At 37.7% G+C, this 288,358-nt stretch overlaps 18 protein-coding genes and 1 long non-coding RNA gene across 35 annotated transcripts in view; 12 read left to right on the top strand and 7 right to left on the bottom strand.

Moving 5' to 3' along the window:
- ncf1 (neutrophil cytosolic factor 1) overlaps positions 1 to 3,901 on the bottom strand; it is a 6,388-nt gene extending 2,487 nt beyond the window's left edge. Inside the window, exons 1-5 of the mRNA XM_079872947.1 lie at positions 3,686 to 3,901; positions 3,445 to 3,525; positions 2,874 to 2,949; positions 1,502 to 1,667; positions 95 to 156 (exon numbers count right to left, since the gene is read on the bottom strand). Coding sequence (XP_079729073.1) covers positions 95 to 156; positions 1,502 to 1,667; positions 2,874 to 2,949; positions 3,445 to 3,525; positions 3,686 to 3,757 — 457 coding nt within the window. The 5' untranslated portion in view covers positions 3,758 to 3,901. The remainder of the gene's footprint in view (positions 1 to 94; positions 157 to 1,501; positions 1,668 to 2,873; positions 2,950 to 3,444; positions 3,526 to 3,685) is intronic.
- Positions 3,902 to 12,952: 9,051 nt separating this feature from the next.
- Positions 12,953 to 21,733, top strand: polr2j (RNA polymerase II subunit J). Its single transcript, XM_079871185.1, has 4 exons — positions 12,953 to 13,078; positions 13,817 to 13,906; positions 13,994 to 14,168; positions 21,081 to 21,733. Exons 1-4 carry the CDS (start codon positions 13,026 to 13,028, stop codon positions 21,114 to 21,116), a joined length of 354 nt encoding a protein of 117 aa, XP_079727311.1. The 5' UTR covers positions 12,953 to 13,025; the 3' UTR covers positions 21,117 to 21,733.
- Positions 21,734 to 21,804: 71 nt separating this feature from the next.
- alkbh4 (alkB homolog 4, lysine demthylase) lies at positions 21,805 to 25,592 on the top strand. Of its 2 annotated transcripts, none has more exons than XM_079871183.1 (3): positions 21,805 to 21,982; positions 23,076 to 23,270; positions 24,157 to 25,592. In XM_079871183.1, the coding sequence occupies exons 1-3, from the start codon at positions 21,851 to 21,853 to the stop codon at positions 24,673 to 24,675; spliced, it is 846 nt and encodes a 281-aa protein (XP_079727309.1). In that variant the 5' UTR covers positions 21,805 to 21,850; the 3' UTR covers positions 24,676 to 25,592. The 2 variants fall into 2 exon arrangements, with proteins under 2 accessions (XP_079727309.1, XP_079727310.1); XM_079871184.1 differs by having other exon boundaries at positions 21,840 to 21,982; positions 23,104 to 23,270; positions 24,157 to 25,191.
- Positions 25,593 to 25,839: 247 nt separating this feature from the next.
- lrwd1 (leucine-rich repeats and WD repeat domain containing 1) lies at positions 25,840 to 38,307 on the top strand. 3 transcript variants are annotated; one of them, XM_079873066.1, is made up of 16 exons: positions 25,840 to 25,929; positions 26,529 to 26,610; positions 27,472 to 27,706; positions 27,821 to 27,940; positions 28,734 to 28,880; positions 29,000 to 29,092; positions 29,353 to 29,835; positions 31,704 to 31,824; positions 31,931 to 32,037; positions 32,969 to 33,176; positions 34,800 to 34,872; positions 34,995 to 35,135; positions 35,241 to 35,344; positions 36,405 to 36,563; positions 36,750 to 36,859; positions 37,272 to 38,307. In XM_079873066.1, exons 1-16 carry the CDS (start codon positions 25,872 to 25,874, stop codon positions 37,419 to 37,421), a joined length of 2,391 nt encoding a protein of 796 aa, XP_079729192.1. In that variant the 5' UTR covers positions 25,840 to 25,871; the 3' UTR covers positions 37,422 to 38,307. The 3 variants fall into 3 exon arrangements, with proteins under 3 accessions (XP_079729192.1, XP_079729191.1, XP_079729190.1); XM_079873065.1 differs by having other exon boundaries at positions 31,704 to 31,830; XM_079873064.1 differs by having other exon boundaries at positions 31,704 to 31,839.
- Positions 38,308 to 39,696: 1,389 nt separating this feature from the next.
- bckdk (branched chain ketoacid dehydrogenase kinase) lies at positions 39,697 to 64,684 on the top strand. The gene is made up of 11 exons (XM_079872296.1): positions 39,697 to 40,158; positions 41,687 to 41,755; positions 42,048 to 42,158; positions 47,663 to 47,710; positions 48,585 to 48,704; positions 48,865 to 48,963; positions 49,942 to 50,015; positions 52,850 to 52,978; positions 57,970 to 58,059; positions 59,536 to 59,691; positions 63,248 to 64,684. Exons 1-11 carry the CDS (start codon positions 39,904 to 39,906, stop codon positions 63,390 to 63,392), a joined length of 1,296 nt encoding a protein of 431 aa, XP_079728422.1. The 5' UTR covers positions 39,697 to 39,903; the 3' UTR covers positions 63,393 to 64,684.
- Positions 64,685 to 66,001: 1,317 nt separating this feature from the next.
- Positions 66,002 to 74,096, top strand: orai2 (ORAI calcium release-activated calcium modulator 2). 4 transcript variants are annotated; one of them, XM_079871174.1, is made up of 5 exons: positions 66,002 to 66,184; positions 67,535 to 67,602; positions 67,691 to 67,736; positions 68,845 to 69,080; positions 71,662 to 74,096. In XM_079871174.1, the coding sequence occupies exons 3-5, from the start codon at positions 67,700 to 67,702 to the stop codon at positions 72,235 to 72,237; spliced, it is 849 nt and encodes a 282-aa protein (XP_079727300.1). In that variant the 5' UTR covers positions 66,002 to 66,184; positions 67,535 to 67,602; positions 67,691 to 67,699; the 3' UTR covers positions 72,238 to 74,096. The 4 variants fall into 4 exon arrangements, with proteins under 4 accessions (XP_079727300.1, XP_079727298.1, XP_079727299.1 ...); XM_079871172.1 differs by having other exon boundaries at positions 66,028 to 66,200; XM_079871173.1 differs by lacking the exon at positions 67,535 to 67,602 and having other exon boundaries at positions 66,029 to 66,184.
- A 6,519-nt stretch (positions 74,097 to 80,615) lies between these two features.
- Positions 80,616 to 84,743, bottom strand: pex12 (peroxisomal biogenesis factor 12). The gene is made up of 3 exons (XM_079872549.1): positions 84,395 to 84,743; positions 82,860 to 83,395; positions 80,616 to 81,295 (listed from the first exon to the last, which is right to left on the bottom strand). The coding sequence occupies exons 1-3, from the start codon at positions 84,524 to 84,526 to the stop codon at positions 80,905 to 80,907; spliced, it is 1,059 nt and encodes a 352-aa protein (XP_079728675.1). The 5' UTR covers positions 84,527 to 84,743; the 3' UTR covers positions 80,616 to 80,904.
- An 8,901-nt stretch (positions 84,744 to 93,644) lies between these two features.
- On the bottom strand, positions 93,645 to 95,914 carry LOC307158516. The gene is made up of 3 exons (XR_013821241.1): positions 95,852 to 95,914; positions 95,684 to 95,758; positions 93,645 to 94,679 (listed from the first exon to the last, which is right to left on the bottom strand). It is a non-coding gene; the product is annotated as an uncharacterized lncRNA (long non-coding RNA).
- Positions 95,915 to 100,250: 4,336 nt separating this feature from the next.
- ap2b1 (adaptor related protein complex 2 subunit beta 1) lies at positions 100,251 to 150,862 on the top strand. Its single transcript, XM_079872806.1, has 22 exons — positions 100,251 to 100,370; positions 100,847 to 100,901; positions 103,008 to 103,113; positions 103,209 to 103,344; positions 103,429 to 103,674; positions 105,300 to 105,490; positions 109,131 to 109,352; positions 109,545 to 109,665; positions 110,705 to 110,800; positions 111,099 to 111,214; positions 111,584 to 111,749; positions 112,341 to 112,439; positions 113,140 to 113,399; positions 114,935 to 115,127; positions 123,394 to 123,435; positions 125,184 to 125,330; positions 128,096 to 128,241; positions 130,294 to 130,423; positions 133,535 to 133,619; positions 133,787 to 133,873; positions 143,407 to 143,561; positions 150,669 to 150,862. Exons 2-22 carry the CDS (start codon positions 100,865 to 100,867, stop codon positions 150,741 to 150,743), a joined length of 2,856 nt encoding a protein of 951 aa, XP_079728932.1. The 5' UTR covers positions 100,251 to 100,370; positions 100,847 to 100,864; the 3' UTR covers positions 150,744 to 150,862.
- A 7,552-nt stretch (positions 150,863 to 158,414) lies between these two features.
- rasl10b (RAS like family 10 member B) lies at positions 158,415 to 175,436 on the top strand. The gene is made up of 4 exons (XM_079872678.1): positions 158,415 to 158,718; positions 159,499 to 159,877; positions 163,077 to 163,201; positions 172,778 to 175,436. Exons 2-4 carry the CDS (start codon positions 159,590 to 159,592, stop codon positions 173,046 to 173,048), a joined length of 684 nt encoding a protein of 227 aa, XP_079728804.1. The 5' UTR covers positions 158,415 to 158,718; positions 159,499 to 159,589; the 3' UTR covers positions 173,049 to 175,436.
- A 1,876-nt stretch (positions 175,437 to 177,312) lies between these two features.
- On the bottom strand, positions 177,313 to 186,274 carry gas2l2 (growth arrest specific 2 like 2; the record flags this gene model as incomplete). Its single annotated transcript, XM_079872698.1, has 6 exons — positions 177,313 to 179,094; positions 181,585 to 181,843; positions 182,805 to 182,901; positions 183,145 to 183,252; positions 184,488 to 184,717; positions 185,917 to 186,274. 6 exons carry the CDS (start codon positions 186,272 to 186,274, stop codon positions 177,456 to 177,458), a joined length of 2,691 nt encoding a protein of 896 aa, XP_079728824.1. The 3' UTR covers positions 177,313 to 177,455.
- A 1,647-nt stretch (positions 186,275 to 187,921) lies between these two features.
- Positions 187,922 to 194,338, bottom strand: LOC307159493 (protein FAM98A). The gene is made up of 8 exons (XM_079872899.1): positions 194,257 to 194,338; positions 194,055 to 194,161; positions 193,705 to 193,827; positions 193,348 to 193,613; positions 191,457 to 191,537; positions 191,256 to 191,372; positions 191,029 to 191,172; positions 187,922 to 188,653 (listed from the first exon to the last, which is right to left on the bottom strand). The coding sequence occupies exons 1-8, from the start codon at positions 194,298 to 194,300 to the stop codon at positions 188,495 to 188,497; spliced, it is 1,041 nt and encodes a 346-aa protein (XP_079729025.1). The 5' UTR covers positions 194,301 to 194,338; the 3' UTR covers positions 187,922 to 188,494.
- Positions 194,339 to 195,050: 712 nt separating this feature from the next.
- Positions 195,051 to 209,695, top strand: hnrnpul1l (heterogeneous nuclear ribonucleoprotein U-like 1 like). Of its 2 annotated transcripts, XM_079872011.1 has the most exons (16): positions 195,051 to 195,167; positions 195,594 to 195,851; positions 196,969 to 197,388; positions 198,265 to 198,445; positions 198,520 to 198,593; positions 199,546 to 199,685; positions 199,791 to 199,890; positions 200,056 to 200,168; positions 200,288 to 200,554; positions 202,123 to 202,245; positions 202,612 to 202,740; positions 204,036 to 204,204; positions 204,925 to 205,197; positions 207,214 to 207,395; positions 207,481 to 207,663; positions 208,673 to 209,695. In XM_079872011.1, the coding sequence occupies exons 2-16, from the start codon at positions 195,635 to 195,637 to the stop codon at positions 208,799 to 208,801; spliced, it is 2,700 nt and encodes an 899-aa protein (XP_079728137.1). In that variant the 5' UTR covers positions 195,051 to 195,167; positions 195,594 to 195,634; the 3' UTR covers positions 208,802 to 209,695. The 2 variants fall into 2 exon arrangements, with proteins under 2 accessions (XP_079728137.1, XP_079728138.1); XM_079872012.1 differs by lacking the exons at positions 207,214 to 207,395; positions 207,481 to 207,663; positions 208,673 to 209,695 and adding an exon at positions 207,027 to 207,091.
- Positions 209,696 to 217,849: 8,154 nt separating this feature from the next.
- LOC307159716 (uncharacterized protein) lies at positions 217,850 to 227,566 on the top strand. Its single transcript, XM_079873262.1, has 11 exons — positions 217,850 to 217,999; positions 218,955 to 220,381; positions 221,702 to 222,279; positions 222,403 to 222,473; positions 222,564 to 222,778; positions 222,929 to 223,170; positions 223,250 to 223,393; positions 225,145 to 225,304; positions 225,488 to 225,529; positions 226,340 to 226,375; positions 226,529 to 227,566. Exons 1-11 carry the CDS (start codon positions 217,995 to 217,997, stop codon positions 226,792 to 226,794), a joined length of 3,186 nt encoding a protein of 1,061 aa, XP_079729388.1. The 5' UTR covers positions 217,850 to 217,994; the 3' UTR covers positions 226,795 to 227,566.
- Positions 227,567 to 227,827: 261 nt separating this feature from the next.
- Positions 227,828 to 246,752, top strand: sympk (symplekin). 4 transcript variants are annotated; one of them, XM_079873258.1, is made up of 27 exons: positions 227,828 to 227,986; positions 230,093 to 230,196; positions 230,303 to 230,368; positions 230,456 to 230,509; positions 230,607 to 230,680; positions 230,767 to 230,893; positions 230,977 to 231,226; positions 232,489 to 232,659; positions 232,749 to 232,988; positions 233,098 to 233,249; positions 233,806 to 233,956; positions 234,083 to 234,305; positions 236,621 to 236,771; positions 236,861 to 237,096; positions 238,155 to 238,236; positions 238,344 to 238,457; positions 238,538 to 238,685; positions 239,280 to 239,440; positions 240,893 to 241,001; positions 241,104 to 241,204; positions 241,962 to 242,052; positions 242,218 to 242,319; positions 243,346 to 243,533; positions 243,647 to 243,823; positions 244,621 to 244,767; positions 245,913 to 246,113; positions 246,204 to 246,752. In XM_079873258.1, the coding sequence occupies exons 2-27, from the start codon at positions 230,104 to 230,106 to the stop codon at positions 246,363 to 246,365; spliced, it is 3,771 nt and encodes a 1,256-aa protein (XP_079729384.1). In that variant the 5' UTR covers positions 227,828 to 227,986; positions 230,093 to 230,103; the 3' UTR covers positions 246,366 to 246,752. The 4 variants fall into 4 exon arrangements, with proteins under 4 accessions (XP_079729384.1, XP_079729386.1, XP_079729387.1 ...); XM_079873260.1 differs by having other exon boundaries at positions 246,207 to 246,575; XM_079873261.1 differs by having other exon boundaries at positions 227,853 to 227,981; positions 246,207 to 246,575.
- On the top strand, positions 246,752 to 252,284 carry rsph4a (radial spoke head component 4A). The gene is made up of 7 exons (XM_079873263.1): positions 246,752 to 246,937; positions 248,295 to 248,523; positions 248,783 to 249,091; positions 250,191 to 250,634; positions 251,499 to 251,637; positions 251,727 to 251,850; positions 251,940 to 252,284. The coding sequence occupies exons 1-7, from the start codon at positions 246,837 to 246,839 to the stop codon at positions 252,166 to 252,168; spliced, it is 1,575 nt and encodes a 524-aa protein (XP_079729389.1). The 5' UTR covers positions 246,752 to 246,836; the 3' UTR covers positions 252,169 to 252,284.
- Positions 252,285 to 253,826: 1,542 nt separating this feature from the next.
- Positions 253,827 to 260,481, bottom strand: napaa (N-ethylmaleimide-sensitive factor attachment protein, alpha a). The gene is made up of 11 exons (XM_079872742.1): positions 260,275 to 260,481; positions 259,393 to 259,472; positions 258,484 to 258,600; positions 258,319 to 258,365; positions 257,944 to 258,021; positions 257,443 to 257,498; positions 257,203 to 257,287; positions 257,018 to 257,122; positions 256,854 to 256,922; positions 255,593 to 255,643; positions 253,827 to 255,148 (listed from the first exon to the last, which is right to left on the bottom strand). The coding sequence occupies exons 1-11, from the start codon at positions 260,370 to 260,372 to the stop codon at positions 255,047 to 255,049; spliced, it is 888 nt and encodes a 295-aa protein (XP_079728868.1). The 5' UTR covers positions 260,373 to 260,481; the 3' UTR covers positions 253,827 to 255,046.
- On the top strand, positions 259,509 to 265,272 carry zbed4l2 (zinc finger BED-type containing 4-like 2; the record flags this gene model as incomplete). Of its 2 annotated transcripts, XM_079872696.1 has the most annotated exons (3): positions 259,572 to 259,839; positions 260,829 to 260,958; positions 262,601 to 265,272. In XM_079872696.1, exon 3 carries the CDS (start codon positions 262,603 to 262,605, stop codon positions 265,270 to 265,272), a length of 2,670 nt encoding a protein of 889 aa, XP_079728822.1. In that variant the 5' UTR covers positions 259,572 to 259,839; positions 260,829 to 260,958; positions 262,601 to 262,602. The 2 variants fall into 2 exon arrangements, with proteins under 2 accessions (XP_079728821.1, XP_079728822.1); XM_079872695.1 differs by lacking the exon at positions 260,829 to 260,958 and having other exon boundaries at positions 259,509 to 259,839.
- Positions 265,273 to 266,785: 1,513 nt separating this feature from the next.
- znf541 (zinc finger protein 541) lies at positions 266,786 to 282,163 on the bottom strand. 6 transcript variants are annotated; one of them, XM_079872700.1, is made up of 16 exons: positions 282,051 to 282,163; positions 281,558 to 281,682; positions 281,245 to 281,461; positions 278,007 to 278,988; positions 277,884 to 277,930; positions 276,555 to 276,675; positions 276,339 to 276,470; positions 275,889 to 276,213; positions 275,739 to 275,784; positions 271,860 to 272,002; positions 271,002 to 271,105; positions 270,862 to 270,937; positions 270,506 to 270,594; positions 268,623 to 268,739; positions 268,445 to 268,528; positions 266,786 to 266,864 (listed from the first exon to the last, which is right to left on the bottom strand). In XM_079872700.1, coding segments are annotated over exons 1-15 (2,583 nt in total). In that variant the 5' UTR covers positions 282,053 to 282,163; the 3' UTR covers positions 266,786 to 266,864; positions 268,445 to 268,471. The 6 variants fall into 6 exon arrangements, with proteins under 6 accessions (XP_079728826.1, XP_079728825.1, XP_079728827.1 ...); XM_079872699.1 differs by having other exon boundaries at positions 266,787 to 266,864; positions 268,434 to 268,528; XM_079872701.1 differs by having other exon boundaries at positions 266,787 to 266,864; positions 268,434 to 268,525.
- Positions 282,164 to 288,358: the final 6,195 nt, after the last annotated feature.

Raw genomic sequence — 288,358 nt, 5'->3', positions numbered from 1 at the left:
GAACAAAGAACAGCAGATATAAAACCTGTCGGGAAATGGCATAAGGTATTTTGCAATTAAATGATATCATCAGAAACAGGAAAGCTGGTCTCACCTGATGTGGTGTTGCTCCGTGCTCTGTTTGTGGACATAATGAAGGTCTCGTTTCTTTTGTATCTATAGAAAGAAATATATTTCTGAAAATACTGCATTCTTAAATTCTTAAAAGTTGATCAACTTTTGCAGATGAGATCTTTTTTTTGGCCTTTTTAATTCATAGTACAAAGCAGATAGGATACAACACAGGAAGGACAGCACAATCTCATGGCAATTCGTAACTACTTTACGTTTTGGCAAATTGGTGGATAATTCATATGAATTCGTACGATCTCGTTTGTACATTTTCTAACACCCCAATGACGGGTATGTTTTTCTAACAATCATACATCTTTGTAAGATTGACATCGTACAAATTCATAAGAAATCGGCACCTATAGTCAAATGTTTTCTGGCAAGCCGTTTTAGCTTAAATTGTACCCAGCGTTACTCATCGTAATTGCATTTTTACTAGTAAGAATTACAATTACAGAGCTCTACAATTCAATTATTACTAGTAAGAATTACAATTACAGAGCTCTCTAATTCAGTTCTTACTAGTAACAATTCCAATTAGAGAGCTCTACAAATGAATTTTTACTAGTCATATGTCTCCATTGACTTCCATTCATTTTTAATTACAGAGCTCTACAATTGAATTGTTACTAGTAAAAATACGAATTAAAGATATGTATAATTGCAGAGCTCTGTAACTGAATTAAAGAGCTCTGAAATTGCATTCTTACTAGTAACAACTGAATTAGAGAGCTCTCTAATTGGAATTGTTACTAGTAATATTAGGATTAGAGAGCTCTCTATTTAAATTCTTACTAGTAACAATTCAATTGTACAGCTCCGTAATTAAAAATGAATGGAAGTCAATGGAGACATATGACTAGTAAAAATTGATTTGTAGAGCTCTCTAATTGGAATTGTTACTAGTAAGAACTGAATTAGAGAGCTCTGTAATTGTAATTCTTACTAGTAATAATTGAATTAGAGAGCTCTCTAATTGTAATTGCTACTAGTAAGAATTGAATTGTAGAGCTCTCTAATTGAATTCTTACTAGTAAAAATGCAATTACGACGAGTAACACTGGGTACAATTTAAGCTAAAACGGCTTGCCATAGTTTTCCCGTAAGAACGGGGTCAGCCCTATGTTCCCACATTTCTAAGAATTTTTTTTTTTTTTAACGATTTGTCTAAACCCCAGTTACGGGTAGGTTTAGGGGTGGGGTCAGGGGTAGGCCATTTGTGGGAACATAGGGCTGTGGGAACATAGACATGCTCCCGTAAGAACAGATTGTGAGGGGACATGATCAGCAAACATCATGAGCAATATTTGAGCATTGCCCATATAAACACTTAAAGCATTAGAATGTGAACCACTATCCCACATCTCTGAGTTTAAGCAGACAGTCTTACGGGTGTGGTGCTGGTGGAGTTTCATCTTCAAGCCTCATTTTGAAGAAGTCACAAACGAGCTGACAGCGAGAGATCTTCTTCGGCAGGTTGAGAAGGGAACGAAAGTATTCAGCAAGAGTCACCTGCCTCGTCTCGGTCGTTTTCTGGTTGTCCAGCCATCTAGGAGCTGAGAGAGATTGAATTACAGATCGTCAAGTCAAGCCACCTTCATTTATATCGATTATATTTACAATACAGATTGTTTCAAAGCAGCTTTACAGTGATAACAGGATAATAATGCAACAAAGTTTGTTTCTTCTATACAGCAGATCTGGAAGAAAATAGCGTGACAGTCCTGCTTAAAGGGTAACTAAACACTAAAACAACTTGTTTTAGTTAATGATCTTTAAGACTGGGGCTTTATTAATGCTGTTCATTGATTCGAGTATTTTTTTGTTGTTGTTGGGTTTAAAGTGTTTTAATTCAACAATGGTGTAAAAACGTCTTGAGTGCTGCCCTCTTCAGGTTGAACGGTGGCTACTGCAGTTGAATTTTCCTATTGGAAGTTGTGGTACCCTGTCAGAGGGTACCAGCTAACCACGCCCTTGCCTACAGGAGAGAGACACGGCATCTCAGATGCATATATATATATATATATATATATAAATGAATTAAATTAATAAAAATGAAAAAAAATTATATATAAATAGCCACTCTGGAGAAAACAGTGATGTCATCGTCCAGCTCAGTTCAGGTCTTATATAATGGTGTCTATGCAAGTTGATCAATAATATTGTTGAGTATTAAGTGTCCCCCAACTAAGCAAGCCAAAAGTGACAGAAGTCAGGCTGGATTGGAACATTCAGAATATTATCCAGTTCGATCCTCAGATGCAATGTTGCACTTGTGTTGTCTTAATACAGGAACTGTGGTATGACCATGTTGCACAAACTCTTTTAAGACACTTTTTAATGTTACAATAGCCTATCTGTATCTTTCCTGCCACATTGGAAAGTCCAAAGAAAGTACAGCTTATCAGCATCCGTTGCAATATCCCCTATGAAATAAAATAGTTTGCAGAACTGAAACTCAAACTAAAAGAAAACAAAACAAGAAGCCAAATCATTGTATCACATGCCAATAGAAAAGGTGTTAGGCAGCTTTCATGAACTCTATACAGTCTGACATGCTTGACGTGAAGCAGGTGTTTCCTCTTCTGATAGGAACACTGAGACCGAAAACTTATTTCTGTATTTTCTGAAAAATGAAACCGTCACACCATGATGGCACATTTATTGCTGGCTGGTCTTTAGCTTCTGTAAATCATTTATGATGCCACATTTTTTCTTTCTGAAAGACATTTACTGTAAAAAGTGACAGTAAAGACATGTACCTGGTAATGTGGGAATGATTCTGTCATTTGCGTCAATGTCTCCTGCCTCAATAGGGAACATTTCCTTTAGCGTTTTCTGTAAAGGACATTTTTTGTTAAAAAAAACAAGCTTTTGCATTCAATTTTATCTATCTACTTGTTGCAGACTGATTACATGTTGCAGAAAAACATTCGGTAAAAGTTTACAATAAGGTTCCATTTGTTAAGATTAGTTAGTGAACATGAACAAACAATGAAAAATACTTATTAATCTTAGTTATTGTTAATTGCAAATATTTCCTAATACATTTTTAAAGCCAAAAGTGGTTTATTTAATGGTTTGGACCTAATAATGAATAGTTGTACTTTTAATTACAGTTGTAACAAATGTATTGTTGTTAGTTAATGTTAGTTAATGCCCTAATAGGTCCTTATTGTAAAGTGTTACCATACTTAATATAAATGTGACAAAGCGTGACTACAAATACAGGAAATGCTTGCAGCAATGAAAATTAAATCAGTTAGACAAAAGGGAAATGTAACACTCTACCACCATACTTTCAAACTGTAGAAAACTGAAAAAGAGACTTACATGAAATGTGTGGATTTCTGGATAGCGTCTGTACACCAGCTTTTCAGACTGATCACTCCATTTAACCAGGAGCATGTACACCTTTAGAAAAAAAATATATTTATTTTCTCTTATAGAAAAATAACTGTAATCATCATAGCACTCGTTCATTATGTATAGCATACAGTGTCAACGCACCACAATAATGTGTAAAATATGAAATATCATGTGTGAAATGCTGCTTTTGGATTAGTTTACTTACATAGTGCTGGCTAGGAAAGAATCTTTTCTCAAAGCCCAACAGTTCCACATGTCGCACATAAGATTCAGCCATCCTGCAGAACAGAGGTCTGACCGCGGGCGAGGGTTATGATGATCTGAGCTGTTATGATCTGATCACCGCTGGGGTTTATAGAGTTATATGGACTATGACCGTGGGAGGGGCGACCTGCACCAAACACTTCCTATTCCACAAACCCTGATGAGGAAATACCGATAGAAAATTCCAGAAATAGTTCTGTGTTTAACATTTTACAGTAAGTAAGGGATAATGTAACTTATAGAGAGGCGGTTGTTATAGCGAATAACAAGCCCGACAGGCTGAACGAGACCCCGACGCGAAGCGGAGGGGTCTTGACAGCCTGAAGGGCTTGTTATTCGCTATAACGACCGCCTCTCTATACATTATCCCGCTTATTACATGGCTACCTACAAAATAAATAAATAATTTGACACGAATTATTGATTTAAAAAGGAGTTTATTGATTTAAAAACGATTGTATTGCTTCCGCCAAAGAAAATAGTCCGTTCCGCGTCCATAGCAACGCGCTGTTTTTCATGGCAACGGTCTGTTATACTCCGCAGCGGTCTGTTATAAAGAAATAACAGACCGCATTCTACATTGGAATTCAGCCAAGCCATGTAATAAGTGTAGTTAACGTTATGTATGATAATTAACCAATGATATGATGTACACTGCACACTATAATACAAAATATTATGTAATACATGCAATGGAAAATAGTAAATCACATTCAATCATGAAAGGAAAGAAAGAAAGAAAAGGTAAAGATCTCCACAACATTATTGGGTGACATAAAATATCATTTAGGTGCTATTTTTAAATGCAGGAAAGATTTAGGAACATAGAAGGAAACCAAACAATGACATGCTTTTTATGATTAAACAACTTTAATTCCTAATTAAATTACTGTATTGGTCTTTCTTTTTGCTGATTACTTACAAAGCACTAAATGGTTTAGCTCCGCAGTACTTGAGCGAGCTCTTAACGCATTATAGTCCTTCACGTCTATTGCGATCTCAAAATTCTGGCTATAATACCTAGAATATCAAAATCGACTGCTGGCGGTAGATCCTTTTCCTATTTAGCACCAAAACTCTGGAACAGTCTCCCTAACATTGTCCGGGAAGCAGACACACTCTGTCAGTTTAAATCTAAAAACACATCTCTTTGACATAGCATACACATAACACATTATAGACTTCTATAATTCAATGTTAGGCTGCATAGATTAGGTCAGGTCGGAACACTTCCCATAAATCCTGATGTACTCATTGCATCATAAGGAGGATGGCGTCTATGCTAATATTAATCTCTCTGTTTATCCCGAGATTTACCGTAGTCCGCCGGATCCAGGCCGTATCCAGATCGGATGAAGGAGCTGCGCCTGGACGCGACGACAACGCAGTCCTGAAGTGTCAACTAGTCTCTCCCTATGAAGGCCTCCTTCCCCTCCCTTTACCTCTGTACAGATCAAAAGTTGTCGGGATAATTCCGTAATACGCATGTGCACGCCGTCAGCGTTCTCACAGGTTCGCGTTTCTGAAGTTTGCGCAAGTTTTTTGAAGTTTAGCGGCCCCTAAGTTAAGAACTAATGATCGTTGCGACGGAAGTGAATCAATCAAAACTAACTTTATCTGGACAATAACTTTATTCTAGAGCTGCTGTAAAGCCAAAACAATCTGTTACTTTCATTTCCTGTTATCACTGTAAAGCTGCTTTGAAACAATCTAGCTCTGGGCAATTCCAAGCAAAAATGTCACATCCATAACGCCAACTAAATACCATTGCATTGTGTTGGTGTTATGGATGTGACAGTTTTGCGCGGAATTGCCCCTCTATAGAAATGAAGGTGACTTGACTTGACTTTCTTGACAGATGCTATAGGACAATGTGGAGAATGGTAAATTATAATCAATCCAACGAAGAGTAAATAGACATACATTATGTGTTAGAGATATTGTGTTAGAGTTATAATCAGAGTAAGTTACTTTTAAAAGTAATGCATTACAATATAGCATTACTCAAGTAACTTATTGTGGTACATAGTTACTTTTTATGGAAAGTAATAGTTTATGAATTGCTACTTTTGTGTTACTTTCCCTTACCAGGGCTGTGCTTGCTTGTTTGTTTTTTAATAACCAAAAAAAAAAAAAAAAAAAAGTTCTATTTTTGGCAAATGAATAGTCATTTTCACACTAAAAGTGACATGATCCTTCGATGATCCAGCACACACGCCTCTGCACCTTCCTCCCAATTATGGGGACATAAGACATGTCAGTCAATAAATCAGAAAACTAAGTAAGTTGAATTACTTATTTGAAAAAGTAAACATTTAAAAGTAATGCGTTACTCTACCAGTTACTTTTAAAAAGTAATCTGATTATGTAACTCGTGTTTTTTGTTATGCATCACCCCAACACTGGTTATAACAATATAGAGAAATATAAATATGTACATGAATATTTACAGTCATTGATAGCTTATGCTATTGTTGGCTTACAGTTAATGGCGGCATACTCGATGAGCAGTTCCTCACGTTCACATCTGTGTCTTTTAGAGGTCCTTATTTTTACAGAAAAAGAGAAGTAAGCGATTGTAAAAACACAATCTCTTTCAAGTGGTCATTGCCTTTTATGGCTTGTTTCTCTTTTTTTAAATATCAGATTTCTTTATAGTCTGATATCTTTGGATATTGGAAACAGACATGACTCATATGTTGATGAAATATTACACTGCTTCAGAAGACATTTTATAAAAGCCTTAGAATCATTTTCACATTATTTTACCACAGTGACAGCATTTCTCAAGCTAGAGGATTTCACAGGGGATTTTTGAAGATTTATGATGAAATATGTAACCACAAACCTCCCCACATAGCATCCTTAAACATGCAAAATGCTTACAGTACAAGATTTGAATTACATCTCAGCTAATGAAAAATGGACAGGTTAAAATGATATATTATATATTTGATGTTGACAACCGTAAAAATACATAATAATATACTATTGTGGGTTTGTGTGTAGTATTTTTTATGGTTGTTAAATGTAACTGTAAAAAGGCTTTGGAATTATATTTATTGTAAAAAAAAAAAGTGCTACATAAATAAATTGGGATTAAACTTAAAAAGTTTCTCTCCTGTGTTATTTATATAATAAAGGGTAGAAAAAGATACATTTTAATACAAAGTCAGTAGTTTTAAGATACTGTTTTAAATGATTGGTTTTGCCTGCAGTAACAACATAAACTCACTTTGCTAACAACAGGTTTTCACTTTTATAATATCACTTTTTTTTTTTGTAACGCAGCATAAATGGATCTTTATTCATGAAATGATATTGCATTTATATTTTTGGAAGGGGTCCCTCATATCATCATATCTGGGGGTCATTGGCATAAAAAAACTAAATCTACATAATTTGTCACTAGTTATCCCTAAATAATCAAAGCCAGGACTATATTATAATTCAAACTATTTTAATAGTTTGTAAATAATAATACATTTTAAGCAGACATGTTCAGCTTTTGATGTGAATTTACTCCCGTTCATGAATAAAATTCCTTGTGTACCTTGCTAAACACAATGACATTTTTCAATGATGTGTTACCACGTTAACAATATTTAAAAATGAAAACAAATAGTAAATATTTGGCTATGAGTCATTACTGAAGTTAGGCTACATAAAATGTGGAAGAAGTGAAGAAACTTGTGAAAGACTCGTGGTCTGGGTGACTTCTTCGTGGATTTTCTTCACCCACACAAGACTTACTCCCTATGTAAACACACACACACACACACACACACACATCTTTTCCTTTTTTTGACTGACGTCTGCTTTTTCACATAACTCTGTGTGATATTTATAACATCACTTTCTTTGTCAGTTTTAATAAAAAAAAATTGCGAAAGTGCGATGGATTTTATGTCAACTCCTCAATCTTCCTGCATTTACACAGTCTCCTCTGATATTGGCTTTTACTAAACAAGAAAACAGACAGTGAGATCATCAGTGTTTCCTGATACTGTCTCCAGACACTGCTTTTCATGCATTTCTATGAAGAATGACTAATAACATTGAAGAACTGTTTTAACTGAGGGCTATTTATTGTGCTTTAATGACAAAAATCCAAGAAAGCTGTCTGTTACCCAATTGTTTCCTAAAAGGACACTTTCCGAATCAAATCACTGTTTATTTATTACTCACCACAAGGAGTTGTAAAATGCATGAGTCATATGTTGAGATTAAGATCATTAGGTCATGAGGACACGTTGGAACAAGAGCCTTCCATGTCACGACTGAACAATAAGGTTTACACAGTTTCACACTTTCTCTCTATTATCTATGTTTCATTGAACAAGCATGAAAAACATTGTTTAAATATTTTCCAATAAGGATCTGTAAAGCTTATTTGGATTTATTTGACAAAATTATGTTTAGAATACAGTATCCTGACAAAGGGACGTTTCTTTTTTTTGCTTAGTTTATGTTTAGTATTTATAATAGAGAAAGTGTGTAGGGCCAAACAGGAAATAATTAAAATTAAATCTGAATATAGACATTTAAATCTGAATATTATAAGCCTGAATATGTAAATCTGAATATAATCATAACTATATATTCAGACTTATAAACTATTTATTCAGATTTACATTTATATATTCAAGACTTACATTTATATATATTCAGGCTTATAAACTATATATTTAGATTTGCATTCATATTTTCAGGCTTATAAACTATGTATTCAGATTTACATTTATATAGTCAGACTTACATTTATATATTTAGGCTTATAAACTATATTCAAATTTACATTAATATATTCAGACTTTATAAACTATATATTCAGATTTACATTTATATATTCAGATTTATATTCTTATTTTCAGATTTATATTTATATATTCAGGCTTTTAAACTTATTCAGATTTGCATTTATATTTTCAGATTTATATTTATATTTTCAGACTTGCATTTATGTATTCAGATTTGCATTAATATATTCAGACTTATAAACTATATATTCACATTTAGCCTACATTTATATATTCAGATTTATATTCATATTTTCAGACTTGCATTTATATATTCAGACTTACATTTATATATTCAGGCTTATAAACTATATATTCAGATTTACATTTATATAGTCAGACTTACATTTATATATTTAGGCTTATAAACTATATTCAAATTTACATTCATATATTCAGACTTTATAAACTATATATTCAGATTTACATTTATATATTCAGATTTATATTCTTATTTTCAGATTTACATTTATATATTCAGGCTTTTAAACTTATTCAGATTTGCATTTATATTTTCAGATTTATATTAATATTTTCAGACTTGCATTTATGTATTCAGATTTGCATTAATATATTCAGGCTTATAAACTATATATTCAGATTTGCATTTATATATTCAGATTTACATTTATATATTTATATTACCATTTATATATTTAGATTTGTATCTATATATTCAGAGCTAGCCTGTATATAGCCTATTCTGATTTACATATTGTCTGCGTTGATTGCAGCAGAAATGAAACAGAATCTAAGTGCAGAAGTCTTTTTTTCAAAATAAACTCCAGTATTCACAAAACAGAATCTTAAGAACAGGAACAAGGACCAGGAACAGAACAATCACATAAAACGACGTAGAACTGACAACTTGAACCAAACACAGGGTTTAACCCTCTGGGCTTCTTCGTGCAAAAATGCACGAAAACGTTTACATTTTGAATTGTTTCTTCTTTTTTTTTTTTGCTTCATTGGAGGGGGATGAAACTTGGTGACTTTTGTTATATTACCTATGTGAACACACACAAAAATCAAGGAGATGATTCAGATATGTTAAAGGAGAACTCCGGTCAGTTTTAACATTGAGCTCATTTTTTTGTAAATTTGGAGTGCTGTCAGTACAGAGAACAACGACAAAAATCGGTGTTGCCTACACCGTGTTATCCTCTTTTTAAAATTTGCACCCTGTTGACTTCAATGGGGCAAGTTTTAAACCTGCTTTTAGCCTCTTAACATCCTTGATGTGTCATTACAAGTGCACAGGTCATGTGAGTGATTCCTTCAGAGTGAACACGAGTGAATCTGACTGCAGTAGATGTGAAATATATGAATAAAAATGATGTTATTTAAGCCAGCGCAAATACCTGTGTTTACATCCTGTTTTCGGTTGAAGTCCAAAGTAGTCGATTGCCGAGTTCACGCGCATAGGTTTAGTTACCTATGATCACGCGCGTGAACTCGGCAATCGACTACTTTGCCAACTACTTTGTTATTATAAAATGTAGATCTGAGGAAAGATAATGTGTCCCTTTCCCAACAAAACATTTTAGTTAATGGTAAAAGTATTTTGATAATAATGAAGTTACTGCTTAAATATGTATTGCCCAATAAAATTTGCGATAGTTGCAAATATTCTAAATAAAATCTAACAACAAAGATATTTATTCAAACTTTAAAACAATACTAACTGGCCCTCATTTGTTTATTAAGAAATCACACACAAGGTTTTGTTAACTTGTTAAAATAATTAGTTTATTTTCATCATAAAAGTTGAACATGACAGGGTGGACAACAAAATGACAGGGTGGAACTTGGCATGACAGGGTGGACAAATGCTTAATGGGTGAACTAGAACGGGTGAACATTAGAAAAACATCAGGAACTTCAAGAAACCCTTAACCAATATAGAAGAAGGAGGGGCCTGGCTCAGGCTGATTTTCAGGAGTTGCAAATGTCCACCCTGTCATGAACCATGTCCACCCTGTCATGTGACAGGGTGGACATTTTTTGGCTAAAGTTAGTATTTAATGAGCACATGGTGTGCAGCAGTAAGCAAAGTGATTCACTGTTGAAGCTGACTGTGCACTGTTTAAAATGTATATTTAGAATTTCTGAAAAGTTTTTATATTAATTAATATTTCACAATGACAGGGTGGACATGTTAAGCTTGACAACACGCAACTACAAACACAATATGATGAAAATTAGGAAATATAAGTGTGGATACTTACTGTGTGTGTTGCAGATGTTTTAACCTCCACTGAAGAAAGACCAAATGGGGGAGGGGATGTCACTGAGTACATCAGTTGGTTTCTTAAAGGGGCGTTTACCCCATAATGACAGGGTGGACAGCAATTTCAGAGACACATGCAAACTGCTTAATATTATTATGAAAATAAAATATAAATAATCAAAAATGACTTGTTTTATTAAATAACTTGCTGAGGACAATAAGTACATTAAAAAAGTATTTTAATTTTATGTAATTTAACCACTTTTTACACTCACTGAAGTTAGCTGAGCAGCGTGCGGGACATGCCAAAATCACATACATCCAATCAAAGAAAATTGTATAAAATCAGAAAAACACATTTCAAGAGACGTATCATTGTACTTGTATGTGTGTAAGTGTTTGGCCATTTATAATAAAACCTCAGAATTTCATTATTTTGCATTATGTTCATGATGACTGAGCGATTCTGATGAGGACACCAAAGGCACTTTATAGTGATATTGACCCATATAATCATAACTCCAGAACTGTAGCAAGGAGAGTCAAAAGGTAGGTATCGTTTGAAAGAACTCTTTTTAAAAAAAAATTGAAAATATAAATTAGATTACATTTGGACATTGTCCTGCCGAGAAACTGCTGATAAAAGACAAAATATATATATAATTTTTATTATGATTTTGCATATCTTTCTTATTTGTCATGGAATAACTCAGGAAGGAAATAAGGTAGGAGGAAAATTCTTTTTTTTCACTGTAAAGTTCAGACTCGAAGCTTTCAAATGACATCAATTTTGTGTTAATCAAGGCACAAAAATGAAAAAATATGGTAATGAATATTTTCGCAGCTAGGTGGCGCCTGGTTTTAGAGGGATTACTCATCACTCGTTAGGAGTTCATAAATGTTCTTTCAAAAAAATCTTTCATAAAAAGCTGAGATCCTAAGCTTTAAAATGATATATATTTTGTGTTGTTCCATTCAGTGGTTGCTTAGTAATTTGAATCCGAATGGGAATCAAAAAAATAAAATAAAATAAAATAAATAAATAAAAAATACAGGACATTACACACATTTATATATTTTTAAAGACACTAGATGGCGCTCTTCTCACTTGAAATTTTTTTTTTTTAGGTCTGCACTAGCCTGGGTGCCAGCCCGAACCCCGCCCACAACATTTTTTGGTCGGGAAGACTAGAATATGAGTATGACGAAGTCAGGCTAGGTCTGCACTCTATTTTGATGTGAAATGTTGCATTTATTGAAAAAAATAAAAATAAAATAAAATATATATATTAATTCTAATGGAAAAAATAGCTCATAAAAATTATATAATTAATGCAAAGTATCATAAAAATCTTTAAAAATTCTAAATAATAATAAAAAAATATTATTGAACAAAAATATATTTCATTGGTTTTCCTGGGGAAAAAAAAGTTAAATTTTTAGGCTTCGTACGTTTTTGCACGAAAGGAAGCCAAGTGTAACACATTAATGAAGAAGCCCAGAGGGTTAAATACACAGGGACTAATCAAATAAACGAGACAGCTGACATGATAACGAGATAGACAGTAGATGAAGACAGTAGATGAACAGGTGAAAGGAATACAGACACAGGGAAACATGAACTGAACACAGTCAAACTAGAAACACGAAGGAACAGAACAGATCAAAACCTAACTCTAAACGTGAACAAACAAACAAACACAAAACGCGACACATATAATTATGGTATAGCCTACATAAATATGGTAAATAAATAAATACATAAATAAATATCACTGCAGTAGGGTGTGAAATAATTATTGATCCATTTAAATTTTGTTTGATTGTTACACAACCATGAAATTCAGCATTTTTTTTTTTTTTTTTAATTACAGGTATGTTAAACAAATTGAAAATATAAAAAGTACGAAGAAATGTGCAAAGGAAGTATGCCTACAAAGAAATGTACAAAATCGAAAAGAAAACATTAGGTTAATTTTCAAACCATTTCAACTTGTGGTAAAATAATCTTTAAAAAAAACACACAAATATTTAAGAAATGTACTATAAAAATAAGGCTGACATCTTTATTAGCCTTTATTGAGCGTCAGTATACTTTTCATCAGTATTTGATTCACGGCTTATCACTGCCCTCCAGCGGTCTTCACCCAACACTGCGCTTAAGATTGGTCATGTGTGAAACTGGCGTAGTGCGCATGCGCAGTGCAGTGTGCGTCCATTAGCAGGAGGAACGCTGCTGGGTTTCAAACAGGATGAACGCGCCACCAGCATTCGAGTCCTTTTTACTATTCGAGGGAGAAAAGAAGTAAGTGCAGTCCAACGCAATCTCTACTATTAAGTGATACTAATGGATAGCTGCCTATAATGAAACAAACAGACAGCTGGAATACAGGAGGTAGCTTGCAAAGTGTTTAGCTTGTTGGCTAACGACAAATGTCGTGACATTTTTACGACAAAAAATAAAATTAATTAATAAAAAAAACAATATTGCGATTTTAAGCAGACATGTTCCACTTTTGGGGTGCTAGACAAGGCAAATATATATATATATATTCATATTTTCAGACTTGCATTTATGTATTCAGATTTGCATTAATATATTAAACAATATATTCACATTTATATATTCAGATTTATATTCATATTTTCAGACTTGCATTTATATATAGATATATAGAACATAAATATATAGAACATAAACTGGAAAAAGGGTGTTCATGAATAAGATTATTTGTGAAACTTACTAAACGTAGTCACATTTTCAAAAAGCACCGCATTAAGAAAATAAAAAAGTAAATATTGGCTCTGAGCCATTACTGAACGACAGGTGGTAAGTCTATGTATGTATGTATGTACACCTATATATTAAAGTTTTTGGTTATTCTTTAGAATACCATGGTACATGTATATGGTATTTAACCTGTACTATAGTATTTATCAAGGTATCACAAATATTACCATTTTTTTACCATGATACCGCCACAGTACTCTTTGTGAATATCGAAGCAATTGTCTAATATTCCTGCTCACCTTCCTTTTCCAGAATCACAATAGTTAAAGACACCAAGGTGCCGAATGCATGTCTGTTCACACTGAATAAAGAGGATCACACGCTGGGGAACATCATCCGCTCGTGAGTCTCTGATGGCCATACATGTTTGTGTCGTTACTGGGACACTCTGCTGGTTTGTGTAATCGACCTGTGACATGTTTCCATAAGGCAACTGCTGAAGGACCCTCAGGTGCTGTTTGCTGGCTATAAGGTTCCTCATCCTCTAGAACACAAGATTGTGATCCGCGTTCAGACGACACCAGACTACAGTCCCCAGGAAGCCTTCACTAATGCCATCACGGATCTGATCAGTGAGCTGTCCCTGCTGGAGGAGCGGTTCAGGGTATGTGTCGTATGCATAGCATAACAGATCGTTTCGATGCAGCTTTAAAGTAACAACCAATCAATAATAAGTTATCAAATATACAACACGTTTAAATTCTTGTGGCAGTTCTGTTCCCCATCTACATATTATGTACTTATTATTAAGTTGGCTTGAGAGAGCCAACTTACTGAAATCCTATTTAAACTTATTATTAAGTTGGCTTGAGAGAGCCAACTTACTGAAATCCTATTTAAACTTATTATTATTATTAATCTTCTGTTAAAAACTGTTGACTCAAACTCGTCCTAGAGCTTTAACTCTACATACTCCAAACTCGGCTCAGACACTCAAACTGATCTGAAGTTAGTTGCTATATCTTTTCAGACTGATCGGACTTACGGTTTTCCTAAAAATGACGATCAAAACTCGGAAAAACTCCCATTGACTTACATTAGGGAGTTCTAAAAAATTCAAATTTAGATTCAAACTGACCAACCGACGAAAATTCAAATCAAAATACCTTGAAGACTAAACCAAACTGCCGTTCTATATACTATATGAGCCATTGAGACTCATTTAAACTAATGCACTCTAAACTCATACACTTATAAAGTAATTAACTTATAAACTCATGAATTCATAGACTTATGAACTCTAAAACTCATAAATTAATAAACTCTGAACTCTTAAACTCATTTAAATTTATAAACTCTAAACTCATTTAAACTTATAAACTCAAAACTCATTTAAACTTATAAACTAAACTCAAAAACTTGTACACTTATAAACTCATCCATTTATACACTTATAAACTCTACACTCATAAACTCTGAGTGTGTGTGTGTGTGTGTGTGTGTGTGTGTGTACACACACACACACACACACACACTCTAAACTCATTTAAACTTATAAACTCAAAAACTCGTAAACTACTTTAAACTTCAAACCACTTTAAACTTATTAAGTTTAAAGCTTCCAGCTCCCAAGCAACTCCATAGCAACCAAACTTGAGTACCCTAGCAACCGTTTTGCAAGACCTATATCTCTGTATCAGAACATCATATAGAGATGAGGTTTGGCTCTTTTGACTCATGCTAGCAAACAGCACTTCCAACATGCTACACATGCTAGCAGTGAATAGCTACATGCTAATAGCGATTAGTTAAGTGTTAAATCATTCTAAGAACTCTATAAAAACTCCAGAGTAACCATCTGTGACAACTACCAACCACCTAGTAACACCATATCAACCGCCCTGAATACCTTAGCAACCGCCTAGCAACCACCCAGAATACCCTAGCAACCGCCTATCAACACCATAGCAACCACCCAGAACACCCTAGCAACCGCCTAGCAACCACCCAGAATACCCTAGCAACCGCCTAGCAACACCATAGCAACCACCCAGAACACCCTAGCAACTGCCTAGCAACCACCCAGAACACCCTAGCAACCGCCTAGCAATACCATAGCAACCACCCAGAACACCCTAGCAACCGCCTAGCAACCACCCAGAACACCCTAGCAACCAACCAGAATACCCTAGCAACCACCTAGTAACACCATAGCAACCACCCAGAACACCCTAGCAACCACCCAAAACACCCTAGCAACCAACCAGAATACCCTAGCAACCGCCTAGCAACCACCCAAAACACCCTAGCAACACCCTAGCAACCACCTAGCAACCACCCAGAACACCCTTGCAACCGCCTAGCAACACCCTAGCAACCACCCAGAACACCCTAGCAACCGCCTAGCAACCACCCAAAATACCTTAGCAACCGCCTAGCAACCACCCAGAATACCCTAGCAACCGCCTAGCAACACCATAGCAACCACCCAGAACACCCTAGCAACCGCCTAGCAACTACCCAGAACACCCTAGCAACCGCCTAGCAACACCATAGCAACCACCCAGAACACCCTAGCAACCGCCTAGCAACCACCCAAAACACCCTAGCAACCAACCAGAATACCCTAGCAACCGCCTAGCAACACCATAGCAACCACCCAGAACACCCTAGCAACCGCCTAGCAACCATCCAGAACACCCTAGCAACCGCCTAGCAACACCATAGCAACCACCCAGAACACCTTAGCAACCACCCAAAACAGCCTAGCAACCAACCAGAATACCCTAGCAACCGCCTAGCAACCACTCAAAACACCCTAGCAACCACCTAGCAACCACCCAGAACACCCTAGCAACCGCCTAGCAACACCATAGCAACCACCCAGAACACCCTAGCAACCGCCTAGCAACCACCCAAAATACCTTAGCAACCACCTAGCAACACCATAGCAACCACCCAGAACACCCTAGCAACCGCCTAGCAAAAAAAACGTTCTGGTCCAAACTTTCTCAAGCCAACTTAAAGTTTGTCTCGACGAACTTTTGCATCTAGTTATTATTATTATTCTTCTGTTAAAAACTGTTGACTCAAACTCGTCCTAGAGCTTTAACACTACATACTCCAAACTCGGCTCAGACACTCAAACTGATCTGAAGTTAGTTGCTATATCTTTTCAGACTGATCGGACTTACGGTTTTCCTAAAAATGCCGATCAAAACTCGGAAAAACTCCCATTGACTTACATTGGGGAGTTCTAAAAAATTCAAATTTACATTCAAACTCACCAACCGACGAAAATTCAAATCTAAACACCTTGAAGACTAAACCAAACTGCCGTTCTATATACTATATTAGCCAATGAGACTAATTTAAACTAATAAACTCTAAACTCATACACTTATAAACTAATTAACTTATAAACTCATGAATTCATAGACTTATTAACTCTTTAACTCATAAATTAATAAACTCTGAACTCTTAAACTCATTTAAACTTATAAACTCTAAACTCATTAACCCTTTCACACGTAAGTTTAAAATATTCTGGTTGACCCCCCAGCGTGAGTTTTTCAAGGCGACCGTTATTTAGAATGTGTCACTTTATGGTGTCCATGGTTACGCGTCATTGCTTGTCACGTGACACACCGCAGCAACAACAGAGCTGAATGAATGATGATCTGCTTTTATGTCATTTTTCCTTTTTTATTCAAAATATTCACAAATTTGTTAGATATGGCATGCAATATCTGATATTCCGATTGTCAAATATATGCAAGTGGAAGTGTTTTGTTGTTTAAACACCTTTAAAACGATCGCGTTAGTTGAGCTGTATGCGTGATGGGCGCCGCCATCTTAGTTTGTGCCGCAGACGCAGTTCAGAGAATCGGATCTGTTGGATTGTTTACAACACGTGAATTCATCCACGACTCCCGAAATACATAAAAGTAAGTGGCTGGTGAACTGGGAGAAGAATAGAGTAAACTTTAAAGTTACTTACACAATGTGTATCTGATATGAATAAAAATTATAATGGAAAGGATTATTATTGCCTCTTCCTTTGACATCAGTGTGTATTTTACAAACTCTAAATGTATTGTTTTTTAAGTACTTATATGTCTGAAACCTAAAATAAACATTATGTGGTTGAAAACACTGAAAAGTTGTGATATATGACAGCTCTGAGTGCGTCTGTCTCTGGCTCAGCGCGCGAACGCACATTTGAATTTAGCAGTTGATCACGTGATGCGCTGACCGTTCTAATCACACCGGTGTGATCGTACGCTCCAGGGACCAGCCTAGACTGATCACACCGGTGTGATCGTACGTGCGAAAGGGTTAAAACTTATAAACTCTAAACTCATTTAAAACTTATAAACTCTAAATTCAAAAACTCTAACAATTATAAACTCATCAATTTATACACTTATAAACTCTAAACTCATAAGCTCTGAGTGTGTGTGTGTGTGTGTGTGTGTGTGTGAACACACACACACACACACACACACACACACACACACACACTGAACTCATTTAAACTTAAACTCTAAACTCATTTAAACTTGTAAACTCAAAACTCGTAAACTACTTTAAACTTCAAACCACTTTAAACTTCTTAAGTTTAAAGCTTCAAGCTCCCAAGCAACTCCATAGCAACCAAACTTGAGTACCCTAGCAACCGTTTTGCAAGACCTATATCTCAGTATCAGAACATCGTATAGAGATGAGGTTTGGCTCTTTTGACTCATGCTAGCAAACAGCACTTCCAACATGCTACACATGCTAGCAGTGAATAGCTACATGCTAATATCAATTAGTTAAGTGCTAAATCATACCAAGATCATGCTAAGGACTCTATAAAAACTCCATAGTAACCATCTGTGACAACTACCAACCACCTAGCAACACCATAGCAACCGCCCAGAACACCCTAGCAACTGCCTAGCAACCACCCAGAATACCTTAGCAACCGCCTAGCAACATCATAGCAACCACCCAGAACACCCTAGCAACCGCCTAGCAACACCATAGCAACCACCCAGAACACCCTAGCAACCGCCTAGCAACCGCCTAGCAACCACCCAGAATACCCTAGCAACCGCCTAGAAACACCATAGCAACCACCCAGAACACCCTAGCAACCGCCTAGCAACCACCCAGAACACCTTAGCAACAGCATAGCAACCACTCAGAACACCCTAGCAACTGCCTAGCAACCACCCAGAATACCTTAGCAACCGCCTAGCAACACCATAGCAGTCACCCAGAACACCCTAACAACCGCCTAGCAACAACCAAAACACCCTAGCAACCACTTAGCAACCACCCAGAATACCCTAGCAACCGTCTAGCAACAGCATAGCAACCACCCAGAACACCCTAGCAACCGCCTAGCAACCACCCAGAATACCCTAGCAACCGCCTAGCAACACCCTAGCAACCACCCAGAACACCCTAGCAACCGCCTAGCAACACCATAGCAACCACTAAAACACCCTAGCAACCGCCTAGCAACCACCCAGAACACCCTAGCAACCACCCAGAACACCCTAGCAACCACCCAAAATACCATAGCAACCACCCAGAACACCCTAGCAACCGCCTAGCAACCACCCAGAATACCCTAGCAACACCATAGCAACCACCCAGAACACCCTAGCAACCGCCTAGCAACCACCCAGAATACCCTAGCAACCGCCTAGCAACACCATAGCAACCACCCAGAACACCCTAGCAACCGCCTAGCAACATCCTAGCAACCACCCAAAATACCTTAGCAACCGCCTATCAACACCATAGCAACCACCCAGAACACCCTAGCAACCGCCTAGCAACCACCCAAAATACCTTAGCAACCACCCAGAATACCCTAGCAACCGCCTAGCAACCACCCAAAATACCCTAGCAACCGCTTAGCAACACCCTAGCAACCACCCAGAACACCCTAGCAACCGCCTAGAAACACCCTAGCAACCACCCAAAATACCCTAGCAACCGCTTAGCAACACCCTAGCAACCACCCAGAACACCCTAGAAACCGCCTAGCAACCACCCAAAATACCTTAGCATCTGCCTAGCAACACCATAGCAACCACCCAGAACACCCTAGCAACCACCCAAAATACCTTAGCAACCATCTAGCAACACAATAGCAACCACCCAGAACACCCTAGCAACCGCCTAGCAACCACCGAGAACACCTTAGCAACCCACTAGAAAACCCCCAACAACTTTTTAACTTTAAACTACCTAATTTAAACTTTAAACTACTTTAAACTTCAAACTAATTTAAACTTTAAACTAATTTAAACTTCAAACTAATTTAAACTTTAAGCTAATTTAAACTTCAAACTAATTTAAACTTTAAACTACTTTAAACTTCAAACTAATTTAAACTTTAAACTACTTTAAACTTTAAACTACTTTAAACTTCAAACTAATTTAAACTTTAAACTACTTTAAACTTTAAACTAATTTAAACTCCAAACTATTTTAAACTTCTTTAAACTTTTTGGTCCGGCTTTCTCAAGCCAACTTAAAGTTTGTCTCGACGAACTTTTTAATCTAGTTGTTATTACAAGAACTAGATCTGACCTTTAAGTTGTATTTTTATTTGCTAACTTCTTATTGTATATAGTTAGTCTAGTTTATTAGTTAGTTGTTCTATAGGCTGCTGAGTTTTGTTCATGTTGCTCAGCTGCAACAGAACTTTTTGCAATTAATGTTTGATATCTAAATGTTTGACTGGAGTTTTATTTTTTAACATATTGGAATCGAAACTTAGCCTGGAAATCCAGACCTAAATCTGAAAGATTAATGGTCTGGCATCGACTAATGAAAATCGGCCAGCTCGAGGGGCGGCACCAAGCATGCATTTGAAAATCTCACTGCACGCAATTGGATAACACTACGACCAATCACAACAAGCCACATATGCTAAGCTACCAGCGGAGCTAACTGGTAGATTAGACTCTTGCTGTATCCGGTCGGCAAAACAGCAAAAACGCCCTTCTTGCAAAGGAACGATTCGAGCGGCGTCTTCTATTCCTCTTTTAGATAAAAAGCCAAGTCTAACTCGTTCATTGTAGCGGCCAAAGCCGTTTGAAACAACTGGTGTTCATCCATAGCCATCTTGCAATGTTTACTAATGACTTCGACGTCACAGCGCTGTAGTCATCTGTTTAGCTCCGCCTATATCAGATAACCCGATGTGATTGGTGCAGCTCAGATACAAGGGCATATTTAATGAGCATCATTACTCGACGCCAGAGTAACTCGCTGAGCAAATTCACCATGTGCTCTCGCGAGAACTCTGGATTTCCAGGATAATCAAAACTGGGAATTGGTAAGAATCGGAATCTATAGTAGACCCCAAAACAAAATCAAGACTTTGTAAAAGGGCTCTTTAAGTGTCCCAAACTAAGCAAGCCAAAGGTGACAGTGTCAGGGAACCTAAACTCCATCAGGTGACTGAAATGGAGGAATCCAGTTCTCCTCTGGCCAGTGAGGGCTGATGTGATTTGGTTTGGCAGTAATGCGTATCAGTCTCTTTACTAATTTACCTTTTTTATTTTAGGTTGCCATCAAAGACAAGCAGGAGGGAATAGAATGAAGAACTGGATGACAACAACATATACTCAACTAACTGAATATCTACAATACTCCCATTTATTTATTTTATTGTTTTAAATTAGGGCTGTGAAATGATTTTTTGCTTATATGTGTGTGTACTGTGTATAATTATTTTTATAAATAAATATACACACATGCATGTATATTTTTAAGAAAAATGTGTTATATTTAAATGATATATAAATATACATGCAAAAATGTCTTAAATGCATTCATGCGTGTGTGTATTTTTATATTTAAAAAAACAATTCTACACAGTACACACGCATATATTATGTGAACTCAAACTTTTGTTTTGGATGCGATTAAACTGTTTCACAGCCCTAATTTAAAAATGACAGCTGACAAACTCTCAGGATAAATAATATCTTTAACAGCCTCTAACAACATTGAGGTTAAGATCTTTGGAGTTCCTCTTCCAATATTGTTTTTCTAACAACGCATACTGGTATAATAAAGCAAATCTTTGAACATTCTTTGAAAATGTTTCATTGCACATCAAGTTTATGTTCAAGGAAAATTCCTCTTCAGCGCCCCACTTAATTGTGATATACTTTATTTTTTGTTGTTAATAAATTGCCTTTTTTATTGAAATGCATTGATTTGTGATTTCCTTAATTTTGTCGCGTTGTTTCATGGGTTTGTGATACATGTGGCTTTTCGAGATGGGAACTGATAGGCCTTCAGTTGTTTTTGAGGGGACACATTAAAGTGATGCACAAACGTTGCTTGATGGCTGCCGGGTATTTTTCGAGTATTAATAACTGTGGTTGTAAAGGAATAAGAACATGTCTGAGGTGTGAGGCACAGAAGTCTGAGCAACATTTACTGCAGAAGAATGACCTGGTGAGTCAACAACATTACGTTCAAAAGAGATTGCCTTGACATCTGTAGTTTGCGCACAAATGAGCCGAAGTTGCACTCAGTCACAGTCAGCATTGAGTTCAACCGGGTCCTCCATTTAATACAATTCAGATTGTTCTGCCTTGACTCTCCAAATTGTGTTAAGCTTTTCAAACTGTTCAAAGTTTTGAGTTCGGTAAGATTTTTGCTTTTTGTTATTTTGAGCAAAAGTCTCTTAATGCTTACCAAGCCTGAATTTGTTTGGATGAAAAATAAAGTAAATCAATAATACTGCAAAATATTATTAAGAAGGTAAATAACTCGTTTCTATTTGAATATTTTAAAATATAAAGCTGAATTTTCAGCATCATTACTCCAGTCCTCAGTCAGTATCACATGTTCCTTTTCAAATCATTTTAATTTGGTGCTTAAGAAACATTTCTTTTTAATATTTTTGTCAAAACCATGTATTTTGTCATAATTTTTAAGATGAGACACTACATGCTATAACACTCTTTTTTCATGCATCTGTCAATTTGGGGCTTTTTGGCTTTTCATAAAGTGTTATTTTAGACGAGTGGAAAGAAAACATCCAAAATAAAAATATTCCTAAATCCAAAATCTCCTATGTAAAAATGTTTGACTCTATGCCAACAAAATGAAACAATTTGCTTTGAACCTGGCTTTATTTAATGTTCATGTTTTTGTTCTAGAAGTTTATGCAAATTAGTTCATATTTAATTAGATAATGCTTTATTTGCATATTTAAACATTTCAGAAAACTTGTAATACAAAAATGTTTGCAATTCTTAATGTAATCAATTGACTGTGGAAATATGGTGATATCTATTAGTTTGTTTTTTTTTATTAAAAAAAATTCACCTGGGGTGAATAGAAAATGTGAAAGAACACAATTAATTAATCTTTTGTAACATTACATTGTAAACCCCCCCCCCCCCCCCACCCCACCCCTCCAAAAAAAAAAAAAAAATCGTACTGCCCCAAAACTTGAACGCCACTATATATATATATATATATATATATATATATATATATATATATATATAAAAAAAAGTGTACATATATTCTATTGCAGATCCAATATGATTTCACCTATGATCCAGTGTCAAAGACAGCGGTCCGAGAGGAGGAGAGTGGCTCTCGACAGTCTTATGTTTTTCCTGGAATATTTTTGTGGGAGAATTTTGTGTCAGAAGATGAAGAGAGAGAGCTGATCGCCAGAATGGATCAAGACGTCTGGAGAGAATCTCAGTCAGGCCGGCGGAAACAGGTGAATAAGGGGAAAACACTGACACAGTGTACTAAGAAATAAATTCCTTCCACTTTCTATTCATCAGCACAGCAGCACATAATTTATGTAGTAAACATTGTATATAAGAACATATATGATTTAAAGTTAAAGCATTCATAAATCTGTCACAGAAAATTGTATAATTCAACCATCATAACTGGTCACAGTTTTTTTTTTTTTTTTTTCTAGTTTGAGGATTTGTTCAGATTACAACAGTGCTGGTGTGTGAGATGCATTTTTAAAGAGGACCTATTATGCCCTTTGTTTTTGGGCTCTGCTAGAATAGGATTTCATGCTTGAATGTTCAAAAACACATTATTTTTCTCATATTTGACATTGTTGCAGCACCTCTCTTCCCAGTCTGTCTGTAACACTCTATTCAGTTCCTGTCTCTATGAAGCCCCGCCTTCTGAAAAGCACAGTGTGCTCTGATTGGTCGGCTGGACCAGTGTGTTGTGATTGGTCAACCGCTGTAGAGCTTGTTTTGGAATCGTCACGCCCCTTACCATAACCATGAGTTTCGACATTACTAACGCATCTCAACCAGGCCTCGACCCCTTTTTTTTTTTCTTTTCTTTTTTTTTTGCGTATGCCTTGGGCAGGAATTATTTACATGAGAAATATTGTGATGTGTTCGTTCCTTAAAGAAAACTCAAGGCGTTTCAGGGATTTCAGAAACAGTGACACTGTAAATTTACTGTCCTTTTTCAAGCTTACACACTAATTAAAGAGTTGAAAATGTAACAAAAAAACATAATAGGTCCACCTTAAAAGTTCAGAAATTCTATGTCGTTTCTAAATTAATATTAGGTTATAAAAGTTGTAAAACGGTACTATTGTAATAACAGTATATTTATATCCAAAGGACTTTGGGCCAAAGGTGAACTTCAAAAAACGGCGTGTCCGTGTGGGAGACTTCACTGGCCTGCCTGCTATCAGTCGCCACCTGGTGGACAGGATGTCACAGGCTCCTCAGTTGGCCTCCTTCAAGCCAGTAGAGCAGTGCAACCTAGACTACGATCCCGTCAGAGGCTCTGCTATTGACCCTCACTTGGATGACAGCTGGCTGTGGGGAGAGCACCTGGTCACCATTAACCTGCTCTCGGACACTGTCCTCACGATGAGTTTAGATGGAGGCTGGGGAGACGTGGAGCACGGGGAGGTGAGAGTGGCTGTGCATTTACCACGCAGATCATTGGTTGTACTCTACGGAGAGGCACGTCACCGCTGGAAACATGCCATCCACAGAAAAGACATTCACGGGCGCAGAGTGTGCAGCACCTTCCGGGAACTGTCTGCCGAGTTTCTACAGGGAGGAGAGCAGGAGAAACTGGGCTCAGAGTTGTTAGATATAGCACTGAGCTTCAAGGGTGCACCTCTATAAGCTTAGATAAGTGAATGTAGCTTCAGTTACGCTTGCACACAACTGTAAAGTGATTCTTTTTCATTCTTAATTTAAATAAAGGCATATTCTTTTTACTCAGTGTTATGTTATTTTGTGGAAGAATAATGGTTATGAGCTGCAATTATTTTTATCTAATTTAATGATTGCCTTATATGTTTAGAGCAATCTAAATCATATTTTTTGGGTGTGGTTCGAACTCATGATTATGAAAACATTTCCTGCATAAAGAAATCCAAAAAAGTTGTCATGAAACGGAAGATTTCAGTGTAGGGCGGGACTTGATTTTGTTTGATTGGTTTGCTATCGCTGTGATGTCATGTGAGTGACAGGTTGTCCCGCCCTCGAGCCAGTAAAGACATCATCAGAGAAGAGAAGAGATGAAGGTGGAAGAAGGAGGGGAGGTTATTTTGATTCATGATTGTGAGGGCACATGAATATAAAAAAATAATGATGTGCATGGATAAGTCATTTATAATAAACAAATTCTCTATTTTGATTTTATTGTGACTTTAAATGTTTTAGCAAAGCTGCACTGTTATTTACATGAGGAATATTGATGTGTTCGTTCCCTAAAGAAAACTCAAGACTACAATGGAGGCGTTTCAGGGAGTTCAGAAACAGTGACAGAATTCAGTAATATGTGAGTTTAAACTTCACATTAAAAGTAATGCAAGTTTAGATTAATTTATATAGTTTGACATTTCTTTTGAGAATTGTAAAAAGCCTTTACATTAAATTGATAACTTTTAAGAAATATTTTTGATTTGGTTATTATATCAGTGGTTCACAACCTTTTTTACTCCAAGGCCCTCCTTTGTCTGAGACAATATTTGAAGACCCTTCTATCTAAGCTGATATGTACCTTTGGTACTATTATTGTAATAAATACAAATAACAGTTTAATGTTGTACATCTTTACTTTTAGTTTCTAAAATAGTTTAAATTAAGATTATATTAACTTATTAGGGAAGTTTGCCCACTGGTTGAGATTCACTGGTTTATATTTATGTTCTAAGTGTGCTCCTCTTTTCAGTTATAACTGCACGTTCAGGTTTTCTGACTACAGTGCCACACTCAATATGGCGGAATGATGACGCCAAAACCAACTTGTACGTCACAGCTGGTCAAAGGTCATTTGTATTTTCCCGGGAAAACGATCTGACGTTCTAATCCACATGACCTCGTGTGTATTAACATTTAAATCAGATTTCTGGCCCCGCGTGCACGTGAGAGGTAAGCTGTGTAAATCGCTTTGAGCACCAATAAAATTATTTTTACTCTAACGTCTGTAAAACACAACGTTTATTTAACACAACGAAACTCAACAGCACAATAAACATGCAAAAAAACGTCATAATCAGTTAACAAATACGTAAAACGGATACACAATATGCAGTATTTATGATTTCAAAGTTGATTTTACCAACAATATTGCTTTGTGTGAGTAATATGTGAGTTTAAACTTCACATTAAAAGTAATGCACGTTTTTTTTATATATTTATATTTATATATTTATTTATATTTATATATTTTGACATTTCTTTTGGGAATTATAATGACATACTTTGCATTTTCCAGTATTTGCGAAATGTAAATGATGTTGCTCTCTAGTCTCTACAAAAGTTTCACTGCAATCTCCTGTGTTCAGACTCAGAGCCCTCATAGGGTGTGAATAGCCCACTTGTCCTGTGTCATTACATAACAATACACGTTTCTGACACCTAAATGCCCAATAGCAAGAGATTTACAAAGTGTCTGAAACCTGCAATCATTCCAGCCCACCTTTATAAAGTCTGATTAAACACAAAACCCACACTTTCACTGTGTGCAGCCATGGAGAAGATAACAGAGAAGATACTGCTGGAGAAAAGCTCTCCAAAGGCAAACAAACTGGACCAGATCAAGACCCTCAAGTAAGAGTTTGTGATTTCAAGGCACACTATGATGTGTTTTGGTCTGTCAGTCAAAAGTTATTTTTTAATAATAATTACAACGTTTTTGTCTAATGCTCACCAAGGCTGTGTTTATTTGAGCAAAAATACAGTAAAACAGTAATATTGTGAAATGAAACGAATCATTACTCCAGTCTTAAGTGTCACATGATCCTTCAGAAATTCTAATTTGCTGCTCAAGAAACATTATTATTATCAGTGTTGAAAACCGTTTTTTTGTGGAAACTGCAATATACTACCTTTTAAAAGTTTAGGGTAAATAAGTTAATAAATTAATACTTTTATTCAGCAAGTGTGTGTTAAATTGATTCAAGTGACAGTAAAGCCATTTATAATGTTACAAAAGATTTCTATTTCAAATGCTGTTCTTTGAACCTTCTATTAATCAAAGAATCTGGAAAAAAACATATCAGAGTTTCCACAAAAGTATTAAGCAGCAAAACAGTTTTTTTTTTTCCAACATTGATATCAATAAGAGCCATTATTAATAATTGAGCACAAATAATAATTGATAATAACTGAGCAGTAATTCTGAGAGTAATGATGCTGAAAATTCAACTTTGCCATCACAGGAATAAATGATATTTTAAATTATATTAAAATGGAAAACAGATGTGTTAAAATGTAATAATACTACTGTTTTCACTGTATTTTTGATCAAATAAATTCAACCTTGGTGAGCAGAAAAGACTGAGCTATCGAAAAACATGAATAAATCTTAATTTGACCGCCAGTGTATTAAAAGAATAAAGAATAAACTATTTGAATGTCCTTATGTTTGTAAAATATATGATCTGATATATGTGTGTATTCTCTGCTCAGTCTCTCACGCATGGGTCTGAGGAGCGAGGATCTGCCTGTGCCTCTGCTGTCTAAACTCTGCAGTCTAGAGCAGTTGGATTTGTCTGGGAACATGTTGCAGGAGATTCCCAAAGGCCTCTGTCTACCCTGCCTGAAGATCCTGAACTGCTCAAACAACGAAATGGAGGATGTAACATCACTGGAAGCCCTGAGAAACATCGAAGAGCTTAGACTAGAGGACAACCTCTACCTCACAGTGAGAATCACACTTTCAACCCTCATATTTATTTGAAATCAGAGCATCATCAGTGGCGTTTGTTGACACTATCAATCTTGCTGTCTCTATAAATTGTTTACATTTTTTTTTTAGGTCAATGATGAACACAAAGTGATCTTCCTGTTACCTAGACTGAGGATGTTCAATGGGAAGGATATCAGCTCTACGGCCCATCATATTCGCCATGGCAGCACTGAGATCCTCAGGAAGAGGGTGAGAACTGACTTTTACACGTAATCATATCAGTGTCACCTGTTGCTCTGTTTACACCTGGTGCTAAGATGTGTTTTGGTCGATCGGATCATGAGTAGACGAGGGAGACACATTCCCCTTTACACCTGGTGTTTTAATCCGTCTCTTTTGTCCACTTTCAACCACTTCTGTCCTGATTTCTTCGAGGGGAGGGTCCATGGGCGGGTAAATGTGTGAGTTTTTTCAGATCTTTCGATTTAATGGACAAAATACTGTAAGCTTGTGCAATTTACATGTGAACACGACCGGAGACGACGGAAAAACATGCTCTGACAGCCACAAGACCAGCCAAGACCTGTTAGAAATCAGGAATGGTGAGAGAACATTGTGCTTGGTATGTTTTTCGTCTTCAAACCAAACTTGGGTCTCCAGCCGACAAAGTTTAAATCCAGTCTCGCTAGTGCGCTTCCCATAATCTTTACACATTAGGTCAGTAGGCGGAGAGTAGACGGTCTTTTGTGGCTGTTTGAACACATGAGCGTTTACACTACGAAAGCAATCCGGTCGAATGTGTTTTCGACTACCTCTGGAAGTGGTTAAAAGTGGACAAGCTCAAAACATTTTAGACCCCTGTATTTAGTGTCGCCCACTTGTGATCCAAACTCCAAAATGCATCTTAATACCAGGTGTAAACAGGGCCTATGTGATATTTCTGTCTGGTTTTTGTTATTGTTAATTTCAGTTAGTTTGTATATTTTTAAAGATCCCATGAAACTGCTATATTATTTCCTCATTGTTTTTTGACCACCTTCAGGTGATTGGTTTGTGGGAACGAAGCTTCAGTCTCCCTGATCCCGTCACGGCACAGAGTCTGGCTGCTGTGGAGAAGAGTTTTGTCAATGCTGCCTACAGCCAAATCAAATACGGCCCCAGTTCCTTGAGCGATTACACAAAGTTTAGGGTCGGTACTCTTGTGTGTTTACTGCGTTCACTGGGTCCTCCTGACGCAGATCTTTGCATTAATAGAGCCTCTATATTGCTGTGGTTGCATCTTAACTCATTTTGTTTTTGCTTTTTAAGCTTGAAATGATTGCAAAGGAATATTTGAAGTCACTGACCTGCAGTGAAGAAGGAAGCAAAGTCCAAGACGTCACTCCAACAAAAGAGAATGAGGTAAAGACAGTGGCCTAATTTTTTCGATTTAAATATTAATGGTACAGTTTAATGAACCTTTTGACAAAATATAATCATACACACACGTTTCTTACCTCGTCACATTAAGGGACCTGGATAATGGATAGGGGGCGCTGGTCCAAAAAAGGTTGAGAACCACTGCTGTAGACTTTATAGAGATAAAATGATTTTTCCCATCCCAGGTGATAATTGCATAGAAGTTAAATAACATATATATTTCATTGTTTTACACAACACAGACTCCTACAGAGAGAAAGACTCGTGATCTTGGTGGTAACAGTATCACAAGTCCTCAGAAAAGAACCCGAAACAACACCGAGGCGTCTGCAGAGGCCAGTCCACGAAAGTCAAGTCGCTTGGCGAGTGCAGCTCCGGTTGAGGCTAGTCCACGAAAATCCCCTCGAGTGCCGAGCACTCCACAGAAAACTGACCCTGGATTGTCCAGCCCCAGAAAGCGTGCCAGAATGACCAGCATGGACACTCCCAAGGGAAGTCCAAGGAAATCAAGCCGCCTGGAAAATATTTCTCAGAAAGTTGTTAGCAAAACTGAAAGCCCCAGAAAAGCAGCTAAGAGGCCAGACATCTCTACGCCCACATCAAGGCCGGCCAAACGTGAGAGTCCGATGAAAACGGCTAAAGATCAGACTACAGCTAAACAAAGCAAACAAACCACTGCCAACACTCCTCGGAAAACTACCAGAATCAAACTCCATGTTCCTCAGGTGGGTCAAAGACATGGCGCTTATTTTTTCTTTGTTTTTGGGATCTACTAGAAAGGGTTTTTATGCTTGAATGTTCAAAAAACATAATTTTTCCACATATTTTATATTATTGCTGCTTCTCTCTTCCCAGTCTGTCAGGAACGCTCAGTTTAGTTAATAGGATAGTTAATAGTTAAAGGATACATTAACAATGACTTGAATATAAATCATCTATGATGAGAAATTAAAAACTTGCTGAATTCTAACTCATTTTTTCACGTTTTTCGGGGGCATAAAAAAAGTCAATGGGCCCTATTTTAACGATCTGAAACGCAAGTATCAAGCGCAAAACGCAAGTAACTTTGTGGGCGGGTCTCGGGCGCTGTTGCTATTATACCGGCGGGATAAATGACTCTTGCGCCCGACGCAAATCTAAAATGGGTTGGTCTGAAGTAGCTGCATTATTCATAGGTGTGGTTTGGGCGTAACGTGAAATAAACCAATCAGAGCATCATCTCACATTCCCTTTAAGAGCAGGCGCGCTTGTTCTATAGCGGATTCCTATAACGGCGGATTTGCCAGGCGCACGCGAGGAGCGGTTCACAGCCGAGGAGACCGACGTTCTCGTCAGGGACGTTGAGGATGGAGAAACACACCCAAATTAACTTTGGTTAAACAAGCGTATGATAATTTGGGTAAATGTGTAAGCTAGATGTATGCTTTTATAATAAACTGTTTATCTATCTATCTATCTATCTATCTATCTATCTATCTATCATAATAATGTAGGCTATGATTTGCAAAAATGAAACCTGCTGCGTCTGTGTGTAGATGAGAGAATCAAAGTGTATGCGTGTTGTACACACGCTACATTGATTATGGCCAAGCATGCGCCCTTAAAATAGCATATGAATAACATGCGCAATGCGCCACTGACTTTAAACTAGTTTTTTTCGGTCAGTGGCGGAATTGTTTTCTTAACCTGCAAAATAGCATGAGGGAACGTTTGCGCCGGAACACGCCTCCTCTTTGCGCTGAACCGCCCCGGGGAGCGCAAGTGTATTTCTTAGTTAACCGACGTGCGTCTGTGGAGGGAAAAGTCCGCTGTGCGCGGGTGCAAATTAGGAATGATACATGCGTCGGTGTACAAAGTCAATTGCGCTGGGTGTAAGATAGGGCCCTAGGTCACAGATTATAATGAAGAAAAAACACTTCATTAGAAGAATAAAATTCTTGAAAACCTTAAGCAGTTTTAAGTATATTTCAGCATTTATTACTTTAAGTTATTTTTTTTTTAAAACAAAAGCATTTTTTTAAACATTTGGTTAAAATTTACATTTATAACTTTTTATGCCAAATTAAAGTCATGCAGGAAAAAAATGCAGATAATTTGACCTTTTTTGTGACAAGGTAAGGTCGGGTTAGGTTGTAAAACATCACGTGGCTTAGCCCCCCATTTTATGATATTTATACATACATAAATAAATAATTTCAGATATTTGTCAAATACCTTGAAAAATAGGGTTTATATTTAGTCATGTTTTTGAGGTGTAATGAAAATTTGGCATTACAGTTACTTTTTACTTAGACCACATGACATTTTTAGAGTCATCAAATAAAAACATGAATACAAAACGTGTAAACAATTTTTTTTTATCTCAGACACTCCTATTTGTTTTGTTTTTTTACTTTAATCAGCTTTCTGACCATGGTTTTGGTCTAAACAATTTCCAATTATTGTATTTGCATGTCTATTGCCACTGAATCACTCTTAAGTTGTGCTTTCCTATTATTGCTTTTACTGTATTTGTATTCCGTTTACTGTTGATTGCTCATCAGACAGTTGTTAGCGCATCATTAATGTGCGTCTCTCTCCCCTGCCGTTCCAGGAGCCGGTGCGTCTGCAGCCGTTCCACGTCCTGCAGTGTCACAGTCGACAGGACAGCCCAGACGACTTCAGCACGCAGCTTTGGGCCTGTGCGTTTGAGCCCGCACAGGAATGCAGTGGTGGTGGTGGTGAGCAAGGTCAAGTCATTCAATGAAATGAAATCAGCTGTGCTGTGTGCTTCAGTGTATTGTTGATCTGATACGTCTGCCATTGCTTTTAATCTGTTAGATATCAGAGATGTGTCTCGGACAGTTGCCACATGTGGAGGGGAAACTTTGTGTGTGATTGACTGTGAGTCAGGACATGTGCTGAAGAAATACAAGGTTCCTGGTGAGGTGAGTGCAAAGAAGTTCTGTACAATACCGTCTCTTTCCACCAGGTGGCTGTGGTGTTGGCCAATCAGTTTTCTGAATCACAGAAATGAGACATGGAATACACTGGCTATTCAGACAATCATATCTCAGTTCTGCTGTCTGCATTATACAGTATGTGCATGTTGTGCACAGTATGCAAATATTCCATATGCATTGAATACCTGAGTTCAGTTCAGTATTCAACAGAGCAGACTTTGAGAAATATTTTTCCCACAATGCAATGCACACAACTTGATGGTCCATTTGTAATGAATGTAGCGAGATTTTTTTCATATCCAATACTGATTTCATACTGATCTCAATTTCATATCACAACCAAAAAACAACAACAACAACGATAAAATGATCAACAGGCAAAATAAATCTAGTGTTTTCAAGTTTACATAATTGTTATCATTCAGTTTAAACTACAGTTTACAGTTAGGCTAAGGAATAAAGGATTAAAGACAACTAGTTCACTGGAATACATTAAATATTAAATCAATTATATTTGAGTATTAAGAATGGCATGTTAACAGAGTTATTAATATTATATAATATTATAAATGGCAGTTTTGCATGCAATTCTTGAAATGTTTATTGATGGATCCCATATTACCAAATCAATATCTGATAAAGAATGCTTAAAAATGCTTACATTTATCGGGGGGGAAATGTTGGTAAAACTAATCTCTCAAGCATACTGGAAGTTATTAAGTTATTACTGAAATTTATGCTTACTGATCCCATATACTTTTTTTTTAATACACAGTGTATACAGTACTGTATTCCATTGTGAACAGCCACTGACAAATCTATTTCCATTTCTTTGGTTTGATGTCACAGAATCCAACCTAGCCTGTCTGCATCCAGTGCCTGTAAATTCAGTGTTGCATTCCCGGTTGTCTTGCAGGAGTTCTTCTCACTAGCATGGTCCACGGTGCTGATGTCCAGGACAGGAGGCTCTACCCGACCCTGTAATATCCTGGCTGCTGGGGGAAAGAGGGGTCTTGTAAAGCTCATCCATCCCCGAGTCAACCTGGCGTTCGGAGAGTTTCGCGCCAGTCGTCGTGCCATTTCCATTATGCGCTTCAGTCCACGCAACGCTAGCTTTCTCTTCAGTGAGTGAAACAAACCGTTTATACATTAGGGGCTTTCACCGGTGGAACGTTTTCATAGTTCCTATAACTATTGACAGAAGTACACACTTTTTGGCATATTCGCACTGCAGGAACTGGGAATGATTTTAGTTATAGGAATGCCTTTTGGGGGAACTAAATTAGCTCCTACTTCAGATTAGGGTCTAATCAGCACTATAGGAACTACCAGTGATGTAAGTGTACGTTGATTGGGCGACGTATACCATACGAAACACCAGCACCTGCCATTTTAAAAAACATATAAACATAGTTTACATATACCATGGTGGGAGGAGCAAACGACAGACACAGTGGGTGTGGCCTCCCTCCAATAAGGGAAAGAAGTGTCCAATGGGAAAAAGTGCCTCCCTCTTCATTCTGGGATGTGAGGGGCGGCAGCTCTCTTCTGTAGCAGCTCGGTTTCCCTGGGACCGCAGCGTTTAAAGGAGAACTCCGGTCAATTTTAACATTGAGTTCATTTTTTTGTAAATTTGGAGTGCTGTCAATACAGAGAACAACGACAAAAATCGGTGTTGCCTACACCGTGTTATCCTCTTTTTAAAATTTGCACCCTGTTGACTTCAATGGGGCAAGTTTTAAACCTGCTTTTAGCCTCTTAACATCCTTGATGTGTCATTACAAGTGCACAGTCATGTGAGTTATTCCTTCAGAGTGAACACGGTGAATCTGACTGCAGTAGATGTGAAAGATATGAATAAAAATGATAATATTCAGCCAGCGTTCATACCTGTATTTATTTCCTGTTTTCGGTCGAAGTCCACAGTAGTCGATTGTCGAGTTCACGCGCGTGATCATAGGTAACTAACTAACTGCGCAAACTCGGCAATCGACTACTGTGGACTTTGACCGAAAACAGGAAGTAAATGCAGGTATGAGCGCTGGCTGAATATTATCATTTTTATTCATATCTTTCACATCTACTGCAGTCAGATTCACCGTGTTCACTCTGAAGGAATCACTCACATGACTGGGCACTTGTAATGACACATCAAGGATGTTAAGAGGCTAAAAGCAGGTTTAAAACTTGCCCCATTGAAGTCAACAGGGTGCAAATTTTAAAAAGAGGATAACACGGTGTAGGCAACACCGATTTTTGTCGTTGTTCTCTGTACTGACAGCACTCCAAATTTACAAAAAAATGAGCTCTATGTTAAAATTGACCGGAGTTCTCCTTTAAGGGGCAGGGCCCTCTCTCACACCCATTACAGTCGGGAACCTGGCGAAGGCCGGCAATTTAAGGATCACCGAATTCCAGGCACTTCACAACCTTAACGCTATGGAGTTGTTGACATTGTTGAATATTGCGCTTAAATTATGTAGCTTTCGGCCGGCTTAAGTCGCTTCAAAGTTCTGACTGGTGGTGCTAATGCAACCAGGAAAATGGCCCTAGGGGAACACATTGCCACCAATGGTCTCTACGATTAACTTAGGCTTACAGTGCTTTTGGGAAACGCACCCCTGATGGCTAGTTCCTATAACTGAGTTTCTAACTACCTGGTGCAAAAGCCCCTATGAGACTAATTGAATTACAACTTATTTGAGCTATATAGACATAACTAAAAATCACTTTGTTTCTATTTACAGCTGGAACGTATGAAAATAAGATCTTTTTGTGGGACATTGGTGGACTGGATCGTGATTACAACTTTAAAATCAGGTTATTTATTATTTATTTTCCTGTAATTTGTGTGCTGCATTTATGTTCAAACGCATTTACATTTCATTTTTAAACTCTAGCACACTTGTCCATAACTGCTGTATTTCTTCTATTACCCACAGTAAGCTGCTGGTCCTGGAGACGTGCTCCACTCCTCTGCATGTCTCTCTGCTCCCCACGTCTCCAGACACACACCTTCTCTCGGCCTGTGATGATGGGCTGTATGTGTTTGACATCCAGCTCAGTAAAAACACACAGAAGAGGTTTGAGTTTTCCATCAGTTCAGATATTATCATCCCTCTGCTGATTAATCAGTGTGGCAAAGAAATAAAGATTCTTTATTGAAATTCACTTTGCTTTTTTTTCAGAAATGAGGAGATGGAGGTTGTGTTTCCAATCTACAAGAAAAACGACAAGAAAAACTCCTACCGGACTATTGACGGACTGAGTTTCCTCTCAGATGATATAGTGGGTGAGTAAATAATAAGAAAAGTACAGGACTAGTTGACCAAAGAATACATTTAATATATAATGTATGTTTTAGGTGGATTATTATTGATGAATTATTATTATTACTTTAATACTTGGTATATAATTATATATTTAAATGATTAATAATTGTTATTACTGATGTTGTTGTTGTTACTATTATACACTAAATATATAATTTTAAACATATTTGTAAAAATAATTTCAAGGTCGTCATTTTTTTCTGGACATTTTGTACCTGTACATTTTCCATTTACAATTGTGCCTAGTATAAGGCTAGGCATATTATCTTTGAAAGTGACTCTTAAAGGCATAGTCCACCCAAAAATGAAAATTCTGTCATTAATTACTCACCCTAACCTTCAAGACTTTCGTTCATCTTTGAAACTTTCTGTCCCTCCATTGACAGTTACGCAACTACCACTTTGATGCTTCAAAAATTTCATAAAGAGATCGTAAAACTAATCCAAATGAATTGAACGGTTTAGTCCAAATTTCTAAAGAGACTCGGATGACTTTATATGATGAACAGATTGAATTTAGGCTTTTAGTCATATATCAACTCACACATCAGTTGTGGTAAACGGAAGCTCAAGTTTGTTCGCTTGACGTGCGAGAACCAATGAGGTTCATTCTCGTGTTACGCAGCACGTTTGAGCTTCCGCAAGAACCAATGAATAAATGTGAATAAAAGCCTAAATTCAATCTGTTCATCATATCAAGCGATTGTGGACTAGTTTTATGATCTCTTTATGAACTTTTTGAAGCGTCAAAATGACTGTCAATGGAGGGAAAGAAATCTCTCAGATTTCATTAAAAATATCTTTATTTGTGTTCTGAAAATAAATGAAAGTCTTAAAGGTATGGAACGACATGAGAGTGAGTAATTAATGACAATTTTTAAATCACTCGATTCACGTGGATTTTTTTGCAATCTCTTTATAAACATTTTGAATTTTCATTTTTGGGTGAACTATTCCTTCAAAACGTTTTGTGGCTTTTATATTGAAGGCAGTAACGATGGTTGTCATTTCTCCTGCCAGCGTCCAAGAGCCACATGCAGGGCTCTATCTACCTGTGGAGCTGGAGAGCTACACGGGCATCTTGGAATGGCAGAAAGAAAGAGGTGGCAGCCGTTGTTCTGGCAGAGCTACAGTGGTCCAGCACTGAGATCCCATACCTGTCTCTAGGCACCTGTCCAGGTATTCATGTTGTGTGTATGAAATGTCATATGGTCAAATATAGGGACAAAAAAAAAAGTCAGTATAAATATGCAGAATCTGTCTGGGCAGTGCTCAATAATAATGTACCAATCACGGGTGAGATTTGTATGCATATATGCAGAAAATCTGAAGGCAAAACTGATGTGTGATTGTTTTGTCTTGTAGGTTATGGTTATGTGGTGTGTGGGGATGATCAAGGCAGACTATGGATGTACCATATTACAGACACCATGATGGAAAACTTCAAGAGTGGAAAAACGATTTCAGCCACTGAGGTAAGTTAACCATTGCTGGGTGAGCGATACGATACGGATTTAATGATAATATTTTAGGGCATGCACTGAAAAAAATGGTGAACTATAAATAATAACGTCCTAATGAACTGGTTTTATTCAAGTCAAAAATATTATTTAATATTGCTGAATCAACCTAAATGCATTATTTTATACCAACAAAATTCATTTTTATGGGTTAAATCAAGTAAGCAATAGCCACCACTTTTTGGTGTTTTGTTTGTCAAGTTTTCTCTCAATTAAATCTCTCAAAGTAATTTTGTTAGCTGTAGTATAGACACACTAAGTCCTTTAAGAAAGTGCCAACATGTCAATTCTAGAGGAGTGATTGTCGTCTATGCTTGTATACTGAGCTCCTGGATCTCATCTTCCTCTTTTGCTTGTGTTATTTCAGGTGCTGGAGTGGCCGTCACCGGTTCGAGCTGGAATGGGTGCATTAGAGGGGCCTTCTATCAACAGCATTGCCATGGATCCTGATCTACATTACTTAGTTGCCCTTACTGACAAGAATATGGCTGTGGTTTGGAAGAGAGAGAATCACTGAGGAAAAAGAGATGTTCAGTTGCTGGCAGTATTTCTCCTTATTGCTTTGCATTTCTGAACTCGACTTGAATTTGAGATCATGATTGTTTGAGGAGTGCAGGAGTTAAAAAGAAAATGAAGACTTCACCTGTTTTTAAGACTTATTGTCTCAAAGAGACAGAGAAAGACTAATTTAGCCATCGTGTAAATTGTTCCTTTTCCACTTTTACTAGATTTAGTAGGTGGAAGGCAATTGTAATTGCAAACTCATTCATCATTTTTTCTTATTTTGGTCTTCAAAAAAAATATATTAAAGGGGACCTATTATGCCATTTTTCAAAGTCTTAATTTTGTTTTTGGGATCTACTAGAATAGTTTTTCATGATTGAATGTCTGTCTGAGCTGCGCTTCTCAAAAGCAACATAAGCCTAGGAAGATCACAGAACCATTGGCACCAATGGACTCTACAATCAACGATCAGCTCACGATGCTTTTGAGAAGTGCAGCCCTGTTTAGTTCCTGTCTCTATGAAGCCCCTCCTTCCGGAAAGCACAGTGTGCTCTGATTGGTCGGCTGGACCAGTGTGTTGTGATTAGTCATCCACTTCGAGTGTGTTTCAGAAGTGTCACGCCTGTGTTTGTTCCTGAAAGAAAACTCAAGACTACAATGAAGTGTTTTAGGGTGTTCAGAAATATGGAGAATAACTCCCTTTGGAGTGACTTTGAGCTTTGTATCTTTGCAGGTCTTTTTCATGCGCAAACAGCAACATTACACACTAAAGAAAGATAAAAATGTAAAAAAGCATAATAGGACCCCTTTAATTTCAGAGAAAAGATTGTCAGAAAATCAGGACTTTTTATATTTTTGTTTTAATGAATAAACTGGTGTCATACACCATTTTCTTATTTACATGACTCTCATTCATGCTTCACACTTCATGTTCATAGGACATGTTCACAATCTGACTAGTTGCTAAACTGACGCAGAGATACACACGCTGCTGAAGCAGATTAATTGGTCTGGAACAATGTGTAACATAAAAGTGACTGATTACTGTCTCTACAGCTCTCAATTGGGTGCGCTGCATTTCCATATTTCACCATAGATATACATTAGAAAAATGTGAGGTGCTGTTGAGTTTGGGAAGGTGTCTCTGCTCTCTTAGTACAATCATTACATAGCCTATCTGCCTGCTCAAACCATATGCTAAATGTTTTATTTCCAACTCACTTTATATCTTAAAATAGACTCTGAAAAATGTTTTATATAATATTTGTTGCAAGTTTATATAGAGGTCTATCTTTTCAAGTGGATGAATATTTTGGTTTGGGCAGAGGTTTCTCAGAGGTTCTCTGATCATTTACTCTCTCACTCTACTCAACTCATGCTAGAGCTCACCATCCATTTTTTGGGTGGAGTATCTCTTTAACTGGTTTATTGAAATATGAACAAAAGCAGAATTAGACTTTGGAATGGGATTAGTACGGTATTTATTTTTTTACTTCACTTATTCCCTAGTGTGATTCAACTCAGTCCTTAACATTATGTGAGCCAAATTGTTAAGGCAAAGTGTTTTTTTAGAAGTGCTATTTCTATGGTCCTGTGATATAGATATCTTCAGTTTGGAATATTGATTTTACTTAGGCCTATATATTTTTTCTTATTTCTTCTTACTTCAACTAAAAGTGATGAATCACCCCCAAAAATTACTCACCATAATGTTTATGCTGTAGGATTTATTTGCTTTAATGTAACACAAAAGGAGATGTTAAACAGAATGACAGTGACTGACAGCCTGTATTCACTTTGTTTCATTGCATCTCCAGCTCATGCATCATTGCATCTCGGATTCATTGCAATCCACACAATAAAAGTAAGTTGTGATTGAGATGAGCGTTCCACAGTAGGAATAAACCAGCACAGTTTAGATCACCATGGGAGTAAGTAAAAGAAGAAATTGCTTTTATTGGGGGTGAACTATCTCTTTAAGGAAAACATGACACAATTTACCCCACTCTCGCTTAATGGGTGTTGGTCATTTAAAAAGAAACTTAAATATACATATTTAAAGTAGTTTTGCTAAATGAATGTCGCTTTCTCTTCAAAGCGAATTACACAATAAAATTCTGATTATATAATCTGCGAATATATGTGGTGTAGTTAAAGGAAGTGCGCGCTGCTGTGTGTGTCTGTCTCATTGTCCTTGTGCTGCGCCAGAGCCCGTCTCTCTGGCTGCGCCATGACTCATTGGCTTTCCGTTGCTGAGGCCGTGATGACCCAAAAGCCCCGCCTCCTCTGATCGCTGATTGGCTGATCACAAGTGTCTTCAGATAAACACCACAAGAGACGGCATTTTTCACATCTAGTGATGTGATGGTGCTAGAGACATGCAGCCTTTGTGCACACATACACTAGCTTTTTGGATGGCGAGGTAGAACGGTTTTAACTTACAGACAAGGGATTGTTTTTGTTTGTTTTGTTATTAGGGTTATCAGAGTGTGAAAATGCGCGGACGCGTGACAGGCCAGGCCATGGAGCTGCTGGGCAGCGGCGGCTCCAGGATCAGCGTGACCAGGTTCTTTCTAGCCCCGTCAGCCAAAGCCTCCGCTCCGCAGTCGACCGGAGTAACGTTACACGGCATCGACAAAAGATTTCGATCTACATCGTCCATGTCCAGTTACTCTGAGCTGGCTCGGGAGCGGTCCAAAACCGTTACGTCTTTTTACAACCAGTCTGCCATCGACGCATCTGCCGAGAAGGTCAGTCACCATTTCCCGATGTGTTTGCATCAACTCCTGTCTCTTTAATCCCTCGATAATGGAGGTCGATACGCTTTGGTCTCCATCCATGATTTGGATGGCCTAATTAACCCACTTTTGACGGTTACTTGTGATGTCATCACACTGACCGAGAGCCTCAACTAACGTTACTCTGCTTCTAGTTTGTTGAGACGTTATATAGCCTCAAATTATTTTTCATTTCAGTGGTAAAATGGGTAAGGTAACATTTACTACCACATATGAGATTGCTGTAGTCATCCGGCGAAATTCCATTTAGCTATTTAGCTGCTAATAATCTCTATCACATAGCCTACACTGCTTCCAGTAACTATAAAAAAAATGAATGCCATATCCCCCAAATAATTTAACTTAATAATTTAAATGCATATAATTGCGTCAAACTTAACTTTCTGAGACATTTTTACAATTATCAGGTAGTGACAAGGTGATATTAGTGGATGTGTGAAGTCAGTTAACAACCAGAACGTGTTCACCTACATTTTGTTTTTTGGGGAAAATGGTGATTTAATAATAACATAATTTGTTCAGCAATGTTTAAACGTTTTACTTTACCCCCGTTGCCGTTGTCCAATAATACCCAATAACTGTCTTTATTGCTGGCAAACATCTTAGGTGTCAGCAGTTAAACAGCCATGAGGTCTACACACACTCACAGGTCTCACACACCAAGGGCAGTAGGCTTCAAAAATCGCACAACCATTTGACAAGTCAATTTTATTTGTTCTTACACTTGATTGCATGTTAAAAAACATGCGTCTGAATGTCCATCATGGTCTAAGTCGTGCAGGTTTGCACGGTATCCTTATGTAACCTGTCCTACTTTGAGCATCTCACTGGGACTGCGTTGGTGACTCAACAAAACCCAATGTGATTACTGTGCTCTGCCATTGCTCTTTTTGTACTAACAGGTTCATTATGTACATTTAAGTTAATCAATTGAATAGTTTGCTCAGAAATGGAGATTCTGTCATCATTTACTCACCCTCATGGAGCATTAAATGCATTAAACAACCATGTAGGAAGAGGAAGACTCATCATAGCCATATTCCAGGATGACAATGAAGAATCAATGTCACACATGAATTGGCACCTCTGAGTCTTTGGGATGTGCTGGAGGAGACTTACAGAGTGCTGGACAAATGTGCATGGCGTCACCGTTTTCACAAACTCGCATTTTCAGGCCCCCAAATACAGTTGTCGTGTAAATGAGCGGCCAAAACGCTCCGCTTTCCGTTTTTAGTTGAAAACTGCGTTGATTAAACGGCCCCTTAGTCACGATATCCTATAAAACTAAACCGATTTGGAGACTAAATTATACTTTTACAAAACAGACTGAAACTTTGAATCATAGACAGTTCAAATGAGTGAATTTTCTAAGAAAGACATCTTAGTTATTCATTTAAGAGTCTCTCAGCACGTACATCATCAAATCAAGCACTGCTATATTTAAAGTATGCTATTTTTAACAGCAATGTTCTCTTCACAGCCTTCTGTCAGACTGACACCAGCCACAATGCTATATGTAGGGAAGTCTCCTGATGGACAACATATCCTGGTAATTACACACTCCTGTCCACTGTCCTGCATTTATCCCAACCCACATTGGTGCTGGCCTTCTACAAAGTAGTCATTTGTCAGCACACAAACTTTATTTCATCATTATTGCATTGGAGATCACCAATCCTCTATATTTGTACTGTAGACTCCTAGATGATGCAGTGGTGGTATGTAAATATCATAGGATATGAGCATATTAATATACTATACTGTTAGTCTTGTTAATATCCTGTTAGTGTTGGAGGAAATGCTTCAGCTTTTTATTCTGTATGTCATTTGATTCATTGCAGAGCAGTGCCAAGTATCTGCACAAAGAGCTGCCTGTCCGTATCGCACATCGCATTAAGGGCTTCCGCAGCCTGCCCTTCATTATCGGCTGCAACCCAACCATTCTCCAAGTGGTGAGTTCCCCTACGTCTCTGTAGCCTAGGTTTTCTCTGTTATCATTCATTCTGTTGTGAAGGCTAGGGTTACCGTCTCTCTTGCAAGTTGGTTTGTTGGAGAAGCTCCACCCATGATACTCTCAGAGGGCATATTAGGTGATGAGGAGCTGGGGTTGGTTAACTTTGGCACAGTGATGGAGAACTGAACTATCCATGTTTGATTCAATGTCAGTGTTGATCAAAGCCCCTAGTGTTCTGCAGTGACGTCTTGCTGGTAGTCCTGGTATTGATTTGGGATGGATGGAAAGTGCTTTATCGATACATGCAGTGGGTTTATTCAGTGCATTGATAAGTTTGGTGAAATCCATCAGACCATGCAACTTTCCTCCGAAAAATCCACTTGCACTACCTTTCAAAAGTGTGATGTGAGCAAGATTTTTAAATAAATTACTACTTTTAGTTATGCAAAAATGCATTAAATGCTGTTATTTTGACAAATTTGAATACTAAAAAGAATTAGAGGACGACCAATTGATCGGTTTTGCCGATCACCATATTACGAAGAAACATATTAACAAATCAGAAACACGTCTGATTTCTGTTCTTTTATTATCGTCACTGTAATACATATTTTGTTATTTTGATTGGATAATCATCAAGTCTTCTAATAAGAAGCGAATAAAGCGGGAGTATAGGCCTACATATCATATACACGTGTCTAATTTCAATGCTATGGCCTTTGCCCTTTGTGTAGATATTTAAAGATGGCCGTCTTTAAGCATGACGTTTTGGATTTGTACCAATTTGCCAGCGTGGGCCAACCTGGTTATCTTCTTCGGAAAAATCCACTTTCGTTCGACCTCTAAAAATAATTATCACGGTTTCCCCAAAAATATGAAGAATATCACAGAAATAAATGACATTTTAAAATGTTTTAAAACAGAAAACTGTTTATTGTAAATTGTAATAATATTTCACAATAATGACTGTTTTGACTGTTTTTGATCAAATAAATGCAGCCTTGGCAAAGATTTCTTTCAATAGCATTAAAAAGAAATCGTAGCGACCCCAAATGTTTTGAATGGTAGTGTATCTTTTAGCACTCTTTCACTAAATAATTTTATGCTGACGGGTATTTGATAACATGTTCTGAAACCATGTTATTTTTAATGAATGTCTTCATGTGCTTTACTTCTGTGGTTCTGTTCTTCATGTTGACTGTAAACTGGGCTTACTGGCTGAATGGTTAGACACCTGCTCATGTTTTGTTTATAGTAAAAACTCCAAATAAAATCATGTTTTAAGAACATAGGAACTCCAAAGCTCTCGAATTATGTTGAAAAAAGTTAAAAAGCCTTTATTTTATTCATGGCTTAAACATTAAAATTGGTGACAGTTGCGGCTTTACATGCCTTCATCAGGGTGTGTGTAAAATCATGTTTTATTTGTGCACTGTATTATTCCTACATTTTGACTACAGTGGGGGCCACTACCACCAGTGATAAGGCTTCTGTTTTCCTTTTTTCTAATTTAATTATGATATTATTTATTACAATATTATTATTTTTGCTTCAATGACAGCAGAACTCAAGCTGCACAAACTCCATATTAATCCAGAATCATTCTCTAGAATATTTTCAGGTTTAGATTAGATTTCAATGTGGACTTTTGGACATGTCATGTTATGATGTCCTGGTCTGTGAGCTGTTCCTTTCTTCAAGACATAAATATAAATAACAAAAAGGACCATCAAAGTCAATCCTCATTTTCATGGTCCAGACAAACAAAACGACAATCAGCAAGTAATAAAGCCGAAAGAGGATCCATGTCCCTCCCCTTTCTCTTCCTTGTTTACTTCCTTCTGCAGTCGTCGTCCTCCTCCTGTGAACTTTTACCCACATCTGCCTAAAGAGAGTCTTGTCTACAGCTTGTTTTGTTTTCTTTGAAGGAGATTACCTCACCTAGGGTTTAGTATCGTTTGAATTTTAATAATTCTGATTCTGCTTATCGATTCCTAATTTCGATTCAGAGAAGGTTAAAAAAAAGAAACCTTGGAAATCATTCACATTTATTCTAAGTCAAAACATTTCATTGTAGCTGAATACCACGAACAAAAATCAACAGGCTAAAGAACACTTACTCAAGGAACTTTTTTCTATGGTTTAAAAAATACAATTAGCCTAATATAAATTTCAAGCATTATTAAATACAAGTAAACAAAAAATAACAAATAGACAAATTAGCAATTGCACAAATAAATACTACTGAACAAAGATATGATAAAGAAGAGATTAAGTGTTTTACGATTTTCAGGTATTTGGGTATCGAATCCCTGGTTTTTGGTTCTAAAATGGAACCGATTCTCGATACCCAACGCTAGAACTCGCCAGTTCAGTCCTGACATGTTCAGAACAATTCAATCAGCAATCTTTAACCCTTTCATGCATGAATTATGATAACCTCAGTCAGGATTTTTTTCCTATGTGTTTTTATTGCTCTTAGGGCATGAAAAACAAGAATTGATTTTAATTATTTTTTTACAAATTTTTCAAAGAGATCTTCAGATGTCCACTTGAGTGGACAGCATGCGGTTATGGTTTAAACTTAAGATATACTATATTAAATAGAATACAATAATCAAACAGATAAAGTATGTGAATTTAACAAACTAATCAATACAATTATATCAAATCATGTGAAAACTATAAAATATACACAAAAAATATAAATGCAAAATATTGCAAAGGCTTCATACAACTTCATACAAGTTGCACTTCGCGTATCTTTGATATCAGAACATGAGGACGTGATTCCATCAGAATTTTCTACAGCCTGTCAAGGTACAACTGTGGAAACCAGTCAGATGCTCCCTCCAGTGCACCAGAGTATGGAGATTTACCCTTATTAGCTGATAATTCTGATTATGTTCAAGATGGACATGCACATTTCTATCTGAGAAAACCTAGCGATACGTTTTTTTCAATCTCATCTGAAATGATCAGTGTCGGGGGTAACGCATTACAAGTAACATGTAACGCATTCAGATTACTTTTTTGATGTTACAAGTAAAGTAATGTGTTACAAGTAACATGCATTACCTAATCAGATTACTTTTTGATCTAACAAGTAATTAACTACAAGTAATGTGCATTACCTAATCAGATTACTTTTTGATGTAACGAGTAAAGAAACGCATTACAAGTAACATGCATTACGTAATCAGATTACTTTTTGATGTTATGAGTAAAGAAACGCATTACAATAACGCACATTACATCATCAGATTACTTTTTGATGTTATGAGTAAGGAAACGCATTACAAGTAACATGCATTACGTAATCAGATTACTTTTTGATGTTATGAGTAAAGAAACGCATTACATGTAACATGCATTACGTAATCAGATTACTTTTTGATGTTTTGAGTAAAAAAATGCATTACAATAACATGCATTACGAAATCAGATTACTTTTTGATCTAACAAGTAAAGTAATGCATTACAAGTGTCATACATTATGTAATCACATGACTTTTTTCGATGTCAATGAAAATTACATTCTAATAATACAAATACATTTATTTACAGTAAAAAAGTCACTACAGATTAAGTTTTTAAGTTTTAAGTTTCAAAAACAATATTCACATTATAATTATGAATTGTAGCTGAAATATAGCAATTGATGCATGACGTCCACTACAGTGGACATGTGATTAATCAGAGTTTTTACCTACAAGAGTCTCCTAGGATAGAAGGAATGGGTGGATATTCCGGAGTAACTTGGCATGTCTGACTGACCCTTGGCCATCTTGGTTTGAAGGGGTAAAAAATCGAAACACAACGACTTGCCACTTGGTTGCAATTTATAGGATGATGCACCAGGGTCCAATGAAGAGGCTGATGTGCAACTTTGCCATAAAAACCCGTGCACATTCAAGAAAATGCTTTTTTAATAGCTGTCCACTGTAGTGACCACTATGCGTGAAAGGGTTAAACTTAAATACTGCAGTTTATTAATCAGTGTTTCCCTGTAGAAGTATTATTAACTCAAAAGTTTGGGGTCAGTAATATAAAAAAATAAAAAAAATAAATCCTTTTATTCAGCAGTTGATCAAAAGAAACCGTAAAGACAAGAATGATTTCTGAAGAATCATGTGACACTGAAGACTGAAGCAGTGTTATTTAGTTATCATTGAGATACTGTTATAGTTCTTAATATTTTGAAATGGTGTTTATTTAATATTTTTAATGAGTTGAACTTGTACATCGTTAAACTTAATGAAAATTAGAAATGTTGCATTGGCAACTAGCTGAAATAAATTAGGTTTAAGATTAGTTTATTTTTTCAAGGGACAACTTTTTTAATGGTTTTAGTTTTAGTTTCAGATAACTATAATATGCCTGACTGAGTAAATAATGTACATTATATTTTAAATTGTTTTAAAATTCCACAGTATTACTGTTCTTGCTGGGGTTTTTTTGTTTTGTTTTTGATAAACTAACATTTTGCATTTTGCATTTGTTAGGTAAGCCTAAAATACATTGTTCAAAAACATTACAAAATCTTACCAAACCCAATCTTTTGAAAAGTAGTGGATGCCATTTTCGATTATCAAATATATTTACCTCTATAGTTTTACTAGGAAACAGGAAAAAATACTGATTAAGAAATTATTTTTTAGGCTATAATCGCGACATACAAACCATTAAAAGTGAAAACTGGCAAAAGTCAGTTGTCTTCTCCGTAGGGGTGTAACAATATCGCGTCACAAAATATTGGAATACAAAAATGCAACAATATGTATCGTGGGAAGTTTTAAGAGTTTTAGTGTCAGTACTACATTAAACTACTAGGCTATATATAATGTTGAATATAATTTATAATAATGCAATGGGGGAATATGTGCGGGTCCTGATAATGCCAAATGTCTTATGTTACCAGTAAAAAGTGGCCTCCATTATTTTAAATATATCTAATCAGTGAATGAGTGCAAGCATATTCGTCTGAAATAATTCTGTATTTTCAGATTCAGAATTTTTATTTTTATTCTGGTGTCACCACTGTCCCGTGCATTGCGTTACTAGCACCAAGTCCAAGCCTATTCATTTGCACCCATAATGTAAAATCAAATTTAGGATTTTAATCAACAGTACATTTTTTGTTAACTTTTTATCATATGTCTTGGGAGTATCGCAATAATATCGTATTGTGATATGTATCAAATCGCAACATGAGGGTATTGTTACACCCCTACTTCTCCGTTAAGATCATTCAGGACCTTTAGCACATTTATGCGTTTTCCAATCACTCCTCCTGTCTTCTTATTGACATTTGTTCCTCGAATCCATAGAAGAATGTAAGCCATGTGGCTCGTGGAGGGTTTGTGAGGGGCCAGGAATGGGGTTCAGGGAAGGATGAAGCACACAGGCCTCTGGGAACACCAGCTCCAGGAACCGCACCACTGCACATTTGTTACCCATATATTGTACTCATCCATTCTCTCTCTCTCTCTCTCTCCACAGCATGAGCTTTATATCAGGGCCTACCACATGCTGAGCGACTTCCCAGCTGTAAGTTCAAGTTGACCTGTACATATGAATTCATACACAGCTTAGTCAACTGTTGACCAGCTTGCACATTTCTATAAGTAATTCTGTAACCTGAGAAGCCTGTGAGTTTAGTGTACTGATTCTGCCGTTGTAGAAGATTGTGTGTGTGGAGTCTCGCCTCTCACCAGTGAAACATTAGTCTTTGTTGACTGACTCACCGACTACGTAGAATGCTGACTCATGAATGTCAAATGCAAGTTTGTTTATGGTCAAATTAAATAAAAATCCCCATTTTGCACAATATCTGCTAACTGGAAAGATGAGGCAACTGAAGGGATTACTTTAGTTATTTTGGTGGCTTGTGCATTATGAGTCAAAATTTTGGACACAACTAATCATTTTTTGTTACTATTGCCACTTTTTTCCCCCCTTATTTTAGAGAAATAGTAAAGTCATCCAAAATATGACATGACACAAATTAACACTGCAGTTCAAAATGTTGTCTTAATAAACGTTATATTGAAGCAGCTCTCTATTCTCTGAAATTCATTATCCAAACCATCCATTTCAAAAACTGAATTAATAACTTTTTTAAAATATTTTTTTGTAAGGAAATTTGTTGAAGTGCTTTCAAGCATTTAAGTACAAACTTTAGATAAAAAGATCATGAGAAACATTCATTAAATTCATTAAAATGTGTCCAACCATTTTCCACTAGAGTAACTGGATCAGTTTATTAGTTTGGGATGAAGCCACATAAGCAGAATAACAGCTAAGACAGATCACCACTCCCAGGGTTCATTTAGCTATAATGACTGTAAATTGTCTATTATATTTGAAAAAATACCATTTAATATTGTTTAGCTAACCTTTCCACCAATGTTTTTATCTTCAGATTAAAGACCTGGAGACTGAGGCCCGCTATAGCAAACTTGTAAAACAGCTTCTTGATGATCACAAAGATGTTGTCACCATGTTAGCTGAAGGATTCAGGGAATGTCGTAAACACATTGTGGTAAGATTTCCAAAACCCTAGTGTTTTGTTCACCCTCAGCAGAAGAATCTTACTATAGCATCTTTCTGCCTGGTTCATATACACATTAATATTGGTAATAATCAGTGAACCTGACCTAACTTTTTTTGTTGTTTTTTTGTTTTTCTCATTGTTTGTTCAGGACGAGACTCTGGTTCGCAATTTCTTGGACACAACGTTGACGTCTCGTCTGGGCATTCGCATGTTGGCCACACACCACATTGCCCTGCATGAGGAGAACGTACGTCTCTGGCTTACAATTATAGCACCTCATTTTCAGTTTCTTACTCAAGTCAAGTCTAGTCACCTTGCATTAGACAAATGAAAATGTGCTGTGAACATTATATCTATATTAGGAAACTTTCCAGTTCTCTTTAAAATACCCATGAGCACATGGACAGGACATCGCAGCAGTAAGAGCAATGCAGTCTTCAACCATTTGCCCAGTGACATAAGTGTCTCGGACAGGCAGCCAAGTGGGCCAACGATATTTTTGCATGACCCACGTGCACAAACTAAATATACAAATGTACACTCCCACACTCATCTGCGATCTTCAGTAGATTAATAGTTCAGCTCAGACATTTTTTGCCTGAGCTGTTATGCTGCGTTCACGCCATGTCGTAATTATGAGATGACAACACGTGACATTTTACTCAGAGCTGTTCACGTCTTTGGACTATGAATTATGTGTTTTTATGGCTACACTGTCAACGGTAAAATCAATCTGCAGCTCTCAGAAAATTCTGAGTTTACAATTACGAGTTCAACGAGGATGTGATCTCGTAATTACGGTCATTCTGACATGACACGAACACACCTTTAAGTTTGACTCGAAACAGCTATACGTTATAAATAAATAATACAATTCTACGTTTGAAGCCGTCATAAAATAGTACTTGGCATTGTGATGATACGTTGATAAAGTTGTGATGTTGCTTGAATTACTGTATTGATATCAGACATACTGTATGACATGCCATAAATTGCTAAATCATCTAAATTGCTCCTATCATAAACAGAGCTGACTACAACAGATGCCCATCTGCTTCTGTCGGGTTTTTTTTTTTTTTTAAATCACACTAGATATTTACAGTATAAACATTATCTCTTCCTGTGTTGTAGCACTGTTTACATATAGTCACCAAGCCCTATTATGGATGCTTACTGTATGATTTTTGTGTCTTGACAATTTTCTGTTTTCTCTGCTCTATTTCAGGCTGATTTTGTTGGCATTATATGCCGCCGCCTGTCGCCTAAAAAGATCATCGAGAAGTGGGTTGACTTTGCTCGGTGAGTATGTCGTCCGTTCTTCTGTTTGCCATCCGCTTTTCATCCTGCCGTCTGTTTACATATGTGAGTGCTTAAGACTCGAGGACTATTTTAAGAGGTTTTTGAAAAGCTTTTTGTTCTGTTATCAGTGCAGTCAGCTCCATTTACAGCAGCGCGTGTGTGTGTTTGTGTGTGTTTGTGTGTGTGTGTGTGTGTGTGTGTGTGTGCTTGCGCTCCATTTGTCGAAGAAAAGGATCAAAGCCCAGATCTCATTTGTGATTTACCAAGATGAGTGTTAAAGGTCACTGTCAAGCTACTGTCTAACATTTGCTGTGGGAGCAAAACGCGTATTTACTTATTCGACATGAGTTAAATGTGTCAACAGTCCAGGAATGATTTGCAGTGCATGTAAACACTTTACTATGGTTATAAATTTATAGAGGCGTAATTTCAAGCTATTATTCCAAAGTAGAAAATTAGAGTAAAACGATTTACAAGATTTTTTTTTTATATATAACACTTAGTTTTAATAAATGATTAATACGTTTTTCTGGTGCTTGTAGGTACAGTATGATATTGTAAAACTGGGCCAGCAGAAATAATCCTTATTGTTGACATTCAAAGTTTTCATAATGTTGCTGCCCATGTCCTGAGGATGGCTGTATGAAACAACTCAAACACTGATGTCTTATGTGTTGTAAATTGTTGGGGTCATGTCCCACCCGCCCCGTGCGCAAATTATGCCTGTCTCGCATATTTTCCTCCTATAAATCTCTGTTGAAAAGAATCAGGTCACAATGCAGGCTGTGTACAGTATGTAGTCACAGGTTTCATGCTCGCGCCCTTGAGGAATGTGCAGTTGCTAAAGCTTCATGCGCCTGCACCGTCACCCTTATTTTACTTCACTGCGGATTCCCAACCAATTGCTTCGTCCCAATTCACATACTATCTCTCCTAAATAGTATTTAAGATTAGAATTAGTGCGTCCCAAATCATAGTATGTTGAAATAAGTATTACAAATATACCAGAATGGTCGTCTATTTCTGGTTAGAATTGCAGATCTGTGCACACTCTAACGGCTAATATTTCCCACAACCCATTGCGCATTAGACGAGAATTTGATAAGAACTACAAACACTAATAAAAAGTGTTACAAACCACTAATGTGGCAGATGTGTGAGATGTTTAAGTAGATAGGTTTTGACTCATGATTAATCATTTGGTCATGAACTTTTAAATGGGTCATTAAACACTTGAGGAGAGTCTCTGCATGAAAGATCCACGACTGGCACATCAACGCTCTACTACATTTCCCTCTGTTATGGTAAAAAATGAAATGAACCTGAATGTGGAGGGTTTTAACTGTGACGAGATGATGGACGGCAGTTTAAAGGATGATAGGATGCAACAGAGCTGTCCGTTAAAGACGTAATAATTTAAAGTATATCATTTTAGTGCCAAGTATAAGTAGGCGAATTGGGACGCAGCAATTAAACTTGATCTTTCATCCTGAAAATGGACAGAGTATGTCTGTATTCTCATTCCGATCGAAGATCAGTTTCTCCTTGTTTATACAAAACACACTTTCGACATAGTCTGGTCCTGTTTGCAGCATATTCTGGCCAGTAATAGTGTATTCAGTCTCCCTTTTCAGGGAGGATTTAACTGAAATAATTATCTACTTTCATTATCAATTAGTTCTTGCAGTCCTAACAAAAGCGCTCTCCTGGTCTTCTAAGAGTGAAGGTCAGACTGCTCTGCTCCTGATTGTCTCATGATTAACAGATGCTGCGTTAGCAAAACTGTCCTGTTCCTCTTCACACTGGGATGATCAAAGCGTTCCCTCAAAGACCAGACCGAGACCAGAATTTACTGGCTATAAAAGAGATGCTCTCATTAATTATTGTCAATATTATTTCTAAAATGGCTTTAAATGAAATGGCAGGCAATCATTCAGTATATCCACAGCAGCACTTGCAGAACCTGTTGAGGCAGAGCCAGTAGCCTGTGCTTAGTATTCGCTGTATGCTATTTTGTTTGATTTATTTACAATATCATAGGTTTAAAAACAACTGAATTCGTTTTTTAATGAATTTTTAAAACATTTTGATCGAAAAGCTTATGATGAAATGTGTGAAATAGTTTTTTTGGGGGGAAATAATTTCTTTACAAGACTGACATTCTAATTGACATTTTATTTGTTGTTTGATTGAATGATAGTACAGAATTAATAAGTGTTAGATTGAGTCTCCAGGTCAGAAATATTAGAGCCGATGCCGAATCCTGTCAGAAGATATCCGTTTTATCTGCTATCTAAAACCTGTCAACAGCCAGTCTTTTCTGGTGCCCTAAATCAGTGTTTGGTATCCAAAAATTGGATTAAAGGGGTCCTATTATGTTTTTTTATTTTTTTTTTAACTTTTTTATTTTAGTTTAATGTTGCTGAAAAAGCATGAAAAAGGTTTGCAAAGCTACAAAATCACTCCAAAGGGAGTTATTCTCTATATCAATTTGCACTGTTTCTGAACTCTCTAAAACGCCTCCATTGTAGTCTTGGTTGACCAATCACAACACACTGGTCCAGCCCGCCAATCAGAGCACAATGCGTTTTTTCATAGCGACAGGAACTAAAAGCGTTACTGACAGACTGGAAAGAGAGGCGCTGCAATAATGTAATATATGTGAAACAATGTTGTTTTTTATTTTATTTTGAACATTCAGGCAAAGTCAAGGCTTTGAAAATAGGGCATAATGGGTCCCCAGTATTCTATCAGCCTAAGAGGTTGACTGAGAAAGATGATCTGTCCAAACTTGACTGGTAGTGTAAATGTCTCAATGCCTGTGTTCCCTGCAGACGGCTCTGTGAGCATCAGTATGGGAATTCTCCACGTGTTCGCATCAACGGCCATGTGGCGGCCCGCTTTCCCTTCATTCCACTGCCTCTGGACTACATCCTGCCTGAGCTGCTGAAGAACGCCATGAGGTAACGTTCCTGTCACATACAGATCAAAGACGACACATTACACGCCTCCTGTTCTACTATGCTATCTTTAAGCTGCAGTCGGCAAGTCTGGCAGATTGAGGGGACTTAGCCAAAATTTTGAATGTTTACAACTCTCATGCCCCTCCCCCACTACCAGCGAGCACCCTCCCGTCGAGTTCGCGCTCGTCAGTGCGTGTGCACCAGATTTTCCGTGAACGCGCCCGTCTCTTCAGCAACGATCAACACCATGGACTCGGAGGTTGGCTGTCCTGGCTAATCTACCCAAAGATAGCTTGTTAGTAGATTTTCTCTCCGCCATCACGCTTCGTACAATCCAACACACCTGCGAACTTCAGGCATGTGCATGTGATATTGTAACGTGCGCGAGGGGGGAGGGGGATCTGTGGCGTGTGCATGAACTGTGATTGACACACAGCCCTGCGCTGATTGGACCAGAAAAACCGGGAGCGGTGGATTTTTGCCAAACAAATAACAGGTGGAGGGAGAAGCGCAGGTTTTTTTCTAAAACCGGCTGATTTATGTTGTTCTGTCGGAGCATAGTGTCGGTTTCAGTGAATATGATCAAAAAAATCTTGCCGACTGCAGCTTTAACTATCTAATCCTGGTGTGACAGTCAGATTTGCTGTTGATGCAGTTGTATTATTTGGACTGTAGCAAGTTTAGACAACATTGAACCATTATTACTGTAATGAAGGGAATTCAGTTGCTGCAGTAACTATGACCCAAATATATGTGTGAGAAATGTTGCCTGTCCGTCAGTGCATGAAGGAGTTATTGTATTGTGACCTTGTGTGAACACAATAGCCTTCGGTGAAACGCCAGGAAAAACAAGTCATTTCAATTTCAGGGATGTTATGCAGGAAGCCTGGAATTTGAAACTTTTCCTGGTTGTTGATTGTTGGGCATTTGCTGTTCAATCTGGCGCAGTTATGGCAAGCATTCCGGCACACTGAACTTATGAAATGATCATTTAAAAGAAAAAAGAGAAATCTAAGGCACTGAAGAAAAGTCTTTATCATACGAGGCTTATAATGTCTTCAAATATTTTAATATAGTGAAAGATATTATAGTTAGATAAAACTAAGAAACAGTAATAAGGAATGCAAACAAAATAATATATATAAATAAAATCTGTTAAGATGACATTAAAGTATTAAAAGAATGTTAAGGTTGCTTAAATGGTTTTGCATAATACATTTGTCTTTCTTTATTTCATCATGATTTATGGTGTCAAACTCATTTTGAAATGACATGACTGGTAATTATTGATATACAGTAGTGGCCAAAATTGATGTCTAGAGGGGATATTTGTTTTTTATGACCCAGGAAGTTTAATTAAACCGTCAAAATATGAGGAGATTTAAATATGAAGGAAGAACAAAACACTAAACTTGGTTAAGGGATTTATCTCACAATTATTTGGCAAAAAAGCAAGCTACAGGTTTCATTTTAGTGTGCAAAAAAAGCAAAAACTAAACTCACAGGAAACAGCATACATTAACCACAACATAATCACTTAATAGTATTTTTTTTTTGGTTCTCTCTTGTTTTTGCATATGTAGTTCATTTCTTTGTATGACATTTGACATGTTTCATTGCGTTATCACAAAGCAAGTGACTCCAAGCAAAACTACACACTATGCTTACAAAATCTTTAATAATTTTACAAATCTTTAACACATTTTTAATAATATTTGAATAAATGGTGAAGATATAAATTTTCCTAGACTGGACATCACTTTTGGCCACTACTGTGTACAAATAAATCTTTAAAATTAAGGATCTTCACCTGTCCCTCCACCTGTTACTAGGATAATAATTCTAAAAAAATTAATTATGAAGAATGTTAAGGTTATTTGAAAGGTTTTGCATAATACATTTTTTTCTGCAAAAAAATGCTTTTCTTACTTAGTATTTTTTTGTTTTCAGTCCAAATATCTATAAATCCTTAAATCAAGATGCATTTACTAGATGAGTAAAATGCCATCAGATATTATGTCTTGCTCATTTTGAAACGGCTTGATTGGTAATTATTGATTTGGTTGGTTATTTTGCTAATATTATCCTTTCAGGTCTTCTAAACTTGTATTATTTGAGCTTGCTTAGACAAGAATCATTGGTCATTTTTTTCACCTGCTGAATAATGAATAACTGGTGAAAGTATCCCATGGATACCATTACCACGTAACAGTGCCCTTGCAACCACCCAGGATACCCTAATAACCATATAGCAACGCACTAAAATCCAACCACAGCACCCTATCTTTGTGGCATTGAGGTCTGCATGTGCAAACAACACCTTGAAAGCTGAATTTCTGGTTATGGGACCTATCCTAGTACACCCCACACACACCCACACCCTCTCTGTGGATATTTTGCAGTCTTAGCAACGTTCGTATAAGGTCACCCATCTGTTGTTACTGGTGTTGCTGACACTGGCTGCCGGCCAAGTTCAGTCCAAGTTCAATGTTACGATACAGGTTTTCTATGATAATCCCAAAATTCTTCAATTAAAGCCTCTCAAAATAATACAGTCTGCTGAAACCAACTTGTATATTTTACCATATATAAATCTCCATACCTGCATTATAATCCGTGTGGAGCGGCCTGGAGGTCTATATCTTTTTATATATAAAATATATATATATTTTAACAAATGAGGTAGAAACCTTAAATCCGAACCAGCCTCACGTTGTTCACAGATGTAAAAAAAAACATGATGTCGTCGTTTATGGTGAAAAATAAGTCTGATTCATTCCTCCACTTTTAAAATGAAAAACAAAATGTTTGCATTTAACTCTTTCAAAAGAAGTCTAGTATAGAGAAAACATTGCATTGGCCACAAGATTTAAACCTAACATGAGACTAATATAAAAAAATATATAAAATATAAAAAAATATAAAATATAATATAAAAAAAAAGGACAAAATCTTGTCTGTGCAAGCATGTATGTAAAGCCATTCAACTCTTGATTTTCACACAATAGGATCAAGTGTGGAATGGACTGTTTGAAAAGAATAACATGTTTTTGAATAGAATAACTTGTTCTCGTAGTTCTTTACACTTGGATCAGACTCCTCTTCAGACAGTCATTAGAGAACAGTATGTTCCTGGCAGAAGGGCAAGTCACAGTTGGTTTATAACAGTACAGTTCCCTCTACTGAGAGCGTCCCGAGACACAGTGATCCTCATCACATCCCTTTCCTCATTCATTTGATTTCTGTATTCACTTTATTTCAAATGGGTAGGGACAATGGCACCTTCAAAACATTGAAAAAGTTTTGCTTTGAAAATTTATTTGGTTATATTCAATTCAACTCTCTATATAGATTTAGCATGTTATTGAATATGGCAATTTTAACATTGAGCTAATTTTTTTGTAAATTTGGAGTGCTGTCAGTACAGAGAACAACGACAGAAATCGGTGTTGCCTACACCGTGTTATCCTCTTTTTAAAATTTGCACCCTGTTGACTTAAATGAGGCAGTTTTAAACCTGCTTTTAGCCTCTTAACATCCTTGATGTGTCATTACAAGTGCACAGCCATGTGAGTGATTCCTTCAGAGTGAACACGGTGAATCTGACTGCAGTAGATGTGCAAGATATGAATAAAAATGAAGTTAATTTGGCCAGCGCTCATACCTGTATTTATTTCCTGTTTTCGGTCAAAGTCCACAGTAGTCGATTGTCGAGTTCACGCGCGTGGTCATAGGTAACTAAGCAACAGTGGAGAACTCGACAATCGATTACTGTGGACTTTGACCGAAAACAGGATGTAAATACAGGTATGAGCGCTGGCCGAATTAACTTCATTTTTATTCATATCTTTCACATCTACTGCAGTCAGATTCACCGTGTTCACTCTGAAGGAATCACTCACATGGCTGTGCACTTGTAATGACACATCAAGGATGTTAAGAGGCTAAAAGCAGGTTTAAAACTGCCTCATTTAAGTCAACAGGGTGCAAATTTTAAAAAGAGGATAACACGGTGTAGGCAACACCGATTTTTGTCGTTGTTCTCTTATTGACAGCACTCCAAATTTACAAAAAAATGAGCTCAATGTTAAAAATGACCGGAGTTCTCCTTTAATGTATTTGGACTTGGAGGACTTGATCTGCTGCGCTGCTGCTCTTGATTATTGCTGGTGCTTTAGAGCAAGTATGGACTTGTTACTGCTAACAGATACTCATACACACTGCTGTGAGCATGTAAGATATGCTGCTGCTGCATGAATAGACATATAAATCAACATAGCAGATCTAGGCGGGTGGAGCTGGGGGAGGTGGAGGATTTCAGGACTAGGGTCGGGTACCGAAACCCGGCGCCAATGTGTAACCGGTATGTAACTGGACCGAATCAAAACGCAGATTTCAGTGCCTCATTTTTCTGTGCCACTTAAATGCCTGAACTGTCAATTAAAAAATATATTCAACGACATAACACCATCATCACCGCATGTAATCGCTAGTTAACCCTTTACAGAGCCAGAGACAGATGCACTCAGCGCTGTCATATATCACAACTGTTCAGTGTTTTCAACCACATAAGGTTTATTTTAGGTTTCAGACATTTAAATACTCAAGTACTAGCAAAACAATACATTTATAGTTTGTAAAATATAAATTGATGTCTATGGAAGCGGCAACAACAATCCTTTCAATTATAAATTGATGACGTGTTTAGTTACACATTGTGTAGGTAACTAAAATTTACCCTATTCCTCTCACACTGCACCGGCCACATTCATGTATTTCGTGAGAAGCGGATGAATTGACGTGTTGTAAATCTGACAGATTCAATTCTCACAGCTATAAACATGACGTTGTTCTTCTTCCCCAATGGGTTTCGCGTCACTGCATTTAAGTGTTTGTCTCGAGGTCATGGTGCAAAGGACCCTAGGTTGATTTTACGCCGAACCATCCCTTTAAATGAGATTACTCATGAGAGGTTTCTTTTTGATCCTCAGGGCCACCATGGAGAGTCACTTGGACACCCCTTACAATGTGCCTGATGTGGGGGTCACAATTGCCAACAATGAGACAGACTTTGTCATAAGGTGAGTCTGTAAACGATTCTAATGCCATTGAACCACGTCACACAATCTGTACACATTATACATTAATGTATGAGGTTACATACACATGAGTTGGGAATAACAAAAAACATGTTCCAAACTGACCATTCACACTAAAACATACAGATTTATCAAATAAAAAAAGGCTTTTAAAGGAGTTTTTGTGCTGTTTGGAGTTCAAAAGGAAAGAGATCTGAGTCAGGTGTGCCAAAACTATCTTGATTGTTGGCTGTCTGAACGAAGTCTGTACATGAACACTTAGGAGTTTAGGTGTGGTTGTTCTGCTTTGAACTCAGAAGAATGGAATTAACGCTTTTTCCTGGAAATGCTGGATAATTTGTTGAGACATTAGCATCCATAGTGAAGCATTTAGTTGTCAAATATTTGCACAGAGACCTCATCATGTGGAGTGCTGTCTTTATAACCATGTCCATTATCCTGCTGTGCACACTCAGCAGTGCGCTTAAAACCTCTGTCGACACTGAGCAAATTTACCCATGGACAATGTTTATTTTACCATAAACTCGTTGTCTTATTGATAGCATGAACCTCAATGCTTCGCACCGACTGTGTTTCAGTGGCATTTAATGGACGTCTGAAATGAGGAAGCAAAGTCCTCTGTTTTTGGTCCAGTGTAAATCCATGCGCCATTTGATGTGTACACAGTTTAGAAAGTTAAAGGCTTATGAAACATGATCATTTACCTTATGCTGGGTTCAGACTACATGATGTCAGCTCGATTTTGGCAAGGAAAGAACAAGACCCTTATCTGACAAAATTATTTGACAAAAAATGAACAAACCGAAAGCTCACAGTAAAAAGCATACTGACCACAACATAATCCCTTATTATTATTTTGTTGGTTCTCTGCAAAAATATGAAAAATATAGTTGGAGCTGATAGCCTTGTGGGCAGGGCTCTCTCTCTCTCTCTCTCTCACTCTCACTCTCGCTCTCACTCATTTACTTTGCTTCCTGGCAGTTCTCTCTACTTCCTATCTCAATAAAGGCAAAAAGTAAATATTACAATAAATAAATATGTATTTACTATTGCAGTGAAAACCTATTTTGTCCAGCTTATTTTCTTACTACTAAATTGGCTATTATTTTTATTGTCACCTTCATTTTGGATCAGTACTCCACAAATCCTTGGTAAACACCAAGCATGTATAATGATGGTGCGGGCACAAATTTTCACCTTTCATTTAACCACACTAAATGAAACCACTCGCTCGCTCAGATAATTTCAAGCTCATTTTGATTCAGAAAGCTGTGATGTTCGAGTTATCTCTGTTAGTCCATTCACCTCCACTAGTTTGACTCCTGATGACTGATTTTCATTATAACATATTTTTTTATACGAATTGTTTGAGGAACCATTTTTGCAAATGATGTATGTGCATTACGCAAGCAAATGAAACTGGAAACTAAGCAAAGTGATGTTGAACTGATTTTGTAGGATCTCCGACCGTGGTGGTGGCATTCCTCACAGCATTCTGGAGAAAGTGATGGATTACCACTTCAGCACAGCTGAACAGAGCACACAGGATCCTCGCATGAGCAACCTTTTCGACAGCATGACCAACAGCGGCCCCCAGTCCGGACCCATGCATGGGTAAGCGCAGATGGATCTAAATCTGTACCAAAACAAGCTGCTTTAAAATGTTGGTGCTTTGGTTGATTTTACATAAATGATTGATGTGCTGTTTGGGAACATGTTTCTCTTTTGCATCTGCAAAATGCTTTTCACCTCTTCGCATGTAAATATTTGCATCTTGTCCACATGCGGCGGCTGACTTTGCAAGATTCTTTGCATTCTTGCAAGACCAGAGTAATAGCTAAAGTGGCCTGCACATGATCCAGATTCAGCCAGTTCTTTCTGGATCTGCAAGTCTTTGGAGTATAGTGTCACACTGCCCTCTGAAGAACAGATGCCAACTGTTAGGTTTGGGCGATATGACCAAAATCTTATAACATGATATGAGATTTTATTTCTCGATAATATATGTCACAATATAGTAGGGGTGCGGGAAAAAATTGATTCATATATGAATCGCGATTCAATCTTCTACCGATTTGCATCGATTCACAAATTTCAAACATCGATTTTCTAAAGTGTCACACTTAGTTAACTTCGTGGTACTACTTAAAGGGTTAGTTCACCCAAAAGTGAAAATTCTGTCATTACTCACCCTCATGTTGTTTCAACCCTGTAAACTTTCGTTCATCTTCGGAACACAATGTAAGATATTTTTGATGAAATCTGAGAGCTGTCTCACTCCTTCAGAGGCTTCTAAGTAATTTCATTCTGCCGGCACAGAAAAGTTAATAAAGACGTTGTTAAAATAGTCCAGGTGACTACAGTGGCTCAACCTTAAGTTCATCAAGCGACGAGATTGCATGCATGTGAGGCGAAAAGTATTAAAACAATCTCGAATTCAGTTCTCTTTCACAGCTACACACACACTTATGTCAAAATGCACATCGGGTGGACTGTGGAGTATTCAATGTAAAGTCTGTTATGTCCTACATGAAAACAAATGGGAGAAAATTGGATGTGTAACTGTATCCCTGCATTCATTCTTAAAGGCACAGCAGCCTCATAAACGTTTCATTAATGTTAATAATAAAAAAAAAAACACTCACTGGTTTTGGCAATCACTTTTTTATCTTTAATATGAATCAATTTATATTTAATTAACACAGTGAAAGTGAAGACTATACAGTGTTTGTGAAAAAGATGACGTCATGCATGCGCATGTGTATTGTGTTCAGTCTATTGGGACGTAGTGTTTCTTTCTTTTTTTTACGTTTATTTATTTCAACTACAAATGCTATTGTTTGTACAGAGTTTGTATTTTATTATAATTTTTTTACACATTTTCAATCCCTCCCCACCCAACCCAGAACAACCTGCCTTAGATGATGTTAATTAAACAATAATAGTACAAAAGATGATGAAAATAATAATAGTAATAATAGATACAGTATTAAAATGGGACATAGTGTTTCTTTACAGTGACATCGCCAACTACTGGCCTAGCAGCAGAATACATTGTTTTTAGTCGTTTTCTCTCGGATCCGTGTGAACGGGATGGTTTTGACAGCGTTGTCGTCTGTACGCAAAAAAAGCAAAGTTTTGACTACATCGTTGTCGTGCAAACATCCCTTATGGCGCTTTTTCACTGCATGGTACGGCTTGGCTCGGTTTGGGTGGGATTATAGACAGGTGGTACATGTCGGACCTCGTAATTACAGTAATTTCGACATGGTGTGAACCACCGATACTGACACATCTGGTTTTCACCCAACCGTTCACACTCACCATAACTAAGTCATAACTGACTGTGTTTATACTCTACACAATGGACATTTGATATAATTGCGAGTGTATTTTAGGGCTGCAGCTATTGATTATTTTTGTAATCGATTAATCTAGCACTTAATCGATCGATTAATCGGATATTTATTTTATTTTTTATTTTTAAACAACCAAAACAAATAATGCATAACGAAAATGATGTGGCTGTAAAATGATCAAGCATTTGGCTTTTATTTCTCAAAAAAAAAAAGAGATATTTATTCCAACTCCAACATTTGGCTCCAAAACTAAGCCTATTTATTGCAATTTTTACCCATTTAGTGTTTATAAGTGCCAGTGCCAACAATTATATAACAATACAGTTAAGTCAACTTACTGTAAAACATGTATAACATGTAAAACTATGAATACAAACTTAAATAGTAAAGGCCATTTGGCCTTAGTTTTGTCTTCTTAATACATTACAAAAAAAGGATTGCACCTTCTGAAAATTACCCACCTGAGAACAAAAATAAATGAATATAAAATATCAAGCCAAACAGGTACACAATGTATACAATTTATAAAAAAAATACATGTAAATAAAACAATTATAAATAAGAATCAGACTTTTTCAGCTGTAATCTCAAACCAAACATCAAAATGTACTTTTATAAACTTTTATAAACCCAGCCAGTATAATCACAATGAACACATCCAAAATAAAATCTTTAACATATATATAACAACTGCAAAGCGTCTAATTTGTAAACAAAATGATTTACGCACTAAATCCAATTGTTGTGAGGTTCGGGATGTGACGTCTGTTTTGAGAGTTTAAAAATATGCAAATTGTGCTGGAGTTTATGCTGGATTTAATGCGCAAATCATTTTGTTTACAAATTAGACGCTTTGCAGTTGTTATATAAATGTTAAAGATTTTATTTTGGATGTGTTCATTTTGATTATATTGGCTGGGTTTATAAAAGTTTATAAAATTGAAAGGAAATCTTTGCTTGGTGCATTTGGAAACAATGTTTATTTCTAAATGTAATCGCGTGCATCGCTGATGATTATACTGTCCGTGTGTTAAAAAAAAAAACTTAGATTAAACACACTCGCAACAGACACACCCCAAAGCGGAGACGTTACAGCGTTGCCAGCGGCACTGAGCGGAGTTTTGCCGCTGTAGTGGACATGCACCGTTATGGTGCGTTCACACCAAACGCGAATAGAGCGTCTGGCGCGAGTGATTTCAATGTTAAGGTAATGCAAAGACGCGTTTACTCTTGCCATCGCGCCAACTAAATTCAAAATGTATCACACGCTATGGTGTGCTTCCTGAACATTGAACAACGGTCCGTGTGAAACACTCAGATCCCTGCGCGTATAGTGCGCGTCATAGGAATTTAACGAGGCTTCGAGGCAGAGTTTTTGCCTCAAGGGATTTTTGTAATCGAGTTATTCGAGTAACTCGATGAATCGTTTCAGCCCTAGTGTATTTGTCCATTTAAGCGCAATAAGCCGTGAACGAGAACTGATTTCGGGATCGCATGCTGTCTGAGAGAGACGGCTTTCTGTGCTCGCCCTTCGGGTGTGTGTCAGCACTTCTTGTTGAGAACGACTTATTGCGACTCGTGCACATCCACTTTTTACCTGTTACGCGGATATATTTCCGATATAGCAAAGTTTGTAATGATAGGCGCTTTATATCAATGTTATGACTTGTATCCTCATACCGCCCATCCCAACTGGTAGTCTTGTCTAATTAAAAGAGTTTGTTTTCCTGTTTAGTGTTGTTTATTCAGTAATTAAGCTAAGTTTATTTGAGGCAACACATCTCAATAATGCTGCTTGTTTTCTCCTCCAGGTTTGGCTTTGGCCTGCCCACATCCCGAGCGTACGCCGAATACTTAGGAGGTTCTTTGGCCATCCAGTCGATGCAGGGCATCGGCACAGACGTCTACCTGCGCCTCCGGCACATTGATGGCAAAGGAGAAAGCTTCAGAGTTTGATGTCATGGTCTCTTCATAGAGCTTGTGGTCCGTCACCATGTTGAAGATATTACGCGGCGAAGTTGAACCAAAACCAGGACGTTCAACAGTTAGCCTTTCGCTCGTATTACTCACCCTCATTCACTGCATCACATTTCGGATCACGTTTTCAGCAGATTATAGGTGTCATGCTCAGGATTCACATTGCATTTTGTTTGTGTCGTTCACTGTGATTTAAAAAAAAAAAGAAAAAAGAAAAAGAAACTTTCAGCCTTAAGATTGCTAAGCGATTTCATGATTAAAATCCAGCATGTTACTGTCCAGCGTGGGACGAGTCCTTACATTTCAGACTCTTGCAGAAGATGCTCTCCTTCAGAAACATGAGTGAATTGTTCGAACTCTTTAAAGATGCAGGTTCACTCCAGCGGTGAATGCAGAAGCTCAGAAAGGCTGTTAGTAATCTTCTGTGAACTCTGACTAGAGGTCAGCTGCCTTATGAAAAAAAATTGTTAGTCTTTCTTCACACCAGTCTGATGTTCAGTTTTGACATTTCATATTGACCACATGAGCTTAAGAGTTTGTTGTAGATTTCATGCTTGAAATGGTTTGCAAAAAAAGTCTTTTGGGGTTAGCGTAGCGCAAAATATATTTGTTTTTGTCTCGTCATTCTCTCCAGCAAACAGTGTTTATAGAGATGTTCATATTTGAATGGATGTTTTTACACTCTTACCTAGTTGCACATGTGGTCTCTTGATGGGTTTTAAGTTCATGTTCTAAAAGGATGCCAACATGTTTGAGACTGAGATTTGTTTACCAGGATGGATTCGAAGTTGTCCCAAAATTGAAATGCTAATCTAACGGCTCAGTTCACACAGTAAAAGTAATCCGTAACATATTTTGTCCTGTAATGTTGTGCCTGTGTTTTCTTTTCTGTCCTTTTTTTAAATGACTTGCAAGAAAAGGAGCTTGTGTGTATTCAGCTCATCTGCAGATTTGTTGCCCATGTTTGCCCCCTACTGGTGGAATTTGAAAAGTATTGACTTTGACTTCAAAAACATGGACATACTGATGATGATTTAGTGTAAAGAATAATGTACTGTAGGTTTTGGGTGATTAAGAATGAAAATAACATGCACATATTAACATATTCCTTTGTTTATATAAAAGGCCATATTGTGGCATGATGCACCCAGAATGATATCTAGGATGGGATCATTTTTTTGAGTTCTTTCTTTTCCTTTTAATGTTGAGTTTGCGTTATATAGATGCCAAATACGCATAGTTTTTGGGCATTATAAAATTATGGATGAGAACATTTGTGTCTTTTTCCTTTTCTCAGTTCTTTGTTTTATATATATATATACTGATGTAAAAGTATTGTGAATTTTGACAGGAGTGAACTTGACATAAACAGACTATTACCGAAAAATAGTAGTAGTTACAAGAAAAATACAATGAAATGTATTAATTTATAATGGTGGCTTTAGCAACACTTTAATATAAGGTGATGTAGTTATACGATACTACATGTACTTTCGATATTAATGATTGTAAATTATGCATAATTGCAAGTAACTAACCCTAAACCAAACCCTAACCGTATGTAACTACGTCACCTTAAAATAAAGTGCAACCAATAGCCTATTTTTCTTTTCTAATTACTACAGACTGTACTATTTAAAATCTAACTGTGCTGTCAGCTGGAGAAAAAAATCTATTTTTAGATGGGATCCTCAGAAAACACCTAGCTAAGCTCTGTGAACAGCGCAAGGAGTAGTAAGGGGCTGGCCCATGTACAAAACTGGCCAATCAGAGAACGCTTTCTGCCTGTCACTCATTTTGCGTCTTCGGGACATCGGGGTGTTTGACGTCTTTGGAAAAAATCCCGCCTTTGCAGATAAAGCCACGGCTCAGGAGAGAGGTTTTAAAAATGGCAGAAGTTAGCAAAATGCATTCAATTAAACAAAAACGTTAATTATTATTTTTTTTTTAATAGCGACGTAAAAACAAAACTTCCAGCTGGGATAGAACCCTATGGATAGAACCGAACAGGCACACCCTCCTCACGTGATATACAACTTAGCAGAGATCACGTGACTTAAGTCTGAATCGTCTCCGCGAACCGGTTCTTTTGAATCTTTCGTTTCAAAGAACCGGTTCAAGCAACTGATTCAGTATTGGCATGGCATCCCGTTCTTGTCATAACGTTTCCATTGTTTACTGGGTTTATGTGGTTTTAAAAATATTGGTATTTCATGTTTCCTCAGACACGCTTTAGCTCAAAAAGTATTTTAGAACCTCATCGGCATATCTGTACATTAAACAGTGGTAAAGTTATTTTACATACCTTGGCTGAATACTTTTTTTCACAGCTTTAATTAATTATTATATTAAAATATTAAGGTAATTATAAATACATTTTCATAATAAATATTAAGGTATCTATGGGTGTTGATCAAATTCATACAGCAAAGAAATAAACATATTTCCAGTAGATTTTATTTGTAATATTTCTGCTATTCGGCTCATTGTGAGTCATATTATTATGTCTATGGCGGAGACGATTCTCAGTTCAATGAATCGCTGACTCGAGAACCGCTCAGACTGATTCAATCCGATTCGTGAATGAAGCATTCAGGTCATTTCGTTTCGTGAACCCATTTTGTTCAACCGAAGAGCCGACTCAAAAGAACGATTCGTCCAGGAATCGGGCATCGCTTGCGCGGAAAAGCATGTCCAGCTAGAGCTGTCAACGTCCATTTCTCTCCAGTATCCACTGTCAATCGGCCCTCATGTGGATGTGAACACAAAAGGTGACTGGCAGCAAATGTGAGTTGATATGTGAGCGTATTGATGACTTCAGTACAGCTGTGCATGTTTGATCTGTGATGCTTTCTCATTGTGTGCTTCAGTGGACAGGAAAGCAAGTTGTGTGTGTTGAGAAACACATCTGTGGCCTGGCGTTCATTGTGTATAGCTCAGGTTTGCAAAATAACCTCTGGTAGACGCTTATGTTAAGACCGAGACTGTTCACTAACACATATTTTTGTCCCAAGCGGATGCGTTTGACGTGGCGCTCATTTAAATAACCAGCACGACGCAGCTACTTTCATCTTTAAAAATAACCACATGCTTTTTTACAATATCGAGGTGTGTGGAAAGCATATTAAATGTTTTGTGGCTCCACTGTATGATCTGATATGTGCAACGGATCCTTACAAAATAAGACTATAATTGCAAATGTCCAAAAAGCTTTTTAAACGTGTCTGCTTCCTGTGTTAAATTAGTTGGCATATCTTAAAGGGATAGCTCACCCCAAAATGACAATTTTTGTCATTTACTCACCCTCATGTTGTTCCAAACCTGTATGAGTTACTTCTGTTGATCACAAAAGAAGATATTTTGTAGTATGTTGGTAACCAGACAGTTGATGGCACCCATTGACTTCCATAGTATTTTTTTTATTCCTACTATGGAAGTCAATGGGTGCCATCAACTGTCTGGTTTACAACATACTGCAAAATATCTTCTTTTGTGTTCAACAGAAGTAACTCATACAGGTTTGGAACAACATGAGGGTAAGTAATTACAACATTTTAATTTTTGGCTGAACTACCCCAATATTCTTGTTATTTTCTGATGGTGCTTTTATACTTGGTTTTATATTTTTAATGATACTTGTATACAAATAACTCAGCGTTATCACTAGGTGGCTTAGTAGTGATTCAGCGTTATTTTTAATGCAATCAGAAGCTAATAAGTAACCATAAAGCGCAAACCTCTACGTTCAGATGGTTAACCATTTTTAAAATAACAAATAGAACATGTTGTGGTTCCCTAGTATTGTTTCCGCTCCATTAGCTACAGCCCTAGACTTGTATGGAGTGAATCAGGAAGGATATGTTATATTTTACCAGGCTGTAGTAGAAAACGGTGCGATATAGATGAACTGAAACAGCTTCAGGGAATGAAAAAGATATCAGATCTACATACAAAGTAGGAGTTGATGGCCTCTGGTTGTACAGTTTACAGATAAAACCATTGTAAAAAATCTTGTATGCATGGTTTTTTAGATTAGGCATTAAGTTTTATTGGCTTACAATGTAATTTTACTGTTGCATATTTAACTTGGTTTTATTTGTTATTTTTCTTGTTTATATAAGGATTTGAAGAGTACTGTGAATACTACAGAGTTCAAGACAAATACAGTCCAGTTTTTCCTTCAGTTTCAGTTTTTATATTATTTATTTTTACTTTAAATTTACTCATTTTTATTGTTTTATTCTGTAACACTTTCATTTTTTATTTTTTTTTACTAGAGACGTGCAATGAAAACCAGTCCTAAAGCAGGGCAAGGTCATTCAGGTATGTTTCAGATTTATAAAATAATTTTTGCCATCCAATCATTATATCACACGGATATCTGAATGATTACCATATTTATATCCCATGGTATTTATAAGGTTCTTCAAAAAATACCATCAAACTATCATGATGCATATCCTGAAAAATTAACAAAAATCATTTCTATTGTATCATGTCCGGAAACATATATCTGGTACCTTTTTGTTACTTATTGAGTGTTGCTTTAAATCTTGTCGTCTATTGTTTTTTTCAATAGACTTTCTTTCTTGTATCATCTTTTTTTTTTCAATGCAGAAGTAAGCTATTTTCTGTGAATGTGTGAGACTTGCAATTCATACGCCACTATAAGTAAATAACTTGAAGAAAAAACAAATTGCGGTTAACAGTAAAAATGTTTGCACGACAAACCAGTGTTTTTATGTTTATGCAAATAAATTTTATGATGCCAGTTTGTATTATCAAGCAGAATAACAGACTGAAATAACTGGAAGCATCTGGCACCGGAAGCCTCACACATTCACGTTACAAATGGCCACACATGCTCTTACATTAATAATAAGGTGTATACTAGGGGTGTAACGATACCCTCATGTCACGATTCGATACATATCACGATACGATATTATTGCGATACTCCAAGACATATAATAAAAGGTTAACCAAAAAATGTACTGTTTATTAAACTGATAAATTTGATATTACATTGTGTGTATAAATGAATATTCTTGGACTTGGTGCTGAAACCCAAAGCACAGGACAATAGAGACACCAGAATAACAATATTCATGATTCTGAAGCTGAAAATACAGAGTTATTTTAGACGAATATGTTTCTCTGTCACTGACTAGATACATTTAAAATAATGTAGGCCACAGATATTCCCCTATTGCATTATTATACATTATATTCAACATTATAAATAACATTTTAATGTAGTACTGACACTAAAACTCTGAAAACTTTCATTTTTTCTCACATAGTAATTTTTATTTTGGGTGAACTATTCACGATACATATTGTTGCATTTTTGTATTGCGATATGTTGTGACACGATATATTGTTACACCCCTAGTGTATACTGACATTGTGATTAAACGATGATTCACAGCTAATATGAGCAGTGAGCTCAATGTGCCAATGGGCTCCCCGGCTCCCGGGGGATCAGACCGGCTGCAGGATGGTGGTGGGATGGACTACAGGGACTGGGTGCGCCGCAGTTATCTGGAGCTGGTCACCTCTAACCATCACTCGGTCCAGGCTCTCTCGTGGAGAAAACTCTACCTCAGCAGGGCGAAGCTCAAGGCCTCCAGCCGAACCTCAGCCCTGCTGTCTGGCTTTGCCATGGTCAGTATATTACACTCTGTGTGTGATCCTTCAAATGTGTGTGTGGCTCCTGGTACACAATGGCTGCATTCGAAAGCTTAGGCAGCTGACTTGTTACATCACTGCTCGATCAGGAAAAAGGTTGATTTGGGACAGACTTCTGAGGCAGTGTAACTGATGATCTACAGCAAAATAGGGTGAGCTTTGGTGATAATTGGTAACTGGTAAAATTACCATCATAGTAGGGCTGTGACGGTTATTATATAACCGTGAGACCGACGGTTATAGTTGAACACCGTCATTAGATCTCTATAACCGCCAAAACCGTGTTATTAAAATATTTTTTACAAACATTTTTTATTATAGAGAATGTTTAAATACTAATTAAAAACAATTGTTAACAGTCTGTGTTATTAATGGTCTACGTCGTTTCCAACTGTATTTGATTCTTTGCCAAGAACCCCCTGACCGGCCACCGATCATTTGAGATAGAAATAAAAGCTACGATATAGTGATGTGCCATCATTATGAGATTTATTAAACAAATGAAAAACATTTGCAATAATAAACATTAGCAATAAACATTTGCAATAATAAACAACGTATCATTACCGATAACTGATCGTGCAGTTTAATTACCCCTTGACTGGCCCCAAACATGTTTGATAAAAGAAACATATACAGTGTGTATATAGCCTATATGATGTGTATTACATTTTAGCTCAAAAACAATTGTAATAAAAGATAGGATCATAAGATGCGCAATATATCGGGAGACATGGTTTTTACCACTTAATTAAGTTTTGTTTTGTAAATCGTCAGACATGATTTTTACCACTTCATTAAGTTTTGCTTTGTAGAAAGCCTTTCTTTAAAGCGAATTTCGTTTTGTACAAATTGTATCTTAATTTTAATAAATGTTTCATCAACCAAATAACCGGCACACCCCTACACGATAGTAAGTTCTCGCTAGAAATAACATCAAAAGTGGGAAAAGTTGGTTCCTCGGAAGCGTTTTTCAGCTTACGGACGCAGCCTGTGAGACTTGTTGACTCACTGTGGATTGTAAAGCTTTTGCGTGCTGTTGAATTTCCTAGAAACATTAGATGGTTTGGAGATTGTCTGAAACATTGTCCTGTGAAACTTTGAACCACTTTTGGCCAAAATAGATCATAACAGTGACCACCCACATGACCGGAAGTATTTTTCACATTCATTTTCTCCATAGGGATTTCAAATGTTCTTCAGTAAACAGTTATGCAAGCAAATAACTTCTGAGATGAATCGCTTCTGTATACACTTTGATTTCAAGCAAGCAAAAGTGTATGAAAAGACAAGACTGTAGCTAGTTCAATTATTATAATTCTATATATTTTTATTTTATTTAAGGACAAAATAGAATCATTATGTGTGGGTTTTTTGTTGTTGTTATTGACGTAGATATAAAACAAATATTCAGACACACAAAGAAAGTGTTATCTGATCGACTTGCAGTGATTCATGGGAGTGGGCGGTATTTGTTGAGCTACCGTAGTAACATCTTCTCTAATAGAGTGCAACAGTCGGGTTCTGGAGGTAAAAACTCCATTCATTTTCTCCATAGGAAAATATTTTTTTTACAATAAACCTTTTAATAACAACCTTACAGTGAGCTACAAGGTTGTTAATCGATGGTGTTTGTGTCTGTTGAAGACGTCAGCCTGCATTATTTCAACTTGGTTTTAAAATAATCGTGTTTAACAGGTAAATTTGTGGTGAAAAACCACATTACCCATTCTGCTGATTACACTCTCAAAATACTTCAATATGTGCATATTTTGCAATAAACTTTAAATATATTGTTTTTATATACATAATCAACATTTTTAAATGAATGGTTTTATATTTCTCCATCGTTTTTAATCCGATTGTGTTCACAATGCTTCATGGGATTGTAGATCTTTTCCTCACTAAAGCCATTAAGTTCACAGTCTTGTACCTTTTTCTATTTTTGTCCAGATTTTTAAATACTTTTTTGCTCCAAATCAAAGTTTGTAATGTTGTGATTCACCTCTTAGTGAGTTGACTTGGTTCATGGATTTAAACGCTTTAACAGACTTTTTTGAAATCCCTATGGGAGAAATGAGTGGAAAATAATAAAAAAGGGTGGGCACTGTTGCACTCTATTTGTGGATTTTTCATCAGGATTATGGGTAGTGTAGTTTTTTTTCCAGTTTTTTTTTTTGTTGTTTTTTGTTTTTTTTATTATACTGACTTGCATTAGTGTTTTTGAAAGAAGTCTCTTCTGCTCACCAAGGCTGTATTTATTTGATCAAAAATATAGTAAAAACAGTAATATTGTAAAAAATGCTTTCTGTTTGAATATATTTTAAAATGTAATTTATTCCCTTGTTGCAAAGCTGAATTTTCAGCATCATCACTCCAGTCTTCAGTGTCACATGATCCTTCAGAAATCATTCTAATATGCATTTTTATCATAAAAAAAAAAATCTAATGGGATTTTTACTTTTGATGTCTTCAAATTTATATCTAATAAAAGCTGCTTTCAATTGAGTTATCATTTATGACAACCACTATCATTTCTCAATGTGGTCACGACCAGGTGGCCATGGTGGAGGTTCAGCTGGAGATGCAGTACAACTACCCACGTTTCCTGCTCATCGCCTTCAGCGTATGCACCACAGTGCTGGTGGCCGTCCACCTGTTCGCCCTCCTCATCAGCACCTGCATCCTCCCTAACGTGGAAGCCGTCAGCAACATCCACAATCTCAACTCCGTCTCCGAGTCTCCCCACGAGAGGATGCACCACTACATCGAGCTGGCCTGGGGCTTTTCCACCGCTCTCGGGATCATTCTGTTCCTGGCAGAGGTGGTGCTCCTCTGCTGGATTAAGTTCTTGCCGGTAGACTCTGGGACGCAATCCGCGGCAGTCCAGGCAGTCCTTAAGCAGCAGAACTGTAGCGCTCCTGAGGGTCAGCCCGGCCACAGTGGCTGGCAGGCGGCCTTGGCCTCCACCATCATCATGGTGCCGGTTGGATTGATCTTTGTGGTGTTCACCATTCACTTCTACCGGTCGCTAGTGCGACACAAAACAGAGCGGCACCATCAGGAGATCGAGGAACTGCACAAAATCAAGGTGCAGCTGGACGGCCATGAGCGAGGCTTGCAATCGGTGTGAGACCTTCGCTCCGTTGCTAGACTCTTTAAGCTTTCAAGCACATCAAAACTCCTCGAGTCTTTCGGGCTTATTTTATTCTTAGAGGAAATGCCTTTTTGCCTGGTGAAAGGATTACTCGTGTAGAAACTGGGGAAGATTTACAGAAAAAAAAGACGCACGTTTACAAGATTTCAAACAGAAGGGCTATTTATTTATATTTCTTTAGGCTTAAGGTCACTTTAAGTGCCATTTTCTGTTTCTATGCCTCTAAATACACTAAATGAATATCGCAGAGTGGCTTTCTTTAATATCAGTTGCCTACTTCTCTTCATTTTGCCATGCCATCCTGGATCGATTAGTGTGCCACAGATAGTGAGACCAAATGATTTGGTCTTGGATCCATTTTTGATCAGAGCTGCCAGAGTCACTGCCAGAGTATCTTTGACTAAAATATCCAGCGTTTTCAGTGTACGTGCTTGTTTGAGCTTCAGTTTAAAGTGATTGTCCAGCCAAAAAATGAACATTCGGTCATTATTTACTCACCCTCAGGTCGTTCCAAACCTGTTTGACCTTCTTTCTTTCTTCAGAACACAAAAGAAGATATTTTGAAGAGTGTTTCAATGTTTTTCTACATACAGTAAAAGTCAATGGGGTCCAAAAACAACATTGGATCACTGTATTGACCAAAAGACACTGTTTTAGCAGAGGAAAGAAAGTCATACAGGTTTGGAAAGGACGTGAGGGTGAGTAAATGATGACTGAATGTTCATGCCTTTAAAAGTGATGCACCACATAGTTTTATCTATGTTTAATAGTGGATGTGTAATACTGTAATTTTCCAGCCTGCAGAATTGTCATGGCAAAAAATGATTTGTTTTAAAGCTGTTACAGAAGTATCGCTCATACTAGACCTATATGTAGTGCAGTATTTTTAGCTTGGGTGTGAAATCTAGACGCTTTAGCCGTGCACAGTGCGCGCTTGTATTTCATTGAAGCTTTTGCATGTGTAATGTAATGCACTGTCACTCGTCAAGCACAAAGATGAAGTTATTATCCATATTTCACACGAGTCCAACTGAATGTTGTTCCTGTGGGCTTCTAGAAGTTAACGCTGTCGGTGACTATAATCACACTCAAAGATGATTTGCTCCAAGAAATTACTTTTAATGGGGACAGTTAGTTATAAAATGCTTCAGACAAAAGGGGCTTGCATCACAGGCCGAGCTGAAACCGTTTAATGTGAACCGAGATGGCGGTCCTATCGTCAGGCTCAAAATAATGTCTGATATTCATGTAACGAGTCAATTTGAGGAAAACATTCCAGAGGGAAAAGAAGTCGGACCAATTTCTGCCTGCCTTAAATAACTAAACTGTCAAAAGTGCACTTGTAGTGTAGTCTATGGAAATGATGTGTCTGGTTTGTTTGCAGTATGCAGACCGATTTCAACTGCTGTAGGTCTTTCAGAATGCAGAGTTATAGTTTGCAGCTTTGTTTTATGCCTGAAGCATTAATTTAATTTAATTTAATAGTACGTTCATGAGTCGACTCTGTAATTAGGCATAGTGAAGCGCTACTCTTGTCATAGTTGCTCAAACAAGGGAACTTGACCAAAATTGTGTACTCTGTTTTAAGGGGCTTTAAAAAAGCACTTTGCTTTGGTGTGTATGTGTGTGTGGAAAAATATTTTTAGTATCATTTTTGATACTTTTGTTGCATTGTGCCACACTATATCAGTAGAGAAACTCAAGTGAATATCTAGTGTGAAACGTATTTTGCGTCCAGAACATGTAGCCGACTATTATCGTAAATGTTACGTTGAGCATGCCCTTTCACTTGTATGTTAATTTATGTCAAATAAACAGCCTATTTTGTTTACTTCAAAACTTTGTCATTTCTGTGTCCAATGGAAATTTGGCTTGCCTCGGAGATCTATTCTAGAAAAAACCTGCTGTTTTTCCTTGTGACTTTTTATTATTATTTTGTTTTCAGGAGTGACTGAATCATCAGACAAAGGGTGAATGTGAAAATGTCTGGGTCATGTCACTAAATTCTCAATTTCATTACTAGAATAAAAAACAATAGGTGCGTCCCAATTCGTGCACTATTCTATACTGTTTTGTAGTTTTTAGTGTGAGTGGTGTGTTCACTCAATTAACCGAATTCAATTAACACTCAATCAACTCAATTAACCGAGTAGGTACTTATTTAGAATAATTACTTCACGGGCGCTAAAAAATAAAGTTCTATATAGTATGAGTTATGAATGTAATCTAGATGTACTACATTCGCCATGCTGTCATTATCAGCGTCAGTTGCGTCGCTTTACTGCCATTCATAAATCCTCTCCCGTGGCCTCATGGATAGTAAAGTGTCCATCGTATGCACACTTCAGAATCTTGCCGGAAGAAGTAGGCCATCTGGGTACTTTTTGCCTGCTCTTTTATGAGTACTGTGAATTCGGACATACTTCTTTTGTCACATACTGTTTTTCGCCTACTATATAGTAGGGAAGTATGTGATTTTGGATGCAGCTGATGTGAGAAATGTTGGACAGTTCATGCACTCAACTGTCACAATTTTAGTTACGTAGCAGAGGGGCTTTCAGACTCTGATGTTGAGTGATCAAATAACCTTAAAGGGGTGGTATAATGCCCTTTTCAAAAGATGTAAAATAAGTCTCTGATGTCCCCAAAGTGTGTATGTGAAGTTTTAGCTCAGAATACTCCACAGGTATTTTTATATAGCATGTTAAAATTGTCACTTTTTGAGGGTGAGCAAAAATGCACCATTTTGTGTCTGTTCCTTTAAATGCAAATGAGCTGCTGCTCCCAGCACAGGGGGCGGAGCTTCAACAGCTTGCACTCACACAGACATGCACTGAAAATTTCAAAAACTTTTAACCTTTTATGTTCAAATCGGATTCTATGGAAGCTTGTTTCCGCCACAAAATAAAACATTTTAAAAGATAATTGCGACTTTTTATCTCACAATTGCGAGATATAAAGTCAGAATTGCGTGAAATAAAGTCGCAATTGCGTGTTATAAAGTCAGAATTGCGTGAAATAAAGTCGCAATTGCGTGAAATAAAGTCAGAATTGCGAGATATAAACTCACAATTATGTTATAAAGTCAGAATTGCGTTTTATAAAGTCAGAATTCGGACTTTTTTTCTCGCAATTGCGACTTTATATCACGCAATTCTGACTTTATAACACATAATTGTGAGTTTATATCTCGAAATTCTGACATCTTTTCTCAGAATTGTGAGATATAAACTCACAATTGTGAGATATAAAGTCCAATTCTGAGGTAAAAAAAAAATTTCCCCTTAGAATAGTTTGTATCTCACAATTCTGACTTTATAACACGCAATTGCGACTTTATATCATGCAATTCTGACTTTATATCTCGCAATTGCGACTTTATTTCTCAGAATTGCGAGATATATCTATATATATCTATATATCTCGCAATTCTGAGAAAAAAAGTCACAATTCTGACTTGATATATCGCAATTGTGAGAAAAAAAGTCAGAATTGTGAGATAAAAAGTCGCAATTATTATTATTTATTTATTATTCAGTGGCAGAAACAAGCTTCCATAGGATTCAGACAATGATGGAGAGACTCAAGAAGTGACAACATGTAGAAAGCAACAAGACATTTCTGAATGGTTAGTTGATGAATTTTTGTAGCTGATGGGTAGTTATCTTCTAGTCATTGATTAGCATATTCTGTCTTGATAATCTATAAATCGTGTTCCGGGGGAATTTATGCAAATTTTAGGGTTGGTGATGTCACTAACCCGGGAGGAAGGTCGTGTAGTCCCTACCAGCCGTTTGTTGTAGTCCTTAAAAAACGATTTCTTTAAAATAAAATATCTCCTTTAGCTTTGAACTTTGAGCGTTGTAACTTTGCAGATGTTGTTTATGCTCAGACAGCAACATTACACACTAGCTAAAGTTAGAAAAGTGAAATCATAATCAACCACCCCTTTAAATTCATACACTGCACGGTTGTGTACATAGTGCATTAGTGTATCATTTGGGACGAAACTAATATCTTATTAAAATTACACTATGACAGTAAGAAAAATGGAAATTCTAATAATTTGGCTTGACTGGGAAATGTGCTTAATTGTCTTACAAATGTCACAATGCAAAATAAAAAAAGGCACAACATTTCCTTTTTTTTATCTAAAATATAATGCCTGTTATTTTGACTTTGTGCTGAAATATGGCCCGGGCATGTTTGTGTGAGATTCATGTGGTGCTGCATTAGACTAATGCTGGTCATTAGTGTCTGCAGTTCACTAACCACGAGTGGATGGTCAGGTCAGGTTTCACGGCTGTGACTGGCAGGCGCACATGAACCACTGCTGCAGTCGATGAAAAGGTGACACGCTGGCTGAGAGAAGCATTTCAAATGAGATTAAAGCATGGGTCTAGTTATAATGCATAGAAATTCTAAAGGTCTGATATGGCCAACCTTCTGCACAAACATTTAAAAGAACACACATCAGCAACAACAACAAAAAATCATATGAATATCCAAAATAAGGATATTGTAATAATTAACGATTGTATTATTACCAATAGCAACAGATTTAATATCTGTATATGGAATAGAATGTTTCTTTTTTAGCATTGTTACACCAGATAACAACCTACTATGTTTCCCACAATGCAATGTCATCAGCTTCTTGGCATGACAAATGCACTGGAAGTAATATTCACCACACAATCTTTTTTGACTAATTTCATTGGACTGTCAAGAAATAAGATTTTTTATATATATAATTGTACAGCTGCACTGTACACTCTTTAAAATAAAAACTCCAAAAGTGGGTTTCGTAGCGATGCAGAACCATTGTTGGCTCCTCAAAGAACCTTTCAGGCAACAGCTCTCAGTTTTTCTCTTACAGTGTAAAGAACATTTTAATTATCTAAAGAACCATTTCCAGTATTTTGTGCAATGGAAAGATTCTATGAATGTTAAAATTTTTAAACCAATAAAGAACCTTTTCTTATGCATTGCACACATAGCCAACCTCTGGAAATTTCTCCTGAGCTACAAAAATTGACATTTGATTAATTTAATAAGGGCTGATTAATTTAATAAACACTGCTCACATAGGTTTATTCACAATAGTTTTATTGTCGCTGTTTTTGATTAGTCACAAGCGTCGGTCACCAAAGAATTTGGTGAATTAGCTGCCAATTGTTTGAGAACAACCAGATTCAACCTCTTCTGAACTCAGTGACATTAATTAGTTCTCTAATGAATAATGATCCCTTGGGCTTGATTGGAAATTCAAGTGAAGCTGTCTTGTGCCACAGGCTAATGATGATAAAGTGAGAACAGGTGTGCAGTTAAAGGCCTTACAGACGCTAGACAAACTATAAAGACTGAAAGGCAAAAACAGTTACCTTGTTGCCTAATCAGTCAATGACTTGACAAACAGCGGGTTTTGTTTGAAGATGCTGCAGAAACCAGTTTCAGACAGACTTCCACGTTCTTTAAAGCTTTAGAACAAATTCAAATGTGCAGTGCCAATCAGGCAAGTAGCCTATTTGACTTGTGACTAATTTCTATAAAGAAATTATATTTAAAAAAAAATAACGTTTTTGTTGTTAAAAATGCGAGACGCACGTCAATAGAACGACAAAAAGCGTATAATAACGCTTTTTTTAGAAGTTGAACCCTTAACTTGAATGCGCGAGACGCTGCAAAAGACGCAAGGCGCGAGCTCAAATCCGCGTTTCAAGTGTTTTTCAGGTTTGGTATGTTTAATAATGGCAACTGATTCTGATGAATTGTTGAAAAAGATCATTTAGCGAAGATCCCGCAGCGATGATGAGTGAAAGAACATGTCTGACTTGGTATTGCTGCCCTTTGGCATCATTGACCAAGATCTGATTGAGTTTAATCTTCTCTCTGAGCTGTTCTCATGTTTGTAGGTCGTTCTTGGGGAAGTTTGAGCAGAGACCCAAAGGTTTGAACCAGTAAAACGAAAAGTTTTTTCTTGTCTTTCTGCCTTAACTGGTAGCACACGTTCTGTAATGAGGAAAATGCCTATGGGAAAATGCAGTGGTCTTTCAGGAAGTGGTAAAGCAGGGTCTAATGAGTCTGGGGAAATCCCTTGAAATCCCTTTTAGAACTGGTAGTCTTTAAAAGCTCTGGTTTAATCACTCTTTTATGGAATTAGTACAGAGTGCTTGTCCCGCACTCTGCAATGGGTTTCTAATAATTTAGATTATGTTTACACGATACCAATGCACTTAAAACGTTTTTCCTTTGTTTTTCATATACAGGCGACAATCAAAAACGATCCAGTTCACACGGATCCGCGAAAATGAATTAAACGCTGTATTATTCTTGCCAGGCCAGTAGTTGGCGATGTCACTTAAGCATCACTATAGCCTATAGACTGAACACGTAATATGCATGCGCATGACGTCACCGTTTTTACAAATTCATGTTTTTGTAGTTTACACGTAAAGCCATAATGGTATTTTTTTTTTTTTTTTTTTTTAAACTGCACTTTGAAACATGTTTTCAAAAGTTTGCGTTTTCAGGCCCTCAAATGCTGTTGTGTAAATGAACAGCCAAAACGCATAAGTTCTCCATTTTTAGTTGAACGGTGTTGAGTAAACGGACCAAAAGTCTGCTTAAATCCCACCCTGCTAGATCACGTTTGTTCAACTGCTTCCACTTGAGTACAAATGCCTACATCTCAAAAACCAACCAATGCATTGAACCAAATCTCCAACATTATTTTTTTCTTTTCCTATACATCCATAGGCTGGAAATCCAGACCTAAATCCAAAAGATAAATGGTCTGGCGTCGACTAATGAAAATCGGCCAGCTCGAGGGGCGGCACCAAGCATGCATTTGAAAATCTCACTGCACGCAATTGGATAACACTACGACCAATCACAACAATAAACCCCATACGCTGGCTTAGCTACCAGCGGAGCTAACTGGTAGATTAGACTCTTGCTGTATCCGGTCGACAAAACAGCAAAAACGTCCTTCTTGCAAAGGAACGATTCGAGCGGCGTCTTCTATTCCTCTTTTAGATAAAAAGCCAAGTCTAACTCGTTCATTGTAGCGGCCAAAGCCGTTTCAAACAACTGGTGTTCATCCATAGCCATCTTGCAATGTTTACTAATGACTTCAACGTCACAGCGCTGTCGTCATCTCGCCTCTGGCCCGCCTATATCAGATAACCCGATGTGATTGGTGCAGCTCAGATCGAGGGGCATATTTAATGAGCATCATTACTCGACGCCAGAGTAACTCGCTGAGCAAATTCAACTTGTGCTCTCGCGAGAACTCTGGATTACCAGGGTAATACATCCATTGGCCCTCATTTATCAAAAGTGCGTACACCAAATTTCCAGCGTACACCGGGCGTACACCCAAAACCACGGTGACTTTGAGATTTATCAATATGGACTTTGGCGTACGGCACGCTCAAATCCTACACCTGCTCAGGAGGTGGTGTACGCACGTTTTGAGTGCGGGAATGCGCAGAAAAACAATTCCTAACACCACAAAACGCACTGACAAACTAAAAGATATAATATATTATGACCCACTGTAAAAAAACAGCAACATAGTAATTATAAAATTAAGTGTTTATTTTTGTGCAACATGGACTTCAATGTTTAATTTGTGTGACTTTACCAAAGCATTTGATTTGTAGGCATATGTATTCCTTAAGTTGCGAGCCTGTGCGCTTTACCTGACGTTTTGTTTATACTTTCGCCTGGCTCCGCAGCGCGAGTCTCCGCAGACTGCGCGCGCACCTCCCCAAACGAACGAGGCGTTTATACTCGACGCGCTCGCCGTTGTACTATTCTTTGAAACGATGGTTAGGCCAGGGTTAGGCCCGGCAGGTATGCACGGGCTGGGTTTAGAAATGAAAGGCTTTCAATGACCAAAAAAATAATTCAGACTGACAAAATAATAAAAATGCCATTCTTCTTATTTTAAATAATAATAATAATACAAATAATAATAACGACATTCTTCTTCTAAATAACAATAAGCGTCATTAATAATAAAAATCTAGAAATCAATTTTGTTTCTTTCCACTTCCCTGGTTTCGCTTTCTCTTTCTCAAAGAAGTTTCTCTTTAATTTGCCGTCTTCCGTGTGTCCATGGCGTAAAATGAGGGCGTGGGGGGAGCGGAGACTTGAATATATAGGGGCGTGTTATTCTAATGACGATCGTTTTCAGCCGCGGCATTTATCAAGGGCAGGTATTGCGTACACCAGAATTTCAAAGGTACGCACAGCTTCATAAATCAGGCGATGAGAGGAGTGTAAGCATAATCTTACGCCAATATATACGCCCGTTTCTACGCAAGATTGATAAATGAGGGCCATTGTGTGTACACAATAAAACGGAAGAAAAGATCTATTATTACTTCCTTTGCACTGTGACAGTAAATAAGAGTCAGCAATGATGATCAGCAGGGATTATATCTGTACAAATTTAATATTTACACATTTCAGAAATTAGTAGACCATAACCACATCATAAATTATTTTGACATTTTAGTCTTCCCTGGGATAACAATTTGCAAAACGTTGACTTTAACAAAGTGCAATAATTATATAAAATCAGACAGATTAGCATTAAGGCATCTTGAAAAACATTAACCGTATTTGAGCAGTCTATCCATCGGGTGAGTATATTTTGATGAGGTGCTGCAGTCCTGAAGGGTAGCCGGTGAGCGGACACCTCTGGTTGGCTTTAACATACACATATATACACTTGTAACAAAACACGTAGCCTGAAGTGGCGAGGGCAGTGTCATTGGTGCGCACTTTCCTGCAGAGCGGGCAGACTTTGATGTGTGTGAGTGACGTCTCCTGGCTGTGAAGGTGGAGAGGTGGCGGAGGGGTCGGAAGGGAGGTCAAGGACTTAACGGTGCTCTGGTTCTCGGATGAATACCACCACTCCAGGAACTGCAGGAAAAACACTCCCATCGAAAGGCTGGTTGAAAGAGATACAGCCACACCGCCAACTGCTGTAGAGGCCAGATGCTGACATTTCTCAACAAAGCTGCGAATCAAGAGACTTTTGTTATGATTAAGCATCTTTATATTTTTGTAAACCTCGAAAAATGTCTGTATATAAAATGTCACAATGTAATAAGAAAAATCTTGCTGATTCTTTCATCTTCATGGAATTTTCTTCTAGGGCTGGGTTAAAAAAAATTTGATTTCTCAATTTTAATCAACCAGTTTTGAACCAGTTTTGATTCTTAAATCCCATTAATTGATCTTTTTAGTCTTTGCTGTTATCAGTTGATGAATGAACAGAACATTGTAGCGAGCCTCCCATCCAATAAATCGCAATAAGCTTTGTGCTTTGTTACTTTTGACTTTTGACTTACTTATGAAACAAAGTCTCAAATTTCAAATTCTGTCCATTTTATCACAAAATTCAAACAATAAATACTGTTTTGGCACTCTTTAATGTGGAGTGACATCAATGTAGCGCCTCAGTTCAAGCAGCACAAACTGAGGGCTAGTTTACTAGTTACAGCACGAAATAAAAAAACTGAACATCAGAAGGTGTGTTGAATGATACAGTACAACTTACTGAATGAATAATTTCTCATGTAATCAATTTACCTAATGTTACATTTACTCATTCAGTGTCCACAGACTCATTAGTCAGAACTCTAGAGAGGAGCATTTTGCCAAATATATGCACCATAATACATATTCATTACTTTTTTTAAACTGCTCTTCAATATTCAATATACATTTGAATAAAACAGTTTTTATGACAGCCACCTTTTTAAAACAAAGTGGAGTAGAAACGTAATTATAAAGTTAGTATTATAAATTTATAATTATAAAAACATTATTGTGTGTAATTTAATATACAAAATATAGGTTGTATATACAAAAACTCTTTCTCCGCCATTAACTAAATTTTCCGGAGTTCCATGTTTTCACTGTTATACAGTAGGGGGCGCTATGATGCATCTTCTGAAAACGTACAGAATCTCAAAAAATACAGGCGAAAAAGAAATAGAAACAAGTGATAGCATTTGTACGCAGATGCATGTGTAAAATAATGCGATCCTCAACATTAAACAGCATATAAATCAAAACTCTCTAATGTTACTGAACGAAATGTCGACCCAAGACAAGCTATAGGAATGTGCCAGCATTAGTGGTGTTGATGGTCTGTTTTGATCATCGTTCTGAATCCGATATGGATTGTAGTCTTTGACAAAAACATGATTTTTGGCTTTTTGGACATAATTTTGCTTTCTTTTAATGAAAATTACCCACATTCAAATGTTAATAAAAAAGAAGCTAGAATTAAACCTTTTGTTTTTATTAAAGCCGAGGTTCTGCATGTTCAGATTCTAGAAAATATTCTGGAGGCCATGAAAATTTTGGGAAAACTATCAAAAACAACCTTTTTTATTTTAGGAATGTAGCTACCAACTGATTCCCTGAATCGTTTATTTATAGCATTAGTTGAGAGATTTTTTTCCTCGAGAAAATTTACCATGTACTGTCCAAATGAATCTATATCGAATTGTCAATATTACCCAGCCAAAATTGCTAAATAAACTCAAAATAAGCACATATGATGAACTCACCTTTGGCTGGGGCTCAGTGCCGGGCCTGATGGCTTGAGATCCAGGCTGTGGATGTCATTAGCCGTGAGATATGAGAGTTTAACCCCTGCCAGCCACAGAAGCGGAGAATGTGTCCGTGTTTTGCCAAAAACATACAAAAGCTGTTGGCAAAAGACCCAGCCATCCCAGGCCATGCACACAAAGGGGTACGCAGCTAAAAAAGCCCTGTACAACTTCTGCATGAAGGACTGCGGCAAGCGGATCGAGAAATCGTCTTCGTCTCTCTGTCGAGCCAGGACTTTGTCCAGTTTGGTGTGCAGGTAAGGAAGGAGGGCCAGGAGGAGCAAGGAGCGCCAGTGCTGTCTGCGCAGGAGCCCTAGATGGGCAGCACGTGTGCCGTCTACTCCTACACGCTTCAGGCCATAGAAGTTCTCCGAGAATGAGGCGCTGGTGCGGGAAAGGAAATGATGCTGCAATAACATATCCAGGATAACATAAATCTCATCAAACCTCCTCCATAGAAATCCATAGCGAGCAGGGTTGGATGTAGCAAGGATCTGTGGACAATGACAGGGATTTTACATCAGGAGCATTCAATGCCAGCACAGTAAATAATACTGTAAAGTTCATTTTTATACTTAATTTTTTTTTTTTTATTAACAATAAAAGTATGCTTGCAACACTTAGTGAATAGAAGAGTGCTAGCCTACGACACGGGTTTCAAACTAGGATGCACGGAAACATTTAAAGAAAAACTGTAAAAGCCTTAATACATAGGCTACAATAACAATAAATTAAAATTCATTTTAGATCAAAATAAATAAATGAGTAAATAAATAATAAATCTAATCGTACATAACTATAATGAGTTGAAACTAAACATTTTCTAAAACATATTTTAATACAAATTTTGCACAGTATAAATTGGGTCTTTATACAAGAAACTATATGCCTATAGATGCATTTTCAATCATATCATGAGGGATATCATGGGGCATCTAAAAGATTGAAAACCCCTGACCTGTGCCAAATTTCACTAAATAAAATGGTTATTTTGTGTTTTAAAATTCAGTTTTGTGTAAAATGCTTCAGGCAATCCACTCAGATAATGACCAGTTTATAATGCATCTAGTTCATTCTTCACACTGGAAATGAAAGGTCAAGTTGAACGCACTGCATTGTGGGATACAGGTTACAAGCACAGGGTTTTTTATTGTTGCAAATCATAGAAAAAATAGGTCTTGATATTCAAATGGGCTGAATTAAGTCCCAGGACAGAGGACATATACTACAGTATACTATACTAGAGGTATATATTATGTATACAGAATACAGTACACAGTATACATAGTATATACGGTTAGTATTCAATTTAGCACACAGCCCAAGTTCTTTATGGAAACAACTTGAAAATCTGTCGGGTGTTTGAGCACGAGGCAAGGATCTTTAGATGCAACTTAAGATTGACCTGCTTTACACCCATCATAATGTCAGGTACCAATGTTTGTAAAACGGTTGCAAATGCAGTACAAGGTGTTTTAAACTCGTAAGCATACCTTGACAGCATGCAGTAATGCAGGTTTGACAGCACCCATCAAAGAGTCCTGCGCTAAAACCTCAAACACAGACGGCCTGTCGGTGTCTTCAGCGGGGGCCGCGGTGGTCAAATGCGCTCCTCGCTCTGCCATCACACTTGGACGTCAACTTTCACAGTTAAGACAATAATAATATGTGTTCCTAAAAGTGTATTATCAGTCCTAAGGGTCTTTTAGTAATATTACATCACACAAGACTATTTGGGAAGAAAATTACTGTGCAGAAAAACAATGCACGACTCAACTGTCAATGCGTTTTTCCTGTTACTGTCGGTATTCTTCTGTGTGTGTGCTCTCACTGGAGGCTTCTGAGCCAATGAAACAGGTTCATACTGCCACCTACTGTGATGGAGTGAGAGGAGGATGACATTTAAAAAAATATATAGTTTTTTTTTTTATTCAATGCCACAAGAACAAGAGGTATTGCATATTCACAATATTTATAGTTTTACATAAAATCCAGTGCTTTCAAAGCATTACATGTTTTCATTGCTTTTTTGTTTTTAGTTTGTTCCAAAAGATGTACATATAATGTAGAGTCATTTATAAAATGTGGAAAATTTGGTTAAATATATAGTATATCTATAAAACATTCTGTTCTTTTAACCACTGGACTATTAAGAAAACTACTTCTCAAAATAAAAATCGAAATGGAACAACGTCAGATCATAATGTCAAACTTCAAAAACAATCAAAAACATGTCTTGGAAAGATTTTTAGCTTATAATGAGGATGTTTAATAAATATTGATGCATTTTTTATTCTTAAAGATTAAAGTGCCACTGTATCGTACAGTTAATATTACTGGGAAATATTATATATGCACATCACTTTACAATAAGGTTTCATTAGTTAACATGAACTAAAAAGGAACTGCACTTCTATAGCATTTATTAATCTTTGTTAATGTTAATTTAAACATTTACTTATACATTATTAAAATCAAATTATGTATTTGTTAACATTAGTTAATGCAATGTGAAGTAACATGAACAAACAATGAACAGTTGTATTTGTATTAACATTAACAAAGATGAATAAATACTGGAACAAATGTATTGCTCATATAGTTCATGTTCATACATTGATGTTCATAATGTCAACAAATGAAACCTTACTGTGAAGTGTTACTGAAAATATGGGCTCTTTGTAAACCATAATTTATATTCATATTTATTTTGGTCCATTGATTAAAAAACAAAGCCATAGGATAAAATGTAAAGAAATACATTTAAAAAATCTGCAGTTTCTTGCAATGTTAACCAGTGCAACAATACTATTAATACTATATATTTTAATATTTATAATAAATTATAATAATATTTATAATATTTCCCATTACAAACATAAATGTATATAATATATTACAAAATGCAATAATATATAAAGGCTATATATAATTTATATATTATTATTATAAATACACCGCACAATTTGCAGGACTAAAGGTAGGGTAGGTAATTTTCGGAGAGGCTAGCAAGTCACAGCTTTCCATCTCTTCCAAATTACAGTAGTAGCGTGAACGCAGCATAAGCTGGTTGTTTTGGTTCAGGATGAACTGCTGTTTCGTTTGTGGTGCTCGGTGACTGACGTCTGTCTAAATGTCTGCGCAAGCAGGTGTGCAGAGGTATGGAAATATATACATTGACAGGCAGGTAGGAGATTGTATCATATATATATATTTAGACCACTTAACTTAGTGATTGATTACTATCAGGATGTGAAGAGACTTTCAGCCAGAATAACAAAAAAATGTTTCTGGAACAAATCTCCTACCCTGCCTTTAAATGATCTGTTGGTGCCAGATACCACAGAACTCGTTCAGAGGTTTTGTGGAGTCCATGCCTTGACGCCTCAGAGCCGTTTTGGCAGAACGAGGGGGACCTACATAATATTAGACAGGAAGTTTTAATTCTGTTGCTGATCAGTGTATATGAGGGACTTTAGGCTCTTCACAGATAAAAGTTGGTGGGCATTTCCTGCACATTGAAGGATATCCAATTCAAACTGCCCCCCGACTCAAATTATGACATTTTTTATTTTCAAGTAGAATAAGCAAGCAATGAAATGGACAATAAAGGTCGGATAAAAGATCCATGATTTTAATCAATGATTACTTGAAGCAAAAGCTACAATTAAGTAAAAATATACTTTACAGTATATCTAGCATCTGAATATTCAATGTAACAAGTAGTAGAATAGCTAGATGTTTTAAGGCAAGCACGATAAAAACAATCAAGTTAAAAATAAATGTCAGATACAAAAGTGTTACAGCCGTTTCTTCAGCTTCCTGAACTATACATGCAAGCACAAGAACATTTTGTAAACATTTATGAGGTGATTAAACAAAGTGGAATGATAAAATGTCGTAAGAAATGAAAGAAAGATATAATAAAGAAAGATGGTACTTAAGAATAAAACTTCTTAGATATTGTTCTTTTCCATCTTTGAAGGTATACGAAGCTCACATTGGAAACTTCTGGGCATGAAGATGAACTTTGTTCATTGTGGCAACATTACATGACATTTCTTTGCCCTCTAATTTGTTGTGGCCCGCTAGGACAGATTTCCATAAGTCTTCCAAATTTCCAAAAGTTTACTGTGTTTTTTTTAAACATTATTTTATATGACTGCAAAGAGAAGATCATTTACTGATGATCTGGCTTCTCTCCAGTGTGGATCCTCTCATGCGTTTTCAAGTTTCCTAACAGAGAGAATCTCCTGCCACAGTGTGAACATTTGAAAGGTTTCTCTCCATTGTGAGTTAACTGGTGCTGAGTATGTTCAGAACTTGTGTAAAACATCTTCCCACAGTCAAAACACGTATACGGCTTTACAGAGTTGTGTCTTTTCATGTGTATTCTTAAAACATCCAGGTACCTAAAACTCTTTCCACACTCAAAACACGAATGATGTTTCTCCTTAGCATGAACTTTCTGGTGGTTCCTCAGGACTGATTCCAAACCAAAACTTTTATCGCACTGATCACAGTGAAATGGCCCGTCTACAGAATGAGTATGCATATGTAATTTTAGAGTGCCTGAATGTGCGAAACTCTTCCCGCACTGATCACACGTGTGCGGCTTCTCTCCGGTGTGGATTTTCATGTGTGTCTTAAGGTTACTTATTTGTGCATAACTCTTCCCGCACTGATCACATGTGTGCGGCTTCTCTCCGGTGTGGATTCTCATGTGATTCTTTAGGTTTGATGTGGAAGTAAAACCCTTCCCACATTGATCACATGTGTGTGGCTTCTCTCCTGTGTGGACTGGCATGTGTCTTTTTAGACTTTGTAGGGGAGTAAAACCCTTCCCACATTGGTCACACGTGTGCGGCTTCTCTCCGGTGTGAATTAGCATGTGGATCTTAATGTCTTGTTTTAGCATGAAACTCATTCCACATTGATCACGTGTGCGGCTTCTCTCCAGTGTGGATTTTCATGTGTCTCTGAAGGTGGTCTTTTCGTGTGTAACTCTTTTCACATTGATCACATGCGTGTGGCTTATATCCAGTGTGGATTCTCATGTGTATCTTGAGGTTGTTTTTTAATGAGAAAGTCTTCCCACACAGGTCACATGCGTGCGGCTTCTCTCCGGTGTGAATCGTCATGTGTATCTTGAGTTGGTCTTTCCGTGCGAAACTCTTCCCACACAGATCACATGTGTGCGGCTTCTCTCCGGTGTGGATTTTCATGTGTCCCTGAAGGTGTACTTTTTGTGTGAAACTCGTCCCACATTGATCACATGTGTGTGGCTTATATCCGCTGTGGATTCTCATGTGTGTCCTAAGGCCTCCTTCTTTTACAAAACTTGTCCCGCATTGGTCACATGTGTGCGGCTTCTCTCCCGTATGGATTTTCATGTGTTCCTTCAGGATTAATGTACTAATAAAACCTGTCCCACATTGATCACATGTGTGTGGCTTTTCTCCAGTGTGGATTTCCATGTGTTGCTTAAGGTTTCTTTTGCAGGTAAACCTCTTCCCACATTGGTGACAGGCAGAAATCTTCTCTCCGGTGTGGTTCTTTATGCTAAGGGCTTTTTTTTGGTTTCTGCTTCTCTCCATTATGAACTCTCATGTGCATCTTAAGGTATGTTTTACATGTGAAACTTTTTTTACAATGAGAGCAGTTGAAAGATTTTTTGGCTTCCGTTTTTCCTTTCTTGTTCACGTCCATCAGATCTAAAAAAAAACAAAAAACATTATACAATCAAAAATCAAAACGTAAACGAATAAAAATTGAACCAAAAAGTTTAGATCTTTATTTTAAAGGGATATTTCACCCAAAACTGGAAATTATGTAATTAATTACTCACCCTTATTTCATTCCAAACCTCTAACACTTTTGTTCATCTTTGGAACCCAAATGATGATATTTTTAATGAGATTTCTGTCCCTCCATTGACAGCTACCACTTTGACGCTTCAAAAAGTTCATAAATAGATCGTAAAACTACACGATACGATAGCTTTATATGATGAACAGATTTTAGGCTTTAGGAATTTAGGCTTTTATTCACATATAAACATTGATCAAATGTAAACAATTTGTACACTCACCTAAAGGATTATTAGGAACACCTGTTCAATTTCTCATTAATGCAATTATCTAATCAACCAATCACATGGCAGTTGCTTCAGTGCATTTAGGGGTGTGGTCCTGGTCAAGACAATCTCCTGAACTCCAAACTGAATGTCAGAATGGGAAAGAAAGGTGATTTAAGCAATTTTGAGCGTGGCATGGTTGTTGGTGCCAGACGGGCCGGTCTGAGTATTTCACAATCTGCTCAATTACTGGGATTTTCACGCACAACCATTTCTAGGGTTTACAAAGAATGGTGTGAAAAGGGAAAAACATCCAGTATGCGGCAGTCCTGTGGGCGAAAATGCCTTGTTGATGCTAGAGGTCAGAGGAGAATGGGCTGACTGATTCAAGCTGATAGAAGAGCAACTTTGACTGAAATAACCACTCGTTACAACCGAGGTATGCAGCAAAGCATTTGTGAAGCCACAACACGCACAACCTTGAGGCGGATGGGCTACAACAGCAGAAGACCCCACCGGGTACCACTCATCTCCACTACAAATAGGAAAAAGAGGCTACAATTTGCACGAGCTCACCAAAATTGGACAGTTGAAGACTGGAAAAATGTTGCCTGGTCTGATGAGTCTCGATTTCTGTTGAGACATTCAGATGGTAGAGTCAGAATTTGGCGTAAACAGAATGAGAACATGGATCCATCATGCCTTGTTACCACTGTGCAGGCTGGTGGTGGTGGTGTAATGGTGTGGGGGATGTATGGCACACTTTAGGCCCCTTAGTGCCAATTGGGCATCGTTTAAATGCCACGGCCTACCTGAGCATTGTTTCTGACCATGTCCATCCCTTTATGACCACCATGTGCCCATCCTCTGATGGCTACTTCCAGCAGGATAATGCACCATGTCACAAAGCTCGAATCATTTCAAATTGGTTTCTTGAACATGACAATGAGTTCACTGTACTAAAATGGCCCCCACAGTCACCAGATCTCAACCCAATAGAGCATCTTTGGGATGTGGTGGAACGGGAGCTTCGTGCCCTGGATGTGCATCCCACAAATCTCCATCAACTGCAAGATGCTATCCTATCAATATGGGCCAACATTTCTAAAGAATGCTTTCAGCACCTTGTTGAATCAATGCCACGTAGAATTAAGGCAGTTCTGAAGGCGAAAGGGGGTCAAACACAGTATTAGTATGGTGTTCCTAATAATCCTTTAGGTGAGTGTATATGCAATCTATTACTTAGACACATGGTCACCTCTGATAACAGATCACTCTAAATTGTTATGTAGACGTGCATTTTCTGTAAAGCTGCTTTGAAACGATGTGTACAAAGCGCTATACAAAAAATGTGAATTGAATTGAAATTGAATGAAGCTATCATGTCTCTTCAGAAAATTTGGACTAAATCACTCAATTCCTTTGGATTAGTTTTTACAGTCTCTTTGTGAACTTTTTGAAGCGTAAAGTGGTAGTTGCATAGCTTTCAATAGAGGGACAGAAAGCTCTCAGATTACATTAAAATATCTTCATTTGTGTTCCAAAAGTTTTACGGGTCTAAAACGACATGAGGGTCGAGGGAGGGACATTAATAGAAAATGTTATTTTCATTTTTGGGTGAACTATCCCTTTAAAAGTTTGTCATGTTAACAATATCAAATCTGGATGGTTTGTTATGCAAAAACTGCTGTGCAAGATTATGAGCATTTTTAATGTCATGAGCATTATTTGCAATGCATAATAATGCATTATGATTTGCATTATCAAACAGTTGATGGTAGCCATTGACTTCCCTAGTAAGAAAAAAATACAATGGAAGTCAATGGGTCTGGTTACCAACATTCTTCAAAATATCTTCTTTTGTCTTCATCAGACAAAAGAAAGTCATACAGGGTTGGAACATATGGAGCCCCTAAAGCAGCGGTGGGGAACGTTGATCCTGGAGGGCCATTGTCCTGCAGAGTTTAGCTCCAACCCTAATCAAACACACCTGAAGCTAATCAATGTCTTCAGGATTACTGAAGTTGCAGGCAGCCGAATGTTTTTTTTCAGGGTTGGAGCTAAACTCTGCAGGACAGCGGCCCTCCAGGATCAACGTTCCCCACCCCTGCCCAAAAGGGACATGGTGATAGAAAAATTTGGGATGGGAGAGAAAAAAAAAACTCAAATCTTTTGCGTTCCCTTGCAAATATATGTGTGTTCCCTCGCAAAGCCTGTGGTGAGCTTGGACAAACACTTCCTGTTTAATGTCCCGCTGGCAGTGTTTCAGACAGCTCAGTATATGGAGCTGTTCATAGTTTGAACTTGGACTCAAATATAAAGAAATACGATCAGGTTGTAGCTTGTTGACTACGTTATTATGATTGGAAATAGGTTTCATTTGTGTTTTCAACAACGTTTAGCTCACGAGTTATTGATCCGGGAAGTTCGAATCTGTGACTATATTACCAACTTTACTAAACTCCTTGAACTAAGCACTGAACGCATTTCTTTATATTCGAGTCAAAGTTAATTTTAACTTTAATGGAAATCAAGTGAAGCAAATGAAGACTACGTGAGTTGCAAATGGCCACAGGTGATTTTTTTTTTCCAGCCGATTATTAGATAAAAGCCTAATTTACATAATGAACAAACGAGGTCTTTTGGTAGTGAGGTGACCGCAGCGACTGCACTACCTGTTCAGATAATCAGTGGTCCAAATGGTAATAAACACTTATTTTTTGTAAGAAGATGATTCAAGAAGCTGTCCTGCTCCGGTGCTCACATCTGATACAAACATTTCCCTCGAGAAACGTAAAACCATGAAGCGTGACCAATTATTGTCCGTGATGACCAAGCGTTTTCATTTTAACTCGTTTCCCAAAATCAACCCAAAAGGTCCCCTATAGTGTTTAATTTAACTAGACACATAAAACAAAAAAGGTCTCTTACGCTTATTTTACTTATTTCCCCAAGGTTTCTCTATATGGGGAGGCTGCATAAACTATAAATATGCTCAAGTGCGCCACATGCGGGTTTCTGAAGAAATACAGACAGCGGGTTCAAACCACAGTCTATGGTTCAAACACGAATCACGATTTCTCACTTTTTCACTACACAATAACGATAAACTAAACATTGATTATAATATACACAACAGTTCAATAAACTAGAAGTGGGTATTAAGCGACTTACCTTTTAGATGTGATCTAAAGCCAAGCCTTACCTTAAGATATGGTCCGTTTTTTCTATTTCGCCGACTAAAATAGCATGCAAATTCACTGCAGAGTGTTTGCGCGTGTCTGAGGAACGCAGAGCTGTTTCGCTCTTATGAGATAAATCGGGGTTTTGAATGTTTCAGCACGTGCTTCTCAAACGGAAGCTGGACCAGTGTTGTTGAGGCTTTAAGCGGGACCCTGCTTATTGTGGACTGATGAGCTCAAGTCATCACCGGAGCACTGACGCATTTTTACAGTCACCAAAAATATTATTATTAGCCAGCTTTAGTTTCTGCAGTTAAGAGTATTGATTTGTAGAGTGGGAGGAGCTATAACAAAATGTTGTTATACATACTCCCACTCTACAAATCTTTTTGTTAGGGGAGAGCTATGGAATTAATTTTGATCCAATAATAATGAACGTAACTTTTCAAGAAACTAATTAAAATATAAATTGAAACTGAATAAAATATCTTTGAAACTGAAAAAGAATAAATCGCAGGCAATTTTTTTGACTTTGTTTTTAATACACTGCATGTTTTGCTAACTATTTCTCATATTTCGTTCGCTGATCTGAACTTACAAATGCGCTTCCAGAGATTTCATTTACGCTTCTGAAGTTTTCGTTTACGCTCCCAGAGTTTTCGTTTGCTGTTCTGACACATTTCTCTCGTGGGGGCGGGGCTAGTAGCAGTGTGTTCTCATTGGCTACTGAGGTTTTTATTGACAGCTTCTTCACCTGGAAGTGAAGACGTCAGTGCTGTGTTTATGTGTGGATTTGAGCGTCTGTAAGCGCAGCTTTCTATTTCATTTTAATGATATTAAGTTAGGTTTGTTTTTTAATTTTATCTGTATTTACCTGCTGCTACTACTTTGTCGACAGAAGCTTTTAGGAGCACAAGAGATCTATTCAGTCTATTCAGGTGTAATTGTACATTAAAGTACTGTATATAATACTTAAAATATTGTATAGTGTCCAATGTTTTCGGAGAATATTTGTTTATTCCTGATGATTCTTTTGCATGTTAGGCTCTGATTAGGTTCAGCTGTTACAATTTAAAGAGAATACTAGCAAACGTGTGTGATATATTCAGCCGTCAAGAAAGTCAAACCTCAACCAGGTAATCAAGGTTGGCACCATGGCCATCATACTACTCATTGTTAGCATGATATACATTTACACCATCAAAATGAATTATCACTTAAATAAGAGGAATTTAAACAATATGAAAATTACAATCGTGGCCTGCTGTCAGATGATACAAACCTCAAAGGGCACTTCATTACATATGTCACACAAAGAATGTTCTTGTTGCCATTTTTTTTTTAACTGATAATTGTATTTAGTTATTTCATTTAATTAATACTACCTTCTAAGATTTAAAATTGTAAATATATTTTAACAATCATCAACCATTTCAATTGTGACTTATACAACCAGTTATATTAATGTAATTGAAAATATGAATTAAATTAAATTTACATTCTTTATTGTCACTAAAGCATATACACAAGTATCGAAGTGAAGGTCTTGGATGCAATTATGTTGTGACAGGAAAGACCAGAATTCACAAAACATTAACTGCATAATATACATAATGCACAGTATTCTCATATACATTACTATACAAAATGAAAAATTACAAATACAGAATACATTTTAAAAATTCATATACATTTTAAATGTTGCAATGATTCTTTGAGCAGTTCCTGTTGCAGTTCAAGTAACAAAGCAGTGACTGGACACAAGCAGTACAAGGATAGTCCACCCAAAAAATTAAAATTCTCTCATCATTTACTCCTTCATGCTATCCCAGATGTATATGACTTTCTTCTTCACATAAACATAGACAAAGATTTTTAAGGAAATAATCCATCTCTGTGAGTCCATAATACAAGTGGATTGTAACCCATGTACGTAAGACAGTTGGTCGGAAGTGATTTTTAATAGTTAAAACAGTTTACATTATTAGTATTTCTTTTATCTAGCCTATTGTTTCACTTCAGAAGGCATTGATTCATTCAGAGGTCGCATGGATTACCGTCACACTCACTGTGCGCGGTTTTTAAAGCGTATTTAGGACTCGCAGAGATGGATTACTTTCCTTATAATCTTAATTCGTGTGTTTATCTGTAGAAAGAAAGTAGAATGCATCTGGGACAACATGAGGGTGAGTAAAATACGTGAGAATTGTATTTTTGGGTGAACTATGCCCTTAACATTCATATGCTGTTGGTATGCTAATCCAAGATCAGCATAGACTAATAAGAATAAAGTGCAACCTCTTGTGAACTGTGTTTGTTTTAATCTAGAGGAAATTAAAATGTTTGCTAGTTTATATTAAAATAAAATAAATCAGGTGTCTGAAGATCAAGATCCCAGTCATTCAAAGGTGATGTGTCTGAACAAAGTAAGATTATTGTCTGATAGGGACATCTCTGGTACTATCACTCCATCCTCTGTGTCAGCATCAGAATTTTGTTTATGGAAAAGTTGCTCCACTCCTGGAAAATGAGAGAGGAAATGTATTATAATCTAACAATACAAACTACTTTGAACCCCCACATACAGTAACAAGTTGCAGATTTACAATATTTTTTCCAAACAAATTATATAAATGTTTTAACTAAGGGATTTTACAGTACTAGCTTAAATATTTACCTCGGGAGTCATGAAGCATTTATCATATGTAATACTGTTGTGTAACCAGTAGATGGCTGTATACCCCTATAAACATATATCCATGGCTGTGTATTCCCCAGTTGCTGGATGTTTTCAGTCATAATTACTTGCATGTATTAAGGTTTTAATTTGGACATATATTTATTATTAAAGACTATTAAAGATTAAACATTTTTCTCAGAAATGTTCATTTGAAGTGCAATTTTTGGCATTATTATTAGTCAAATATGGACACAGAAAAAGCATTTACTCATACTAGCTACATATAATAGCTTTATCTATCAGTCATCTTTATCACACAAAAGTAATCAGATAATCAAATAATTAAATAATTTTCAAGATACTTCAAAATAATAGAGTGTTTATTATTATGAACAGAGACGTGTTCTGTGGTCAAGTCGTTTCTCTCCTCTTTCAAAAACTCTGCATCGCAAATTAATCAGCAATTGAGAAATTCAGGTTAGCTTTATTGGCATGGTAAAAAAAAAGGCTTTACATTGCCAAAGTTGAATCAGTCAGTGACTGACAGCGCTCTGGTCCAATGGCATCATTGACTGATACAGTACTTTTTGTACTGTAGGCTACAGTACATATACTGTACAGTACTCTAGCACAATGTTGTTTGGGGTGGCTGGGGGGAAATATGATATAATCGAAGACTGTAACCGAATGTAGATAAACAAGTCATGTAATGATTGGGCTAAGTTAAATCAAGACAACACAGCTGTATAATGTTATGGGCTCTCACCTGAAAAAAGCCAGTACTGTATTATAAATAGTATTAGTAGGCTATAGTATTGATTAAAAATAAATAAATCTGACTTACCACGAGTAGGCTATCCAGTATCCTGATAGCGACGATGGCTAATGATAATGATATCATTCGTCTGTACTATTCCTTCTATAAAAAATCATCTCAACAATATAGTGTAGCAGCAAAAAAATACAGATATAAACTTAATATCATTAAAATGAAATAGAAAGCTGCGCTTACAGACGCTCACATCCACACATAACCACAGCACTGACGTCTTCACTTCCAGGTGAAGAAGCTGTCGATCAAAAACTCAGTAAGCACACTGCTACTAGCCCCGCCCCCACGAGAGAAATGTGTCAGAACAGCAAACGAAAACTCTGGGAGCGTAAACGAAAACTTCAGAAGCGTAAATGAAATCTCTGGAAGCGCATTTGTAAGTTCAGATCAGCGAACGAAATATGAGAAATAGTAAGCAAAACATGCAGTGTATTAAAAACGAAGTAAAAAAATTTGCCTGCGATTTATTCTTTTTCAGTTTCAAAGATATTTTATTCAGTTTCAATTTATATTTTAATTAGTTTCTTGAAAAGTTACGTTCATTATTATTGGATCAAAATTAATTCCATAGGGCGAAAGTACCATTTTTCAGAAAAACATAATTTGAAAAGATGATGTTTTAGACAGAGATATATTTTTGCTGTGGTCAGTCACTCACAAGTGTGGTCTATCAATACCAGGTGGTATTTTGTAAAAATGTAAAAGGACTTCAGTATAATTTCACTTTGAACTTAAGACTGCTATGACAATGTATGACAATTAACAATGTTAACCCCCTTGATATATTGTAAGCTAAATTAAACACATTCATGACCTAAATAAATCACAAGTTTTATTCATTTTTATGTCTCAAATTTTCACAATGTGCAGAGAGTGATTCAATCCAACAAAATCGTCAATGTTCTCAATGCATCACCTCTAAACAGCGAGACTAAAAACAAGTTGTTTGTGATATGAATATTTGATATATTCATATGACTATATGACTAGTTTTCTGAGCTATTATTTTTGTTCCATCTGTATGAGATGACCATGCACTGCTTGAGCGATGACACAGACACGAGTATTTTCACATTGTTGCTTTACTGTTCAGTTCACCCTGTGTACAGGCAACACTCAGTGTTTACTGCGCATGTGCAACACAACAGAGGATCAATATGTGTGTCTTAAGAAGAAAAACATGCAACACTTAGAATGCAATTCACAACCATTTTAACCGGTTCCCCTTGTCAAACAATCAAACTTCAATACTAATTTTAGATTAAGTTACTGTATTAAAGGTTATTCCATCTTTTGCTTATTTACAAATTATGGAAGTGAACTTTGCTCACTTAGACCCCTTCGGGCAATGATTTTTCTTATGTTTCTGCAGACTAGATAAATGACTGTAACTCTTCCCCCATGAAGAGCACTGGTACGGCTTCTCTCCAGTATGAATTCTCTCGTGATCTTTCATGTGTCCTGACAGAGAAACTCTTTCCACAGTGTGAGCACTTGTACGGTTTCTCTCCAGTATGAATTCTCTCATGTGATTTTAAGTTGCTGGATGAAGTGAAGGTCTTCCCATAGTCAAAGCACATATAAGGTCTCACACCAGTATACGCTCATGCTCTTTTAAATGTTCCAGTTGTGAACAACTCTTTCCACAAAAAGAACTAAAGTGAGGCTTCACACCAGTTTTAAGGTGTGTTCTTAAGCTTGATTCAAAAACAAATGTTTTATCACACTGATCACAGCTGAATGATCTCAATCCAGAGTGAGAGATGAACTTTGAGATTACTTTTAGATGTGAAACTCTTTCCACACTGAGTGCATGCGTGAACGGTTTTTCTCCAGTGTGAATTCTCATGTGATCATTTAGGTTTCCTTTGCGAATGAAACTCTTTCCACACTGAGTGCATATAAGGCCTTTCTCCAGTGTGAATCATCACGTGTCTGTTCAGGTCTGGTTTCCGTATGAAACTCTTTCCACACTCAAAGCAGGTTAAAGATCCTTCGACTCCAGATTTTCCAGCTTGTTTCTGTGTGAAATTCTCTTCGGTCTTTGAAACGACTGTGTTTCCATCTTCATTTGTGAAATAATGAAGTTTTTGAAACTGATGCAGTTTGTCTTAAATAAACAAAGTTAAAATGAACAAATTAAATTCGCATAATTCAATAAAAGGATAAATGAGAAACAAAAATAGTGTTCATAATCTCAATTTAGCACAAATCAAGTTTACCACAGAGTCTACAAGTATCTAGATTTAGATGTATTGTCATATGTCAGTTTTCATCTTAATGTTCCTCATCAGTTTCCCAAATGATATGATTAACCTTCCAAGGTATTTTTACGGTAACATACTGTTAAAAAAATTAATTAATTAAAAAAGAGGAGAACTGTAAATTAACAGTAAAGGGCTGTAAATTAACAGTACATTGCTGGCAACCACAGCTGCCAGTAGATTACCGTTATTTTACAGCAAACGGCATCAAACCGTGAATACAAGTTTCAGTGATATCATTAGCTAAATCACACAAAACCTAATTATTTACAAAAACCTTTTACTGCCTCCAAAAAACATTCTTTTGGTCTCCATACATACACAGATACTCTGATGACCAGTCAAGAGACAGCAATCAGACTCAAAAACATTCTTTTGTCTCCATACATACACAAATACGGCATTGATGGCTGACTGTTTACAGCAATTAGCCTCCAAAAACAATATTTTGTCTCCATACATATAGGCATTCCAATGATGGTCGGCCTCCCTCTGAGCTGTGAAATATTTCACAAATAAGAACAGTCTGTTTGAACCAAATATGACTTGTCTAGGGAGTCCGTTTTATAAATGATAAACCTTTTATAGATTACTATTATTTTACAGTATGCATGTATTAAGACTTATGAAAGAGCAAAATAAACTGGTGAAAGTTTTCACAAATCCAGTTTTGTCTGAAAAGACAGTTTTTCCACCATCAGAGGATGTGAGTTGCATGATAATGCACAATCTCATTGATGCTTCTGTGGAAGAAATTGTATATGTTCTATATGTTTGCGTTTTCTTATATTAATATAATCTTGGAAACATGATTGTAATTAGATTAAGGTAATGAAATGCACGAGGATTGCATGTGGAGTCCCATGATACTCTGCCACATTATTAGAAGAAGGAACAGTTATTAACCCTATTGAATGAATGTATGTGTTGATACATACCCTTTTGAATGTATGACATTGTGACCTGACAAAAAGTGAATGTGTTACTAAGTGTATGGCCGAGACAGAGGGTCTCTATTCAAGGGTATTATATGATAGACATCTAAACAATGTTATGGCTGAGACATTTCTTCATTTATCCTTGAGATAAATTGTTTGGGGGAGCCAGGACTATAAAGAAGGATTGCCTCCTCTCATTGTCACACTCTGCAGCCACTTTGTATGACTGTATGATTGCTGACCTTTCCTTGCAAGGGAATAAATAATCTTTGAAGACATTTGATACATGTTTGTCTCTTATTCATTAATAGAAAATTGTTTGCCGCCACCACAGCCTCTTTTTCTGGAAAGCTGTTAACTTAAAGGCTATAGTTCACTTAAAAATGAAAATGCTGTCATCATTTACTCACCCTCAAGTTGTTTCAAACCTGTATGAATTTCTTTCTTCTGCTGAAAAAAAGGATGAAGAATGTCGCTAACCAACAGTTGATGGTTGAAAAAAATACTATGGAAGTCAATAGGGTCCATCAACTGTTTAGTACCAAGGAAGGGTTACCAGAAAAAACAGTGATGTACTGTGAAATATTTCATACATCTGAATAATCAATTGAAGCCTAGTATGACCCGTCTAGATGTACTTTTAAAATGATATACTGAATTACCCAGACAGCAACATAGTGTCGGCCCAGATCCGGCCCACATCTGGGCCTCGTTGAATCCACATGTACCAGATGTGGCCCGGACCTGGGCCGACACTATGTTGCCGTCTAATTGAGTGGCTTGGATTATTAATTCTCACAGCCTGCATGTCATTCCTTATTACACAAGACAAAAACGTACAGAGCAATTAGAAACAATGAAACACGACAAAATGTGATTGTGAACATTTTCTTATTAGTGAACAAGAATCACGCTAACATTTATGCATACTTTCCATATGCATACAATCCTTATGCATACAATCAAATCAAACTTATGTTCTCTTATAAATGTGTTCAAATTACGAAATTAAACAAAATATTTAACAAAAAAGGACTTGAAAAGTATTTTCAAAGGACTGAAAATATTTGATATTTATATATAATATTTGGGGTCATGTAAGTTAGTCATGTAAGTTAGATCCAAATATTTTGGAATCAAGCTGATTGGTTTCCACGCAATATGAGACAAATAACATTTGATGTGATATTATCTCCTGCAGAATGTGAACTGATGTAATATTAAGCTCGCCGGGCTTGTATAAAATCCATGGTGCATGATAACCACATACTGTAAAAAAGGCATGTCAACAGAGATGGTTGGTGTGTAACGTCTGTGCGGCTCCGATCTCACACATGCTTCTTATTTGTTGGTTCCGCTCTTCATTTTGTTTTTCCGGGTGCGCTCCATCTTCCAGCGTCCGACCAAGCTGTGGCAGAAACCGCATCTTCCATCTCCCCGCCGGGAAGAGCTCCAAAAATAACCAAATATTAATCGCTTCGATTCTTACATCCCTTTGTGCGTATATATTTTTGTGTTTTCATCAATTGTTTGCATTATAATTTAGACAGGACGGATTCCTGTATTTGAGTCGATAAAATCCTGCTTCCATGGTTTTCACTAGCTTAGCATAGCTGGATCATTTTGGGTCACGCCCAATTAATAAACTTAAAAATCATTAGAGTTGTGAGGTGCAGCTGCAAATATTATTTCTGACATATATGTTTATTATGTAACGTCTTGTTACTGTGTTGCTGTCTGTTCATGTAGCAAATGGTCTACATAACTGTTCCTGATGATTTCCTGTGAAAAATGGGAATTGCAGACATGTTTCAAATTTGTATCTGTTTTCTAATTTCTTGACCGTTAATGAAAATGGCCAGTTGGCAGTCAAATATATTTTGAGATTATATTATTGTTGATTTAATGCATTGCTAAAAGGTTTATCTGTTAATGTTCTTTATGTTTACTTTAATTGATTCCCTTCTCTTCAGATCTGAGAAGCTGTCAGAATGACTGACTCCAAGTATTTTACCACCAACAAAAAAGGCAAGTACATTTAAAATCTGCTTAAATATGTTTATTTCAGCTATGGGAAGGTCATATGATTTAAAATGAAATTATTTTAAACCCCCAAACGATTTTCTCACAGTTTGATATATTTATAAATGTTTTTTAGATTTAAGATTGTGAGACATGATATAGTGTAGTGGTGTAATTTTGTAGTATGCAACTATGCATAAGGACCAGATTCAAATCCTGATATAATTTTTTTTTTTTTTTTTACTATGAACCAAGCAAAATTGCAACTGAACTCGACTGCCAGTGATTGCCCTCAGTGCCCTGCATTTTCGTGTATAGAAAACAGCAGAACTGACTTTTTGATGATCATTTTTTTTCTGTGGGAAAACCCCCAAAATAATGATGTATAATAAGACTTTACTTAAACTATCACTGTAATAATTCCTGTGTACTTTTAAATTATGAAGTAAAAAACATACATTATTAATGTGTACTTTTGCTGTTCCTGAATATTACAAATATTAGAAGGCCTGGATCATATCAGTCCTCCACGTATTATGTAGTTTATAGAAACAAATTAATTTTAACCCATCAGCATTGGACACGTCAAGGCTAAACTACACGATATCTTTGTGTTTGAGCATTTTGTGAATCAGAGGCTGTTCTCTGTAATCTTTTTAAATGCACCATATTTGGAAGCAGATTCTCTAATACACCATTTTTCCAAAATTTTGAAGTTTAATTTATATATAGGCTTAATACATCTCTCATAAAATGCTAAAACTGTTGTGTGTTTGACAATTCAATAATTTGTCAAACTTTGGATGGATTTCCCGGCACACAAAAAACTCCTTGGTCAAAATTACAGTCCTTGGCTAAATTACACATTTGGCTTCAAAAGGCGACGACTTTGAGGCACTATTTATTTTGTTCCTGGATAATCATGGAACTTAATTATCAAATGTTAAAATATTATTATAATTGTTTTTTTTTGTGTGGAAGTTGTATTAAAAATCCATTTGGCTCAAAAATATGAAGAGGCTCGTCACGTGCTCCCTCGGTTTGAATGAGCACTACGCCTCTGTGAATGTGCACTCGTTTCTGTCAAAGACCTACAGAACAAGAAGTGGACACACACAGTTCCTTGATCTTTCCAGTTTGCACACTGGCACTCACGGGGTGAAAAGTACGCCATGGCCCATGCAATTACCTTGCGTACAAGCAGCATTGATACAGATTTGAATGTGGATACTATATAGTAACAATGTGAAATGTATGATACCGAATGTTTCTAGATCATATTTTATCTGAATGTATATGAAGTTTTAAGTTTTCAGGTGATTTTAAGGGTATTAAGTAACAGTGTAAAATAATTTTGATAAACAGAAAATCAATTTGATTTGTACGTATCAAGAACAATCTAGTGATTAATTTAAATTTGTTAATTCATTTAAAAGGGAAAATGTTGCTATTTTAAAAACATTCATCAAATGTTTTTGCGTTCATTCTGACTAAATAAAGTGTAAAATAAATATTACTTTACATAGGTTTACATGCATCCCAGGTCAAAAAACACTTTTATTTTCTCATAATATACATTGCAGAATCACTTATTTTCTCACAGTGTCTGAAATGGTTCGATCAAGGATTCGGTCTCTCTGAAGCCCTTCTTTATGAAAGCCTACTTGTAGTAATAACAGTAACGATGGCATCGGTTTTACCGTATCAATTCGTGCCCGAGTCCTCATCATGGAAGTGCATCCAAAGTGGATTTTCTTTTCGTAACACAGAAAACAGCGTCTTCTTGACATGTACACAAAAAACACGAACCACGAACAACTAGTGTTTGAGGGTCAAAGTAGATTTTGTTTGCGGGTAGTCAATGAAGACCATAAACTGGCATTATGCAAATTTGTTACAAACCTACGTAGGTTCGAATTACCATCGACTCAGTTCAGAATCAGGTCTTTCTTTTAGGAGACAAGAACTTGTGCACTTTGATATTTAACATTTTACTGGGGAAAAAAAGCATGATCTGGAAACTTTAATGCTTCTATTGAAGTATCCGTATCCATATCAGCCTTTGAAAACCTCAGATAAGATGACCACTAATCATGTTACTCTCTGTTTCAGGTGAAATCTTTGAGCTGAAGGCTGAGCTAAACAATGAGAAGAAGGAGAAGAGGAAAGAGGCAGTGAAAAAAGTCATTGCAGCCATGACAGTGGGCAAGGATGTCAGGTGCTTCGGCTCATTTATCACCATTGCACAGTCAAAAATAGACTCTCACTTCCCACATTATGAATTAAGCTAACATCTTTTCACTGCTTCTTTAGTTCCTTGTTTCCAGATGTGGTAAACTGCATGCAGACCGATAACCTGGAACTGAAGAAACTGGTTTACCTGTACCTTATGAACTATGCCAAGAGTCAACCTGACATGGCCATCATGGCTGTTAACAGCTTTGTAAAGGTAAGACTTTTGCATCAATCTGATCAGATATCAGTGTTTATGAAGTTCCACTAGATTGTCTGAAGTCGTTCTTTCCCTTTTTAGGACTGCGAGGATCCAAACCCACTGATCCGAGCTCTGGCTGTGCGTACAATGGGCTGTATTCGTGTGGATAAGATCACTGAGTACTTGTGCGAGCCTCTGCGAAAGTGTCTGAAGGATGAAGACCCCTATGTGAGGAAGACCGCCGCAGTGTGTGTGGCCAAACTTCATGACATCAACGCCCAGATGGTGGAGGACCAGGGCTTCCTGGATTCTCTCAGGGACCTGATCGCTGACTCCAACCCCATGGTTAGACACTTTTGATCTCATTTCACTGAATGCATGTAGGGGTGTGCGATATTGACAAGAAAACATATCTCAATGTTTTCTTGGATTTAATCGATAATGATAATTAGACGATATTTTGCTTTGTGTGTTATTGTGTTTGTACCTGCCGTGAACAGCTGATATTCTTCATATTCTCTGTGGTGGTCAGTTCACAGCGGTGACAGAAATGATCTTTTCCAATAAGTTTAAATTGATTTTTTACTTTTATAAAGCCATTTTTAACCTATTTAAATGTATGCGTCGTCGTTTGTGTCAAATTCTTACATTTAATCAATAGATTCAGTTAGAATAATAAGACACAGTAGGGCTGCTACCAATCAAATGAAGTCAGTATCAACTAAATTCATCTTTAGACTGCAGAGGAAACACAAAAGCTGCCTCTGAAGTGGCATAGATGTATTTACACAGACTGTTTGATGCAGCTCAGAGGGACATGGATGCATTTAAACTGCTTTAACAAATTCATAAATGTTTTAAAAACGTTGAATATTTATCTTTTGAACTGATTTAAAAGACACTTTGAATGTGAAATTAAAACTGCAGGTAGGTGGCAGAGAGTCACTGTTAATGAGTGAGTCATTGAGTTTCAACCATTTCATTCAAACGGCTGATTCATTCAGGTACAAGGCATTTGTCTTTATGAGTGAGTCATTGAATCATTCATTTAAACGATTCGTTCATTCTTTCCTGTGTCTTTGTTTGGATCTATTTTCGATGGCAAAATAGAGCAAAAACAGGCAATATTGTGTCTAAAATGTAAGTCATTTAAAGGAATAGTTCACTTAAAAATGAAAATTCTGTCATCATTTGCTCTCCATCAAGTTGTTTCAAACCTGTATGAATTCATTTCTGCTAAACACTAAAGAAGATATTTTGAAGAATGTTACCAAACAGTTGATGGACCCCATTTAGTTCCATAGTATTTATTTTCCTACTATGGAAGTCAATGGGGTCCATCAACTGTCTGGTTACCGACATTCTTCAAAATATCTTCTTTTGTGTTCAGCAGAAAAAATTAATTTATACAGGTCTGAAACAACTTGAGGGAGAGTAAATGATCACAGCATTTTCATTTTTAAGTGAACTAATCAAGGTTCTTTATTCCTTTAATATTAACTTCTTGTTTATTATTTGTTGAATAAAATCAAAATACTATTTATAATCATGCTGATATTTGGAGGGGGAAAAAACGGCACTCTCCGTGTGATATTGATTAACTATATTAAATTATATAAATATATAAGACATACAGAGATATTTTTGCCCCCTTATCTTGAATATTGGGTGCATTCTAAATGCATTATAGACTAAATCACGCAGTGAAAGCGTGCACTCTAAATGTGCAAGCGCACTTAATCTTACCTACTACACTACAACCCGTGGTGTATGTGTGAACTCTTTAGGTGTGCTTTTGTAAAATGAGGAACATACTCGATAATGTCAGATTGCACATTGTTAAAACAACAATCACAATATTATAATCACAATATACAATCACAATATTATCGTAGACAATAGACATTGCACACCCCTAAATACATACCTCCACATTCACAGTACTTTACTAACATCTGAATTTCTCTTAGGTTGTGGCAAATGCAGTGGCTGCTCTGTCTGAGATCAGCGAGTCTCACCCCAACAGCAACCTCCTGGACCTGAATCCCCAGAACATCAATAAGCTCCTGACGGCCCTCAACGAGTGCACTGAGTGGGGCCAGATCTTCATCCTGGACTGCCTCTCCAACTACAACCCCAAAGATGAGCGTGAGGCCCAGAGGTGAGGGAGTAATGATCCTCATAGGTTTCTTCATCTCTACAGGTGTATGAGATTAAAGGAGAACTCTGGTCAATTTTAACATTGAGCTCATTTTTTTGTACATTTGGAGTGCTGTCAAGACAGAGAACAACGGCAAAAATCGGTGTTGCCTACACAGAGTTATTCTATTTTTAAAATTTGCACCCTGTTGACTTCAATGGGTCGATTCAATCAAAAGTAGTCGATTGCCGAGTTCACGCGCGAGATCATAGGTACTAAACCTATGCGCGTGAACTCGGCAATCGACTACTTTGGACTTCACCCGAAAACAGGATGTAAACACAGGTATTTGCGCTGGCTTAAATAACATCATTTTTATACATTTCTTTCACATCTACTGCAGTCAGATTCACTCGTGTTCACTCTGAAGGAATCACTCACATTTTCTGTGCACTTGTAATGACACATCAAGGATGTTAAGAGGCTAAAAGCAGGTTTAGTACTTGCCCCATTGAAGTCAACAGGGTGCAAATTTTAAAAATAGAATAACTCGGTGTAGGCAACACCGATTTTTGTCGTTGTTCTCTGTATTGACAGCACTCCAAATGTACAAAAAAATGAGCTCAATGTTAAAATTGACCGGAGTTCTCCTTTAAGGAGAGTGAATTAAGTTTCCAAAAAAAAAAAAAGATTTGATTGTTTTGCTTGTTTTGTAGGGCTGAAATGGTGTGGTTATATAGCCAATCAATTTGACTATAAGATAATAATAATAATAATAACAGTTATTACTAAAATAAAAACAAAATACAAAACTACTATTGTAATACTTAACTGTAAAATAAAAAATGTATATTTAAGAAAAATATAATAATAATTAGGGGTGGGCGATATACCGTCCGGTAGACATGATTAACCGGTACAAATGTGACGTTGCTGTGCTGCACAGTCACGAAAGCTTAATGTTTGCATGCATTTTTAAGCACTGCGGTCTAAAAACAGCTGATTTTAAACCGTTGAAGCCCAATTAGCAGCGAAAGACAACTCATTTCAGTATATGGCACGCTCTCCGAGAGACTGAGTTTCTCAGCGTGTCTGAGAGACACGTGCCGCGACATGAAGCCGCTGCTCATACAGCGCGTGAGGACTGAACGGAGTGCTTATTGCCGCCTATTTGGGCTTGAGCGGTTAAATACACATACCTATGTGTCAAATGTCGGACGGGACTAGTTTTCCAAACGATGTTTGAGTTACAATTCTTATCAACCTACGTCTGTGATTTCATGTACGGATTCGGACGGGACTAACATCTCCGTGTTTATTACCGAGGTAGGAGTGTCTGTGTTTTACATGTGGGCGTTGCAGAAGATCACGTGTTCAGAATGCGTGGATTGCGTATGGTCAAATGTATCAAATGTATTTTGAAATTAAGTACTTTTAAAATTAAGCACTTTGAAATATAAAGTAAAACGTCCTAACGTATTTAGTGTTTTGTAAACATTTTATAAAAATTATAGTATAAAAAAAGTAAACATGCATTATCATCATGATTTTATAGAACTGGGTTCTTATAATAAACCCACTGGAATAAAAAGTTTTAACTTATATAATTTACACGTTATGTAATTAAGTGCAGTATCTTACCTGATATTACAGTAGCCAGTCTTAACAGTTTACGTGATTTGGCTCTTTCTTGTTGATTTCATTTTTTTATTTCTTCGCAGTGTACCGAACACATCTACATCCATTATCAGTGCGCAAAAAGCAGAAACTTGAATACCGGCGTGATAGCGAGAGATTGTATGGCAGTTCACGTTGACCAAAACACACAAGAAAAAGCGTTTTGGAAAAAAACATTTTCGGCAATCACAGACATTCGCATTCGGACGGGATTAGATTTCTCTGAGGACCGCCGAGTTTGACGAAAAACAGTAGGTAATTTGCTCTGGAATTTTTACAGAGGTCGTGTGAGGAAAAAGACAGACATGGCAGATTCTGACAGGATTAAAATCTCAAAGTACGTCTGTGAAACAGAAATTTCTCTAACGTCCCCCTGTGAAACTAGTCCCGTCCGAATAGGGCTATAGTGACCATGTCGAAGTGATGTATTTGCAGGTAAACAGAGTCATTTATGTCTTTTTGTGTCTTCTCTACATTTATGTAGTGAACGTAAACAGTTGAATAAATGATAAATTAAAAGGAATAATTTTATTATTTTAGAAATAATAATAAATAAGGAAAAAATAATACAGTGCCCATTGCTTAGTTGGAGAATGCCCAGGTAAACAAATATGTTTAGACTTTATTCCCCCAGTTTAGAAGTGAATGTGGCAACCAACATCTGACATCTTCTGAAATCAGTTTTTCTTAAAGGTCTGGAGCAGTTAATTACATTACAGCCAAGTTTTCTTTCTCTCCTTTTACTATGAATTTGCATAAAAAAAAAAAACCTGAAGTTGATTAGAGGCTGTAAAAAACCTGTGCTGTCTGCTCTGACAGGTTACGTTCAGGCCTTTTCTACCTGGTAAATGTCAACAACTGATTGTTGTACTTGGATTGTCAGTTGAAGAAGATTAATTATATACACCAGGAATATGATAACATTATTATTTATTTTTAGTTTGAGAGTAGAACAGCAATAAAATGAATTAGTACTGCTTTAGAGTGAGCTGCATGTTACTATTGATTTAATTTCCTCAATTTTAAGATGATATGTGACGTTTTATTCACACGGTATTCATTTTCCTTTTCAGACTGTTATTAAGAGATAAATAGATTTGTTAGGGGGTAAACCTCTCAGAGGAAATGGAGACTTGCCTTTTCTATTTAGGTCTTTGATTCCATTCAGAGAATTCATATGTGATTTAAATAGCAGCATGCATAAATGTGCAATACAAGCCAAACAAAGTTCTTATGAAATATGAATTGCTGCATGGATTTGACAATATTTTCAAAGGAAGATTAAACAGGAGAAATTCAAATCAAGGTCTTTCCAGATTTTTTTTTTTTTTTTTAATGCAGGGTTTGATTTAGGGGGCGTTTACACGACACCATTGTCAACTAAAAATGAAAAACCTTTTTATCTGTTTTGGCTGTTCATTTACACAACAATGGAGTTTTGGGGGCCTTAACTTTTGAAAACTGGTTTCAGAATGCACGTTTTTGAAAACGATACTGTTTTCATTTCCATGTAAGCTACAAAAAAATGTGAATTTATGAAAACAGTGACATCACGCGCATAGTTTTCGCGAATCCGTGTGAACGGGGATCGTTTTGACAGCATTGTGGTCTGTACGTGAAAAACGCAAAAGAAAAACCTTTCCGTTTTTGTAGTCAGTACGGCTGAAATAGCTTTGTGAAATGTGCAATTGTTCTATTACCAGTGGAGGAATAAAATATACTATGTGATTTCTGATCATATCAAATGAAAGTAACATTAAGACTAAATAAAGAAGGACTCAGGACAGAACCTTGATGGACTCAACACTTTATATTACTTTTCGCTGTGTGTTGCCCACTAAGAAAAAACATACAAATGTTACAGGGAAGATTTAAATTGTTAATGACAAATTATAATCAACCTATTCCGAATGCAAAATTGAAAAACCAGGATTAATACAGATGAAAACACTCAAGCATAACTCTCTCTTCCTGTCTCTTTTAGTATCTGTGAGCGTGTGACTCCACGTCTCTCTCACGCTAACTCGGCTGTGGTGCTGTCGGCGGTGAAGGTACTGATGAAGTTTCTGGAGCTCCTGCCCAAAGACTCGGATTACTACAACACTCTTCTGAAGAAGCTCTCTCCTCCCCTTGTCACGCTGCTGTCTGGGGAACCAGAGGTCCAATATGTGGCCCTCAGGAACATTAACCTTATTGTGCAGAAACGGTTAGACTGCTGTCCTTATTTTTCAGTCCTTTTGGTTTTCTGTGGAACTAGTTTAAGAGTGTGCTAACCACTCAGTCTCTGCCGTAGATGACTAAATGCAGTCACTAGATGGCAGTATTGTCCATTTGTCTGTTTGCTTGGCCATTCTGAATGTTTTGACTGAGAATAAGACTGTGATCTCTCTACCTGCAGGCCTGAGATCTTGAAGCAAGAGATCAAAGTGTTCTTTGTCAAGTACAATGACCCCATCTACGTCAAGCTGGAGAAACTGGACATTATGATCCGCCTGGCCTCTCATGCCAACATTGCCCAGGTATTTCAAAAGATGTTTAACTCTTAGCTTTACAAGTCATTATGTTTTACTTGCATAATGTTTCCGAGAACAGGATATTCAACAAGAAAACAGTGCATCACATCAATGTTATCCGTTATAGTCAGAGACACAACTTGTAGTCAGTGCTTCTCATTAGTAGGCAGAGGCAGTCAGCTTATCCAGGGCTTTAAAAGTTCAAATAATATAGATTATTCTGCAACTCTAATTAAAGCTGAATTAATTGCATCATTATTTTCACTGTCACATATGTAACTGTAGAAATCACACTCTCTTTCATAGATCTATACAGTCCTAAATTTCCTGTGATGATGGCAAAAAAAAAAAAAAAAATGTAGCTAGGACATTTCTAGCATTCCCCTGAGATTTAGATTTTATTAACAGGAAAATGTATCAGCACTTTTCTTCAAATGAAAATGACATGTTCAGCTGAATGTTATATAACGCTGTAATATTAATTGATGTGCAAATGGGCTGCAATTTGATTTAGTCCCTTATGTACGAGTATGAAAGACCTAAATATGTACTCTTTTTATTTTGCCCTTTACTTTTTTAATTGATTGTGCACAGTTTGTGTTGCAAAGATAACAAATTATAACAAATCGTCGATTTGTCCCGTTAATTATTACATATTGCTTAGAAGTGTACATAAAAGGAACATGGCCTCTTACACTTTCCATTTGGTGACTGTTTGTCACTGTGTTTTACTAAAACCCATACCTAAGGTAATTGAGCTGCCTGGGATAAAATGACAGCTTTGATTACACTGAATCTGACAACAAATTGCTTCGTTGCATTTCGTTATAATACATTCCATCTTTGTTATGTTTTTAATTTACTTATATCATGTCATTTAGCCTTTTCCCCCGTAAATATCTGTTTGTTAGACGATAATATTAGACTCTTCTCACACTTTTCCCCCTGAGCTTATTACCTTATGAGTTACCGATTCCCTCGGTCATTCAGCCTTTCACAGTCTGTTTCTATAGAAATCCACTAAAAATGATGTTGATTCCTCTAGGTACTGGCTGAACTGAAGGAGTATGCCACTGAGGTGGATGTAGATTTTGTTCGGAAAGCCGTTCGAGCCATCGGCCGTTGTGCCATCAAAGTGGAGGTAAGTCTTGCCTCATTATTCATCCCTAAGTACCTACATTTGTATGACTTGATTTTTTAGTCTCTATAGAAATGTCTGATAAATCTCTGCTATTTAGCTTGTTTTTTGATTACTTAACATCAAGCATAAGAAAAAACAAAAAAGATTTATGTTTGTTGTTATTTTATGATAACAACAAACATAAAAATCTCCATTTATGTTCTTCGTTGCATATTGTGTTCAAAGAGCTGTTGTGTGCCTTGATGAGTTTTCTCATTTATAGCTGTGACTGAGTTTTCTCTTATATCTGTGTGTACAGCAATCAGCTGAGCGTTGTGTTAGCACCCTGCTGGACCTCATCCAGACCAAAGTCAATTATGTTGTGCAAGAGGCCATTGTGGTCATCAGGGACATCTTCCGCAAATACCCCAACAAGTCAGTTCATAACTCTCATCTGAACTATTTTTATTGATATTTTTCAGTACTGAATGAAATTACAGTTTTTCTTGTCCCCTCCACTACTTTGATTTGATTTTTTCCATGAGCTTGTCACAATGCATTCTGGGATTGTCTTATTTGTAAAGAATACATGCCTTCGAATTAGACTAAAATGACGTATCTCAGCATTATTAAGATAACATAACACAAGAAGTCCACGTGTGATCCTTAAAGTGCTGTGTACACAACTCACTGGGTTTTGGAACGGAGTATATCAGTTTGTCAAAAAAAAAAAAATAGGTCCATGTAGAATGAAAGAGCATGTAATTAATCGCCTGCTGAATCACCTCTCTGTTATGTGCACAGATATGAAAGCATAATTGCCACTCTGTGTGAAAACCTGGACTCTCTGGATGAGCCCGACGCTCGAGCAGCCATGATCTGGATTGTGGGCGAATATGCAGAGCGTATCGACAATGCTGATGAACTCCTGGAGAGTTTCCTTGAGGGCTTCCATGATGAAAGCACTCAGGTTTGACATTGTTATTGTTTTAGATTGGGTGTATTCCAGAAAGCAGGTTATGTGACATAACCGGGTTTACTCCGAGTAAGCGTATAACCAACTTTCGGTTCCAAAACCTGAGGTAACTTAAAGGGTAAGTAGCCATTACAACTTACTCTCTGAACATTACCTGCTTTTAATCATTAAAAGATCACGATCTCGATTAAAAAAACCAGGGGTCAGCGGAGTGTGAACACTGAACAGTGCGTATTTTGTCGCTGCCCATGTTAATGAATGAGAGGGTCGGCCGTCACGCTTCCATTCTGATGTGAATCGCTCTCATTCATTGAAATGGGCAGCAACATAACACGTGCTGTTCATGCTCCGTTGATGCTTGCGATGTGAAACATACTTCGGTTTTCAGGTTTGGGTTAATCAGCCGAGAGTTCAGGGTATATGTGACGGTAAGTTAGCCTTGCTTTCTGGAATACCTCCCAGGTCAGTTTGTGTGCGTTTTTTGGTTTTGTGCTTTGATTTGCTTAGTTTCGTTTTTTTTTAATAGTAAATAGTTTCTTTAAAAGAAGGGACTTATTAAGGTATCCACTGCATTGTTGCTTTCAGGTCCAGTTGACTCTCCTGACAGCCATAGTGAAGCTGTTCCTGAAGAAGCCTTCAGAGACTCAAGAGCTGGTTCAGCAAGTGCTCAGTCTGGCCACTCAGGTGAGATGTGCTTGAGCATTACAATCCATAGTGTTACTCTACAATTAAGTGTGCTTCGATCAGGACTTTTGGGGCCGATTACCGATCACTGGAAGCAGTATTGACCGATATGATCACCGATACAGATCAATTAAATAAATAACACTATTTTTAACAACAATGTATTTTAAGTATTAAACAATTAAGAAATGAGAAAGTATCTTGAATTAAAAACTTTTTATTTATAGGCAAGCAACATGTACCACATATTCCATTCTCTCTCTTAGAGTTGGTTAGGGACAGCTTAGAAATGAACAAATACAGCATTCCAGTGAAATAAATAATACAAATTAATACAGAACAGAAAGTGATCTAATGTAAAACAACACTGCATAGTTTTGACTGTATAAATTAAATATATATTAATCCTAGTAAATCTACTAAAGAGTAATGAGTGATTTTCTCTTTGTCTTTTGTTGATTAATTAACATTAATGAAACAGACGTCAGCAGGAATATGATGCTGCTGTCACTTTAAGACTGAATGCACGGATTTAATATACTACTGATACACATGCGATTTATTTCCCAATTGTTTATTCAAACATTAGCATTACACATCATCACAATTTTCACATCATAGTGTCGCATCTCAGAAGGAGCTCAGTGTCTGGCTGTCAGTGTCACGTTTCCTTTAAACCTGGTCTCGTTCTCCATCTCAGGACTCTGATAACCCTGACTTGCGTGATCGTGGCTACATCTACTGGCGTCTGCTGTCCACCGACCCCGTGACCGCTAAAGAGGTCGTGCTGTCTGAGAAGCCTCTGATCTCAGAGGAGACGGACCTGATTGAGCCCACCCTGTTGGACGAGCTCATCTGCCACATCGGCTCGCTGGCCTCCGTCTACCACAAACCCCCCACTGCCTTTGTGGAAGGAAGCCACGGCATTCACCGTAAACATCTGCCCATCCAGCACGGCAGGTACTAAGACAGCTAAATCAAGATCTAGCTAAAACTCTTGAATATTTCTTTGGCTGTCTAGAAATTGCTCTTTGTAAGTGTGAGCTCTGTAATATGGTTTAAAAAGTCTTTGGGCCAATAATAACAGATTGCACCAGCGCAAATCCTCTTTTGGCTTTAAACAACTACTGTTGGGATTTACTAAAGACATGCAATGAAAATTTAATGATGGAAGGCGACGTGGACACTTATTTATTTATTTTGCCGCTGAATTTATTGCATATGCACTCCTACAGTGGTTCCTTTCAGATGCAAAATTTATGGGAGGAGTATTTAAATCATGCAATGTGATTTACTATCGTTTGAGGTAGTCAGTTTTCTGGTATTTGCGCCATTTTTTTAACGCCTAGTCTTGCGTAGCCTTCCTTCAGAATGATGGCAGAAGGTCTAGTTTGTCACAGCTTTCATTGGCCAAGCGCCGCCCAAAAGGCCATCTGACTTGACATGTCAAGCAACCAATCACTGTTAGTTTTGTTCTGGGTCATGTTTAAGGGCATGAAAACGTAAAGTCTGCGTACAACAGGGACATCTAATAAATTATTCATTCAAGATTTAAGTTTACTGCAACAGAAAACTTCACATGCTTTTGAAAATCTGCCGTTTTGCTGATCCTGATAAGCGCTCATTGTCACAGTTGTAAACACGACGGATTTCTTCTTCCATGAGTGGGTTTGGTGTCACAACGGCTCCGTTTCCAGGCGGACCGTTAAAGAACTCGACACACGTCTCGCTAAAATCCAAATGACCACTTCGAAACTCCTTAAGCGTTGCCCATTTTCTGCACTTTATGCATCAGACTTTCAGCCAATGGTCTGTGGGCGTGATGTCTGAGGCTGAGACTATTTACCGCCTAAAAAAAGCATGTCTTGACCTATTTAGTGCCTGACATGGCTGGGATAGTTGCTGTTGGAGGAGTAACCGCAAAGAACTGAGAGTGCGTGGTAGAAGTGGAGAGAATTTTCACCACCCATTTATTTGGATGTTCATTTATTTGGAAATGCCAGAGGAAGATGCTATCTAAACTTATCATTCGCCAAGATACTTTTTGCTGGTTTGTGACCCTGCGCTAGTTTGCACTGCTCCTGGTAGATTGCGTTGGTCATAATGTAAATGAGTTGCTGCCTCTGTGTTCTTCAATGTGTGCATTGTCAGTAGATCACCCGCAGAACTTTCCACTCCCATCTGCACTTTTATGGGATTGCGGTCCCTCCTTTTCCTGTTTAGTAAATATGGCCCTTAATCTAATAATCACAACTCAAATTCACAAAGTCATGGTAAGTCTTTGCCAAAAGGTCTGGCATCCCTGTCATTTGTTTTTCTCTGAATCAGTCTCAGTCCAGTAATACAATGGGGGACTCATCGTAAGTAGTGCCACACAGAACCTGCGTTGTCCTCTCCATCAAACAATGAAAAAAGGACTTGTCGTCCCCATCCTTTTGTTCACTTAGTTTCACTTAGTGTTACACATCTCAGTGTGTGTCATCATTCTTTTGCAGTATCGACACCGGGGAGAGTCCAGTCAGTACTGGCCAAGCTGCTTCCATCGATCAACCCCAAGTTATTCCATCTCAGGGTGACCTCTTGGGAGACCTGCTTAATCTGGACCTCGGTCCCCCCGTCAACGTGCCCCAGGTGTCTTCCATGCAGATGGGCGCTGTGGATCTCCTTGGAGGTGGTCTTGACAGTTTGGTGCGTGTTCTTGAATTATAATTATATGTTTTGTTGTTGGTGGTTATGATTTTATGATCTTAATGTCCACCGACCCTTACAACAATTTACAATGATGACCATATTTTACGTAAGAGTACCATGGTTACTCCAGTTACTGTTACAAAAGTAAAACTGTGCACTGCAAAAAATCTGTTTATTATTCAGAATTTTTCCAGGAAATATATAAACAGCCGTGAAACATTTACCTAGCCAAATTTTGTAAGATAATAAAGAGGTGTTGTTTTTTTTTTGTTTTTTTTGAGAATATATACTTAATTGCGTTTATTTTTCTTACCTCAAAGGTTGTTTTAAGCATAAACCTCACTAAGTTTTGTAATTTATTTTATGTTAAGTTTTGTAATTTATTTTAAGGATGTTTAGTTCTTTTTTTTTATTGGGAAAACGAAAATAAAGTAAAAAATCTGTCACCAAGAAAATAAATTAAACAGTGACAGAAAGGCTGTTTGATGGAGATGCATATTAATTTTTTTATGATTTTACAGTACTAACACTTGTACTGTAGTAACTGTGGTATTTTAGCAGAAACTATGGTCACTTAATTGTGAATAGGGAGTGCAAATGTTTTTAACAAATCAATGTTTTAAGTAGTGATGCACCGATCATGATTTTTCATGGCTGATTCCAATTTCTTTACAAGCTAATTTACAGATACCGGTTGCTGATTTTTTTTATTTCTTTGTTAAAGCAAATTTATTTGTTGTTTATTTGCTCTATAACAGGCAAACTGGCTTTAAACAAAAAATATCCATAGCCATTTAAAAATGAGGCAACCTGCTCAAAACAAAAACAGCAGACGAACTGAATGAAAATGCAAATTCACTCTCTGACAGTAGGTGGCGCTTATGGAACAGCAGCGAGAAATACTGATATAAGAGCCATCAAAACTTTTCTGAAGACAGTCAGTTCCCTTCAGAGATACATTCATATAAACCCCCACCCCCAATTCATATTTACATTTACATTACATTTTTTCTACCTGTTTTTCAAGCATCGCTATTTTTTTCTTACTACATTTCGAGCATACTTTGTAATATACCCACACAAATTACATTTTGGGAAATAATTGCAATGCAGTTTGTGTGCAAGTCCAGAATTGAGATTGGCCAAAACAAAACTTAAAACCTGCTGGTTCTATTTTTGGCTGGTCGACTGGTGCATCTTTAGTTCTAAGTGTTAGTCTTTCATTTTATTTTGTGTAATTCCGTTTCTAATAGGTTTTGTAATGATATTCCTGTAAGAGTGAGCTCAAATTTGCAATCGTGTCCTCCGAGATTCCCATGCAGCTGTTGCTCTTGTCAGAATGACTAGGGTTTTCATTGAAGTTGACTAGTTCTCTGGTGGTTTGTGTTCACCCTGGGCAGTGTGTTCACTGGTGCAGCTGTGGTTGAGGGGTTTCAGGGCACTCAGCGCAGTGTGATATTATTGCAGCAGTATATTTCACATTTGAGCAATAACCACACTCGTTACCATGGCCACCACATCTCACAAGCTTCTGCCTGATCACAGTGAACAGCAAATTGAAAAATCACTGGTGGTCTAGCGAGGTCAGCTCTTTTTAACTGGAAGGGGATTGTGATTGCGAATGTGATTACAATCAAACGCTCATATTTTATTGACACAATGCTGAGTACTGCTTGCAAATCCAAACATGAAATAAAATGTGGGAAACTGATCACATCTATTTATGCAGTTTTAAGTGTACATATAATGGAAAGCAAGCATACAGTCCAAAAGTGCCTGTCGTGCACTAGACCACTAGTGAAAATGCATCCATTTTGAATTTGTTTTAAATTTCAGTTCAGTTTTTATCATTACAAATAATGAACTTTTTGTCCCAATGTATTAAGAAGATCAGAAAAGTATCTTGGGGTGTGTTCACACTTATAGTTTGGTTCTTTTGGTTTGGACCAAAAGTCCAGGACTGTAATATAAAGTGCTACCAACATTTTAGTCCTGGTTCGCTTAGCATTCACACTGCAAACAATAGCAAACCTAAAGATGCTAAATGAAGAAAACTGCTTTTATGACGTATGTTTTGCGACACATCTTACCAAACATCCAAAACAATGCTGTGTTCTGGGCTAAATGCACTTGTATGTGCGTAGCCAACATATGATGGTATTTTGACCTGCTGAGAACTCAAGAGCTTATAAAATGTGTAAAGGAGTCGAAAGCATCAGGGATTCCTCTGTTGCACACACAAATGAAGATCTGCTGCAAGTAAGTGGCGGTTCTAATGCCTGTACCGAACTGTAATGGGCAACATAACTCCTATGATGAGAAGAACCATGTATCCTTGAGCATTCTGCCCATTTTAGGATCGCAGCGACATCATGTCTTATTTTTGTTTCGTTTAGATGTCTTTGGTCTGTGCTGTGTTCATATTTCAGTCGAATCGCACCAGAGTTCCCTTTTTCAGGGGTCTCGGTTGGCTTGCTTGGTGCGCACCAGGGTTCGAATGGCAGCGTTCACTTATTCAAATGAACTGCTCTAGTGCAATCGCACAAGAGTTTGGTTCACAATTGAACCAAACCTGCCAAGTGTGAACACACCCTTAAGCTTCAATGAAAACAAGAACACCTGACCATGTGTACAAATGATCAATATCACTAATTTACTTTAAATTCGATGTGAGTAGAGAGATTGTGTATATGGAGTGTTCTGACTCTGTAGCAGAGCTCAAAAGTATTATATCATTCAAGCCACAGGCCCTGCTCTCCTAAACCCACTGCAACCACAGCACCAGAACCCCAGGGCTGAATGTCTTGCTGCCTTATTCGCATTTATCAACCCACATAAAATCTTTCGCTCAGCTCACACATACACAGTTCCTGAGGGAAGCGATGTGGAGATTTAAATATTTGATCGTGGTGTGTGCAAATCTGGATGTGCATGCTCTCTAAAAGGACAAAGTGAACACACTGAGAAATGTAAACATTGGCCATATTTTTTTTTAATTTATAAACAATTACCGTGCACATCTGTGGATAATTGATAGGTGCGTAGGACATAGTCTACTGGGAAAATTCAATTTGGGGAAAAAAAAATGATTTCCAGCACACTATCCCAACATTTATATTTAAGGAATTGTTCATCCAAAAAGTAATATTGTCATCATTTACTTACTCTGAAGTCACTTCAAACTAGGAGTGTAACAATAGTCATGTGACGATTCAGTTCGGTACAATATAACAATGTCATAATGCAATACTCTCACGATACTTTGAACAAAGCCAAAAAATGTTTAAAGGAACACGCCGACTTTTTGGGACTTAGGCTTATTCACCGTATCCCCCAGAGTTAGATAAGTCCATACATACCCTTCTCATCTCCGTGCGTGCCGTAACTCTGTCTGACGTACCCACCGCTAGCCTAGCTTAGCACAAAGACTGGAGGTAAACGGCTCCAGCTAACATACTGCTCCCAATAAGTGACAATGTTGTGACATGCAACGTTGTGATTTGTATAGACACAGCGTGTACAAATAACAAGGTCACATGAGACACAGCCATCTTCTAACCGTACACATACTGGGAACTATATTATCAGAAGGTGAAGCACTGCTACTTCTGCGGAGTGATTTACTCCAACTCTGACGAACTCTCTGCTCCTCACCACGGGGCTTCTCAGGTACTGCGAGCAAATCACTCCGCAGAAGTAGCAGTGCTTCGCCTTCTGAGAATATAGTTCTTTCCGAATAAGCTAAAGTCCCAAAATCTTGGTGTGTTCCTTTTAAATGGGATATTTTGGCAGTTGTAGCGAGTGGTTATTTCAGTTACTGTTCCATCAGCTGGAACCAGTCTGGCCATTTTCCTCTGATCTCTGGCATCAACAAGATATTTTCACCCACAGAACTGCCACTCACTGGATATTTTCTTGTAAACCCTAGAGATTGAGGTGGGTGAAAATCCCAAAAGATTTCTGAAATAGCCTGTCTGGCACCAATAACCACTCTACATTTCAAAGTCACTTAAATCACATTTCTTCCCCATTCTGATGCTTAGTTTGAGCATCAGAAGATCATCTTGACCACGTCTACATGTCTTAACGCATTGAGTTGCTGACGTGTGATTGGCTGATTAGATATTTGCATTAAAGAGCAGATGAACAGCTGTACCTAATAAGGTGGCTGATGAGTGTATTGTCGCTATCCACAATACATATTGTTGCATTGATGTATTGCGCTATATTGTTACATCCCTATTCCAATCCTTTTTACTTTCTTTTGTAGAACGTACTCCCAAGTGGATACATTTTAAAACGCCGTTTTGCATTGTAGTTTGGACTATGAAAACAGAGTTATTCGAAAACGTACTACAATTGCTTTACTTTTTTGCTTTAAAATTACTGAATTTACTCGCAATTGCTGTCCTACAGCAAAACATGAGAGCAGTTTTACACCAAACATATAATGATGAGTGAGTGTGACCTGGAAGTGAATGGTGAGATATTCTGCTAAATAAAATGATCCTGCTAGAAGAATAGCATGCACAATACGGTTCATTTGTTTTTTCCCGATGTTTCAGTGTGGATGTGAAACTTTTGGAAAACGCTTGAAAACGCTAGTGTGAATGGAGAGCGTTTTGAAACGAAAAAGCCATTTTCAAATGCATCTGGATTAATGTAGACGTAGCCTTAGCTGCTCTTTTCCATTCAGTGACAGTAAATGGGGACAGGGTTTGTTGAGCTTCAAAAATGAAGCATTATACCTTCTTTTGCATTCCTCTGAAGAAAATGATACTGCCTGGAATGACTCAAGGGTGAATATGTGATGACATAATCTTCATTTTGGGTGAACAATCCCTTTAATGAATATTGTGGGAAATATTGCGGGTATATGCCAGAAACCTCACATCCTGAAACAATTTGTCCATATCTTTTGTCCTGGAGCCACAGAAGGCCTGTTTCCTCCTCCTCGTGAATAATTGGATTTGTCAAGCAGGCATCTTGCTTCAGGAGGAAGCACCTCCAGCATGGCACATGTAAAGAGTTTATATCTGGGCAGCGCAGGTGCTGCTACTCAGGCCAATCTTGTCTCCAGATTGGAGAAGTTACCAGCCTTGCACAGATGCCCTGAACAAACCAGGATTGAGACACCGGCCGCCTGCTGTGTGAAGGAGCTGTTCTAGCTCAAGTCGTGTTGAGCAGGGTGTAAGGAAAGGTGTTGCAATCCCGTCTCTAGACTAGTGATGGACTCATCATTGAGATTCACTGCTCATTCACTCCTTCACTTGATGGCATCTGTCTCAGTCTGACATCATTATGAAATTAATTATGAATTTTCAAGTAGCCAGTACTAGTCAATAATGAAGATTATGCAGACACTTAATATATGATCTGCGAGGAAGACGATGTTTTATTTTATTAGCAAAACTGATAACTACTACGCAGGGTTTGAAATTAATTTTTTAAGTTAATCTGGGTTATTTCTTTTTTTTCTTCCTTTTTTCATATATATTTCATATATATATATATATACATATATTGTTACATATATATATATATATATATATATATATATATATATATATATATATATATATATATATATATATATATATATATATTAATTTCTTATTCAAATTGAATTGAATTGAATTGAATTGAGCTGGACAGATCAATATAGTACAAAGAACATTAAAAAAAAAGTTGGATGTTGGAAAATAATGTCTTTTCTGTTAACCAAATGATTTTTCGCCATTGCTTTAATGCAAATGAACAAGCGTGCCGTTATTTGTTGCGTATGACGGGTATGTTCAAGTAAGCCAGATATGCGCAGATTCTGCGCAATACACTGAATTTAATATATCATGATGAGTATTTGCGCTAAATCTGCACAGATTTGGCTTACACGAACTTCCCCAGCAAAGTGAGTAAACATAACACGGCAAATTGGCTAGTGATTTGACAGCGTTACCCGCCACAGGTCATTTCATTTGGCGGGTTGGCGGGTGTTAATTTCAAACCCTGCAACAACCGAAAATTCATTGTGTGTATACCAATGAAAATAACACAATATACCATATAGTATATAAAAATGAGGAAAAACAAAACGTGTCTAAATGTGTTGATGACATGGAATAGAACAAAAATGTGAAGTGGAGCCTTCACAACCTGAAGATGGGAAGTGGAATGGATTGTCAAACAAACTGCAAATAATTGTTTTCCTTTCCACCCAATTTAACACCTTGCCCAAACTCACCGCTTAACACTGGCACAAAGCCTTGCATTCAATGCACTGAATATGCTCCTGCTGAGTCATTAAATGAGTCATTCCAATAAAATACCAGTGTGTTCCTCATCTCTCTGTCAAGGAAACAATGTTCAGAGCCGAGGAATGTCGAACATTCAACAGAACCATCTGACTGCTCAAGGTCGTGAGAATGTTTCAAAGAGATGAACACTGCAGACTCCGCACCCTAAGGCATGCGTTTTTAAACTTGCAGTCTCAACGGCCTCTTGCTAGATTAACATTGACATTTAGGATGTCTGGGGCACAGAGAACGTCTAATTTGAATCATATTATGAATCAGTTGCATTTGGAAAAATCTTCAGTTTCTACCAAACCCTAAATCATGCCTGTTGCACTTTATGGCTCAGCTTGAGATTTGTGTCCTGCTGAGTATGAATCTGTTAGGTTGTTTAATCATGCCGGTTTTCTCGCCATGAAAATCAAGGTGACCGTATGGCGGAAGGTCAGTAAGAGGAATGTGGGCTTGCCTTGGGGAAAGAATCTACAGAGTTTTAGTCGTCACGCAGTCAGTCTTTTTGACTTTCTAAATGCACTTGAAACTCACTGCACCGATTCAAACACACAAGAGTTTTCATGACTTCCATGATGCATCTCCAGGGGAAGTCCTTGCTGTTGTTTTCCTGGTGGATCTTGACGGTTTTGTCTTAAAATATCCAATATTTCTACATTTCCATCATTTCCTCATCCATATTTGATTAATATACTTCGGTTCAATGACTTTTAATTACGGGCGGGGATGTTCGGTGCACAAATATAATCTAAGCAACCAAAAAAATATAGTGCTGCTTGTCCCAATCACAATTGGTTAGACAAAAACTCTGATCGAAGTGAAAGAGATGTCGAATTATCATGTGTTTGGTTAGGACACAGTGTGAAAGTGAAAGGAGATCACCCAAAAATATTTTGTCATCATTACACACAATAATGTTGTTCCAAAACTGTATGACTTTATTTCTGTGGAACATTTCCCCATATTTTTACTAAGAAGCATTTTCTTGTTACCAAAAAAGTACCATACATTTTCCCACCAAAATAAAAGCTCAGAGGTTTAATGTTTGAAAGACATTAAGGCACAAATATTAGTATTGTAATGTTACAATTGTAATGTAAAACGTTATTTTTTTATATAATTTTCCTTCTAGTAATATTTCTTATTTTGTTTAATATTATTTATTTATTTATTTATTTATAGTCATATTGATATAATCACACAATTAGACAAATTGTGCAACCCTAAAAACAAGCACCGCAAACCTGAAGCTCTTTAAAAACACTTTTTAAATTGCATTAGAAAAAAAAATCGCAGTTTTATTTTATTTATTTATTTTCCCAAATTATGCAGCCCTAGTCAATGATCACCAAATCTATATGGTTATCAACATCCTTCAAAATATCTTAATGTGTGTTCCACAGTAGAAAGTAAGTCATACAGGTTTGATACAACATGAGGGTGAGTAAGTGATGACAGAATTTTCATAGTGTTTAAAATTGTTGTCATGTTCAGAAAGGCTTGTGGATTTATGGATATTTTTTTTCTTCAGTATTTCAGGATTATATCATCCAGAGCATTAGCTTCACTCACAAAGCAATTTTTCCTTAAATTCCACTGCTACTTCTAATGCACACAAGCCGAATTGTTGCTTTCAGCTTATGAAATATCACTGCTCATCTTCAGTCTTAACTAACTACTGTGATGAGGGGTTGGCAGCAGTAAAGCCCTGCAACATGAAAACACAGCTCAACTCTTACTTCCCACAGGAAAGCCTCTTTCATGAGCTAGAGGACTCTTTGAGGTTGATTTTAACCATGGCAAGAAAAAAAATGCAAAATTTCAGGCTTTAATCATTGTTTGTGACATCACTTCCTTTGTAAACAGGAAAATCTTTGTTATTAATGGATCCTTTACATCTCTCTCTGTCTCTCTCATGTTGTTTGTGGCCCTGGAAATGGGTCTTCTGTTCTCTGTTGTAGCTCGGGGGAGATCTGGGAGGAGGTGTTGGGGGCAGTCCTGCAGTAAGTGAGCTCCTCTCTCTCCGCTCGCATCCGCCTGTCCACTCTCAGCATTCTGTGCACTATTCATTGATTCTTAATAGTTTATAGAATAGATGCCCTCCTGTGTGTCCTGCTTTGTTTTTTTCTGTTGCATGCACAAAAGTCCATTCTGCTTTGTGGTGATAAGATGTGCAACTGAAGGGTCATTCTGTGTTGTTTTTGAAAACTTTTCTCAGCTAAAGAAAGAATTTTTTTTCTTCTGAAGAAAGACAAACATAAATGGTGATGATAGGCAAAATTTTCAATGCCATTGATAAATGTTTACTGAGTACTCCACTCTATGGAGCGGTTAAAATGATAATTTTCATTGATTTGAAGCCAAATTACAAGAGAGAAAAAATGACTTTGTTTCAGCTGTATACAAAGTAACCCACATTTGGTTTTTGACCACTGAAAATATCTAAATATAACTCATGGAGTCACATTGAGATCCCCATATCTCTGGGATTGGACCCTATAGAACTTTAAGAATGGAGATATCAAAAGAAATGTTTACTAAGAATCGGAATCTAAAAGAATATTAATATATCTTTAATAGCCAGCTGCCATATCACCCTGTAGCCCAAGACTGGTTGCCCACTGAAGCTAAGCAGGGTTGAACCTGGTCAGTACCTGGATGGGAGACTCCTGGGAAAACTAGGTTGCTGCTGGAAGAGGTGTTAGTGAGGCCAGTAGGAGGTGCTCACCCTGTGGTCTGTGTGGGTCCTAACGCCCCAGTATAGTGATGGGGACACTATACTGTCAAAGATCACTGTCCGTCGGATGAGATGCCAGACCGAGGTCCTGACTCTCTGGTCACAAAAAAATCCCAGGATGTCTTTCGAAAGAGTAGGGGTGTAACCCCGGCATCCTGGACAAATTTGCCCATTGGCCTCTGTCCATCATGGCTGGCCTCCTAATCATCCCCATATACTGTATAGTGATTGGCTTCATCACTGTCTCCTCTCCACCAATAAGCTGGTGTGTGGTGTGCGTACTGGTGAAAATGGCTGCTGACGCATCATCCATGTGGATGCTGCACATTGGTGGTGGTTGAGGAGACCACCCAACCCCCACTTCTATGTAAAGCGCTTTGAGTGCAGAGAAAAACGCTATATAAATGTAATGAATTAATATTGTTATTATTATTATTATTATTATTAATACTTCTTGAGTTACAGGCATACAAACTTTTAAAAAACTTCTGCGAAAATTGCCTTTTCCCATTTTTGGACTGTTGCCATAATACAACAAGGATTGCTAAAGTCAGCTGATGTTACATATAGACTTACCAATCTCTGTGTAAAAATAAGATAATAATGTCACCATCTTTCTAAAGTCATTTCCCCCTGTAATTTGGCTCTGGTAAAATTTGTCCCCCTTCTGCAGAATAGTGAATTACTCAGTAAATATTCATCCATGGCATTTAATAATTTGGTTTTCTTCTTCATTTATGTATTTTCCACCAGAATCAAAATAAAAAAATTGCCAGGGACCTCTGGTTGTGTTGACACGGAATGACACTGCAGATTTTTTGTACCTACATTTCTTGTTCATATCTTGCACTGCTCTTGTGTAGTTTGTCCGTAATATCAAAATACAATTTTTCCTCAAATTCTGCACCTACTCATAACTCATAACAAGAAAGCCTGATGCTTTTGTTTAAAGGGTTACATGAACATGTACAGAAGTAGATTAAACCCTTTGACCCTTATGTGTGTGTCACGCAGGTGGGCCAAAACTTCATCCCGTCATCGGTGCCCAACACTTTTGCGCCGTCTCCTACACCTGCTGCTCTCAGTAGTGGGCTCAATGACCTGTTTGAGTTGTCCACAGGAATGTCCATTGCTACAGGAGGATATGTGACACCAAAAACTGTGAGTGCTACTCGCCGCGTGTCTTTAAACCATAACCCCTCGCCTTTGTTTCTGATCTTTAAGCAGCCAGCCAACCAATGAAGACAACCAGAAACTTTCCAAATTCACCAAACTCCTCATACCGAGAAGCGTGTGTAGTCAAGTTTAAAGTCAGACCAGAGATGTTGCTTGATTAGTGATTCACCAATTCTGAACTACAGAAAACAAGAACTTGACTTTTTTTTTTTACGTAACAATCAACTGACACAATAGGACAAACAAACATTAGCTCTGTTTCAGAACCTAGTGATGGCATTTTAGGTATCACAGACACATTCACAGTGCAAATTTCATTCCAAATAATAGGCAACAATATTAATATTATGCTTTCTAAAATACCGTATTGTTCCGAATATAAGGCAGTGTTTTTTTTTTTTTTTGGAAATACATCTGAAAAAATGGGGACGTCTTTGGCCATGTTCACACTGGCAGTTTAGTTCGGAACGGGGCATGAAGAATTGGTACCGAACCTGAGACTACCTGATCTGAGTTCGGTTGCCCTCGAACTGTGCCACGATTCGCGTGAATGTGAAAGCAACACGGACTCGGGTGCGCGCTTGTTCAGGGAGAAAAGTAACCTGCTAATGCTTTTTAGCCAAAGGCGATGTATTTAGTTCAATAAAACACAAGTAAGGGATGCTAGTGTTGATGATTTATCTTTGATACAAGCCTGCAGTGTAATCGCTCATAGCAAGTGCAATCAGGGCGGCAAATGAATGGCAATCAACTGTCTCCTCAAAAGAGTCTGTTCACAAGCAGCTGAAAGCCGCCTTCATGCGACACATACAGTAAACCCAAGTGTTGTTTACTCTGCTGCGCATACTAGCACCAAATTAAGAAAAAACTAAATATATTAACCTGCGTTCTGTTTTCTTTCGTGCAGCGTGCACGTTTGTGATGACATAAGATATAAACTTCGAATAAACCTGATCAATTCTGGAAAAATTGAGAATCATGATTTTTTTTATTTTTTTTTTCTAACTGAGATCACGATTCTCCCACGATTCTGAACAGAAAACTAAATAAAATAACATGTAAATTACTAGAATTTCTAGTATTAGTTGTGAAGCTGTTTCAAAACTAGACATGATAACTGCTCTCTCTGGGTCAGCGGGAGCACAAACACAGATTTGAATGTTCCTGTGTCAAAGATTTAATAGACAGGCGAATCGTTGTCATTAAGGAATGAGATTGCGTGGGTGTTTAAATCGAAATCGTGATCTTTTAACAATTAATCATGCAGCTCTAACTTCGATAGAATCAAATTGAAGCCAAACCAACGCTATGGGGGGGCCAGGAACAATTGCACTCGGACTCAGACCGCAGCAAATGTGCCCAGTGTGAAAACACCTTTATATTCAAGGTCTACACTTTTACATGTCAATTATTCACCAAATAGGTGTAAAAAAAAAAATTCCCCAGGACTGATAAACGCAGCGGAGTCTAACAACTCTCATTAAGCAGTCAAGAATTATGGTGTGTCTGAGTGTAATGTTATTAGATGGCGAGCCCAAAAATGCTAACAGTCAAAGAAAAGCTTACCGTGGTCCTAAAAGCGGAGCTTCGAAGAAACTGATAGGCAAGTGTATCAGTACGTAGCCGAAAAAATAAATCAAGGGTAACCCAGAACCAGAGCCGTCATCTAGCTGAAGGCACTGGAAATCGCCAAAGAGCTGAACCCACCCACCAGGAGGCCCATCATTTCTTATTTCCAACTACGTACTGATAGCCTGGTCCTTCTAGACTCTCGTACATTTCATTTGTACAGAGAGTCTGGCCACTCTCCATTGACAAGCGTTAACTTCCTTGAAGGCGGGTACTCTGTTGAAGTTTAAAACTATTGGATCTGCCCAGAGCCACTCTGGATCTGCCATAACCAATCGCTAAAGATTGGTCATGATGTAACCCTACAACTCAAACTAGCGCACGACCTCAATGTCATCGTTCTCAGCCACTTCCTCTGCTAATTGGACCGGTAAAAATTTGACCAGAGAAATATACTCACAAATATACCACAAACCCAGACAGAGTACTGAAAGAAAATTAAAATTGAGCGGAAGGACGTAGGAGGGCGGAGCCAGGCTAACGTACTGACATGCTTGCCTGTCATTTTCTTCGAAGTGGCTGCTTTGATGCAGCATAATGGATTAGCATTACGCCGCAGAACAAGTATTGCCCAGCTCTTGCCCTCCAACTTCAGGGAGAAACTGCTGTCTTTTCAGCACTTTGTGCCACTGGGTCACATTTTCCCAGCAGCCATTTCATTTACAATGAAGGGCCTTTTCCTGCGAGCATTAACTTGATGTGCTACATAAATAAACGCGTGCAGAACAGCTTCTTGGGGAATCATCATTAATAAGAGCTCCATTAGAGCCAGAGTAGGTCAGTGGAGTAGGACAGAGCACAATTACTCCTTATTAGGATACTTTATGACCTACCTTGTGGAGTTATCAAATACCTGGGTGCCTCATGCTGCTTATATTTATATGTTAATTTGTCTCTTTTTATCTGATTTTCTTTTTTCATTTTGGATGCCAGCTCAGTTCTTGTAAGCAACAGTGTCTGGGTGAGTGAGTGTGGGTGGATGTCAGACTCCTCTATTAGGTGTCCTTTAGTTTAGAAGGACTAGTTGTCCTCTTAGAGAGCCTCATATCATTAATTTAATCAGTAGACAGACTGTAAAATGGGGGAGGTACACTGAACGCTTATTGGTGTGGTTTTTGAAGGTATGGCTGCCAGCAGTCAAGGCCAAAGGACTGGAGATATCTGGAACCTTCTCTCGGCGTCAGGGACACATGTACATGGACATGAACTTCACCAATAAAGCCCTGCAGCACATGACTGACTTTGCCATCCAGTTCAACAAGAACAGGTCTGTGAATGATTGTGGCATATTTTCCTGTTACCATGCTCCAAAATTAAGGTTTTATATTTATGAGTAATTATTGATTTATAATAAATAATTCTAGTATATTTTTTATTTAGTTATATTTTAACATTTAATTTAATATTAGATGTAATATATGCTATATTTTATATACTAAATTATTATATATAATTTGTATATAGATTTTTTTTGGTTAATAGATTTTTAAATGAATATTGTTAAATATATATTTTAACAACGTATTTAATATACACTACCATTCAAAAGTTTGGATTTTTTTAGATCTAAATTAATTGTTTCATTTGTTAAGGACGCACAAAAGTCAGAGTAAGATAATGTTACAAAAAATGTATATTTCAAATAAATGCTTTTAAAGTTCCTATTCTTCAAAGAATCCTGAAAAACGTGCGTCATGTTTTCCACAGCATTAAGCAGCACGACCGTTTTCAACATTGATAATAATAAGAAATGTTTCTTTTCATCATATTAGAATGATTTCTGAAGGATCATGTGACACTGAAGACTGGAGAAATGATGCATTAAAAATTCTGCTTTGTCATCACAGGAATAAATTACACAAAAATGTATTAAAATAGAATTAAAACAGATTAAAATATAGCAACAGTTATTTTAAATTTTAATATTTCACAACATTACTTTTTTTTTTTTTTTACCATTTTTTTAAAATCTGTTTTATTTATTATTTGTTTATTTAGAGTTTTATACATTTTTTGCCATTGTAACAAAGCTAAAAATTCTTTCCATTTCCTAACTAAACTTCTGATGGTAATTTTCTTTAGATAATCTAAAGATCTATTTAGGATTAAATAATAATTTTTACATGGTTATTTATTTAAACCATGAATTGTTTTTGATACAGGCCTCATAGCCAGCAACTCTAACTTTTGCTCTCATTTGCTAAGTGTTTAAGTAAAAGTACCATTACTTTCCCACCAAAAAAGTAGTGTGAGTAGAGTAAAAATTACATGTCCAAAAAACTACTTGAGTAAGAGTAAAAGAATAGCTTATTTAAAAGTACTCTTGTGTAGTGAGTAGTGAGCTACCGATTCTACACTTATAATAGACAGTGTACAGTGCAAATTAAAAATGTAGAAAAACGGGTACATGCTGTAATTCTCTATCTTTGGTTTAACAGTTTTCATTTTGACTGCCAACTTTTTAAAATACATTAAAACAAAACAGAAAAAGTTTTCAGTACACTCACTATTTAAATAATAATCTATGGGGAAAAAATTTAATCAGTTGTAAGGCCTTAATAAACACTGAGCAAGCTATTTTATCACATGAAATATCAACATTCAGAACAGTGCAAAGAATACAAAAACCTTTATAAGAACCTTTATGAAATTCATGAGAGTTCAGTCTCGCACACCAGAGATGGGTTTAAAAGAGAGAGATTATTCTCTCCAGAACGCTGCCAGCTTTAGGGTTTCGAGATAAAGAAATGAGAATCACTAATATTATCAAACAGTGAATCTCCCCTAATGCACTGAAATAGGCAAAGATAGTGAGCTAACATGAACTACATTGTAAGTCCAGTTCACTGAATGTTACAAATTTAAACGTAAATGCACATTGTTCGAAAAGTGAGTGATGTGAAGGCCAAGTATGGTTATTCTTGGAATTTGTCCTATGCATTTAACCCATCAAAGTTAGTGCACACACACACATTAGGAGCAGTGAGTAGTGAACACACACACACTGCACTGCAAACCATGGACACACAAATGCCCGATTACTCTCCCTATCCAATCACGTTGATGGAATTTTTTTTAATTAAAAACAAACGGAGGGAAAATAGCTGAGTAAAAGTACAGATACATCACTTAAAATGTGCTCAAGTAAAAGTAAAAGTACACCATTTTTAAACTACTTAAAAAGTCAAATTTCTTTTAAAAACTACTTATCACAGTAATATGAGTATTTGTAAATCATTACGTCACACCCCTGCCTTTAACTGATACATTAGGTAGAGCTATGAGACACTATAATCCCGTTTTGTTGTCTTGTCTTTAGTTTTGGAGTGATCCCCACCACACCTCTCCCCGTTCACACTCCACTGATGCCCAGCCAGAGCATCGACATCTCCCTCCCTCTCAACACCATCGGACCTGTGATGAAGATGGACCCACTAAACAACCTACAGGTACGATGCATTACTGCCCTATGCCACATACTTTTACACCCCCATAAACACCCACACATGGGCCCTTCTGAGGTCCCTTTCTTTGCCTTAATCATCCCACAGGAAATAAACCATTACAAATATGCCGTTAATGTTTAAGTTACATCACTGTGTATCCAAACCTCCAAGCTTTCAACTGCACAGCGGGCACATTCGTCTCTGATTATTTGAGTCAGTTGTCCCCACGTGCTTCATTAGTTACTGAGATCATTTGGGTGAACAGCAGCTGCAAAACATTCAATTTAATGCCTTTAAAACACTCTAGATAATGAGCACTTGCCCACGGCATCTAGTCTACTAATGCTGATAATCAATCAGATACAAATGTCATTATGAATCATCGTCATATCAAATGATTTATATTGACATGTTTCTGCCTCATTAGTTATACTACAGAGTGTTGGATTATCTTTAGATGGATGTCTAGCTGAGTTTGCTCTTACTGTGTTCCTTCCTTAACATTTACACTATGATGTTCCACAATATTTCCTTCCTCCATCCCCTTGACACTCGTCCACCTCTCTATTTCTCTCATCCTCTCATATCTTTGGTTCATCTGATCTTCTGTTTAAGGATCCCTTTCTGTGACTTTACTCCTTGGTGCTTGTGTCAAGCATCTGGCTCTTTGTTATTAAACAGAGCTGCCTGCAGAGTGTTTATGGCTTGTGTTAATGAGTTCAACCTTCTAATGAGCAGAAGAGTCACTGAATGCCCTTTGAGTGGCTGGGTGACGCTATGACCTGACCAAGTCCATGTTAATTAAACAGGTGTTTTTTTATATCATTCTGTCATTTACTCATCCAAACCTATGCGAGTTTCTTTCTTCTGTGGAACACAAAAGGAGAAATTTTGAAGAGAATGCCAGCCACCCTTTTCCATAAAATTTAAAGAGGACCCCTATTATGCTTTTTTACATTTTCAACTTTCTTTAGTGTTTAATGTTACTGTTAAAGCATGAAAAAGGTCTGTAAAGTTTCAAAGCACAAATCCACTCCAAAAGGAGTAATTCTCTAAATGAGTAAGCAAAAACACCTTGATCTTGAGTTTTTCTCCGGGTATATGTAACAATATGTATGTAACAATATTCCTCATTTAAATAATTCCCGCCCATACAAAAAAAGGGGGGCTAGGCCTGGTAGTGTGTTGAAACTCGCGGTTATAGTAAGGGGCGTGACATTTCTAAAATACACTCAACATGGTTGACCAATCACAACACACTCGTCCAGCCGACCAATCAGAGCACATTGTGCTTTTTTGGAAGGAGGGGCTTCATAGAGATACAGGAACTAAATAGTGTTACTGACAGACTGGGAAGAGAGGTGCTGCAACTGTGTCAAAAATGTGAAAACATGTTCGTTGAATATTCAAGCATGAAAATCTATTCTAGTAGACCCCAAAAACAAAATCAAGACTTTGAAAAAAAGCTTTATAGGTCCACTTTAAAGCTGGCATGAAATGAAAATTCATCTATTTTGTAAATGCATGTTATAGATCTTATTGTGTACAATTCATCCATGTATATGTTTCTATTTTTTGACTATTAAATATTATGTATGCATAAACAATTTATTAATACTATATTGGTTATTGGCCAATATTAGAGATATTTTTTACATTTATCGGCAATTTTATCGGATATTTAACCGCGCATGCTAATTTCCTCTATTTTTTTCTGTTAAGATTACATTTGTCATCATCTAACACTTACTTAGTTACTCTTTAAAAATGCTAGTAATTTAAAGGAGAACTCCGGTCAATTTTAACATTGAGCTCATTTTTTTGTAAATTTGGAGTGCTGTCAGTACAGAGAACAACGGCAAAAATCGGTGTTGCCTACACCGTGTTATCCTCTTTTTAAAATTTGCACCCTGTTGACTTCAATGGGGCAAGTTTTAAACCTGCTTTTAGCCTCTTAACATTCTTGATGTGTCATTACAAGTGCACAGCCAATGTGAGTTATTCCTTCAGAGTGAACACGGGTAAATCTGACTGCAGTAGATGTGAAAGATATGAATAAAAATGATGTTATTTCAGCCAGCGCACATACCTGTATTTACATCCTGTTTTCGGTCGAAGCCCACAGTAATCAATTGTCGAGTTCACGCGCATTGGTTTAGTACCTATGAAAACGCGCGTTAACTCGACAATCGATTACTGTGGACTTTGACCGAAAACAGGATGTAAATACAGGTATGAGCGCTGGCTAAATAAATATCATTTTTATTCATATCTTTCACATCTACTGCAGTCAGATTCACCCGTGTTCACTCCGAAGGAATCACTCACATGACCTGTGCACTTGTAATGACACATCAAGGATGTTAAGAGGCTAAAAGCAGGTTTAAAACTTGCCCCATTGAAGTCAACAGGGTGCAAATTTTAAAAAGAGGATAACACAGTGTAGGCAACACCGATTTTTGTCGTTGTTCTCTGTATTGACAGCACTCCAAATTTACACAAAAATGTATTTTTTAACACCGTACATTATAAGGCTGTGATGCCTAAATTTACCTTTAGCATTTAGTATGATTAATTTCAGTTTTTAGGTATTTATTTTTCATTTATTTGGACAAAATCTAGCATTTTAATATTAGCTATTTGTCAGTTGTTGGCCAAAACATGAAAAATAACACATTTTCCTCTAAATTAATCCAGAAAACAAAAACAAAAAAAGTCTGCTCATTGTGCTTTTATTAATAAACAAGAATACAAATAAACTTTCTTGCCATCAATAGACACACTGTTTGTCTAAAAATAGAAAGGCTCAATTGTGCCATAATTTATTCATTGGATTTCCGTGGCTCGGTTTAGAGTCTAATAACATTTGTGTAAAATATGAAAGAACTCATCAACCGGGTCTGACCATTGACTTCTACTAGCCTTCTCTTATGCTCTTGTGCCTTTCTTCTAGTTCCCCTTCTCCTATTCTTTCATTTTCCATGCAGCTGAAAGCTTTTTCCATTTGGAAAATAGTGTGGTATCAAAACTGCAGTCAGGCTGCAGAGGCGTTTTAGTCCCCTTATACGGTGGAGTGTATTTAAAAGTCTGACCACTCAACCTTCCTCACTGCAGGTGGCTGTGAAAAACAATATTGATGTCTTCTACTTCAGCACGCTGATCCCTCTCAACGTGTTCTTCGTGGAGGACGGCAAAATGGGTACAAGCACGCTGCGCACACATGCTCACTCTAAAAACAGCTCACCGGTTTTGATTGAGCTTAGGCTTAATAAAAGAGTGGATTGATGAGATGTAGCCAGGATTGAACATACTATAGACACTGATTGGCCAATCCCATATGATAACCTGTTATCTTTTCCTCAACAGAGCGTCAGGTGTTCTTGGCCACATGGAAGGACATTCCAAACGAGAATGAGCTGCAGTACCAGATCAAAGAATGCCACTTAAACGCAGGTGAGGTGATCTAGTCCTCAACATGCACTACTCAGGACTCGAGTTTGTGTGTAGGTGTTTTGCAACGTATGGATCAGTGGTCACTGAATCAAAGGCATTTAGCAGAGAGGAAAGTTTGCAAATAGCAGGGCAGCTGCAAAGGTCTCTTTGCTCTGTTTGGCAGAGCGCTCTTAGCTCTTTGTATTTTGGCCTCTGCCTAAACCCAAGCTGGCTCCTGATGCAGAATGTTACAACCTGCTACAATGTGTCTGTGGTTGAGAGACAGTTTTTTTTTCACAGCACAAATACAGCTCAAGCCGTTTAAGGGAATCAGCCGTTTGAACTAATCGAGTGAATGAATGCCTCAATGACGGCAATATCCAAAATCCTTGTCCTTGTGGGGACGTTTTTTTGGTCCCCTTGAGGAAAACAGCTTATACATCATGCTAAGTGATGTTTTTCAAAAATGTAAAACTGCATAACATTTTCTGTGATGGGTAGGGTTAGTGTAAGGGGAATCGAATATACAGTGTGTACAGTATAAAAATCATTATGTCTATGGAAAGTCCCCCCCAAAAAATGAAAACACAGTTACAGTGTTTGTCTGTGTATATATGGTTTATGAGGACACAAATGTGTATAATGACATGGGTATTACAACGTATACTTACACGTGGTTTATGAAGACACTTCCTGTGTCCTCGTAATCCAAATGGTTTAAAAAAACATACTAAACTGTGTGTTGTTGTTTTTTTTTGTTTTTTTTAAATGCAGAAAGTTTTCTGTGATGGGTAAGGTTAGGTGATAGAAAATACAGTTTGTACTGTATAAAAACCATTACACCTATGGAGAGTCTGCTACAGTCTGCCCGCAAACCACATATTCAAGTGTGTGTGAGAGAGAGAGAGAGAGAGAGAGAGAGAGAGAGAGAGAGAGAGAGAGAGAGAGAGATATTTGTATTCTGATTTGAATAAGACATGACAGTGTAATACATACTAATTTTATTGTAGTGTTTTTTTACACCCCTAGTATTAAAGCTTGTTGAACAAGGCTCACCATATTCCCGAATATATTTGAATAGCTTCCTTTCTAGATTTATGAAAGCAACTTCACAATGCTTTGATATTAAACCATCAATATTGTTGAATTGTTTGCTTAAAGCTTTACTACAACATCCACTGTGTACTGTGTGAGCTTTCAGATTTAAAAAAGCAGAAAGAGTCTCTTGACGCCAATGTAAAGGGGAAAAAGCATTCCCACCATTTCGTTATTGTTCATAGTTAATTATTTAGTCTGGTGGCAATGTAAAAATGCTGTGGAACGTGGCTGGCTGTGTGCACAGACTTTGACAGAGCTGGTTTATTTCTAGGCTTATCAGCTCGCTATTTGTATTCATCAACCTGGAGCCAATTTGAGCATACAGCAGCAGCCGAACACAGCGACCAGCGTAGAGAGCCTGTTTCACTCGCTGAAATTATTGATCAGACGCCCAGAGGTTCCTTAATTACTAGACGTCAGACAATCTCACTTCCCCTGCTTTCATCTGCTCTCATTTTAGCAAGCACACACACGGCACACACACGGCACACAGATGCAATTTTATCCATGACTATAAAGCGCCTGTTGGGTGATCGACGCATGTAGTGCCACACTAAACAGCAGTAGTTTGACAAATCCAGGCTTTGATTTTTTTTTTTTTTTTTTTTTTTCCTCTTCACTCTGATGCCTTGTTTTGGTTGGAGAAGCCATGCAGTTCAGTTTCAATCGTGTTTATTAGCATGTAGAGAATAATCGACTGCTATTGTGAGATGCTGATTGACTCTGGCTTGCCATGACTTGAATAACAATGTCCACGTAATGGAGCAAACAAGCGAGGGCAAGATATAACCGAATGCCTTTTCCCCACACTACGTGCATTGGTATTATTTGTAAAATGACTGATTTTTTCCCCCATAGAATTGAAATAAGTAGGAAGCTGTTTCATGTTTTGTTGTTGTTGAGACTGGTTGATTTGTTCTTCATCAGAATGCAGCCACAGTTCTTGAGTCCAGGAGGATGACATGCGTTCATGTCCGTGGATCAGCACATTCCTAATGATGAATAATTTCAGCGCTTAATTCAGCAGAAAATAAACATCTCTAATTAGTTTTCAGCGTTAATGTTTTACAACCGTTTACAAACCTCATTGATATGCTGCAGAATTGCTGCCTGTACATTTACAGAGGATCAAGAATAATCAAATTCATGCTTCATGCCACAGGTTCTCATCTCTGGTGTGGACAGGACATGGGTTACTTCTAGCTGTATATGACTAGGGATGCATTTATTTTGAACTTTTTAGCCTGTGTGTGTGAGAAAATGAGTAATGTTAGTAGCGTAATCCGTTACATTACAAATTTTTGGTAATGTATTTTGAATACTTTTTTGTTACTTTTAGATTACTTTTGACCTAGTCTTGTGTAGCCAGAGCTTCAGACTGATGGCAGAAGGTCTAGACTCCATAGCAGCTTTCATTGACCAAGCACTGCCCACTGTCTGACTGACATGTAAAGCAACCAATCACAGTTCATTTGTTCCGTGTCATGTTTAGGGGTGTGAGAATGTAACATCGATGTCCCTACAATAACAGACTGTTGTGTAAAACTATGCTACGAACTTTACATACTTCACATACTTTTAAAAATCCAGCATTTAGTTAGTTGATACTGAGAAGCGCTCATTTTTACAGTTGTGATACTGAGAAGCGCTCATTTTTACAGTTGTAAACACGAAAGCGTTCTTCTTCCTTGAGGGGGTTTGGCGTCACGGCTTTTTTGTTTCCAGGCGTCAGATGACAACTTTGAAAATCCTGAAGTGTTTCCAGTTAAGTGTGCCATATGCATCAGACGTTCAGTCAGCGGTCCGTGGGTGTGACGTATGAGGCTGAGACTACTTTTGACCTAACTTCTGCATTACCAATTACCAGTACACTTGTGCATTTGAATGTCTTTGCTCTTTAGACCACTCTTGCCGCAATATTCTGGATCAGTTGCAGAGGTTTGGAAGGCCTGCCAAGAGAGCATTACAATAGTCCAGTCTGGATAGAACAAGGGCTTGGACAAGGAATTGTGTAGCATACAGCAATAGGAAGGGCCTGATCCTCCTAATGTTGTATAAGGCAAATCTGCAGGACCGGGCAGTTCTAGCAATGTGGTTTGCGAACTTTAACTGATCATCAATCACAACTACAAGGTTCCTGGCTGTCCTGGATGGAGTTATGGTTGACGAACAAAGCTGAATGGAGAAGTTGTGATGAAATGCTGGGTTCGGATGAAGTGCCGAGACCACAAGCAGCTCTGTCTTTGTAAGTCTTTGATGGTAGTGGTCCTTCATCTAGCAGGAAACATCATAACAGTGATAGGAAAAACCATGTTTCTGAATGACAGATCCTAGTGATGACATGTAGATGGAGAAGAGAAGTGGTCCAAGCACCGAGCCTTGAGAGCACCCCAGTAGCTAGATGTTGCGATGTAGACATCTCACCCCTCCATGAAACCCACTAGTACACTTAAAGGGATAGTTCACTTTGAAATTAAATTTTGGTATGTTTTAGCTTACCTCAAGGGCATCCGAGATGTAGGTGTCTTTGTTTCCGCAGTAGTTTCAATTTTGATATTTTTAGGTCAAACCGTTCTTGTCTGTCAGTCATATAATGCTGGTCTATGGTCACTATCTCAAAGAGCATGCACAGAGTCCAAATTAAACAATTCCCCATCGTAAGTACACATTGATGGCCTAAGACACGAAACGAGCGGTTTGTGTGAGAAAACGAACAGTATTTGGGTGCAACCGCATGGCAGCCACCCACAACACCCTAGCATTGTGGTAGCATGTTTTGCATTTCCTTGAGCAAATCTGTATTATTTTACTATGGGCTGTTGAATGCTTGATTCTGATTGGTTGACGCATGTTCTAAGCTCTGCCATTATTTTCAGGAAAACGCAAGGCTATGGCCCCGATCACACCAAACGTGATTTTTGCAGTGAGAGGCGCCTTTTTTTAATTGTTTTCTTATTGCAGTGAGCGTTCTGCGTGCTGTTTATGCGCCCCAGGCGCCTCGCGTTTTACCGCCTGCTGCGCCTCGTGTTTTTGCAGTTGGAAAAAAAGCAAGGCCTACTATGATATTAGACTACATAGCCTATAATAAAAGATATTTTTATTCAAAGATCAACAGTCTGTTATTAGTCTTTAGTCTGCCACAAAAAAAAAAACATTAAAACTCAAATGTCATTGTGGGAAAAACAAAACGCTCGATGGTGTTTTATGCCCCCAATGGCTCCTTAGAGGCAGCTAACCCAACCCTCAACCTTAAACCTACCCATCCCCTCGCTGCCTGGAAGGCGACGTTGGGGGCATAAAACACCAAAGACCAAACAAAACAATGACTGTTGTAACAGTGCGTAAATCAGACCTTTCAGGCTATAGTCTATAACTCTAACAAGCCTTATGCCCAAATTATTATTACAACTAAATTGTCGGTCATTAAATAAGAAAATGAAATAATTGTGTAGATGATTTGCTTTGTGTAACCCGACATCAGACATTAGGCCGAAGTTGTTTTTTTTGCACACAGTGCCACGACCAATCAATCACTCCTTTACGACTGGCTGCCTGCACATTCACTGTCCTCGCGGCTGCTGCAACTTGCTCCTTTTTGTTTTATAGAGTAGGTCTAGATGAAGAGAGCGCAAATTGCCAATGAGCAGCCGGTGGGGGCTGGCTGCAGGACAACTCAACCTCCATGGACAGTTTTTAATATTTTATCAGACAATAACTACTCAAGATTTTGCTTTAGTATAATTTTCATGACAACTAGGGCCGGATTCGGGATTCGGGACAACAGCTTAGATTTCGGGACTGTCCCGAATTTTTCTGGTCTCCCTAGTTTGGTGTGATCGGGGCCTATAGTAGTTCCAGGCAGGTCTTGACAGCATTACAGTTCCATATCACTTCGCCAAATGATTTCAGTTGTTTCAAAGGTCTTTACATCTTACAGAACCAAAACCCACAAGACACTAACCGTGCAAATAAATATAGTCAACGATAGGATAAAAACTATGGTGACCGGGAGGGGACATGTTCGGTTCACTTAGTTTTGTCGTGGCCACAACACATAAACTCGTGGGAACGTGATATTAAGTCGTGGGAACGTCATAATATCTCGTGGACATGAGATTGTATGTTGAGGGAATGACATCTGTTTCTCGTGGCTACCAGTTTTATAACGTGGGAACCAAATCTTCACATGCGATACGGGCTCCTCCTTTTACCCCGGTCATAATTTACTTTGTTATTTGTTAATTTAAGTTTCTCATAATTTGTTTTTGTTTATTGCCTTAAACGGGACTTTATTCGTGACCTGAGTATTTCATTCAAGCCAGCAAACTTCCGTCGAAAATTTGGACAATGAGTTGTGAGGAAGGGCATGATCCTTCTAATGTTGTATAAGGCAAATCTGCAGGACCGGGCAGTTCTAGCAATGTGGTTTGCGAACTTTAACTGATCATCAATCACAACTACAAGGTTCCTGGCTGTCCTGGATGGGAGTAATGGTTGACGAACAAAGCTGAATGGAGAAATTGTGATGAAGTGCTGGGTTCGGATGAAGTGCCGAGACCACAAGCAGCTCTGTCTTTGTAAGTCTTTGAAGGTAGTGGTCCTTCATCCAGCAGGAAAGGTCTGTCAGGCGGGCTGAGATGAGAGCAGCTACCGTCAGATCATCTGGCTGGAATGAGAGGTAGAGTTGTGTGTCGTCAGCATAACAGTGATAGGAAAAACCATGTTTCTGAATGACAGATCCTAGTGATGACATGTAGATGGAGAAGAGAAGTGGTCCAAGCACCGAGCCTTGAGAGCACCCCAGTAGCTAGTACTAGTACACTTAAGCAATTCCTACGAAAAAGCCCATTCAACTTAAGAATGCGCTTCAGGCGTCTTTCACTTACGTACCCATGTCTTAATGCCAGAGACCGCACTATATCTTTATATGACATTCCTAATTGAAAGTAAAATGTTATTTCATCAGTCATCTCCATCTCCGACTGCTGTATATGTTCAGTATTGACCGGTGTGGTACTCTCAACATAACTCGTGGCCACGAGAAATAGATGTCGTTCTCTCAAAATATGATCTCGAGGCCACGACTTAATATGACGTTCCCACGAATTAATATCCCGTGGCTACAACATATTATCACATTCCCACGAGTTTATATGTTGTGGCCACGACAAAACTAAGTGAACCGAACATGTCCCCTCCCGGTCACCGTAAAAAACAACCAATTATTTCCACGTTTTTTAGCCACAAAATTAAGTTTTATTATGTATTAATGCATTTATTAGTTATTATGGAAAAACACACATCTCTTTCTTGCGCTCTCTATCCCACTCAAATGAACACAGATACAGTACGGACACACACTCGCACAGAAACGTGTTGTCACTGTTGAGAGACTGTTGAATGACTGAGGTAATTCACACACGCTTAAGCTCTCGCTCGCTCTCTCTCTCTCTCTCTCTCTCTCTCTCTCTCTCTCTCTCTCTCTCTCTCTCTCTCTCTCTCTCTCTCTCTCTCCCTCTCCCTCTCCCTCTCTCTCTCCCTCTCCCTCTCCCTCTCCCTCTCCCTCTCTCTCTCTCTCTCTCTCCCTCTCCCTCTCCCTCTCCCTCTCTCTCTCTCTCTAATAACTGCATTAATAACTACACACTGCTCTCAGTGACTCAAGTCTCCGTTATTAGCTCTAAAATGATGTTTTGGAATTAAAGGTGCTCTAAGTCATGTCACGCGTTTTTTAGGCCAAAACATTTTTTGTCACATACCGCAAACATCTCCTCACTATCCGCTAGCTGCCTGTCCCCTGAACACACTGTAAAAAAACGCGGTCTCTGTAGACACCACAGGCTCCACAAACTGCAACAAAAACAAACTGAGCAACAAACAGAGCGACCCGCAGCACGAAACACAACAAACTGTTCCAGCCAATAACCGACAAGAATGATGTGGGGGTGGGGTTCGGGGGTTAGTGCGCGGATGAGGAGGAGGGAGGGTCTAGCTAGCCTCCGTTTTGTTTGACAATAATTCGAATGTCAACAAGAAGAAACATCTCCCGGGATCGCTTAGACAACCTTTAATAACGGAGGCTTGGGATTAGATGCGTAAGAAATTAGTCCTACACACAAGAGCGCTTTAAGGACAAAAACCTGACAAACGTCTTGAAATACATCATCTTATCAATGGTAACCGTAGTATAAGCGTCGTGGCTGCATTATTTTTCTAATAATTCAACAGCCCGTCGTCAATTATTCCTTACATATTACGCTGTATCCCTCCTCACCCTGTCTCGAGCAGCTCCTTCTGTACTTCCGCTGTGTATTGTGAAGGCAGACTCACAGGATTGACAGCAGTAGTGTGTGCAGTCAGTCAGTGTGAACTGGAGTGAGTCACAGCACACTCCACATGTTGGTAACACCAACTGTCATCACCTGATTCTGTGGCTTATATAACCGCTGACTCTGTCCTCAGACCTCCCTCTGTCTGTGTATAAATGTTTTCCATCTTCATTGCCCTTCTGGCTTTTTATTTCCCCAATCCATCTTTCTCCCTCTTTAAACACTCTATTGGGTTTTATTGTGCCCCTTTACTTTGCTCTTACATTGTTTGTGGCCCGTCCTTGTCTTTCAGCGCTTAGCTATCTCTGTTGCCAGGGGTTTCATCATTTCTTCTCTCTCTCTCGTTCCACGCTCTCCAATGCTCTCAAAGCACAGTGATATGGCTCAGTAGTGTCTGATTCCAGAACAGCATCACTCAGGCCAGGGTCATAGTATGATGTGTAAATTAATCTGCTGTTTAAGACATTAATCTACATGCAGTAGATTATTTTCTAATGTTAGGAACAGGTTTTTGTTAACATGTTCAATAATATAATGTTTTTTTAGTTGATCATAAAAGGTTTTGTCCAATAAAATATCTTAAAGGAGAACTTTTTTTTGCAAATTTGGAGTGCTGTCAGTACAGAGAACAACGGCAAAAATCGGTGTTGCCTACACCGTGTTATCCTCTTTTTAAAATTTGCACCCTTGTTGACTTCAATGGGGCAAGTTTTAAACCTGCTTTTAGCCTCTTAACATCCTTGATGTGTCATTACAAGTGCCCAGCCATGTGAGTGATTCCTTCAGAGTGAACACGGTGAATCTGACTGCAGTAGATATGAAAGATATGAATAAAAATGATAATATTCAGCCAGCGCACATACCTGTATTTACATCCTGTTTTCGGTCGAAGTCCACAGTAGTTGATTGTCGAGTTCACGCGCATAGGTTTAGTACCTACTAACTTAGTACGTGTTCACTCTGAAGGAATCACTCACATGACCTGTGCACTTGTAATGACACATCAAGGATGTTAAGAGGCTAAAAGCAGGTTTAAAACTTGCCCCATTGAAGTCAACAGGGTGCAAATTTTAAAAAGAGGATAACTCTGTGTAGGCAACACCGATTTTTGTCATTGTTCTCTGTACTGACAGCACTCCAAATTTACAAAAAAATGAGCTCAATGTTAAAATTGACCGGAGTTCTCCTTTAAAGAATGAGAAGGTCCCTTCTTGCCCGTATTATCACCATGTAGTTGATCATGGTAAAATGGTAACACGAAGAGTTGAAGCTTTATACATATTGTACTGTATATCTTACTTAGATGATCTAATAGGTCATCATTTTCACCACTTTTAATCACCAATGGTTCTGTATGTAAAGTATTTGGACTATGAAGTATTCCGTAATATTTCATAATATTTAAGCGGAAAATCTCTGAATTTCTGTAACACTGCAGGACTGAATAAATACATTTTGAAGTAGTTCCTTATAAGCATTAAAAATGAAAATTACCGCACTACAAATGAAAAATTATGACAGGTATTTTACATTTTTAGGGTAATACTTAAATTGTCAAGTAGCACCCAATTAGTGTGTGTGTGTGTGTGTGTCTAATTGGTCAAATTTATCTTCATTTTATTTCAAGCTTTCAAAATTAATTTGAATAGATAATTTATGATTGCAGACAAAGCCTTTTTTTCCAGCCAAATGGTGAAAGAAACAAAAGATGTATGTCCTTTTTCTTTGAGCACAGTAAAATTACATGTCAACTTCTCATACACCACCTGTGTCCAATTAGGACATAGCAAGTAGCAAATTTCGGTTAATTGTGTGCCTTTGGTTGTGCTAATGCTCATACTTTATTACTTTCCCAACCACAAGCTGGTTGCGAAGAAACTGGCTGAAATGTATCAATTTTTAAAGAGTCTCTATTGATTTTATCCATGGTACAAACAGGTTATTTAAAAAATATATGTTTTGCTTCTTGTTTCAATAGGGAATACTTGTACTTACTTTTTAGGGAATATTTAATACAAGTGTGGGGTTTTTAAATTGGATGGATGGTAGCTTTTTTTGCTGATACTGTATTCTGTTGAGAGACTTCTGTGAATGTTTTGTTGGGTAACCATGTGTCTTTGGTATTGGCAGATACGGTGTCAGGCAAACTGCAGAACAACAATATCTACACCATCGCCAAGAGGAACGTAGAAGGCCAGGACATGCTGTATCAGTCGCTCAAACTCACCAACGGGATCTGGATACTCGCCGAGCTCCGCATACAACCTGGCAATCCCAATTACACGGTAATCACTCACAGCGCGAAGATTCAACAATTGGGTATTCAAACGAACTCGACGAATGCTTGCCAATTTAATACAAAAGAGCAAAATAAATCTTGTCCCTTGACAAACAAAATGCTTTTGACGTTGTCCAGACCATATTCAAGGACATCCTTCATCCCTCACTTTGACAGAATACTGTATTTACATAAAACTTGCTTTATTTTTATATCCACTTATTTGTCCACCAATCCACTCCCAAGTTTTCAGCACCTTGTAATTCAGCACTTTATGTAATTCACTGCTTTGAAGATCAGGCTTTTTAAACATGATAAATTCATGACCCTGAAAGCCATGCTTTCTGCTTGATTTGCTTGCCTAATGCATTAAATGAACAGGAAGGTCAAGAGCAGCATGAAGCGTTCAGAAAAGGCTTGTCGCCGACAGGTAGAGTATTGATCCCTGTTTTAGCTCATGGATCCCCAGTGCCCTAGGGAACATTCCTGAATTATCTTCACAAACAGCAACATGCATGACATTTGGTCCAAAAATTGTTGACTAAAACTTGTTGGCTGCCACTTATTGAGATTCTGCTTATGTAACAGACTGCTTATGTATGACTTTTTTGATCCTCTCCTCTGTGATTTTGTATTAAGTCAACAAGTTTAGTAAACTATATTCTACTTTTGGTTTATTTTAAAGTGTGCCTCTGAGAGAACATGCACTCTATAAGTGAATCAGATGTTTATTCAGTAACAGCTTTGACAGATACAGCAAGCAATTTGTTAATCTGATTCAAAGACCTTTGATTGATTTTGCCCAGTTCATTAAAAGAACCAGCTCTTAAGAGTCGTTCACTTGTGAATCAGACTACGCTAGTTGAGCGCAGCCTATAAGAACAACCCATTTGAAATTATTTATTGTCTTTTTAAGACAAAAACACTTGGATACCACAGAATAATACATTCAACTTTGGTGACTGCAGACACTTTGCTTCGATAAAATGTCATTTCTTTTGATGTGATGCTGCAAAAGATTCAGTAGCAGAATGCAATAACTGCTTACAGATGATAATGGAATTGTATAGTTTTATTATAGTATACTTATAGTATAATAATAGTTTTTCATGTACCTTCATCGTGTAAGATGTTATCACATGAGAACTCTAAAGGTGATGATACACTTTTTGAGCAATGTTGCTGGGCAATCTAGCCGAGCGATTGTTGCTTGGGCACTTTCCCATTGAAAATGGGCAATGAATTTCTATCTGGATAATTTAGATCGGTTGTGGGCCCTGTGTCTCATCTGGTTGCCCGTTGACAGCAACATTGCCCAAAAAGTTGCCCTGTGTATCATCACCTTAACTGGAAAGTGAAGTGAGATGACACTTTAATTATGTCCTCGCCAGTGTTTTATTGTATGCCAGAGGCAGCATTTTTGATGATATTCATTAAATGTTCATGCCCCCCAGAATATTTTATTGAATGAACATGTAAACAGTCAATTTATCAAAAGCAAGCAATGCATTTCATTCTATCTTCATTCATTATTTTTTTTTATCAACACTTAAATGTGGTAAGTTTCATTTAAAAAAACATTTCGAACATAAAGCTGAGAAAATTGCATTTTTGTTGAAGACTAAGAAAAACTCGTCAATGGTGCGGAAAGAGTTAAAAGGCGTTTTAGTTTTGTACACTTAAAAAAAAAAAAAACATCATTAAAGCTAGAGTAGGCAATTTTGGAGAGGGAAAGCTAGTTTTGAAAGCATTAGAACAGCCTCCCTTCAGAGCGTCTCCAAAGCCACGTCTCCTCCAAAAGACATAACAACAACAACAGTAACATTACAATATTAATGAACATGAACTTACTTGTACCACCTGACTGCTGCAGAGTGATGCGCCGAGGTTTGAAAATACATATGATGACAGGCAGGCAGACATTCGGGCCAAATGCAATGATTGGACAAACATTTTTTGATCCTGGGACTTCCACAGAACATACATGTACATTCTTTTATTTATTTTTTATATTTAGACGACTTATATTATTGATTGCTGTCAGGATGTGTGTGAACCGAGTTTCAACCACTATAACAAAAAGAGTTTATGAAAAACATTGCCTACCCTACTCTTAACTTTCCTTTTTGTAGTTTCAGCCTTTCTTTCTTTCATGAAACACAATTTGTTTCTATAACTCATATCAGAAGTTCTTCACAAACCTCTCATCGGATATCAAATCTGGCTGCGTTTTTGAAATTGAGATGCAAAGTATGGCAATGAGTGATCATCATCCGTTCAGTGTTTGCACTTGCAAGTTTTTATAATTCATGTGGAGCCAAACAGTGCTCTGCCTGGTGAACTGAAATAGTCTTTTGCTCAGTGAGGCACAGAACACAAGTTGAGCACCTGCAGTGAACCTTTGCTTGGCGACAGCATGGCACTGGAGATGGAGAAGCTCCAGCTGCACATTTGACAGTGGTTTGTTATAATCATATGAGTGAGGGTGAGCCAAATTACAGCATCACATTCGACAGTTTTAATGCTTGTTCTTTAAACACAAAGCACTGGGATAAAACTGGCTTTATGACAAGCTAGACAGAAAATCCCTCTTCAGATCTTCACAACTGACTGCTAAGCACGAAGTGATGTGTAAATGTGTGTACGCAGCAGATGGACAGCGTCTGAAGCCTGAAAAATGCTGTCTTTGCAGGTAATTGTAGTGTTTAGGGATAGGAATCGTGAAGAAAAGGTTCTGGCTCTGCTTACGGTTCTTTAACAGTACTTGTAAGGAATAAATATTTTTTTGGGAAAAAATCATATATATACATTTAAATTTAATATACATTGTTTATAAGTTTAGCGTTCAGTGCGGAATTTGAGTGTTCATCAATGGATCGCATATAGGCCTACAGACTTTCTCCGGTGGAAAGTTAGTTGAAATTAGTCGTTGCGCACATCCCTGGCATAGATGCTTCTTCACCGCCTCTGATTCCACACAATCCTGTGCTTGTAGTCTGCAGTTGGTGGACAGAATAAAAATGGCATCTGATTGAACAGTTGAAATAATTCAGTGATTTATTTTCAACTTGTGATTCCATTTCAAGTGAGTAAAAAGTATTCTCACCTTGGTCCTTATGACAAAAACAAATAAAACCAATCCCGACTGACTGGCCAGCAAAGCAGCTGCCATGGACTCCATAAATTTCCATTGGGAAGTTGGTGTTCAAATTAAGAGGCTGCTAAATAGATTAATCGGTTGATTAGCAATAGAGCCCTCTTTATTATTCAGAAGGCATCTGTTCAGACACCTCTGCTGAGCTTGATTGCCTGAGGCCCCCTGAGGCCAGGACGGATCAGTGCGATCAGAAACCCTACCTGATCCCAGACAATTGATTTTTAATGAGACTTCAGCCCTCGGTATCCTGGCAGCATCTGGCTCCGATCTGAACAGATGATAACTGGACTCCGTCGAACCAGTGCGGTTTGACCTAACAGCCAGTGATGGAGTGCTGTTGTCTGCCAAGACCTCCGGAAACACATTCCTCAAGTAAGGTAACCAATACAACCCCTGCTGTATGAGGGATTATGTTCCTGGCGGGCCGAGGGTTGTTCAGTGCATTCAGTTGAAGAAAAAGTCACAGATTTATCTTCGGTCGATCCGAAGATGGTGACATTTAAAGGGAAGTGGGAATTGATAGTTAGAGCTGAGCCAAAAGAGCAAAAGTATTCATTGTCGGTTTTATTTATTTGTTTGCTCCTCAGGGTGAATATAGTTCTTTGGCCACCTGAGGAGAAAAACAGACTGTAATGTTTGCTGTGCCATTGTTTTGGGGTTGTTAATCAAAGAAATGATATTTCTTTAAATGTTGGTAGACCTCTGCTTGGAGGATGTTTTATTGTATATTGAAATACAATTACAAAAAACAGAAACTATTATTTACAGTGGAGTCCGAAAGTCTGAGACTCACATTCAAAATCTAATTTCAAAGAAGTAACTACTGACATTGATCATTTGGCTCTTTGTACAGAAGGTCAAATGTTCTTGCTTCTGTTGAAGCTCAATATACTTTTTGTATTATCTCAAATCATGATGGAGAACATGATCATTAGGTTTTGTGGAGTTCATGCTGCTGTCATTTTAGCAAATGGAGGAAATTTTGTAATTCATGCAAATTATGTCAATGAATTAAAGCTACACTGTGTAATTCTTTTAGTTGATTCTTAGCAAAAAACACTTAGTTCTTTCAAAAATATATGTGCTCATTAATGTATATTTACTTCTTTCAAGTAATAAAGTATTCTCGTAAGTTTATAATCTGCCATTGAAAGTACATACGGGTGAGGGGTTCGAATGCCGGTCGCCATGTTGCCCCTCCATCTTGAAACTACATTAGCCAAAGAGGGACATACCTGTAAATTCAAGCTTCGCCTTTCGCGCTTTACACTCAGTGACACAGAGACGAATGCGAGGGGGAGATTACTCGCGACTGCCGGCAGATTTGAAAGATTGCTGATGGAGGATGAAGCCTATTTTCGAGGACATGTAGCAGAGTCGCCAAGGAAGCGAAATAGAGAATTAAAACGTCAAGCAAATCAGCAAGACCAAAGTCAATACTGGAGTAACTTTTCCCAGATGGAAAGAGCTCATGAGGAGCAAAGATTTTAAAACGGACGCCGAAGTTGCCTGCTTTCTTCTCGGCAGGTAATTCAGCCTATTTGTGTAAATTCGAAGTTTTATAGTTGCTTGTCTAACCATAGCATGGTTGTGCATAACGCCAGAACGACCTCTAGTATAACTTGCGTTACTTTTCCTCACGTCAATGGTGAAAAAGTATTGTTTTCCTTGTAACATAAATTTGTGCTGCGCCGGATCACAGGTGATAGTTTTAAAGGCGCAATTGAACGAAGTCGAACTGGAAGCCATGTTAATCTTGGAATAATACGGCCACCGTAGGAGTTAAAACGCCCTCGAAATTGAAAGGAACAGAAACTAATATTCACTGGGTAGTCATATACAATTTCACCGCTAGAAGGGGGAAAATATCACACAGTGTAGCTTTAAGTAAATTCTTCAAATTATGTCAATAGCATAGTTTGTGTGTGTGTGTGTGTGTGTGTGTGTGTGTGTGTGTGTGTGTGTGTGTGTGTGTGTGTGTATACAGTACTGGTCAAAAGTTTGGAAACATTACTATTTTTAATATTTTTGAAAAGTCTCTAATGCTTATCAAGGCTGCATTTATTTGTTAAAAAATAATGTAATATTTTGAAATATTATTACAATTTAATATAATGGTTTTCTGTTTTAATATACTTTAAAATATAATTTATTTCTGTGATGCAAAGCTGAATTTTCATCAGCCATTACTCCAGTCTTCAGTGTCATATGATCCTAGAAATCTTTTGTTCTACCGTTCAAAAGGTTTTTTTTGTTTTTGTTAAAGAATTTATTATTAACTTTTTAAAGTATCAAAGGTTCCAAAAAATATTAAGCAACACAATTTTTCCAACATTGATAATAACTGAGTATCAAATCAGTATATTAGAATGATTTCTAAAGCTATTGTAATAATATTTCACATATTACTGTTTTTTTCTGTGTTTTTGATCAAATAAATGCAGGCTTGATGAGCAGAAGAGACTTTTCAAAAACATTAAAAATATTAATGTTTCCAAACTTTTGACCGGTACTGTACACATATAAACATCCCAAGTGGTATATATACCACTAGTGATATATAACAGGCTTCCTCATGTTCAGAAACTATTCTTGCTATTATGAATTAACTTGTTTTAGGATTTCAGTCCTTGCAGTTCCAAACTGAAAATTATTGGACATGCAAATTAACAAATGATTTGACTTCAAGAATTGCTAGCTTTGAGTCTGTGCAGATTTTCTAATGGTCTTAAAAGGAACATTAATTCTAACAGTTTTATGAGTAGCATTTTATTTATCCAGCTTCACTCAAAGGTTTGTAGTGAAAAGCTGTAACTCTAGCAAAAAGGAAAACCCTCTTAAAGCAGTCATTCATAGCAAATATTAGTGCTAAACATATAGCCCATCAAAGTGTGGTGTTGTTGATTATCATCTGGTGGGTCACAACCCAAAAATAGACTACGGTCTGTTCTGATAGAGGTATGGACAGCAGGGTAAAAATACAATGATAAAGATTTTTGAATAAATGCTGTATGATCATTATGCATAGTGCATAGTTGTGTTTGCAAAAATGAAGAGAAAAGACTTCCAATATATTTTGTTGCCATCACAGGCTGTGTTTCCAATCAAACTCAACATTACAATATTATGGTGCAAATTCATCTATAATTTGGTAGCAAACTCGTAATAAAATTATGCAGCGTAAAAGAAAATATGACCCAGCCTACAATAAAGGGCTCCTATTATGCTTTTTTGCGTTTTCAACTTCCTTTATTGTGTAATGTTGCTGTTTGCGCATGAAAAAGGTCTGCAAAGTTACAAAGCACAAAGTCACTCCAAAGGGAGTTATTCTTCATATCAGTGTCTTTTACTGTTTCTGAACTCCCTGAAACGCCTCATTGTAGTCTTGAGTTTTCTTCGGGGAACATACGTTACAGTATTCCTCATTTAAAGAATTCCCACCCAAGGCATATGCAGAATAAAGGCCTGGTTGAGTTGCATTGGTGTGTTGAAACTTGCCGTTATGTTAAGGGGTGTGACATTTCCAAAACACACTGGAAGCAGTTGACCAATCACAACACACTGGTCCAGCCGACCAATCAGAGCACACTGCGCTTTTCGGAAGGAGGGGCTTCATAGAGTTGCAACAATGTCAAATATCGTTAGCCTCATAGCATAATTGCCTAAGTCATTTTTTGTTTCTTCTTGTTTTCCAAAGACATTGAAATACGACTTAGGCAATTATGCTATGAGGCTAACGATATGTGAAAATAATGTGTTTTTTTCTAATAGAAATTTAGACTTAATAGGTCCCCTTTTTAAAAACAGATAATAAACAATTATGTCGACCACATTGAGTGGCTGCTGAGAGCATTAACAGTTGAAAATCGTGAGACATTTAGAAACCATAATTGACAATTTCTGCCTGTCATTTAAATTTTTCAATCCACATTTAAACAGCTTTTCTTTCTCTTTCAGCTGTCTCTGAAATGCAGGGCTCCAGAAGTGTCTCAGTACGTGTACCAGATGTACGATGCCATTCTGAAGAACTGAACGTCTCTATCGTCCTTTTCTCTCTCTACATATTCGTCCCTTCCTCCCCAACCAGCCACCACCACCTCTGTGGCAGAGGATCCAGCTCTCCAATGTTTTCTGCCACTATTTTAAATCCATCTATAGGTACCAGTTTCCTCAATGTGCCCACTACGCGTGAATCACACATGCTCCGTTCTAGCCAAATGTCTTGATGTTGTTGATAGTGTCGAAGGGAATTCTGGAACACAGCTATATATTTTTTAATTGTTTGAACGCATTGTCAGTACTTCACGTTCCCATGCCCTGTATTTGTCATCTTATGCGAAGAAGGCAAAAGTATACGAGTAAAATCTTTAAACTGAAGCAAGTTATGAAAGTTATACTGTTTTAATGGTAACCACTTAAAAATCACTATATCCCCTAAAATAGTACGTTTTTTGATATACATCATGCGTTCTCTGATATGCTTCTTCATGCGATTGTACTACATTGCCAGCTGTCTATTAGCCTTGCATGCTTTGACCAACATAAAACGTCACATTCCTTCTAATGTTTTGTCTATCTTGTTCAGCTTAACCACTGTTGAACATGTCGACACTCCATCAATGTCTTATATCATTGAAAGTGCTATGAATCAACTTAATGTGATACAAAAAACAAAGTCTCAAAACATGTTTTCTATTAATCTTGTATAATTGAGTCATCTGATATTAATTCCCAGACTGAATCCATCCATATGTGATATATTGTGCTTGTGAAAGTGAATGGGTTTTGTGCGGTAGTTTTTGGAGTGTTAGAAATATCTGTTCAACATTATTATACAACCTCGCTCCGCTTTGGTTTACAACTAATACACTAACATATGGATGCAATAAAAAAACTAAAATTCAATAACATAGACTCAGCGATACAAGGATGAATCACTTTTGGACTGTTAAGTAGAGTTGAGTGCCCCCCCCCCCCCAAACCCAAACCTTTATTAGTCTTCATGGTGGTGCTGGTGACTAAATGTGAACCTTTTTTGTTGCCATAGTTGCTAATGTGCCTGTGAACCTGCATGTAAGCAGTGTCCAATAAACATCTGCCAGTAGAACACTTGTATAAGAAGGTGAAATATTAATACATTAACCTTTATATGTGCAAATATGAGTTTTAATGATTATGATTTATACTGTCAATGTGCGTCCTAGTAATGAAATGTGAAGTCTGACATGCACAAATTCAACAAAAAGTCTGATGAAATTTCTCTAGGTTTATTTTATGGATCGTTGTAATTCAAAATAAAGTCAGCAGTGTTGGCCTCCCAAACATGCACCCTCGTTATGTTTTTCATTATGAATTTCTCATTTAACCTTTTTACTCGTATTATTTTTAATATTATTATATTATCTGCATAATTTAAGATTAGTTATATAATTTTTTTTATATATATGTGTGTATGTATGTATGTACTAAACACTAGTGAAAGATATATGGATGCATGGGTGGATGCTAGATGGATGGATGGATGGATGGATGGATGGATAGATAGGTGTCGTTTTCAATGCGATCAGCTCTGTGCTGGAGGTGACACAGGCATGTCGTAATCACTCAGGTCTGCAAGAGCGCCAGAACTGAATACTGAATAGCTCTTATGTCATATGCACAGTATTGAGATTTAAGGTGCGTTCTTGAGACGGTTCAAACGGTTGAGATCGGTTTGTCCACCTGTAGTCATACTGGCATCTTTGCACGTTACTTTTTTGTTGTTGTTTGCAGCTACTCACAACAAAAGGGGTTGGTTGGCTAAAAGGGGGCCGCAAGATGGTTTACAATTATTTGAAATAAGTCAAAACATGCTTCAAAATCTTCAATTCTTATTTTAATAACACTTAAACAACTGTCATTTTATTTATTTTTATTCAAGAACCAGGGTTCCTACGTTTAAAAGTGTGATTCTTAGCCCTAAAATAATAAAAATGAAGTGTAGTGTTCATGTACACTTAATTATTTAATCAGAAATACAGTCAAAATTACTATAAAAGTTCGAAAGAACAGCATCTAAATCTTTTGTAAGATTGTAAGATCACGTTTGATCAATTTAATGCATCCTTGCTGAATAAATACATTTAATAAATACATAAATTATATTTTAAAATATATTCAAATAGAAATTGGTTCTTTTAAATTGTAATAATATTTCACAAAATTCCTGTTTTGACTTTTTTAATGATCAAATCAATTCAGCATTGGTGACCATAAGAGACTTCTTTCAAAAACATAAAAAAAATTGATAATAATTATTACAAACTTTTGACTGGTAGTGTATTTTAAAAACCCTTATCCAGTAATCATGAATAACTGGAAAATTCACTGTATATTCATTGTTTGAGAAGAGCAATTAGAACTTCTGGAATAACTAAATTAATTGTGCTTATTTTAATCTATTGACAGTGCAAGTTTGTGTAATTTAAAGAACAACTGAAGGCCTTGGAGTCTAGAAAACTGAAGAAACACTGGCTTTTTTATTTTATTTTATTATAGCTATATTGTCTAGTGACTTTTCCTGTAAATTACATCATTAAGCCTATAGGTGGTGGCAAATTGGACTTAATATGTCTTATGAGTGAATCATTCAATAATTCACTCCAAAGATTCATTTAAAAATACTGATTTATGCAAACTGGTCCAAAATGGCGTTCTGTCACTCTAGTCTACATTTAAAGAAGAACTTACTTTGGCACTGTTAAAAAAGTATGTTATTTACATGTGTGTGGTATAAACAATCTGGATACTGAATCTGCCATATTGGCATTATCATCACGAGTCATGACCTCATGGGATGGTAGACTCACATGTTATATCCATGTTTTTCCTACACCTCAGGATGCTTTGCTTGAATTATGGGAGTAACTTCCGTTAAACTGTAAACGATTAGCAAAAGGTTCGCTCTATGAATGCAATAAGTATTTTCGGGGTAAAAACGGGGTAATGAGAGGATTCTGCTCACCTTCAACAATCGAACATTAAAAGGAAAGTGTAAAAGCATTAACAAATTACCACAACAAACCATGAATAGCCTTATTATTTCCACAGAAATATTTTTGAATGTGTTAATCACTGTAATCATCACAATCAAAAATGTTCATTAACTGGAACATAATATTTCAAAGTGAAATTTTGACACAATAATTGTATTTCCCTGCTTTAGAAGCATTCCAGTAAACACTGCTAATAGGAATCAGAAGTAAAAAGGGGAGACGGTTACATTTTAAAGCATCCGTGTGAAAACAAACCTGGAAAGAGACGTGAGGATTTGGGGAGAAAAACAAGAGATTCTTAGTGCATTTCAATGAATTATTCATGGGATATATCGTCTAATAAATCACGAGAGCAGACCACAATTTTTTCATACTGTTACAGCAGAATACAAAGAAAAAAGGAGGAAAAGAATGCAGCGACTGAAAAGAGCTCTTGCCATAGATATTCTTGTTATACCAAGTCACATTAAAACCTGACGTCTGAGAATAAAACATGTAGGACATTTTTTCAGCTCATTCAGTCAAACTGACAGACGATTTGTAGTGCAACCAAAAAAAGGTGGATAGTAGAGACGAGGCATATTCGGACACGAGGATGTACGAGTGAGCCACAGAATCACTCAACCAGTTCGTTGATTCATTCAGAAACACGTGTTGCTCAAAAACGTGCAGCTTTAGCTTCGACAAAATAACTGGTAATGTAGTGTCCATGTTACTTGCTAAATATTAACGTCTTGTTTATTGTAATTTGTGGATTCAGTTCACTGGAAATCTGTTCTTGTTTAAACATAACTAAATGTAATCGCCACCTGTAGACTTTTATGGCCTGAATAAGCTCAGCCATTAGCAGAATAAATGGGATTGATTATTAACCATAACCCTGCTGTTCTGTATGGAAGCTTGTTTCCGCCACTGAATAATAAATAAATAATAATAATTGCGACTTTTTATCTCACAATTCTGACTTTTTTTCTCACAATTGCGATATATATAGTCAGAATTGTGACTTTTTTTCTCAGAATTGCGAGATATGAAGTCAGAATTGTGAGAAATAAAGTCGCAATTCTGAGAAATAAAGTCGCAATTGGGAGATATAAAGTCGCAATTCTGAGAAATAAAGTCGCAATTGCGAGATATAAAGTCAGAATTGCATGATATAAAGTCGCAATTGCGTGTTATAAAGTCAGAATTGTTAGATACAAACTATTCTGAGAAAAAAAAAAAAAAATCCCTTAGAATTCTGACTTTATATCTCGCAATTCTGACTTTATAACACGCAATTCTGACTTTATTTCACGCAATTCTGACTTTATATCTCGCAATTCTGACTTTATAACACGCAATTGCGACTTTATTTCACGCAATTCTGACTTTATATCTCGCAATTCTGACTTTATAACACGCAATTCTGACTTTATTTCACGCAATTCTGACTTTATATCTCGCAATTCTGACTTTATAACACGCAATTGCGACTTTATTTCACGCAATTCTGACTTTATATCTCGCAATTCTGAGAAATAAAGTCAGAATTGCGAGATGTAAACTCGCAATTGTGAGATAAAAAGTCGCAATTATCTTTTAAAATGTTTTATTTTGTGGCGGAAACAAGCTTCCATAGTTCTGTCCCAACCCATAATCCAGGAAAGTTGGGACATGTTTTGCAAATATAAAGACATTTTGATGGCTACAACACACTACAAAAAAGTTGGGACAAAGGCAAAATAAAAGTGAAAAGCTTATAGAATTTCCATGTTAAACTCTTTTGAAACTGTCCACAATGAGTAGGTGAATTGGTAATAGGTGATGGTCTCATGATTGAGAGTAAAAGGAGCATCTCAGTCTTCATGGCTCACCACCAAATATCATGAGAGAATCACATTTCTCAATGCAAGATTGCAAAGAATTTGGGTCTTTCACCATCTACCACACATAATATTGTGAAAAGATTGAGGGAATCCAGAGAAATCTATAGGGCAAGGCGGAAAACCTCTGTTAAATGTGTGTGACCTTTGAGCCCTCAGACGACATGACATGAGAAGCCGTCATGTTCCTGTGTTAAATACAGCCAGATGTGCTCTGGAGCTCAAACTGTTGTCACTTAACACAGTCCATCGCTGCATCAAGACATGCAACTTGAATCTCTGTTACGCGAGGAGAAAGCTATACATCTGTTCAATGCAGAAATGACAGTCTCATCACAGATGATCCGAAACACAGTGAAAATGTATGACCCATCATGAAAAGAAGAATCGGACAATGACGACCACAATTTCTCAATTCCCAAACATTTAAAAAGTGTAATTAAAAGGGAAGGTGATGTGACAGTGGTAAAGATGCCCTTGTCCCAACTTTTTTGGAGTGTGTTGCAGCCATCAAAATCCAAATTTCATTATATTTACAAAATACACTTAAGTTAGTCAGTGAAAACTTTAGTCAGTTTAAAAAAGGTTAGAGAGAATCAACAAATCACAAATTCTTGATTTTATTTCATTTGACAAAATGTCCCAACTTTTCTCAATTTGGGGTTGCATGAATGATGTGAAGCCAACAGGTAAGAACCACGTGGTTACTTAGCAACAGAAGAAAAGATTAGGTTGCTAAGAGACAGCCGTGGTACTCAACAGTCGGTTGATAAAGAAGAGTGTACGTTTTCTGATAGCAATGACGATGAGCAATCATTTGAGTGACTCAAATAAACAAGCCGTTGAGAGGGGGGTGACGATTGCTGTGGATCAGGTATACATTGATTTCAAGGTAATATTCGATGTGTTTAAGTGCTGCATGTCAGTGATGAGGTTTCCTAACGCATGCTCTTCAAACGCGTGCTGGTATTTACTCTCTGGTATTTACCGCTCATCACGCGCAGCGCATTCACGCAAGGAGACATAATGCTGCTGACAACTATGGCAAGCCACTTGAACATTTATTCTTTCAAACTAACTATTAGGGTAAGATACAGTATTGAATGTGTGTTATAATGTTGAGGGATGTTACAATCGAGAGCACGTTACTAAATAAATGTGTCCAATCAGGCACGAGTTCATCCATCAGATATTTTAAATAACCAACAACGAGTGTAAAGGTGGATCTTCAGATGAATGCAACTCATTTCTCTATCTCTTTGAGTAAACGAAACCCATCATGATTAACACAAGACTATTATATGACGTGAAAGACAAATAGCTGTACAGTGTGGTTCTGTTCCTACAGCGCATGTTTGCCAAGAATGCAGACTTTGTAAATCCTGACAATTTGCAAGTGTCAGTTCGGTTATAGAATGTGGTTGACATGCTCGTAACAAACTAATTTATGAGCGCAATCATATTAAAGTCAGCATGAAATGGAATTAGCTTTTTTCCCCCCTGTTGTTATTGGTGGATCTCATGTGAGTGACAGGTTGTCCCGCCCTCACGCCAGTAAACACATCATCAGAGATTAGAAGAGATGTCACTGCCAAGAAGGAGGGGAACTTATTTTGATTAAAGATTGCGAGGGCACATGAATAAAAAAATAATAATGATGTGCACGGATAAGTCATTTATAATAAATACTGCAATATTCCATTAAAAAAAACAAGAAATGTCTATTTTGATTTCATGATGACTTTAAGCTCAAAATTTGGCAGTGACAACCATATTCCGGTTGTGTGAACTCAGCCTATGTTATGCCATTAGTCTCCGTGAATAGTGAATAGTTTTTTTAATGCTTGAAAGACAGTAACAACAGTAACAACTTAAATCCCTTATCTGGGTCAAATTTATTAATTAACTTCTCTTTGTTATATATTAAGTATTTATGAGGTAATATCCAAACTTTCTTCCAGGGAATATCACTTACAAAAACATTCCAGTCAGAAATGATATGGCACAGAAACAGACTGCTCCTGAAAGAAAACTTGTTTTTTAAAGGCACTGTTTAAATGTGTCTTTTGGAGTAACCAACAGAAATTCCTTGCTTTACAAAGAACTTAGAATAATTAAAGGTTAAACCATTTGGATTGAAAAGTTCAGATATAAAAATTGGCTACTCCTAGAGGTGAACAAACACGCTGCTGCTGCTGCTGCAGAGCAAGTACTGAGACATGCTACTGCTAATACATTCACAGACATTGCTGTTAGCATGAAAGACATGCTGGTGCTGCTGCTGCACAGGTAACAAACACGATTAAACCCCTGTAGCAGATCTATACAGGTGGAGCTGGGGAAGGTGGAGGGTTTCTAAAAGCACATTAAGGCTATTGAATGTTGAGCCGCAGCTCATTGGCCGCTGATACAACAACAACCGATCAGCTGCGATATGTAGCTGACAATGCTATCGCTACCAAATGAGTTAAGGACCTATCAGCGTGTGCCATCTAGAGTTTCATGTCAGAACATGGTATTTACGTATTATGTTAGAGTTTTGCAAAAACTACTATATAACTATACTATATAAAAGTAGACCAAAGACTAGATATTTATTGAATTAGTAGGCCTAGTTGGTTTTAGTATACGTTATAGTAGGCTATAATGAATAATTCAACAGTAGTGAAATTGAGTCACTAATGGATAACTCACTAGTATAATAAAAAAAAGAGAGAAGCATTAGTAACACAGTAATCTATTTTTAAGGAATAAATGTTAAACAGGCTTGCCATAGACAAAGCAGAGCTCTCAGCTTTTTTTTTTTCAAATTCAATTAACCTGTGACGCTGACCCGGTGAGGCGCGAGGGCTCGACGCGGTCCACCACTCTGATTTTACGCGCAAGCATTGATTTATCTGTCTGTTAACAACACGGTCGAACATGCGCGCGCCGTGCAGTGCGCGAGGTCTACATGACGCTGGAAGAACAGGATATTCCTCCAGGACAGTTTGAGGGTTACTTCTGCACCTGAATGCGACCAGAGAGTAAGAACGCGAAGAGAACGATCGAGCAGGTGTTCAGCCGCCCGAACCTCACGAAGAATGCAACTTCTCACCTGTACATAAGGTAAGTCTCGCTGTTGTGCGCGCGATACGCTTGCACCGACAGTCGCGCGCTTCACATCTAAAAAGCTTTATGAGAATGATAAACTGTCATGCGTTCTAAATATATATATAGTAAGGTTTGCGCTTATATATATATATATATATATATATATATATATATATATATATATATATATATATATATAATGTGTGTATTTATATATATATATATATATATATAGTAAATGAACAAGTAAATGACACGTGTGTCTTTATTCTATTGGATGCAGAGAATCCATTACATAAGCATTGTGTCATATTATTGGTTTTATCACTTAGATTGAAACTGAGAAGATTCATAGTAAACTATTGGATAGCATCATGCATCCTGTCCCCTGCTGCCCGTGTCTTTTGCCTATGTGTGGCAATTTCTATTAATATCTGTGCTCCATTTATATCATCCTGACCCCATTTTAGTGCTTTATATCATAAACACATTGTTATATTTAATGGAATTATCAGATTATGATATATAAACACAATAAATGCTTAGATTACTATAACAAATATTGACATATTGTCAAAGGTTTGTCAAGTGCACATGTGGAATTAAATAATGTGCCCGATTTGATTTTAATATTGATATTATTTTTTCTCATTTATTATTATTAATATTCTCTTATTTAAATGTGTTTTTGTGTCAGTTTATGTGAAGTGAATGATATCAATTGAGTATTCTCTCTTTAGTTGAGTTAGGCTCTTGTTTGTGATTTTCATCTCTCTCCTCTTTCTCTTTCTGCAGGGACTGCTGGCCTATGAATGGGACTGTGCTGTGGCCACCACTGCTTTCTGCGCTTCAGTCAGGACTATGTGCTGCCCATGTGCCCCTCTGAATGCACTGGCCAGCTGTTTGCGAGAGCAGGGAGGGTGGGGCGGCCCACCGGGGGCGAGGCGGAAACAGGGCGATGTCCCCTCAGTTTCGGATCGCTGTGCTGGGAGCTCAGGGGGTGGGCAAGACAGCCATTGTGAAGCGCTTTCTTCATAATGACTACAGTGAGGTGGCGGTGTCCAGTAAGACACGGCGGGTGCATCTCTCTGCCGCAGTGCTCAATGGTCATGTGCATGACCTTCAGATCACAGATTACCCAGCCATCAGCAGCTTTCCTGGCAGCTCTCTGCAGGTACGGTACCCAACATACCACAAAATATGACTCTGACCTGACCTTGTGTCTGGACAAAGTTTAGCACATTTAGAGAAAGCACATTTGAGGTACCCAAACAAGGGCGTAGGTTTGATTTTGACTCTGGTGGGAACGTAAAAGCAGCAAAGAAAAAACTTTATTCATGGACAGTAAGGTTTTTAGTCTATATTGACTATAATAAAGGCAATACCGACAAGGAGGCGGTTACTCTGACCATAGTGCCATCGTCTACATCTCTCATCAGCATCAGAGTACATAATGTAAATGTAATACTCTATAATATATAAAGCACTTAAAGCGTTAGTTCACCCAAAAATTCGGTCATTAATTACTCACCCTCGTGTTGTTCCTAACCCGTAAGACTTTTGTTCAACTTTGAAACACATATGAAGATCTTTTTAATGAAATCTGAGAGCTTTCTGTCCCTCCATTGACAGTCTACGCAACTACCATTTTCAAGGCCCAGAAAGGTAGTAAAGACATCATTACAGTAATCCATGTGACTCCAGTGGAGTGTTAACCTCAGTTTTATGAAGAGATACATATGTGTTGCAATGAAACACTTCATTTACTCATACATTAATGTAATATCCATGCAAAATTTACATTACATAAAAGTTGCATGGTATACAATTATGAGATATTCGGATCTGCAACAGTCTCCGAGGGTGATGGAGGTTTATGAAGGGCCAATTAAACCGAATCTTTTCAGTGTTTTGAGATGGGCTCTGAGTTTATGCACAGTAAAAGCGTTAGTATTGCAGATTGGTTTATAATGAACCAGTAACCTGAGAGCTCATGGTTCTGCGTAACACTTGTGATTTCAGACAGCTTGAAAGGATAAAAGAGCCACTTGAGCAGCAAAAGGCCTTTTGTCTCAGCTCACTGTTCTTTCTCAGTGCTGTCACAATGATTCAGTGCTCGAATTAGTGACAATGGGAAGAGAGGATTCTTTCATAACTTTACATTTATAATTATATTCTCAATTGGAGTTTAATGTCAGAGAGCTAGAGGTTACCTTGAATTATCATTACTTAGGGCCGTTTCCACCTGGTATCAAGATGCGTTTTGGTCGATCGGATCACAAGTGGACGACACTAAATACAGGTGTAAACGAGGTCTAAAGCCTTTGAGCTTGTCCACTTTCAACCACTTCCAGAGGTAGTCGAAAACACATTCGATTTAAACTTTGTCATCTGAAATCCCAAGTTTGGTTTGAAGATGAAAAACGTACCAAGCACAATGTTCTCGAATTTCGAACACACACTCACAGCGTTCGGCTGGTCTTGAGGCTGTCAGAACAGAAACAAAAGCTGATGCTCTCCTTATGTTTTTCCGTCGTCTCTGTGCGTGTTCATATATTAATTGGGCAAGATTATTTCGTCCACTAGATCAAAAGATCTGAAAAAACCCTACATTTACCAGCCCATAGATCCTCCCCTCGAAGAAATCAGGACAGAAGTGGTTGAAAGTGGACAAAAGAGGCCAGGTGTAAACGGGAATGTGTCTCCCTCGTCTAATACCAGGTGTAAAAGGCAATACCAGATTTTTCTTTCTTAAACTTCAAAAGCGAGCATTTCTCCCCAAATCCTGACTAACCATTAGATTTTATCTGAAAAAGCACCTTCCAATAAAACATCATTTGTTATGTGGCATCAGTGTGCCTTTCTATCATTCTTCACATGGCTGATATACACAAAGAAATGGAGAGAATAAGCATAGGGAGATCATTATCTCTCTTGTTTCCGCATCAGCTGTTACACTCCTATCTCCTTCAGTTATAACTACCTCATATTAATCAGTTCAGAAAGGTTCTGAATGAATCATCTGAACATGAGTAATATGAATCTCAAGGTTCAAGAGTGAAAATGTTATGTTTTGTTCATGCTTAGTGTTATTATTTTTGTTGAGCACTTGTATTAACTCTTTAAAGCCTGACATATGAAAGGTCAGACATTTTATTTAAATGGAACAGTTTAGTGAACCATTCAAAAAATATTCATATCTATCATATTTAATACATCAGGCTTTTATGGCTCATATAGTATTGTGAAAATATGGAGCTCATACTTGAGGAGGAAAAACACCTCAATTTTATTCAGAGGCCCAAACTAAGCAGAAATACGCAATGTGATGCAGTTGCTGATATTTATTAAATTCTGATTGAAGTGTAAATTTTTATAACAGTGTAGCAGACTACTTACATAATAAAATGCATATAATACAATACAATAATATCAGTTGTCTCTCTATATCTCCCAGTAAGATTATATTTAAATTAGGGCTGTCAAAAGATTAATCGCGATTAATCGCATCGCATCGCAAGTTTGTGTTTACATAATATATGTGTGTGTACTGTGTATAATTATTTTGTATATATAAATACACACATATGCATGTATATATTTAAGAAATATTTGCATACATATACTGTATATATATTTATATAGTTTATATTATATATAAATATAATTTTTTTATATATATAAATAACACATTTTTCTTAAATATATACATGCATGTGTGTGTATTTATATATGCAAATTTAATTATACACAGTACACACACATATATTATTAAAAACAAACTTTTATTTTGGTTGCGATTAATCGCGATTAATCTTTTGACAGCCCTAATTTAAATGCTTAGTTTTTATGATAAAAGCTTTTTAGTTTTTATTGCAGGGGACAAACATATAATGCAATGATGATTGAGAGGTAAAGGTTCCTCAAAAGCTAGATGTATCATATTTGATACTCATGTTTTAACATCATTTTCTAAATAATGATGTATGGATAATCAAGTAAACTCAAGTTGCTTGAGTTCAGTAAGTGTTCATCTTATACGAACAATATAAAAGTATATGTAATGTTTACTTTAGAAAAGTCAGTAAAGATTTCACAGCAAAAAGATACATGTACAAGGACCTGCATGTTTTTAGAATTAAAAGGCCTTTTACTTGCTAAAAAAGTATAAACTATCAATCAGACGACAGAAGGCATGTAGTTGATTGTGAACATGTTTTTTTTAGCAAAGGTTTGGTCATGTTTATAATTTAGAGGCCTTAGAAGTTTGCATATCAAATATGATACAGTAGGCTTTATAGGCTGAACTGAGCTTTGTGTTTCACATGATAAAGGTCTTGTGTTGCTAGATAATGTGCTCCATGTCTGTGCAGGAATGGTCAGATGTTTGCTGTCGAGGCATTCGGAGCGCTCATGTGTACATTCTGGTTTACGACATCTGCTGTTTCGACAGCTTTGAGTATGTCAAAAGCATGCGGCAGCAGATCTTAGAGACCAGGTACGTGATGGGAATATTTGCTTAATTCTCTTTTTTATTCCTTCACACCTTTACATCTTTGCCCCCTTCTCTCTTCCTGTTATCTGCTTACACCTGAATCCTCTCTATTTTTTGTACATTGCCAGTTTTTTCTGCTCTGCTTTATCTCCTGCATGTTTCTCAGCCCTTTTTTTCTTCAACGTTCTGTAATTAAGCTCAAAAGGCGAGACCCTTCTGTAATCATGGGCTGCCGGCACACTGGGTCCTTTCTTCATCATTTGGATCCAAATCAAAAGAAATGCCTTCTTTTCCCATCTGCTGATTGCAAAGGTCATCTTCAAAAGCCAATTCAAAAACCTCAGAGACTTTTTTCTTCATACCCTGAGCAGGTTTGATGATGAGGCCTAATTGTGGCTGTTTTTGGCTGCATACTACATATCTTTGATATCATTCAGTGATATTGTGGGAACGAATATACCCTTCTTTTTTTTTAGCCCTGATGAAATAACTTGGTGTTTTATAGTCAATATACTACAATCTCTGTGGATATCTTGCACTTTTTGTGCAAATGAAATGTTGTGACGTGAGACCAATTTGTCACAGTGTCTTGAACCATCCAAGACCAAATGGTGTATTTATAGGAGTAAAATGAACTAATAAATTAGTTAAATAATCATAATCAGCATTTTTATTCAGTAAAAATATCTCAAAACATCATTAAAACAAGAAAAAGATATTTGTATAATAATACAATGTTTATATTGCACTGTGAATCCGAATAAGTTGAAAAAAAATGTAATCAGTTATATGATATCCAGTTTTTTTAAGATAAGAAATTCAAAGCAGAACTTGCAGATTTTTATTTTGTACTCATAAATTTTAATTGCTATTATGGTAACTTGAAATATTTGAGTAAACTAATTCATACATTTAACTTAAAATTATCATGTGATCTCAACTTGGCTAGCTTTAACTTTATCAAGTCAAGTTAAGTCATCTTCATTTATATAGCGCTTTTAACAATGTAGATTGTTTCAAAGCAGCTTTACAGAGATAAGCGTATAATTTAAGGTAACAGAGATTGTTTCGGCTTTACAGCAGAGTTAAGTTATTTCCATCTAAAGTTAGTTTTGATTTATTTGCTTCCGTCGCAATGATCATTTGTTATTAAATTAGGGGCCGCTAAGACGACACCATTCCCTCTACACAGACTTTAAACGCGAACCTGTGAGAAACACTGATGGCGTTCACATGCACATTTAGAATGGGTTCTATAGTTATGTGCGTTTGAATATATGCAGGTTTGGAATTCCCTACAAGCCAAGCCTAAACAAAGTACTTGTCTTTCCCTATAAATTTTGATAAAGAATTTTATTTTATTTTGTTGCTTTGGGGTAGGAACGCGAAACGGATTTTCCCGACAACGCCTTATCTGTAGAGTGGTAGTGGGATCCTCCATAGGGAGAGACTAGTTGGCACTTCAGCACTGCGTTGTCATCGGTCCAGGCGAAGGTCCTTCGTCAGATCTGGATACGGCCTGGATACGGCAGGCTGCAGGAAAACCTCGGGATAAACACAGACACTAAAATTAGCGTAGATGCCATTCTTCTCATGATGTAACGAGTACATCAGGATTTTTGGGAAGTGTTCCCGGTTCCGGCTGACCTAATCTATGCAGCCTAACATTAAATTATAGAAGTCTATAATGTATTATGTGAAAGCTAGGTCAAAGAGATGTGTCTTTAATCTGGCTTTGAACTGACAGAGTGTGTCTGCTTCCCGGACAATGGTAGGAAGACTGTTCCAGAGTTTTGGTGCTAAATAGGAAAAGGATCTACCGCCAGCAGTCGATTTTGATATTCTAGGTATTATCAACTGGCCGGAATTTTGAGATCGCAATAGACGTGACGGACTATAATGCGTTAAGAGCTCGCTCAAGTACTGCGGAGCTAAACCATTTAGTGCTTTGTAAGTGATCAGCAATATTTTAAAATTGATGCGATGTTTAATAGGGAGCCAATGCAGTTTTGACAGAACCGGGCTAATATGGTCATACTTCCTGGTTCTGGTAAGAACTCGAGCTGCTGCGTTTTGAACCAGCTGTAGTTTGTTTATTAAGCGTGCAGGGCAACCACCCAGTAGAGCATTACAATAATCTAGCCTTGAGGTCATGAACGCATGAACTAATTGTTCCGCATTTGTCAATGAGAGCATATGGCGTAATTTAGATATATTTTTAAGATGGAAAAATGCAGTTTTACAGATACTAGACACGTGACTTTCAAATGAAAGATTGGTATCAAAGAGAACACACAGGTTCCTAACCGACGACGAAGACTTAACAGAGCAGCCATCGAGTGTTAGACAGTATTCTAGATTATTACGTGAGGAAGTTTTTTGTCCAATAATTAGAAACTCTGTTTTTTCAGAATTTAGAAGTAGGAAATTACAAGTCATCCAATTTTTTATATCCGCTATGCATTCCGTTAATTTTGTGAATTGATAAGTTTCGTTAGGTTTTGAAGAAATATAGAGCTGAGTATCATCGGCATAACAGTGAAAGCTAATGCCATGTTTCCTAATGATATCTCCTAAGGGTAGCATGTACAGAGTGAACAGCAACGGTCCTAGTACTGAGCCTTGTGGTACGCCATACTGAACTTGTGATCGATGAGACATCTCATCATTTACTGCTACAAACTGATAACGGTCAGATAAGTATGATTTAAACCATGCTAGTGCAATTCCACTAATGCCAACATAATGTTCTAATCTATTTAAAAGAACGTTGTGGTCAATGGTGTCAAATGCAGCACTAAGATCGAGTAACACTAATAGCGAGATACAACCACGATCGGATGATAAGAGCAAATCATTTGTGACTCTAACGAGAGCTGTCTCGGTACTATGGTACGGTCTAAATCCTGACTGGAAATCCTCGCAGATATCATTTCTTTCAAGAAAGGAACACAGTTGTGAGGATACTGCCTTTTCTAATATCTTTGACAGAAAAGGTAGATTCGAGATCGGCCTGTAATTGACTAATTCTGTAGGATCAAGTTGCGTTTTTTTAACAAGCGGTTTAATCATAGCCAGCTTAAAGTTTTTTGGTACGTATCCTAGAGACAAAGACGAATTAATGATATTAAGAAGAGGATCTATGACCTCTGGAAGTATTTCTTTCAGTAGCTTAGTCGGTATAGGGTCTAACATACATGTTGTAGATTTAGATGATTTAATGAGTTTAGTAAATTCTTCCTCTCCTATAGCAACGAATGAATCAAATTTTTCCTCAGGGAGACTACAATGCACTGCCTGATGCGATACTGTAGTAGACGGTTGCATAGTTATAATTTTGTCCCTGATATTATCAATCTTATAATTGAAGAAGTTCATAAAGTCATTACTGCTGTGTTGCTTGGAAACTTCTGGGCTTGAAGCTTTATTTTTCGTTAGTTTAGCCACCGTTTCAAATAAATACCTAGGATTATGTTTATTTTCTTCTAATAGGGTTGAAAAATAAGCAGATCTAGCAGCTTTTAAAGCCTCTCTGTAAGCAATAGAGCTCTCCTTCCATGAAATGCGAAATACCTCTAGTTTTGTTTTCTTCCAGTTGCGCTCCATTTTTCTAGCTGCTCTCTTAAGGGCCCGAGTGTGCTCATTGTACCACGGCGTTGGACTATTTTCTTTAATCTTCTTTAAGCGCAACGGAGCAACTGTGTCTAAAGTGCTGGAAAAGAGAGAGTTAAACGTTAAACGTCTGTTGTAATATCTAGTTTATAATTCAGTAAATGCTAAATGGTAACAGAATGCTTTGATTGCATTGGCATAGGATAGCAATTGCTGAAGGATTTTGGCAATATAGCACATTTAACATCTGTTGTCAAACCAAGCTCATGCTCCACTCATCATCCCAAAAACCACACATATCAGAAACTCTTCCAAATAATCATAGCAAAACATTAAACACTACTTAATCTCTCACTTAACATTAATCTTGCGCAAAAAACATTATATAACACTCAATTTTAGCATTTACTCTCCCTTTCAAGTGTCATGGCAAAGCATACTGGGAAATAGAAATCCCAGACCAGTTTCAGTTAAATTTAAGTATATCTAAATTAAAAGAAACAAATTCAAAAAACTCAAAACAATAAAACAATCTAGATTACTTAAAATGCGTCAATTTTGTGAACTCAAAAGAAAAAGGTTCTAAATACTCATAAAAGTTCATTTGATTGAACTAATTTGTTTAATTTAAGTTTACCCTACTCAAACCAATTAATTATTGTGAGCATTAGAGTTTGTCAAAACTTACATTTTCTCAAAATGTAAAAACTGTATTATTACACAGCTCTATTTACAGTACATTCATATAAGGCAATATATACCATAGCAAATCAATGTGTATTGTGAAAAGCCCTATATAAATAAATTTGATATTATATTATATTATATTATACATGTATTGACTTGCTTTCAGAGAATATATCTTTAATACATTTATGTTTCTTACGCAATAGGATTTAAAATGCCATGTGTATCAAAGTAATACACACAGTAACAGTGATGCTCCATCTTTATTTCAATTCAGCTCAGTCACCGATTGGCTTACACGGTCAGTGAGGGTGTCAGCGCTGAGCCTGTCACTCACAGGCAGATTTAGCGTAATCAATGGCGTCAGCTGTCATGCTTCGCTTGCGTCAAGGCCTGAGCATTGAGACAGGCATTTCCGGTGTCAAACATTCATGTTTTATTGATCCAGGCAGAACACAATTAAGTCACCTTGGCCCGACACTGCCTCACAGCCTCGACCACACAATAGGAGGAGGATGAGCCAGTTTGATTCACTGATCTGATCTGCTAATAACCAACAGAAGTGGCTCCCTGTCAATCGTTCCTGTAATAAGACAGAGCCTGTTAGAGTGACGAATTACAAGAGAGACAGTAAATTAATCTTTGGCAAAACAATAGCCACCTGTCCTGATCTCAGATGAAGTTTGTATGGAGATCTGTTAACATTATTAATAGTGTATTTACAGTAGCTGTCCAAAACATTCAGCACCTAGTCAGCATTTTTAACCCTTAAAGGGATAGTTCACCCAAAAAAATAAAAATTAGCCCATGATTTACTCACCCTGAAGCCATCCTAGGTGTATATCACATTCTTCTTTCAGACGAATACAATCAGAGTTATATTGAAAAATGTCCTGGCTCTTCCAAGCCTTATAATTTGGCATAGGTCGACTTGTTACCTTTTGGTACTTGGAAGGCTTCAATTTGAGCAGATGTTTTTTTACCATCATCACTGTCCTCGTCAGAGCTTATTTCCTCAGTGCATTCAACACCTGACCTACAATTGAGATTTAAATCTCGCAAATTCGCAATTCGTACTTGCAATTGTGACTTTAAATCTCGCAATTCTGATTTTGTTTCTTAGAAATGTAAGGTATTATGTTTTTATGTGGGTCTAGTTGTGAGAAAAAGTCAGAACTGGGAGATAAAAAAAGTCCCGATTACCTTTATGTTTTATTCCGTTTTGGAAACAAGCTTCCATATGTTAGTCCCCAATGGTAGTTAGTGTTATAGTCCCTGCCTTTCAGTCCGATCATGTCCGAGATTGAAGCACAACTCATGTCGGATTTAGCTCAGCAATCCAGACTGACAGTCAAAACACATAAATATTAATGACTAAATGAATGAATCGAGTTAGTGAATGAATGATGAATGAATGCGGTAATAAATGAATTCTGTTTGCGGAGGGTCTCTGCTGTGTTTGAGAATGAAATGATTGTGTCAGGGATCAGAGACCAGAGCCGTCACACACGATGACTGATGGACAATGCTGGTGGTTTCTGTCAATTCAAGACCCAGAGTTACGCTGTGACTGACAGTACGGGGTCTGAGGAGGTTTGGGGCTAATTGTGTTTACGCCACAAGCTTCTTATCAGTACACAGATACACGTCAGACGTGAGATCAGCTCTGAATGATTAAGTTCTGAAATGACTCCACATCAGAACTGCATCTGTCCACTCGCAGTATTTTCCACAGCAGAAGTCTATTTTTGGCTTTCCTTCCCAGTACAGTCCGGTGCAGCGCTGTGGAAAGCCTCTTTGAGGTGAAACAATTGGAAATCTATTTGTCTTTTTTCAGAGCTGTCAGAGGTGCAGGTCATCTTGAACAGAGATAAGTGTGGAGACATATAAGCTGCTCTCCGGGATGTGTGCTCTCTGTTGGAGACAGGACGAGAGGTTGATAGAACAGCCCGACTCTTGACAGCCTGTCACGCACTGAACCCGTTTGCACACGCAACACATACTAGAGGCTGCTAGACACCAACAGCCCGAAAATCCTCTCTCTGACTAATAGACCTTAGTCAGGGTAGCGCCATTTTATTTTTATTTGACAGGAATGAAAACAACAAGCATGTGAGGGATAGAACACGTATAGTAGTGCGTTCAATGGATTGTACTGTTGTTTTCCTACTCAAGTATTAGCTTCATATTCCCCTGTATCATACCCTGTACCCGGTTACATTTCAAAATATTAGATTTCTTTAACTATTATTTCATATGTCAAACATTACAGGGTTAAATATGTTTTTTTAATTCTTCCTATGCTCTGGCGTGATTAAATGATTTCTTCACCTTCAGTCGGCTGAAGATTAATAGAATTCCATGAGAAGTCATTATTAGAAATGTTAAAATGAATACATTTTTTTTGTCTGTGCATCATCCACATCTTTCAAAACCCATTAAAGATGTTTAATATTTCAGTGTTGTGATGTGAGATCATTATCTGCATCTATGAAGTGACCACTTAATCTACAATTTGCCTAATTTCTCTCCAAACAAGCAATACGTGATATACAAAAAAAAACAATCACAGAATACCAATAGGTACTATATTTTGGAAGAAAGAATGAGGGAAAAATGACATGCCAGTTTTGGCATATTATTAATCTTTTAAACGCCTATCCTGCAGAAGAAGACGTGTGATAAACAAGCTTAATGTTTAGTTTCATCTTCAAGGTAGCAACAATACAATTTTATTTGAAAATGACTCTCAGTTTGATAAAGGTACTAAGGCTTTTTTCTACAAAGATGGAAAAAGGGCTTTCATCTACACGAATGCCGCTGTTTAGGATGTTGCCATGGATTTACACTAATATGTATGTTGATGCATGAAATGCCACTTTGGCTGTTTACACCTGATATTAAGATGCATTTCAGTTGATCGAATCACGAGTGGACGACACTAAATACAGGTGTAAACGGGGTTTGAAACTTTTTGAGCTTGTCCACTTTCAACCACTTCCAGAGGTAGTCGAAAGCGTATTCGACCGGATTGATTTCGTAGTGTAAACGCTCATGTGATCGAATGTGTTCAAACAGCCACAAAAGACGCCTACTCTCTGCCTACTGACCTAATGTGTAAAGATTATGGGAAGCGCACTATAGAGACGGGATTTAAACTTTGTCGGCTGGAACCCCAAGTTTGGTTTGAATATGAAAAACATACCAAGCACAATGTTCTCTCACCATTCCTGATTTCTAACACACACTCTCAGCGTTCGGCTGGTCTTGTGGCTGTCAGAGCAGAAACGAAAGCTGATGCTCTCCGTATGTTTTTCTGTCGTCTCCGGTCGTGTTCATATGTAAATTGCATACTTCGTCCATTAGATCGAAATATCTGAAAGAGCCAAGGCCATACTTTTATCTTTCTGGCCATAGACCCTCCCCTCGAAGAAATCAGGACAGAAGTGGTTGAAAGTGGACAAAATAGACGGATTAAAACCCCAGGTGTAAACGGGAATGTGTCTCCCTCGTCTACTTGTGATCCGATCGAATAAAACACATCTTAATACCAGGTGTAAACGGGGCCTTTATCGTGGAAGCATCTAGAATAGATGGATGCGAGGAGAGCTTCAGACAACACCAAACCTTTCAGAAAGATCATTTGTAGAGATTAAAATGGTTGCATTAGTCTGGTGAAAATGCAGCCCAAATTGATCCTCTTGAAGAAGACATTCCACTTCATCAAATGCTTTATTGTATTGACACAAAGACATACAATCACAGCAGGGTGGTTTTGTTCATTATATGCTACGTTAAATACCCATCTGATGTTTTCCACTGTGTGACTTTAGTAAATCTAGACAGTAGTTTTTTAACGCCAAGAGGGTTTGCGCTGGTTCAAGTGTCATGAGGCACCGTGTCTGATTTAGTAGATCCCATATATGCAAGGTTTATCGTGGGTGTAGTATTATGTTCCAAAAGAATTCAGATAACCGCTTAAATTCAAATGTAATTCTATTTTGTCTAAATAAAAATGGAATAATAAAAACTGAACTAAAACCATTTTAAATGCTACAAGTAAATTTAAGCATTTTAACATTATAATGTACAGTGTGAAAAATTAATATTAATTTTGGTATTTGCTAAAAATTAGCTAATTTGGCTACTAAATTTTTAAGTTACCGGCCATTCAGAACTTCTACTAGCTTAAAAAAAAAAAAAAAAAAAAGGCGGGAAAAAATAAATAAACCTCTATGTCACAGCTTTTATATATATATATATTTAATTGTTTACTTTTTTTTTTGTTATCCAAAATCATCCAAATACCAAAAAATAAATAAAAAAATTGTCACTAATATCAACAGATAATCAAAATGGTACTGTTATGTTGTGCATCCCTAGTTCAAACTCCTTAATAAATTCCACTAGAAAAAAAAGGTATCAGGATATCTCCCAACGTCATCACAAGTAAACAGTCGGCTGACTATTACAAGACAATTTTCTGTCAATCAACCGCAATTGCAGGAATAAATGCGGATGACCTGACATTCAAATGTATAATTCACTTTTTAAGGCATTGTTCACAGAAATTCTGCCATCATTTCATTCCAAACCTGTGTGACTTTCTTTCTACTGTGAAAAATAAAAGAAGATATTTTGCTGAAAGTTTTTGTCCAAAAAAAGGAAATCAGTGATAACCAAAACTGTTTGGAATGACTAAACCTTGTAGCATAAACTTTGGCACTATACACTCTTAACTTTAAAGGGTTCTGTCAGTCACTTCATTTATAGAACCTTTTAGGGTTTATTTTTTGGATTTAGTTTTAATTAATTAATTAATTTCTAATTTCAATCAAATGTTATGAATTAAACCGCTCGTAAACATACTTTATCACTAGAAAAAAATTGAAATCACTCATTTAACATGAAAGTATTATGTAGTCATTTAAGACATTTATATATATAAGGACAATCCTTATATAGAGAACCTTTTTTGCATACCGTTTTTTTTTTTTTTTTTTTTTCAATTGAGTCAAGAATCCAAGGGTTATATATCGAACCCCATTAAACCTTTCATAAATAACATAACCTCCATCCATGGAACCTCTACATGGAACAAAATATTCTTTGTAGTGGATAATGTTCTTCACACCTTTTACTGAAAGTTTTGTTTGGGGAACCAAAAATGGTTCTTCTATGGTGTCTGTGGAATATAATACGATTTGACCCATCTTGTTTGTGTAGAATTGTTTTTGCATTCTGTATTGACAGTGGTTGTGTCTGTGTGTCTTTCCACAGAGTCATGGGCTCTGGGGAGACGCCCATTCTAATAGTGGGCAACAAGCGTGATCTGCAGCGAGGCCGCGTCGTCCCCCGACACAGCGTATCTGACTTAGTCCGAAAGAGCTGGAAGTGTGGATACGTGGAGTGCTCTGCCAAGTTCAACTGGCACGTTTTACTGTTGTTCGGAGAGGCTCTCCGCAGCATGGGTTGTGCCCGCTGCAAACACGTCCATGCCACCATCCGTTTCCAGCGGGCGCTCAGGAGAGAGCGATGCGTCCTAATGTGAGGACTTCTGCGATGGTCATTGTAAAGCGATTTATGGGATCTGTCAGGCGATGGAAGCTCGGTTATTGTTTGGGCAGCTGGAAGAGCTGTGATAACCCTCTTGCCAAGGAACTTAACATTTGGGATTTTAACTATGGACAGACAGATGTGGTCTTAAAACAGGAAGTCCATGTTGCTTAATTACCTAAGCCTACAAATTGATGTCTCTCCTTTTGGACTGAGAGAACACAATCAACATCTCTGCCTTTTATCTTAGAAATCCAAACTGCCATAAAGCTGATGGAAGGAGACAAAAATCAGCTTTAATGTTACATTAGTTACACTTTCTGTCATTGCTTGTGTTCCGGCCAGGACAGAGCATGGGACGCACCTCTATGCTTATGAGTTGGGTTTGGTATTGTTTGAATTTCAGCGATTTCAGTTCTGATTCTGCTTATCGATTCCGGTTCTTATCTATTCCCAGTCAAACATTTAGATATCAAACGTATTTATTCTGTATAAAACATTCAGCTGAATAACATAAACAAAAATCATCAGCCTAAAGAGCAACTAACTAATATAAATTTCTCTAAATGTTAAAGATAAGTATACAGTTAGTAATACAATTATAACAAATAAACAAATTAGCAATAGCTCAAATAAATACATAGCATAGTTTTATTTTTTATAAATAAAATATAGATTGATCCTTATTAAAGTTATTCAGTCAAGATCAGTGAGTGATTTTCTTTTTCTTTTGTTATAGATTAACATTTATGAGACAGACGGCAGCAGGTTTATTAGGCTGCTGTCACTTTAAGAGCTGCACGGGTCCAATATACTGTTACACACACGTTTTCTTTCTGAACTGTTTACGTTCGCTTAAGACATAACCGACTGTGTTTTACGAGAATATTTGACAATTTTGTTTGTATTTGTCCGTTCAAGCGCAAGAAGACACAACAGAGAACTATATTTGTGCACTACATGAGAGGCGGCTTTATGTGTGCGATCTATATGTGCGCTTCAAAGAAAACAGCGCACGAGTGCCCAATTGAGTTCTCTTTCGCATCTTCTTGAATGATTTAAAACCACGTTAAAATGTGCACACAGGAATCGATAAGCGGAATCAAAATTTACATTTTTAACAAGTATCCGATTCCAGAATTGGGATTGATATTCGATTCCCAACCCCTACTAAGCTTAAGGATCTTCCAGTACCTGCAAGCAGAAGTGTTTCCCAGCTCAGCTGCCATACGCTGACACTAATAATATTCCACACAACACAAATTATACAAAAGTCTTTGTTCTTTGGACACTTTTGTGTATTTAAAGGGATAGTTCCCCCAAAAATAGCATCATTTACTCACCTCTGTGTTGTGCCAAACCTGACTGTCTTTCATATGTGGAATACAAAAGAGAAATTTTAATAATGTGGTGGTCGCTCTTTTCCATGCAGTTATATTGAATAGTTACTGAAGCTTTCAAGCTTCAAAATGGACGCAAAACACCATAAAAGTATTATAAAAGGATCCATATGGTTCTGAAACGTTCTTTTTCTTTTTTTGCTTTCGTCTTTTTTGAAGTCGTATGTTACAGCATGATGCATGAAATCTTTAGCCTCCATTCACTGTAATTGCATGAAAAAGAGTGACTAGTAAATTAATAAAGTTCTTCTTCTGAAAGCCTTGAGGATGAGTAAATAATGATAGATCTTGAACTATCCCTTTAAGGTATGTCTTGATACTGTGTCTTATCTCAAAAATGTCATTTATGCCGAGGTATGAGAATTTTTCCCACTTTGAAATGCTGTAGACACATTAAATCAAGTCACAAGGGCAAGAGGAAAATATCATTTAAATGTAAATGTGTTATAAATGTATGATCTTACATTGTGGAACCCACTTTGTCATACAGAGGCTTGGATGATGTTTGTGTCAGGCAAGTAAAAGACTAAAAATATTCCCCTCTTTAATAATTTAACCCACCACATCTCTGGCACATATACAGACCAGCTTCTTCTACACATCCCAGTCTGATCAAAAATATGTTAAATACAAATGTCTGTGTAAAGAGCACATTTAATAAATGGACACTGGAGACAGAAAATGCATTCTCTTCTGTGTGATGTACGAGTACAAAAATCAATACTTGCATCAGTATCTGTTCTTCAGAAGTGTATCTGCACTACTTTTTATACAATGCACTATATGTACTCAGTAATAAGGTGTGATACGTAGCATGCACAATAGAAATCATTGAGGCATTGCTTGATGTTGTGGCTCACTGATGAACGCCTGTGCTGGTGAAGATTACTTATGTTCATTAATCCTTTAACAATCAAAGAATAATTTCAGGTAACGTGACAAATGGAAGCACGTCATTCTCAATAATTGGATGAGATTCAGTGTAATTCCAAAAAGCTGAATTTAATCTTTTTATCACAAGTCCCCAGAATTGAGGATCTCACAGTATCACAGTCCTCAGAGGACATCTTCAAAGTGCTCCTCTCCACTGACAAGAGTCTGGGGATGAAAGGGGACTGGGGTTTGGAGGGAGGGAACAAGGAGAAGAAAGTTGCAAGGGAGCACAGCTGCTGTAGTGTGACAGGCTGCAGTTCTGACGAAGCTATTATTAGCTCCAGACTTATGCCAAGAGTTATTTATAAAACCTGCAGCCAAAAACATTGAAGAACAAGGTGACTTGGAAACGGCAGGGAAGAAATGGTAGCGGAATGCTTGGAGGAGCTGAAATGAATAAACAACGAACAGGGACACATTCTTGTACAGTCATGACATATTTACAGCATGTTACAAAATGTAAAAATATACAAATCTGTACATAGACATTCATGATGTGACAAAGATTCACATGGCTCAGATGTCAGTGTATCAGTTTTTATTAAATGGGGAAAGTTTCACCACTTGAACACCTGATTGTATGGAAGAATAACATCTGATCCGTCACGTCTACAGGCCCATGACTGCTGGAGCGTGACATTGAGGAGAAATGCTCATTTTAAAAGGATATAAATTCATACAATCCATGTTGAAAACCTTAATCTAAAGTCTAATAATAAGTCAAACCCAAATTATATTTTAAAGAGCTCAGAATGTAGCATAGTTTAACCAAAAATGAAAATTCTGTCATCATTTACTCATCTTTTGTCACTCCAAACCTGTATGACATTCTTTCTTCTGTGGAACACAAAAGGGAGATATTTTGGAAAAAAGTCTTGGGGTTATTTTGTCTATACAATGAATTCAATAAGCTCCAGTGTTGTTTTGGACCCCATTGACTTTCATGGCATGGACAAAAACAGATTAAACATCTTATTTTGGGTAGCCTGGAAATCCAGACCTAAATCCAAAAGATTAATGGTCTGGCGTCGACTAATGAAAATCGGCCAGCTCGAGGGGCGGCACCAAGCATGCATTTGAAAATCTCACTGCACGCAATTGGATAACGCTACGACCAATCACAACAAGCCCCATACCTTAGCTACCAGCGGAGCTAACTGGTAGATTAGACTCTTACTGTATACGGTTGGCAAAACAGCAAAAACGCCCTTCTTGCAAAGGAACGATTCGAGCGGCGTCTTCTGTTCCTCTTTTAGATAAAAAGCCAAGTTTAACTCGTTCATTGTAGCGGCCAAAGCCGTTTCAAACAACTGGTGTTCATCCATAGCCATCTTGCAATGTTTACTAATGACTTTGACGTCACAGCGCTGTCGCCTTCTGTTTAGCTCGCCTCTGGCCCGCCTATATCAGATAACCCGATGTGATTGGTGCAGCTCAGATCGAGGGGCATATTTAATGAGCATCATTACTCGACGCCAGAGTAACTCACTGAGCAAATTCAACTTGTGCTCTCGCGAGAACTCTGGATTTCCAGGGTATATTTTGGATTCTGCAGAAATAAGAAAGTCATACAGGTTTGGAACAACGTGAGTAAATTATAAAAGTATTTTTATTTTTGGGTGAACTATCTCTTTAACTTAAGCTTGTACGTAGTACACAGACTGAAACTGGTAAACATCTTAGTGTATTTAGTTAACAATTACAAATTCATTAGTTAGACCCTAAAGAGTAATGCAAAAATCCCTTACAATATTTGACAGAACCAACATGGCATTGCTATGGCATTAAAACTATAGTTGTCAATTAGTTTTTTATACAGTAAATGCATGTACTGTACATTAAAAATATATATATAAACAATCAACAAACCACCAAAGTATCTCATTTATGTTAATGTGACTTTAATCTCTGATGAAAGTGCTGTGCTTTTTGTAAAGGATGTTGAAAGCTTTCCGAAAAAATGCACTTTTGAATGGCAAGTAAAATAGTTCCTGACTAACATATTGCTTGTTTGAATTGTCAGTCAAATTTTCAGTAAACTCCAAAATTACAAATTTCTCAGTTGTTGATTAAACCCAGGTTTCCAGATCTCCATGTGGTTCCTTGTTTGCTCTTTGGCACTTTGCTGCACTCGGTATTGGGACCTGGGATTCTGGTTTAGCCCAAGTGTTTCCTCGAGAGTTGTCTGTGCCGAAAGGCCCATTTGGGGAATCGTTCCCTCTCTGGTTTTGAGAGTTGGCATCTTTGCAGTTTGTTCTTTTGTAGAAAACTGGTTTTGGGATCTTTGAAGGCTTTCGGTCGGACCTGTGGTCACGTCTTGGTCGCACACAGGGTTTTAGCTTCAGCTTGAAGATGGATGGCACTCTCTCTGGTTTCCTTAAGGATCTTCTTTGTTTGATTGAACAACTCCTCTGCTTTTTTACATGCTCAGTTCCTAAATTTGATACTTTGCCAGGGGGAGTTTTGGTCTCAACATCTGAGTTGTCAACTGGCACTTTAACAAGTTCAGCAGTCTCCTTTGAATCCATACTGGATCCCAATGAGGACCAAGAACTGGTCATACAAGGTTTAGAGACCTTAAGGTGATGTGCGGTAGTGTGGTCTTCCACCACCTTGCCTCTGAGACCCTTAGGAAGAGTGTTCATCCACTTCTCAACTGACACCTTCTCCATCTTCCTTTGGCCACCAGAGAGTTCAGCCATGACTGCATCAAAAGCCCTGTTTCCACTGTCGGGTGTTGCCCGATCAAGACTTGCTGATCTGTGTGAGGCTTTACAGTGGTCAGATGGAATCTCTCTCGAATTCTTAGGAGTCTCGTGATGCTTCTCATCAGAGCTAGTGCTGGTTTCTGTGTCGATGCTTAGCTGCTGTAGATTGCACAAGATTTCCTCCTCTAGGCTCTTGTAGAGGATGGCTTCTTGAGAAGGGCTGAGTGGAGGAGGAGTGAAGAGATATCTTGTCTCAATTCCTCCCTCTTCAACCCCTAAAGACTTCTGAAACTGCACAACGTTCGGCACGTTTAGAGCCAAGTGCTGTACCTTCTTGCTGGCTGATCTATCTGCTCTTTGTTCAAGTTGGCCTTTCTCAGTTACATCCAGACTATCTTTCGGTTTACCAGGTGACTCTTCTTGAGAGATCTTAGCTGGTGTTCTAGGTCTGGTGTGTTGTGCTTCTGAGATGGCCCCTGTTATACCTTTAAAAGGAGAAAAGTTGCGAATGAAATGTGCACTCTTTTTGGGACCCCCATTGCCCTCTGGCTCATGAATAGTGATGTTCGGAGGTTTGGAACATGAATGTGTATTTCTAGGAAAACTCTGGAAGGTCCTTCCTGGACTTTCTTTCATGTCAGAGACAAGGTACGCTCTGTCCTCGTTCTCTCGTCCTTTTACTCCAATGGTGGAATTTTGTCTCAGTTTGGAAACAAACTGTGATTTGGTCCAGGTTTGACCCAGATTCTTCTCAGGCGCTTGCTGGCGTTGGATCTGATTGGTGTTTCTCTGAAGGACTAGAGGTGTTTGAGGACGCTGTATCTCAGGTTGTGGTGTGGTTGGATGATGGGTGGCCCGAGGAAGACTGCTTGTCAGGCGAGGTGTTGGTGACGTCCGTGTTGCATTTCTACCTGTCCTACTGGAGGAGTTTGTTTTCAAGCTGTCTTTTCTGTCAGCACAATTGTACACTCGAGATGGAGTACTCGGTCTCTCCCTTGATCTAAAAAGAAGAAGAAAAACACCCACACATAGCCTTGTTAGGGTCAGTGAGTCTGTGGTTCCTCAACAGCTGTTAAAAGTATCATGTATTTAGGGACACCAATATACACGATTAAGCATATGGTAATGCAAACTCCATTTTATCATATCAGAAGGGATTTGTTCAAATGGACACTTCATGGACATACATTAAAACAACCTATTTGCAGACCCACTCTCAGTTTATGGCCTCATTTACACCAGACATTGGCATGTGTTTATCTGCGTTTTCACATTTTGAGGTGGTCTGGGACTGATTTCGACCACATTTAAATAGGATGCAAATGCAAATGAGTTTTTGTTATTGGCATTCAGTTATTGTCATTAGCCTTTTCTTTTTTCTTTTGCTGCTTTTATTCTGAAAAAGAGACCAGACACTGCAGTTTTGCAATTTGCTTACCTAATTTACTCAATAATAACCAATGCAAGAAATTACAGAAAACATTTGGAGTTATCTATCAACTTTTTTTTTTTATTCAGTAAATGAATGCAAATACTCATATAATATGTAAGTGAGTGGTGATTTGCATTTTGCACTTAAGTGTGATTGCATCTATATGCAGTCACACTGGCGATTTATTGGAATGAACGTGTAAATCAATGCAATCTGGATGAATATAATTTCAGATAATAATCACAGTGATACAGTCTGTCATTAGTGATTATGGTTGCAAACTACTGATTAAAACTAACTTTCTAAAACCCTCATATTAGATAAGATATGAGAGTTATTTTCCCAAAAATGGAAATTCTATCATAATTTACTCACCCATATGTTGCTCACACTCTCATTCATCTTTGAAACACAAAATTAAGATATTTTTAAGAAAATCTGAACAATTTCAGTCCCTCCATTGACAGCTAAGCAACTACCACTTTAAAGCTTCAAAAAGTTCATAAAGAGATCATAAAACTAATCCATATGAATTGAGCGGTTTAGTCAAAATTTTCTAAAGAGACACGATCGCTTTATATGATGAACAGATTGAATTTAGGCTTTTATTCACATATAAACATTCATCAACGCACACATCAGTTGTGGTAAACGGAAGCTCAAGCATGTTCGCTTGGCGTGCGAGAACCAATGAGATTCATTCTTGTGTTACGCAGCACGTTTGAGCTTCTGCAAGAACCAATGAGGTTTGTTCTTGCGCATCAAGCAGGTTCGGTTGAACTTCTGTTTATGCACGCTGATCAATGTTTAAATGTGATTAAACACCTAAATTAAATAGGTTTATCATATAAAGCGATCGAGTCTCTGCAGAAAAATTGGATTAAACCACTCAATTCATATGGGTTAGTTTTACGATCTCTTATGAACTTGTTGAAGCATCAAAGTGGTTGTTGCGAAGCTGTCAATGGAGAGTACAGAACTGGGTCAGATTTTATTAAAAATATCTTAATTTGTGTTCCAAAGATGAAAGAATGTTTTACAGGTTTGGGACAACATGAGGATGGGTAATTAATGACAGAATTTTCACTTTTGAGTGAACTAACCTTTTAAAAGTTATTAAAAGTAATTAACCCACTAAAGTCAAGGCACTCATTTCTTGAAAAAAGGATGAAGGTTAATTACCATTGCTCTCTCCTTTTGTTATTCTACTCATTTTATTACAACGATTTAATAGCCAACATGTGATCATTAAATGTGTGTATAATAGAGACTATAACTCTAATATAATAGAGTAATAATAATATGAGATAATAGCCTCTGTAATTACCTTTGGACATTACTAATGAGATCTCATGATGAAGTGGAACAAGTTTGTTTCTTAGTGACTATTTAATAGCTAAAGAGGCAAGCTCAGTGTTTTTTTTGTCTTTTCTTTTTTTTAATATCACAGTCTCTGTCTCTCTCGGTGTCTTGCACACAAACTCATGTTTATGCCTCTGGGTGCTGTTATTGTCTGGGTCTCAGACAACAAGTAAAGTGTCTGTGAAAATCCAACGGTTTAAGTGGATTTCTATCTTCCTGTCAGCCAGCTCTCTGGCTGCCTCAGAGAAAGATTTTTAATTAGACCAATCACCTTCCAACAAGTTCTGACTGTATACTGTATATAGACGAAAAAATCCATCGCGATTTAACAGAACGACAGATCTTTTCTTATGCATTGTGACGTACACACTAGTGAATCAGATAATCGGGGAAAAGAAAATCTAAGGCGGGGACGTGGTGCTGTTTATCGGTTGTTGATTGGATAGAGGCAGATCTGAATACAAGCTTGCAGTCGGTGGTAAGAAAGGGGTTATAACATACAGACGATATGATTGGAGAAGTCCTGCTTACGTTTAAATTAAACATGCACTAATGATCATTCACAATATTATCAATAGTATGCATTTAGGAAATAGATAGGGTGAATTTAAATTTCATGCCAACTTCAAAATCAATCAAAACGTAATGGTTAAATAGTTATTTAGGTATTACTTAGCAAACCAACTGGACACTTACTTGTTGGGAGAGGGGCTGTTTCTCCGGCGGGTGGGCTGATGTTCAGGGTCAGGGGAACAGGAGGAGCGTGGAGGAGAGGGCCCTCCTCTCTGGGCTCTGTATGGGGCTGAAGGGGTCCAGACAACTGGCTGAAGAGGCGACTGAGTTCGACTCAGCATAAGAGCGGTCTGAGAAGCACACTGGGCATCGGGTCGTGGTGTGGTCAACCGCTCTTTGATCTCATGGACTGGAGTAGCTGGACGTGCGGTCAACTTATGGACTGATATGTATGTGTGAGAGAGAAATAAAAGAGGTTTTCCAGGAAATACTGATCCAATTCCTTAAAGTGCCCCCATTATGCTTTTTTTGGATATTACCTTTCATGTAGAGTGCTATATAGCTGTTTTTGAATATAAAAGGTCTGCAAAGTTTCAAAGATCAAAGTGCATGACAAATGGAGTCACTGTCTCATAAAAGCAAGAACTAATTCTGAACTGCCTGAAATGAGTCGTCAGTAAATCCAGTCTTACTTCCTAGGTTTGTAACAAATTTGCATGATATCAGCCTATGGACTTCATTGGTAGCCTGCAAACAACATCTACTTTGATAGTTGTAGCTGAGGCCTGGAAGAGTTTGGCTTGGGTTGAGAAGACGCATTTTTCTGTGTTCACTTCCATTTTTTCACTTCCAAATAATAGCGTTTCGTTTCCGACACACACTGTAAGCAGTAGACCAATCACAACAGACTGGGCCATCTGACCAATCAGAGCAGAGGAAGCTCTCAGGAAAAAAAGGGGTTAAGAGAGACAGAATCCTTGATCAAACCGTTTCAGATACTGTGAAAAAAGAGGTGATGCTGCAATGTATATTATGAGAAAATGAAAGTGTTTTTTGACCTTGGATGCATGTAAACCTATTGTAGAAGACTTCTGAAACAAACTTAAGAGTCTTTAAAATAGCATAATAGGGGCACTTTAAATAAGTTATTTTAATATACTACAGTACATGTGTTGAGATGTGATGAAATATTAGTAAAGATTATACAAACATTATCCCACTAAGGCATAATCCCACTACAATGTCTCATAATGTACTTCATAATGCTAAAGCAATCTTAAAGGGATAGTTCACACAAAAATGTTTGGGTTGAGAATGATCAACTACCACAAACCTTTCACTGTTTATATAATTTCTGATGCTAATTTTTGTAGGTAGTTGTAGGTGTGTATTTGTGAGCGTACTGAGAGAAGTGCAGCGGCAGGGATCATGTTTGTCGAGATAGTGCTCCAGGGTGTCCCATCCTCCGCCCACTCGCACCATAACATGATTCCTCAAAATCTACACACACACACACACACACACATCTTAATAAAAATGTATGAGCATGTTCATGTCTCATGTTTTCATATCAACAAAACATTTACTTTTCCATTTATGCTCAACAAAGCTACTGAGACAGTAAAATACATATTTTAATGACTATGATAGATCAACATTTTCCAGCATAGACAGGCAGTAATATGAGTAGTCCTTAGAAAAATGCTAAAATGACAGAGAGGAAAAAAACAAGGTTTTATATACCCGAACAAATATGAGAGTGTTGGAGTCTCCAACCCTGTATTTGCCCTCTGATACCTTCACCATGGGGAACTGGGATGGACAAGTGCACCGGCTTATCAGAAACTGGACCTGCACATACACACAAACACAAAAACGTTATTGTATTCTAAGCAGATGTAACCTGTCACTTTGAAAGCCTTCATAAATCAGTAAGGAGAGGACCCACAAATCAAAATGACAGGTTAATCCAAAGTTCTCCTTTTTTCCTATCCTGCAAATCATTTTAAATGCTAAAAAGAGGCATGAATCTTATAGGTACAGATGGATGTTCAGCTTTGACCCTTTGGGTGTCCTAGTTTTCAAGGCATCCTCTTGAATCAGTTGGATAACTGTGGGGTTTGTGCCACAGGTGGTGTAGTGGTTAAAGCCTAAAGCTGATAACTAGAAGGTTGGTGGTTCAATCACTGGAAGGAGCAAGCCATGAGCCGCCAACATTACAAAGCACTTAATTACAGATTGCTTGTGCCTGCATTAAGTGTACTTATTATTGGCAAGTCGCTTTAGATTAAAGTATCTGCTAATTGACTGATTACTAAGAACAAACATGAAAATGTTCATTAGTGATAAGACATCAATGGTGAAAAAAATAAGACATTATCCCCTGGTTTCACAGACAGGGCTTAAGACTAGTCCTAGACTAAAATGTAAGTCTGAGCTGTTTCCACTGAAATAAACTTGCACTGACTGATCTTAAAAATATATCAGTGCCTTTTTAGTTTTAAGATGCACATCGGTAATGTTTTTTTCTAAGCATGTTTATAAAAATTACTTAAATGTCCTAATTGATCTATGGTCTAATCCTGGCTTAGTCTAAGCCCTGTCTGTGAATCCGGGCCTAAATCTTTAACACGGAAAATTTTAGGACCACTGACTTTTTATTTTTTATTATTTAACACATTTCCCCCTTTAAATTCTCATTAATGTAATGAAAAATTATAAAAAAAAAAAAAAAAAATTCTGTCTGGACAACATTTGTTTTTAATTAAAAAAATTCTTTACAATTTATATAATAAATAGTTTTTTATGCTCTGTTCTAACTTTTATGCAGTGCTCAATTGTTGTCAAACATGTTAAAATGCAAAAATAAATTGTAATAAATAAAAATCATTTGAATTTGCAGTGGAATACGAAATAAGTTCTTGCCAGGTTTCGTGAGATTCACCTAAAGGGATTATTAAGACTGCAATGAATGTCATTTTAATCCACATCTTATGCAAAAATTGCTTCATTTAGATTCAATTCTTAATTAAAATCCAAGGCCCTCAGCACATCAGTAAACATGAATTTGATCTTTGATACGGCACCATCTCATCCAGGTTCTGGATGTTTATCAAGCGCCTCTGTGATTTGGGCTGAGCGGGCAAGTCCTCCATCTCCTCACGAATCTCCTCCTCGATCTCCTGCTCCAGCTGAATGAGGACCGGTGAAGCCATGCCGAAACGAGACGCCCGTCTGGCCACCTCAAGAAGACACAGCACAAAATTCTTCTCATTCTTACGCAGGACAAGGTCGTCTGTCTCGAACATCAGTACATCTGCAGTAGGGGTAGAGTTTAAGACGGTTATAACAGAAAACAGAACTGGAATTATAAGAATTTATTTATTTTTTTAAATAAAAGGCATTTTGATTATGTTGCGCTGATCTACAGTTGTCTTGGACTTTTACTGACAACTTGTAAGGATCAACAACAAGCAAAAGCAAAGTTTCAGTTACTGATGTCATTATACAAATTCACTATTCAATTCTAATTCATTCCACTAGCAAAATATCTGTTAAGATATAGTATAGACTAGATGAATTGTATAGAAAGAAGAACAGTGTTGGGGGTAACGCATTACAAGTAACATGAGTTACGTAATCAGATTACTTTTATCAAGTAACGAGAAAAGTAACGCATTATTTTTACATTTACAACAAAATATCTGAGTTACTCTCTTAAATAAGTCCCCTCTCCTGTCCCCATGTTGAGAGAAATCAGGAGAAAATATAGAGTTGTTGTGTGAATAAAAACAGTCAAATTAAATATGTTAAATAACAAAAATACTTGGTGTATTTAATGTCACTTTATTAACCAATGTCTTTGCTGCTGACCTTCAATAATTCAATTAAACCATACCATTAAGCAAAAATGACTTGTTAAACATATATATATATATTATATATAATTTGCATTTCACTGTGAAAGGCCCTTTACGTTTTCCAAAAATATAACTTTTGTTTGTTTGTTTTTAATAAGAAACAAAGCAAACCCAGCCCAGCCAAGAAAAAGTAACGTACGTAACACATTACTTTCCATAAAAAGTAACTAACGTTAAGGCAATTTGTTTCTTTTTAGGAGTAACACAATATTGTAACGCATTACATTTAAAAGTAAAAGTACATTACTTTCCCAAAAATTGAAGAAGACGAATTAGATTGGTCATGTGATCTCCATAGTAAAGCCTACTGTTATGACTGGAGTCTTCTTCTCATGTGAGTATACATGATTTTAAAGATATTTATCGAATTTACTATTAACTTTCATATGTGTAAAACCTTGGGAAAGACTACATTTGAGCAAACAGCCCAACACTTGACAAGCTTCGCGACTGTAGTGAGCTCACAGCACTCTCTAGAGGTAAAAGTCTGAATTGCAAACAGGTGATTTTCAATCAAGCGGTTTTTATGTGATAGTGATAATTTTTAATTCAACAAATATAAAACGTCACATACATGTAAAATTATAAAACGTACCTGAAATGCTCATCTCTTTTCGACACCAGTTGATGAAATTCGTCACATTATCCCGGGCCAGGAATGTTGTTGGATGTGCAGAGCTGACGAAAGTGACTCCAGAAGCGGGTAGCCTTTGTTGGATCTCAGTGGTTCCGCTCCTCTTCAGAAACTCATCCGCCACTCGAGTCACGTTATTAGCGTGAGCACACAGAAGCGCACCTGTTTCCAACACCTCCAAAATATTATTTACGTCAATGTCCACGTTGTATAAATCTCCCAGCCATTCTGCCAGGTCTTCTTTCATGGCATAGAGATATTCCTCGCTGGATTTAAAAGGCTTGATGCTTTGATTGGATGCATGCTGAATTCCAGACATGGCTTGTATTGAATCAAATCAATTTAATAGACTCAATCTAATTTAAATAATCCAGGATTGTAAGGGGAAAAATAAGACTCAAATAAAAATACGGTCGAATATCAGCATAGTGTGACAACGAAACGGTATAAAAGTTTAAACTCTTCGATTTAATCGACTCCAAACACATATTTTCCGTCCTAAACTTAGTGTAAATGTAAGTGCATGAAATGAAACGTTGTGCAGTGTTGTGTTGCAAAGTTTCAGCGCTTTTTTAATGTTGTCAGGGTGTGTGAGCGCGGAATCGTCCTTGGTTACCAGATAGCGTCTTAATCCAAACACTCCAGTTAACCATTTACTGCCCACAACAACTCCTTACGGCAAACACATGAATAATAAACACCAAAGTACTGACTGAGGAATATTATAACAATAACATAAATATTTTTTAAACTATCATTAAGTGTTACTTAGTTTAAAGTAAACATGAAATTAAAAATTACCGATTATTTTTATATGGAATACTGCAGCATTTATAATAAATGATTTATCCGTGCACATCATCGTTATTTTTTTTTTTAAATAATAATATCATAATCTTTAATAACAAAATTTCAAAATAACTTCCCCTCCCTCTTCTCTTATCTGATGGCGTACGTTCTACTGGCGCTAGGGCCACTTTTGTGGGATTCAGGGCCCACAACTTAAACGATTTCAAGTATTTAGTTGTTTATTTGTACATAATTTGGGCTTCCAGCTCATAAAACCCACGAAAACAGGATTTCAAAAAATTTGAATATATGAAATCACACAGTAATTACACAGTGATACCATGGTCATTGAAGCAGGTTTTGGTTCTTTTGGCAGTGTGGGCAGGTGCAAATCCTGCTGGAAAATGAAGGAAGCATGAAGTGCTCTGGAAATGTCCTGGTAGACGGCTGCGTCGACTCTGGATTTAATAAAGCACAGTGGACCAAAGTCCTCTTTTCTGATGAGAGCAAATTTTCATTCTCATTTGGAAACCAAGGTCCCAGAGTCTGGAGGAAGAATGGAGAGGCACACAATCCAAGATGCTTGAAGTCCAGTGTGAAGTTCCCACAGTCTGTGTTGGTTTGGGGAGCCATGTCATCGGCTGGTGGTGGTCCACTGTGCTGTCCACTCAACGCAGCCGTCTACCAGGACATGTTCAGAGCACTTCATGCTTCCTTCATTTTCCAGCAGGATTTGCACCTGCCCACACTGCCAAAAGAACCAAAACCTGCTTCAATGACCATGGTATCACTGTGTAATTACTGTGTTATTTCATGTAATATTCTAATTTTTTGAAATCCTGTTTTCGTGGGTTTTATGAGCTGGAAGCCCAAATTATGTACAAATAAACAACTAAATACTTGAAATCGTTTAAGTTGTGGGCCCTGAATCTATAATCTATGGAAGTTTAACGTTTTGAATGGAATTATGGAAATAAATAAACTTTTCCATGATATTCAAATTTTTTGGAAAGGGTCTGTATGTCCCAGTCATAGGTCCCAGTAGGGTAGAAAAAACTATCGCAACTTGTGTTTCATGCCAACTTGCGAAAAACTCCCTTCAGCTTTGTGAGATAAAACTGCAAAAGGGGAGTTTTTACAGTTTATAAACCCATTTCCAACATAAAGAGTAGAATAGGTTAAAGGGTTAGTTCACCCAAAAATATATTCATTTATTCACCCTCATGTCGTTTGAAACCCGTAAGACTTTCATTCATCTTTGGAACACAAATAAAGATCCATCTATTCCATTCACAACACATATTTTCACACGTATGTACTCAAATCTCAAATTAGGTCTTAAAAATTTATATTATTACTAAAAACTAGAAGAATGTTGGTAGATTTCATTGAATGAACTGTCACTGACAAATGCAGATGTAAAATTAATGATGCAAATGTAATAAGGAAAAAAAGAGTTTAAAGAGAAAATTTCATTTTTAAGGAAACATAATTGCCTTTAATAATATCATATATCTTGATTGTGAAAATAAAATACAGCTTGTAGCAATTCATATTTATACATTTCATTGAAATGAACTTATAACATTTTTGTTCATCAAATTAAATTTGTGCATTAAGTGCTTTGAAACATTAAATAAGGATTAATTTTTTAATCTATAAGCATAGTCCATGATCATTCATGTTACTGAGAAATATTGCTTAAAAATAAGCTCTTTGAGTTGTGTTGTGTTAGTTACAAAACAAACCACTAATTTTCTTTATTTTTCTTCTTCTTTCCTGAATATTCCCGCCTTCTCTTTCTATACTGACCACCACCTCCTCCCTCACTGCGGCCAGTGAAGCTGGGCATCGGTGGCTCAATCTCTCCTGGACGTCCCCCTCTGTCTGGGACACTGCCCATTAGTACCTGCAGAAACAAATGTTTGGCATAAATTGTTCTTAAAGTGCAAGTTCGCTGACTTTCAACCAGCTTTGTATCAATGTCGGAGGGGGTATATGGAAATGAACAATGTGTACTCTCTCTGCGTCTGACCTGGACTGAGAATTCATTCATTTTTATTTGTCAGCAAAAGTCCGCCAGATGACACAAAATGCATAATTCAGACTTTTTGACAGCTCCAGGGCTTTTGTGAAAACCACAGATTGTACTTTTGCATTTTTGAATCCACGGACAGTCGGATTGACAGCGGGTTACTAACAGGGCTGCTGTCACTGTAAGAGCCGACGCGCAGACCCATTATACTGTTACACATGCCTTTTCTTTCTCAACTGTTTACGTTCACTTAAACACAACTGACTGTGTTTACGTGAATACTCGCCAAGACTGGCATTTTGACATTATTTTGTGTGTATTTGACTGTTTAAGCGCATTAAGCAGCGAAAAATAACTCAATGTAGTTCTGAGAGGCGGCTTTATGTGTGCAAACTTTGAGTGCGAGCACAAAATCTGCGGGATTGAGTAAAATTATGCGCAATCCCATGCCGAAATTCAAGCCCTGTAACAGAAACAATATTTCAATGAATCAATGAAAAATGTATTTAATTCAATGCGCCAAAGTGGCTAGTAAGAGTGACTGCGCTACACGCCACTGCTGAAATCCAGCCACATTTGGCAGGTGTTAATGTCAAGCCCTGGTTATTAACAAAGCAGATATGGTAAGTTTAGGTTAATTGCCTAGTCCTAACCCCACCCCACCCCTACCTAAACATAACCATACTGGGGAAAGAGGGGAGTTACACCAGTATGTGACAGTGTTTTGCTTCACTCAGTCCCTCCAGGATTTCACGATTTTTGTGTGTGATTTTTGCGATCAAAATTAGTGGTAATTTCCAGAAATTTGTGAAAAAATTTCATAATTATGACATCACATTTAACATAATAGTATTATGTCAGATGCACAATACTCATACATGACACAAATCACAAACAAAATGCATAAAGATTGTTTATTTTGGTCTAATCAAATTCTCATCAAATTAACTTTTAAAACAACCTAAGGGCAATTTTTCTACCTGACCTATGTAAATATTAACAGCAGGTGTAGTAATTTATACTGTAGAACTGTGTGTAAATCCTGAGTTGAGGGGTCCTGAGCTGCAGAAGGCAACCACTTACTTATAGTGCGGCGTTTTGCATGGCGTCCTCACTGCGTATAGCTACGCAATACGAAGTGACCGTTCGAAAGGGAACTACTCGGTTACTATCGTAACCTCAGTTCCCTGAGAGTAGGGAACGAGTATTGCGTAGCCGGCCGCACTATAGTAACCTGGCAAGTTGTCGCTTCAGTCGAACTTAAAATGGCGTTTTTCGGGGACTAATATAGGCTAAGGCCGCGCCCCCTTGGCGGGCTCTGACGTGTAATGGCGTGCCATTGGATGTGCAGTTGCCGCAGCACAGCCAATGAGAGAGCCAGACACTCACTGTGCTAGCTGTGCAGCTGCAAAAAGCGTTTTACATTATAGGCTTCAGTAAATCGAGGAAAAGGAGTTTCCCCTTTTCCCGCAACAACTGTATCCACGTAAAAATGCATTGAAACTTTAATTAAACTAGAGATATTTCAATTGGGTGAATGTTTTGTGAGGTCTTTTTCATTTTTGTGATTATTTTGCGGTTAAATTAGGAATTATGCAGGATCGCAAAAAAATTCGACATTTTGTTGATTTTGCATTGTATTCAGCAATCGCGGAATCGCGAAAAATTGGAGGGATCACTGTTGGACAGAAGGTACTCCCCGTTCATTTTCTTCCTAATTAACTGATGAAATGGCAGTTTCTGTCAGTTTTTTCCTCTTCCTTTGGCCCAAAAAATACAAACACAGAGGTTTTTCAGATTTTTCGTTGCAGTGTTTACCATTATTTGCTGCCATTAGCCACTGCCTACAACGCACTGACTGGACCCTTCACTAGAAACTGAAAATAACTCACTCCCGATAAACCTTTACTCTTTGAATTCTTGCACACGGCAACAATACAAGTCGACAAGTTTGCTAAGAAGTATTGCCTACTCAAGCAAGGTATTTGACTCTGGTCAAGCCTATCCAATAGGAGAAGACTAGGAGTGGCCTTGCTTGGCTACATGCCCAGTGGCATCGATTTCAAAAATGTTTTCGCCTTTCTACCGCATAGGCAGACAAATTTTATTGAAAGCCCATTTTGCCAGTGGTGAATTACCCCTTTATATATTTTATTATGTAATTTCCCTCACTAAATTTAATGCACTCAATGCTAGAGAGAAAAGTGAATTATTGTTACTATTAGAAGCAAAACTTTGGTGAAGGGCACCTTGTGAACAGCTGTTGAAGGCCCTGCTTTAACTGGCCTAATGCGAGACTCGTCCTCTCTGGTCGCCAACAGCATAGCAATGGAGACGAACGACTCAGGAGAAGGTGAAAAGGGGGCCATGGAAGAAAGCACAGCACTGCGTTCCTTGAAAGAAAAGGGATAATTTGCTCTGTGAAAAAAATATTTCAATACATACTTGAAGGTTTGCAAAAACTAAATCTTAGTACCTTTCCCCTCTCTCCCCAAGCAAAGGATTGTAGTGTGACATAAAAGCGCTTGATAATCATTTGGCGCCGACACTCATAATCCTTACAGAGAGCTCTGTTGATGTCATCAATCTTTTTCTAAGAGTGAAAAACATTATTGTGAAAATATTTGTTATGGAATAGAGTTCTGAAATAGGTCAAATGTAACTTTGTAATACATACCCATTGCTCAGAGTTCAGACTGGTATTCAGTAACCCTTCTGGAAATTCACCTTCTGGAAGTGATGTCAGCCGTGACTCCACCTGAATGAATGAAGTATTATGTTAAAAAATGTAAATATCTTTTTTTCTTTTTTTTCCATCTATGGTGCCATAAAGAACCTTTATCATCCATGGAACCTTTAAATTTCAAATAAGTGGAAAAGGGTTCTTTAGATTATTCAAATGTTTTTCAAAAACTAAGAAACTAAGAAAAAAAACTGCTTCTTTTAAAGTCACCATGAAATCAAAATGGACAAATCTTATTTTTTTAAGGAATATTGTCGTATTTATTAGATAGGATTTATCATCCATATCGTAATGTGCCCTCACAATCTTTAATCAAAATAACTTCCCCTGCCTCTTCTCTTCTCTGATGACGCGTTTACAACCTGTCACTCACATGAGATCAACCAATAGCAAACAACAACCATCCAATCAATACCTGATGGACGAAATCAAGTCCTGCCCTACTTTTTTTTTTCTCGTTCGAAAAGGTGTTTCACTCTGATATATACGTAATAATAATAGGGAAGAAAATTCTTCACAACTTTCATTACATGCCAACTTGAACTGAAATGGTTCACTGAAATGTTCTTTGGGGATCCTAAAGGGTTTGGCCTAATTCACCCAAAAATGAAAATTCTGCCATTAATTACTCACCCTCATGTCATTCCAAACCAGTAAGAATTTTGTTGATCTTCAGAACACAAATGAAGATCTTTTCTGTCCCTCCATTGACAGATACGCAACTACCACTTTGAAGCTTCAAAAAGTTCATTGAGAGATCGTAAAACTAATCCATATGATATGAATTGAGCGGCTTAGTCCAAATTTTCTAAAGAGACTCGATCGCTTTATATGATGAACAGATTTAATTTAGGCTTTTATTCACATTTAAACATTGATCAGCGAACATAAACAGAGGCTCAGCCGAACATGTTTGACACTCGAGAACAAACCTCATTGGTTCTTGCAGAAGCTCAAACGTGCTGCGTGACACGAGAATGAACCTCATTGGTTCTCACACGTCAAGTGAACATGCTTGAGTTCTGTTTACAATCGATGTGTGCGTTGATGAATGTTTACATGGGAATAAAAGCCTAAATTCAATCTGTTCATCATAGAAAGTGATCAAGTCTCTTCAGAAAATTTGGACTAAACCGCTCAATTCATATGGTTTCGTTTTACACTCTCTTTATGAACTTTTTAAATGGTCAAAAGTGGTAGTTGTGTAGCTGTCAATGGAGGGACAGAAAGCTCTCCGATTTCATTAAAAAGATCATCATTTGTGTTCCAAAGATGAACGAAAGTCTAACGAGTTTGGAACGACACGAGAGTGAGTAATTAATGACAGAATTTTCATTTTTTAAAGGGGTGGTTGATTATGATTTCACTTTTCTAACTTTAGTTAGTGTGTAATGTTGCTGTTTGAGCATAAACAACATCTGCAAAGTTACAACGCTCAAAGTTCAAAGCAAAAGGAGTTTTTGAAATTTTCAGTGCATGTCTGTGTGAGTGCAAGCTGTTGAAGCTCCGCCCTCTGTGCCGGGAGCAGCAGCTCATTTGCATTTAAAGGGACAGACACAAAACGGTGCATTTTTGCTCACCCTCAAAAATTGACAACTTTAACATACTATATAAAATATCTGTAGGGTATTTTGAGCTAAAACTTCACATACACACTCTGGGGACATCAAAGACTCATTTTACATCATGTGAAAAGGGCATTATACCACCCCTTTAAGTGAACTAACCCTTTAAAAGGTTTCTTGTGAAAACCCCCATCTGGAACATATATTTTTAAGAGTGTACCAGGTAATTACTAGACATTCAGTGGTGATCTGTTTCCTACCTCTGCACAGGCATCACTCATCCGAGAAGATGTTTCTAAGCCAAGAGTCTGGAACAGCTCTGCCAGACCCTTATTTACTTCTTGCCAATTAGTTTTATCCTCTTCCACTTGACTGGTTTCCTGATGCTCATCTTCAATGCCCATAGTAAGACTCTCCCGTTTTCTTTGCTCTTTGCCATTTGTCTCACAATTCTGATCTGCATCTTCTGGATGACTCTCTCTGTACGTCAGCATACGGGCTGCCATCAACTCTGACACCAAATACTCTGCGAATTGATAGAGAAAATGCACAGTAGCTCTTCACAGAAAATCTTAAAAATGCACAAATTGAGAACATCCATCACCTCCCTACCTTACCAGTCACTCTGAACAACAGAAGTGGGCAAAGGTTCTCTGATATAAGAGCATTTTGAGGACAGGACATCTCCTTCAGCATCTCCCTCAACTCCCCGACCAGAACTGCACCACCAACTCTCCGTGCTGAAGCACAGTTACATTTTATGCATGATATCAGCACAAAAATGTTGTCATATAGGCAGGAACCCGTTTTCATTTTTAATCCCAGGCCTTGAAATTAAAGCTAAATTTACATCATTATTAGATTTAAAAGTGCAGGTCTAATCATTTAAATATGATACGTGCAAAACAAACGACTAAAAAAGCAAATAGATGGAAAGCTTGTATAGGACTTGTCTGGGTTGGGTTACCTGGAGCATCGGGAAAACTTTCTCTTAGTTCTGAGACCAACCAGGTGAGCAAAGGGCAAGGCAATTCATCACATTTGCATTTCTTCAAGCACTCTCTGCTCTTATACCTGTGCAATATAACAACGAAACAGCTATGATTGTTATTATCTTGACAAGAATAATACATTTTTTATATCGCCGTTTTTTTGTGTGTGTTACTCACCCAAGAGCTTTAATTAAAGCGATTGCACCAGTATCTCTCTCCATAGTGTACTTCCTTATTCAGCATTGACGACTGTTATTGTAAAACAAGACAGTAGAAGTCGCTCTCTGCAGATAACTTATTGCTAATGCTAGACAAAAATAATCGATCGAAATTGATTCAATCGTTCTAATCACTAAACGGACAGATTTCTTTGGTTCTAAACTTAACAAGATAAGAAACATAGCAAAGATTGGTCTTGCTTATTAGACACACGCGGATCTATCGTCTTGACTCTTTATTTGCTCGCAAAAAACAAACAAAAAAAAACGTAAAATATAAAGTATAAAAACAAATACAAGTAGAGACGTCTCGTAATAAATAAAAAATATATTTATATTATAAACATTTAAAGTGCCATTTATTTTGGCACTTATCCCAGTTTATGGTTATTGCAACTGGGACAAAACATAATGTATTTAACTCAAAGGTTTTATTTTATTTGAGCAAAATTTGATCTACATGCATTTCTCCCATTCCTTTGTTCTCTGTGAATTACAAAAAGTACTTAAAAAATATATTGAAGTCCCAGAATAAAATGGCTTAGATTTAGTCCCAGAATAAAAAGGAAATGTGTTGTATTTGACACGTTTACATTGATTTTATATGAATGTAGACTGTAGTCTGTAACAAAGAAAGAAAGACATGAACATTAATGTCGACATGTAACGGAAGTTTACGGAGATGGTTGCGTATGACAAATATGATTGGCTAAACGGGCCTCAGACAGACAGCAGCTTTAGCCAATCAGCTTCAGGGACAGAGAGCACTCAGACTCTCGCGAGGCGGAGGAAGTGGGCTACCACGGTCACCCTCCATTTTTGATACAACCGTAACGACAATTTGCTTGAGAGGGAAACTGACAGATAAAGGTAAATATTTGGTTTTCTGCAAACACGAGGAAGTATTTATGTTCTGTTTGTGGCTTAAACTGGAATGTGGTGATTTTAGAGTATGCATGTGAGGCTGGTGGTTTTTGCGCGCAAATTATTTGACTCCATAGTGCGCTAGTTACCACAAATGCTAAGTGTGCGTTAAGTCAATGGCTTCGGTAAACCACGTTACTACATTGTTTTGACACTTAAACAAATGGATTTGGTATGTGCATGTTGTTGTATTTAATGTACTAATGCCTAAACGCTAAATACAATTCAGTGAAATTCTATTTTGGCTGCAAAGACCTTTGCCTCTGTTAGCCAGTTAGCTTGCGGGCTAATATTTTAGCGATCGTGTAGATGATCCGCTGAGCGCGTACAGTAACCAATCAATGACTCGGGTTTGTTTACTCTGATCTACAGGCGCACAGTTTGGAATAAACTGCTGTAGGGGTGCATGAACAATGAGCGGGCTTAATGTTAAAAAGCTCAAAGTCAATGAGCTGAAAGAAGAGCTCCAGCGACGAGGCCTGGACACTCGCGGGCTGAAGGCGGATCTGGCGGACCGATTGCAGGCGGCACTGGAGGCCGAGGCGGCGGGCGATGCTCCATCGGGCGAGCAGGAGCAGAACTTCGAGGCTGGCGGGGAGCCTGGAGAGGAGAATGATGATCAGGAGGAAGGTAATACTTGGGTTTATGTTTTGACCTGGCTATGTTCTGTGGCAGTAATCCAGGTTGCTGTTGCAAATGGAGATGTGCTTCACAGAGATTAGGAGAGATTATTATTTATAAGGGACCGCCTGGCAGCGTGGATAACCACCATAGGGGGTTAAGCGTTTGATGTAGGACATCCTTCTGTGAAATAAAGCAAGCACTGGTTGATATTTTTAAATTTAACGTTAGGGGAAGTGTTTCCATTTGAGGAAAAATTACAGGGAATTTTACAGCCAGTTCTGGAAAAATCTTGTAGTAAATAATGATTTAATTATTTTAGTAAGAACTTTAAAATAAAAAATCATGGATATGTAATGATAATTTCTCTCTCCTCTCTGTAATATACACACACACACACACATTAGTATTAACACTGTAATTACACTGTAATAAGGACACCTTAAACTTTCCTTTTTGTGAATACATTCTCTTAAAATAATTTAATAATACTTAAATTCATTGAGTAATTCTGAATGAATACAAAATTGATGGTAATTTGTTGTTGAAGACATTAATGCAACAAAAAAGTTATTTCCTAGCCTGGAAAATGCTTTCTGTAAAAAAAGACGACCCATTAAAAAACAGGGGTTTCGTTTTACAAATAACGCGGAAACATTTGGATTCGTGACAAAGGAAGAGGTAGGCTATGTGAGACCAACACCGTCTCGGTTTCAGTTTCGCTTTAAATGAATTTGTTTTGGCTCTGCGTTTATGTAGCCATTTATATTTTTCATTCTTGCTCTGTTCTGAATACCATTCAATTTTAAGGTTTTAATTTAAAAATGTAAGATTTGTTGTGGAGGGAGGGGAATTAAAACCACTGATAAGCTATGCGTTTATAGTGTTTATGTAAACTTTTACATTTATTTACCAGTATTTTACATTATTTCTGAATGTAATAATAATATGCATTTAACTAGGGTTTTTTATTTCTGTCATAAACAACATTTTATGTGTAGTGTTTTTTTTAACCATGCAGCAAACAATTTTAAAATATTGTTAAAATTGGCTTAAATTACTTTTTCAATTAGTTTAAAGACATTAGTGCGACAACATTTTTTAATTCTGCTTAATTTCTGCACAGAAATTGCAGCCAGTGAGAAAGATTTTGGAGAAGAATCCAAGGCACAGTTTGATGATGGCAACAGCACAGATCTCTACCAGGGTGGATTTGACGATCAGGGAAATGAGAGTAATGAAGGCAACGAGGACAGCCCCGAGACCCCCATACTTGCTTTGGGAACGAGTGATTATTCATCGGATGCGATGCCGGAACAAATGACAGAGCAGTACTCCTGTGAGCAGGATGAATACCAGGAGCCTGAGGCCAAGAAGCCGTGCCGTGAGGAAGCAGCCGGGAAGCAGTTGGAGGAGGAGATGAAGCAGGAGTACGAGGCGACTCCTTCACCTGCAGAGCCAGAGGTGGCGCAGAAGAGTGACAAGCCAGCATCACGGCAGATCCCAGAGGGAGACTCAAGTCAACGCAGCCAGCAGGAAGAGTCAGGTTAGTCTTGTCAAGTTTAGAAACCACATGGGGTGAATTCTCTAATAATAGTTGTTTTATTACAAAAATAATGTTTCTTGATTTTTTTTTTTTAGCACATTATTTAAGAAATAGTTTGCCCAAAAATGAAAATGTCCTGATTATTTACTCACCCCCAGGCCATCCAAGATGTATATGACTCCTTTCTTCAGCCGTAAAGAAATTAAGATTATGATTTGAGGAAAACATTGCACACATTTCTCCATCTAATGCAAGTGAATGGGGATCACCATAGTCCATTTTTAACAGTCCAAAATTCATTTTTAGGCAGATTTAATTCAGTTATGTTGGCACGTCAGGAAGGTCACGCTTGATGTAGGCTGGGGTTGTGTGGATGGAGAAAAATCCTGAAATATTTTGCTCAAAAGCCTTAATTTCTCCTGTCATATATAAAGTCATATACATTTTGTATGGTAAATAATCAGGAAATGTTCATTTTTTTGGGTGAACTATTCCTGAAGGACCCTCAACACTGCACATTTTGCATGTCTCCTCAATCAAACACACCTGTTTCAGTTCATCAGCTCATTAGTAATGACTCAAAGATCTGAAATGGGTGACAAAGGAGACATGCAAAATGTGCAGTGTTCGGAGGCCTCCAGTAAAATGGTTGGGAACCACTGCTTTAACTTTCCACACTCAGTCCCACTTGATCATCATATGTGCTAGTTTAATGTATTTAAATGTAGTCATTGCCATTCGTGCCACCTTTCTATGCAAATTAGGTTCATTGTACAATGCACATAGTTCTTAAAAGTCAGAAGTTGACATTAAATGTGGTCTTAGCATTTTTATTTGATGTAGCTTATGATATATTAATGTATCCCAATCTTTTAGAGAGTTGCGAAGTGAAGCCCGAGGAGAAGGCCGACGGGGACGCACCACAGCAGGCTGAGCAGGCTGGTGACTGGGATGCACAGGCTAAATCAGAGGATGATAGATACTCGTCATACAGTCGCAAGAGGTCATATGATGACAGTCGAGGGTACGGTTACTATGAGCATCGTGAGGAAAGGAGGTAAGTTATGCCTCCTTGGATGTATTTCGTTATTATGTATTGCTCATTCTCAGAGTTCTCATTGGTTGTTGTAGGGGACGATCACCACAGCCCCCAGCTGAAGAAGAGGAGGAAGACATTGATGATAAACTTGTGGTTATTGACACCTGTGAGTATAATTATGGAGAGAATTTTTTTTGTGTGACGGAGCTGTTCGTATTTGCAGTGCTGTATTTTCATTAGGGATACCCAATACTGAGCTCTTTTATTCATTCTCATTAAAATTCTCCTCGCAGCGTGTGCACAGTGTTTGTGTCCTTACAAAGAAACACAGACAGCAGAATGGAGATAATCGAGATTAAATCTGTCTCTATGACATAAATGTATCTAATTAAAGCAATATTAAACATAAATTCAGTATTTACGTCTATATAGCTGTGTCATTTAAACTAGTACATAATAGTATGTAAGTGAAAACATTAACTGTTACATGATGTATCTATAAGCATAGGTTCTCTATTTTATTACAGGAAAACGTCATGTGATTGCTTTACTGCTGCACTGGAGCAGCTCTAAATGTGCGCTCTGATATTTAATGAAAGATGAAATATGATAGAATGATAAAAGAAACTGAATGTAACAGAGGCTTCTACGATACAATTTAACAGGGATAATTAAGCATGAAAATTACTATAGGACGTATTGTTTACACTTTATTTTAAGATGTCCTTGTTCCAGTGTAATTATACATTTAAGAGCTGAGCAATGTTGAATGATAATATGTACTTACTAATGGTTTAAGATTACATTTTGGATTAGGGTTTGGTGCATGTTTTTTTGCCAACTAATAGGATTCAAATTCTTTTGGTTTCTCTACCCAACATTTAAAAAACAAAAAATACAAATGGAATAAAAATACCTGTACCAGTATCATCAACTGCCAAAAATGAAAGTATCGGTATCATACTCGTTCTGGAAAACAAGTGGTATCGGAACATCCCTAATTTCCATTCCTGGACACAAGATTTATTTTAAATGTGGTTGATAGTTTCATATCCAGCGTTTCGTTAACATCACAGAATAGTACATTACAGATTGTCTTCTGGTTTGTTTGTCTCCAGATAACTGTGACCTGCATTTCAAAGTGGCTCGTGACAGATACAGTGGTTACCCTCTGACCATTGAGGGTTTTGCCTTCCTGTGGTCAGGTGCTCGAGCCACTTACGGTGTTACCAAAGGACGTGTGTGCTTTGAAATGAAGGTAACAAAGATGCTATTTAATACGAGTGTTGTAAACCAGTGCCATGTTTGATTGCCTTAGAAATCTGTAGAGATACTGATCTCTCCTGTCCTTTCCTTTGTTTAGATAAATGAGGAAATTTCAGTAAAGCACCTTCCTAGCTCTGAGCCTGACCCTCATGTGGTGAGAATCGGATGGTCCCTGGATTCATGCAACACTCAACTCGGTAAATGACCATACTTCAAGGCATTTCTGACCCCTAATGCCTTTTTCTTTAGTGAAATAAATCAAACAGTGGTAGATATTCCTGGAAAGTGTGGGGTTTATGTTTTGTGTTGTATTAACATTGTAGTTGAACTAATTTATTAATTATAACTTATGTATATTATAGGTGAAGAACCCTTCTCTTTTGGCTATGGAGGAACTGGCAAGAAATCCTCCAACTGTAAATTTGAAGACTATGGGGAAAAGTTCAGTGAAAATGATATCATTGGCTGCTATATTGTAATTGTTTTTCTCTTATTTTTTTATATTACATTAAACAGTGCATCTTAATAAGGTCTCAGACATTGTGTTATTAACCTTATTTCTTTTCTTTTTCCCACTCGGATTGCCTTTCATAGGACTTTGAAAGCGGTGAGGAAGTAGAGATGGCATTCTCCAAGAATGGCAAGTCACTGGGCCCGTGTTTCAGTGTCACTCGAGAGGAACTGGCCGGACGTGCTCTTTTCCCACATGTATTGGTGAAGAACTGTGCCATAGAATTCAACTTTGGACAGAGAGAGGAGCCCTTCTTCCCCAAGCCAGAAGGCTTCACCTTCATTCAGGACCTTGACCTGGACGACCGAGTCAGAGGGACACTGGGACCTGCCAATAAAACTGAATGCGAGGTTTGAATTGACAGTTAATATTTGAGATAAATATTCATTACCTATAGCAGTCTCATCAAAGATTTTATAGTGAGATTTTTTTATTATTATTTGCAGCTGTGGCTAAAATTTATACAACTATAAATTCATAAACTTTGGCTGGAAAATTATGCCATTATCTGATAGGTTTCAAAATGTCTACCTATTGTGTTGTCGAAAGACTGCACAGTTAATTCTTGGGTCAAGACCTCATATATCTCCAGCTATATAATGATAGCATTATTACACATTGCTTAATACATAACAGAAAAACAAATGTTTATGTTTGCAAGACGTACAAAGACATGTATAGTCATGGCCAGAAGTGACATTGTTTCGCAAAGTTTGCTGCTTCAGTGTTTGTAGATAAGTTTTGTCACGTTTCTATGGTATACTGGAAAACCATGGTAAGCAATGGTAAAGGCTTTTATTGGCAAAAACATTTAATATATTTAAAGAGTCATTATTTGCAGTGTTGACCCTTCATAACCTCAAAATATTAAAATATGACAAGAAAAATAACACGAAAAAGAAACAACTAAAAGGAATAGCTGCATGAGGTGAAGCCGAAGAGTGAATGAACACCAATAAACTGAAACCCGTTCTATATGACGTGACCTATTTGAGATTAATCGGAGATCCTAGATATACAACATAAAATTTAAATTTTCAGTTACGTGCTAGCCAGAAAGTGTCACTCCCGTTGTTGATGCGCTCTTCCCGTAACAATGCGCTGAAACACGGGCAACTGAAGCAAAAAGAACAACATTCTTCAGTGTTTTCTCATTATAATGTTATGTTTGGCGGATTGGCAGTGCTTAGCTTATCCATCTTGCACTTAACTGTATTTTCATCTACTTTATGAAGTGATTCCAGATATCCCTCTGCTTTTTCTGAGCCATAACGAGAAATTATTTTAATTAAAACATAGGCCTACTGTTGAAGGAAAAAAATAACACTCAAATATGTCCACTCAAAGGGATATGTCTCAAATTATCCAATCATAGTCAATAATGTTAGGCATTGCCGTTTGAGCCGAGACTGAAGAGAATGAACACCAGACTGTCACAAAGCACAAAGAATTATAACATTCTATTACAATACTGATCTCATTATAATGTTATGTATATGGCGGATTGGTCCTGCGCATCTTGTTCTTGACTATTTTCATAATCAAAGTGATTCCAGGCATCATTGCATCACATCATCGCTGTCACGTCCGGGTACTTGCGTACTCATGCACATCCCTAGTTGATATGAATAGTGAAATTATGTTTGCTGGGGATTTTGAGGCAGGGCCAAAAAACAGTGAAATTTGGGGTTTTTGTAATAGTTCTTGGTCAATTAAGCTTTTTGCAATATTTAAAATGCATCTGATCATTCTGCACAATAATCTACAAACAATGTGAATCAACAACTGAAGCAGCAAACTTTGCAAAACAAAATTTGCCACTGCCAAAACCTTTGGCCACAACTATTACGCAATCAGTGGACAGAAGATGTTGGTGATACCTGGTTTGTAAAATGTTGCCTAAATATTTTCTTCTTAGATCCTGATGATGGTTGGTCTGCCTGGTAGTGGAAAAACCACCTGGGCCATAAAATATGCAGAAGAGAACCCAGACAAGAAGTACAACATCCTGGGCACAAATGCTATCATGGATAAGATGAAGGTATGGCTGTTGGATATAATCTGTTAATATAGCAACTGTGCATTGTAAAGCCATGTTGCTACTGCCATACACGTTCAGACAGAAATCTTTGCCTGATGATCTTGTGTTTTAAAAACCAACGATGGGCATTAACTCGAGGTCCGATGTCCTTCAGTGTTTAGCTTCAGTGTAATCAAACACACCTGCTTGGTAATCCACAATGCCTTAACTAGATGGTTTTATCAAGGTTGGAGCTAAACTCTGCAGGACCATGAGGGCTAGAGTTCCCCAACCTTGGTTAAGAACAATAACTCAAAGTTGTTCAGGCCATCCACTAAAATATGTAGTTCCTCTAATTCCTGAAGTCTATTGTGTCGTTTACGTCAGGTCATGGGACTCCGTCGGCAGCGCAACTATGCCGGACGCTGGGACGTACTTATTCAGCAGGCCACGCAGTGTCTCAACAGGCTCATCCAGATTGCTGCCCGCAAGAAGCGCAACTACATCCTGGACCAGGTACTGCCATACTTGCCTGCCTCTGTGTTGTTCTCACAGCTAAAGCTCTTCCCTTCCTTCTCAACCCTCCTCCCCAAAAACAACCCCACATCCACTGCTGCTCACTGATGCACATGTTCATTAATGCACTTTTGATCTCTCTGTAGCTTAGTCCAAAGCATTGGTTAGCCTATTGTGCTCCTGAAGACTTGTTTTATCCAGTCCTTATTTCTTTGTCCTGAACATGTTGCTGAATTATGATTTGTTTTGTTTCGCTTTACACGTTAAAAACGAGCAGTGAAAGAATGCAAATGAATATTTTTGACTTTATGTATTGCCTTGTTGTAAAGAAATTTTGCCACACTGTACAAGTAGTCCATGACATTAGTAAGATGTTGAAAAACAAGTAATCACTGCCTGGTGAGTAAGAAAACACCTTCTGTTGCTATGGTAACTGTAAAGAAAACGAGAACTTTTCATTAGATAAACTTGGAACTTTACTTGAATGTTGTTTTTAAAAATGAATGGCAGGTAAGTGGAAAAACTAACCGGCTTGAAGTTTACAGGTAGACAGTTCCAGAGGTTGTAAGGTAGGTAAGGTCAAAGGACATGCTAATGGGTCCTTTAGGAGTCTGTGAGTATGCACAGGTTGGTACTAAATGTTTGTCTGTGTCGGGCATTCTGGTCTTTTCAACGGATGAGTAAAGGTAAGTGAGGGGACCCAGGCAGTGCATGTGTTTGAAATACAGAAGTGAGGGTTATTTACATTCCTCAGAAATTTAAGATGATTTCCTTCTAGACAGGACAATATGTACCAGCAGATGATGTCAAAATCTCTGCCGTTGATGTTTAGAAATCATTGATGTAATTACATTAAGAGCATGACTGTGTTTTGTTAGTTTAAGAGAAAACAGTAGACTGCAGTCTTAAGCTGTCAAATAAGAATTTAATTTCATGTAAATTCATGTAACTTGGATCTTTTATTGTACAGTAAGAAACTGACAGACCAGTTGTTTGTAACAAGCTTCTCATAAGAGAGCGGCTTCTGTTAAACGTGCTAGCGTGAGGGAAGCAGAAAGGGTCCCCTATACATTGTCAGTCATTCATAAACTCTCATGTGTCGGCTCAGTTCACGGTAAGTCAGTTGGGGTTGTGAGAGACAACCGCTAGTCATTCCAGAGCAGTAACTATAGACATGAAAAAAAACTCTCTCACTTTCATCGTTGCAGGAATCCAATTCCCCTCCTATGGAACGCAAAGCCGTAACAAAAGCAAATAATGAACAGCTTCTACTTCTTTCTTGTCACCATTGCTAGACAAATGTATATGGATCAGCCCAGAGACGAAAAATGCGTCCTTTTGAAGGTTTTCAACGCAAGGCTATTGTAATTTGTCCCACGGATGAGGATTTAAAAGAGCGAACGTTAAAGCGAACTGATGAGGAAGGGAAGGATGTTCCCGATCATGCTGTGTTAGAAATGAAAGGTAGGAATGCCATGGATAACCAAAACAAATGTTCAAAACTACACACCAGATCTGCTTTTGCTGTTTGTTTTTTTTGTTTCTTTTTTGTTTCTTTTTTTTAAGACTTGGAAGAACCCACCCGTCCCTCCTTCTGTTAAACCTTTTTGCCAGATAAAAGAGCTCCTCTCACCTTTTTTTTCATCTCTTCCTGCCCTGTTAACCACATTTTATTGCATTGTCTCTCATGCCATTCGTCACCACTGCAAACCAGCTCAGATAATCAGGATTGAGGAACAGAATTGCTGCAATTGGCTCAGGCTCTCCAATTCGCTTCAGCAACTGAGCAGTTTGTATTGGCAGTATTATTAGATGTTAAATAAATTATTGGACAGATGCCCTTGGCTAGTTCCTACTTATTTTCCCTGGACAGCTTTTATCATAACACTCTTTTTCTGGCAACTGTTTTTAGTTTAATTTCATTCCCTATGGCCCCCTACATTGTCCTCATATTCCTACTCTCGGACAAGGGTTTTCTTACACCGCTAAGGCAACGTTTGTCCTAGAGCATGTTACCTTTATCACCACATGATCCAGTTCTCTCTCTTTTACTCTCTTTGTCTCCTTGTTCTGTCCCCTCCCCTGTATTTTTGCTGTCACCATTGTATGGTGCTGATTATGATTCTCTTTGTCTTTTTCCTGCACGGCTATTCTGTCCCTCATTGCATGCCTCTGCTCCCGCAGCAAACTTTGTTCTGCCCGACGCCGGCGAGTTCCTGGACGAGGTGCGATTCATAGAGCTTCAGCGGGAAGAAGCCGACACCCTCATCAAGCAGTACAACGAAGAAGGCCGTAAAGCAGGCCCTCCCCCGGAGAAGCGCTTTGATAACCGCCAGGGTGGTTTCCGCGGCCGTAGCAACTTCCAGCGCTATGACAATCGTAGTGGACCTCAGGGTGGTAGAGGAGGAGGTGGCTACCAGAACCGAGGCGGCTCCGGAGGTGGAGGCTTCCGAGGAGGTAAGAGTGTTGAATTTGTTAGTTCTGTGTGTTTCAAGTTTAGGGTTAGTAAATGAAAGAAAATAATACTTGTATCAAGAACACATATTAACAAAAGTTATAATGTTGCAAACAATATAGGGGTGGGGGAAAAAAATCGATCCTTAGATACATCGCGATGCGGACAATTCTGAATCGAATCACAAATGTCAAAAATCAATTTTCTAAATGTAAATTGATAACGTAATGTTGACGGAACGCAAAAGGCACCTGGACAGTCTGGTTGAGAGACGCGTGATGGTTGAGCGAGAAATTCGACCGGCACCCTCTGCGTTAAAATCCAGCGTAACTTTGGCTTTATGAAGTTGAACGGAAAAAGGACCTGGACAAGAGCCACACTTTATGCAAGTAGGGCTTCAGACTGCGACCAAATGTGCGACAAGAGGTCGCACTGATGTGATCACCACGTTGTCCAACTGATAAGAGCTGCAACTTCTGTTACATATGAGAAACATCAAACGGCAAACGAAATGAAACTGCTATTCGTTTGAGCTGTGGCGCGCGGACCGTTTAGCGCAGCGTGAGCTCCGAACAGGTTTACTCGTGGGCCGATCTCAATCACGCGACACTGTTATTACACAGCGCTGGGCGATCCAGTGAGAAAGCATTTGAATTCACCGTAGAATTAATAATATCGCAGCGAGATCTAATTGGAAGCATTTAAATTCGGTGCAGAATTCTGTTATAAACCACACATGTCAGATCAAAAAGTGCTGACGTGGAAACCAGGACAACCTTAAAAGCTTTCACCCAACTCAGAAAATGCAAAGCGAATTACAAACTCTATCACAACATTTATTGCCAAATCATTTCCATTTGTTTAATTAATAAAATATATTGGAAGTAAATTAATTATGGATCATTACAAATACTTTGTTTTAAAAGTACCAAGTATAGACAGTGAGAAAAAAAAAATCTGTATAGAAAAAAAGATGCATCGATAATCGTTTTATCATCACATTGCAGCCCTCTGAAGGTGCCTAGAGATTCCCACCCCTAAAACAATATCTATTTCAAATAAATGCTTTTTAAATAGGAAAAACAAATGTTCTTTTAACAGAAACAATAGAATCCTGAACAAATGTATCACTGTTTCCAAAAAAATATTAAGCAGCAGCACGACTGTTTTCAACATTGATAAGAAATGTTTCTAGAGCAGAAAATCAGCATATTAGAATGATTTCTGAAGGATCATGTGACACTTAAGACTGGTGTAATGATGCTGAAAAATCACAGGAATAAATTACACTTAAAACTAGAAAACTGTTATTGTGAAATATTATTACAATATAAAATATTAGTGCTTTTAATCTTATGTTTTATCAAATAAACAAAGACTGTGAACAAGAGAATCTTCTTTCAAAAACATTATAGATTACTGACCCCAAAGTTTAGTGCGGTCATGTTTATACAATTATTACAGCTATTACACTGGAATACTTGATTCTGATTGGTCAGCCGTGGCATTCAGAGGTGTGATATTTCCTAATATTTATTTGCCATCATCGATGGCAACAGTGTATATCAGTACTCTCATCTGGTTAACTGAAACCAGTGCTACTTTCATGTCCCTCAAATCACACCATAAACTCGCTTTCTTGTTTCATACAATGCAACTGCGGTCATTTTAGATCTCTGTTGTGGATTATATTTAAAATGATTTTGGAGAACTTTAGTATTAATAGTACTGATATTGTAAGGGATAGTAATGCAAATGATAGGGATGCAAATCAATAGTTCTTGCCCACGTATTGAACAGCCGTGTAACAAACAGGATAATGTGCTTTCAGATGATGTTATCGCAAAGAAACCCCTTCAAGGTGATTACAAGTTATCCTGATCATATCCTGGTCTGGGTGTATTTTGCAATTAATGACCAGCCTACTATACAGTTATTCCTTACTTATTGATCTGCATTGCTGGTTAGATACTGCCTACAAGAACTAGATGTTCATAATCACTCAACTTATTGATTAGGATACAACCGTGGAGGCTACAGCCAGAATCGCTGGGGATCGAACTACAGGGATGGAGGCTCAGGAGGCCGTGGCGGTGGATACAACCGCAACCAGCAGTCTGGAAGCAGTTACAACCACAACCGCCAGGGCTCCTACAACAAGAGTAGCTCTGGAGCAAGTGGAGGCTACAGCCAATCACAGGTACTAGGACAGGGCTTGCATTAACCAAGATTCATTTTAGGAATCCAGCAGGACTTGTAGTTATTATTTTCTCTCTTTTCTGTAGCCTCAGTCTTATAATCAAAGCTACAGCCAGCCCTACAACCAGAGCAACTATAACCAAGGGTACAACTATGGCAACTACAGTCAGTACCCAGGATACAGTACTCAGAGCTACAGTCAAACTCCAGCGCCCACACAACAGACCTACAACCAGCAGCAGCAGAGCTACAATCAGCAGTACCAGCAGGTGAGACTGTCAGTGATAGAAACTGCATACAGGCACCAGGGTCAGACCTTCACTTTTACATTAAGGGGCAATCGGAATTGATTTCCAGGGGCATTTTTACCTCTGCATGCGCAATTTTTATGATTACTTTATTAAATGCATCTGTGTTGTCCTATGTCAAATACTGTAATTTAATAAATTACTTCAATCAGAATACTAAAACAAAATTTTATCAACATCAACAGAAGCCATCTTTACACAGCAAAGATGGAGCAGAAGCTGCAACTGATATGGCATGTTTATTTACACAGACTGTTTAATACTGTTCATGTATTTACACTGCAATTGCCTAAATAAAATAGTCTATATATAAATTATAAAAATGTATTACATAAATGAATATAGTCAGTTCTAATTGATATTGTTGATTAATTGAATAGATGATGTTTTTGCATTTGGGTGAACGGCACGTCATATTCTTGTAGGCTATAGACAAAATCTAAGAACCATTGATGAATTAGTTTTGTAGAAATTAGAAAATCAAGACTTCATATTGGTTGTTTTCGTAGCTTGAAGCACAAAACTGTTACTCAAATGGAATAAATTAAAAACAGAAAGCGAGCAACGTAAATTCCCTATCACTGAAGTGGTCCATGACTTCAGTCTAGAGCAAGTTTAAACTCTTATTACAGTAATTACATTAGTTATTACACTACAAAGTGAACCTCTTAATTGCAGAATTCAGTCGTTGAGTGCACACACTGATCAAAACAGCCTTTTCAGCGGTGACTAATCTAAACGCCTCTGATTGACAATTGCATTCATAGCTCAACAGAAAGGTTCTTCAATCTCAACAGCCATAAAAAGATTTAGTATATTTGTGCTAGGGCATTTGTTCTTAAATTTGGTGGGCATTTTTGTTTATTTTGGTGCAGTTTTTGACGTCCCTATTAATTTCTGCCCTGCAAGGCACTGTTTAGTATTGTGTTGTTGATGCATGCATTTTTATACATTGTATTACTTCCCTCAGTACGCTCAGCAGTGGCAGCAGTACTACCAGAACCAGAGCCAGTGGAACCAGTACTACAACCAATACGGCAATTACGGCAACTACCAGCAGGGCGCCCAAGGCAGCCAGGGTGCTCAGGGAACACAGTAGTAGCATCGCAGCCGCTTCGGACGGCCCATTCCCTAAGCAGCATTCCTCATGCCTTTTTTGTGATCCTTCCCAGTCTTTCCCCTTTTTTTCCCCCTGCTCTCTGTAAAAGTTTATTCTCTCCCTATTTATGCCAACCTTAAAGGTAGCCACATTTCTGTGGCCCTCCATTGCTCTTTTGAGTTTTGGTAGCAAGTATCCCTTTTTAGATCTTCTATCTACTTAATATTTGTTTACATGCTTGATCTTTTTTTTTTTTTTTTTTTTTTCTCTGTGTACTTGTAGATGAGAGATTTGACTTTTGAATTTAGTAATGTGTGGTTTAGTCCGCTCCAAAAAGCTCACACACTATGATGTGCTTGAATGTTTCAGAATAGAGCAGGATAAATTTATCGAGGAAGCTCTGCACGCTTAGTTTTACATCTGATGTATAGAGAGAGAGAGAGAGGCAGGGTGTTTCTGTGTTCCAATAGTTTTACCACTGATTTTATTTTATTTTTTATCTTGTATGATTAAAGAACCACATTTTGCAGTAGATGGTTATGGGTATTGTTCTGTATGATCATATGCCTGTATGTACACATTGACGTAAGACCATGTAACACTTTTGTCTAGATGCATCATATTGGAAATTTTAATAACCTAAATCTTGAATAACAATTTTCTGATGTCTCAAACCTGTGAAGGTTATCATTTTCCTTTTTATATAGCATTTTTAAAATGACTGATTGGTCTGATGCACATCTATTCCCATGTTGCAAATTAGTAATGATCCAAAATAGTTCCTTGTGTGGATATGTTTTTACCTTGTCTTGTCTGTAAAGCAGTATCTACATATGGTTTTGTGTAAAATCAAAATGCATTATTTTGTATTTGAGAATATAATCAGAAGAACCATCCTGTGTTCTGTGTTTTTGTATAAATTAAGAATATGTGAAAGCTAAAACAACCCTCAATCTGTCTGAAACCCATCTTCAAATGTGGAATGATAAAGTTTAACAAAAGAAATCATTAAAGGGGTCGTACATTGCCCTTTTCACAAGATGTAAAATAAATCTCTGATGTCCCCAGAGTGTGTATGTTAAGTTTTAGCTCAAAATACCCCACAGATATTTTTATATAGCATGTTAAAGTTGTCACTTTTTGAGGGTGAGCAAAAACGTTCCGTATTTGTGTCTGTCCCTTTAAATGCAAATGAGCTGCTGCTCCCGGCACAGAGGGCGGAGCTTCAAGAGCTTGTGTCCTTTTACCTCACACAGACATGCACTGAAAATGTCGAAAACTTGTATCCTTTTATGTTCAAACCGGAGTCAGACATAGATGGAGAGACTCAAGAAGAAGTGACAACATGTAAACAACATTTCTAAATGTTTAACTTTAGTTGATGAATTTATGTATCTTATGTGTCATTATCTGCTAGTCATTGATTAGCATATTCTGTCTATAAATCTTGTTCCGGGGGTGGGGTTTATGTAAATGTTAAGGTTTTTAATCCGGGAGGAATGTCATGTAGTCCCTACCAGCTGTTTGGTGTAGTCCTTAAAATGCAATTTCTTTAAAGTGCCCCTATTATGGATTTTTGAAAATGACCTTTCATGTGTGTGTAAAATAGCTCTAAGTGAATGAAAACATCCTGCAAAGTTTTAAATCTGGAAGTGCACCTTATATAAAGTTACCCAGCAAACACAGAACGTTGGCACAACGTACCCAACCTTCTAACAACGTTTTAACAACATGGCCAAAAGGTTTCTATTCTACGTTGTGTGGTGAAGGTTGTTGCAGCGTTGTCACAATGTTGACATTGAACCACCGTTCAGGGCCATTGTTTAAGGTTGTGCCGAGGGTGTCTGGGCAACCACTGGACAACTGCCCCGAAGCGCGAAAATCAGCCTTTTAAATTTCAGTCGACCGTTGGGCTCAGTGTGTTGTCTCATTCTTCATCGAGAAAGGATACAAATTGCATTTTATATATCTCAGCTAAATAAGATACGTAATTATTCAAACACAACCTACAACTTACTTATCTAATGTGACATTTATTTGTTCATTCTAACTGAAGGGACAGAATAACGTTAGCTGATAATTCATGGAGTTTGCGATCCGTTAGGAAAAGAGTTGAACATCTTCTGGTCAGGTATGACAAATATTTTAACTTTATGCCAAAAGTTGTAAGCCACAATGAAACCAAAATGACTTAAATGATGAGTAATTGACATTTCAGCACTCATTGAACAGACAGCGACTCGTGCTTGTTGCACGTTAATGTTTTTTTTTTTCTTTTTTGAAAACGCACAGAGAGAGAAAAAAAATAGTTTGTAACCGCTCGCACACCTGTTTATTTTTTCCTTTGATTTGTCTACTATTTATGCTAGCCTATGTCTGCTCAGTTTTAATAAAGTTGAATTAGCTAACCTTATGGCATTTTTACTTTTCAAAGTGTACACTTGCAGGTGGTGATTATAATTAATTTACTGTTAGGCCCATAAATAAAAATAAGGATAAACAATATTTAAAATGTATATAATTATCTATTATCTGACTAATTAAAAACTGCAAAACATAACATGCTAAGTGGGGGATATCTACATCTAGCATAAAAAATTTCATTGTTACAATGTTGCGAGCATGTAGACAGCGACGTTGCCATAGCAGAAATGCAACGTGCCATTGCCACAAAATGTGTTTGCTGGGTAGTGTCTTTCAAAAGTAAGAGTCGACTCTGAGTCAATGAAATTAATCGTTTTTCAAACGAGTCCTAAGCCATTTCATTGTGATGTCAAAACGAAACATTAGCATATTGCCCGCCCACTTATTGCGCAAACAGACACCAGGGAAAACTTGAACCTCAAACACTGCCTCTGATCCCTGTGGATACTTGATAGCATCATGTCCAGGAGACGCTGTGCTCTACAATGTGAAGGTAAAGCCTCTTTTTTTTCACTGCCCAAGGACAAGCGTGTGAAGAATCAGTGGTTAAAATTCATCTTTACCATGATACCACAGCAGTATAATCCTAAACTTTTGCTGAGTTCAATGCAGGATTCGCAAACCGCTTGCTCTTGAAAGATGCAGTTCAAAATACTTAGTTTTGATTTTTATATTGTGTAGGTCTCTGCTAACTGGTTAACTCACATTATTACTGTCTTACTGAAATACTTCTGCTAATCAGTTGTGGGCTATTACCTATAACTGTGTCTATTAATGCAGATTGTCTGTCGTTCTCACTACTTTGAGGAAAAATTAAGCATGGAGCAAGATTTGTTTTACAGACATTTATGCTACATCAGCCATTCACGCTAGAGCTAATGCATGCACTTTTATTGATACACTTTACACATGTTCACCGCAATAAATTAGAAAAATTATCGGTTTGTTGATGGACATGCACTTTTGTTAATGCTGATGGTGAGGAATTACAGTTGCAACATCTCATAATGTACCTCAAACTGAGTAACTGAGAAACGTCCTGCTCGAGTCGTCCTTGTGATGGAGGTTCGGGTTGAATAACTAGTTCTTCCAGTGTTTCATCATCAGACTCGCATTGATATGGTAAAATCGACGTAATTTTTTGTGTTTGGTTTACGGTGTAGGAAGCCTCAGGACAAGCAGAGCTTACGTTGTTATGGCAATGGACGTTTTTTGTTTTCGCGCTGTACACAGTAGACCAATCACAACAGACTGAGTTGTCTTGCCAATCAGAGCAGAGTAGCTCGCGGAAAGCAGGGATTTAGAGAGATTGATTCATCTGACGAGTCGTTTGAGAATCACTGAAAATGTGGTGATGTATGTATATTATGAGAAAATGAAACAGTTTTTTGACCTTTGATGCTTGTGAACCTGTTGTAGAAGACTCCAAAACAACATTAGGAAACTTTAAAATAGTATAATACACATCATAACCGTACGATTCATTTATTTGCATTTGTGATTTTCACGAACCATTTGCGTTTGTGATTTTCACCACTAATCCAATTAAATAAATAGCATTAATAGTGTAGGTCAATCACAATCCCTCTCGGAAAGTCCCCACCTCAGTGGTGACACGCAGCGATCTGATATCTCATTGTTTGGGGTTACCATGGCTTCTCAGAACGTTGGAGTATTCTTCAGAACGGCGAGCCAATCAGGGATGAGTTCTCTAATGAATATTCATGAGTCTTCCCCTACCACCCTGCTAAAAGAAAATTCGCTACCCGTCGGGGCAACTTTTCTCTATTTACGGATATGACGTTACGAAGAGTGACGTATGTACGCAATTTCCTGTGAAAACAATAGGCTTGTTTGAGATGAGCAAAATCTGCGCAGAACCGATCACCGGTGATCAGCGCGAGATGCATGCCGGTTAGAAATATGTCCGAGTGCGGTCCGCCTTGCTCTGATGTCATGCTGACGTATGTCAAAAAATCTCTTTTTGCGCAAGGCAGACGTGTCGGATTCTGCTGTCGGGCACAGTTGCTCTCCACTGATTGCGCTGATCAAAAGCATGATGGGAACGACTTGCTTGCCGACACAGCTTAATGCTCATTGGTTTAAACAACCGTGATGTATTGTTCTCTTTTAAAAATGTTTGATTTTAAAACTCTGATATCATGTTTTATGTATGTACGTTATGTGTGAATATTCCCAAACTGTCTGACAGTGCGATCTCTATGGGTTATGCAATGTAATTTTTATTTTTTAAAAAGCAACAACAAAAAACACATATGTCTGTATTAAAGAAAAAATTATTGATAAACATGGATTTGGAATGGAATTGGTATATGGCGGCGCGCACGGTCACAGCGGCCTCTACAGCTCCGATAGAGGGTGTTAATGTTTGTGTTAATGTATGTTGTAGTGACCGTTTTAAGTATAGCCGTAAAGCCCTTATGATTTTGAGCTCAAATAGCAACTCAAATAGCAACTACGGAACACCAATTTCGAAACTGTTAACAGTGAAGCTACAGGAGCTAGGACTACTACGCAGTCAAAGGCCCACCACGGCGTTGCCTGACTCAGCTGTCCGGGAGGTGAGGCACCGGAAGCGGTGCGAGAGGACCCGGAAGCGAGGCAAGCGGTCAGGTGTTCGCTGGAGGCTAAAAGCTAACCCTAGCCGTCCAGTAATCAGTCGCAGTCTGGATTACCTCAGACTGCGACTGATTACTCAGTCTGAAACAAGGAACTGCAGTGTGTTTATCTTCACAGAAACGTGGCTGCATAACAACGTTTCCGACACAGCTATCCAGCTACAGGGGCGAACATCGTTCCGTGCAGACAGGAACACTGGGACCTCCGGTAAGACCCGCGGTGGTGGGCTCTGTGTTTATATTAATAATGACTGGTGTGTATGCCTCTGTAGTCGCTACCCACTGCTCACCACAGCTAGAGTTTTTAGTGGTGAAATGCCGGCCGTTTTATTTACCCAGGGAATTCACTGCTATTATGGTAGTGGCGGTGTATATCCCTCCCAGTGCGAATGTTAACGAGGCGCTGCGTGAGCTATATGACACCATCAGTGGGCAACAAATGGCCCACCCCGACGTTTTTTTTTAGTCAAGTCAAGTCATCTTCATTTATATAGCGCTTTTAAAGGAGAACTCGGCAACTCTAGCGAACTCTAGTCACTTCTTCGCTGATTTTCCCTTTTGTTGTCGCATGTTTTCCCCACGAGCTCCCCCTACAGATGTGGGGGGGCGTATATGTCACAACACGGTCGTAAAAAACTCACTTGCGGCGACCTCCTCCCCCTCTCTACCGCTGCTCATGTGCGTTTGTTTTGATCGGAGCAAGCCAACTGTATCGTGTGGAGCTATGTCTACCGAGGTGGGTAATCTGGTAATACATCATACATGCGTGTGTGTTTATGTCGAATTGCCGTAAAGCGATTCGTGTTTCGCGCTCGTTCTCGTTCTCGTTCTCGTTCTCGCTTCTCACGAGACTTCCAATTTCTATTTTGCCGGGACGGTAGTCCCCAAGTTGCAAGGTTGGTTTTCCGCCTGGGAACGCTGGGGGGAGCGGGGAAAGTCACCAATATCACCAGAACAGGTTGTTTAACCATCCAAATGATTTCTAGACAGTTTTATTAAGTTAAAAAAGTTACCAAGTTCTCCTTTAACAATGTAGATTGCTTCAAAGCAGCTTTACAGAGATACGCGTATAATTTAAGGTAACAGAGATTGTTTTGGCTTTATAGCAGAGTTAAGTTATTTCCATCTAAAGTTAGTTTTGATTGATTTGCTTCCGTCGCAACGATCATTTGTTATTAAATTAGGGGCCGCTAAGACGACACCATTCTCTCTACACAGACTTTAAACGCTAACCTGTGAGAAACGCTGATGGCGCTCACATGCGCATTTAGAATGGGTTCTATAGTTATGTGCGTTTGAATATACGCAGGTTTGGAATTCCCTACAAGCCAAGCCTAAACAAAGTACTTGTCTTTCCTTTTATTGTTGCTGGGGATTTAAATCATGCCAACCTGAAAACTGTAGCCCCAAAGTTTTATCAACATGTGAACTTTGCCACAAGAGGTAAAAACATGCTGGACTTATGTTACACCAACATCCGAGACTCATACAAAGCCAGCCCTCGCCCCCATCTAGGATACTCAGACCATCTCTGTGTACTGCTCGTTCCAGCGTACAGGCCAGTGCTGAAACGCTCCAGGCCAGAACAAAAGACCATCAGAGTCGGGCCGGAAGGAGCCGTTGCAGCCCTGCAGGACTGCTTCGAGTGCACAGATTGGGACGTGTTTAAGGAAGCAGCCACCTACGATCAGCAAACATGCTTGGACGAATACACAGACTCTGTGACTGGGTACATTGAGAAGTGTATCGAGGATGTCACTGTTGAAAAGACTGTAACTACACGCGCCAATCAGAAGCCGTGGCTGACAGCAGAGACCCGTGCCCTACTTAGGGCAAGAGATCCTGCCTTCAGGTCAGGAGATGGAAGGCTCCTCTGATCAGCAAGGGCTCAGCTCTCCAAGGCCATCAGGAAAGCGAAACGTATGTATGCGCAGAAGATACACAACCACTTCTGTGACGCTAAGGACTCCAGATGTATGTGGCAGGGTATCCAGGCCCTAACAGACTACAAAGTCACAACACAGGTCAACAACAACGACGCCCACCTTCCAGATAAGTTAAACAACTTCTATGCACGGTTTGAAGCCATGAACAGCATGCAGGCATACAAGTCCATACCCACCCCTGAAGAGCAGGCGCTGCATCTGGACCCAGCTGACGTGAGGAGGACACTATCCAGAGTCGACCCACGCAAAGCCGCAGGTCCGGATAACATACCAGGGAGAGTGCTCAGGGACTGTGCTGACCAGCTAACAGGGGTTCTTACAGACATCTATAACATCTCCCTGAGCCAGGCTGTGGTCCCTGCAAGCTTCAAAAAGACCATCATCATTCCGGTGCTGAAGAAGTCAGCAACGACATGTCTCAATGACTACCGCCCTGTAGCGCTGACTCCCATCACGATGAAGTGCTTCGAGCATCTGGTCAAGAGACATATTCAATCTTTACTCCCCACCTCACTGGACCCCCTGCAGTTCGCATACTGTCCCAACCGCACTACTGACGATGCCATCTCCTACACACTGCACTCAGCTTTATCACATCTGGACACTAAGGACGCATATATCAGAATGCTGTTCATCGATTTCAGCTCCGCATTTAATACCATCATCCCCCAGCAGCTAGTAAGGAAACTCTCACTACTGGGCCTCAGCACCCCCACCTGCAACTGGATTCTGGACTTCCTGACAGAGAGAGCACAGTCCGTGCGCATCGGCATCAGGTCCCATCACGCTGAGCACAGGTGCCCCTCAAGGTTGCGTACTCAGCCCACTGCTGTTCACGCTACTCACCCATGACTGCACCACCAAGTTTGAATCCAACCTTATTATTAAGTTTGCCGATGACACAACGGTAGTTGGCCTCATCAGCGGCGACAACGAGGCACGATACAGAGAGGAGGTGGAATTACTGTTAGGTTGGTGCCACAACAACAACTTATCTCTTAATGTGGATAAAACACAGGAGATGGTTGTTGACTTCCGCAGAAGGCAAGCTGACCATCTTCCCCTGTTCATTAGTGGCTCAGAGGTGGAGAGAGTTAGAAGCACCAAATTTCTTGGTCTGCACATTTCTGACAACCTCACCTGGTCTATCAACACCAGCACTGTAATGAAGAAGGCACAACAACGCCTGCACTTTCTGCGGAGACTGAAGAGAGCCAGGCTCCCGCCATCCATCCTCACCATCTTTTACAGAGGAACTGTGGAGAACATCCTGACCTACTGTATCACTGTGTGGTTTGGAAACTGTAAAGCACACGAACGAAAGTCCCTGCAGCACATAGTGAGGACAGCTGAAAAGATCATAGGGGTCTCCCTACCACCCATCCAAGACATCTTTCAGTCACGCTGTGTGCGCAGAGCTTCTGCCATTATAAAGGACCCCTCCCATCCCTCACACAGTGTGTTTGTCCCTTTACCATCTGGTAGGAGGTTATGCAGCATCAGGACTCGCACTGCAAGATTCTGTAATAGTTTTTTCCCTCAAGCTGTCAGAGCCCTGAATACCAGGGTGCCATTCATCATCTCATTGCCATAAATTTAAATTACATCCAGTTTATTAGCAACACTGTGCACGAGCGTGAATCCCGCAATATTTGATCTCGCAGGTGTCAGATCCACTACGAGAAGAGAGAACTGTCCGGCTTGCCTGCACTTTTTTCACTCCTCCTCTCACTGCAGCCGCCTACTCTCGACTACATTTCAGGCGAGGCAAGGCGCATCTCAAACAAGCCTAATCCCACTAGGTCTAAACACTTATGATAGGCTTGCCATAGTGGATCAGGGTAAAACAAAAACTAATTTTGGATGACATTTGGATGATGTATTGACTCATTGTAACAAAGTTATATTGTAGGCTAAGTCAACAAAAAAGGCAGTGTTGTGCGCCTCGCGTTTTCAAACCTGAAAAACGCACTCTGTGATCGGGAGGTTAAGTGTACCTTTAAGGTTGCTAAGCCCTGTTCTTAACTCCTCCCTACCGGTGGAGACAAAGTCTTACATCTGTATGTGTACAGGTTTAACCACACTAAGCGGAACAAGCTTCAAACTTATTTGATAACACTCCACCAGAACGTCCTGCTCCATTTGTATTTTCATGATTTGATACTTAATGAAGATGGGCACAAAATGAGGTGGGTTTGTTTGTTTTATTAATGTTGAAATAAATGTTTTAGGAATGGTATGCATCATGGAAACAAGCCCAGACACAAAGCTGCATCTTTGAAAAATAATTGTTAAACCTATGTTTTTTTAGACGAGCTCATGGTGTAATTATGAACGCTTTTAGATTTTTTTATATCCTGTAAGTGGTTACACGAGCTGTTGTCTGCTACATGTCTATATTTCGTCACAGGCTTTTTTCTTTCGAATTTGAATCTGAATGTGGGTTTATTTAAGAAATTGAATGGCAACATTATGTCAGTAAAATATATTTGTTTCACACACACACACACACACACATACACATACACACATATAAACAATATTATTTCAACCATGCTCTATTAGTGTGTGTGTGTGTGTGTGTGTGTGTGTGTGTGTGTGTGTGTGTGTGTGTGTGTGTGTGTGTTTAAATGTGGTGTCTTTCTGTTTGCATTCATGCAAATGTATCTGAAAATAACTCCTCCCAGAAACTGGAAAAACAGCTCTTCATGTTTACAGCAGTGGAAGGTTAGGTTCAGGGTTAGTACCTAGTTATTACACAGTTATTGTAATCACTATAATAAGTATAGGCCCTATACATGTGTAACATGACTATAAAATAAAGTGCTACTGAAATGTCGGTAACACTCTATATTACAGTGTCGTTGTTACAATTGTTTCATGTGGTTACTATAGTAATTACTATACATTGTGCATAATTACATGCAACCAACCTTAACCAAACCCTCTATGCAGTACATAGTTAACTATTATTATTACACTGTAACACGGACACCTTAAAATAAAGTAACCAAAATTTATTTAGTTGCTTTAGTGGTTCACTCCGTGTGCACACTGTGACATACTGCTACAAAGCTACAGTACATGACTCGTATAAACAGAATGTGTTTAAGTCATTCGTCTCAGCTTTTCTTCTTTTTTCAGTGTTGAAGGTGTTTTAAAAACCAAACTGCTTCAGCAGGAGTGCCATTTTACTTGGTCTCTAAGAGAAGAAGACTTTGTTCTCTGTGATTTACTGATTCGTCTGGAGGAACAGATTCGGTTGGAGTTGGAATCTGACGAGGCGAGAGTAACACGATCTTACAGCAGCTTTGGATTTGTCCAGTATCTTTATGGCAACCATCAGGAAGCACTCGCAAATCTGCAGAAATCTGTGCAGCTCGCAAAGGAATACTACAAAGACAGTGATGAAGTTCTTATTGTTACCTATGGAGACCTTGCCTGGTTGCATTATCATATGAATGATTTTTCTACATGTCAAGAGTGCTTGAGAGAGTTACAGTGGATCCATAGAAAATTTTCTGAAGGGTTCACTCATACTGTTGAGGTACTCAGAGAAAAGGGTTGGGCTTTTCTTAAATTCTCTCACAAATACTGCAATGCTGCAAAGGAATGCTTTAGACAAGCCCTTGAAATGAACCCTGATGACAGTGATTTAAATACAGGCTATGCGATTGCCCTGTACCGCACGACTAATGAGACCTCTGACCCTTCAGACTCGCCAACAATAAAACAGCTCGAAAGAGCTATAGAAGTCAATCCAGATGATGGTGTACTATTAGTGTTGCTAGCACTGAGAATGCTGCATTACAGAGATGATAGGAAGACGCTCGAAACTGCTTTGAAGAAGGTGATTATGGCGCTGGTGATGTCTCCTGAAAACCCACATGTCACGAGATATGCAGCAAAATTTTGCCGCCAATTAGGAAACTTGGAAACTGCCATTTCTCTACTGAAAGAAGCCCTGCAGGCTACCCCAAACTCAGCCTTTATACACCATCAGTTAGCTATGTGTTTCAAATACAAAAAAAATGTCCTGGAAAAGAATAGGGCACCTGGTAAAACAGAGTTTGATGTTAAAGAGTCAAATGAAATACAGCAATACCTGAAACTGTGCATCTATCATCTGGAGAGGGCGATTTCCCTAAAGCCCACTTTTGTTATTGCCATGGCAGATTTAGCACTGCATTACGGACAACTGCATTACGGACAACTTGGCAGCTTAAAAGCTGAGAGTTTTTTCGAAGAAGCATTTAAAATGGCTAATAGTGAAAAGCAACACCTACAGGCAGTTCATTGTATTTATGGCCAATACCAGCTCTACACCAAAAGATCTGAACAACTGGCCATCTATCATTTCATGCAAGGTCTGAGGCTGCAGCCGAGTTCAGAGCAAGGCAAGTCGTGTGAGGAGAAGCTGAAGAAGGTGATTGAACGTCGTATTAAAAGGGTGAAAAACCCGAATGACAGCGAGGTGTGTGCTATACAAGGATTCATTCATGAAGTGAAGAATGAAAAACTCAAGGCTGAAGAGTTTTATGAGAGAGTCCTAACAAGTGGGCTTGATTTCGGTAAATATTTTATACGTTTGTATGCTGTTTTATTTATTAAGAGGTTGGATTATTTGAAATACAGTGGTCTTCACGTAAAACGTAGCTTTGGGAGGAGCCTAAACATTCAGTCCTCTCAATCATCATTACGAGCGTATTATATAAGCAGCAGACACCACGTCACCTCATTGACAGATTCTTCTCTATATATATCTTTACACAAAAGTAAGTCATAGGCTATGACTTTAAATATTTAGTTGTCAATATTTCAGATAATCTTGGAGTTCAACTATTTAATAATGAATTAATGGATTTAGTAAAAATTATATTAGACATCTTGAACATTTATGTTAAAATTCTTATGATCCATTAACTATTGATTAAGAATGTTGCCATGTGCCAATGTTGCCAAGAACATTTTTACATTTCTTAAAGAAATGTGTAGGAGTTTTCCAAATTTTCGCTACCATGATCACATTTTTCCTGCTGTAAAGTGTTTGATTAGTTGATGGCTTTCTGAATGAATGGCTTCTAAACTGAGATCATCTGATAATAAGCTCAAAGTGTGTAGTGTTATATATATTGAACAAAAAAAACGGTTTAAATAAATATTCTTGAATGTCCTGGAGCATCACAACATTTTACTATTTATGACAGGACAGGACAACAATATTCAACAATATTGCAATTCAACAATATAGAAACTCTTCTGTTACATCCATTTTTGACCAAAGATTATTTCATAGACTACACCGTCTTTTGTGGAATTTACAATGCGGAATTTATTGGTTCCTTGATTAATAAAGTTTAGTTGTTGTAATTTCTTCAGACAAAAAACAGCATATATTTACAAAATAATTCAACTGTTTTCTCATTCCTCCATTACATTTTGTCCAGGTCAAACCTAAAAAATTACTCTCTTTTAAAGAAGTCATTGTCCTGAATCATTTTTTCAGTAGGCCTATTTATTATTGCTAAATTTATTTTTTATTTTTTATTTTTTAAGATCTTTAAACATGATGGGACTGTAAAATATAATATATTGTTTAATAAGACTGACCTAAGACTGAAGATTACATATTAGGAGTCATTAAAGCAAAAAATCAAGTGTTTTCAAAGTAATAAAACATTATCACTGATTTAGGAAAGCATACAGTGTATGCAAATTTAATGTAATTTAGGCATTTACATTAACATTGTCATGTTTTATGATGCCATCTGTAGTTATTTGTCACTGGTCATATTTCCTATGTGGAATTAAGAGATTCATTTTCCTATAAAAAAAAGCATTTTAAATAAGCCTCAGTCATGTGTCATTTTTACAAATGTTGTTTTTCTTAGGTGACAGCTGTCTTTTTACAGAGATGAGGATTTGGCTCATGAGTTTCAGTGAAACAGAAAAATCTGTTCTAAACCAGATTTTTGATGGAGGAAGTTATGAAGTTGGCAGTGGTAGGCTTAAGAGTTTCAAAGGTTCAATGAACAGGAAGACTGTGCACTTGGTTGATATTGATATTTGCAATGCCAAGAGGATTCTCAGAAGGGAAAATCTGACTCCTGGACCTCATGCCATTCTGCTTACATTTGTTCTGCATGCTGGCCAATTCACAGACCAGACCAAAGAGATTCTTGAAAATTTAGAGTTTCTTGGAGAGAAACTTTGGAATCACGTTGTTGTAGTATTTATAGAGGGAGACTGTAGTATAGACGAATATACTGGATCTCAAAGAAGCGTATTGGAGTGGCTTCGTGAAAAATGTGGACACAGAACCTACATCTGTGGCTCTGAACCAGAATTTACAGAAAGGAGAAAGCTTTCATGGAGGATACAGAGGATGATCAGGAGAAATAAATCAATGCATCTGGTATTACCAGAAATTTCAGATGGAGATTCTCAGCCCCCTTCAGACAGTTTGAGGGTCAGTCACTGATTAATTTCTTTTAAGATGATATCTTTGCAGATGGAAATGTGGTTTTATAATTACTTATTTCTAATTTACAATATAATTACAATGTTCTTAAGCACGTTTTATTTTTCACAGAAGCTAGATGTAAAAGATGATGTTATGTTCACTCCCGAGGTCATCTGTCAGGAGGGGCAAAGTAAATACAGGTAGGCTATCTGTACTATATCTGCAAACAGGTGAAGTAAGCTCATTTAGTGTGTCCGTTTGCATTCATATTTGATATGTCTTTGAAATAGGTTACAGAGCAGCCATGCAGGCTGGTTCCATTGTGAGATTACAAAGCTTGGTTTTAACATGAAGGGGGAAGGGGAGGTGCTGTACAACACTGTTCTTCAGGACAGCGACTGTCCAGTCCCTGCCAACCATTACCAAGCAGGACCCCTGTATGATATCAAATGTGTTCATGGTGAGCTGTCTCAACTCAGTCTACCTCACTGTGAGCCCTCCATTGGTGAGTTGGCAATCTTATGAACATTATGAGAGATACTGAATGTAATCTGTGAATAATGCAAAGTCCAAAAAAATAAACAAAATATAGAAATATAACACTTACTAAATTTACACAGCAAAAAATGTGAAATGCTTTCTTTAATTATTTCAGAGGATGCCTACCACTTCATGTCCGCTGTACATTACTCTAATCAGATTATTGACATTCTGAAACCTCAGAATATCACAAGCACACATGTTACAGTGAGCATCCCAGGAACATCAAAGTTTTTACTTTTGAAAACGCAAAACTGGTTTACGTCTAAGATATGTGGCCAAGTGATGCTGTTCTACATAAAGAAAGTACATAGGCTGCACGTGTTTCTACAACCACGCAATGTGGACCCCAGAGAAGTATGTTTTTGTGTTTTTGTGTTCATTTTTCATTTTGGCTGACTTTATAAACAAATGACATTTTCTCTGTTTTTTTCAGGTGAGAAAATGTAATGAAGATTATACACCGATCCAGTCAGCTTGTGAATGCATGCTCACATATAACTGTGAATACAGCATGTCCTGTGATCCTGTTGAGGAACATGAACTTTCAGAGAGACCAGTATCAACGATACAACCGTCGGTCAGTATGATTTAGAATAAGAATAAGGCATGGTGAACATGACAATGGTTTCATTAACTGGTGTGAGACTTCACAAAGCTTTTTTTTTTCTCTTTTACATTTCTAATGAATCATGGGGGAATCATGTATCAAATAGTTTATATACAAGTTACAAACCCATTTCCAGAAAATTTGGGAGATTTTATAAAATGCAGTAAAATCAAGAATCTTGAACCTTGTTCAAAGAAAATATTTCCAACGTTTTCACTGACCAACTTTATTGTATTTTGTAAATATAATTTTTTTTTGCCTATAACACATTCCAAAAAAATATGTCAGAAGCAAAATAAAAGTGAAGAGATTAGAATATCCAAGTTAAACTGTTTTAAAACAGTCCAGTGTAGGTATAATGATTGGGTATAAAAGGAGCAGCTCAGTCTTTGCAAGCAAAGATGGGTTATGACTCTCACCACTTTGTGCCTAATTTCATGAGAGAATTGTCCAACAATTCGAAAATCACATTTCTAAATGCAAGTTAACAAAGTATTTAGGTCTTTCACATTGTCAAAAGTTTCAGGGAATCCAGAGAAATCTCAGTACATGTAGGGCAAGGCGGGAAACCTCTGTTGAATGTGTGTGACCTTTGAGCCCTCAGATGGCATTACATGAGAAACCGCCATGCTACTGTGTTAAATAGAGCCACATGTGCTTGGGAATACTTAGGAAAACCATTGTCACTTAAAGGGATATTTCACCCAAAAATGAAAATTCTGTCATTAATTACTTACCCTTATGTCGTTCCAAACCCGGCTGTAAGACTTTCGTTCATCTTCGGATCTGAGAGCTTTCTGTCCCTCCATTGACCGCTACGCAACTACCACTGTGATGCTTTAAAAAGTTCATATAAAGAGATCGTAAAACTAATTCATATGAATTGAGTGGTTTAGTCAGAAATTTTCTGAAGAGACTTGATCACTTTATATGATGAACAGATTGAATTTAGGCTTTTATTCACATATTCACATAGGCTTTTATAAACATTCATCAACTTTGCGAGAACCAATGAGGTTCACTCTCGTGTTACGCAGCACGTTTGAGCTTCGGTTCGGTTGAGCTTCTGTTTATTTTTGCTGATCAATGTTTATATGTGAATAAAAACCTAAATTCAATCTGTATATGTGGCTGGCTTTATGTTTATTATTACAACTACAACAGACCCTCAATATCCCAAACCCTTGATCATTTCAGCAGCAATATTATGGACCTGTTAAATATCACTATATTAGTAATGTCTGTATTATGTAACATACAGTACATTGCCTTAATTAAAAATGTTCATTAACTGGAACATTGAGTGATAATATTTCATAAATAAATACAATAAATATTGTAGTACTTATTGTATTTATTGTATACCTACTTTAGAAACATTCCAGTTATCCCAGTCAATAGGTATTAGAAGTGTAAAGGGGAGACAATTACATTTTAAAGCATCCGTGTGAAAACAAACCTGGAAAGAGACGTGAAGATTTGGGGAGAAAAACAAGAGATTCTTAGTGCATTTCAGTGAATTATTTATGGTATATATCGGAAATTAAATTGGGACATCAGACCACAAATGTTTTATTTTTTAATACTGTTACAGTTAAGACTGTCTATGTATTGTATTTCATTTTAAATCAAATGATACAATTAGCAGTAACAAACAGTTTTTGAGTCTTGTTATAGTGCCTTTTAATATTTAAACTCATTTGACCTCTTTCTTTTATAAGTGCACGAAGCTTCGTTGCACTAAGCAGTGGAAACCTTTCTATCCAACATTCGATATAAAGTTACCAACTGGCGTGATGAATGTGGGATTATGCCTGAAAAAGAAAAAGCACAAGAACGGAGAGGTTAAAGTTGAATGGAGTCTTGACATACCACTGGCAGGTAAATAACATTGGATACTCTTTATATGTTTAATATACATGCTAGACTGCAACTATATGAGCACTGCACAGTGTAAAATATGCATGAATGATTTTATTCATCGTTTAAATCAAGGGATTTATATTTACAGTTAATCTCTAAAATGAGTTGAAATGAAGACATTACCAACTTTTTATCTTACAGACTATACAGCAGAAAACAGCGGACTGACATCAACCGATGAGCGTAAGAACATACATTTAACACAAATGTTTCATTTACATTTGCTATTTTTTTACTAGTCCCACTTGTAAGAGCGAGTCATTCATACGAAACCTAATATTGTTTTCACTCGGTTTTTGAACATGTTTCATTTTCACACAAGCGCAAGTTTCAAAACAAAAGCCCACTGTGACATGTTATGACAAAATATGGATTTACTTTTAATTTAGACATTTTAACCAGCAAGTTATGCAATAGTAACATCTCTTGTCTTTAGAGCTGAATAAAGTATTGTAAGTGTACTGTCTAATGTAATGTTATTACCTCATTAAAATGCTCTAATATTACTAAAGACATGGCATTGCTATTGGTTTCAGTCAATATGTAAAAAGAGTGCTAATACTGAAGTCAATGATACTTCAAGAATTGTGTAAAACTATTGTATAATCCCAGTTGCTGACTGTATACTTCTGTACTGTAAAAGTAGAGGGAATTTTGCATAATTTCTAGTATTCTTGCCTAAATAATCTTATGTCTTAATTGACCTTTGTGGATTAGGGTACATTTATTTGGCAATCTTTGCATGATAAATTGTAGAAATGTTTAGGAAGTAAATAACTGACAGTAATTTCCATCAAAGTCATTGGAGACTCTTTATACAGTATGTTTAATATACATGCTAGACTGCAACAAATGATCACTGGTCACTGCACAATGTAAAATCTGTATGAATTGTTTAACAATTTTACTGATCATTTAAATCAAGGGTTTTATATTTGCAGTTAATCTCTAAAGACTTGAAAATTAAGACATTACCAACTTTTTATCTTACAGCAGAAAACAGCGGACTGAACCAGTCACCTGATGAGCGTAAGCACATAAATTTAACACAATATTATAGCCATTTAATTTACATTTGCATCAGCTGTTTTTGAATCACAGCAAACAAAATATTAACTTTTTTCTATCTCACAATAATTTTAATATACTACATTGTAATGATTAATGATAACTATTTTACAGGTATTTCCTTTCTGAACAGCAACAGAAGTGCCCTCGTCCAAAGGGTGAAAAATGTTGATGTTATTTTAGATGGCCTTGTTGGCATCATTGGAAGCGAACTGTTAAGTGGAATCAGGGCAATGCCAACATCTCAAAGTAAAATGAGGAGCATCTTTGAGATCATAGAAAAACAAGGTGTTTCGTCACAACTGAAATTTTTCAAATTGCTTTACAAATACGAAAAGGATCTTATAGAAGACATAAAAGAGAGACCAGAAAACAACTAAGGCAACAAATGCATGTGAGATGAACAACAGACTGTAAATGTAGTAATTTATGTTCAAACTCCTGCTGTAACATTTGTCAAAGAATTGTTATATTGTCATTGATCAGTGAAACTGACAGTCTTCTAATATTTTGGGGTGTAATGCTACAGCTTTAAAGGATTAGTTCACCCAAAAATGAAAATTCTGTCATCATGTACTCACCCCCATGTTGTTCTAAACCTGAAAATGTCTGTAACCAAACAGTTGTGGGGCACCATTGACTTCCATAGTATGGAGAAAAAAAAAGGAAGTCAATGGTGCCCTACAACTATTTGGTTACCAATATTCTTCAAAATATCTTTCTTTGTGTTCAGCAGAAAAAAATAAATTTTTACAGGTTTGGAACAAATAAATGATGATAATTTTTGGGTGAACTATCCCTTTAATGTGTAATGTAGATTGTGATGATGGGTTTGTCCAGTACAATCACCTATTACCTGTCCTGTACATAATTGTAAGTAATGAGTGATTAATTCAGAAGTATAAGTGAATTTAGAAATCTTATTTTGCTTTAATATAAAGAGATTCTGGTGTTTTTTTCAAATTATAAATGTTGATAATTCATATGTATATCAAGTTCGAAGTAACAATTGTGTAAACTGCTGAGAATGTGTTTTTATTAGCAATTTGGTTAAGATATTTTGCATTAATATTTGTAATGGAAACAAACACAACTGATACCTGTTATTTTGTGGGACATTGTGAAATGTGGTTTATTCATTAAATCATTTCTAATAAATATAAAAAAATGTTCTTCAATGTTTAATTCATAAATGCAGATGTAACAAGATATGTTTTACCCTTATTTAACCTTATTTATATTGTTGTTATATAATCTGTAAGCCTGTGCATGTTTTATATTATTGTTACATGGTTTGAATGCGATTAATGAATGCATTGCAACAACAACAACAACTCTATTTCCAGTGTTACCGGTATGTTCAATGCAATAAAAAAAAAAACTCATTCTCCCATGAACCTTACGGTCACGTTTAACCCCGGAAGTAGATTATTCTCTTAGCATGGCGCATATGAATACTTTTCTACTATGCTTTTCTATAACAATTGCCACGACTGGTGAATTTGCAGCTAAGTGAATTATATGAATATGTAATTCCAACGTGAGAAGTTATCAAAAGAAGTTCTGAGTAAGGTAACTTTCGTTTTGTGCTTTTTAACTATTTTCATGTCTGAAAGATTGCTAGCGTCAGTGCTAACTGAAAGGTTTTAACTCAGAATTTTAATTCTCCACATTTTATAGAATTTAAAAGGATTTCTCTTGAGCAAGTTTGACTTCTCTGTCATAATCATTTACTAAAGATGCTATTATATGACAGCCAGGAATCCTGTTTTATACGATTAAGTTATCTAGCTACTTTAAACCTAATTCTGTATGAGAAATCAACGAATTATTATTAATTTCATTTTTCAACATGCACTAGTTCTAAATTTATTTCAGCACTTTTATCTGCATCATGGTCTTTGTTTCCCCGCTTAGCTGTAATTACCTCAGTTAACGTTACATATTTGTAACTCCAAACTAAGTTTAGTCCCACTTGTACAAGCGAGTCATTCATTCAAAACCTAATATTGTTTTCATTCGGTTTGAACATGTTTCATTTTCACACAAGCGCAAGTTTCAAAACATAAGACAACTGAAACATGTAATGACAACATTTGAATTTACTAATAATTTAGCCATTTTAACCAGCAAGTAAATTAATGCGAGAAAAACGTCTCTTTTTGCATTTAATTATGCTGAATAAAATACTGTAAGTGTACTGCCTAATGTAACATTACCTCATTAAATCATGCTCTAATATCAGAAGACATGATATTGTATTATGTATTCTGTCAATTTGTAAATAGAGTGCTAATACTAGCTACTTAATACTTAATACTTCTAGAATTGTGTGACTTTATTGCTTACAGTAATCCCAGTTGCTGTGCACTTCTGTACTGTAAAAGTTCAGAGCATCTGGTAGAAATACTAGTATTCTTGCCTAAATAATCTAATGGTTTAATTGACCTTTGTAGATTAGGTAGGTAGATTGTAGATTTATTTGGCATCTATGCCATGATAAGTCTTCTGTTTACCACATGGTCAACAACAATGATGACCTGAGGTTCTTTAGACACACCTCAGATGTCTGCTTCTTTGACAGTTCATGCTCACCTCTCTCGACAGGTTTCTTGTTTCGGCTTGTATTTGTTTTGTTCGTACTCTAAGTATTAAGTCTAGACACCACAGGTGAATAGGGTAAACAGGTTTTACAGTGGGGAAATCTCTTTTCATCACTTTATAAATATGAAAATACTATCAACAGTCAGAAAACATCAAATGTTATAAAAATGTTTTTAGGAATAAAATGTTATACGAATGGGGTGAAAGATATATGAACAAACTCCTCTATAAAAACCTTAAAATAATAATACAAAATTAAACTGTACAGTTTGGTGCTACTGAAGTAAAGATTTCTGCATCAGTGCATGAGAAAAAAAAAACTAATTTTGAGAAAACAAGCTTCAAAGATATGCATTGTAAATTGCAATACAGACACAAACAATTAAAGTGTAAATGATAGGTATTTCTAGATGAAGCGCTGCTTAGATGTTGGTCAAGTTGCTTTTTAAAAAAAAAAAACAGGGTTAAATTGTTAAAAACAATTCTATTTATGTGATATTTTTGATTTTATTATTATTGAGCATATTCCTCAATGTTCTGTATGTGATATGGAAAACAAACATTCCACATGTTAATGTTTGAAGAAAAAGCGTATCAGTGAGTTTTGTAATGATAATTGTTGTAAGTGAAAAATGTAGTGTTACATCGACACATGGATAGTGTTACAGAATACATCGAGTTAAATGTATCTTCCAGCCTCCAGTTAAAAGGCTGCTGTTGTTGATCACCATAATATCAAATTAAACTATTTGCTACATGGAAATTGTGCTCACCCTTTTTCTTCATCTTTAATTAGAATTTAAAGTCGATAGTCTTTTCTCTTCTGTGTCATTTATCCGAGTGAAATGGCTTCCCGAACAAGCAAAAATGTGGGGCGGGACTTAATTTTGTCCTTGGGGAAATGATTGGTTCTCTGAATGTTTGTTGTTTGCTATTGGTGGATCTCATGTGATTGACAGGTTGATTAATGATTATGAGGGCATATATAAAAAAAACAATTGTCCATGTTGTTTTCTTGGTGACTTTAACCATTTGTGAACCTTCTATGAAGACCTGTCATTCTCTTTTCTTTAGATTTTTTCATAATGGCGTCAGGCGTGGGAGAACAAGCACGTGGTGGCGTGAGCTCATACAGCAATGAGGAAAACGCAGCCTTAGTCATGACCACCAGCGAGAAGGTAACACACTGGCCATCATTACTTATTACTGAGGAACAGCACTAGTTATTGCTGTTTTTTTTGTTTGTTGGAAATGTGACAAACATGGATTGCATTTCTCCCTCAGGTGGTGGAATTGCTAAACCAGGCGGCCCTCATCTCTACAGAGGAAAAGCTTATTGTCCTCAAACAGGTTTTAAAATCCTTTCCATATTGCCATAAATATAAAAATCTAATGTTTAGTGTTCATGTTTATGTAGTTATGTCATTTTATTATTAGGTGCAGGAGCTGATTATCAACAAGGACCCTTCATTGCTTGATAATTTTCTGGATGTAAGTTTCATAATCCATACAATCTTCACCAGCTTGTGTAAATGTTGCCTACACAGAAATTAAATTTATGTTTTCTGCTTTTATCCATTGTCAAAAGGAAATCATCGCATTTCAGACTGACAAGTCAATAGAGGTGCGAAAGTTTGTCATCGGATTCATTGAGGAGGCAAGGTGAGTGTTGGCTGATGCGCTTGTAGGCATCCAGTACGTAATACTTTGACCAATACTTCATTACCAGTCGCTTTTCGTTTATTCAGCAAAAGAGACAATGAGCTTCTGCTGAGGCTGATTGCCAACCTGAACATGCTGATGAGAGACGACAGTGTGAATGTGGTGAAAAAGGCCATTCTCACGCTCACTCAGCTTTATAAAGTGGCTTTACAGGTATCAAGTCGTTACACAGTGTTTATTGATAAGCTGGGCTGATGTTTTTAGGTGTCTGACGTGGTCTTTATTTGTTCTGTTAGTGGCTAGTGCGCACTAAGAGTGTGACGGACATGCAGGAGGCATGCTGGGATATGGTGACCCAGATGAAAGAGGATGTTCTGGCATTGCTGGATTCCGATAACGACGGAGTTCGCACTCACGCCATCAAATTCACAGAGTCCCTCATCATCACTCTTTCACCACGGACACCCGACTCCGACACGCCCAAGAAGCAGGAGGGAGACATCAGCTTGGACAAAATCCCCAAAGACCACACATATATTCGATCTGGTTAGAGCAGAGTCATATTTTCTAACTCCTAACTTCAAATTCATACAGTCATACGAGGCTCTATGATTAATCGAAATGATAAAGAAATCGCGATATTGCTTTCAATATGATTATTAGAGCTGTACGATTAATCGTTAAAAGATGGTGATCTCGATTCAAACACCCACGTGATCTTATTCCTAAATGACAACAATTCGCCTGTGTCTATTAAACCTTTAACAAGGAGAGCTGTTGTCATGTATAAGTATGAAGATTCATTAATTCATTAATTCCAACCGATTTAAAAAAAAAAAAAAAAATTCAGATTAATTAAACGTTTTGGTAACACTTTATTTTAAGGTGATGTAGCTAATGCGTTACTACATGTACTTGTAATGTAAATTATGCATAATTACAAGTAACTAACCTTAAACCAAACCCTAACAGTAAGTATACTCTATAGTAAGTACATGTAGTTGATTAATATTACTCAGTACAATGTAATTACGTCACTTTAAAATAGTGTAACCAACAGTTTAAATAGACTGCAGCAGTTAACATTTTGTCAGAACCTCTAGTAAATTACATGTTATTTTGTGTAGTTGTCTGTTCAGATTCATGGGAGAATCACAATCTCTTTTTGAAAAAACAAACAAACAAATTATTCAGAATTATGCAGCTCTAATGATTATCAGTTTATTTAGCTAAATATATGAGCTGCATGTTTCAGAGTGAAGTGTGGCACGCATGCAGCTCATGATCCAGTGTTTGCAGTGTGTAAGAGCGCCTCGGTTCACTGTAAATTCTGCTTTACTTCAACTCTGGTTTGCTTATAGTGTGCATTTGGGAGCGTAACATACACCATACAACCATAGAACCATTTTCCCCCCCAAACCATTTACCAAAATATTTGATGATTTAACATTTGAACATGTAGAAATTAGGACAGCCATAAATAGTAGATTTGTCATTTTTGTTGTGTATTGATGCGCTACATGTAAAATATATTTTTCCTGTCAAAACAGAGTTCATTTGGAATTATTCAGCCTTTAATAGCATGCAAAAGCCACTGCCGGTTTCTTTGGTAGTGGGCAGAACTAATGCGCAAGCGCTCACCTATTACCGGCCCTGTTTTGAATTTAGCAAATCAGGTTGATCGAACACAGACCAATGTGATTAATAAGTACGTTTTACAAAAATATTTTAATTCTCTCCTTCTGCTTCCTTTTGCTTCCCTTTTCTTCTCTCCTCATCTTCCTCACTTCCTCCTGTCCTGCTCTTAGACACTTTATGTGAGGAGGGTAAGTCGGCTTTGGAGCAGTTGTTAAAGTTCATGGTGCACCCTGCCATCTCCAGCATTAATCTAACCACTGCACTGGGATCACTGGCTACGCTGGCCAGACAGCGGCCCATGTTCATGTCTGAGGTGGTGCAGGCCTATGAGACGCTACATGGTGAGTTCTGTTAACTGACATTATTCAGAGCTTTGAACACAAATCTAATCATTTCTTTTGTTCTTAATCTCTTTTGCTGTGTTCCCCAGCTAACCTGCCCCCGACTCTGGCTAAGTCTCAAGTGAGCAGTGTGCGCAAGAACCTGAAGCTGCATCTGGTGGCGGTGCTAAAGCATCCCAGCAGCGTGGACTTCCAGGGCCAGATTTCCACTCTGCTGCAGGACCTCGGCATGTCTCAGAGCGAGATCACCCGCTGCACGCCAGCCATCGTACAACCCCGTAAGAGACTCCACCATGAGCCCTATGTTGAGGGCAAGAGGATCAAGATGGGTGAGTGGCTGTTTTAATGAGCTGGATTGCTTGTTGTTTGGTGTGGATCAAACAATTGTTGGTATTGATTTTGAAAAGAAGGGGAATAATGCCTTGTTTGTGCTTGCAGAGGGCACTCTAGTGGAGGATGATGAGGATAAAGAGGAACCAGCTCCTGTCGTCACCCCAAAACCGTCCTCCTCTGTTGGCACCCAATCAGCCATCGATCTCACTGCTGAGTTCCTGTTGCCTCTGCTGTCCCCAGAGAATGTGGCCAACCTGGTGCGTACTGTGGCTAAGCTGCTCGCTCCATAGCATGTCTGGTCTGAAATACAGTTAGCAAGTGTGTTGTTCCTCTTGAATTTTGTGTGTGTGTGGTAGGTTTGGTTTAGGAACTAAAAATGTGTTTCTTCAAATGCTAAAATAATAGTAAGAATAGTTTTTATATTATTATTAGTAGTAGTAAATAAATGTGTACATTTTAATAATTTTTTTAACTGTAATTATAAAAAAAAATAACATTGCAATATATTTCTATTGAAATAATACAGTTGTACTTTAAAATGGAAAAAAAAGTATTCTATTTTTTTTTTATACCTTTTTTTTTTTTTTACTACTACAAGTTAAAATGTCTTAAAATTTTCCCTTTCAAACGTTAAATCTTCAAGTTTTTATTTCGGTGGAAAACTGCAGGTTTTCTGGTTAGTTTAAGTTTTTGTTGATGCTTCTCGTTTCAAATGGTAAAATGCAGAAACATTTTGGAAATTATACGAACAGTTGAAAAACTATACGAACGAGTTTGTTAACTTTGCACGTTTTCTGCTTCCTTTCGATGCAGGTGCTCATCAGTATGGTTTACCTGCCTGAAGTGATGCCAGCCTCTTTCCAGGCCACCTACACGCCTGTAGAATCGGCCGGCACTGACGCTCAGATCAAACATTTAGCCAGGATGATGGCCACACAGATGACTGGGGCTGGGCTGGGACCAGGTGAGGTGATGGATATTTTGAAGGAAGGAGAAAGAAACTCCTTTAGTTCCTGTCAGCACAGCTGTAAAGATGGTGAGGGGGTTTGTGCATAGCATTGCATGTTGAACAGCATCTCCTCTTACACAGGGCTGGAGCTGTGTAAGGCTCGAGATGAAGAGGTGAAGGAGGAAGAGGGAGCGGCTGAGTCCAGCTCCAAAGATCCTCTCATCATCCGCAAGCTGTCTGCAGTGTCCCTCGGTCAAGCCATCTCAGTGGTGGGGGCGGTGGCTGCCTACAAGAGCCCTGTGACTGAAGAGGCACCTCAGATCAAGAAGCTTCCAGAGCCCATACTGCCCACCTCACAGCCCAAGTAAGAGTGTCCCCATAGCACAAAACACACACACTAGGGATGCTATATGTGGCAACTCACATTCTATGATTTGATCGGTAGTCACTAATTTTGCCCGATCTTACGAACCGTCAAACTTTAGCGCCACAGTCACCTGTCTGTTTTAAAGAAATATCAGTCTCTATAGGGGCTTTCGCACAGGAGGAACATTTTCATAGTTCCTAGAAATATTGTCGGAAGTACCCGGATTTTGGCATGTTCGCACCGCAGGAACTAGGAACGATTTTAGTTCTAGGAACTCCTTTTGGAGGAACTAATTTAGCTCCTACTTCAGAGTAGGGTCTAAACCAGGATTCTAGGAACTACCAGTGAGCAGAATGCACGCGAAACACCGGCACTTCTTAAAAAAAAAGCCTTAGATTATAGATCTAGCCTATCTAGCCACAGATTATAGCCTATATATTTACTCTACAAACTGTATGAACATGGAAAACAGTGATAGATGGGCTTCTTAACCTTTAAGCTAAAGAGAAAATCCAACGCAACTTTGAGGGGACCAAGCCCAACATGATTATGCATTTCTGCTCAGCTAGCAACACTGGACGTCAACAACACGGCAAACGCTAATACCTTTTCATTACTGTCTACTTTCTATGTATAACAGTTCTATCCAATAACGTATTAGACAGGACTGTTAGTCAGATAATAAACTAATGAAGATGGAGAATGCGAGCACTGTGTGTTCAGGCTCTGGCGTTTCTCTGCGCAGTCAAAATAAAAGTCATACCAACAAGCGCGGCTTAGATCACTTCAGAGTTCCTACTGCCGGTGCGAATGCAATCAGGAAAATGTTCCTATGGGAACCATTAGTTATTGGTAGGGCTGGGTATCGATTCAGATTTTACAAATCGATTCGATTTCGATTCTCAAGCTCTCAATTCGATTCGATTTCGATTCTCGATTCGATTTTCGATTTCGATTCTCGATTCGATTTTGATTCTAAATTCGATTTCGATTCCACTCAATGAATAGCCTATATATTTAATACAAATCCTATATTTATAAAGAAAAAAAAAGAAAAAAAAAAAGTAAAGTGAACATAAGTTTGGAAGTGGTTAATTAATAAAAAGAAATTAAGAGCTACCAACCTGTATATTAAACATACAATAAATAGACAGGATTTTGATGCAAGATGAAAAATTTATGCTGAAAATTGGACAAGTCAGAACAGTTGCATGCCTTGATCAAACAGGTTAACAATCTTCATATAAACCCATAAAAAAAAACTTGCATATATTTTATCTGTCTAGGTAGGACATATAGGCCTACAGAAATTGAATAAAGTTATCAAACAGTCGGCGATGCATTAATTCTAAAGTGTATATAGACTAATCCTTATTAAAGTTACAAAAGTTATTTAGTCAAGAGCAGTGAGTGTTTTTATCTGTTCCCTTTGTTCTTTGATTAACTTTAACGACAGAGATAATTAGTGGCTACTGTGTACTGTCCCTTTAAGAGACCAACCGCTGCTAACAGAGACGCGGATCTCACACGCGACTCATCATTCACGTTCATCATAAGACTGCTCTTATGTTATGAAGATACTCGACAAAAAGACATTTTGGCATAATTGTGTGTGTTATTGTTCGTTCAAGCACGAAAGAGAACTGTATTCTGGGCTGTCTTGTGCGCACGCACGATATCAGCGCGAGTCTTTCTGTGTGTCACAGGACATTCACGTCATTGCGTAGGCTTGACATCGCGATTGCGATATGATTAATTGTGCAGCACTAGTTGAGGTTATTTTATGATTAAGATAAAACAAACATAAAATCTCACAGCATTAGCTATAAAATGGAGTTTGCAAGCCTATGAACAGTGGAGGAAAACTAATACTGGCTTTTGGGTAATAGATAAATAAATATGGAAAAAAATCGATTCGTGGCGTTTGAGAATCGATTTTGAATCGACCACATTTTAAAAAACGATTAATCGAAAAATCGATTTTTTTGCCCAGCCCTAGTTATTGGGGAACCACCCTGGTGGCTAGTACCTAGAACTACCTGGATGAAAGCCCCTTATGTCATGCTCCTTACCATAACTAGTCATGCTAGTTTCAACACACTAGTAACACAACTCAAGACACGGCCCTTTATTTTACGTATGCGTTGGGTCTTTGCAGACCTTTTTCATGCTCAAACAGCAAAATTACACACTGTCGAAAGCATAATAGGTCGTCTTTAAATGCTGTCTAGTTAGGGGCTCACTACATTTGAAACAGAAACAATGTATTTGTGTGGTTTAATTGTCTCTTTTTGTTTTCCTCCATCATTCAGAGCTTTTGGTGCCAGTGGCAGAAAAAAAGTGTTCAAATTGGCGGACGTGGTGCAGCCATTTTCAGCGGCTCAGATCGAGAAACTTACCAACATGGCCATTAAGAGGATCCTCCAGTCAGAAAAGGCCATTGCACAGACTGGGATGTCCCATGTGAGTCTGCTTTTGGGGACTTTTCTATGCATAGTCTCTGCCACTGTATCCATTCAACAGAGTCATCTGTGTGTTTTATCTTCTCCCAGGTCCGTGTGAAGCTGCTTGCACGCTTGGTGACCCAGTTTGAGGGAGGGAAGAAAAAGGACTTGTTGCAGTTTATCTTGGAGGATATGCGGAGCAGAAGTGAGCTGGCCTTTTCCCTGCTGTACCACGAGTACAATGAATACCTGAGTCAGCAGCCCTCCGGCTCTCTGGACAGCTACGAGCACTGTCTGTTCACACTTCTGTCTGGCCTCCAGGAGAAACCTGAGCAGAGGGATGGGTGAGAATCACCTCGTAACATCACAAATTATTTATCAACACACAGTGAAACAATCAGTGAAATAAAATAGTTCATACCAATACAATACAATACAATACAATGTTACAATACAATACAATACAATGTACAATACAATACATTAGGGATTCTCAAATTTTTGTCAGACCTAAAATATTCATTTGAAGTAACCCCTGAGATTTGAAGTTAATTTTTCAATATTTTAACACATTCACATGTTCACTGTTCTCTGACGTTGGTTAATGGTCACATGATATGTGGGTAAACACAAAATAGTTCATCTTTTTTAGTGTTTTATTTTTATTTGTTTTCATTTTAAAATTATTAGTTAATTTTCACTTTACATATCTATTAATTAATTATTAGTGTTTCATTAACTCAATAACCCCAGTTTGTAAAACCTTGTCATACATTATACTGAACTAACATTTTCGGTTGTAGATATGCAGGCATCTTTGTTACCCATTATACATTTTTTCCACTTCTAAATGTATTGGATTATTGAGATAAAATAAGTAGTATTCAACTGTTTATGTGATCTCAACATGGCTGCCATCTTAAATGTGGATATTTTTTTTTATAATCCACTGATATGATTGTAGTCAAAATTACTTGGCCAATTTGTCTTTAAATGGGTAACATTCAAAGATGCATATTTTTTTTAAATTACCTTAAAGATTTTAGGTTAAAAGTTTTGTATCGTATTAAGGAAAGTGCATATTCTATTTCGTCGTTTTTAATTGCCTTCATTAGTTAATTTGAAATGGTCCTGCATTGACAAATTAATTTTTAAAAGTACAAATATTCCAGGTAGTCTCCCAATGAAGTAGAATCTGCATCCATAAGAAATAGTTGACAAAATGATGTTTATAATGGTTTTGGATGTTTACATTTCAACTTCTCAAATATGTTCCATTGTCAGCTACCCAAATTCAATGTTATGTGAACTAGAAAAATGAAACTTTGCAAGACTGTTTTTAACCTGAATATTCTGGCATGCTTAATATATCTGCACTATTCCTGAATTTCATTTGTCTCAGGCTTTTCACCAAGCTTGTGTTGGAGGCTCCGGTGATTACAGACTCGGCACTGGAGGTGATTCAGCGCTACTGTGAGGATGAGGTCAGCCGTTCTTCTACACTAACACCCATACGTTTCTGAAGCCATCATTTAAAAAGTTCTCGTGGAGCATCACATTTAAAATCATTGTTTCCTCACTTGTCTTTCAGTCGCGTGTTTACCTGGGCATGTCCACGTTAAAGGAGCTCATTCTCAAACGCCCCTCCAGACAGTACCAGTACCTCAATGTCCTTCTGAACCTCAGCTCTCATGAAAAAGAAAAGGTTAACCTCTAATCCTCTGTCTTTCATTGTTGCATTAATTAATTTCATAGTAGTTTAATAACAATCCCAATGATGTTCAGGTGCGGTCTACTGCTCTCAGCTTCATCAAGCGCATGTATGAGAAGGAACATCTGAAGGACTGTATCGAGAAGTTCGCTCTGACCTACATGCAGTTTCTGGTCCACCCAAATCCACCATCTCTTCTGTTTGGAGCAGGAGAGGATACAGGTTCCAAGACTTTTCCTAGTCTTCAGATTTATCCCAATTTATGATATAATTGTACTTTAGTCTATGTGCTCATACTAGTTCACAGAAAAATGTACATTATCTCATATTGTTCCAAATCCATTAGACGTTTGTTCATCTTTGAAACACAAATGAAGATGTTTTTAATGAAATCTTCCATTGAAGCTCTGACAATTCAACACGTTCATAAAGAGATCTTTACATAAACTAAAATCCATATGAATAGAGCAGTTTAATCCAGATGAATAGATTTAATTTAACAATAGTATTAATTAGTTGTAAGTTTTATTTAATTTTATATTAAGACTTGGATTAAACAGCTTGATTCATATGGATTTATTTTGTGAGGTCTTTATTAAACATTTTGGGTGAGTAGACTTTCTTCATTTCATCGTCTTTGGGTTTGGAACGACATGAGGGTAAATGATGACCGAATTTGTATTTTTGGGTGAACTAACCCTTTAAGTGTCTTTAATTGAGAAAGAGATAAGAAAATTTTAACTAGTGTAAATGAACTCGGTGGTGTATTGTGCTCTAAAATAGTGGTGACTTTGCTCAATCCTGCTGTGTCCTCAGAGGTAGCATCGCCCTGGACTGAGGAGAGCGTGCGGCAGTGCCTTTATCTCTATCTGTCTCTCCTGCCCCTCAACCATCGTCTGGTGCACGAGCTGGCTTCTGTTTACACCGAGGCCATCGCCGACATCAAACGCAGTGTGCTCAGGGTCATCGAACAGCCTGTAAGACCTTCTCGTCCTCTAGAGACACCCATATAATCACTGCAATGTTTATTTTTTGTTCTTCGCTTAATGGATAAAAAGAAGTTTGAAGTGCATGATCAGCAGCTCACTGTTAGTGAAACATCCTGACAGTGCCGCTATAGCTGTTTGTGCTACGTCACCATGTTACACATTTGCATAATACATTATGTAATTAGTATTATTACATAATGTATTAATTAATGAAATGATAATTAGTATTATTGCATAATACTACATTTGCCTGCGGGCTCAAACTAAGGAAATTATAAGACCAGGAAGAATTTATCACTATGTCAAGGAAACGGTTTATTTTCTCTGTGAGGGCAAAACATCGTTATATGGACTTGGGAATTGAAGAACCAATAACAATATTCATCAGCAGTACAACCACAACCTGTGTTCTCACCATTTTTCTAATGACTGCTTCCTGAACCATGCACACGTCTGAAATGTAAGAAAAATATGACTGTGGAACGTGGTGTGAAGTCGTGCTTGCGAAAGTGCTAATTCTTCTTGACATTATTGCATCATAGCGCAGTTACAGTAGTTCTTACTGCACCTGTTTACAGCACTGGGAGCTGAAATGTGCCAGTTATGGTAAAAGGGGCGTTACAGTTATGCTCCTATTATGCTATTCTCCTACAATAGGTTTACATGCATCCTAGGTTAAAAAAAAAAGTTATTTTCTCCTAATATACATTGCAGCATCACTTCTTTTCTTACAGTGTCTGAAACTTCCATAAAGAATTTGATCTTTCTGAACCCCTACTTTCCGAGAGCATACTCTTCTCTGATTGGTCGGATGGACCAGTCTATTGTGATTGGTCTACCGCTTACTGTGTGTGTTGGAAATGAAACGCCATTACCAGATCTAAATTTCAGCTCTTCCTCAGCACTCGTATACACAATGATACGAACAGTAACGATGGTGTCGGTTTTACCATATAGAGTCCTGATCTTTTTGAACTACATGCTTTCGCTTTTTTTTGCTTTCGCAGTGCAGAAAACAGGATCTTCTTGACATGTCCACAACATGAACCAAACACTTCCAGTCTCAGCTACAACTAGCGTTTGAGGGTCAGAGTAGATGTTGTTCGCGGGCAGCCAATGAAGACCATAGACTGACATTATGCAAATTTGAAATGAGACTGGAATTACTGATGATTCGTTTTGGCAGTTCAGAATCAAATCTTTATTTTAGGAGACAATAAATGTATTTATTGAACTTTATAGACCTTTTACATTCACAAACAGCTATATTACACACTAGATCTAAGGTAATATCCGGAAATTTAACAATAACAGCATTGGTACTCTAGAAAATAACTGGCTTCACAGCTAACAGACAATTTTATTTATTGCGTTCTTCATTTAAAACGGTTTAATTATGATGATTTTAATTGTTTTGTTTAATCAATGTTTTTTCTATAGATAAGAGGAATGGGAATGAGCTCTCCTGACCTGCTGCTCCTGGTGGAGAACTGTCCTAAAGGAGCAGAGACGCTGGTCACTCGCTGTCTGCACATACTCACTGATAAAGGTGTGTGTGTGAAAGAGAGAAAGAGTGTGTCTGTATATGCATTTCTGAATAGTAAATGTAGATTGTATTGTCTATATTTTTTGGATTGTATCGTTTCCACAGTGCCTCCATCTCCTGAGTTGGTGGAGAGGGTGAGGGATCTTTATCATAAGCGAGTGCCAGATGTTCGTTTCCTCATCCCAGTTATCAACGGCCTGGAGAAGGTTTGTCTCATCTCATCTGATTCTGTCCTAATTATCAGAGCTAATCACAAATACACAGCATTGATGAAATAAGTAAGGCCCAAGATTCTGTGTGTTTGCCATAGTTTAGGTGTTGTTATGTGTTGTTGTGCCTGAAACTCTTTTACACATGATAAAAACAGTAACTCACGGCCTTGGGAGTTTAAAGTCACTCTGAACAAGGCTCAACCGCTTAGATTTTTAGAGCCAGAATAAGGCTGTCGATCTGTTAAAAAAAATATTATTTGCACAGATTTTTGTTATTAATCGCACCTAAGATTAACATTTGTAATTATAACAATTTGTAATCATAACCGCTGCAGTGATGGGTATTTTTGTTGGCCAACCTGGAAATCCTGACCTAAACGTCAAATTATCAGATTATTTTTAAAATCTATAATTTCTTATTAATTACAGAATATTAAAAGTATTTCAAAAGCTTTTATTTTAAGTGAACTTAAAACAACTTTCACGTAGTCAGTTCATTTTTCCCATTTACTAGTTAAAACATTAGCATCGCTGTTATTGGTACTTGCACACACACCTGCATGCTGTAATCACTGAGACAAGCAGGTTACTGACAGGATCAAAAACAGGCAGTCTTAAAACGTGCGAGCATCCTAGATCAGCATAACTACTTTTAATTACTTTTAACACTTTATTCTCAGAAATGAACACATTAACTGCCACATTGCACTTTAAAGGCAGTTGATAATGATATCTTGATTGTGTCCAACAGAACGAGGTGATCCAGGCGCTACCCAAACTCATCAAACTCAATCCCATCGTGGTGAAGGAGGTGTTCAACAGACTGCTGGGCACTCAACACAGTAATACCCGCTATCTGTCTTGTGCATTTGATATTGATAAAAACAAAATTAGGTGGTTTTCTTTGTATTTTATGTATTATAGGTTGATTGAAGTTCTTTTGAGAATGATGTTTTGCTGTAGATCAGTAGAATTGTAGTGAACTAAAGGGATTGTCTGTTCTGTAGGCGAGGGCAGTTCCTCCATGTCTCCACTCACTCCTGGAGAGCTCCTCATCTCCTTACACAACATTGACTCCTCCAAGTGTGACATGAAGTCAATCATCAAAGGTATCCCTGTTCAGCCTTTTACACAATTTTTTTAAATTAAAATATATAGTTAAATGTTTGTTTCTGATTTCATCTCTTTTATATACATTTATTTATTTATAATAATTATTATTTATTTATGTCTGGCCTGGGACAATGTATTCAAATATTGCTTAAAAATGTGTTATTTTGTAAGCATTTTGCGTAGTTGTGCTTGGAGTCAACCGTTTTATTTGTGATGCACTTTTTCTGCATAGTTAAATCAACCCTGTATCTGTTTTTGCTAAATCATTTTGTTAGATAAATACCTTTACCAAGTTTAGGGCCAGATTTACTAAACAGGGCAAAGTAGTGTGAGAGCGCAATCCCATAAAACCGCTGATGGGAGTGGAAAGTTCTGCACATGATCTACTCACAAATTAAAGAACACAGACTCAGCCGGGTCATTTCCATAATGACCAACGCAATCTACCAAGAGCAGCGCAAATTAGCGTCAGGTTTAAGAACGTGCTTTTTTTGGGCGGTAAATAATGGCGCAAACACCAGTAAATTGATGAGTGCAAGCCTTAGTAAATCACAAACTAAATTTGTAATTAAAAAAATACTCTCCTCCCATAAATTTTGCGTCTCAAGGGAAACAAATGCAATAAGGTCAGCCGCAAAAATATCCATCCATCCCTTTTCAGGCTAATTTTTCACTGTGTTTTAACGACAAAAGAGGGTTTGCGCTGGCACAAGCTGTTAGTAAATCTGACCCTTAGTGTTTTGTTCCTCCCTCATATTTAAAATATATCTGAACTTGTCATTAAAAACAGGTTTCCCCTTCGGACATCACTTTTGATCGCTACTGTATATATGAATGTGTGGCTATATATGTTAGTTGAATTTAGTGTAGTTTAAATGACATTTCATATATTAATAATCAAAATGTGAAAAGATGCCCATTAAATGGCTCCAATGTGGAGAGAATGCTTTCATTCCCTCTTTTGCTTTTCTTCTCACCCTTTTTAATGTTTTTTGGTGTTGTTCTTTCCCCCTGACCTGTAGCCACGAACCTGTGTTTTGGGGAGAAGAACGTGTACACGTCAGAGGTGCTGGCGGTGGTGATGCAGCAGCTGATGGAGCAGACTCCTCTCCCCATACTGCTGATGCGTACGGTCATCCAGTCCCTCACTATGTACCCTCGCCTGGCTGGCTTCGTCATGAACATCCTAGCTCGACTCATCCTCAAACAGGTCGACGGACAGAACCCTTCATACTCATTGGCCAATGCCAGTTATCTCATACTCATTTTATAATCTTGTGCCGGGAACCCTGTACACTGATTGACTGTTGGTTGATTGTACAGGTGTGGAAGTATCCTAAAGTGTGGGAGGGCTTTGTGAAGTGCTGCCAGCGCACCAAACCGCAGTCCTACAATGTTCTCCTCCAGCTGCCTCCACCACAATTGGCCAGTGTGTTCGAGCGCTGCCCGGAGATGAGGGAGCCCCTCCTGCAGCACGTGCACTCCTTCACCCCTCACCAAGTGCGTATCACCAAAGTGTCAGGGTTTGTCCCAAATAAGTGCCCTCTGGGAAATGAATGGCTACTGAGACTGAAATCATAAATATATACACTGCTGAATAAAAGCATTTATTTAAATCTCACTTACCCCAAACAGTGGAATGCTGGTGCATCATTGTTTTCACAAAAAATATTAAGCAGCAAAAACTGTTTTCAACATTGATAATAATAAGAAATATTGCTCGAGCCCCAAATCAGCATATTAGAATGATTTCTGAAGGATCATGTGACACTGAAGACTGGAGTAATGATGCTGAAAATTCAGCTTTGCATCACTGGAATAAATTACATTTTAAATATATTAAAATAGAAACTTCATATTTTACATTACGTTTTTACTGTATATATTTTATTAAAAAATGCAGTCTTGGTGAGCATAAGAGACTTTAAAAAAACATGAATTATTCTAAACTTTTGACTAGTAGTCTGTGTAATATTGAACTGAAACTGAAATAAAATAAAGCTAAATGGAAATATAAAAATTATAATAATAAAAATGACAAAAGCACATAAAATTACTTAAACTGAAAATAACACAGAAAAAAAATCGAAATATTAGTCAATGATATAATTGTATACAAACACGCACAGCATGCAAAATATTTGCTTAAAATTGTATTATAATGCAATTCCAAAACATCCATATGAATAATATGACAAGTGGCAAAAGTTTGTACATTCAGTGTTTTAGAGGAGAACTTCAGTTATTAAAATTGTAATTCAAAATAATTTTTAATATAAAATGTTTTGTTTCTGTAGCAAGCCCACATTCCAACATCTATAATGACCGTTCTGGAGGCCAACAACAGGAAGCCAGAGCCGGAGCCGGAGCCAGAACCAGAGCCGGAGCCAGAACCACAACCTGAACTTCAACATCCAGAAGTCATTGAAGAGAGAGAGCGAGAGGTATGTTGTGATGAAACCGGAGTAGTGACAGATCTTTTCTTCTATTTTGTGACGTACATCTGCGCACATTAACAAAGAATAAAAAATGGTTCTATTCATTGGTTGTTGATTGGATTTTGAGATGTGGGCGTTGCACTAAATGAGAAAGCAAGATGGCAGTTGATTGTGGAGTGGCCGGGTTAAAGCAAACTGAGGGTCTGTTTACACTTGGCAGGTTTGGTTCGATTGAAATGAACTCCGGTGCAATTGCTCTGTTAGTCCGGTTTATTTGAATAAGTGTGAACGCTGCCATCTGAACCCTGGTGTGCACCAAACAAGTCACAGGAGTTGGTGACCAAACACAGGACTTGGTGTCACAGGACAGAATGCTTAAGCATACCTGGTTCTTCTAATCATAGGAGTTATTATGCCCATTACAGTTCAGTACAGGCGTCAGAACTGATGTTGTCTCGCAGAAGATCTTCATTTGTGTGTGACGGTGGAATTCCTGAAGCTCTTTTTGAGTTCTCATCTGGTAAAAATACAATTGTTACTACCATGAAACGAGCACTTTTAGCCCAGCACAAAGCATTGTTTTGGTTGTTAGGTAAGGTCCGTTGCAAAATATGTCATACAAGCTGTTTTTTGTTTTGTATATTTAGGTTCGGTGTTAAAAATTAGAGTCTGAATGCTAAGCGAACCAGGACTAAATGGTGTCACTGGAAGATTGACTTGCAACAATCTAATGAAATATTAAATCACTTCTGTTTTTAATTTTTTTTTTATACCTCTATAAGACTTATGCATTTACAAAATAGATGGGGTGAATTTTCATTCCACACTAACTTGGTTAATTTTCATGGGTGAAATCCAGTCAGTTCAATAGGAATCCACACGAGCAGCAATTTTGCAGATTTCACAACTATTTAAGTTGTTCACATGAATTCGCCACGTTGACCGACAGAAAGTTGCTTTGTTTGAAAGTGACAACTTTGTGATCTATGCTTCATACATCGCTACACTATTGATAGTAGACAAATTTTGCTAATGTGACCATGTCGTAATTCAAAAAGCTCTGTGGATGGACACAGTCTTGCTACACAGACTTATGTTGATGGATAATCTTGGGAATCCGCAAAAAAAAATGCTCTCTTATGTTTGTTAAGGTGCCAGTACCAAAGCATATATCAATGCCTGCACCAGTATTACAAGCAGAACCTCCAGCCCCGACACCCATAGTGTTTACCGAACCACCAGCACCACAACAACAACAGATCCCAGCCAGGAGGGAAGAAGTAGAAGAGCCCATGGAGCAGGAGGAAACAGCCCAATCTACTCTGGAGGACTCGTCTGAAGAAGCATTGCAGGTAAAACATCATCATCATCATCATCATCATCATCATCACAGACCAGTACAAGAGTGCATAGCATGGCTGACCAATGACTTTAACTTTAAGCAGATGGAGGTGTCTGAGGAGGTATCACAGTCCAGCTCCATCACAGAAAAGACAGACGAACCCATTGAAGAGTCAACTGCTAAACCTGTGGCTGTGGATGCTGAACCCGAAGAGGAGCCTGAGGATGTGGATGCAGAAGCAGAAGAAAGCAGTGTGGACTGAAGCCATTTCAAATGAGGCTGAATAAAGGCACTGACTTTGAGTTGATGTCTCATTCTCTACTGCTTTGTTCAGTGTATTGTGTATCTGAACGTTAGACGTAAATATAAAAAATAATATTTTCTTTTGAGGTTATGACTTGTTTAAATTAGTATGAGAACAAATTGATTTTGTATGTGCCACAGTGGTTTCATTTGTAGAATAAAACATCTCAAAAAATGAGAAACAAATCATTGGTCTCTGTGCTTCAGTCTGTCTTAAGAAGCTACTCGGCAACACGTTTGTTGTTGTTACACAGCAATTCCATGGCAACGGATTTGCTCTGCGGAAATGCACTGATGTTTGTGTGCATGGAGATTTGCTTTAAAATATAAGTGAATATCCGTGAAATACGGATTGAAAAAAAAAAAAAATATATATATATATATACCGTTTGTTTTTAATTAGTCGGCGACAGTCTTAAGTTTTACTAAAATGGAGATGACCGAGGAAGCGATGAACAATGAGCGACTGCAGGCGGCAGCTCGTTTTAAGGCTTTCATGATGAAGAACAGCACTAAAACAAACCTCAATCTGTAAGTAACTGTTATATCACATTAACGTTAGCTTTATTCAGTATCAGTATTTCTCCTTTTTAAAGTTATTACAATTATTAATTCATTATAAAGCATTGTTATTTTATTTTAACCACTGTAATCGGAAGACAACGAACATTCAGTTCAACACACATTTCCACCGTTATTGCCAATATATCTAACGTTAACTTATATATAAAAATGATAACCGTATATTTGATCTAGTGGGGGCGTGTTGTCACAACGGGGACATGCTGTTTAACACTTATTTGAGAAGTCCTGTTGTTCTTCGACAACGAAAAATGCTGCCTATCACTGTCAACATGAACATATATTCATGTGGTTTGAGGCTTTATTAGCCCTACCTACCCTATACCTACAATAAAAATATAGTTTTGGTAGCACTGTCTGATTGCATTATTTGCCAGAACACTTGTCTGAACTTACATGTTAGCAGAACATATTTAATTGAGCGGGCATTGCAACTTGGTTACAAAAATGCGGATATTGCTTTTGTTTGGTGAACAGAAACTTAAGGGTTAACGTTAAGTTCACCCAAAAATGAAAATTCTGTCATTAATTACTCACCCCCATGTCGTTCCAAACCTGAACACTGTCTGTCTTCGGAACACAAATGAAGATCTTTTTAATGAAATCTGAGAGCTCTCTGTTCCTCCATTGACAGCTACACAACTACCACCTTGATGCTTCAAAATGGAAATAAAGGGATCGTAAACCGAATCCATATGAATTGAGTGATTTAGTCCACATTTTCTGAAGAGACTCGATCGCTTTATATGATGAACAGATTTAATTTATTCATATTCAAACATTGATCAGGGAACATAAACAGAAACTCAACCAAACCTGTTTGACGCTCAGAACAAACCTCATTGGTTCTTGCAGAAGCTCAAACGTGATGCGTAACAGGAGAATGAACCTCATTGGTTCTCGCACGTCAAGCGAACATGCTTGAGTTCTGTTTATCACAACTGATTTGTGAGTTGATGAATGTTTATATGTGAATAAAAGCCTAAATTCAATCTGCTCATCATATAAAGCGATCTTGTCTCTTCAGAAATTTTGCACTAAACCGCTTGATTCATATGGGTTAGTTTTACGATCTGTTTATGAACTTTTTGAAGTGTCAAAGTGGTAGTTGCGTATCTGTCAATGGAGGGACAGAAAGCTCTCAGATATCATCAAAAAGATCTTCATTTGTGTTCCGAAGATGAACAAAAGTCTTGGAGGTTTGAAACAACATGAGGGTGAGTAATTATGGACAGAATTTTCATTTTTGGGTGGACTATCCCTTTAAATTTACAAAATATGTTCTAAATTGAACCTCTTTTTCCAGCTATGACCACCTTGTACGACTGTTAACCAAAGTTATGGATGAGCGTCCAGAGAATGTAGTCGATGTGATCGAGGACATGAGTCGCGAGCTGAAAGGAAGTATCCTTCAGGAGAAGCAGGACACCTTGCGTGACAATCCATCCTCATCCTCAGCTCTGTTGCTGGCTGAGCAGCAGAAGACACTCTTCAAACGTGCGGCAGGCGGGGAAGGTGATCACGAGGAAGAGCTGGTAAGTTTCTCTCCTGAGGGCCCATATAATGCTTTTTAAACCATTAAAACCTAACCTTTTTTGTTAAATGCTTTGCTTGAAAAGTCAACTTAGGCTGTCTATTAAATCAATGCAATTAGATTAGGTAAGTAGTTATCTAATGCATTCACATTCAGACATTGTGGAGTGTGATTTAAAGCGAACCAATTGTGGTGGGTCCTATGAGCAGTTCAATACAGTACAACAGTTTCTGTAATACATGCTTCTGTATCGTTTTCAGGTGGATTCTCCTCTACCGAATGTTGCAGAACTGGCGTTCTTCTTTGAGCAAGCTGGTGTGGGTCTGGGGAAAGAGGAGATGCAGAGAATCTTTCTGGCTTTGAAACAGCTGGTGGACACACAGTGTCTCCAGCGCTGTCGATTCTGGGGCAAGATCCTCGGCACACAGAGCAGCTACCTGGTGGCTGAGGGGGAATTCAGAGAGGGTGAAGGGGAGGAGGAGCAGGAGAGCACAGAACCATCAAATGAGGATGAGGAGAGAGAGGAAGAGTCACAGGAGGACAAGGATGAAGCAGAGCTTGTAGAAGCTGTAAGTCACAAAACGGCAACTGAAGTAAATGAAACTGCTCTAAATACAGTAAATATCGTACAGTCACATTTGTCCAAAAAAATGTCCATTGTTGACCAACAGAAAGCTGCTTGGTTTGAAAGTGACTTCTGTGTGAGCTTTATACATCGCTACACTATTGACAACAGAAAATAACGGAAGCTTGTTTCTAAAAAGGTAATTGCGATATTTTTTTTTTTATCTCACAATTCTGACTTTCTTTCTTTTCTTGCAATTGCGAGTTTACAGTATATTTCGCAGTTCAGATTTTATAACCCTCTATTATGAGTTTAAATCTCACAATTCCGAGAAAAAGTGTCAGAATTGCGAGTTACAAAGTTCAAATTATGATATTTAAACTTGCAATGGTGAGGAAAAACTGTCAGAATTGCAAGATAAGTTATCTTTTTTTATTTTTTATTCCATGGCAGAAACAAGCTTCCGTAGATAATGGTTTTGGTAACGTCACCTGACCTTTAAAGAAAAAATTTTTAAGACCTTAAAATGAAAATTCTGTCATCAATTACTCACCCTCATGTCGTTCCGAATCCAAATCTGTAAGACAAATCTTTTTGATGAAATCTAAGAGCTTTCTCTCCCTCCGTTGACAGCTACGCAACTACCATTTTGACGCTTCAAAAAGTTCATAGATTGTAAAACTAATCCATATGAATTGAGCGGTTAAGTTCAAATTTTCTGAAGAGACACGATCGCATTATATAATGAACAGATTGAATTTAGGCTTTTATTCAAAGCGAACATAAGTGAACATAAACAGAAACTCAACTGAACCTGCTTGACGTGCAAGAACAAACCTCATTGGTTCTTGCAGAAGCTCAAACATGCTGTGTGACACGAGAATGAACCTCATTGGTTCTCACACATCAAGCAAACATGCTTGAGTTCTGTTTACAACTGATGTATGCGTTGATGAATGTTTACATGGGAATAAAAGCCTAAATTCAATCTGTTCATCATATAAAGCGATTGTGTCTCTTGAGAAAATTCTTAAGACTCCAGGTACAGACAAGGCTAGAAATGTACATTCAACTTGATAAAAATGATTGAACTCTACTTGCAGGGTGATCCACCCCCTAAATCAACTTACATGCCACCTCCGCCAGTGCCAAAGGAAGAAAATCACACTGGCGTCAATAAATTCACTTATTTTGTGTGTCAAGAGCCCGGCATGCCGTGGGTCAGACTGCCGGTGGTCACCCCCGCTCAGATCACAGCAGCGCGGCAGATCCGCAGGCTCTTCTCAGGCAGGCTTGATGCTCCGGTTGTAAGTTTCCCTCCCTTTCCTGGCAATGAGGCCAACTACCTGCGTGCCCAGATCGCACGGATCTCAGCCGCCACGCACATCAGCCCTGTGGGATTCTACCAGTTTGGGGAGGATGAAGGAGAGGATGAAGGACTGCGAGACACCTTTGAGGAGAATCCTAACTTTGAGGGCAATCATATAAACGAGATGGCTGAGTCTCTGAATCTATGGGTCCATCATGTACAGCACATACTTACACAGGTAAGAAACAGACGGCCTGTTGGGAATTCATCTGCCCTAAAATGACCATTGAAGTGGATATTGAGTACGTTTTTGGTAACACTTTGTTTCTGCAGTGTCCCTTTTACATATGTTATATATTAACATAATAATATCATAATAACATGGTCCAAATGGTTTGGAAAAATAGAGGAAATGACCAGATTTGCCAAATTTGAAAGAATAAAATAAAATATAAACTTTCATGAGCCCTCAAACAACTCAATAAAATAACTACACTGTAAATGCATGGTCACTCCTAATTCAGTAGTCATTTTTTTAATGAAAATATACAGTAACATGAACAGTATTTACATTTAATTCATTCACTCTTCATGAAATCCCAGACGGACTCGATAATAGAGAGATCAGATCTCCATGTGGATCATATTGTCTGATGTCCGACTTCTTGTGCAAATATCTTTATACAAATATCTCACTGGATAGTCCACCAAAAAAATGAAAATTCTGTCATTGTTTACTCACCCTTATATTGTTCCAAACCTGAATGCGTTTCTTTCTTCTGTGGAACACCAATAAATATATTTTTAAGAACGTTGAAAACCAAACTGTTTCCGTTTTCACTGACATCCATTTTTCTCCATAAAATGGAAGTGAAAGAGAACCGAAACTTTCTTCAAAATATCCTCTTTCATTTTCCACAGAAGAAACAAAGTCATACAGATTTTGGAACAACATGAGGGGGAGGGGGGTAAATAATAACAGAATTTTTATTTTTGGGTTGACTGCCCATTAAATGGCCAAATTAATGCTTGGAAATGTTTTTATGGTGAAAAATCAAACATAGCTAAAACATTTGCACATTACTGTACATGTGAATGTTAGGGCCGCTGTGTGTGGGTAAACATAACTCAGAAGTCAGCGGATGATGCTGACGATGACGAAGATGCCGAGGAGGAAGAACCTGATGAGCCGGAGCCTGAGATTGGGCCTCCTCTTCTGACGCCTCTGTCTGAGGATGCAAGTCAGTCACACTGCATCACATTTACATACAATACACCTCCAGCACAGTTCAAATGATCAGCTCTAATGCAGAAAACGCTCTGTCCACAGAGATTCATGACACCCCACCTTGGAGCTCCATGATCTCCTCTTACCTCATTCCTCAGTTTTCCATCGCTGTGCTGCGCTCCAACCTCTGGCCTGGAGCTTATGCTTATGCTTGTGAAAGTGGCAAGTAAGAACCTTACTTTTTCAAACTAAATACCTACTAACAGCCCATCTAACTTTTCTGCTGAATTAAAGCATTTTTCTGCTCCCTCTCAGGAATTTTGGAAACATATACATTGGTTGGGGGTTGAAATATATCGGAGAGGGCTACACCCCAATAATGCTTCCACCGTCCCAGAGCGAATACCCCAGCGGACCCGAAATCACTGAGGCCCAGGACCCCACTGTGGAGGAAGAGCAGGCTTTGCAAGCAGCCCTGGAGGAGGAGAAGGCGGCCCTGGAAGAGACAGAGGATCTGGAGGAGGATGAGGAGGATGATGATTAAAATGGAGGTGTGACTCTGCAATGGACAAAAATAAACCTGGACTTTGGTCAGATGTTTAACCCTTTGCGTACGATCACACCTGTGTTATTAGAACGTTCAGTGTATCATACAGACTATATAAATTGACAACGTGTTTAATTCATATCAGATACACATTGTGTAGATTTTAGGTAACTAGAATTTACTCTATTCTTCTCCCACTTTACCGACCACTTACTTTCAAGTATTTCGGGAAAAGTGGATGAATTGACGTGTTGTAAATACGATTCTCTGAATTGCGGCGCTAACATGGCAACGCCCATCGCGCGTTATAGATCAGCTAACATGATCATTATAAAGGTTTATAATAATAATAAAATAATGGTTGCCTTAAATCACACTGGGTGGTCAGCTAGAATATTTTAAACTTAGGTGTGAAAGGGTATTTAAGGTCAGATACTGTGTGCAATTCATTAAGGAATCTAAACAGTGTCTTTGTATGTTTGTCCACATGGATGAAATATTAACACTTTACAAAACTTGAGGGAATCATATAATTTATTTGCTTTTAAAATCAGTTTAACATAACAGCTTTGATGAATACACGCATGCTTCGACTGTTGTAACACCTCGCTCCAAACACTGTACTTTGTGTTACACTTCATTTTTTTGGTTACATTAAGCTTATTCAGCCATGCTTTTTTTCTCCATGCTTAAGTTCCAGTATTGGTACACAATTAGTCGTAAGCATCTAGGTGTATGCAGATAAAATTGTCATCCAAAAAGCACACAACTCTTATCAACTTTATAAATAAGACGCCTATAATTTCTAGTGTCTTTTAGGTAACAAACAATATGATCCTATTTTCCGAGTACTCTAACGTCAATAAACTAAACTTGGCATGATATTAGCTTAAAAAAAAAACTATGACAATTTCATGGCAAGCTGGTTCCTCAGGATTTTTTTTTTTTTTTTTTTAAACAATCGTTAGACCATATTTCTCAATACTTAGGTCACTTTTTCAAAACTCTTCGCACAGTTCTCCTAACCAACTTTCAGCTTGGCACAGCAGTTAATTTCACATTCAAAACAGACCAAAACTAGCAAAACCCTTCATCCATGTCTCAAATCAAGTCATTCTTCCATAACATTAGTACACAAACACACTTTGTCACCCATAAAACAACCTAAAAAACACTAGCAACAGGTAGCATTACAGTTTTCCTTTGTAAAATTTCTTTACAAAACAAGAATGACATCTCTCTACTGTTTCAATTCACTGCATGGTCCATGTTTACATTACAAAATTATTCCTAAATGGTCCCTTTTGTACAGATGGTGAAATTGAAAAACCAAGGGCTGGTTCACACAGAACGCGGTTTTCCATTACACTGCGCTACTTTTTCTATGTAAACACGCGCTAGATAGAAGTGTTTAACTGTTGTGTTCGCGTCATTTGCGACGTTCAGGTTAAAATAAGTTTTTTCTAGAGTCTTTTCACTCCAATGACCTGCGTCTCATGTTTTGAACAGCAAAAACACGTTCTGTGTGAATGGCCCCTAAACACCTATGTAGGTGTTCAGCTCTATCAAATTTATTTCATTTTTTAGATTCAGAATATATTTCAATGTGGTATTACTGTAAAAAAAATGCTCATTTGTTTTTGTTTTTAGCTTAAGTTTTGAACTTAAGTTTAACAGTTTGGAAAGAGTATGTAAATGTGCAACCTGAGTTTTGGCGGAGAACGACTTTGTCATTTGAAAGTAGCCAAAGCAATGAGCAATGATCCACAGTTTGGCCCAAATAGACTGCCTGTGTGTTCACTGCGTGAAGAGTTCTGAAAACGTGACCCAAGTACTGAAAAATGTGTCCTAATGGTTGTAAAAAAAACTATTTAATTCACAATACATCATAAAGAAATTGCACAGTTAGTCAACCAGTGCACCTTCAGACAGAGGACTAATACAACCTCACTTCCAGTCCTCCAAAATACTGCAATAAACATCATGCAGATTCACTCTTCTGTGTGTAGGTAAAAAAAACAAAAACAGAATAAACATCTAGGTTGTTCTTCCAAATCTGTATGATTTCTTTCTTCTGCTGAACACAAAAGAAGATATTTTGAAGAATACGGGTAACCAGATAGTTAATGGACACCATTGACTTCCATAGTATGGAGGGGAAAAAATACTATGTAAGTCAATGGGGTCCAACAACTGGCTGGTTACCCGTATTCGTCAAAATAACTTCTTTTGTGTTCAGCAGAATTTAGGGTTGGAACAACTTGAGGGTGAGTAAATGATGACAATTTTCATTCTCAGATGAACTATCACACAAGCTTGTCCTCCATAGAGGAAAACAAGAAAATGACAATTAGTGTTGTTTCAGCTGATTCTAGCTGATCATAGTTACAGTATTTTGCACAATTTATAAATACTTAATTATAATAATTATAATCACTGATAATAATAATTATAATCATTAATAAATTCTACTAAGTATTGTTGACACATACAGAGCCTTGCAACTGGATCAATAAATAAAATAAAGTTAATTTACAACCATTAAGAAAAGAACGATAAATAAAACAACTACCGAAGCTGCACACGCATGAATGAAAATGTTAACACATAAATAATCACATTTCTAATGAGTTACATTTACCACATGGGGAAGTTGTGGTCAAAGCTTGTAACATAAATCCTATCCAGTATTATTCTAGAAGACTTCAAAGTGCTCTAGGGGATAAAAGTTATATTTCCTTTAAGACTGTAGGATTTGGGAGAAAAAGGCTCAAGACAAAAATGTACGTGACCTTAATTTACACATAAAGAGACTGTGAGAAAGAGAGAGGAAGGACAGGAGAACGGGTGCTGTGCTTGGAATCAAGACTTCACATTAGCGAAGGTCATTCTCATCGTCCTGAATGGTCTTCTTGATTCTTAGTAACATAGTGGTCTGCCACTGATCAAGCCTGGAGATGGATTCAAATTCCCTTACCTAATGAAAAATAATAATAATAATAATTGCAGAATATTGCATAGAGTAAAGGCCCGTTCACAAGGACTATAACTATAAAGATGTAGTTCTAAAAACCGTTCTAAATACAAAAGAATAGCACAAGTATAACGATAATGGCAGAGAGGAACGATATATCATTGGAATCACTTACAGAACGATTTTTTTCCAGCTGATGAATGATAAAAACATTGACAATGTCAATCAGAATCCATTCCGCTTTAAAGAGCTCGAGCATTTAAAGTGACAGACGCACAAAACTGCAGCACACTTAGAATAGACAGAATGATATCGTCCGCTGGTGTGGATGCTAATATAGTTATCGCTTTTGGCGTGAACGGGCCTTAATTCATTAATGAATGACCACTGGTAAAATGTGTGCAGTGAATTATGTAAAACCTGAAACAATATACAAAGAGAACTTACTGCATCAACGTATGCATCAATATTCTGCTCTTCATATGCATCAAGAAGTTTCTGTTTAATGTGAAATGCAGAAACATTGTGATTATTTTGTATAAAGCGTCACAAAATGTTCAAATACTTCCATTCAAAAGTTTGAGGTTGGTACGTTTTTATTTTGAAGAAGAAATACTTTACGAATACTTTTATTCAGCAAGGATGCATTAAATTGATTTCCTGTTTTCAACACTGATAATAATAAATGTTTCTTGAGCAGCAAATCAGCATATTAGAATGATTTCTGAAGGATCATTGGAGTGATGATGCTGAAAATTCAGCTTTGCATTACAGGAATAAATTACATTTTAAAATATATTAAAATAGAAAACAGTTATTTTAATTTGTAATAATATTTCACAAAGATTTCGCTGTATTTGTAACCAAAGCAATGTAGTCTTGGTGAGCAGAAGAGACTTTTAAAAACATTTTAAAGACTCAACCCCAAACTTTTGAACGGTAGTGTTTAAATATAAAAATATACAAAACAATTAATATAGACAATGGAAACTTAACAGTTAAAGATAAGGATTTGGGCAAAACTTCCACCTTCAATCTCAACTGATGTTGACCCAGAATCTGAGGCCCTGTTTACACCTGATTAAGATGCGTTTGGTTGATCGGATCACAAGTGGACGACACTAAATACAGGCGTAAACGAGGTCTAAAGTGTTTTGAGCTTGTCCACTTTCAACCACTTCCAGAGGTAGTCGAAAACACATTCGTAGTGTAAACGCTCATGTGATCGAATGTGTTCAAACAGCCACAAAAGACCGTCTACTGACCTAATGCGTAAAGATTATGGGAAGCGCACTATAGAAACTGGATTTAAACCCTGCTGGCTGGAGACGCAAGTTTGGTTTGAAGATGAAAAACATACCAAGCACAATGTTCTCCAACCATTCCTGATTTCTAACACACACTCTCGGCTGGTCTTACGACTGTCAGAGCAGAAACAAAAGCTGATGCTCTCCGTATGGTTTTCCTTCGTCTCTGTGTGTGTTCATATGTTAATTGTCTGAAAAAACAGATCTGAAAAAACCCTACATTTTCCCACCCATTGATCCTCCCCTCAGAGAAATCAGGACAGAAGTGGTTGAAAGTGGATTAAATTGTGTCTCCCTTGTCTAAAACACATCTTAATGCCAGGTGTAAACAGGGCCTGAGATCACAGCTGAAGTCTATGGAAGAAACTAAGCAATTCAACTTGTTGGAAGAAAAGACTCACCTTAAGAAGTCTGCACTCTCTAGCATCTGAGAAAGCTGGAAACATTTCTTCATACTTCTGTACAGCCAGCTATTGAAGACAACACGGATTAAATAATGATAAAGCAGAGAGTTGCATTGTAAATATCATTCTCCTTCGGACTGTGAGCAGGTCAAATCAGTCACCTTGCAGTTGAGCATGTCCACACAGAAGTGACACAGCGCTGCTTTGAAGAAATGGTCTTTAGCACCATACTTCAACAGGGTAGTGTCCATGGAGTAAATCCCAATCTGAACAGACACAACATGCCACTCAACATGAAGGGTGAAGAAAACAAATGAACAGGTTTTCGACAGAAGATCACACAGACCTGCTCAAATATTTCAATGGCTTTCGGGTACTGCTCCATCTGAGCCGCATAGGTCGCCACTTTGACAAGACACTTGTTGGCTGCACTACAGAGAGAGAGAGTACAAGAGATTTTAGTATGATAACATTAAATGCAATCATTTAATTGCAACACAACTTCTTTGCTCAGACCTAATTTGTTCTACAACACTTCTGATAAATGTGAAACACATAAAAACATGTAAAGACTATAGTATAGTACCTGGTGGATGACTCCCCTTTGAAATAATCGGCTGCCTGTTCATAATGAACAATGGCCTGTACACATAAATAAGTATTTTGGGACCAAATAATAACAAATGAATGAACACTACTTTTCTTTCATAAGGGGCTCTCTGTAACGTGATAGGCTCAGTCAGTATGGATCATCTGATGCATTAGCAAACATTTTTAGAATAACTATTTATTATTTTAATATATATCTGCCATCCTGTGATGGCAAAGCTGAATTTTAAGCATCATTACTCCAGACTTCAGTGCCTCACAGTCTTTCAGAAATTATTCAATGTTGATTTGCTGCTCAAGAAACATTTTTTTATTAATAATGTTGAGAAAAGTTGCATATGAACCGCATACTTGCTGAATTAAAACCCACAAATTGTAGTGTATTTTTATGATGATTTTGACACACTGTCCATATTCATCTGAACCACTTACTGATAAATGAGCACCTTTCCATAAAAAAAGATCACTTCCAACTTACTTTGTCTATGTCCAATAACTCAGATTCATAGATTTCTGCAATAGATATGTGGTGTTTTGCTGCGATGTTGAAACGCCCCTGTGGACACAGATGAGAATTTCTAAGGAATATTCAGAGTATAAGTGTATCACTATAAACAAAACAAAAACAAGCACCCATATTACATATACAATGTTGAATTGAGGTGGAACAATTCATATGGATTATACGATCTCTTTATAAGCTGTCAATGAAGGGACAGAAATCCCTCAGATTTCACCAAAATATCTTCATTGTGTTCCGAAGATGAACGGAAGTCTTACGGGTTTGAAACAACATGAGGGCGAGTAAATTACAGAACTTTCATTTTTGGGTGAATAATATAATTCTTCTCACCATATCTGTGTAGATGTCAATGGCCTGACAGAAACAGTTTACTGCCTCTGTGGAGAGAAGTTGTAGGAGAGCCATAATACAAATTAAACTCCTTTTGAAATAGCAACACCTCATACTGAGAGATTTTTATTGTTCAGTCTTTAAAAGTAACAATGAGAGCTGTACCTTGAGGATCAGACTTTTTGAATGCATTGCCAGCATCAAGAAAGTTAACGGCTGCGTCGTGCTTGCTGTCCACCTGCAAATGGAGTTGTGCGGCTTTGCAGAAGGCATCTCCAGCAGCTTAAATAGAGAGGAAAGAAAATGAACAATAGAACTGCCATGTGCTTATTGAATACTTTAAATGGATAGTTCAGGCAAAAATTAATTAATTCATTAATTACTCACCCTCATGTCGTTCCAAACCCGTAAGACTTTCGTTCATCCTCGGAACACAAATGAAGATATTTTTGATGAAATCTGAGAGATTTCTGTCCCTCCATTGACAGCTACGCAACTACCACTTAACGCTTCAAAAAGTTCATAAAAATCGTAAAACTAATCCGATATGAATTGAGCGGTTTAGTCCAAAATTTCTGAATGATGAACAGATTTAATTTAGGGTTAGATTTAATTTAAACGTGGATCAGTGAACATAAACAGAAGCTCAAGCGTGCTGCGTAACACAGGAATGAACCTCATTGGTTCTCGCACGTCAAGCGAACATGCTTGAGGTTCAGTTTACCACAACTGATGTGAGTTTATCAATGTTTAAATGAGAATAAAAGCCTAAATTCAATCTGTTCCATCATATAAAACGAGTGTCTCTTCAGAAAATGTGGACTAAAACGCTCAATTCATATGGATTATTTTTATGATCTCTTTATGAACTTTTTGAAGCGTTAAAGTGGTAGTTGCGTAGCTGTCAACGGAGGGACAGACATCTCTCAGATTTCATCAAAAAAAGATCTTCATTTGTGTTCCGAAGATAAACGAAAGTCTTATGGGTGAGTGTGAGTACTTAATAACAGAATGTTCATTTTGCTGTGAACTATCCCTTTAATACAGTGGTGCAAAAGTTGCTGTGTATCGTACCACTCCAGTTCTTAGCCATCTTGAACATGTTGGCAGCTCTCACGTACAAGTCACAGGCCTCCTCGACCTTGGAGGAACTCCTACAGTACAATGAACAAAAGCGAGAGGGGAGATTCACTCAAACCATTAGGCGGCGCTATTAACATCTGTCGTCCCCTGCACGCATACAACGTGTTTTCAGACCTGATATGGCCAACATGAAGCAAGAGGACCCAGAAATCAGTGTGAAAACACAGGCCCGATATTGCTCAATAGCCTGGAAGTACTACATTAAAAATGAGAGCAATGCCACTGTTTACTGCAGGCTGTGTAAGACGGACTTTAAGTTCTCCTCAAATACAGCTAACATGATAAAACACCTCAGAGTGAAACATCGACTGAACATCCCCGCAGTCGCCAGCGGCGGAGAGAGACTGTGCGCGGAAGGGCCAGGCGAAGGCAGCATGGGTGAGTTTCAGAAAAGTATTAAACCAGGGCAAAACGAGCAACATCACTTAGTGTGCATTGGGTTTGAGTAGAGTATGAATGAAAGCGACAAGGAAACGCTTCATCCCGTGCGCACAACTCTATTTATTATGACGCTTTATTATGCGTGCAGTGCGATGCTAACGTTACTTGGCTAGCTGACCGAATCACTTTTGTGCAAAATCTGCGGATAACTAGAGTAGATTTATGACAGCTTAATGCGAACAGCGTTATATTACAAATAATGCAATTTCAAAAGCATTGCTTTTTAATCTAAATGAACAACAATGATCGATATCAATATTGTTTGTTGCAAACATATACTAATTAATACCAATCACTTCAGTTAGATTTTAAGAAAGATTTGCACTTTCAATATTGCAGAGATGCAAAAAAATAAAAATAAACATTATTTACCCGAAAAACGTTCCTAACAGCGAATGCGACGTTTTCATTTTCTTGTCTGCCTCAGCCATAATGGCCAAGGCTTCCTTTTCTTTTCCAGAATAATCCATTTGGTCAGATTAGGTTTGAACTGGACTGTATGGAATGATAGCCAAGCTATATCTCATTCACGTCGCCTAGAATGAAGTTATTTGTTTTATTGACACATCATGCGCAAATCGGAAGTAAATTCAACTTTAGGGACTGTCGCTAAATAGTTGTTTTCAAAATGACAGTCGACAGTGCTGTGGTATTAACTCGTTACGTTTTTGTACATATACGTTATTAATTAATTTCAACAATTAAACGTAAGCTACACGAATAGTGTCGCGTAGTTATGTTATATAAACCTGAATGATGGACATTGTTCGCTTTTCTTGGCTGCGAACAACTTACCCTTGTACCCTAACGGGCATCGTGCTAAACACATCCAGTGTGTAGGTCGCAAACGCGCGGAGGTTGTGCAGGGATTCTGACATTTTAAAAATATATATATATATTACTAATAAGATATTATTCATTTTCAGATAGGAAAATAAGGTGTACAAGTTATTGTCGCTGAATCGTGTACTGTTTAATGGAGGGAACACAGACAGGAAGTGGATGAAACCATAATGGCCCTTTACACGCCCGGAAGAACATCCAGTGACGCTTGATGTAAATAATAACGGAATTGTTTCATTGGTATCATGTTGCATGGTTATTGTTCTCTGCCTAAATACTCTTGTGACGAGCATTGTGTGCTGTGACTGATGTGGAGTCATTATCATAATACAAACCTTATAATTCATACTAAATGTTTCCGCGAGAAACAAAAATGTTTTTGAATTAATTTGAAGCAGAGACGGCAGTGTTTTGCTGTGTGACATGCTATATTCATCTACAGTTATTTCTCAACATTTTTCTGTTATTAACTATTATATGAACAGTTTTATGAAATACATTATTGACTAGAGTGACTACTACATGGATTATATACTTGTAGTTTTAAGGACTTTTTAATGTTAAGTCACTGAGTCTAGGGAAATATATATATATATATATATATATATATATATATACTTTCTCTTATACAAATATATGTCCTTTTATAGTTTTTCACAGTGCTGCAGTTTGGTTATGCAACAGTAAAATGTTCTACAACCAGCCACATCTGTTATTAAAAAATAATTAAACCAAGATGTGATGGGTAGTAGGGCTGCACAATATATCGAAATATTGCAGATGTATATATTGCGATATGCATATTGCAACAGCTTGCAATAACTGCAGTCATTAACAAAAGACAAAGAGAAAATCACTCACTGCTCTTCGCTGAATAACTTTTGTAGCTTAAATAAGAATCAGTGTATTTAATTAATACATTGATAACTAAGCAGTGTTTTATTTTTACATTTGATTATTCAGTTTCTGTTGTCAAATAAACCTAATGTAGATCTTCCTCAAACCCTAAACCCCGTGGAATACACTGATGTTAAAATAATACTTATGTTTCAGTAAAACACTACTGTTCACTTTCAGAAGTTGTAGGGAAGTTGTTTTCTTGTCACAAAAAGAATGTGAAACACGCATGTAGGTTATATAACTTTAAATATATTTTGAAGATAATTTAAGTTGACTTTACACACTTTTTAAGCATTAATTGTATCGCATGTAGCATTTTTCTTTAATATCGTGCAGCCCTAATGGGTAGTGTAGAATTAAAAACAAACTGCAACACGAAAGCTATATTGTAGATGCAAAAACCTCTTAATTTTATATAACCAAATGCAAATATTTTGTTCTGGAAACAGTGTAGAATAGGTTTTAAGAAGCCACACACATTTTTACAGTGAACATAAAATCAGACTAAACTGCAATGTTTGTATAATGATTTAGCTAGCTAGAAACTCTCTTTAATGGCCGCACAAGACTCTCTCTTTCTCACACACACACATGGTTACAAGAACTGAGTGATTTGGTGAGCTGAGACACTATGATAAAAGATTTTAAAAAGCTGTATGTGAGTAATGTCATAGCATTAAGCAAAGGGTCTGAAATGAAACAAATACACACAGTGCAGATTCTTTAGTTTTACGTGAATTGTGTTGACCCAGAAAACATCACATAATAACATTGACTTACCATTTCTATGGAAAACAACATGTATTGTTACAAAACCCTCAACATCACATTTAAACACGATTAAAGTTTACCATAGTTTTTTTTTAGAGTCAATTTCAAGTGCAATTGTGCTAAGTTCCTGTGTTATCCTGTTTTACTCGTTTTAACTGTATTTTTGCTTTTTCCTTCCCCACAGACATGGATCTCCCACCACAAAGACATCCTGAAATCCTCAGCGGTCAAAATCTTCGAAGGAGAATGCAGCGTTTTTTGCCATTTTCGGATCGCCGCACGTCGAAAGTGTGGAACCACTACACTCAGCTAAGTCTGCATCGTGTCGAGTGCAACCATTGTAAGAGACAGCTTTCCTTTCACAACAGCACTACTTCCATGAGAGAACACTTGGGACGCAAACACAGCATTCGGGAAGGAGCGGTACCCCCTCACAACACAGCAGGCATCCCCACCCCTGCAGCATTACATTCACACATTCAGACCGCTTTACAAGCTAACAGATACAACCCCGCAGGCAATGCTGCGTTTCAACCAGTGCTACCTGTTGCTATTAAAGAGGAGCAGGTAGAAGTACTGACAGCTGAGATGGGAGAGACCAAACCTGCTCGGACCACATACGCCCCTGACTGTGCGGCCACAAGCGGTACTTCTAATTCAAACGCCATTGTGCACCAAGATACAGATGAGGGCTGCCTGATGTATAATTTTCCTGCGGGGGAGATGAGCAGCACTGCTGGAGGCAGTAACATCCGTAACGGCACGAAAGCCTGCAGCAACAAGCGGGCTGAGGTTTTGACCGATCTTATCTTGGAGATGGTCTTCAGAGACCTTCAGCCATTGTCTGTGGTGGAAGAGAGGGGGTTCAAGCTCTTACTGAGTTGCCTAGAGCCTAACTACCCTGTGCCGTCTCCATCTCTGCTTGGCAGTCTACTTTGGCATCGTTACCACATCCTCAAGCAATGCCTTCAGCAGCATCTTCAGACAAGTCTAGGTTCTCACTGTCTGACCCTCTGCACCGAATACTGGCGATCCGTAGATGGATGTGGGGTTGGAGGGGACGGTCAGTACTACCTTACAGTCAGTGCGCATTTTGTCGACCCTCAGTGGCGCCTGGCACGCTGCGTGCTCGAGACCCGACCGATAGCAGAGTTCAAAGGAAACCCATCAGAGAGAGGGCAAGTGAGCTTTACAGACACCCTGAAAGGAGTCCTCACCGAGTTCCAGCTTCCAGAGGACTTTGTTTTCTGTGTTGTGCACGACACCCCAAGTGGATCCGAGTCTGGCGGGCAGGAGAATATGACCATCGATCCGGAATATCAGCAAGAATTTGCTGGACCCAGCCATCCTCCCCCCAGCAATCTTCCGGAGGGATGGTCACCTCTGCTTTGTGCAGGACAGGCCCTGAAACTATGTGTCCAGGAGGGACTGTGCGTGGAGACTGTGAGGCAAGCTCTGGCGGATGCTCGCACCATCGTCCTACACTTCCAGCATGATGTGAGCGCTTCGACAGCACTGAGCCAGAAAGCAGAGGCCGTTAATAAAGAGTCTGTAACCCTGGTCTTGAACGACCCAGGGCGCTGGACCACGGCCATTGAGATGTGCGAGAGTCTTCTGGAGCTCAAGTGGGTAATAAGCTCCGTCTTAGAGGAGCAAAAAGTTGCAACAAATCTGGCAGATCACCAGTGGCGCCTTATACATGAGCTGGTCCCTGTGCTCAAAACGGTTCGCATTGCGGCATCGTTTTTGAGTGAGGACATCAACGGACCCATTTCAGCCTTGATGCCGTGCCTCCAAGGAGTGTCCAGGCTCCTGGGACAGAAAATTGTGGAGTGCACCTGTCCAGTGGTGAGGGGAGTTATGGAGAGAATTCGCGCTGGTATGGACAAACGCTGGAGTCTGAGTGATGAAGATGCTCTTCTGGACTGCCATGCCGTACTGTCCTCATTTCTGGACCCACGTTTTAAAGAGTTGCGGTTTCTCAGCCCACATGCCCGTAGCAAGCTTCATGACAAGGTGAAAGAGCTGCTCTCTGTTCAGGCTTTCACAAGGGGCAAAGGAGAGAGAAGACAAAGCGTGCAAATGGAAGAGACTGTGGATGAACGGGAAGAACCTGTAGATTTTGTATTGGATGATCCTTTGACACTGCCTGTAATGGCTTCTTTGGATTCTCCTGAATCGTGCGGCTCAGCGGAGGAAGGCGACAGCGTTGAGCTGCAGCCGAGCGAGCCCTTCGCTGCCCTATCATCTCCAGAACAGGTCAATGAAAACGCACTTGAGGTTGTTAAATCACCTTTCAAGAACGCCAATGAACGAAAAAGACGTTCTAGTGGGACCAGTTTGACCTCGCCGCTGAGGGGAGATTTACAGCACACGCCTCGAACACGAATAAGTCCTCTCCCACAGAGCATGTACGATATTCTTCTGGGCGAGGACCCTACTGAGCGAATGCCCGAAATTCACCAGCAGCTGGAGAATTACATAGCAGAGCCGCTCTGCAGACGCAGCCTCTCGCCTCTGCAATGGTGGCGCAACAAGGAGCATCGCTTTCCTGCGGTGGCCAGACTGGCACGAAAATACCTGTCCATACCAGCAACTGCTGTGTCCGCCGATCGGACCTTTGCCCCCAGGGAGTCTCCAGTGACCCAAAGAAGGGCCACATTGGGGTCTAAGCACCTTGATCATATTTTATTTCTCCATCAGAACACTGATTACGTAGATCAGCTGAAAGGTGGAGCCTCTGTACGTGAAATTGACCAGTGGAACAATGTCAGTGGAAACCAAAGCAGAGAAAGTCTTTACCAGACTCTAGTGTCTTATGAAAGCAAGGTTCGTGTGCCCGAGGAAGAGTCATGATCACTGTTTATTTGTTGGTTACATTTTTGAACAGTTCTGTCACATCCCAGAATAAGCTCCTTTAATCACATGGTTATCTGATGACTTTCATCATCAATGGGTTCTAGACTCAAGGATTACGGTTAGAGATGAACACAGTTATACTTCTATGTAAATGAGTTTTGAAATAACACATTCCTGGTACAAGGAATTTGTGACATTATGGTTTAATATCGTCTTTGGTCTCTAAGAGGTCTGAAGGTTTGTGTAGTTAATGTCTTGTGACTAATATAGATACTGTTTTACTAAATCTGTTTTACTACATTCTTAACTTGTCTCTAATGAACTACGCAATATGAGCACGAGCAATCAAGCTGCTGTTCTGATTATTAGCAGGGCTGCGCTTTGGCCATAGGTCATCACAGTCATGCAGATATCAGGCTTTTTTACTGAACCGTTCACATACTTTGTTTAGGAACACTGCAAATCAAATTTGGTTAATTCCAGGCCAGGAAGTAATTGTTGTATGTGTTTAAATGTGATTTGTTATTACAAATTCTGCATATACTGTTACTTCAATATTATTGTCACTTTACACAGTGTTGCAAGCATTACTTACATGCATTGTCAAAATCATGCATGCATTTCAACATGATCACTTCCTCCTTTGTATTATGGGGGATTGAATATGTACATGCAAATGAGGTATTAGTAATCTTTTTCATACTTGCAACTTTAGAATTGACAGTGTATTCTATCGGTAGCATGATCAGATTAAAGTGTTGTATGAAATATTCTGTAGTCTGTGGAATTGCAGATGGAAAAGGCTGTGTTTTCATTTCTTGTTTATTTTAACAATTTTAACATTACTATAGTAAAACATGTGTTCAATTAGAACAGCACATAAAGGAGAACTCGGACAACCAAACACCTTATAGTAATCTTATAAACAGTAAACGTGTTATACATTGACATCAACTGTTTTTAATGACATATGATAGTAAAAATGCAATTATAGGTCACATGGATTGAAGATAATATCAAATGGGAAAGGGGAAAATCAGTTGACTTGTAAAACTATGTAGATTTGTAATGAATTGGTAGGATTTTACAGTTTTGTTGCACATTACTATCATTTAAATACACCACTATTTTACTGCAAAAAAGTGAAAGGAATATGAAATGATACATAAATCATAAATCCCAAACTTAAAACCGTCACAAACAGTTGAACATGGAAAAATGAAACCCTGTCATACTACAGTAACTAGTCTGGAACATTTTAAGAACTTCAGATATTGTTAACTTTTGTGCATTGTGCACTTCTCTAAATTTTAACAGAACAAATAAACAGTTGTAAATTCACTTCAAGTTGGCTACTCTTGATGAGAACAATTACAATTATGCCTAATTTCAGGGTCCATATTAATCTCTGGACAGTGAGTTGTATATTTACTGTAGCCTAAAACACACTTCAGCACTTCACACAGGATTCCTCTGTAACACTGGACAGACTTCAGTTAACTTTGGGCTTCAGCTCTGAAATGTGTACCCATTGTCATCTGGAGTTTGTATCTATCCTGATTGAGGGGGATCTATGGCTCTTCACATCTCTGTTGGATTTAAAAGGTAAAGTGAATATTAATGTGCCATTTTGAAGTTTTCTAATATTTATTCATTGAATGCAAATGTGGGTAAAACTGTCCTCTTATTGGTCAGATTATTCTGCGTTATCCATATATGGATTGACAAGCTCTGCCAGCTTATTGTGGCTGTAGCTGTCGTGAAACACGCAAACATTTGTACGAATGTAGCCATCATTACTACCCTTAACTGGTAGATAAAATTTATTTTATTTTTATATTATTTGTTTATAATGCAGTTAGAGCAGGAATCAAGGCTTCGTCAGGACAGAAAAGAGCAATTATACATTTTAAGACGAATATTTTTTTATACTACGGGGTGTTGAATGCTTGAATCTGATTGGTTGACGAATGTTCTAAAGTAACTGCAATTATTTTCAGGAACGGCTAAAGTAGTTCCAGGCGGGTCTTGACAGCATTACAGTTCCATATCACTTTGCTTCAAAAGATTTCAGTTTTTTTCTTTCTTAAGGTCTTTACAGCTTACAGAACCAAAACCCACAACGACATTGACCGAGCAAATAATTATATTAAACAATAGGATAAAAACGACAAATTGTTTTGTCACAAATTACATTTCATGTACGGAAAGCACATACTCTCTTTCTCCCACTCAAACGCACACACATACAGTACGGACACACTCTCACAGAAACATAATTTAATAATTACAATACTTAACAACTTAAGCTACATGACATTTCTCACTAGCGATGTAATAACGGCTCTGTTCTTGGAGCAGATAAACTTACAGTTTCGCTATTGGTGCTACAGTGTTGCTGCTGCTGAACACTGTTGAGAGACGCGCAAAGACTCGGGTAATTCATACACGCTTGATCTCTCCCTCTAATAACTGCATTAGTCTGCTATCAATAGCTCAAGCCTCTGTAACTAGCTCTAAAATGGCGTTTTGGGATTAGATGCGGAAGAAATTAGTCCAACACACAATGTTTTAAAGATAAAACCTGCCAAATGTCTAGAAATACATCATCTGAACAATGTTTTGAGTTGTGGTAACCGTAGTATAAGCAGAATAATTGACTCCGGGCTGTTGAATTATTGAAAAATACTGTGCACCCGAAGTGTAACGGTGCATTACCACCTCGGGTGTGCATTATTCCTAATAATTCAATGGTCCGTCATCAGTTATTCCTTGCATAACACATTTCTCGTTAAGAATTATGATACCGCCTGGTTTATTGGGTCGGATTGCTTTGTCGCCTCAACCGAACCGCTCCAGAGTTTGTTTTCAATCGGATCGAGACCACCTCGTTCAGGCGATCTCGGAGCGATTGTTTTGGTGCGGATCCAAGAGGAATTGCTCAATTCATATATGCTTAAATGAACCGAACTAAGGGAGAAAACGCACCAGGTTCCGAAACAAACGCTCCATAAGAGCCAGGTGTGAAAATGCCCTAAGAGTGACAGGATAGGGCCATATATGTATTACATTTAGCTTAACATCACATTTAAAAAAAATGTTTTTTATTGTTACTCCATGTATTTGAAGGCATGTAACTAGGATGTAGTGTCTCTAACCTGGCACACACCTTGCCCTCCGCAGCTGTTGTCTTGCGTCACGCGTTTCCGTCTGTCTGCTCATGTTGGTGCACTTGGAAGCAATTGAACACCTTCTAGAAAATAGTAGTAATGAGGGCAATAGTAAATGAAGACAAATTCCACAATGTAATAACTAATAATGTGTTTATGTACTGAAATGAAACATACGGCATTCTCTCCACATCCATCCTTTTTATTGACGGCTCGACCACGTTGCTTTAACTTTTTCAGCTTCTTCATGTTATAGTAATACTCTACACACTGAGCTATTGATTTTGTCTGCAACTTAAAAACAAACATCAATTTAGTATTTAGAGACATTTATTAAAGGGTTAGTTCACCCAAAAATGACAATTCTATCATCATTTACTCACCCTCAAGTTTTCCAAACCTGTATATGAATTTATTGCTTCTGCTGAACACAAAATATATTTTTTTTTAAGAAAGTCGGTAACCAAACAGTTTATGGACGCCAATGACGGAATACCATAATACCTTTAATTACCGACATTCTTCAAAATATCATATTTTTTGTTCAGCAGAAGAAAGAAATTAATTCAGGTTTGGAAAATCCTGAGGGCAAGTAAATTATGACAGAATTTTAGTTTTGGGGTGAACTATCCCTTTAAGGCAATAGAGAGCTGCGGGGATGATGTATTTGTCTTAATCAGGGTTGAAGGGTAGATTTTTCAGGGTGAAGTCAGCATCACCCTGGTTCTCTCGACAAAAAGCCAATGGGATTTTTCCATTAGCTTTTGGATTACTGCAGAAAACAAGCCCTGTGACGAACAAAAGTTTGATTCTTGCAAGCTTTGTTCATCAAGATAATCTTCACAAATGAGCATAACTTTTATGAATTTTGAAGCCTAAATACAAGAGTGTGAATATAAACACAGGGTAGTAAAAGCAGTTGAGTAGTAGATGACTTTTCCTGTTCGGCATGATGTTAAATCCCACCGACAACCTTTTTAATCCCATTTAGCCACTCGTTAGCAAGTCTTTTAAGACAGGTAAAAATCACAAGTGGGGTGTGACTAATGTATCTTATGTCGTAGATTAAAATGTGAAAATGTCTTGCTTGTGTTAACCATAGCCATTTAAGTGCCCCTATTATGCTTTTTTGGATATTACCTTTCATGTATTGTGTAATATACAGTAACTGTTTGTGAATGTAAAAGGTCAGCAAAGTGTTAAAGATCAGAGTGCATGACAAATAAAGTTCCAGTCTCACTTCCTGTAACATACCTATGTAACTAACAAATTTGCACAATGCCAGCCAGTGGTCTTCATTGGCTGCCTGCAAACAAAGTCTCCTTTGACCCTCAAACACTGGTTGTAGCTGACTTGAGCTGATATTTATACGTAAAAAAACAACAACATCATTACTGTTCGTATCACTGTGTATCAATCGCTGAGGAAGCCTCTGGAGCTGAAATTCAGAAATGGTAATGGTTGTTTCGTTTTCGACACGTGCTGTAAGCGGTAGACCAATCACAACAGACTGGGCCATCCGACCAATCAGAGCAGAGTAGACTCACGGAAAAAAGGGTTTAGAGAGATGGAAATCATCAAACAAACTATTTTCAGATTCTGAGAAATGAGGTTATGTGCAATCTATATTGGGAGAAAATGTAAATATTATTTTGACCTTAGATGCATATAAACCTATTGTAGGAGAACTCCAAAACAAAATTAGGAGCACAATAGGGGCACTGACTTTGGAATGATAGAATTGGACGTTCAAAAATGCGAACTTGTTTCCAGATTTGATGGCTCATTCCTACACCACTCAAAAGGGATTTAAACAAACCCCAAGTATCATTATGCTACTCGCCCATCATCATTTGTATTACGGGTATGAATGATGCATCAAATTTGAGGACAGGTGTGCTATTACTTTTATAACCTATTAAACTTGTGATTTCCTGACAGTATGCAGTAAAACAGGAAAGACTTATGCTATATCTAGAGACCAGAATATCACAGAGATACGGGGTGGGGTCTTGCACTAATTCAGGAATGACTTCTTTTCTGAACTCTAAATTTCATACCACATTATGAATCTGTTGAAAGTCCTTGTCATGGTCAACCAGAGCTTTCTTGAAAACTTTCATCTCTTGGGCAGTCCACTGGTCTGACCCTGCCAATTAAAATGAGCGACATCACGTTTATGAAGGACTTATGAGTTTTATGTATTTCATGCAAGTCCAGTTCTGCTCCTGGAGAACCATTTCCCTACAGAGTTTAACTACAACACGCCTGCCTGGAAGTTTCTGGCAATCCTGATGACCTTGATTAGTTGTTTCAGGTGTGTTTAATTAGGGCTGGAGTGAAACTCTGCTAGAAGGTGTCTCTGCAGGAACTGAATTGGACACGCATGATGTATTTGTGTATTAAGAGCTTGTACCTGGGTAGTGGTAATCATTCAGAGGATGCCAGGAGGTCCGATAATCTCCTCTCATTAGCAGTAAATCCAGTGCTGCCTGAAAGTTGAATAACATATTAAACATCTGTAAATAAAACTCTCAGTGTGATGAATAAGCTCACCATTATGTTTCCTTGGACATCATGAAGGCAGTGGAGAGCGAGTTCGATGTTGGTGCCTCCTCCTGGTAGCACACTCGAACAACACATGTCTATAAGCTCTGTGACTGAAGCACAAAAAGGACGCGTGATCAGTTTTAACCTTTTGCACAAGCTAAAAAAAAAAAAAAAAAAAATTTTTTTTACAAGGTTCAATTATAATTTTGGAAAAAACATGGTTACATGTTGGGCCTCATTTACAAAATTTTGCGCAGAAACCGTCCTACATCTGATCTTACAATCATTTCTCAAATGTGCGTACGTGTGACTCCGAGAACGAACGTATGCACAAAAAAATGTGTGTATGCCTCTCTTCCAGAAGTGATATTTATAAATTGCAAACGATCTTGAAATTGTGCGCAGCTGAATGGTTTCAGATCTCCGCTTTGTAAGCGCCTAATGTCATTAATATATAAAAGAGCACCAGTCAGCATCCAAATCATTTACTTGAGAATTGCATAAATTTCCAAATCACTCTTTGCCACGATGAAAACGTCAAAAAGACAGTTTTTATAAATACGAACGTTAGCACGGATTTGAACGTATGCACACTATAAGATTAAATCTGTGCGTATGCACGTTTTATAAATGAGGCGCCCAGTGTCTAAACATGGTTCTCAAGTCAACCTTTTGGGCCCCATTATCCACAACAATATTGAAAGGCCTCGAGACTTTTTTCAATTGTTCATGATTTACTAGAGAAGGATTTAAAAAAATATTTTGTACTCAAAATGTGTACCCCATTGAGGAGGTAAAAAAAAAAACTTGTTTTGGCTTATTTCAGTTCTTGTTTTGGACAGACCCAGATAAAGGTGTGTTTACCCCTTTGCTGTGTCTCTGTGTTGGTAGAGAGATCTTTCCAAGGAGTCCAGACGAGCTGAGCAGGGTGTTCTTCATAAAGCATGTAGAGTGTGTCTCGCACTGGGGGGATCTCTGCTTGAAAACGCGAACCCACGTTAATCCTCCTAAAGGACACGGGACAAACGTTACTGCCATTAACATAGAAAGGAAATGGACAGTCGTGTAAATAAAACTGTGTAGAATCTTCCTCTGTATTTAGGCAATTCATTCCAATCCTTTTTGTAAAAAACAAAACAAAAAACTTTATATACAGTTTTAAGCAAAAGTTTGGGCATCCCTGATAATTATCATAATTTCAGTTTATAATCTGCTGGGCTTTCAAAGCAGCAACTTCATTTGAATATAATTTAAACCTTATGGAAACAGTGAGATTTTAGTTCTGAAGTAACATTTATTGAATCAACAGAAACAACAAAATGTGAGTAATAACAAAAACAGACAGGTCCAAAAATGTTTAGTAGAGCCTCTTTTTGCTGAAATAACAGCCTGTAGTCGCTTCTTATAGCCACTGATAAGTCTCTGAATTCTGGCTGCAGGAAATTTGGACCATTCTTCCTTGCAAAACGTCTCCAGTTCAGTCAGGTTTGATGGTTTCCGAGTGTGGACAGCCCGCTTCAAATCATTCCATAGATTTTCGATGATGTTCAAGTCTGGGGACTGTGATGGCCATTCTAGAACATTGGGTGTTTCTCAAAACAAAGAATGCAAAGAACGGACTTGTGTTCTTGGGGAGAACGCTCTTGCTAGTTGTTCTTGGAAGAATGAACTCACAAGGTGACGAGCACACAGAACGCTGCTGACAGTTTGAGACGATGTGTTCTTGCTGGTATTGCGCAATAATACCCCCGCACAGACGGCGTCTGCAGTACCCAAACATAACGAGAATTATTGACGTTATTATTGGCCGTTATTCTTATGGAGATTCTCACTTCCGAAAACGTTTGAGCACATTTTCGATTCGCAATACATTTTCGTAAAAATGCCAATATTTGAAATCTACACAGTTGATTTCTCGCATCAAATGTTCTCAGAAGTGAATTTAGTGACGAAATAGCGTACGAAATTGTAGAAAAACGACTTGTATTGACCTGCCTCTCCTTCCTCGAATGCCGAAATGAATGCTGGGATATTTCTACCGTCAAGTTCACACAAGTTACCAACCGTTGCATCCTCGGTAAAATGGGCGTGTCAAGAACACTTCCGGGATTTTTAACCGTTCTTGCCAAAATGCAAACTTGTGTATTGGGACAGTACTTGGGCAGCGACTGATGACGTTTCACAAGTCCACAAGAACACAAGTACAGACAAGAACGCATATTGAGAAACGGCCATTGAATCTGTGTCTGTGCATGAATTCCTTGGTAGATTTGGAACAATGCTTTGGATCATTGTCCTGCTGAAACAACCAACCCCGGCGTAACTTCAACTTCTTGACTGATTCTTGAACATTGTTCTTAAGAATCTGATGCAACCCTTAACTTTGACAGTACCTGTGTTTGCCACAGAGCCCCATAGCATGATGGACCCTCCACCAAAGTTTACAGTAGGGAGCGGGTTCTTCTGCTGGAACGCTGTTATTCTTTTTCCACCAAACAAAGCACTTCTGGTTGTGACCAAATAACTGTATCTTAGTTTCATCTGTCCACAGCACATTATTCCAAAATATTTCTGGCTTGTCCAGATGAGCCTTGGCATACCTCAAACGACTCGAAAAGGCTTTTTCCGCATCATCCTTCCATTGAGCTGTTCTTTGTACAAAGTGCGCTGGACAGTGGAACGATGTACAATGACACTATCAGCAGCAAGATGTTCTGTGACCATTCTAACCATTCTTGCCTTTGCCTTTCATATATTTTTCTTGGCCTACCACATCTTTCCTTCACAAGGACTGTTCCTGTGTCCCTCCATTTTCTAACTATATTTCTGACTGTGGAGACTGAATGACTTTTTGTACCCTTCTCCTAATTCATATTGATGAATTATCCTAGTTTTTAAGTCATTAGAGAGTTCTTTTGAGGTTCCCATGTTGCTACTTTCCAGTAGAGAATCAAAGAGAAACACAGCTAGCAATTAGCTACCTTGAATGTCCTTTTTCATGATTGGTTGCACCTGTGTTTTCAGTCTACTGTTCATTAAGCCAATTAAATTAATTATGTGTTGCAATCAATCAGCATTTAGTGACTACAGGGACTCAAATCAACACAATTGAAAGGGTGGCCAAACTTTTGCACAGCCTATTTTTCACATTTGATTTTATTTCATACAACTAAATAATGCTACACTAAGACGTTTTGTCTGAAAAACATCACATTATCCAGCTTTCTCTAGAAACTGAATGGCATATCACTACGATCTTTTAAAAAAAAGACAGAGCAAATGATCATGCAACCTCAGAGGGGTGCCCAAACTTGTGCATAAAACTGTATAACTAGATATTACGTGCAATATTTTGTTTTCATATACACTGATAAGCAGTGGAACCCATGTTCCTATGTGTGTGTATATACTGATCCATACAAGTAACAAAGGTCAATTTAAACAAAAGCCTTAGATCAAAAGATTTTTAAGATCATTCAGTCAAGTGTACCCAAACTGTTGGCTGGTATTATATAAAAAAAAGTACAATTTTTCAATTATAAATCAAAGCTTTTGTTGCCACAAAAAACTTTTTTAGGGACCTGAGATAATATAATAAATAAATAATTAATAAAAAGATCATAATCGTACAAATCTAACTAAAAACTTGAATAATTTAATATGAATGAATTTATTATACCCTTTTACAAAGTCTTTGTTTTGTTTTTGCGGTCTACTAAATTAGGTTTTCATGCTTGAATGTAAAAAAAAATATATATATATATATATATATATATATATTTATTTATTTTTTTACATATTTGACATTGTTGCAGCACCTTTCTTCGCAGTCTGTCAGTAATGCTCTGGGCTGCGTTTCCCAAAGCCAACTATGGACGCAAGTTCCGCCTTTACGAAACACAATTAAATGGAATTTGCGACAATAGTTGTCTAACAATGCTTTTGGGAAATGCACCCCTGTTCAGTTCCTATATCTATGAAGCCCCTCCTTCCAAAAAGTGCAATGTCCACTGATTGGTCGGCTGGATCAGTGTTGTGATTGGTCAACCACTTTAAACATGTTTCGGAAATGTCACGCCCCTTATCATTACCATGTTAGAAAAACAGTGTCTCTTGGGAATGGCAACAACATAACACACTACTAACCTCACTCCCTTTATATTGCATATGCATTGGGCGGGAATTATTTAAATGAGGAATACTGTAACGTTTGTTTCCTGAAGAAAACTCAAGACTACAATCAAGGCGTTTCATGGAATTCAGAAACAGAGCGCATTGAAATAGAGAATCCCTTTGGAGTGACTTTGAGCTTTGTAACTTTGCAGACAGTTTTCATGCTCAAACAGCAACATTAAAGGGATAGTTCACCCAAAAATGAAAATTCTGTCATCATTTACTCTCCCTCAAGTTGTTCCAAACCTGTATGATTTCCTTTCTTCTGCTAAACACAAAAGAAGATATTTTAAAGAAGGTTGGTAATGAAACAGTTGCTGGTCCCCATTGACATCCATAGTATTTTTTTTTCCCTACTATGGAAGTCAATGGGGTCCATCAGTCGTTTGGTTACCGACTTTCTTCAAAATATCTTCTTTTGTGTTCAGCAGAAGAAAGAAAGTCATACAGGTTTGGAACAACTTGAGGGAGAGTAAATGATGACAGAATTTTCATTTTTGGGTGAACTATCCCAGTTGAAAATATAAGAAAAGCATAATAGGTCTTTAATACAGATGCAGAGTGACTCACGGCCTTATGTTGAGGACTGTGTTGTCAATTGGGAAGGGGACGCCATCTGTAGGGTTTCAAAGTTAAAATTATTTGGCAAGAAGTTGGAACAAAAAAAAAGGTTCTCTCAGAAAATCTAACTAAAGCTGAAATCATGGGTTTGGTGCTCACCGAGGGTGCTGGGTGGCGGTGGGCATGGCTGATTCTGCGGCAGGCTTTTAGAGTAAAGGCCTGTCCCAGGACGGAGAGGGCTCAGCATGGGCTGAGGGGTGTAGGGATGAAACCGAGGGCTCAGTATGTGGTCTGCCAGATAGGTTGGCGAGCGCAGCTGGCTGGGGTAACCAAGGCATCTCTGCAAACCCTGGGTTTCCTGATCATGGGCCCACTGTGGTGAAGATGAGCGAGGCAGAGGTGGACTGGGGATGATCAGGTGCTTTAAAGGGTCAAGACAACGAGACCTCTTAGATGCACCTTTACGAGTTTGTGACCTCTCAGCCTATGGAAGATATTTAGTGGTTAGTGCAAGATCGCCTTTTAAACTATCCCTGAGCGATGATAAAAAAGCCAACTTAGGATATTCACTGTTTATTGTTATTATGTTGTTATCTACTAGAACATTACTTGATGTGTGGAAGCTTGGGGGTCTAAAACGTGTGTAACAGAGACTGGGACAGACACAGGCATGATCAATGGAGACAGGTTTGCCCATTTGGACTTTTGCTTTTGTCCTGAATTCCCCTTCTGTCCTTCATCCTGTGACAGAAGATAAATTATGTTAATGTAAGTATTGATTTTCATGTTTTAAGTTCACAATTATACTTGAATTAATGTGAGCACCAGCGTTGAGGCAGACGGCTCTGAATTATGTTTCTCCATTGTTCCAACAGAGGCAAGAGCTTCTTGAGAACATGAGGGCTGCGATCGAGATCTGCGTACAGATGAAGTTCTTTTATATGTTCTGCAGGAAACAAACCAGAGTAAAACTTAGTGATTTTATCATAGACCTTCTGAATCAGAATATAAGTCTTTGTGTTAGGTCTGCTAGAAAATATACAAAAAATGCAACGTCATCAGCTATTTAACAAAATAGCTCCCCGAAAAATGACTTTCACAAAAAACAAACATAAATGTTCATGCTGCTCTTTTCCATTCTATGAACGCATTTAGAGACTAGCAGCTGTCGAGCTCCAAAACCGACAAAGAAGCACTATATAATTAGTGTGAAAGTTTTTTTTTTTTTGTAAAGAAATGAATACTTCTATTCAGCATGGTTGCATTAAATTTATAAAAGTAACAGTAAACACATTTATAAGTATATTATTATACACATTGCATGAATGTATATATATTCTATTTGTCAGAGAATCCTGGAAAAAATATATCAAGTTTTCCACAAAAACGTTAAGCAGCACAACCGTTTTCATATATAATAATCTGATAATAATCAGAAATGTTTCTTGAACAGCAAATCAGCAGCATGCTAGAATGAATTCAGAAGGATCATGTGACACTGAAGACTGGAGTAAGGATGCTGAAAATTCAGCTTTGATCACAGGAATAAATGACATATTCGAACAAAAAACAGTTACTTTAAATACTTTAAATACTTTAAATTGAATATTTGCTATATTACTGTTTTTAAAGCATTTTGATCAAATGAATGCAGAATTAGCATAAGAGATTTTTCTAAATCATTTTACAAACCTTACTGACCCCAACCTTTTGAACAGTAGTGTATATAATAATATATATTTTTCTAAATTTGCACTATTCAGATATAGATTAAGCATGATAATATTGATCTGTTCCCTGGTGGTTAATTTGAGGACATTTGTACTCTAATAGGGGAAATTATTGAAATAATAAAATTTTTATTTGGCTAAAATAATTTTTAAAATATCCTTACTCTGTAATCGGGCTGGAAACTGGTAATTGGTGAAAATATGTCATATGACAGCTGTGAGCAAAGGATTAATGTTTAAATTGCTATTCCGTATGCATTTGACAGAAGAAAGTAAGTCATACAGGTTTGGAACATGAACATTTTAATTTTTAGGTGAATTATCCCTTTCAGAACATGGATCTCTAATAACTTCATACAGCTTTTAGAGTTGGGTGAAATACCCATAAAATCTCAAAAATGTTGCTTTCACTCCATTTTCTAACCTGCAACCAGAGCTTGGTTCCTCTCCTGTTGATTTCCCAATGGACTCCTGCATAAGTAAATGCAAACATTGATTATTTCTTCAAAAAAGGATCACATATGGAAAAAAGTGGAATGTTGTGTACCTTTTGTAAAAATGGGTTGCCTTTATAAGTGCTGAAGGATGCAAGCGCCACCTGACTAGGTGAAACGAGGTAGGAAGAGCGTGGTCGTGAACGTTTATGACAACTAGGCTGAGGAACGGGCAGCGGAGGAGCTGGGACATCAGACAAGACGTCCTTAGAGCAGGACTTCCTCTTCCTGCTGTTGGGTAATGGTGCATGAGGAGGAGGAGAAGGAAGTGCAGGATCAGGAAGGTTACAATCAAAATCACTTTTCGGTTCAGGGCATAATAAGGCAAGTTGAGTAAAACTGGAATAGGAGTGGCGTCGCTTTAACTTGTTCAGAGGTTTGGGGTCTTTCAGACTGTGTTTCAGCAGGATTGGACAATGCTTCTTGGGGTCGACTGAAGCTGGTGGCCTCGTAGGGCAGCCCACACTGGAGGTCGCTCTGATAGGCTGAAATGAAAGCATCTCTTTCCATTCTTCAGGGTAAGACTCAGAAAAATCAAGATTGGTTTCCAAACCACGAACATGAAATGGATTCTGTGAAACCACAGGATTTTCTTCAACAGCGTCGAGACCAAAAGTCCACTGGGTGGAGTTTAGCATCTTGGCGCTTTCTTCAACCTTATACGATTCACTGGCAGTCGCTAAAGTCCAGCTTTCCTGGTGCGTTGAGCGTTTTACCTGAGCGCGATGGGTGTCTTCTGCATAGCACCCCAACCCAAGCTTGGGTTTTCCAGGATAACTGGGCTCTTTCAGCACAGGAGCTAAAACAGGCTTTGGTTGAGCGCTGAAGAGGCCGCGCGCCGCACGATTAACCGTAGGCTCCCACGGTGAGGCCGGCAGGTAAGCGTAGCTGGTGGAGGAAGGAGACGTGAAGTGGACTCCGTGTCGAGACGCACAGTGATGTTTTAGGGAGTTTTTGTCACTGTAGGTTTTGTGGCAGCCAGATTGAGTACAGTGATATGTCTTCCTCTTGTGGTGGGTCATCGTGTGGGAAGTGCTATGGAGAAATAAGGAGACAATGACACTGGAAACAGGATTTGTGAACACTGCAATTTCGATTCGTTTACCTTTGACTAACTGTACATCCTCTCATTTTGTAAGTGATAAAATTGGATCAGTTAATTCAGACAGTGTAAGAAATATCCAGTAAATTTACAGCACTGTGCAAAAGTCTTAGGCACGCTAGTATTTTCACCCCCCACAAATGGTTTTAAGACAGTTATTTATATCTTTTGCTCTAGTGTGTCAGTAGGAAATATCAGTTTACATTTCCAAACATTAATTTTGCCATTAATTGTAATAATCCAGAAAATGCAGTCTGACAACAGCCGGTATGATCCACAGGGAGATCTGATCTCACCATTATCAATCAATCCATCTGGGATTACATGAAGAAACAGAAAAAAACTGAGACAGACTAAATCCAGAAGAACTGCGGCAACGTTTCCAAGAAGCTTGACGAAACCTTCCCACAAAGCTACCTGAAAAACTATGTGCAAGTATACTGAGGACAAAAGCTGTTAAACACAAAGGGTGGTCACACCAAATATTGATTTGATTTGGTTAATAGAAGTTAACTGTTAAATAAAATCAATTTATGGCATTATTTTTAAAAGCATCCTCACTTTACAGCATTTTAACACAAGTGCCTAAACCTTTTCACAGTACTATAGCTAGGCTGGAAGGTTTTTTCAAGCATCTTGGAGACGTTGCCACAGTTCTTCTGGATTTAGTCTGTCTCGGTTTTTTTCTGTTTCTTCATGTAATCACAGACGGACTTGATGATGATGATGAGATCAGATCTTCGTGTGGAGCACCGGCTGTTGTCCTACTGACACACTAGAGCAAAAGATATAAATTACTGGCTTAAAACCATTTTTTGTGGGTGAAAATACTAATGTGCCAAAGACTTTCAGGGATGGCCCACTGGCTAGCGTGAGAGTGTTTTGGGAGTGTTGTTGCGCGACTGAAGAATTGTACATCTATTTTACAACGGCATGTGAGATTTGCTATAAAGTGAAAGGTGAACGAGTCAAGGAACGAGTATATCTATTTTATTATACCTTGCAGACACAAACATTTGGATTTCTGTGGTATATTCTATATTGATGCACTAAATTCTGATCGTTCGTCACCAAAATAATGTTAAACTTGTGGTGTTGAAGCTACTAACCAATCAGTAATGTTTTGCATTGAATGCCATCATTTTTTAGTATAAGTGGTTATGAATTTATGGAGTTACAATATAATTTCCAGCTAGTTACAAATTTCCTTTTTAAAAAACAAACAAACATGATTTTAATTTATTAATTTAGAAACCGCATTTAATTTAAATATTAATCATTTTCAAAATTATACATTTTTATTCAAAACAAAAATGTATACAATTTTTGGTGGGGTTAGTGAAACTGAACAAATCCTTATGGACCCTTTACACATTTCCGGGTTTGTCAGAAGCAGAGCTCGTCATAGTTGGGTAAACTTAAGTAGCGGTGAATCGGAGATGACAGCAAATCAAATTTTTGTATTCCTGTTTGCTCCAATAGTAAAAGAAAAAAAAATCTGTGTTAAGAGTTTCCACGACTTTCCAAAAGAAGGAAAAATACAGAGATTGATTACAGCAGTCAAAAAGAGAAAGATTTCAATTTTGACAACCTGTCACCACAACAATCCTATCAATTCCAAAATTAAGTCCCACCCTACATTTCTTTCACAAGGATATACGACACAATAGGGAAGGAAAGACTATCACAATTTCCGTTTCATCTTTAAATGCCAGAATGATGCATGTAATGTAATTTATGCTAATTACATTGAATAACAATGTAAATTCTGCCTCGGCTAAGGTCTATCATAACATCCTGTCAAGGTAGTAAACTGACGTGCATGATAGGCAATACTGTATATTATACATTAATAAATATGCTCACTCGAAACCACTTAATCCTTTACTCATTCACTATTCACTTAATAGTAAATGCCGTAATAGTAAATGTACAGCATTGCTGTACTATTATTTAATTATTGCAATTACTTTGTATTATTTGAATATTTTTTGTATTATTTTAATCATGTTTCTTTAGTTAGTTCATTTAAACCTGATTTTTATTTATTTATTCGTGAATTTTTAGACTGTTCAATCATCTCTAAACCCTGTAGCACTCCTTTGCTGGACCCCTGTTTGAAACCCTCTGATCTAGAGAATGAATGGCCATAACTGAATCACTGAGATGCCAGCACATGTGATACTTACAGCTGATGATAGTTTTGAAATGCTCTCTGACAGACGCTGCAGATATGTGGCCCTTCATGTCTGTGGATCAAGAGGTGTGTTTTAAGTGCACTGCTGGTTTTAAACTCTTTCCTGCACACACGGCACTTATTCACAGAGACACTGGATCTCAGCTCGGCATCTTCTGTGTTAGGACGGACAGAGGTTAATGGGCATGATGTGGACGTCTTTCTGCTTTCTGTATCAAATGAGAAAGGCATAAATTCTGGTTTGGACATCCAGAAAGTCACAAAAACAGGAACAACATAGAGATTAAACGTGCTATTTTTCTTACTTGAATCAGACCTGGAGTCTAGCCACAGTTCTGGATCTATGATTGGCAGGTCTGATGGTGGCGAGAGCCTGGAGACACTCTGATCTGAGGGGGTTCCCATCTCCATTACCAACTCAGTGGGATTCCTGTTGTACGTTACAGTGGAGAAATATAATTCAGTAATTTGGAAACATTTCTTAATATATAACAAGCGAAAAATCACGTTTCACGAGCGCAATGCTGCGGGCTAAGCTAAAAAATAAACTGAAGATATTTGCAATCACCTCAAGAATGTGAATGTGTTAAAAGGACATTAACTGTAGATTAAACAACTATTAATTTCTGGATGGTAGGTATCTATCAGTCTGAAGTAATATAACACACAACAAAAAATTATCTGAAATGAACCCAACATCGTAACGTAAAGCAAAATTAGCAAGTGCAAAAGCATGACACTAAATGTAAAACACTGAATTTAATCCGATGTAAATGCACGCTATAAATGAGTGTTTACATGTTTATCAAGTTATCTGCGTGTCCCGTCGAAAGTTTGCTGATTATTTGGGAAAATAATTAGCAGAAACGTCACAGATCGCAGCCAGCAAGGTAAGCCGATTTAGCGGTTTCTTTTTGATTCGATCGATCGATTCGAAGAACCGATTCAATAGTTCAATTCATTTCTGACTCAAGAGCGTGATGCGTATTAGAATTCGAATCGAATTCGCGATGAGATGCATGCGTTTTTAAAAAGGTACACAATATACTAGGCCTAATTTGTTGTTATTAGTGTGAATTAATGTTTTCAAGTCCTGTCAGTTATTATCTTATCTTGTTATTAACCGCAGTCTCTAGGACACGGGGAGAATTTAAGGGTGTTTTGTTTCATATTAATTTATTCTGCTCAAACTTAATTTCCACCAGGTTGATTTATAGGCCTACCGTCTATTAACGTCATAAACATGACACCGTGTACATAACAGTATAGAGTTGAGCAAAAGTCAGAAAATTCCTGTTTATTTTGTACAAATCTGCTTCATGTTGAATCTGACTGTTCATGCATGACTGTTCTGCTGCCATGATTGACAGACTGGCATTTCAATAAACTGCTGGGCTGCCATTCTACAGGTCTACCAGGCCACACTGAGGCCTGTGGGGAACTGGCCTGCACTGAGGCGACAGACCAAGATTAAGCTGTTCAAGGTCAATCAGCGGACACTTTCTGTCTGGTAAGTAGCTTCTTTGAGAGCCAGATGTAAAGGTAATTTTACAATTTAGTCGTGCAATTCTCAGATTCAGTTCATCCTATTAATTGTGCCATTTCAAAATAAATACAACAACAACTTGTTGTGAATATTTTCTTACACAAACGCATCACTTCGCTTCAGAAGGCCTTTATTAACCCCCCTGGAGCCATGTGGAGCACTTTTATGATGAATAGATGCACTTTTATGGACTTCAAAACAGAAATGGCCATTCGCTGCCATTATAAAGCTTGGAAGAGCCAGGACATTTTTTTATATAACTCCGATTCGATTGTATTTGTCTGAAAGAAGAATGTCATATACACCTGGATGACTAAATCATAAGCTAATTTAAATTTTTTGTGTGAACTATCCTTTTAAGGAACATTTATTTGTTTTAATATAGATCATATAGTCCTAAATGAATATTCTTTATTTCAGAAGAATTATTTACCATCACAAAGGCGATAAAACAGTCCTAAATGATTGTTCTTTATCTAGAACATTTGTTTGCCCTCATAAAGGTCATGTACAATGTCTTACCCATTTCTTTTATTTGTATTGCTCATTTATTCATTAGCATTTTGTTCCTATTTTTTTTTTAAATATATTGTTATATTTTGTTGTTGTTGATAAACTCGATTATAAAGGTATGCAGTAAGTTAAATTCATTTTCTAGCAATTCTACCCTTAAAAAACATCTTTGAGTCAAACAGTTTGTTTTTACAGTTTTATTTATTAAATAGTAGACAAAATATAAAAAGTATAAAAAATATATAAATGTAAACAAAAGAATATATAGTACATACAAATATTAAAATACATTTTTAACAGAAAATTAACAAAATTAATCAACCAAAAGATAATTTAAAGGTGACATATTATGCCCCTTGTCACAAGATGTAATATAAACCGATGGTGTCCCCAGAAATTTCGGCTCAAAATACCCCCCAGATCATTTATTATACAGTAGCTTGTCAAATTCGCCTCTTTTGGGTGTAAATGAAAACAAACCGTTTTTGTGTGCAAATTTAAATGCAAATGAGCTGCTGCTCCCCACCCCCGTTCAGAATAAGGCCGATCCTTTTCACAAGCTTCGGGTACTCTAGCAATAACAAAACACGCGAATCTCACTCATCCAAAATCTCAGAAATAACCAGTAGCGGAGTGCAGCCTTCCGGAGAGACTCAGGAAGAGGTTGCATCTTTTAGACACACCTGGACGTTTCTGAATGGTTAGTGGATGCATTTATGTAGTTGTTGTGGAGTTACATTGATTTATCTCATCGACTTGCATGTACCGTCATGTTTAACTTGACTGTTCCCTGAGATCTTTATAAGACAGCTGTGACATTTTTTGGTCAAATAGTGTTCTGTGCTCGTCTGTGCAGCCATTGCGTTAGAACTGTTGTCTCCAAGTAGGTAGCCTATAGAGCTGGTAAGTCCCGCCCATCTGTAAAACCCCAAGTGGACCTCTAGGTTGAAAAATCGTCAATGCAAGTGAATGTGAGAAAATAATTATTTTCTGGTCCCGTTTGAATTGTGCCATTAATGTGAACATATGTTGTCTGTGAATTTTTTATATAATTTTTCATGTTACGAGTTTGACAGTATATTGTATGATTCTTTGGCTAGCAGTTGTGGAAAAGACATAACGAGAAAGACTACATGTCGCCTATGTGACGTCACCCATAACACATTTTCCCTCCACTTGTCAAATCACGGTGCTAATGCTGCGATAATCTATGGAGACAGATCGAGATGCCTGTGTGTTTTGTACCCAAATGTCACCATTCAAACAAAATGGGCTGTTCTTTCTTCAGATTCCCACGTCGAAAGCAGCGAAGAGTTGTAGTCCACAAAGTCTAACTGTATCAAACTTCTACCCGCTAAATTGTGGCATTCTTCACACGAAAAATTATATTAAAAATTCACAGACAACATATGTTCACATTCATGGCAAAATTCAAACGGGACCAGAAAATAATTATTTTCTCACATTCACTTGCATTGACGATTTTTCAACCTAGAGGTCCAGTGGGGTTAGCGGAAGGGGCGGGACTTACCAGCTCTTTAACTGCAACCGTAAATACCCAAAATGGGGCGTGAACTCGAAAAGTGGGCAGAACCTCCAAAATGGGGCGGGGTCTTTACACGCAGAGACTTTCACCATTGGCTCTGGCTTTTGTCACAGAGCTCATGACCAGTGGCATTCGGACTGGAGTTCACTAGTTAAGGTTAGGGTCAGGTGTATGGTAGGTTTAGGGGTTAGAATTTGTTGTAACATAGCATTGTGTTGGAAATCAGCACTGTAGAATCGGCTGTGGGGCGGAGTTTGCGCTGAACTGGATTGGTGGAAAGAATTGCGCATGTGTCATGTGCCTACCTGCCAATGAGAGGAAGCCACACCCTATTTTGGAGCTCCCACCCCTTTTGGAGATCTCCAGGTTGCAGTTATACCCTTCTCGTTGTCGCTTGCGAAAACCAAATGCCGTGGGTGGAAACGGGCAGATTAAGAGGCGGTAATATTATAATAGATCCCCTTCCTACATCAGAAGGGGAGTGAAATCTGATCGGCCTATTTTTTGACATGCTTGCAGAGAAAGGCTTACCAAAACAAAGTTACTGTTTGCTCTGTTCCCGTTTGCCTGTTCATATTAGTTGCCTCTTCTGCTCAGACAGCCATTTAGAAACATTTTCTTAATGGTAATATCTTAGTAGTGTAATGTTTTTTTCTTAACAACATTTTATTTTCCAGCTGAAGTGGCACAGAAACCTTTTGCTTAGAAGAAACTGTCCAGTATCTGCAGGGATATCCTTCTGGATCTGCGCAATGGCTTTGTTGTGCATCAGGACCTTTTTGTCCTCTTCAGCTCTCTTCCTTCTTCTCCAGGCCGTGACCCTTGGCACCTGTTTAAGGGCTACTTCAGCCACAGCAGATGGAGGAGGGAGCACAGCACATGGAGGAGCTGTAAAAGACAAAGTAAAAAAACTAAAAATTATTTTAGACATTTGTTTAGAAATCTTAGCTGACAGTTTCTGTCATCAATTACTCACCCTCATTCCAAACCCGTAAGAATTTCGTTCATCTTCGGAAAACAAATGAAGATCTTTTTGATGAAATCTGAGAGCTTTCTGTCCCTCCATTGAAAGCTACGCGACTACCACTTTGACGCTTTAAAAAGTTCGTAAGAGCAACCGTTGAGCAATCGGGCTGCGTCCTCTGGGTCCCACAGGAAGATGCACGAAGACTCTCGGTGGTGACACCTGACGTGAAGCGCCGCTTCAGGTGCCAGATGTCCAGCCGGACCACCAGCTTGTCCCACTTCCTGAACATATCAGCTGTCTTAGATCCCCCGTGGGACGAACAACAGTCCCGGTCAACGTAGAGGAGCTGAGGCGGCTCCACCCCAGCGTCCCGATACCGCCGCATTAACCCCGCAGCCATGGACAACAGGCCGGCACCCTCTGTGTTCTGCGAGGGCGTCATTTTACAGTTTGCAAAAACCATCTCTACAATGACAAGAAATGACACAGCACAGCATTAAAGGGATACTCCACTTTTTTTGGAAATAGGCTCATTTTACAACTCCCCCAGAGTTAAACAGTTGAGTTTTACCATTTTCAAATCCATTCAGCCGATCTCCGGGTCTGGGGGTCCCACTTTTAGCGTAGCTTAACATAATGAATTGAACCGGACAAGACCATTAGCCATTAGCATCTCTCTCAAAAAAATGAACAAAGAGTTTCGATATTTTTCCTATTTAAAACTTGACTCTTCTGTAGTTACATTGTGTACTAAAACCGACGGAAAATGAAAAGTTGCGATTTTCTAGGCTGATATGGCTGGGAACTATACTCTCATTCCTGCGTAATAATCAAGAAACCATGAGTCCAGCAGGCGTAATGATATGACGCAGCGCCTGAAAATAGTCCCCAGCTCAGTAGCCTATTATCAGGCGGCAGGCGCTGCGTCATATCATTACGCCTGCTGGACTCATGGTACGGCAGCAAAGTTTCTTGATTATTACGCAGGAATGAGAGTATAGTTCCCAGCCATATCAGCCTAGAAAATCGCAACTTTTCATTTTCCGTCGGTTTTAGTACACGATGTAACTACAGAAGAGTCAAGTTTTAAATAGGAAAAATATCGAAACTCTTTGTTCATTTTTTTGAGAGAGATGCTAATGGCTAATGGTCTTGTCCGGTTCAATTCATTATGCTAAGCTATGCTAAAAGTGGGACCCCCAGACCCGGAGTTCGGCTGAATGGATTCCAAAATGATAAAACTCAACTGTTTAACTCTGGGGGAGTTGTAAAATGAGCCTATTTCCAAAAAAAAGTGGAGTATCCCTTTAAACGAGCACTGCATTAAGCGAGCATTACAGGTTAAACTACATGTTAATTGCCATATTAACAGGAATATCACACATAAGATTAATGATATACTAGTACTACACATTCACTATTGAAATATTAACGTTAACAAATTAACATAACGTGACACAACAGGTAAATAATGACCCCAGGGTTAGCTCCCTATGCATTGGCAGGCATTAAACAAACAGGCTTATTGTTAATGCATAAAACATACACTTAAACTTTATATTTTGATTTCACGTGGTGATATTATAATCTTAAGGGTCTAAAGATACTAACTGTATGGTCTTTTCATAATTTAATTTTGTTTTCAGAGATCGTCACATGTTGTAATTAAACTGTAGCATCCTAGCTACAGTGCCATTAATTTCCAATGCAATGCATTACATTACATGTATTTTACTCAATCAGTGAAAACACACGTGTCAGGTCCAGTTTGTTAATGGTTGCTATGCTAACAACCATATACAAACGCTCGATGATCCGAGCTGCTGATTGGTCCAAAGCTGAAAACGCTCGATAAAGGCTCGATTATCCGAGCTGCTGATTGACCCAAAGCTGAAAACGCTCGATAAACGCTCGATTACACTAAGGCCGTGTGTCCACCAAAGCGTTTTTACTCGCGGCTGGCGTGTTTTTTCAATTGTTTTCAATGGGAGCGCCGCGTTTTTAAAACGCCATGAGCGTAACGAGGCGCTGAGCGTCTTTTTCACGCTGAAGCGCTGAGCGTTCGGCGTTTTTTACTGGTCGCCGAGAGTTGAAAAATGTTCAACTTTTGGTAAAACGCAGCGCTCATCACTGTCACTTTTTACCCAACCGTCCAATCACAGTGGAGGAGGGGCGGGACTAATACCACACTGACCAACCGCGTCCGCCACATGATTCTGCTTGTACAACGTCAACAGATAACAACAAGCATAATAACGGAACAAAATCAAGAGCCAGAGAATTTTAATATAGTATACAGTATTAGTATATAGTATTTAATATACATTTTAATATAGACTCAACACAGAAACAAAATATGTGTGAAATGAGATACTAGTAAGACTTTTGCGGATATTCCGTATCATAACAAGCAAAGTGTCTCGGTCTCAACCGTCTCAACTGAAACAACGCTGCGCTGCCAAAACGCTCTCAAGCGCCCACAGCTGAGCGCTTTTAGCAGAGCGCCTAGCGTTTTCAGCTGGCTAATAACGCTT

Source organism: Squalius cephalus, assembly GCF_949319135.1.
Source record: "Squalius cephalus genome assembly, chromosome: 5".
NCBI lineage: Eukaryota > Metazoa > Chordata > Actinopteri > Cypriniformes > Leuciscidae > Squalius > Squalius cephalus.
The sequence above is the reverse complement of the archived record's forward strand: the minus strand, read 5'-3'. Positions and strand labels throughout refer to the sequence as shown.

Coding starts and splice junctions, on each gene's coding strand:
- LOC307159716 (XM_079873262.1), top strand. Junction 222,280..222,402: donor CCCCTTCAGACAGTTTGAGG/GTCAGTCACTGA, acceptor TATTTTTCACAG/AAGCTAGATGTAAAAGATGA. Junction 222,779..222,928: donor TCACTGTGAGCCCTCCATTG/GTGAGTTGGCAA, acceptor TAATTATTTCAG/AGGATGCCTACCACTTCATG.
- rsph4a (XM_079873263.1), top strand. CDS start 246,837: ATGGAGATGACCGAGGAAGCGATGAACAATGAGCGACTGCAGGCGGCA. Junction 250,635..251,498: donor TACAGCACATACTTACACAG/GTAAGAAACAGA, acceptor TGTGAATGTTAG/GGCCGCTGTGTGTGGGTAAA. Junction 251,638..251,726: donor GCCTCTGTCTGAGGATGCAA/GTCAGTCACACT, acceptor CTCTGTCCACAG/AGATTCATGACACCCCACCT.
- bckdk (XM_079872296.1), top strand. CDS start 39,904: ATGCGCGGACGCGTGACAGGCCAGGCCATGGAGCTGCTGGGCAGCGGC. Junction 42,159..47,662: donor ACCCAACCATTCTCCAAGTG/GTGAGTTCCCCT, acceptor CTCTCTCCACAG/CATGAGCTTTATATCAGGGC. Junction 48,705..48,864: donor AATGTCGTAAACACATTGTG/GTAAGATTTCCA, acceptor TTGTTTGTTCAG/GACGAGACTCTGGTTCGCAA.
- hnrnpul1l (XM_079872011.1), top strand. CDS start 195,635: ATGAGCGGGCTTAATGTTAAAAAGCTCAAAGTCAATGAGCTGAAAGAA. Junction 197,389..198,264: donor CAGCCAGCAGGAAGAGTCAG/GTTAGTCTTGTC, acceptor CCAATCTTTTAG/AGAGTTGCGAAGTGAAGCCC. Junction 207,396..207,480: donor GAGGCTACAGCCAATCACAG/GTACTAGGACAG, acceptor TCTTTTCTGTAG/CCTCAGTCTTATAATCAAAG.
- znf541 (XM_079872700.1), bottom strand. Junction 271,106..271,859: donor CACAGAGACACAGCAAAGGG/GTAAACACACCT, acceptor TTTGTGCTTCAG/TCACAGAGCTTATAGACATG. Junction 268,740..270,505: donor TTCAACAGATTCATAATGTG/GTATGAAATTTA, acceptor TTTGTTTTTAAG/TTGCAGACAAAATCAATAGC.
- ap2b1 (XM_079872806.1), top strand. CDS start 100,865: ATGACTGACTCCAAGTATTTTACCACCAACAAAAAAG. Junction 111,215..111,583: donor TTCCGCAAATACCCCAACAA/GTCAGTTCATAA, acceptor TTATGTGCACAG/ATATGAAAGCATAATTGCCA. Junction 143,562..150,668: donor CTGGCAATCCCAATTACACG/GTAATCACTCAC, acceptor TTTCTCTTTCAG/CTGTCTCTGAAATGCAGGGC.
- pex12 (XM_079872549.1), bottom strand. CDS start 84,526: ATGGCAGAGCGAGGAGCGCATTTGACCACCGCGGCCCCCGCTGAAGAC. Junction 83,396..84,394: donor CATTACTGCATGCTGTCAAG/GTATGCTTACGA, acceptor CATTGTCCACAG/ATCCTTGCTACATCCAACCC. Junction 81,296..82,859: donor GCACTGAGCCCCAGCCAAAG/GTGAGTTCATCA, acceptor CTTGATTCGCAG/CTTTGTTGAGAAATGTCAGC.
- polr2j (XM_079871185.1), top strand. CDS start 13,026: ATGAACGCGCCACCAGCATTCGAGTCCTTTTTACTATTCGAGGGAGAA. Junction 13,079..13,816: donor CTATTCGAGGGAGAAAAGAA/GTAAGTGCAGTC, acceptor TTCCTTTTCCAG/AATCACAATAGTTAAAGACA. Junction 13,907..13,993: donor CTGGGGAACATCATCCGCTC/GTGAGTCTCTGA, acceptor TGTTTCCATAAG/GCAACTGCTGAAGGACCCTC.
- rasl10b (XM_079872678.1), top strand. CDS start 159,590: ATGCACTGGCCAGCTGTTTGCGAGAGCAGGGAGGGTGGGGCGGCCCAC. Junction 159,878..163,076: donor TTCCTGGCAGCTCTCTGCAG/GTACGGTACCCA, acceptor ATGTCTGTGCAG/GAATGGTCAGATGTTTGCTG. Junction 163,202..172,777: donor CAGCAGATCTTAGAGACCAG/GTACGTGATGGG, acceptor GTCTTTCCACAG/AGTCATGGGCTCTGGGGAGA.
- sympk (XM_079873258.1), top strand. CDS start 230,104: ATGGCGTCAGGCGTGGGAGAACAAGCACGTGGTGGCGTGAGCTCATAC. Junction 237,097..238,154: donor AAACCTGAGCAGAGGGATGG/GTGAGAATCACC, acceptor CATTTGTCTCAG/GCTTTTCACCAAGCTTGTGT. Junction 238,458..238,537: donor GCTCTCATGAAAAAGAAAAG/GTTAACCTCTAA, acceptor AATGATGTTCAG/GTGCGGTCTACTGCTCTCAG.
- alkbh4 (XM_079871183.1), top strand. CDS start 21,851: ATGCACAAACGTTGCTTGATGGCTGCCGGGTATTTTTCGAGTATTAAT. Junction 21,983..23,075: donor TACTGCAGAAGAATGACCTG/GTGAGTCAACAA, acceptor ATTCTATTGCAG/ATCCAATATGATTTCACCTA. Junction 23,271..24,156: donor AGTCAGGCCGGCGGAAACAG/GTGAATAAGGGG, acceptor TTATATCCAAAG/GACTTTGGGCCAAAGGTGAA.
- LOC307159493 (XM_079872899.1), bottom strand. CDS start 194,300: ATGGAGAGAGATACTGGTGCAATCGCTTTAATTAAAGCTCTTGG. Junction 194,162..194,256: donor GCTTTAATTAAAGCTCTTGG/GTGAGTAACACA, acceptor TATATTGCACAG/GTATAAGAGCAGAGAGTGCT. Junction 193,828..194,054: donor AAGTTTTCCCGATGCTCCAG/GTAACCCAACCC, acceptor ACTGTGCTTCAG/CACGGAGAGTTGGTGGTGCA.
- napaa (XM_079872742.1), bottom strand. CDS start 260,372: ATGGATTATTCTGGAAAAGAAAAGGAAGCCTTGGCCATTATGGCTGAG. Junction 256,923..257,017: donor TGGACATGCTCAACTGCAAG/GTGACTGATTTG, acceptor TGTCTTCAATAG/CTGGCTGTACAGAAGTATGA. Junction 255,644..256,853: donor GAGAGTGCAGACTTCTTAAG/GTGAGTCTTTTC, acceptor CACATTAAACAG/AAACTTCTTGATGCATATGA.
- lrwd1 (XM_079873064.1), top strand. CDS start 25,872: ATGACCTCGTGTGTATTAACATTTAAATCAGATTTCTGGCCCCGCGTG. Junction 28,881..28,999: donor GCGATTACACAAAGTTTAGG/GTCGGTACTCTT, acceptor TTGCTTTTTAAG/CTTGAAATGATTGCAAAGGA. Junction 36,860..37,271: donor AAACGATTTCAGCCACTGAG/GTAAGTTAACCA, acceptor GTGTTATTTCAG/GTGCTGGAGTGGCCGTCACC.
- orai2 (XM_079871174.1), top strand. CDS start 67,700: ATGAAAACCAGTCCTAAAGCAGGGCAAGGTCATTCAG. Junction 67,737..68,844: donor AGCAGGGCAAGGTCATTCAG/GTATGTTTCAGA, acceptor GATGATTCACAG/CTAATATGAGCAGTGAGCTC. Junction 69,081..71,661: donor TGCTGTCTGGCTTTGCCATG/GTCAGTATATTA, acceptor GGTCACGACCAG/GTGGCCATGGTGGAGGTTCA.